Here is a 225713-nt window from a genome sequence, read left to right as displayed (position 1 = left end):
CCCCGTAGTCTAAAACAGATAAAAATGTTGCCGTCACAAGCTGCTTTTTTACCTCGAAAGAGAAGCAAAGCTTATTTCTAAAAAAGAAAACCCAGTTTCAGTTTTAGTTTCTTTACAACATTTTCAATGTGGGGCTTGAATGTTAAGAAATCATCAAGTAAGACCCCAAGGTATATGTACTCATGTACTTGCTCTATAGCATCTCTGTGAAGAGTGAGAATCTTAGAGAGATCTTCTGGCACCTTTTTGGTATTAGAAAAGAACATGAATTTGGACTTTTCAGCATTTTGGACAAGTTTGAATTGCAGAAGTGTAAGCTGCCCATTATCAAAAGCTTTCTGCAAAGATTCTACTGCTTTTGCTGGAGTTGGTCCAAAGCAATAGATAATTGTGTCATCAGCATAAAGATGAATATTGCCATCTTGAAGTTAGAATCTTTAAGTTTGTGTTAAAACTGAACCCATACATTTTGTCATTTAAACAGCTGAAAATCCTCCTTCTTCCACTTTCGGCTTCTCCCATCTGGGGTCGCCACAGCGAACAAGTCGCATGGCAAATTTGGCAAAATAATCAGGTGTAATTGCTTGTCACAGACAACTTCCTGTTCAGAATTTTAACTGTTCAACTTCCCAAATGACTATGAAAAAGTTCCTCAATTGATTTTTTCAAAAGCTAACTAAGATAATACATTTTTTCTTTATAAATGAACGATTTTTTTACATTTAATTTATTAATTTTTGCTCCATTTTATGATTGGACGTGTGAGAGGCACCAGCTTGTCTCTGAGCTTCTTCAAGATCTCGCGGGATTTCAGGTCTTACCAGGAGGGAAAAAAAAGGAAAAAGGTGATTCCCTGTCGGCACCGGGCTGGCAGCAGAGCAGCACAGGTAGTCAGCGGCAACTCCCGCTAATCTACCCAGCGACACCTCCCGTCTCTGGGGTGGGGGGAGAAGTACCCGGAGCCTCGGAGAATCCGTCCCGCATCACCACCATAGCCCGTTCAGGTCAGCGGATCGCTGTCAAACGCCGCCTCCGAAGATGATACCTGGCAAGCGAAGAGCTGCGGTCATGCTCCTCTCTGCGGCGATAGTCGGAGCGATGCTGATGCAGCCCGTCCGCTCCCAGAATGGTAGGACATACATTTTTTTTTATTATTGAAAAATATCAAATAATAGTACAATGCAGAGCAAAAAAAGGCTTCTTCAATGGGGGACTAGCTTCTGCGTTGGTTGGTTGAGGAATTTTAATGACTGCGGCCGTTAGAAAAACAATTAACCGGCAGAGCAGTCAGATAATCCCTTCACGTTACTGTAAATTAACCGCTTCTGGCCTGTCAGCCAACAAAATAAATAAATGAAAAGTCTACATGATGGTCAATGAATGATTAACACTCTGCAATCTGTTTTTCTCCGGGATGAAGTGGGCCAACAGCGAGGCCTGGACGACGATGTCCCTAAAATGTCCTTTGACGCGTGGACTTGAATACTGAGTCGATCAGGCATGAAGGACAAGTTCCGCGCTTTGGTTTTTGGCACATCGGTGCGTAATTGCGCCGCACGGAAGTTTAATAATAATCCTCCCATCATCAGCATCCTGCTCAGATGCAGCCATGGCAGGTGCCCCCAGCCCTCCTCTCATCCTCCTCCTCCTCCTGCTCCTGCTGCTGCTGCTGTAGGCTGAGAGGCATCAGGCTGGAATGTGGGCTTTTATTTTGTAAATTTGAGATGTAGGACTTCAGGAGCGTCTCTGGAAATAGCATCAGTCCATTTTGCTGCATGCTGCTATTTATAGAGCAGATATGCTGCGCTGGGCTTTAATGTCCTCCTGCAACACTGAATGTGTTAACTCTTTGCTGAGACATGCTGCACTGCAGAACCACATTGATCTCCTGACATGCTTCTCCATAAGTCTCATCCCCACCAAAGAGATTAGGGCAGACTAACCTTCTCCCTGCATGTGAGGAGGAGGAGGAGGAGGAGGAGGAGGATGAGGAGGAGGAGGAGGAGGAGGAGGTGGATTCCCATACAAGGTTTACTGGATCTTGCAGGAGAAGCTTTGGACTTCTCTGGAGTGTGTAGACTGTTGTTACATGTTTATTCTGCGTGCCCACTCTCACCATGACATCCACAGGGAGAGCCTGAGCTGACACAGTCCACACTCCCTCAGCTGGTTTCAGTCTAACAGAAAACTAAGGTGCATACTTTATACTCTACTTTTGTTGTCTCACACAGATGGTTTGGTCCAAGTGAATATGCCAATACTGGACACTATGGCATAATGTTCCTTTTGCATAGGGGCTGCATTTCAAGATAAACTAGTTTGGACAAGGATGCGATTTCAAAAAAGGGTTTTCATTTTGTATCCAACTTATGCAAAAGTCAAAGAAATGGTTTGGTGTTTTTTTTTTTTAAATCCAACATTTAAATTATTTACTATCTAATCTTTAAAGAGCCACTCAGACAAACATTTTGTTTTAGGTGTTTTTAACATGCACTTGTAGCATTTTTCTCATGATGGAGGACATACATTAAGAAAACTAAGATTAAAATTGCATTTCTGTGTGTTTCTTTATCCAACTTGTATGTGTGGAGCAGATGACAAAATGCTGTTGGATAAAGCTTGTAGCTGTGATGTATAGGTCCTACAATTGCCAGCACCAAGCTCCCTGCTCTGCTCCTTTTGATACATCCACTTATTGACAAATAGATCCATGTACGTCTTTGTTTTCCTCGTCTGAGAAAACATCTGGGTCAAAACTGTACAGCTGGATAGCTGAAATATTGCTCGCCATTTTTGCTGCACCGTTAAACGTAGGTTGGGGTTCTTGGGGGGCTTTTGGCTAGCAGGAGAGCCTTTTTTTTTAACTGAGTGACGGAAAGTCTTTCTCACAACAAGTCAAAATTCTAACAAACCACTCATGCTCTACAGAAACTATGATTGATTTTGCCTAAAAATGGCACAATCACAACTAAAAGACTTCTGGGAACACTTTTTACTTGGATTGCTTTTCAGTGCTGTACTGACTTTTAATTGTTCAGAACATCAAATAACAGAGGGTAGAAAAAGTTGCACAAAAAAAAATTATATAGATAGATAGATAGATAGATAGATAGATAGATAGATTATCTGCTGCTGAGGGTCAAATGAGCTATACCAAAAAGAAGGATCAAATCAACATAAAAAGAAAATCAGGATATCATCTCTTGAGCTGCATTTTACAACTGTGGGCTGTAGTGATCAGGTCTTAAAATATGCAAATAGGCAGATTCTTTTCCACTTTAAAATGCAGACTATCTGATATTCTTTTTATTTTAGAATTATTATAATACAAATATAGAATGGAAGTATAAAAAAATAGTACAATAATCTTAAATTGCTCATGAGACAACAATAATCATAAAAGATGCTTGTCTTTTTTTTTCTTACCGTTTTGCTTCTGCTTTTTATCTTACGTTTCGGCTCTAATTAGCACTTCCGTTATTTTTACATCAGAGCCAATCCTTCGGTATTGATGACATCTCTTAGGCTTACGGTCTGAAAAACCTCCCTGCTGACCCAAATTTCAAAAGATCTCACTCCTGGAACAGCAGCGAAGTCTCGGCTGATTAAATTAAACTCTAACCATATTTTATCGCACACAAAAAATAATTCAGTCTTACTGTGCTGAATAATTCAAATTTGAAGATGTAATTCAAGTAAAAAAAAAACATCACTGTAACCCTTAAATATTTTCAAAGAAAGTAGAATGATTTTCTAATGTTCAACAGAAAATACAGAGAAAAAAGCACATGCACTCATTAATATTAAAGGCCAACTGCTGTCTGGTTTGTTTGCCGGCCTGAACTTTATTCTCTAAAATTAGCCCAGTTTGAATCAACAGAAAGTTCACAACTCAGTTTAAAACTTTGTTTACGTCAAAAATGTCAGTTATACTAAAGTTATTGTAAAGAAATCTGACATATTTGTTCAAATAATTGGTTAAATTGGTTTAAAACAATTGCACAACATAAAAGTCTATTGATATCAAACAGATTAAATAAAAATATGAGGGTATAAAGCGGCAGTATCAAAACTGCTGTGAAGGTCTGTGCCGTATTATGAAGGAGGTGCCTTTTGTGTTTTTTTCCTAAGTTGACACAATTTCCTGATGTGTCAATGAAATGTCTTTGACACGCTTTCCTCAAAGCGCCGCACACAGTCCAGCTGTCCCTGCTTTTCTCTTTGAGGAGTTCCAAAAATAACATTCAGATGTAAAGTAGGAAGCGGTTCAAGCCCGATCACTGTACGAGTTTGAAGCCGCCGTCTTCTGTTTATCGAACTGGTTAAACGCTAAATATCAATAATGTCTATTAATAAGATGTTTTCTCTGGTGATGGAAAGTTAAATGGACTACTGCTGCTGCTAATGATTCATTTTAAGACCAATGAAATGTAGATCACTGGTTTTCTTGCTGGGGCAAAAATAGAATAAATGGCATATAATTTAGGACGGAAATGTGCCAAAATAATCCAAATTATGAGGACGTTTTGGTATGTAATATAAGAATATTAAGATTTAAACTACATTTCTGACTCTTTATTTACGCAAATCATTGTAAATCAGGAGCAGACATAAAAAATACCAGTTGAAAAAGCTTACAAATACAGTCGGCGGGCCGCAAGCTCCATCCTAATGCATCCACTTGTAGACAAATGGATCCGTGAATGTCTTTGTTTTCCTCGCCAGAGCTAACATCTGGCTCTAAACTGTTGCTTGCCATTTTTGTAGCACTGGTCATGTTAGTTTGGGGTGGTTAGGGGCTTTAAGCTGGCCGGAGAGCGTTTTTTGAGTGACGGAAAGTGGGGGCAGTCTTACTGCGCACCAACGGTCCCACCCAGAAGTTAAAGGCAAATTTTTAGTGAACTGCTGTTGCTCTGTAGAAACTATTTCCTAGAAAGCGACCGATGCTTTCGACCATCTTTTGAGATGAATAAAAACAAACAATTGATAACAGTTTTTATATAAATGCAATACATCTTTGCAAAACATATGTGATACGTAAAGATATGACTAAACATGAGCTTGAGCAAATAAAAGCAGGACATATTGTCCACACGTGCTGCCCAGAGCTGAGGCATGGAGGGACAGGAATGATTCCTCAGCACACATCTGTCCCATCTACTGGGGCGGAAGTCGTGTCTCAGCACTTCCATGCTGAGGTTTTTGACTCCCATCATGCTGTTTCTGTGAACATAATGTACAGTTTATGTCCCGGACTAAAAAGGATGAATTTTTTTAGCTCTATAGCAGGGTTTTAATGACAAGAATGTCTAAATAAGTGTGAGTTTGATTTCAGTATGACTTATTTATGACTGTTTTTGCACATTTTCTTGCTTTATCGCAAAAAACACGCTTCTATGGAAACAGAGGGGGGTCCATCACCACGCGCCCACACTCTCCCCAGAGACCAAGAGCTGGACTGCTCGTCTAAATCTCTCGATTGCATGCTCTCCATGGTTTCTGCAGACCTTTCATACATCTTGCCTCTCATCCCTCTTTCTGTGCAGCCTGAATGAACGGTTTCCCTCTTTTTGGTTTTTGGTTTGTTTGAGAGGGTGGTGTTTTCAGAGGCTGAACACTATGATGCAGCCCATCGCTGAATATTAATCCAGATGAGGTTTGTGGGGCACTAATAATGTTTTCACACATGATTTTCTGAAAACGGCAAGGTCACAGAGAGGACGTTTTGCATTTGAGTGCAGCGCAGGGATGGTGTAAATTTGTATGCCGTTCGTTTGACAGTCACAGCAGCTTGGCAGGGAAGTCCCAGCAGAATAAATGGAAATCTTCACCTGATCCCTTTCAGTGAATGTAACCGATCCTTTTCGATCATCTTGTTTCACACAGCCCTCATTTGGGATTATTTTATTTATTTTTGATTTTTCCCATCATATTTCATGTGTTCAGTTTAATTTGAAACAATGACTAGTATATCATTTTAAATCAAATACTTGTAAATGTTAATATTCTGGATCCTATTTTAGATGTTTTTTTTTCTTTTAAAACACCTTCTCGAGTCTAAAAAGTCTAGAAATTTGTCTTTTTTTCACATTTCTTTTGAATATAAGTTTTCTGATGTGTTTTCTTGTTTGGTCATTTCTTTTATTTAATCTTCTATGTTCTTACCTCTCCATCCTATCCTTTTTTCTTTTGTTTTTTTCTCCACCTGTGCTGCCTATCTGGTTCACGTCAACCAGCTGGCTTCGTCAAATCTCCTCTCTCTGAGACTAAGCTCACAGGCGACACCTTTGAACTGTACTGTGACGTAGTGGGGAACCCAACCCCAGAAATCCAGTGGTGGTACTCTGAGATAAACCGAGCCGACTCTTTTCGGCAGCTGTGGGACGGCGCCCGCAAGCGGCGGGTGTCAATCAGCACCGCGTACGGCGTCAACTCTGTAAGCGTGCTGGGAGTCTCGCGTCTCACGCTGGATGACGCTGGGACCTATGAGTGCCGGGCCAGCAATGACCCACGGCGAAACGACCTCCACCAAAATCCAGCCACCACTTGGATCCGAGCTCAGGCCACAGTCACAGTGCTGCAAAGTGAGTGGTCAGTTTGGAGGAAAGCCCCCCCCTCCAATCTCCATCTCCCCTGTGGATCTGCCTCCTTAGACCTCCCCAGAGGACCACAGTCTTCCTCTGTAGGTATCCCTCCGCCCCTGCCCACCTGGAAAAGGAAGATGACTGACGGCTCCATGCTGCTCACGACTTCCCATGACGACCTCCCTTCATTTCCCCTTTAACAAAAGAGCCTTTAGAACGTACTTTCTTTTTTCTTCCTTCAGTTGTTTTCTCCAAATGTATCTTGTTTTATTAGAGTGGGACTTACTTATAAAAGGGTCTGCCATCTGGTTATTGTAGTTAAATGGTCAAGACTTCTTTATCTATAAAAAACGTACAACTTTATTGTTATTTACTAGAGAGAAAAAAAATCTCTTTTTACAGCAGGATTTTAAAAATGATCCCATTTTTGTTAAATGAAATAACTTTTAAAATGAGACATCTAATCTCAACATCTGAATGGAGAAACCAAATCTTGAGTGTAAATAAAATAAAAATAAAAAAAGCTGGCAAAAAGAAGATGATGATCGGGATTTAAAAAACTCAAACTCTTCTAAGACTGAGTTGAGGTTTGCAAAATAAATATTCAACTTTTGGAAATGGATTCAGTTTAAGAAAATGCATCTGTTGAATCTGGTGCTTAAACTTCTAATGACCGGGTGTCCACATGCGTGGACATCACATGTTTGGCTATATTACCACAGTAGTTAATTCTGCTGTCGAAGCCAAAATAACAAAGAGAAATACAAAAAAAAACATATCAAACAAGAGCTCGGGTCTTAAAAGTTTAAAAAAGATAAAGAAAAGAAAGAAAGAAAGAAAACCTTTGAGTTTGTTTTATTAATGGGATTAATCGTAGATAGGTTTTAAATGCGTTATTCTGTATATCCAAATAGTTTAAACAAAATCCATATTCCAGGAAACATCCTGCCCTAAATCCTCCCAAAGAAGCTTGGCTGACAAGCTGACAAGAAATGAATATGCAAATGTTCATTATAAGATGTTATCAGCCAATCGGATAACAGACAATGCAATGGAGAGATCAGAAAAAAACCAATGTCGGCAAGCTGTGAGGTTGAAGGGCTGCTGACTTTTCAGAACTAGATTTCTAGATAAAACAATAATGCTGTGTATTTTTGCCATGCAATATTCTAATGGCAAGGTTAAAACGCATAACCATATGTTTTCATCCATTTACAGCGGAAATTGGCTGTGCCTCACACGCTCACTTTTTCAGGTTTAAAGCCTTCTGCCTTCTAGGTCATTCATTGCATTCAAATACATTGGATTATAGTGTATTTACATGTAAAATGTCTCTGTTCTTTTCAGTTCTATCGTATAAAAGAATAACTTGCTAAGTCAACAGTCACAAAGGCTGATGTTGGAAGCTCTGGGTCTCTCATGCAGGGTTCAAATGTGGACTTTAGATGTTACAGGCTTTCCCCAAAACTCCTTATTTGCTTTAAAAAAAAAAAGATTTCACCAATTCCATTGAGACTAAAAATGAACAGACTTGTGTTTCAAGATAATTATCCTCCCACTTTCTTATGTTCTTTGCTTGAACAGTTGTTGCCTGCGGAGTCTGACTGAGCTCTTTGTTCATTTCCGTCTTCCAGAAGAGTCTCAGCCACGAGCTCTGCTGGGCATCACTTCTGTTTTTGCTGAGCTATCTCTCTGTTGCAGAGCCGTCCATTGCTGCCTCTGAGAATGTCCTCCTAACATTTGAGGAAGGCAGCAGTCCAGGCATTGTGCTGCAGTGCAATCTGACCAGCTCCTACAGCGCCCACAAGGAGAACTTCTGGATGAAGAACGGGGAGGAGATCCCAGAGACCCGCCAGGACAACAAGAACATGGAGCTCAAGTAGGAAAGCAAACGCGGAAAACTGTCCGTGTGCGTGAGTGTTGAGTTTTAAACCTGCGGTCTGGTTTTGATCTTCAGGCTGGATAGACCAAGAGCAGATGCTGCTGGAGTCTATGTGTGCGTCTACACCTTTGACAACGCCCCCCCAGCCAACGCCACCATCGAAATCAAATGTAGGTTTTAAAAATTGCCCCCGCGCCCGTGTTCTGTCAGGATCTGTGATTTCAAACAACTCTGCTGCCTGCTCGGGGGTGAGCAGCGCCCTTGACGCCTCCGTCCAGCCAATGGCCTGCTCAGTGGCAGCAGATGGTGTCTTGTTTGTCTGATGGCAGGGGATTATGTCTCAACAGTAAAATCCGGTCAGCCTTTTCTGCAGTCACACAAGCGTCGCTATGCAAGAAAATTGGATTTTTGGACAGTTTACTGATTATTTGATGGGGAAATTCTGTTCATTCTGATGGGGGAAAATGCTTTAGGCTTAACAGTTCTCAGTTACGCAGAATTTTGAGAGTATTATATAAAGCTCATGATCATGTTCTACTGATAAATAACCTTTAAAGCTTTCTAACATTAATTTTATTATTGGAAAAAGTGTCATGAAGCAGGCCCAAAACTTTTTTTTAGCCACACGTAAATGCAACATGAACACTTCAATTACAACTATTACGTTTTATTTTTAATGTGTATATTTATTTTTTTATTTCTGTTGTTTGAAAGTACACAAAAAAGGAACACAAATCATGAATTTCCTGTTGGGTTGGGATCTTTTAGGATGGTCTTGAAGGCATTTCCTAAATAAAATACTTGGTATTGTCTGTGTTTCAGCTGTTCCTGTGATCACAGGCCACAAACGCAGTGAGAATAAAAATGAGGGCCAGCGTGCTGTTCTCCACTGTAAGTCTCTGGGCTATCCTCACCCCATTTGGACTTGGCACAAAGTGGACAACGGCGGTTTTAAGGTATGTTTCAAAAATACATAATAACAGATTTGTTTATGTCCAGACAGACTGCAAGGTTGGTTGACAGTGTGTCAGTGCACGTGTGCATGCCTGTGAGCAGCCTCCCTGTTTGGCAGCCATCTACCTGGGTAGAAGGGAGCATTAAAGGTTATGAGGTTAAAATCCGCTTTAGCTTAAGCCACCATTTGTTTAACAACTACAGAGTAGTGTTGTACATGTTGAGTGACTCAGAAGCATTTCCGGTGGAATACAGAGCGATTTTAGGTGCAAAGAAAAAAAATGAATATATATGCCGGTATATAAAGCAAAAAAGAATAAAGGCATGGTGTTTGATTTTAAAGATTCACTCCAAAGGAAACATTTTTTTTGGTGTTTGTAGCATTTTCCTCATGATGGAGGACATATGTAAAGAAAATTGAGCTAAAAAGTGCATTTCTGAGTATTTCTGGCAAGTTGATCATACAGAAACGGCTTCTTCCATGCTGCTCACGAGTTCATCTGCTGTCACTTCAACAGGATATTGACAACTCAACCGGGCGCTTCTTCATCAACAGTCGGGACAACTACACCGAGCTCCACATCGTCAACCTGGACATCAACGCCGATCCAGGCGTGTACGCTTGCAACGCCACAAATGTGATCGGCAGCAATAAGGAAACGTCTGTGTTGAGGGTTCGCAGCCACCTGGCCCCCTTATGGCCCCTTTTGGGAGTTCTGGCAGAGATCATCATCCTCATCGTCATCATTGTTGTGTATGAGAAACGTAAGAAGCCAGAAGATTTACAAGACGGTAAGTCACAGCTCAATCAAGAAAAATTCACTCGATTAGGATAATGCAGATAAAGTTTAACTTTGATCCTTTGTGACATTTTTAGTGTGTTTCTGTGCATCTTGATTGTTTTTTAATGCAAGACCGTTTTTTTTTCTGCTTGGAGCCTGTTTTTTTGTTGTTTTTGTTTTCTGCTTGAAACCCCAGCGGTGTCACAGTCAACCCTGAGCCGTCCTTCAATTATTCAGCAGGTCAATGTTTGACCCAACAGACAGGCAGCGTTACAGAAAGTCGCACCTTGTCCGTACAATGTCCCTCATTAAACATTCATGTGAAATATAATGCTGCAGTTGTGCAGAGGTGGAAAGTTTCAATTATTGATGACTTTCAAGGAATTTTGTGGAGTTCCAAAGATTTTACAAGCTGATCCAGCAGACCAAGCATTGAAATATTTAAATAAGGCAGTGGCTTATTTATATATATATATATATATATATATATATATATATATATATATATATATATATATATATATATATATATATATATATATATATATATATATATATATATATATATATATATATATATATATATATATATATATATATATATATATATATATATATATATATATATATATATATATATATATATGTATATTTTATTATATATATATATATATATATATATATATATATATATATATATATATATATATATATATATATATATATATATATATATATATATATATATATATATATATATATATATATATATATATATATATATATATATATATATGTGTATATATATATATATATATATGTGTATATTTTATTATATATGTGTATATATATATATATATATGCGTATATTTTCAATTCTTTCCATATTTATATTTTGCCAACTTTTACCATTGTAGACTTTCCTGAATTTTCTTAATGCGTTTTTTCTTACTGGTACTTTCATTTTTTTAGCTCAAGTTCTCTAGACATTTTATTTTTGTCATGATTTTTTTTCCCAATTATATTTCTAAAGAGGTGGTTGTAAAATTAAAAACTTAGCTAACATTAAACTTTTTTCACGAGTGTAACATATTAGATTTGTTTCTGTTCCATAACCAAGTTAAGAGGGGTCCTTCCAAAACCCGGAGAAATGTACACCAGTGCCTGAAAGAAAACATACTTATTTGACACTCTAAATAAATTGATTAACTAAAATATCTCCCCTTATATTTCAATTTTCTTTGTTCAATAGGCTTTGGTGGATATTTGTAACAGGCTTTTGTAATATCTCACATGCTCCCCTTTTTCCAACTTGCATAACGTAAACCTTGTTTGTGGTAAGTGTGAGAATTGCATGCTGCCTGACTTTCAGTAAGCATTGAGCCTCATCCTTGTCCAGTTCGCAGCACTCTGAACACACCTCTCGGGCTTCTGTTTTTGTTCGGCATCAGTTTTTTTTAGCTAACGACTCCACCTTTTTGCGTTACACTTATAGTTTTAACAGACGTGAGATGGCATGCAAACGGCTGCGATGGAGTGAAAGCGGCGTGCGTGTTTTCTGAATCATTTCTGCCGTTTGTCTTGCTTTGCTGAGTTGCTGCATTGCATTTGAGGGCTGACAGTAAAAGATCTGCTCCTCAGAGTGAACACTCATTCTTTAGGAGCGCTGCTTATCTGTGCATGACAGCTGCAACTATCAAAGGAGACTATTGCCTGTGTAATTGCCCCAGCGCACATCCATGTGGTCTTTAGCTGTGAAGTGAGCAATCTCGCACTGTAACTTTTTTTTTTATAACTTTTTTTTTTATTATAACAGAAAAGCCTCATTAGATTTCATCCAGTACAGACATTGAAAAAAAAATGTGAAAATGAATCAAAAAGGCTCACAGGACTAAATTTTGTTAAAAACTACTAACTTTAACCATAAATAAATGAAACTCAGTAATGAAGTTCCTCTTTCTGGTTTTCATTTATTTTAATTTTTTCTTGTTGCTGCAGATGATGACCTAGGTGGACCAGTGTAAGTACAAATACCTCCTTTTTACAGCCTGTGTCTGTTTAGTCATCATGATTTGCCACTGTGAAAGTGCTCTGTATTTTAAATGTCCTATTAATGTCAGGAAAATGAAATGAAGCAATTTGACCCAAAAACTCCTGCCTCTATTTTCTCCATGCTCCAGAGGACAGCTGACATTTCTGTTGGGAGATTTTTTTTAGATAGTTTAGCACACCGGTAGTTTGAATACAGATAGGTGTTTCATAGCAAATGGTTATCAACTAGAGTATTGATAATAAGTAGTTTTGACTATATGAACAGGTGATGCAAGACAAGGCTACAAAAAGATTTTTAAAAAATTCGTACAGTGTTGTCTATTTTACTGATATAGTATTATGTTTTATTCATATGAATGGCTTTTATAAGTAACATAATCTGCATATATTTCAGATGACTGATCTGCAGTTGCCATGTTGATTTCTAAAATAGTTATTTTTGACGTAATACTTAAGTAATTCATCTTTGTCATGTGCTTTATCGATATCTTATGATTTTTAATTCTGTCTGATAAAAACCGGGAACCGGATATTGATAAATCATGTAATAAAATGGTTATAGTATAACGGGGTGGGATTATATAAGTTCGCTTCCTTCCACTCCCTTTCAAGCAATATTTATTAATGTCTAATTATCCTAAGTATGATTAGTTACTGTATGAATGTATAACTGATGTTTATATTGCTGTTGTGTATTATTTCTACTTAATTGCTTGAAATAAACCATTTCAAATCAAAAATCAAATCAAAAAATTTGTATTAAACGAATATGAAGATTGTAAAGATTTACAATTTAACAAAAACTGAGAAGTGGATTATCACTTAAATATCCATAGCAAAACCTGATCTTAAAGACCCACTCTGATGGACATTGTGTTTTTAATCATGTTCTTGTAGCATTCTTTTTATGATGGACATATATTAAGAAAATGAACCTAAAAATTGCATTTCTGAGTATTTGACATTAACCTATGCGGGGTGCTCTTGCAGGTTTTGCTCTTTCTGAACGAAAACTATTTGTTTTGTAGAAATGTTGTAAATTTAAAGTTCCTCCAACACAAGTTTGGCAGGGTAATAAGACATGGAAATCACCCACCCCCACAAATCCTTGAAGACTCCCCCTAAATAGTTTGTAATTAGTTGTGAGCTGTTCTTCGTCTTCTGTTTCCTATTCCAGCTGTCAAAAGCAGCCTTGAAGAACAGTACAAGACCTCTAACTCTCTAAAAAGGAAATCTTAAATCAGTAGTTCAGTTGACGCTTCTACCAATGGGAATTTAGTCAACCTGTCATCAGCCTGCACCCTTTATGCTGCTGATTAATCCCCCAGGGTTTGATGTGTGAGCCGGACCCATTCAGATTTCTCCTCCTCAGCCACTCAGGTTTTAGTTTAACTGCAGCACTTGTCACAGATTCTCCATTTTCTTTTTTCGTTGTAGATATCAGCTCATGCACAGTGTATGAAATCATCAAAAACATTTCCACCAGTTAGCTGGATGGAGTTTAGAGCCTGCCTTGCCTGTGACTACACATGGGATTGGCATCAGTCACTTGGAAGAGGATGCAGCAGCATACTGATTTGAATGACTAATTCACTTTAGAAAATGCATGTCATTTTTTTAAGTTGGATCAAAAGCATGCTTCCCCTTGCGAGCCTTTTATGAGTGACTCATGTATTTTCTGAAAAACACAATAGGGCACTATAAGTAATTTAAAAAAAAATATAACATTTAAAATGGGACCTTTTATTATTGAGACCAAAGTTGTGTGATTTCAGCACCAATGTTCACATTTTCTTCAGATAGAAAGTAAAAAGTATGCTTTATTTTCTCCTACAGGAAAACAAACTCAACCAACAACCACAAAGACAAGAATCTGCGGCAGAGGAATACAAACTGAGTAGTGCGCCTGCTGAGTAAGTGTTCAGTCATCAATCTGAATCTCTTGTCTAAAGCTTCTGACCACAAACGCCAAATGAAGATGAAGATTTCTCCAGTCTGTTGTGAAAGTGGGTTAATGTTCTGTTGTTGGTCCGTAGGTGTCATCTGACATGTATTGACCACATGAAGGTTAACAAGAATGGACTCCATATCGATTGTAACATAGGATGTATCTGCCATTAAAAGTATGACTGTTGAGAGGTCAATGAGGCATGCCTTATCATTTTCTTGTGTGAGGCGCATATGTAAACAGATGGTGTTAGCATTATATCCATTGTTGCTGCATGCAGTTGTTAAGGTCTTTTATGATTTATCTTTATTTGAACTCTTCTCGCCTGATTTTACACTTTCTAAAATAATGCATGCAAGCTGTTGACCTTCTGTTCCAAACAGAAATGGCTTCTTTGTTTCTCTGAGAGTTGCTTTAATGTAGAATATCTGTACTGTGAAAAACAAATCTCAGAAATGTATAAGAAAAGGAGGTTATCTGGTATGACAGACGTGTACAGTTTTACCATTCCTCTGCGTACCTTTCACCCCTCTATCAGACAGGATATTTCACATTTTAAGGGCTTTGCAGTGTCCCTCTAAAATTTGGTTAAGGTTTACTTTAATGTATGTATTGTATGTATTAAATCATTACATGTGACATCACTACTAATATAAAAAGTATACATGATAAACAAAGCACTTAATTCAGAATTGGAAAAAAAAATGTATAAATCTACTTAAGGAAAAAAACGGTATTAAATGTTTTAACATTATTTTATAAAGTATGTGTATTGTACAGCATGGCTATTATCCTATGCAATTATTATCCATATCAATATATTGAATATCACTGCAGCTTCTGATTTTTGTGACAAAGCTTTAAACTAGTAGGATCACCATAGAGCATTGATGGCAAACCCCACAGCTGCATGAGCTCTCAGCAGCTGGCACATGTCAAGAAGTCCCAAGATATCCACTCATTTTTAAGAATAAATATCTAAAAAATGAAAGAAAAGTGTTGTGCGTTTATGTTTTGGTTTTAGACAAAAAGAGCCTTTTATGGAAGCACCATAATCTCCAACGTCATGGATGAAGGGATTTGGAGAACAGCGCCATCTACTGACATAATCGGGGAATTGTAAAGGTGAAGTCTACAGCAAAACGAGAACCAACAATGGATGGATGAGTTTGTAAAGAAACATAAGGTTCAAAGGTTTGTGAAGTTCTGTTTTCATGGAAAATGATCATTGAAGTGTAAAAGGTTTCCGTAGAGCAAATGATTTTAGAATTTTACTCAAATTCAGTTAGCCTTACCCTTGGCAAAAAAAAGTAGTCTAACTTAAGTCTAGTACAAGTACATTTAGTTTATACTAAAGGTGAGGCAGTATACTTGACGTTTACTCTTTATGTATTTTATTATCTTTTCAGTTGTATACCTTTATTTGTCTTCTTAATCTGCTCAAATTTTAATTTTCTATATCATTTTAAAGCACTTTGGCACCCCAGTGGCGTTGGAAAGTGCTCTATGAGTAAAGTTTCATTCATGTAGACTAAATGTATTGCAAACCTAAACTGTTTTAATTTATTCTGAAGTAATTAACTAACATACACTATATATACATATACTAACATTTGTGGCATCATGGTTTGCTGGCGAGTGAAGCCACCAGAAAACTAAAAACAAATAAGATTCTCCGACATAGGAAGCATTAAGAAACTATACAAATCTTTATTCATACAAAATAGAATTGTAAAAGGCCAATGTTAAAATGGACAAGGAGGCAGATGCTCACCCTTCTCGCCACAACAGCGGTGCTCGAACTGCTTCCTTTGTTTTTTTGTCCCATTCACACAGATTCACACTTTGCTTCCCTCCACCAATAGAAACCACCCAGTGGCGCTCGCACAAATAAGCTGGGCGCGAACACAGCACACACACACAGGGAAAGATAAGTTAAGAGGGTCACCGGAGATGTTGCGTTTAAGCAATCTGCTCCTGAAACAAAAACAATCAAAAGTACCAAACAAAACATTAAAAAAAAAATTTTGGTCACACCAAAGCCCGCACAAAGTCTTTCTGGCTCAACTGGCGCGTCCTCCGACCCTGCGCAAGAAGTCCCAAAGTCACGCCCCTTGCGTACTGACGCCGATCTGTGGGGACACTGAGCTCCGGCGGTGTCCGGTGCGTCAGGGAGCCAAGAGGGGACACCCGGTCACACTGCTCTTGATCCAACCCCGTCACGCCGCTCCGGCGCGCGGACGGACGGCGGTCAGCTGGATTCACAGCAGGAGGAGCCAACCTTTAGCCCCTCGGAGTCCCGGCTGTGGCAATGCCCCAATGGTGCGCCGAGAAGTCATCGAAATCTAAAAAAACAAGGGCACCCTGGTTGTGATAAGGGCCAAAATGCAGCCATGCAGCGTCTGATGCAGCTCGTTCCACCCTGGAAGCAGTGGGTCTTGGGCTGGTTCTGTTTTTTACAGAGGGGGGAGGGCTTTTATAGCCCTCTGCAGGTGAAGCAGCTGGTGCACACAGGTGATATTACATTAGTACATGACATATGTTTATGCTCAAATATACTTGATAAAATAAACTTCACTTGTACGACATTTTTGCTAGGTTTACCCTTCATTAAGTATGAGATTTAGTATAAGATTAACATATAATTTTTGACACCAAATTGCTCCTTTAAACATTTCCTCTTTTAGGTAGCATTATTTTTTATCAAATAAACTCTTTAAGAAATGAAAAATAAGATTTACTGGATTGTTTTTTATTCTTCCTTACAGTATAAGTGTATCAAATCAAACTTCATAATAACAAACTTACAAAAAAAGTAGCCACTAAAGCTTGAATTAAAACCAATCCACCCATTTGCCCCACCCCTTCCCCCCGTTGATGCATTTGCCCCATGAACCCCCCCTCCCCCCTTCACACCCCCAGATACACACAATGAATACTGGCACAAAAACATGAAAACATAAAAGAAGCTTCTGGCTCTTCTGTTAGGAAATGGTTAATTTATACCTATTTAAACCAGGAGCCAGCTCAGCCACAGACACCTTGCCACAGCGCCTGCAGCAAAAGGGTCCACTCCACCGCTGTGGGGTTGCAACGCTGCACCCCAGCTGCCCCAGTGAGGGGGAGCACCACGCAACAACCACAGACCAAACCGGCAAGCTCTGGCACAAAGGTTCTTGTACTTCCTTGCAACCAAAATCTCTATTTGATCATCTATTAAAGATAGAATAGATCTTCAGATTTAAAGATCTACTGATGAGCATTACAGAGCTGTCTCTACTTTAAGAATGGGAAAATTGTAGTTAGTGCCAGCCAAATGTTCATTGCCCCACCATATACCCGCTTTTACGTTATAGCATAAGACAAAAACTATTCTGTAATAACCTTTTAAAATCAAAAATACATATTTCGAAAGTTTGATAATTTTTTAATGTCTTATTTGTCTGAGGTTCAAGTTCAGATCAATGTTAGTTATGTACTTAACCTAAATTAATCTTTAACATGCATAACTCATGTAGACTCTTTTTGTTTTCTTCTTCTAAAGTCCAAATTTAGAATATTAACACTTGAAACTCATCTATACACTTGCTTTGTCCTGTCAGGGTCACAGGGGTTGTTGCTTTGTCATGCTGAAAACTGAGTACATCCTGGACAGAATACTAGTCCATCACAAGCTCACTCCTGGAAACAATTTAAAATCACCAATCAACCAATGAAATGTGTATCTGGACCATAGGAACAAGCTGGAGAAAACCCACACACGCATGGGGAGAACATACAAACTCAACACAGAAAGATCCCAACCGAGGTTCAAACCAGGATCATCTTGCTTCGAGGTGACAGGACCACAGCCCCAAACATAAAATACTACACAAAATGAGTTAAATACAGATTTCTGATATTGTTCTAGCATACAAGAGTCTGAAATATAAATGAATCACACTATTCATTAGAAATGTAAAATAAAATGTTGATTTATTTGAAAATGTATTAAAAAATACACAACAAGCGGTGTTCAAGCATTCCCTATAGGCATTTAAAATTCATCTATGACTTTTCTTTGGTGCACTTTGAAAATATCATTTGACGTTTGGGGCTGAAGACTAGGAGCAAACATTCAAACCCACTTCATAAACGTACCCATGTCTCTGATCGAGTGAAGAACCACACCGTTTAGGCCAATGGGATAGCAAGAAGGGGCTATCCCATGATATATATTTATTTATTTATTTCAAAATATGGAACAAAACTCAGAACACACACATATTTCTCTTTTCACACCAATGTTAGTGTGATCTGTTTTTATTCATTTTCACATCTATTTTTGTTACAGTTTTAAAGTATCTTTTGTTTGGGAGGATTTAGTTTTAATGCCGATTTAAAAAGCAAATGCATGCTGCTGTCAAACTCTGAGATGTTTGTATTTTTTAACGTTAAATTACAAATGATGGAACCAATGAAGCCTTTATCCTAAATGAAGCTGAACTGCAAATGTCAGAGTGTAGAAAAATGATGGATAGAATTGAGCTTAAATTCACTGATGGAGAAAATTAAAGAAAACCCACGTTATGGCAGTTATAAATAGACATTTATTTCTTCTTCATTTCAGCAAAAACTAGCATCAAAATGATGCATTTTCTCTTTTCTTCTTCTTTTTATTTAACTCTTTCTGTATTGATGCTAAGCCGGCATAATGGAAAACCAGCACCAAAGCCTCTATTAAAAATCTCATATTGAGGTTTAACAAAATCCTTCAATAAGTGGTTGTTTTGGGTTGGTTTGCATCTAATTTTTTTAACTCAAGTAATTTAGTTAGTAGACTTTCAAAGGACACATCTAATGCAGCTGGATCAAAATAAACAGATCTTTCTGCCACTGAAGAACATCAGCTGTGCCCAAAAAAATAGAGAGAGAAAACCCATCTTTATTAGTCCAGCTTTTCCACATGGAAGAAAACCAAAGCTGAAGTATCCGCAGACTTCTAATGATTCAGTTCCCTCAGTGATTCATCAATCTAAAAGTCTGCCTCAACTACAGGGAGCAACTCCAAGAAGAGATCCTTGAATTTTCCTCCCCAGCAGTCCGGACAGGGAGGGGTGCAGAGCGCACGTTCCACCCTGGCTTCTATGGCAACCCCGATAGATTGGCTCCGTCAATATTCACGTTAATAGAAAGCAGGGGGCTTTAAGGATGAATGATGTCAGAGCTGCATGCGCGCTGATATGTGTTCACCTTGCGCTGAGAGAGAGTCAGATCTTTCGGGGGAGGTGGAGAGGATGCTTTGTCATTGAGGAGCTCAGCAGCATTCTCCCATTCCGGCACGTCCGACGCTCAGCGCGCTGCATCCTGATGCGCCCCCGGCTGTCTCTGAGCTTACCTGGATTCATATTCGTTTATTTTTTTGGTTTACTTCTTTTTTTTCTCCTTTGATTGCTGCGTGTTGTTGACTCACCCCAATGTTTGATCCGGAGGATCAGGAGTCAGAGAAGACAGGACCCGTCCTGCGGATGCGCCGTGTCTGTTCTCCCTCCAGATGCACCCCAACTGTATGATTCACCCCCCTGTTTTCATGGGCTGTCATTAAAGCGCGCATTCTATTGTTTTTTTGTTTGTTTGTTTTTTTGTTTTTTTGTTTTTTGCACAATGGAGAGATTCCAGTCTTCTATGCGCAAAAGGCTGTACAGTTTGCCGCAAAACATTGTGCAAAAACCCTTTGTGAGTGACACCGAAGAAGACAGGGATGACAAGGACGCCAAAAGGAAAAGTATTCGCCTAAAACAGCTGTCTTCTCCCTCTCCTGCCAGCAGTTGCAGGAGCCTTGAGGAGGCCAGGAGCGAGGACTTGGACAGAGACGTTGCAGTCAAGACCAACTTAAACGGGGACTGTCGCTTTTTCAGAGGCAGCATCTCCTCCATCACCGGGCGCCACCATCCTGGTTCGGATTTGGCCGAACAGCGGCGCCTCATTCCGGAGGCTGACGCAGGGGTCCGAGAGAGTTTCCCCGGAGAGCACGGCCCCGGGTGCCAGCAGCGAGCGCCGGCCGGGCTGCTTGGCGCAGCGGGGCAGCCCTCACTGTTTGACCAGTCAAGTTTCATCAAGTTGGAGGGGACCGAGCAGATCATACCGGAGGACGACCGCCTGTACCAGGCTGGCTTCATGCACCGGCAGTTTGGTGCGATGCTCCAACCTGGAGTCAACAAGTTCTCCCTGCGGATGCTGGGCAGTGAGAGGGCCGTGGAGCACGAGAGGGAACGCGTAAAGTCTGCAGGCTTCTGGATAATCCACCCCTACAGTGATTTTAGGTAATTAATGAGCACAGAGGCCAAACACGGTGATCCTGTTACACAGTTTAGGCTCATTTGGCCTTCTAAAGAAGGGGGAAAAAAGATCATTATGACTCATCCTGAACAGTTTTAAACCATTGGGCAAAAAGGATTATTTTGAGGTTGCAACATGATCACGATGAGGGGGAAACTGCATGTTTCATAAGCTGATGGGCTGCACTTTGAATATGCACGCTCCTGCATATCATTATTTATTTTGAGACAGGCAAACATTTGATGCACAAAAGACTCATGCAAATCCTCTTACATCTTGTCATTCTGCTTTTAAAACACATATGCAGGGTGTAAGCCCCTCTTTTTGCTCAGCCTAGATGCCTGTGCATGTCTTATATAGCATTATAACGAACTAAACCACCAAGTTTCTGTGCATTTCTTCTGTCAACGCACCCTCCTGGATCAGTCCATAAGTGTCTAATTTACTCTCCATGCTGCACAGTTTGTCTTCTCGTTTGCATGCTGCATGCAGACCGTGTATCACCACCATCAAGGGATTTTCGTGACATATAACCTTGAGGCTCACTGTCATGGTATTGTACCCTGATGTGTGTCACTGCAGTTTTTTTCTCCCCCCACTCATCTGAATTACACTTTTTTTTATGATTTCAAAGAGGAGAGAGGATTACAGAAAGTGCAGGAGGGGGTTTGGAAATGGGGTAATCAAAATAGGGTAACATGACCATTCAAGATATTAGAAGCACACATCAGTGGAGATTATTACAACACAATTAGTCTAATGGAGCAGAAATGGTGTGGACGGGGAGGGGACGCAGCACAAAACACTGAAAGAGAGAACGACAGAGGGAGGGATTGAAATGGAAATGATGATGTGAGGAATCAGGCTGTCCAGCTGTTGAGGTACGAGGTGTCATCACTTCGTGCTTAGTTCCAGTCACACTTTGAGCTGGGGCAGGGCTTTAGTGCAAAGCGTGTGGTTCTTTGGGTGAATGCTTTATCCTGCATATTTCATTTTAAGTTGCAGCACTAAAGATTATTCAGGGATTTTATTTCTCTTTGTTTTGTTTTTTTTGGATGGGGGTTGGAGATTTTACAGACATGCACCTCTTCTTCTTGGTATAATGTAAACAGACAAACACCTTTTCCAGCATGACCTCTGCAGCCCCAGCAGAAGTCCCTGATTCTAAAGCTCTGTGCCTGCAGGAGCAGACATACTAAACTGGCATGCTGTGTAAATATGGTTAATATGATTGCTGGTGGACCTGAGCCACGGTACAGGTGTGTGTTAAGCCACTGAGCTGCATGCAGGCTGTTGTGCTTCAGCTGCACTCTGGCAGCAAGAGATAAGTATCTCTAGTACAAATGCGATCCCTTTTTTCAGCTGTCCCGATTGATCTAAGCTTCTTTGACCATTTTAAGCCTTGTTGCGTTCACTTTGCTTGTAACTCCCCTCTCTTTGTGCTTTTGTGCATCTTTAGTTGTTGTGTGACCCAAATAGTTATAAATTCGTCCAGTTCACCGGAGAAGTCCTCTGAGTTTTTTCTGGTTTCAAATCCCGGGCGCGAGTTACCTGTCGTGGGCAGGTGTGCATGGCCTCCTAGCACGCGGTCAGTTAAAAAGCCTACAGCAGTGTCTGCAATTGATGGCACTAATGCACTGTCCCCTGCAGACCTTAAATTTTATTTATTTATTTATTCATTCGTTTCACCCAGCTGTTCCAGCATTCTGCAGGAATGTGAGTGCAGAGCGCTAACTACTCAACATCTGGCTGGATGGGAGCTGACTTCTGTGGATGACATGGATTCTCAGGAGATAACGGTTGATTTAGCCAGAGTGGGGACATGCAATTAAGAGCAGTGTGTCAGAGCGCAGACAACAGGCAGATGTTGAGAGAAATGCAAATGCTTTGTTTGGCAGAGAACAACAGAAAGCTGATTAGAACAAATGGCCACCCTGCTCTCATCGGTTTCTCCCTTGTTTTTTTTCTCTCTTGATGTTCCCTGTTGCAGCTTGGGTGTAAGGAACTGCACAAGGTACAAATGTGAGACAGTCAGGTCCCAACTAACCTCTTCACTGCCCCTTAACTTGAAAATGGCATCCCCATATTTATCCAGAAAATAATAAATATGTACTTTGAAAGTTCACATTGCAGTCTGGGTTTAATGATTGAAGCCCCTTTTTATGATTTTACTTTGACGGGAACATTTTCCAGTCACTGTAGTATCCGAATATAAACTACAGGTGTATATTCACTTTTTAACCCCCCATTTTACATAAAATTACAAAACTTTTTTCACTAAAAGAGACAAAGCTAAAAGTTTTGCCTTTGCTGCAGTCAATAAATAGTTGGTAAGGCTGTGTTGCTTCATTCAGGGGGAAACTTTTGCTGCTTTATCCTTATCCGATTTTTTTTCTGATTGAAATTACAAATCCGAGGGTTTGCTGTGTCAGGGATCTAAGCAGAGTTCATTGTAATGGATGTGTCTGTGCAGAGCGGTTCCTTTTCCCTGTGCTTGTGCTGCCTGTACAGGCTACTGCTTAATCAATAGACATCTAATGGGTTCTCTAAAAGTGGCCTAATATTAGGCGTGCTGCCATGAACACGTCACGTAACTCTTTCCCTATTTTACAGTGAAAACAACTGTGAAAATAGTTTTCTGCAGTGAAACTTGGCACATTTTCCCACAAGATATACAATGCATAAAAACGTCCACTAGAAATAAATCAAAATTTCTTACCAAATTGGCAGATTTTCTTTAAATAAGCAAAAAATCTGCTAGTGGGGTAAGAAAAATAAGAATTCTTGATTTAAGAAACAAATTCTAGGCCATCAGACACATTTTCTCAAACTAAGATTATTTTGCTAATAATAAGACAACTTTTCTTGAACGATGGGGTTAAAATAGACCACATGGCTGCACTTGTCTGTCTTTCTCACATTGGCTGAGCATCAATGCATTAACATCAATACTTGCTATGCCACAATAGCAAAAAAGTGGATGAACAATTGTGGCAGTTTTTTAAGCATTGTTGAACCTATTTTGCTTTTAAAAAGTTTGCCTCTTTTTAAAATTAAAGCCATAAAATATGTTGTGTGTGTGGCTTGTGTCATTTGTGTTTAACACGCAGTAGCAAGTTGCCACTGTCTGACTTGTTCTTCCGAAGTCTGCAGAGACAGTTCCTGTGCTCAGCACTCTCTTATCCGACAACACTACATTGTAGAAATACAGATCAGGTATTTATTTTTATTGCAGGATTTTACATGTACCAGATTTAACAAGTGTTAAACAGTCAGAGGGGAAACTGTTGTTTCTTTGAAAACATAAACTATTACACAAATATATGACCGTATCTAGCAATACTATAGTAAATCTAAGTGTATTGCAAACATTTTCTATGTGTAAAATAAGAATCCCTGAACTCATTATTGCACATTGATTATGAAGCAAATATGCGTCATCTTAGCTTGCTTTTTCTTTCATGTTAATGAAATTAATTAAAAAGTGATTTACTTGTTATGAAAATATGAAATAAAATGTGATATTAGTGGTAAAAGAAATTCTTTCCTTTATAACATTCAGTGCTGACAGGACATTCTGTATTGGAATTCACTTTCTTGTGTTTTGTGTCAGATTTATATTTTCAATTTTATTTCTACTTTACTTTTACTTACTCAATTGGACCTTTATCTTTTTTAAAGACATGATCCAGACCACCAAAAAAGATAGAATTATAAATAATAAGATTAGGAGAAGAAAACTGAGCAGGACCAGACAATAAATTACACATAATATGTTTTTTGCAAAATATTTCAGCAGAGGATGTAGTGTTCAGTGAGAGACAGTTCAATAAACGGAACAAATAAACAAGTTAAAGAAAAAAAAATGTTTTAAGAAAAGATTTACTTTTTTTTGTATGCTTGTTTCTTAAAAACAAACTTCAAAATCTAATTTATGAGCAAGCACTGGCAAATAATGCCAAGTTTTTCAATCTAGCAAGTGGAGATATCTAAAATATATTTCTTTATTGATCTTTTAAGAAATAAATAATAGCTTTATCTTCAGAGAAACAGAGAACTCATCACCGATTTCTCTATTTTTGAGATTCATAGTTTTGTGTTTCAGTTACAGTCTAAAATTGTTTGTGGCCTCCTCTAGGCAAGGACTCCCTTACAAAGGAGCTTTTTAACCTCAGTAGGAACATCCACGTTAAATAGATGTTAATAGTAATCAGAAAAAAATGAATTAAATATTGAAAGAAAAATCTTTTGGATCCAGTAAAATGTTCGTACTTTTGTTCTAAATAATCCACTAAATAGTTTAGTTATTTCAATTATTTTCTACCAATGTGTTTTCAAGGAGCTTTGACCAACAAACAACCAAATAATTTCTTTTAACTTGAGATAACATTCAAAAAAATGTTCCTTGAATGACAGCAGATTGTCTACTTCACCTGTGTGTAAGTGTGCAAAGTAATGATAGTTTTATGACTGATAAATGACTCATGGTTGTTTTTTTGTTTGTTTCATTAGAAAAATTTGAACAGTCTTAGTCATTTCAAAGCAATCTAAACTCTCTGGAACTTTGGAAGACGAAAATCTCGCTCTCAGCTTATTTAGGTATTCTTAGACTGTGTACACAAAGTGGCTTTGATGTGTTTCATTGATTTTTTTTTACACCTCGGTAGCTTGCTGACTGTGCATGTAGCTGAGAGTCACTCTTGCAGTTTGAATCACAATTGTTTCTGACTCACAGTTGCAAAATATATATTTATATTTGTGTTATTGACATTTCCAGACATTTGAGACAACATTTTTCCTTTTATACTGTCAGGCAACATGTAAGGAAACAAATAACGTCTTATTTTGATGTGTAAATGGTCCTCTTCTGTGCGTTTTTCCAGGTTTTACTGGGACCTGACTATGCTGCTGCTGATGGTGGGAAACCTCGTCATCATCCCCGTGGGCATCACCTTTTTTAAGGACGAGCACACGCCGCCCTGGATCGTCTTCAATGTGGTCTCAGACACTTTCTTCCTTATGGATCTGGTACTCAACTTCCGCACGGGGATCGTGAAGGAGGACAACACAGAGATTATCTTGGACCCGCAGAAGATCAAGATCAAGTACTTGAAGAGCTGGTTCATGGTGGACTTCATCTCCTCCATCCCCGTTGACTACATCTTTCTCATCGTGGAGACACGCATCGACTCGGACTTTTACAAAACAGCAAGAGCCCTGAGAATCGTCCGCTTCACCAAGATCCTCAGCCTGCTGCGGCTTCTGCGCCTCTCCAGACTCATCCGCTACATCCACCAGTGGGAGGAGGTAGATGAGGCTGTTGTCGTTCCTCATTTAACTGGTCATTTACAATGAGCTTAGTTTGCATTTTTCAAATAGGAAAGACATAGACCCATCTGTGCAGGTGGAAGTGAATTTACTCCATGCATAATTCGCCTCTGCTTCTGTTCAAGACTTAAACCATGTGATGCTTCTGCACACGCATTCATCAGCTACACCCCAAACATGACAGACATTTTCCTGCATTATCATATGTGCATTATGCTCCATCTCATTCAGACATTATTGTTGCAGATGCTCACCACTAAAACAGCCTCTGCTGTTTTAAAAAAGATTAAGTGTTATCAGTCAGAAGTTCGCTGCATCCATCAGAGCACATTGCACTTAATGTACATCTCAAATCCTCTAGCTTGAGGGATGGAGAGATTGAAAGTATCATAGGTTTATCTAAAAGAGATGTGTTTAATTCTGTCTTTTCCCCTTAATTCAGACAATCTCTGTTGTAGGTTTTCCACATGACGTATGATCTTGCCAGCGCCATGGTGCGCATCATGAACCTGATTGCCATGATGCTGCTGCTGTGTCACTGGGATGGCTGCCTGCAGTTCTTGGTTCCCATGCTGCAGGATTTCCCCGCTGACTGCTGGGTTACAAGAAACAAGATGGTGGTAAGAAGGTTTTTACTGAAATGAAACCCTCCTCCTGCTCTGCATGTTTGTCAGGAAATTGTTTTGAAAAGATCACATATTTATTAGCAAATCAATGAATCCAACCTGAAAAAAAATAAAAACATCTTTAGGTGTTTTACAAAATCTAATTTAAAGGCTTTCTGAAAGAATCCCCTGCTTTTTCTTTAATTTTAAGGCCTCCTAGAGACATCTTTCATTCTTCCAGTTTGAATATGCTCTATTGCAAAATATCTGTCTGTATCTGTGTTCTTTAGAAGAGTAAAAAAATGTTTCGTTTTGTTCAGATGCATGGGACTTTGCTGATTCTTGGAGATACTTGTCCTCCTGACAGCCCTTCCAAACAAGTCACACAAATTCAGACTTTTTCAAGAAACATTTTCAGACCTGAAATATTTCTCCTGGACATTGTAAGCTTCCCCTGAGTGATGAGGAATGAGGGAAGTGCTAAACGCAACCCCTAAGTCGACTGATGGTTTTTTAACAGTTGCTTCTCCAATTGCGTTTCTGATGTAGATCATCTTCTGACTAACAAACCAATGAAAATGCTCATAAATTCCAAAAAGAAAATAATTCAGTGCTTTGGATTATCAGCTTTTTATTCTTCTAATGTTTATAGAAAGTCTTAATTTTCAACACTAGTTCTGCTGACTTGCCATCATTTTTATTTACCAAAAGGTGATGCAGTGTAATATTCCTAATGTTCTCTTTGAACTGACTTTCCCATTTAAAACTTGCACAATTCTTTATAAACAAACTTCATTTTTTGTGAATAAATTCATTAAAAGTAAAAAAAAAGTACTTCACATGACAAATTTAGCTCACTGTTTTAACGCTTTCAAAGTTCAAACAACAAATGTACTGTTTCATAAACATAAAAATTACATTTAATTTGTTCCACATGAGGAGGCATTTTAGAATAAAATATTATCAATGAGAGTAGCAGTACAATAAGAGTTTTAAAATAAAAATAAATGTTTTTTATACGGGTGAGTAAAGTCTCTGCATCTCCAAACCTGGAGAGATAGTTACTATTTCTCATTTTAATGTGATGTTTTTTTCACTTTTTAGTTTATCTACAGGATATGATCTCATCGCTTATGGTTCCCTGAGAAAGTTTTCTTTATTTTGTATCTTTCCAGAATGACACTTGGGGTCAGCAGTACTCCTACGCCCTTTTCAAGGCCATGAGTCACATGCTGTGCATTGGGTACGGTCTGTACCCTCCCATTGGCATGGCTGACGTGTGGCTCACCATCCTCAGCATGATTGTGGGGGCTACCTGCTTTGCCATGTTTGTGGGCCACGCCACAGCGCTCATTCAGTCTCTGGACTCTTCCAGGAGGCAGTACCAAGAAAAGGTGGGGCTTTGTCCTTTCAAAGTATTGGATGTAGACATGTTGTCGACTTAAAAACAGGAATCAGGGAAAAAAAACACTTCTCTGTCATGATGTCAATTAAATGGGGAAAAAAAAGGTAAATAGCGCTTTTCTACCTATAAGGCCCGAGGCGAGTTACAGTTACAGACCCATTCACCCAGTCACAAACACATTCACACACTGGTGGTGGCTCCGCTGCCGAACACTGGCGCCAACCTCCCACCAGTGCAGGGCGGGAATCAAACCTGCAACATTACGATTGTGGGCCTTACCGCTGCACCATGGCCGCCCCATCAAAGACTTTTAGATAAATTTATGAACAACACAATGTTATTGAAAACTGTAATGAGGCACATTTGAGGAGATGATTTAAAGTGCCACCATCTGTCACACACCTAGGTGTGTGAAATTTGTTCTCCACATTTGAGCCATCCCCTGGAGGAGCGGTGACCTGCAGACACAGCTGCGCTTGGGAACCATTTGGTGGTTTAACCCCCAATCCAACCCTTTAATGTTGAGAGTCAAGCAGGGAAGCATTGGGTCCCATAGTCTTTGGCAATGACTCGGCCCGGATTTGAACTCATGACCTTCAAGTCACAGGGCGGACACTCTACCACAAGGCCACTGAGCTTTGGCACACAAGCTGCCGAAATGTACAGTTTTATTATAGACTAAACTGAGTCTATATTGATGTGAAAAATAAAATGCATTTAAACAACAAAGCTTGTATTAATAAAACAGCAAACACCTTTATTTTGTTAGCTTATTTTGATCTTTCGCATAAATCTCGAGAATTTTTCTGCACAAACGGAGTATATTTTATGTAGAAACAGACTAAGGTTACGTACTAAACCCTCCTTTTATCTTCTTAAGATTATCACGTAAATGTATACATTTTTAGAGCGCCACTGGAAACTGAGTGAAATGAAACAAATTTGGATTTATTGAACCCAAAGGGATGCTTAGAAGGAAATACTCCACATATGCTGGCTTCTCAGATGGTCCAGTGTGCTCTGCTGGTCGAGTGCACTGCTGAAGGACACAGCAGTTAATGCCATTAGCTGCAGCATGCAGAGCACAACTGTATTTGTCAGATGGGGAGAGTCACAGATTTGCACCGTGGGCAGGTTTCACAGATGGCCTGACAGTTGACTGTTAACATAATGAGATATATTATAGTCCACCTCTGACCTGGCACATCAATCACTTTAATACATACTATTCTTCACATGACTTTGGATTTTGTTGCAGTCCTGAAGGCAGAAGTTGCAGTAAATGCGTGTTTCAGTGGAGGCTGTTTAACCAAAACCACTGAGATTTTGTATTGTCGGTTTGACCCTTGTTGTCCTACGGTTGCAGTATAAACAAGTGGAGCAGTACATGTCGTTCCACAAGCTCCCCGCTGACATGCGACAGAGGATCCACGATTACTATGAACACCGCTATCAGGGCAAAATGTTTGATGAGGAGAACATTCTGGAGGAGCTGAATGAGCCTCTGCGAGAGGTGAGACACCAGAAACACACAGAAATAAACAGAATCACTGAAAGAAAAAAGTGCATTCACCTTCATTTTCATTTACAGACTACAAATAAAATGTAAGCAATAATTTTAAGGTGTTTGGTTTTTCTGGTTGCTTTTTGTTAATACATAAATATACGAGAACATCCTTATTTTAATGATTCACATACAATTAATGATATAATCCAATATAGCTGTCTTACTTTGCATGATAACGTTAATAGTCATGTAATCTGATTAGTTATGCCTGCATGAGGGCAGAGAACCTTATTAACAGAGCACTAAGCTGCTTTTATAATGATTGAAATGTACACATGGAGAAGCTTGGGTGTTCCCAAGCCTTTGCCTCAGCAAAAAATGGGAACAACCCTTTCCTGTTTCCTCCTCAGGAAATCATCAACTTCAACTGTCGCAAACTGGTGGCCTCCATGCCACTTTTCGCCAACGCCGATCCCAACTTTGTCACCTCCATGCTGACCAAACTGCGCTTTGAGGTTTTCCAGCCGGGCGACTTCATCATCAGAGAAGGAACCAACGGCAAGAAGATGTACTTCATTCAGCACGGCGTTGTCAGCGTCATCACCAACCACAGCAAAGACACCAAGCTGACTGATGGCTCATATTTTGGAGGTGAATTCTGCACATTTGCCTGCTGGTCTATTGCATGCATGTGTTCTGCAGAGGGATAGTTTTAATATGTGTGCAAAGGAGCAGTGATTGTAAGATTTGTTTTGATTTACTTTGCATAAGCACTCAGCAGATTAACTTCCCTGACCATTACAGCTTGAAAAAAAAGTCCTCATCATCTCCTTAAAAGGGCTCGGGACTAAGAGGGGCAAATCTCTGATTTTGGATTCCACTTCTGTTCTTTTCCCCCTTTAGTTAACATTTAAAAGCTGTCCTTTTGTTTTTTTCCTGATTCATCATCTTTGTTTATGTTTTATAGATTTTATTTAAAGACACAAAACACGTTAGATGAAAATTAGAAATCTTGGTTTTTCATTTGTTAAATATAAAATTTCTTCTGCACAGAGGGTGGGCATGGTATTATTCTTAATACTTAAGTCCTTTCAAATGTATGTCTTTTTTTCTTGGTTTATATTTTGTTTTTGTTTTTTTTAATGCCACATTTTTTTACTTGTCTGATCTGGCACGGCAGATGAGGCCAGGACCAACTATAAGCTGCAGAAATTGCATTAAGTGCTCCATCTGTGGAGTTCAAAGGCATCAGTCCTTCCGTGTTCCATCATCCGACACCATTCCTCACTTTTCTTTGTTGGGTGCAACAAAAAGACTGCTGTGCATTACACATCTTGCATAAGAATGATGAATTTATTATATAATACACAATATTAACAATCCATTTTTAATGCCTGCTGTTTATACCTGCCTCAGACTGAGTCGGTTCTTGCCTGGAATTTTTCTCTTCTTGTAGAAATATGCCTGCTGACCCGAGGGAGACGGACAGCCAGCGTGCGAGCAGATAACTACTGCAGGCTCTATTCTCTGTCTGTAGACAACTTCGATGAGGTGCTAGAAGAATATCCCATGATGAGGAGGGCCTTTGAGACCGTGGCTTTAGACCGCCTGGACCGCATCGGTGAGTCACTGAAAAAAAATGTTCTACTGTGGTAAATCAAACATAACTTGTTAAGAAATTTTAGACATTATTTAAAAAAAAGTTACAAGCACTGCTTTAAAATATGGTTATTGGCAGAGTTACAGCAATAAATGAAATCTGCAGGGAAATAAAATCTCAATTATAGAATGCAAAAACAGCGTTATACTCATCCTGCAGCAGGACCAAAGAAACCTCCTACAGTCTGCCATGCCTTTCATCCACAGGCCTAAAGAAACAGAGGCTTTATGTAATTAGAATAACAAAGAACAGACCAGAGACTCACAGGATGGACCACATCATGTCAAATTGTACAATTGACTGTGACCTACTACATTATGTTATATTATATTATAGTAAATGAAATTACATTATTTTATATTATATGATATTATATTATATCACGTTATTTAATATTATATAATATTGTGTTACATTATATTATATTATATTATATTATATTATATTATATTATATTATATTATATTATATTATATTATATTATATTATATTATATTATATTATATTATATTGTAAATACATTTTGAATTTAAAAGTACTGCTTGATTCAATCACTAATTATTATAATTGGCCAGTATGAGGGGAGTCCTCTGCATATGAAAATGTAATAAAATACAAATGTTTAAAAAGTAACAAAAATAGATTAAAAAAAGTATGGTTATGTCAGAAATGAAAAATATTAAAATTATAAAACATAAAAATCTAGGTGTTATGTGGTTGGTAATTTATCATTGATTGGCAGGTCCCTTCCTCTTTGGACTTATACCTGCAGTTGTAGTTTCAGTGATAAAGTTTTTCTTCGTTAGTGTAGCCATGCTTTCCAAATACAGTTTTGAATAAATGAAAAATAAAAAATGAGATAAAATATTAAAAGATGTTTGAATGAGACGCATGTTTCTCTAAAAACTATGACTTTTTTATGACCACAGGAAAGAGGAATTCTATTCTTCAGCATAAAGTCCTGCATCACCAAAGTTCTGGCACACAAAACCTTCAAGAAACAGAGATCATCCAAAGAATCGTGCAACATGACCGCGACATGGCCCAATGCACGCAGCTGATCCAAGCCAGCACTGCACAGAATCTCAATCTTCCCTCTGCTCCTTCGTCACCCACTCCTGTCATCTGGACTCCATTAATTCAGGCCCCACTTCAAGCTGCTGCTGCCACCACCCCTCTGGCTCTTGCCTTAGCTCACCACCCTCAATTGCCCTCAATTCTTTTCCACAATCCCCAAGCTCCAGCGTCTGGCTCAGTGAAAGACCACAGGAGCCATTCCAAGAGTGTGCAGGTAGGTTTGAACACGTCCAGCGGCTGTGGCTCAGGGGCCAATTCCCCTGGTAGCCCTGCCAATTTTCGCTCCATGGTTGAGAGTTCAACTCTGGAGGTTCCCAGGACTCAGTATCCCCCCATTCCCCCTGTGCCGTTCTCTCTGCCGTCACAGCCGTTCTTCACTGGCAGCCTGCAGCCCGCCGCCCCTCTTCCCATTCAAAACCCTATTTCCTTCCCTCCTCTCTCTGCTTCAGTCTTCCCCATGACCCAGACCACCATCTCCTACACCTGCTCCTCTCAGCTCCACCCACAACCTTTTCCTGGCGCCATGACAACCCCATCAAACCCTTTAGGTTTACTGCAGCTGGGGGTGCCAGGGACGCTCCCAATTCGATTCCCAGCTCCCACCATAAGCCCTCTGATCTGCAGCTCCGTTAACCCCATCCTGAACCAGCTTCAGCAGGCCTCTGTGCAGCAAACCGCGATGGGTCACGACAGAGCAAGCAAGACATCCAGCGACATGCTCCTCCCACATTTTCCCATAATCACCACTGCTCATTCCTCTGCCGGGTTCCATCAACCTGCCGCTCTGAGTGGAGTCGGAGCTGCAGCTACTCTGGCCCACCACTCCCTGGTGGGAGTCCAATCCGCTTTCCTCCCCCAAGTTGTCCCCGAGCACTCGGCCCTCGCCTCCCTAGCACAGTACGGCTCGGCTGAGGCCTCGCCTTGCTACACGCCTCCCGTTTATAGTCCCAGCACACAGAGCCCGGTGAGGGGAAGGACTCTACAGATCCCCGACATCCCCAGCACCACTTGTTGTCAAACTCTTCAGACCTCATGCCCTGTCAGGATGGCCTCTATTCTGAAAGAGTCTCCTGCAGATCTCTTTACTCAGCAAATAAACACGATCTCAGGCTCTCATAGCTACACACACCAGGAAAGGCCTTTGGCTATGAGTGTCTCCTCAGAGGGGGCAGCAGGACTCTCCGTGCCCTCCATGCCCGTCAACAAACCCTTCACCCTGAGTCACTCTGCTCCATGGACACATTTAGGCGCTGAGTCTAGAAACCAGCCCCCTGGCATCGCCTCTCCGCTCCCCACATCCCCCGCTGAAATGTTAGAGAGTGAACAGAAGCAGTCCAAACTGCCCTCCAATTTGTGAGTTTCAGCCACAGCCTCCTTCAACGCCTGAGTCACAAGAATCAACCCCAGGCTGGGATCTGTTGAACCATGTCGGAGGTGATTCAGAGCAGATTGGAACTGAGAGATTTAACTGTCAATCAGAGTGAACAGAGTTTGAATCATAGATTGACATACAGTACTTCTGTTGCAGAGTGTGTAGTCTTTCCATAGAAAATCTAAAAGGATCAGCAGGTGTGAAGGGTTTTACTGTTCTACACATTAAATCCTAACCTCTCTCAGTGATGCGTTCTATTTATTTAAAACTCACAGTTTAGGCAACTTTATTTAACCTGTTATCTTTGTTAACTTTGTTCACTTAGGACTGAAACCAAAAATTGCTCTTGTCCTCTGTTTATATCTTTTTCTAACTTGGCTGAAAGTTGGTGTGAATGTGTGGACCCCCCCTTTCCCCTTCCTTCAGTGATCTGCAGAGGGACAGACTGAGCACTTTAACAGATAAGAGGGTCTGAGGGTGGAATGTCTTCCAGGATAGCTTTTCAGCAATATTGCACACCCAACTGGGTCATACAAATAAGATGGAGAAATGAATGTAACGCTGCATTACTGTTTTAGTTTGAATGTGTGTGACAGAAGCAAGGGGAATAATGGAGGTCGACCCGTTTCAGACTGGCAATAACTTACACAACATCCCCTTGAGTGGAGGATCGTGGCCTAAAATAGCAACATATGCAATTATCTGTGTGTTTTTTTTATTATGTGTATATAGTTACTGTCAATTCAAAGCATTTGTGTCAATGAATGAGTTTCTGATTTTAGTTAGAACTCAGTAATATAAGGGAAATGAATTTTTTAAAAACAAGCACTTGCGGATAATCAAACAACCTGAAAACCAGCAATGCACTGAGGTTGACATGAATGTTTCTCGCACCAGTCAAAGGGCTAAGAGGAGTTACTTGGAGAGGTGTTTAACAAGAAACCCTGGCGGGTCATTTTGCTGCATATTTACCTGTTTGTTTGTACGATTGTAAAATCTGTTTTTGAACAGTCTCTGCTTTGTGATGCTACGCTGCATCAAGCTGCTTTTTAAAAAGCACTCTCATGTCCCTCCTTTTGTCAGTATGAGGAAATGTCTGTCTGCTGCAGAGCTATGAGCAACCAGTCATCACTGATGCTTCCCATCCAGTGACTTTCAACCTTCAGGCAGCCGCTTACTGCCAGTAGACTCATCAATCCTTGACTTTTTGTTATCCTCCAATCACCTGTCAGTAATGATCTGGGACTGAGTTTAGGTTTATTTTAAGTATATACAATTTTACACATATTAGGAAAGAAGTTATCCATCTATTAACTAGTTTGTTTCTCTTTTTGTTGCCTTTATACCAACAAAGATGATTTAATGCCCTATATGTTAAGCACATTTTATTTTAGCTACTGAGTTCAATGCAATAAAGTTACATATGCTCTACGATGTTTGTCCCGTTTGTTGGTTTTTTTTTAAACACAAAGAGCAAATTGGTTAAAAGTGAACTGTAATGGTGTAATAGATACTAGATGGATTGCCTATTGAGAATAACCCAATTTTGCCACTAAAGACATTTTGAACGACTAAAAACAAAAATCTGACAGGCCTATATATTTGCTTTGTTTAAAGAGTTAAACTGGTTTATGAATGTGATGACGCATAATAGTTAAAAAAGAAAAAGTACCTCCATGGAATGCATAGTGGGGCAGTGGTCTGCACTTTCCGCCTTACAGTGAGATGGTCTTGGTTCAAATCCGCACCATGGGTGGAGTTTGTATTTTCTCTCCTGTGCAAGCGTGGATTTTCGTTGCGCACTCCAGCTTCATCCCACAGTCATAAAAAGACATGCCTCGTGGGTTGATTGTAACTGTTCCTTGGGTGTGAATATTTGTGTGTGTTTGTCTCACTGAGTGTTGCCCTGTTATGAAATGGTAAGCTGTCCAGGGTGTTCTCTTCACCCAATAGTAGCTGGTTAGGCTTCAACTACCCATGAACCTGAATAGAAATACGTGGGTATAGAACAGGTGTCTGCAACCAGAGGCTCTAGCTGTGGCTCCTTCATTCCTCTATGGCAGGGGTCGGGAACCTTTTTGGCCGAGAGAGCCATAAACGCCACATATTTTTAATTGTAATTTCGAAAGAGCCGTACAATAATGTAGTGTCCCTTTCCCACACTGAGGCACGGAGACTTAACCTCTTTAAGGTTCTTTATTCTGGTTACTGTAGACCGCAACAAACGCCGAACAATTAATTCAGCAACTCCTAAATCTCTCCCGCCGAGACGAGAGCGCTTCTCCCAACTTTATATTCACCTGCTCGCGCGTCAGCCCTCCCATTTCCATTATTCGGCCCACAGCTGAACCCCATTGGTCCAAACCCCCTAACAACAGGCTGAGCGACTGAACTGAGAGCCAATCAGATCTCTGCTTGATGCGTTTAATGAACTCCAGAACTTTCAACGCGACCCAACAGCCACCCAGTCCAACTCAGTCCGCGACAATTTGTTTAAAACTAAATATACAAATGAATGTGTGCATTTGATATAATTTCAACATTTTTAAAGTACAATAAGTCTGTGGATTCTTTTTAATAACATCGTTATGCTGTTGCTAATAAATGATGAGTATTTCTCATGGTGGTTTTACTGATGGTCTAGTCTGGTTGATTATACGTGGTGAGTTTCTGCTTCATGCAGGTGTTGAGACTTTAAACGTGATCGTAGGTCTGAATGTTTTGTAGATGTGAGACAGACTGCTCACATGCAGACCTGGAGCCAAACATATACTCACACGCTGCAGTGAGTGACGGGCAGCGGGTTTTACGTTTTTACCATCCCTGCGCGATTCACCTGCTGACTGTCTCCACAACCCCTCACCCCCACCCTCTGCTTTCTTCCTGACACATCCCGTCCCCGCATCTGCGCGCTCTTTCTCAGAGACGGGAGCGCGCAGTTTTAGGCACGGCAATTCACAGGTTTCCAGGTGGTACAAACTCTGTGAAATAATAGATAATAGTAAACTGATCATGCTGGAGGTAGTTTAGCTCGTGCTGGTTTGCGGCGCCTTCCATCCGTGAAACCCAGGTTCGACTCCAGGGCCCTCCCTGTTCCCTTCTCTACCTCTGCCGGTTCCAAGCCCGGAATGAGAAGGTTGCGTCAGGAAGGGCATCCGGCGTAAAACATTGCCAAATTTACCATGCGACTCGTTCGCTGTGGCGACCCCTGATGGGAGAAGCCAAAAGTGGAAGAGTAAACTGATCATGCTGGCGCAGATTTTTCTGTCTAAGCACCGCTACTACTGCGCGCCTCTGGCATCGCATCGCCCCCGAGAAGGACTGGTCTAAAGAAAGAAAAAAAAGTATAATTAAAGATTTGTCTGCGAGCCACATGTGACCATCAAAAGAGCCATATATGGCTCGCGAGCCATAGGTTCCCGACCCCTGCTCTATGGAGTCTTTTTGGCTTGGAATAAAAATGCAAAACATTTGAATAACTAATGTGCTTGTAGATTGGGTTCATTTGTTTTTGCAAATGAAGTTTTGTCATTTCTGTTTAGATTTTAACGTATCAGATAAATGAGTAAAATTGTGGTAGAAGGGTTAATCTATTGTCAAAGTGGTTTATCTTTGGAATAAACTTTAAGCACATAGTCTGATCTTTAGCAGCACAATAGGAGTCTAGTTGACGTTCAGAGGCAAAGTTCTTTCAGAATAGATTAAAAATATTTTTATTGCATTTTATACCATTGTTGTCATATTTGGAAGAAGGTGCACCAAATGATAGAAATGATGAATGTCACGTTTGACTTTCTTGCTTTTTTTTATTCAAGTTAAGCTGCTGCAGCAAGAGGATCCTATTTGACAGAGAGTGGATTGTATTGTGAAAGGAACTTTTATGTGCTGCAGTGCTGGCTCTCATAGAGGTAAAGGTTGCAAACCACTGATGTAGAAGATGGATGGATGATGCACCCATATATATATCAGTCAAAATGTTTCTCATAAATCTACATAGCCGACAGAAGGCACATATTGCAAAGATAAGGAAACAAAAACAGACAAAGCAAAAGAACTATTAACATTTTTGGCTCTAGATAAAGTTTCAAATGCTGGTATGTAGGCATGTGCAGAATCCATGTAACATTTCTAACAAATGTGTTCTTTTAAACACAAAACATGTTGAAATTAAGATTTATAACACAACACACGAAAGATAAACTGAATAAAATCAAATTTTAAAGGAAAAATTACATTATAAATTGACAAATAATGGATTTTTAATCTTGTCATTATTATTATCAACATTATTAAATTGGGAGAAATAGTTTGAGACTCTAAGGTAGTTGTGAGCATTCATCTGTTTAGCTCATGTTCAGTTTTAGCTTCTTGTGCTGCCAATGTTCCTGCTCTGCTCCCTGTCCGACTCACGCCTGGTTTCTGTTAGTAATCATCACAGATGATCCAGATTCACTGATCATGACATGGAGTCTGTTTGAGACCATGCTTGTAGAAAGGGGCTCTGGCATAATTCATGATTTGTTTTACTCCAACTCCAAGGTAAGTTCAAGGGCAGCCCTTCCTTTTACTCGCCTGTGGTTCTCTTTCAGACACATTTTCCTCTGTTTGTCCTGTTGTTTCTGACTCAGCTCCTGCATTTCTGTTAATCAAAGAAAATATTTTCATTTTCATTTCACCCAGCCTCTGATCTATTGCATAGTTTGGGTTTGGCCCCTAAAGTCTACTTTTTGTTTGTGGCTCATGTGAAGATGAACTGTTAGGATTTCATAGTTTTGTTTTGTTTGTTGTTGTAATTTTGAATAACCATGTCTCTTCAAACCAACACTGATTCAGAATTAGCCCAATATTATAGGGCATCAGACAGACTTTTTCTTTTTATGATCATCTAAGACAGCCTAAAGACTTTGGGAGGATCCATTTTTTTCTTTTCAGGAGATTCCTTTAGGGTGCTGACTATATCTGGTTACCATGGTGATGTGGAAGCAGCCCATTCTCTTCTACTATCTTAAAGACTGTTGTGAGCTCTCTGAAAAGCTCTTCTTTCTGACGTACATAGTGACATCTTCTGTGGACACTTGAGAAATCAGATTTGACTTTTGCATAAGTTGCTCCAAAACTTCAGTCATTAAAAAAAAAAATCTCTGACAATACGTGAGCTCAGTTTGCCTTTTTTTTCTGGCCAGACTGAAGGGCAGGCGAACTGACTCATTCATCTTTTTGATGAATGACACAATGATACATGATACAAATTTCATTTTTGTGTACTGACAAATGTATGTTGTTAAAAGGACCCCATATTTGTCTTTATGTTGTTGTGGGGGCTAAATTGAATAACCTAAACCTGTTGGGTCTTTTTATAGTAAAGTGGTGGTCTATACTCTTTGTAATTTCTGTAATTTTTACAGACTAATCGGGTTGAAGTTGAGGACTGGTCCTCCAATTTCACTCTCTGGACTTTCACTTTATCAAAAAAGATGTTTTTGTTGCTGCTCCCTTTAGGGGTTGTCTCAGTGACTCATTTGCCTCTGTCAGTCTTCTGCATCTATGGCATTATGAAGCAAGCTGAATGTGACAAAAACTTGGAATTGAAAATCAATACTTGAAATACTGACAAAACATACATTTTAAACCACAAATTACATTAAATAAAAACTAAAAAATACCTTTCAAGTGAAAATTATTGAGCATTTTTTTTGGCAATTACTTTTCTCTCAAAGGTGCCCTGGGGTGCCTTCTAGTGGCTAAGCCACTCTAAATAGAGTCAATTCACTGCTTTTGGTATTCCACCATCAACTACTGGGGAAGGAGTTTAATATCTGCATCTTCAGTCCATCCTCACAAAAACGGGTAATGAGACAGGAAGTCCTGCTTTTCTCATTCTTCCCAAATTGATGGTGAAACAGTAGATGTCATCTCAGTTTGTTGAGTCACTTTTCAGGAAAATTCTCTGAAGAAAACAAAGTTGCTGCTCCAACAGAAACCAACATCTCTAAACTCTGTGAAGTGAAGTGAAAAGTCAAAGCTACAAGTATCAGGTCTGGACTAACTCCTTCAAATACAGCAGACGATGGAGCTGAGGCAGCATTCAGACACGCCTCACAGGAGTAATTGGGAAAGACTTCTCGTCTCTGACGTTGGAGACAAACCTGTGAAGTAGCTGCTGTGATTTTACTCTTTCTGCCAGCAAAATTCCTCAAGTGCTACAGTGTCACTAAACAATGAAAAACTCTTCATCTTTATCAGCCGGATCCTGCTTGTATCAATCTTTCTCTCTGAATCTTAAGAAAGATCTTTTTTTAATACAGAGAAATAAATGTTTGGATTTATACCTACTCATGCTTCATGGTCTCTTTTGTTTCCTCAGGAACATTCATCTATTTAACGAATTCACCACTATCATCCATTCTTGATAATCCTAAAGGGAAGACATTGAAGGTTGTATTTTGTACAGTGAAATATATATTTAATGAAAGATTCAAGCAAATGCATCTTCATTTCAACACGTTTCATTTGCAGAAGCAGTTCGTGAAGTTTTGCAGTGAAGCTTAGGCAGCGATAAAACCTAGAAAAATAAGTATAAGATATATACAGTGGTGAAGTGGTTGACACTGTTGCCTGTCAGGAATAAGGCCATGGTTTGAACCCCTGCAGCTGTATTCAAACTGACCGTGCTTGTTAGTGGTTGATTTGTGACCTTATTGGAAACTGAAGGGATTCTGATAATTAATTAATTATGGGAAAAATGAAAAACTGAAGTGGAACATAAAAATACAAATAAATTCATTAGGTGACTAGCTCAATCTGTGTGCAGCATAGCAGATAAAATAGTTTCAAAAGTTCCTCACGAGATTCTACCAGCTGATTGTCTCCTCAAGAACTAAGAGCCCAAAAAGGTTTGAGAACCCCAAGATGATTTGAGTATTTAATGTCCACATAAGTGAGTAATTGAAGAAATGACCAGGAACATCTTCACATCATGAGGTCAGTTGATTGCAAATGTAAGGACATAAAACAGAAGTGTTTTGATGAGTTGTCCTTCAGCTTTAAAGAGATTTTTTTTCCCACTCAAACTGCAAATTGGGTTTTGTGTTTCATCGCCCAAGGCAGGGGTGTCAAACTCCTTTTCACCGCGGGCCACATCAGCATAGTGGTCACCCTCAAAGGGCCAGATATAACTTATACATGTAACTGAATTTAATAAAAAATAAATGTAACTACTCTTTAAAGGGCGCAGGTTCAGTTATGGGTGTTTTTTTCTGTATTTAACGTTAAAACATACTGGTAAAACATGCATGCTAGAGTGTGTTTTTTTTTAAAAGGCAGCGGGAGCAAAACTGAGTTGGTTGTGATTTTTTTTTATGTCAAAAAAGAGTTGGATTCTGATTAAATTCTATTGCTTCGATAGGCCAGCAAACGTAATTGAAAGAGAAAGCATGCCCCACCTGCCTTATCAGGAACAGATATGGGGCAGATGTGACGTCGCCATTACGCCATTAGGGCGGGTGGTGGTGGGCCAAAAGGGGGGGAGTTGCAAGGGGGGCCATGTCTCCTGTCAAGTGCTGGTTGCTGGTCCCTCTTTAAGGAAAGCTCCTCCTCCCAAAAAAAACATTTGTTAGCCTTATGGCATGAATCATTTTTTGGGCCAAATGTTAACTTCTGCCTAAGGATAAGAACATGCATTCATTCATCTTCTAAACCGTTTTGTCCCTTTCGGGATTATGGGGCTGCCGGAGCCTATCAAGGCTACTTGTGGGCAAAGGCAGGGGACACCCTGGACAGGTCTCAAGTCTGTCCCAGGGTCACACACCCATGCACGCTCACCTTCACACCAACAAACTATTTACAGTCACCAATGGACCTATGAAGCATGTTTTTGGACGGTGGGAGGAAGCCGTAGTCCCTGGAGAAAACCAACACATGCACAAGGAGACCATGCAAACTCCACACAGAGGGGTTCCCCATTGGAGCTCTGTTTCAGGTCCCCCAGCCGAGACTTAAACCCTAAAAAAGGAACATTTGTTAGCCTCATTACATGACTACGGTGGCCGACAGGGCTCACCCTACATACAAATGGAAAAACGCAACGGCATTACCCGAAGCGCGACGAAATTACCCGAAGCACAACGGCATTAAGAGACAGCGCAGCGGCATTACCCATAGAAGCACGACGACATAACTGCAGCATTAGCATTAAGCTCAGCACAACGGAAGTGAGGACTTTTTTTCCGGGGAAAAAATAAAAGCCTGGCAGATTCAAACTATTCGATACGACAGAATTTTAGGGCCACCAAAAAAAGTAAAATTATGAAATTTTAAACCGTAAATTTATGAGAAAAAAATTGTATTTTTACGAGATTAAAGTGGAAGTGCGCATACAGGGCAGCAGCAGCAACAAGTGAACGCTGCAAAGCAGCAGAGCAGACCGACTAAACTTAGTTGAACAGGTGAGCTGAATGTTTATTGATAACGTTCCAAATGTCTGGAAGTTTAGTTGCTTGATTTTTGATTTATTAATGTTTTATTTTTTGATGGGTGGTTTGCAGGATCTCTGCAGGCGATGAAGCTTACGGGGCGACAGTTATGGAGTGTGCGCGCGCTGTGTGTGTGTGCGTGGGTGCGTGTGTGTGTTGGAGACCCCGCGAGCATGTGTGAGAGCACGGGCGAAAGAGGGGGGTGAGAGCGCAGAGCGGGAGAGTTTGCCTCTATATTGTGTGATCGAGGACTGAGAACCTTAATAAAAAGATGGTGTCCCTCCCCAGAAGAAGTATTTTGTCTTATTAACTCGCTCTGGAGGCTGAGGATCCGAACGGGAAAGTGAACCCCAAACGAGGATCCGTCTTCGGCCCTGGAGAAAATCTTCCCTGCGTTTCCGACCACAGTCAGAAAGAAAAAAAGAGAAGTTATCGCGCAGGTTCAACAAGACAATCCATCCCACCTCGCAGGTGTGCCATATCAAGATGCTGATTAGACTGCATGATTATTGCACAGGTGTGCCTTAGACTGGCCGCAAGAAAACGCCACTCTGAAATCACAGATTTAGACAGATTTCAGAGAACTGGTTATTTTGTGTATGTGGAAAATGTTTCACATCTTTGAGTTCATACCATAAAAAGTGGGAGCAATAACAAAAGTGTTGCGTTTATATTTTTGGTCAGTGTAGTAATGGATGGATTTCATGTAAGGTTTCAACTCAAGTAATTTATCAATAAAGAAAAGCCAGACCTGACTACATAGTTCCTTAAATATTATTTCAGAATAGAGCAACTATGGACAGACCTCTGGGTGGCGTTACATCCATCTATCATGAAGTCCTTCACAACCTTGAGGAAGAAGGCCATCTCGACATTTCAAATACTACACACTTCTTCTGCCGACATTAGGTGTTTCTGCCTTGCTTGAAAGATGAGTTGGATACGTTTTGCAGTGGATGGGACAATCATCCATTGTAAACAGAAAGCAACATGACTCCCAACCAGCTGTGGGAGTAGGGTCACACATATCACTCTGTTACTGTACCAGAAAACACACAGGTAAAGATGTTCTTTTTTTTTTTACCCCTCACAGTTTATTCAATATAATTAATCTTTCCTAATTTTTGTTTGTTGCAGGAGTTCCAGATTCCAGACACTGACTGGGACAAAAGTGAGCTGTCCACCCAGAACCATTCAAACATTGTTGTCCCAAACATTGACTGACTGTCCACTGACAGAGGAACAAATGTCAGCTTTACAGGAAGTGGTTAATCCAAGAGCTGCATCCCATTCCTTTGGGTTTTTGTTTGTACGCCCGCCTCTTGAGGATTGAGCACAAGTTCTCAATGGGATTAAGATCATGGGGGTTTCCAGGCCATGGACCCAAATTTCAATGTTTTGGTCCCCGAGCCACTTAGTTATCACTTTTGCCTTGCACAGTGCTCCATCATGCTGGAAAATACATTGTTGGTCACCAAAGTGTTAGATTGTTGGAAGAAGTTGCTGTTGGAGGGTGTTTTGTCACCATTCTTTATTCATGGCTGTGGGGCAAAATTGTGAGTGAGCCCACTCCCTTGAATGAGAAGAAGCCCCACACACAAATGGTCTCAAGATGATTTACTGTTGGCATGACACAGTACTGATGGTAGTGCTCACCTTTTCTTCTCCGGACAAGCATTTTTCCAGATGGCCCAAACAATCGGAAAGAGGCTTCATCGGAAAATATGAGTTTACCCCAGTCTAGTTCCATCAAGAAGTCCTTTTCTATTGCCATCAAGGCCAGTGCTCAGAGCTGTGTCTGTTCAGCTGTGCTTTCTGCGTAGGTTTTAATTCGCTTTAGATCCGAAAATGTCTGCTCGACAGATGCAGTGGACACAGGGATGGTCAGCGCCAAACACACACATTTGTTCAGCTGCCTCATGATCTCACTCAGATTTTTCTGATGAAGAAAGTCAAGGAGATCAGTGGGAGATTTTCCTGCTAAATCCTCCGTGGCGTACATTACAATCAGTTCTGTTTGTAACTGAGACAGATCAAAAAGTACTCCACGTCTCTGTGGACAAGGCTGAATGTGACTTCCTGAAACTTGTGTCCAATCAGAACGTCTAAATACTGTGACGTTGCCTAAACCTGCTAGAAGGCCCTGCAGACACCAACTCAAAAATCTGATTGGTTGAAAGAAATGAATTACCGACATTGATTTTGCATTAGGAGGCCTTCACAACTCATGGTGAAGGCCCTTACTCTGCCTAGCAACAAAGGACAGCTGAAATGCGATTGGTTAAATACTCCAATATGGAAATATGTCTGTCTGGAAGCAGCATAACCATCATAGACACAGTAAAATGGAATGGACAGACCATTCGGGATGATTTAATGAGTGTGCATGGACAAAATATAATTAACACATGATTCAGATATCTTTTAGGCCTTCAGTTAAGGCCCTGACAGCCCACCACTGCCTAGAATGTATTGCCTCAATAACAGACCAAAATATCCTTGATACCGTTGACTCAGAACATGGCATCTATAACTAAGGTCCTGGGCACTTTAACCTTGTCTCATCAGTGTTAACATAAGTTGCTGAAGCTTGGTCAGAGCTCTGCGACTAGTGTAATTACTGTGTGCACTCACAGAGTTAAACACATAATAATAATAATAATAATAAATTTTATTTGTATAGCACTTTAAATGACACACAAAGACGCTTTACAACACATGAGAAACAGTTAATAAGAACAGAGCTAATACAATAAAAATACTAATAAAAACACAGAAGACAGATTAAAGATTAAAAGCTATTTTAAAAAGATGAGTTTTAAGTGATTTTTTAAAAACTGGGAGGTCAGTGCAGTCTCTGAGATGTTGGGGCAGAGTGTTCCACAGGGTTGGAGCAGCAATGGAGAAGGCTCTGTCTCCCCAGTTTCGACGCTTGGTCCGACAGGGTAGAGACAGAAGGTTAGCATCGGACGAGCGCAGAGAGCGGGAAGGGGTGTGACGCTGGAGGAGATCGGTGTGGTATGTTGGGGCCAGGTTATGAAGGGCTTTGAAAGTGATGAGGAGAACTTTGAATTTGATACGCTGGGAGCCAGTGAAGCCAGTGAGCCAGTGAAGGTTCTGAAGGATGGGGGTGGTGTGTTCACCAGAGCGGGTGTGTGTGAGCAGACGGGCAGCAGAGTTCTGAATGTACATGAAGCAGAAGCAAGATGTTCTGCAGACCAGTATAGAATTTGACTTTGCTATCATCACCTTTAAATATATCTTGATTCAACTGGTAACTGTCACACCTATCTGTCACACTGCATGGCATCTTATCATGTCCCCAGTTAATTCATTTTGAATCTCCTTTACCTTTTGGCCCACAAGATGTCTCAATTAGTTGGCATTCCTTCTCGACAGGGCCAAGTTTGACCAGAGCAGAGGCTGCTGTTGCTTCCTTCACCTTCAGAGCCTGTGCCATCTTCCTGTCAAAAAGTACAACAGCAGAAGCTGCATTCCTAAAGTTGTCATGTCCCAAGTTTGGTAAAAGGAGCCCAGTTGGGGTTGATTTTATCATTGAGGTCTGATGGTTTGCCTGGAAAAAATAGAATAAACATGACACAAAAAAACAACAATTGAAAGGTAGAGTTAGATACTACGTTCATACTGTGCAGTGCCTAAAAAACAAAATTAGCCAGCCCATTCATCAGTGTGGGGATGAGAGGCAGCTTTTTAAATGCATAAACTAGTGGATATTTAGCTGAAGTTTACAAGCTGTAACTTACCTTTGACAAAATGATCCAAGCAAATTTGCAGGAATCGAGTCATGTCCTTACGATTCAGCCTCGCCTCACCAGCCATCCCTTCTGTTGACAACTTTTAGTTGTTTCTCTCTGACAACTGATGACTGCAGGGAATCTACAGTATTTTTTCATCTTTTAAACCCCCTTTGTCCCTTTCAGGATCACGGGGCTGCCGGAACCAATCCTCTCCACTTGTGTGCAAAGGCAGCCCTGGACAGGTCCCCACAAATCACACACTCATGCACACTCACATTTACACCTAGAGACAATTTAGAGTAACCAATTAACCTACGAGGCATGTTTTTGGACAGTGGGAGGAAGCCACACAGCACCTTGAAACTTGAACTGGGGCCTTCTTGCTGTGAGGCCAGGGCTCTAACCTCTGCGCCACCGTGCAGCCCGTTTACAGTAGAAAAAAAATCTACAGTATAAAATTCATGATTCATGGCTTTGCCAGTTATGGCAGCCACAAACACCACAGGTATTGACCATTATTGCGCTGAAAGTGTAAAAGAATTAACTCGGTCAACAGTGTTGATAATCACACCAAACACACTAATGCCCTCCCTCACTACATTCATGAACCTCCTTTGAAGTTTCTAGACATACAAAAATAAAATTGCAGCTCCTTCTGACCTTCTCTGTTTTTCTCCAACAACACACTTAAAGCAAATATTGCATGTATGGTGCCTTTCCTTGGCATGAAACCATACTGTTCGTCACAAATAATGACCTCTGACCTCACTCTGACTTCAACTTCTGTTTAATTGATCTGCACCTCGTAGTCTACTGCAGACTCTACTAATCTGTGCTTTCTGAAATTTCACTTATTTATCAAGCATTATAAGTATAACAGACAAGACTATGAGTCATTATAAAATATTGATGCTATTATTTTCTACTTCTGCAGGTATTTTGAATAAAATAACTTAAAAGTAATGCAGAAATCCCAAAATGCATAACAATTATGAGATGGTAATATTAACTTGTACAACACCAAGTTCATGCAGACATAAAAAATCCACACATCCAGTCTCATGTCAGATTAAATAGACAATTCTTAAATCCTGGTGATCTTTTTATTTATTTTTGTTCCAACTAAAAGTGAAACAAAAAAAACAAAACTCAAAATATTGAAGGAAATAATTCATTGACTGTCCAAAGTTAAGTGGAGAGCACTATGAACATGAACTAGTTCTACTAGTGTCTTTGGATGATGTTCAAGGCACCAGCACAACTCTCATGGTGTTGGTGTAACCAGAGCCGGGGCGCCAGCCGGTCACTACAATGGCAACATCCCCAGACTTGAAGAACTTGCGGTACTTGCCTGAAAAGATGAAATAAGTTATAGATAAATCTGAGATTAGACCACTCTCTCCTGCAGTCACTTACTATAATTATGACAATTTTCTAAACAAGAACAAAAATAATAAAAGTTCCACTCACCATATTCCATGGCAAAGTTGACGCGCATGTCGACATCCTCGGCCCAGACGTCATTGGCGTTCTTGGTGTAGAGCACCGGGTAAACGCCGCGGTACAGGTGAGCCTGGCGTGCGGTCTGACCGCAGCGTGTCACGGCGAGGATGGGGGCACGGGGCCTGTACCGTGACAGCATGTAAGCAGACCTGCAAAAAACAGGTGTAAAATCAATGTTTGTAGATTTAGGTGCCGATCAGTCCACACAAACCGGCATCAAGGAAGCCAAACCATCTGGTCATGATTGGCATTAAGTAAACGAGAAGACCGATGTTTTTGTAGTAATTTTGTAACAATTTGATGAAATCTGCAGTGGAGCTTCTTCTTAGATTAAAGTTAATCAATCTGCAAAGGTTTTGAATAAGAGGAGGGTAACAAACTATTTCAGTATATATGATTAAATTACAATATGAACTTCTCCACAATATGAATCAGTGCAGCTTACAGTGTTGTGTGTTAAATGTGAGGAACTCCCAAACAAGCTAAAATTAGCTTGTGTAATGTCAGAGTTCAGATCTAAGGAGGTGTCAAGAAGAGAACACATTGATAGCAGTCAATGCAGACACACTTAATACAAGCCAGCCAGAAGTTAGTACCATATTTTACCATATTATAAGACTCTACTTTTGTCACCAACTTTGGACCCTGCAGCTTATTCAATAATGCGGCTAATTTAAGCTTTTATTTAACGGCTGCCAGGAGCGCTCCGGCAGCCTCAGAGTGGAGACTGCCTGCATAATTCTACGTACAGCAACAAGCGTGATTGCTTTGACACACACTCAAGCAGCCAAACAGCATGGACCTAGCCTCAGTTCTTAGACACATCAGTCATGGTGCAATAAAAGAAACACCCATGATCAGCCGCATCCCACAATCCTTTGGTGCCATTAGACCCAACGTGCATGTGACCACCACTACAATATGACGCAGCTTTCATGTTAAAAGCAATCGTTAAAAGCAGTGTGAAAAAATCCACCATCACCAACGGGTTTGGAAGAGCCGGTCTGCTGCATGCCAGAAGTTTCCTTCGCTGTTGTGGAAGGAAACTTCTGGCGCACGCGCTGCGCCAAGGCGCGCGCGCCGCGTAGACCACGCATGGGTGCGTGCCGCGCGCTTATAAGTCACTGCTGCTCTCTTTTACTGGTATGTTTTTTAAACCAGCCCTCTAATTTCCACATTGCTGCCGTGTTACAGGCGGAAGGAGGGGAGAGCTGCTCTCGCGACGTGAACGTGCTTTACCTGCCGCTCTTGGTGAGAACGATGATGGCACTGGCGCAGCACTTGAAAGAAGCCTCGACGGCACCGATGGCGACGCTCTCCGTGGGGTCACGCGTCAGATGGGAGGTGCGGCGCAGCTCTTCAAACATCTGCCTGTGAAACATGGCCGCCTCGGCTTCACGAGCAATCTAAACGTACAAAAAACCCCACTTTTTTAAAAATATACCCCAGGACAACTTTAGGCTTCAGGCTGCACTGCTTCAACAAACATCTGTTTGTCCTTTAAAGAACAAATAAAAGTAAGTTTAGAGCAAAAGTCTTCATACCTGAAAGCACACAGACAAGAAGCTAAATAACAGCTGCAGCCATGATGTCCGGAACTGTTTCTGTGCACTGCAGACACTATTTGAACAATCACAGCACACAGTTACAGCACAATGCAATGACACAGCAGCATCCAGAAAGAAACCATCATACACAAGCTGTTAGTTCCACCCAGACTTATGTCAGTGACAGTCATTCTGTTCTGCATCACAAAAAATGGCAAAAATATTGGAATCTCTACAGGAATTAAACCTCTAAGAGCCTAAAAAGGCCCTTAACATGAAGAATTATGTTTAAAAGAAATCATGCACTCAAAACAAAAAATATTTTCTTTATAAAGATACTGACAATTACTGAATAAATTATCAAAAAATAACTCATCACTTTATAATTTATGCAGACAGCAACAATTCCACAACCAGAGGATTTAAAATACTAATATTTTAAAAAATAATACTAGTTTACTGTACAAAACCTAAGATGCTAAAGGGTAAAAAAAAATCATCAGAATGGATTAAGTTACAGTAAGCTCAAAAACTATTAAATTATTAATGTTGATGATTTGTGCAAGTTTTTGCAGGAATAGTATCAAACCAAACATAAAAGTTTCAAATATCAATTTGTCAAAAACATGCAGCAACTGCTCATTCTTGTGTTTTTCCAAATCCTGATCATGAGGCAACACAAATGTCGAACAGAAGCAGTCTTACCCTGTGCTGTGTGAGTACAGCTTCCAGAGGGTAGTCTCCCTTAGCAGTCTCCCCACTAAGCATGATGCAGTCGTTGCCGTCCAGGACAGCATTGGCGACATCGCTCGCCTCTGCCCGGGTCGGACGTGGCTTCTTGGTCATGCTTTCCAGCATCTTTTCGTAAATAAACAAAATAACCCGCTAAGTTTCATTTGTGCAAAGGAATTTGAATATACTCATCATTAAGCTTGTCTAATACCTGTGTGGCACAGATGATAGGCTTGCCAATTCTATTGCACTTGCCAGTCATCATTTTCTGGGCAATGAAGACCTTCTCTGTTGGGATTTCGATGCCCAAGTCTCCTCGGGCAACCATGATGCCATCGCTAGCCTCCAGGATCTCATCAAACCTAAAACGAAGATCAAAAAGAAAATGGTTTCATCTTTGAAAAAACTCCCTTTTACAGCCACATCTAAACCACCCACCTGCGCACGCCCTCGTGGTTCTCCAGCTTGCTGATGATTTTCACGTCCTTGCCTTTCTCACCCAGAACTTTCCTGACAGCTTGAACGTCAGCTGCTTTACGGATGAAAGATGCAAAGACCATGTCCACGCCTTGCTCCAGCCCAAACTGCAGGTCCTGAATGTCTTTTTCAGACAAAGCTGGCAGGTCCACAGCTGCTCCGGGTAGGTTAACACCCTTCTTGCTACCCAGAAGGCCGCCATTCTCAATCTCGCACATCAGGTAGTCGTTGCCTAAGAACATGCAAGATGAAAGGATTACATCCACAAGTAGCCTTAAAGAATAATTCACTCAACTTAAAAAAAAGGTGCTTACCAACTTCCTTAACCTTGAGGGAAATCAGACCATCATCGATGTAGACGTTGTTTCCAACCTGCAGCACCTTGGTAATGTTTTTGTAGTCGACCCACAGATAATTCTCATCGCAGTTGTCCTTGTATTTGTCATCAAGGGTAAGCTTAATGTTCTGACCCTTTTTGAGCTCCACCTCTGCGGTTCCACTCTGAACCACACCAGAAAACACTTTATCAGTTATTGTCTGCTTTGAAAAAACAAAGCTTCATCTGTTTTTGCGGTAAGAACTCACGCCCTTGATCAGACCGGTCCTGATTTCTGGTCCCTTGGTGTCCAGAGCAATGGCCACTGGTCTGTACTCAACAGTACCTGGACCAAAGCTCTCGGTTGCCTCGCGGACATTCTTGATGGTTTCAGCATGGTACTGTTGAGGGAATATGGATCACTGTATAAAAAAAATTAATCTAAACCTTACATTTTCAAAGCATGGACATTGCTTAAAACAAGTAATTATAGCCTGCTTTACTCAGAGACTCGCACTTTAAATGGTCACACCAAGAAAAAGAAATGACAGGTGGTCAGACAGTTCAACTAGGCTACAAAACTGTCAAGGTTGAAGCATAACTTCACACAATTTATCACATGACATGCCTTTTCCCAAAATAGTTGACATGGATGCCTGAGTTCAGCAGAATATTTGACATTTTTTCTCATGTAACATTACTGCCTTTACCAGAATGCCATTTATGGGCAGTGAATATTCTGTGCACAAATAAAGGCTGCCTGCAAAAAAAAAACAAAAAACTAAAAAAAAACTACAGTGAAAACTGTTGAATGTTGCTGTTCTTGGTCAACATTGTTCTCCCCCTTGTTGCTTCTCTTGACCTAATCTACCCCTGCTGTTGCTGTGAGTGTAGCTGCTATTTATAGCTGCACTGGCAATTGGCACACGGATGACAGGGAGGTCATTTGTTTGCTTCCTCTAAGAACACATTCAGTTTGCTGTGTCTTTTGCAAAACTATTGTACATTATTACCTTTAAGTCCCTTTATCACCGCTTTGATATTGCTAACAAGCTCCACTCACAATTCTAGTGATTTCAAAAGTCATGGCTTTAAAGGCTAAAGGTCGACAGTGAAAGGTCATCCAAAAAGGCTGATACAGTAGGCCTTTAATTTACAACACAGACCTGCAGGGTCTTAGATCTCATAACAGAAGCTACAGGAAAAATGTCAGAGTGGCAGTTCTGTCAAAGATTGACGGCTGAATCTTTTCTCCGATGGTCACACTTATGCTGCACTTTTCTGTGTCGATGTAGGTTGATTAGTGAGTTACAATATTTAAAATAAACTTGTTTATGATCCCCACAGGTGCTTTTATCACCAGTTGGTTAAAAAAGTTGCTGCCTCTGAATTTTCGGCAGATTTAAGGCGTTACAGCAGGCAAAGCAATCAGTCTCATTTTCACTCACTTCGTGGGTGCCATGAGAGAAGTTCATTCTTGCAATGTTCATCCCAGCTTTTATCATTTCCTTGGCCATGTCTACAGATCGGGATGCAGGCCCTGTGTTGAAATAGTGAGTAGGCAGAAACAGCCATCAGTGTTAAGCATGGTGTGCCAAAAGAACAGTTCAAGTAAGTATCAGGTTCTTTCTGGTATGGCATCAGAAAATCTGTAGACTCTGACCGATGGTGCAGACGATGCCAGTGTTGCGAGACACAGCGGGCTCAGAGTCGATGTCCAGTAGGCACATGTGCTCGATATAGGTATCGGCCATGGCAGCATGCAGCTGTTGAGTCTGCATAATGGAAGAAGCTGCATCTTTTGCCTTAGACATGACTGAATCCGTATCTGCAGGAAAAGTCCTTCACAAACAAACAGAAAAAGGAGAACTTGAAGCAATACTAAACTACACAATAAACTGGATTATGCGAAAATAGAAATAAATGCACTGATGTGACATTTACAGGGTGGAAGAAATGATTTGGCTCCAATAATAAAGAAAAGCATTAGTAGAACAGTCCCTAAAAGAAGAGTTTAGACACAAAAACAAACCAAAAAAAAAACCATTTGCTTTCACTGGAGCACATTCATAATCATCATGTGACCTATTTATGGATTACATTTAAGTCTGTCACAGTGCAGAATACTTCAACAACGTGAGAGCACAGTTGCAGAACTATGAGCGGATTTACTCAGAGATTTACTTTTTTATTGGACACAAGAGGGGCTTTTATTAAACAAATGAATGGCTTTATAAGAATTTAAAATTATGAGAAAGTTATACGTCTAAAGTGTTACTTGGTCAATAAAGTACTATTAAAGAAAAAAAGTTATAGAATTAAGAGACAAATGCTTTATGTGCTCACATTTTTAAGTCTGTTGTCTGAGTGTTGATTCAATGAAAAGTTATTGCAATAGAAGAAAAAGGACTAGAATAGCTTTATAATATAAAAAAACACAACATTTTTCTTGAGTTTAACATCAAATTAGATGTTAAAGAAGGTCTCTATTATACTTACCTAGCGTGAGAAGTTTGCAGGGACCGGGGCGCCTCCGGCTCTGACTGGGGTGGCCGCATTTATTCAAGAAGGGACTACTTTGTAGGGTGTGCTACGGCCGGTGGTGACACTTTAAAGCAGCGCTCAGTAATCGAGGCAAAGTAGCCGACAGGTGCTGTACAGAAAATAGCTAAGTTTGAAGAGTGTAAACAAATTTAGATCGAATATTCTTCACAAGTTTAACCACGGCCTGTTTTTCTTGAAGAGATAGAAAATAAATCGCATACATTCGTGATTTAAACAGACCTATGCTTGCCAGGCGAAACCAATAAGCATTTTTTATTTACCAAGTACCACCTTGTATTCAAACTGAGTTACCTTTATTTAAAAAGTGAACTATACTTTTTAGTCTAATAATTATTTAATAAGTTAAAGACGAGTTTTTAAGATCAAAATTGAAGCAACAGGTCACAACAGTGGTCTTGTGTTTGTCAGTATTTTCAACACATTTAAGTTTTTCCTTAGGTTTATTTCATCTAATACGTCACAAATCCATACTTTGTGTCTTCACATAGTAACAAACATCCTAGTCATAAGAGGAGTTGGAGTAAGGGGAAAAGAGAACATGAATACTGTTTAGAGTTGTTTTTTTTAAGCGGTAAAACTATTTTTAAAATCCCCAGTTTCTTCTGGAGTTTTGAACAGAAATGTTGATGCAAAGAATGGTCTGAGGTTGAGTTTAGTTTCTCATCTGCAGCTCCCTCCTGTGGTGAACTGGAAGAACAATAGCGTGCAGTCTGTAGTAAACTCAGGAGTTTAAGTCTTTTTTTTTATAGAATACAATACAAAGATACAATACAAAAATACACAATTTATAACAATACAATATAAGAATAGGAGTTAACATCATGAGCTGAATTCCTGAATGAACTTCACGATCTGCAACTTATCGCCCAATTTAGTAAGCCTGTAAATCGGGTTAAAAAACCTTTTAAAACAGACGACAGAACTAAACCCTCTATAAGACAAGGCAGGTTGCAGGTTGATTAATGAATAATGGTTAAATGAAAAACCACTTTTGAGGTTGATCAAGTTTGAGGTATACTGACTAAACTGAGACATACCTGCCAATACATTTTTACTATCTTCCATTGTGTTTACATTGACAGTGTGAGGCAGGATTGTTAATATCCTGGCTCTCCTCGGAGATGAGTGGGTGTTTTTGCTAAGTGGATTACGTTTCCACATGCTCTGTTTGAGAGGAGCCCTGCACAGATGCATTTAGATCAAGATGTATCTAATCTGAGCTGACTGAAGAGCAGCAGGCGTCTGCTAGCAAGGCTAACTGATGATTAAGGTCAGTCTGTGACTGCACAGACAAGGGGACTAATAGACGACAAACATCGCCATCCTTCAGATCCGCTGTCAAGGATGTCTTTTAACAGTTTCTTGCTTTGAATTTTCAGAAGTTTGCTTTTTTGTGACGATGATCGCAAGGTTTGACCCCTGGGTCAAAACTGGGATCATGATTAGAGAATATGCCATCAAGCTTTGGAGCACGGCAGCCTCTGGTCTCATCTTCACCTCTCTCTGGACCAGACTTAGCTGACGCCCCCTCGTAAAAACATGCTGTGAGTCACATGACCTATAAGTCAGGCTGAAGGTGTGGAAACTTCGCTGTTCAAATCAGAAACGGAGAAAACAAAGGCAGACACCAGAGCAGCTACACAGGAATACCTTTTGGGTTCTGTTTTTTCTTAAAGAATTTTGACTTCAAATTTAGCTAAAATATAAGGAAACAGTTTTTTCTCCCCCACATTGGTAAGTTACTTCTTTTTTTACTCTCAGAAATAATCAAACTTAAATTCTAATGTTGAAATTCAAACATTTTACTGGTTTGTTTCATTGAATGACATCCCTGGATGTACAGTAAGGAACAGTGGCAAATAAAACAAATTTTACAAATCTGGAGAAATGGGGATGTATCTCTGTTTATGCAAATTGTGGAGGCAGCATCTCATAAAGTGGCATCTATTTCTTTTGCAACAGTCAACTAGCGCAAACACTGGTTATTCCTGAAGTGGAGACACACATTTGAACTTATGGTGAGATACCAATTCCAATCTATATGGTTTAAAATCAATGCTTGAATATATACATCAGGTTTATTTAAGAATGCAAGTTTTTTTGCTCAGTGAATTTTATTTTTTAAAACAAAACAAAAGAGGAGGCTATTATTGGAAAAAAAATGATTTTCTGGGATTTATTGTTTTTCCTTTTGACTCCACAGGATGCTAATTGTGAGCAGTGGACAGACGGCTACACCGATGAAGGAAGTAATGATGACAGCGACTCAGATGAGATTCTGTGTGAAATTCAAGTAAATTACATTTTCGTATTTTTAAATGTTCCTAAATAGTTTGTATTGAATAATTATTTGAGATTTTCTGCACAAACCATTTTAAAAAATATTGGACTTGGCAACTAGAAAAGATTGCAAAATTTAAATCAAAATTTAAAAGTATTGTCCTTTTATCATCCTGAATCACTTTTACACTATTTTGCATTTTATATTCAGATTTATTTGTGCTGAACAAAAAAAAAAATTCTCAAGTTAAAAAATGATTAGGGTTTGCAAAATATATGTCACATTTTTCCATAATAGGAAATGTTTTGCAGCAATTCTTTAATGTCCAGGATTTCAAAATGCACTGTCCTCAGAAAGCATTAGTCATTTATTCAACAAGCAAGATTCAAATACTTTCCTTTCCAGCCTCTTCTACAGCTACCACCCCACAACTTCAGGAGCTGAGCTGCTATATAGACGTTAAGTGTATTAGTGTTTTTTCTTTCTCAGCAGCGGAGCTGTGCCACTGACCTGAATCGACACCCCCAGCTGGACAAAGACCTCAGAGACGTCACTACTCTGTACTCAGACACTGCAGTTGCTGTCAGGTAAACTTTTAATTATATATATTTTTTTAATTAGTTCTCTGTAAATAAGGGGATGCGTGTGCTGATCCTCTGCGTCATTCTTCCTTTGCATGCTTCTTTCTTTTAGGGAACATGAGTTGATTGATGGCGTTGACGTTGACTTGAAAATTAAAGCCAGCTGTTTGACTGTAAGTTAAGTTCCTCCCAAATTCTTGAAGTAGAGGGAATGTACTGGATTGTCTATTTTTCTGTCTTTTATAAAGAATGTGCACAGATCAGAAAATATCTTAAATCCTTCTGTTCTTCCATTGATTTTATTTTGTTCTTTTAGTAATTTTTTTATTTAGAAAAGAAAATTGTTAAAAAATATTATACCATACCATAGGTGATTTATAAAAATCTCGGTCTAACCTCTGAAAACCTTTAGGAGTTTCCTGAAAACTGTTGACTGCAGGGGGCGGCTAGTATTATCTGTTGCTGAATTAAGGCTGGTAAATTAGGCTTCTTTTATTCACATTAGGAGGAAAATAAAATAGGTAATATTAACAACTATTGTTGCCGAAAACATGGATATTTTACATCCATGAAACTGCTCGACTAAACAAATGATGGGTATCAAAATGAGATTTTAAAACTGCTGAAAAAAATCAACAAAATAAATAAATATTTGTAAAATACATTTAGATGTTTAAGTCCTAAATATGAATCAAAGAGAAGGTTATAGATTGTAATGTGTTGTACGTAGTGATATTTTAAAGTCATATCCCTGTTCCTGGTGCTCATGTTGGATGTGATCTTCAACCTGAGGTCAGACGTTCTTGCTATATTCCGCTCTGGCTTGATACCAATCTTGGAATATGAACATGATAATGTCTCCTCTGTAATGTTTTGTTCTGGCTCCACCCTTTCTGTAGCAGTTGTGTTGCATCTCTTTATTCTCTTGCTGGGAGTTGCTTCTTGCAGATTTTTGGACACAAAACTTCCAGTTGTCTCTATGTTGCTCTGGGTCAGGGGTCTGCAACCTTTAACGCTACAAGAGGCACAAAGCTCCACTTTCTTGTTTAGAAAAACGCTGTTTACTATGTTTCTGTGCTAATTAAGTCGTTCATTTAAAAATTGTGGCTTTTCAAATATTTACAATGATTAAAGTATAACTGTTATTTTTCTATATGTGACTATTTTGATTTATTTAAATTTTGACAAGTTCCTTTCAAAATAAAATACACCCCGTCTCAAACAAGACCCTCCTGCTGCAGCAAATGTACTTTTTATTTAAAATGCAAGAAAGTCAAATCAAACATAGCAATTTCTACCATTATGATTTTGCTGCCTCACAATCCCTTAAACACACAGTAATGTACCGTGACACACTGGTTGAAAAACACTGCTTGACTCTCTTAAGTCTCATTTTGCTCACATCTAAAAATGGACCCTAACTGGGATTTGAACTTGGGTCATCCAGGTGAATGAGGCAGGACTTTCTACATAAAATCTCATCTTCACCTCGATCAGCAACAACACACCTGAAAATTAAATCAATGGTTTATGAGACTGAAAGCTTCACCTTTCTCACAGACATTAAGGGGCATGTTCCAATGAGTATAAACTCTGTATTTTGAAATATAAGGACTGTTTTTGTTTTTGCAGGAGCAAGTGGCCACTGCTTGGGCAATCAGTCCATCAGAACCAGTCGTGGTCCGACTGCATTTCTCTTTGTCTCAGTACCTCGATGGACCTGGTGAGCACTGGAAACCTTTCTAGAAGCAGCACTTTCCTCTAGGACAGAGTTAAGGATTTAATTAATTAAATCACAATTGAAAAGGATAAGTGTTGTCCTAGAAAACACAATAAAAATATTTCGGATTTAGTTCTCTTTTAAAACAATTAATTGTATTTTCTGGTGAGGAAAAAGCTTGCAGTATTTTTTTAATGTTAGAATTCAGGATTTTGTTAATAAAAATGTAACTTTTAGTCAATATAAACATGTAATTTTGTGAAAGCAGTTTAGAAAACCTTTTAAAACAGATTTTAGAAAAAACATTTGACCAATGAATCCATTGTTGATCAAATCATGTTGGAGAATGAAAATCAAATTAATGTGGTCCAACAATATCTACTTTCTATGAACCATAAGTAGGATTTAGTTTAATTATAAAAATATGACCCCTAGTGTAACATGTATTTGATGAATGGAATCTCTCATCACAGCACCTTCAGTTGAGGTCTTTCAGCCATCAAACGCAGGCCATTTCAGTGTAGGACGACAGCTGCAGAAGTGAGTGTCGTACATTTTTTCTAAGATCCACATCTTTGCCCTAAACTCTGAGATTGCACTGAAACACACCTGGCATTTCTGTTTCTTAGCATTCTCACCATCTTCATAAATCAGGAGTGGAAACACCTGAGAAATGACAACATAGTAGCCTGGCAGAAATGCAGACACAGCTGGTTCAGACCGAGTGGGACCATGAAGAAGTTCCGTGCCAGACTCAGCATATGGCTGCCACTTTCAAAGTATGAGGAAGTATGTGGAAGCTGCTGCATTTCATGTGACTCTGCCAGTGCCCTATTTTCAATTATTTGTCATCTGCGAACAGGTCAAGTAAGACTGAGGATCCGACTGTAAAAGGAAGGATGAATTTAACATCAGTGAAACGACACCGTCTCATGAGCCACTCAACCTCATACACCATCAAGAATCCATCTGGAGAGCTGTTCACATACACTCCCAGTGGAAAGGTGAGACCACCCCACTTCCACATATCTCAAATATTTGCACTTCTGTAAAAGCAACACAATTACACCCAGGAAAAGGAGTCTTTATTTGCTTTATTTCCTCGTTACACTGATATGTTTGTTTGTTTTTTTAGCCTTTTTATTTTTTTCAAAAGCAGGTGTAGCACTGAATTCTACTGGGTCAACTAACAAAAAATAAACCTGGATCAGAACAGAACTCATTGGTCAATAGAGGAGATGTTTGTAGCACACTCCAGACCTTAATCTAATGAAAAATCTGTGCAGAAAGTTAATAACCAGACAAATACAGGGATGCTCCATCTTCTGATCTGTTTTTAAATTGTTCCCAGGGCTCTTATAATTATGATTATGCCATTTTAAGCTAAAGTTAAAAAAGCAAACTTCTTTCATCTACTCATAATCACAATAATTTGAACTAAAAAATACAATTTTAAGCTTAATTTTCTTTATACATGTCCTCCATCAAGAGAAAAATTCTACAAAAATCTGTTTGAGTCATTTCTCTGCAAATGTGTTACGTTTGTAAAACGATTGCAACGCTCTGTCAAGACTCATTTTTTAAGAGAAAAGTTTTGGTTTCTTTTTTTAAAATAAAATCAATATACCTCTTCTTCAGAGGGTGATGGTCTCAGCTGTGAAATCATCGGCACACCTGAGCACCAAACAGCTGGTGGAGCTGCTCTTCACCTCTCAGGCCATTGGCCCCAGCAAGAGCAATCCACCTCTGCAGCATGGCTTTTTGGTACAGGTAAGCTTATTTCCTCCTTCCTGATTAGGCTCTTGAGATAAATGTCCAGCTGCTATAATCTACAATGATCCTTCTGTTTGTGGGAAGTCATTTATCCAACTGAGACAGGAAGAGCCTGTTTTCTTATTGACTATTTTCCAGAACATTTCAATTTCTTTTGAAAGTTTCTGATGATATATGTTTGCTGGTCCTGCTTTGATTTGATTTTCAAACGTGTTTTTTATCAATCTATTTTTTAAATTATTATCTTAAAATTAATGAGATCCTTTCTTTCACTACAAAAAATTCCTAAAAGGAATATATGGACTTCAGCACTTTATTTTCCTTTCAGTTTGTCATTCTGATATTTGATTCTGCGTGTCCCCATCCGTGTTTGTTATTTGCAGTTTTCTGTAAAATGTCGTCAATACCTCTGTCTTCTACCTTTTCCTTGGAAACTTGCTGTTGAGTTTTCATCTACATTTACTAACCAATATATTCTCTGATGAGATTATAATTTTTATAAAGGAGTTATTTCAAATAAAAAAAACATTTTTATTACAAATTTATGAAGGATGTTTATTTTTCCATTTGTGTGGGATTTAAAAAAATGAATTGATTAGATTGAGGAGTTTTTTGATGATTAACTAAGAGTGAATGAGGGGAGATTAGATTGAATGACATGAGAAGGAAGAAAAAGAGATGTGATGGGGCAAAACGATTTGGGTTTAGACAATTTCAAATTGGATAAAATAAAATAAGATTGAAGGATATACGAAGATATTCGATTAAATGAGATGTGATTCAAAGAGATGGAGCAAAATGGGATGAGATTATTAGAAATGAGATAAAATTAGAATCAGATAAGAGGTAAATTCACAAAATGAGATAAGTTTAAATAAAATGAGCATTGATTGGAAGAAATATGTAGAGATAGTATTGAGATGGGAGAAGCTGAGATAACAGAAGACAAAATTAGATTGAATCATATTAGATGAGATGAGATCAGCACTTTTTAAAATGCCTACCTGACAGACAGAAACAAGTGTGCAAAATTTTACGAAATTACAAAAATAAAAACCAGGCATTCAAAGAAATCATAGAAACAAAATCTGCACTTCTGAGCAAAATGGAAATAATTGATGTAAACATAAAGCTAAACAGCACATGTTGTTTTTTGTACAGATTATGAGATATGCTGAGCAGAGAATCCCCACTCTGAATGAGTACTGTGTTATTTGTGATGAGCGGCATGTCTTTCAGAACGGCCCCATGCTAAAGGTGGGAACTTTCACGCTGTCTCCTTCTTCTGCTAATTTACCAGCAGAAGAAAATACAAACCCATCCAGTTGTCCTGACTACCTTTTGAAATATTCTGCTTGCGTTTGCAGCCAGCTGTTTGCAGCAGGGAGCTGTGTGTGTTTTCCTTCTACATGCTCGGCGTCATGTCCGGAGCAACAGATGAAGTTGCAACCGGTGCGGAGGTCAGAAACTCTTTGATCCATTGTGTTTTAGATGACAGAGTACATGAGGGTCAGGCCTTCAGGAATCCCTGCTCTTACAGGTGATTGATCTTTTAGTAGCCATGTGCAGAGCGGCCCTTCAGTCATCCCGCAAGAGCATCATCTTTCAACCGTACCCCTCTGTTGTTGACCCAAACAACCCCAAAACTCTGGCCTTCAGTCCAAAGGTATCAGCAGGAGGAGGTCCTTTTCCTCATTTAAAGACATCCCATCTTGTCACTGAGGAGAATGTTTATATCTTACAGAGAAAAAGTTATGACAGACTGCAGAGAGCTTTGGATGGTATCCTGTTAATCAGGACTATGGCACAGGTGACTGCTTTTTTTTATATACATTTGATAAGTCTGGTTACATTTAGGCCAGTTTTTCCTCTGCTCTAATTAAACCAGATGATGCAATCATTATCAATCTCCTTCAGGGTTCATATTCAGAAACAAAGAAGCAAATGGACAAGATAGACCCTCTGGCTCATCCTTTGCTACAATGGTGGGAGGAGAAATTTTTATTTCTTGTGTTGACTGTCGTCATTATCTGAGTACATTTTGATCAATGCTTACATTTCTTTTTAAATATTGCATGACAGGATTTTAGCCAGCAACAGGTCTCACATTGTAAAGCTTCCACTGAACAAGGTATGTTGAAGCAGTCAGAAAATGGAATTTGGATTTTATGATCATTTTATACCTTGTCGAGAAATATCTTATAAATCTCTCTACCAAATAAAAAGCAAAAAGTCATAGCTTTTTGGCAAAGGATAATGACAGCAGTGTCCAATCTCAGTCCTTGAAGGCTTGTGACTTTTATGTTTTTTAAAGATTTTTACCCAGCGACTGAGTCAAAAGTATTTCATAAATATAAAGCAGAAAGGGCAGGGAGAGTTGTTCACCTCTCAGCACATTCCTTCAGGGGTCACCTCAGCGAATCAGCTTTCATTCGCAGAAGGGGTTTGGCAGAGATTTTAACGCCGGATGCCCTTCCTAACACAACCTTGTATTTTGGCTTGGGCCCCCTTTGTGCCTCCTGAGTTATGCAGTAGCATGTAGGGTCTTCCCCAAGGACCCTCACTGGATGAGGCTCATCGCGCCGCTTGGGAATCAAACCCTGGTTTCGTGTGCGCCAATCCTACACACTGAGCCATCCAGCCGCTACTGATTAAAAAAGATTTAATTAATAAAAAACTAAAAAGGCAGGGGGAAGAGAGATGATAAGGAATCCAAGTGACAGCTCTGTGAGACTTGGATTGGGCATTTCTGACATGGGAATTCTGAAGTGTTTGAATCCCCTGGTAGATCTAAAAAAAATGCAGATTCTAATAAAGTAATCAGACCGGACAACCCTCGACTCCCTAATGCACTGCTCAGAATCTGTTTTTTTCTCAACAGCAACTGAAGTTCATGCACACCCCCCATCAGTTTCTGCTGATCAGCAGCCCTCCATCCAAAGAGGCTCGCTTTCAAACTGCCAGGAAACTTTACGGAAGCACCTTTGCTTTTCAGTAAATAAAAGCACAGTTTGATTTAATACAACATATCCTGTTTTGATCCATGATGTCAATTTTGAAACAGTTGTTCTATTTAATTTTTTTTCCAGTGGGTCCCACATTGAAAACTGGCACTCCATTTTGAGAAAGGGATTAGTTAACGCTTCTTATACAAAATTTCAGGTAAATAACAAAGAAAGAAATCCCTTTTTTACATACAGAAAAGTGTTAAAAGCATCACTGAAACTGGTGTTCTTCTTCTTTTAAGCTTCATGGAGCTGCATATGGGAGAGGCATCTATTTGAGTCCAATTTCAAGCATTTCCTTTGGATATTCTGGTGAAAATAGAATTTTCTCTGAAATTCTAATTCCGTCTGGATTTCACAATTCCAAATCTTCATTACTTTTTGACCCATATTTCCTAACATATCCCCTTTCTCTGTGTAGACATGGGTAAAGGTCAACACCAAATGCAAACTAAAACAGAACTTTTAAAGAAATACAATGGAATCAACAAATTTAAGCAGGTGGGATCATCAGTCTCTTGACAAGCTTCTTTTCAATGTAAGATATGCAAGATTTCTTGTATGTTTCTGGAATCTCATCCATTTTTTTAGGAGCAGCTGGGACAAACCAGGTTTCTGCAAAGCCGTAACCTAAACTGTGTTGCACTGTGTGAAGGTGATTTTCTGCCAGTGAAGAGTCATAGAATTTAAAAGAAAAAAATGTAAGCCTCAAAAGCAGTTATTGTCTCCACAGTAATAACTTCAAAAGATCTTCAGAAGCACGGAAACATCTGGGTTTGTCCGGTGTCCGACCACGTCTGCACGCGCTTCCTCTTTGTGTAGGTAAAACTGCTGGCTGCATCCTCCTGTCCGTCTCTGAGATTAATTTGCAAGGATTTGCTAGATTTAATTCAATGTTTTCATCTGGAACAGGTATGAAAATGGCCAGGTGGGGGACATGCACATCAACACCCAAGAAGCACAAATCCAGAAAGAAATTTTACAAGTATTTGATTCAAAGCCACGCTGAGAAAACCACTCACACACGAATGTATCTGCGCTAACCTTTTTTTTTAACCTAAGTATAAAACTTCAAATGAACAAAATGTATCCGTGAAATTTCTTAGCTATTCAAGTTACGTTTATGACAGGATTCTGGCCTTCATGGCTTTTGATCTAAAATTATTTTATTTACTTTCATTTCAAGCAAAACATTTTCTTGGTTAATATTTAGAGTGTAGTTGCCCTAAAGAACAGAATTCTGCAAAAACAAAAAACTACTTTGTAAATGTTTGACGTTTTTAAATAAATTTTAAATAAATTTTAAATAAATTTTTTTATGTTTGTCAGTTGTCTTCAAATTTCTTCTTTTTACTTTTCTTTCAGTGTAAATTTAATTTAACTCTAAAAAAGATCTCAATGTGTTACCCATAACAAAAAAATATACCTAACCGGCTTATTGTTAATGTAATAGCTGTGTTTAACCACAACGTGGCAATGTTTCAAATTAGTATTTCCTCAGTACTCTAGCATAGCAACAGTTCTAGTGCTGAAGTTGTTCTCCTTTTGTGTGGGCTTGCAGTGTGTGTGTGTTGACCTAACACATTTACCTCCTATGGATGCTTTAAACGTGTCACTGAAGTCATTCACAAAGACACATGCATAATCTTTAGCTAACAAACTATCCTGAGAAGCAAACAACATCCATCATATAGAAACATACATTTATGTTAAGGTACATTTAGAAAGTAACTATTTTCCCCCTGAACAATACAACCAAGAACCCTACATTTGTGCTTTTACTGCTTGAGCCTTAATCACATGTGGTGCATGCCATCCTTTGAGGCAGAAACACATCATTATAACAGTAAACTGATTCCATATGAGCCCTGCAGCTGCCTCTTTTCTGTCCAGCTCTGAAGCATTCCCACTGGGACATAGACCTTTGTAGTATTGTTGATAAATTTCCTTTTGCGACACAAGGAGACTCTACATTTGCGTAGATTTGGTCAAATTGACTCATGTCAAAAGTGAATGTCTGCAAACACCTTCATCGAAGAGACCAAGAGGTCATGGAGCAGTCTGGGTCACCCCAGAAATTAAAGGGGAGAAAACTGGAGCTGCCGTTGTAACCTAAAGGCAAACCATCTTTTGCACCATATGGCCCTCTGCTCTGATAATAGAGTTGAAGAAAGATCCTTTCTAAACTATCTATTATAAGTAATATCTGTGCATCTTTATTCTAGGTTTGGCTGTAATTTGCTTTGCAAAACCGCAAATGAAGAAAGTTCGAATGCAGAACTCAGGAAAGGTTTTTTTAAAGTACCAAAATGATTGTGTGTGCCTTTAAGAGAATTGTGCCACTGAGCCTCATATGAGTCTGTTGGCATCAGCTGTCCTCAGTCCCGACTACTGGAACAAGGACATTGTTTTGTTTTGTTTTCCACCAGTGGAGAAATACATTTCTTTCTCATTATATTGACCATCATCTCAGAGCACAGAAAAGAAAATGGAAATACAGCCTGGACAAAAACTGAAAGGCAATCAGGATAAGTGGCAAGTTTTTATTTTAAAATGAGTTTTCCCTTTTTTTGGTAAAAAATTAATATTCTTATGTTGTAGAGACTTTACAAAGAATTGCATGAAGTGCAGAGCATAATGGAAGATCTGTTCGTTTCTTTTCCGATAACATCTCTCCAACCAAGCAGTAGCAACCTCAGGAAAGTCCTCCTCACAGAGAGCAACAATTCCCATCCCATTCCGGGCCTTGCACCCAACACGCTACATATGCGTGTCAAAGAGGGGAGCAAGATCCACAGTATAGTGCGTATTGCAACAGCTCGCATCAACGACGGGATAAGACAGGTGGTGTTCACTGGCTCAGGCAGAGGAATCACAAAAACAATCACCTGCGTGGAAATCCTGAAACGCAACATGGTGGGGCTGCATCAGCTGTGCAAAGTTTACTACAAGCGAACGAACCAAAACTGGGAGAATCCACAATGGGAAGCGTCAGCTCCAGTGGTGGAGAAAAGTGTTCCTGCTATCTGCATCCTGCTCTCTATAGATCCTTTGGATCCACAGGAGCCCGGCTATCAACCCCCACAAGCCCCGGGTGTTCCCCCTCAAAGTCCCGGTGGTCTGCTCAGCGTGCCTGCCAGTCCTTCTCCAAAGCACACAGCCAAGAGACTCTGTTTGGATGGCCAGATTGAAAGTCATCTCTAAGCTTCCAAATAAAAATCTAACTTTCAACATATTAGGAACTATTTTTGTATTTTTTCACTGGCAGGCATTTTTTCTTCCTGTTTTAAATAAATGTAAGTGCCTTGCTTTGTTCAAAGATTACAGACTTTTTCCTCTGTTTCAAAAGTTCTCAGCAGTTTCACTGGATTCAGTGATGACTGGCAAATAGATTTGGCTGATTTGAGGTGGTGGGTGATGTGCAACCATGTCAGCATGAGTTTTGGCATAAACTAAATTAAGAAAAAGTTTTCTGAATGGTAATGCTGAATGGTAACACATAATTGTGAACCTATTGGCACAAACTGTTGTAGAGTCACATATTGATCTGCTACAGTTTGCACACAAAAAGACACAGCTACAGTTTGCAAAGCAGAAGTTTTAAAATCACAAAAATACCAGTTTATCTCTGTCATTACTGTCAAAAAAAAGTATTTTCACCATCTTGTTATCCATTCTTTATTTGACTTTTTATTTTCTAAATTGTGTCACTTTTACTCAGAGGTGTGTGTGTTCCTCTATTTATTTCTCTTCTTTATCTATTCATCCCCAAAACAAATATAACCTCTTGAAGGTCTGACTGAATTAAAAAGTTACACAAATGCAAATAAATGCCTCCTTAAATACACAAAACAGTAGACAAAGCACTCACAGGGCTTTTTTTTATCATCAATTGTGAGACATATTACTGTTGAGACTTCAAACTTCCTTCAATTAACCTGGAAAAAATCATTTTAAGTGATGAACAGAAAGCTTCATCAAAGAGGGAGAAATTCACACAAAGAAGAGTGATGACAGGTTATAACAAGCATACAACTAAAAATCCGGTTTGACATTTTTTTGTTCTTTGCATTCTTTGTTGCATGTTTGAGATCACAGTCTTCCTCAGTCCAAGAGTCAGAGCTACAGTTTGGAGCCGTTTTTCATGCAGTCACCAAGAAGTGGGATTTCACTGACAGATTTGATCTAATTTATCATTTTATGAAAATTTCCTATATACAATTGAATAATCATGAAGATGATTGATAATTTAACATAAACAAACTAATGCCTGAACAGGTGTGTTTCAGCTTAGATTAAAAATGAGGGTTAGCATAGTGATGTAACACTGTCAATTGCCAGTGAGAGAACCCTGGTTCAAATCCCTGCTGGATCCTTTCTCTGTGAAGTTTATATGTTCTCCCCTGCTTGTGTGGGTTTCCTCCAAATTTCTTTCATTTAAAAACAAACAAACAAACAAGTTTCTGACATTGATTAACATGTCTTGCACCTCGCGGCCACCATAGTGGATAATTCATATTTCTTGAGGTCTAGATTCTAGACCTCAAGAAATATGAATTAACAGACTAGAGAAAGTTGGTTCCATAACTGGGGTGTGGAGTGGCCGAAAGCCCTCCCTTCCATGGAAGAGAGGAATAGAGAAGAAAAAGGTTTGAGGATGCTGTATGATGATGTGGATGAGGTCAAAAAAAGTATGGCGGAGCAAAGGGATGGCCTTGAAAGTAAATGTTCATATTTTATACGTACTTTTTTCAAGAGAAGGGACACCAGTAAAGGTCCGGGAGATTAGAATTTTTTTCAAAGTGGATAGAAATATACAGATACAGAATAGTTCCAGTATAGTTCATGTAAATATTTTATGTGAAAGTCAATATTTAGATACAAATAAATGCTGGATTGTCAAAAATAGTTTAACAGCTTTGGATTACATATTTATATTAACAAAAAACAGTTAACTATTATCATGTCTACATTCTGTTTTACTGACATTAAAAAGTAAATTTTGTGCCATTAATTTTTGGTTGGAATTGGTGTAAGGTTTTCTATTCTTTTCTGTTCTATTCTATTGACCAATGATGGTCAGGAATCCACAAAGTCCATTCTACGCATGCGCAGCAGGATGTCACGTCCGCACCAGATTCTTCCAAAAAACGTGAGCTCCTTCCTCGCTCGCCGGGTCTTGCAGCTGTCTTTGCCGCGTCATGTTTCGAGCCGCCGTCCGACTCTCTGTCTCCGGTGTCCGGAGTTTAACCCGCACACAGCCAAGATGCCAAGGTATTTACGTTTTTTCAGGCCTTATGACTATTTTAAAAGTCGAAACTTGGTACATTTTCAGAGCACAACTTGACCGGAAATAAGATTTCGGTGTGCACATTGCAGTTCCTGTAGTATTGCTAAGCTAACTAGCTTTCTAATTTAAGGTTATCCATTCATCTACGTTCGTCAATAAAGAGCTGAAAAAATTGAAGGTGTTAGCAGGTAAACGAATGAAAGCGATAACCATTAATTTATTACGACCATTAATCGGATGAGCCAAAGAGTTAATTCTCTAAAAATAAACCAGGCGTTCGCTGAATGATTGTTGTGTCCTTGCTATGACCCAGTTGGGTCTTGGGCCCGGTGATAGCGCTGCTAGCATGCTAACAATGTTAGCTTCGGTCATTCATTGATCCACTCTCTGGGTCAATAACTATAGTGTGAAATAGCTTAATATCTTATTGGGACGCACTAATGCAAAGCTTTAATAAGAAACGTGTCTGCCCCCCCCCCCCCCCCCCCCCATATATCTATTCTTTTCCGTTGTAAGGCGATTAGGACACTAATAGGACACACAGAGGGGTACTGTAGGGTTAAGTATAATGCATTAGTCTCCAATGTCAAAGTGTCAAAAGAAGAAATTGGGAATGATCCCCCCGGAATTGATCTTTTATCCGAGCCTTTCAGGGCAGATTTTTTATGCCAAAAAGTGGTTTTATTTTAGCCAACACACAACAGTTCCCATCAGACAGAGACTATCAGTAAAAGTCTTCTTTTTCTGTTTTTTTTTTTTTTGGACAGCTGTTTTGGCCTCTAGGTGCTACTCACATGGGAAACAGGAGACAGATGAGGAGTTTGATGCTCGCTGGGTCACTTATTTCAACAAGCCAGATATTGATGCATGGGAGCTTAGAAAAGGTGAGTTCGTGCCTAGTGAGCACTGGATCATGCACAGGTGTCGACGTTGCACTCTGCACGTACGCTTCATGCTTCTTCCTGAAAAGTCTCCTGAGTCATATCTTTTTTTATTGTGATCTTAAGGGCATGTAATTAACGGTTACATGGCTAGAATGTTTTTACCACTTTTGTAAAGTAAGTCAGTTTAATATTTTAGGTTTTATTTTTCTAATCCAACAATTAACAGTCCAGAGGATGTGTAGAATAGTTGCACTTTGTAAATATGAAAATAACCTCCTCTTTGTTGGTGATAAATTTGAGGTCACTTGTCCTTTTATTTTTAAATATTTCAGAGAAAGAGAAAACAAACATGCTTTTAGGTTGCACTGTTTATCCCTTGAAATTGTCTGTCTGCAGTGGCAGTAATTTTGAATGAGGAACATTTGGGGGTGGAGCTTATGGTGCGGAACATTCATGATGACTGACTATTCCCAGAACTATGTTTCCACCAATGCAGCACAGCCATCTCAAGTTTAATGTCCTTTAAAACCTGCTATGCCTTCTTTTTATAAAAGAAATGCAAGGGATGAATAAATGCACAGTCAAAAGAAACTGAGCTGGAGTGTTTTGACTAAGATCCATAAGGAAGAGTTGATATGAGGCAACAGTTTTTGTGAGAAACGGTTTGTTTCAAATCAGTTTTCCAATGATCGTAAAACTCTACCATGAACAGATTGTTTGCTTCCAGAACAATAATAAAATGAATCAAAGCAGAGACTTTTCTCACAGGCCTTTCACGAATCCATCGGAACCATTTTTGGTCAAAGCTTTGGAGTCTTGGCTTGCAGAAGGTCATCCTCAACCTTCTTCCAAAAGCTTGAGCAGAGTCTCAGAGTTGTCAAAGTGAAAGACTTGTATCTGTAATCTTTGTTCTAGAACCCAGTGTTATGTTCTTTGTGTTAAAAACCACACCTGGAAAAGTTTAATCTCTGCAAAAACCATAATGTCATGATGACTTTTATTAGAGCGTGTTCAGGTACCCCCCCCCACACACACACACACACAAACAGAAAGGCTGCACAACCAGTTGTTTCAGCAACAATCATCTTTATCTCACTGAATCTTCAATTAAACTCAAATGGAAAAACTACGACTACGACATTTTCTCTGCAAGGATTTATTTTTAATTAATTTTTTTCCCAGGATAAAACTGGCTTTTAACCTCTGGGCCGTACATCTGAATCCCATTTTATAATGAACAAAAGCAAATCATTTAATGAAGGTTTATTCAATAGTGTTGAAGGAGGATCTAAGGACAGCGATGTCCAGGGTTTGTGTTTAGTTTAGCTTAACAATTAGCTATTGTTCATATTTAATGACTGTTTCTGTAGAATTATTGGTGTGAAGCCTGTTGAGGCAATAACATTGAATTGAATTATTGTTTTCCTGACATTATGTGCGGTTAACCAAAACTCTGTTTTTTGTTTTAATTTATAGGTTCTTGTTTAGCACAACAGTATTTTTAATTATTTTGCCAGTTGATTCCAAGAAAAAAGAACATTCCTAATAATTTAAGATTTCATGAAGATGTCGCAACTTCTGTCCAAGAAAGCCCTGTGTATGTTGATGGTTCCTATTAAAGCTTAACCCAGGCATTAAAGTCCACACTTTATGCTTTCGGGCTGCTGTAAAATACATAATTGAATTGAAAAAAGGTAGTCAATGTAAAAATATTTTTTTTATCTCAGGTCAGTTTTTAAACAAAAACTGGGTGAAGAAGACAGAAGTGAAAAGTAGAAATATCAGCAAAAAGCTCAACGGCAGGCAAAACATTTGTTTTAGCTTTTCTTTTTCAATTAAACAAATACCATGCTAACAATTCATACAGAAGGGTTTACTGAAATTTTTGGTCAAAGCATAACAATTATATAATATTAATTTTCAATGTTTCATTTTTGGATCCATTTGCTGCTCATGATGTTTGTTATGAAAGAGGAACTGTCTGTCATTTTTTCTGTTACAGCTGTGTTTTAATTTGCATTTTTAGGTAGTAAATAGTTGATCTAATGCACGCTGCTTAATAATTACTCTTTGTAAATGTGACTAAAAGGAAAAGCAACCCTCTCTAAACAGAAAAATGTGGTTTATTATAATTTTGTGTATTACAAACTGAAGGTGGAATCGTTTCTTCGTTTGGAGCGTGGTTAAATTTATAATAATCTTTTTTTTATTTAAAAAAACAATTTCTGCCAAAATAAAAAAGGTTTACCTGTGTTTCAGGGATGAATACTTTAATCGGATACGACCTCGTTCCTGAGCCAAAGATTCTCGAGGCGGCGCTGAGAGCCTGTCGCAGGTTAAATGATTTGGCCAGCGCAATCCGAATTTTGGAAGCTGTGAAGGTGAGAATTGGGCCCCTAAGCAAACTCTGCCTCCTATCAGGTTTGTGTCTGTCATTATGCTTTTGTTCCTCAGGACAAAGCCGGCCCTCATAAGGAGATCTATCCATACGTGATCCAGGAGCTGAAGCCTACATTAGACGAGCTCGGCATTTCTACACCAGAGGAACTTGGCATTGACAAAGTGTAGTGGACTGAGTATGTACTGTGATTTTTATTTCATAATAAGCAAGGTATTCATCTCTCATATTTGTTAGAAGCAAACTCTGTCTTCATTTCTTTCAGGTCTCCCAGCAGAGTGCTTTACCCAGGACACATTTCTTGTATTTACATGTTTGCCTCATCAAAGTGTGGTATATTATTTGGCCTTTATTAGGTTCTTTTGATCTGTAAAATATGGATGAACATAATAAAGGATATGTATCTTTAAGTGTCAAATGTATATCGAAATGTTTTTCTTATTTTGACAGCTTCAGGACCTTTTTGGAGAAATACTGAAAGATGTTTCCAATGTTGTTCTGTTTTAAAAACAGCTGTCTGGATGTGCAGGACTCCATCTGGCCAGAAGGGGGCAGCCTTGTCTCATGAATGTTACAATCGTTAAACTGATACATTTTTGTTTGCATTTGCATTTCAGGGGAATTACCTGCTGGTAAAATAAACTTGTTCCATTTCCATTTGTTTTGTATTATAAAAATGCTCTACTGTAAATAATGGATTTTAACAAAAATGCTAAAATTGAAAGGTGAAAGATTTACTAACTTCACTTCATGGTTTAATTGCAGTAAAAAGTTGTATTTAAAAGATAATTTAACCGTTGTTACAAAAGTGAATATATTAATTAGTATATTAAGACTGAAACTTATTGATTATTGAATTTCTAAACATTTTGATTACCACAACTCATTTTAGCAAGATAAGCACCAACACTGTAAGAATTGTTGTGCATTGGTTAAAGGGAAGGATTAAGATGACCGTACAAATGCTAAGAACCATTGTCTTATGCAATATGTCTTGGGTTGTGGAAGGTGTATGTCAAATTTATTATAGCATAGTTGGAAAAAAGCTGAACAATTAGTTTTTAAATGTTGGAGAAAGAAAACATTTTTAGATCCAAAAAACCGGGCAAAACTTAGGTTTACAAAGTGAACTCGGAACAACTTGCATGATAAATTTAGAGCTGAATCAGCATCAGGTGTTATATTTTCTAAGAAATGGTGAAAAGATAGCACTTTCTTTAATTAAATAACAGGAAACCTTGCTCTTAAAGGCATCCAGCTTATTTACCTGCCCATTCCTGGTAGGACCACATCCCAGCTGTCTCTAACAAAAGTTTAAAAGAACGGGTCTTAAGTCTGTCATGAATCAGAACAATAAGTCCAGCACGCCAGGATATCAACAAAAAAAAACACTAAAATTGAAAATTTCACTAAACTTGTCTAAACCTCAAGTTAATTGAAATTCTGAGACCTTTAAATGACCGAAAGCCTCAATGAATTAAGAGAAAATGTAAAAATAGAAGGGATGAATCATTTCAAAATAAACTAAACCTTTTCACATTTTTGCAGCTGATAGTGGTTTTATACAAGCACGATCCACAGTTTAGTATTTTAAACAAAATACATCATCTAAAGTTTCAGTTTCGAATAAAACATTTATAATAATTAGGATTTTTAAATCCTTCATTTTTTTAATTTAAAAAGTATAGGGTTACAAATATTCAAAGGTTAATTGTTTTTTTTAAATCTTCAGTTTAAAAAATTTTACCAATGTACATTTATTAATATAGAAAAACAATTAATATGAAAATAAAATGTGCTTTTTCCCTTGCTTTTACTTCCCAGCTCTTATTTACATCCATCCTATGCAAAAAAAAAAAAAAAAAGACATTTAGGAAAGAGATGTTTGCAAAGCATCACAACAACATTTTTATCTGTGTTTTTTGTGTGTTTCCAGTTTAACGTTTCCTTTTCCAAAGCTTGGTTTAATTGTTGGACTGAGACAATTTGCTTGTTTCCTGTAATCAATCAGTCGGTGTCAGCAGCAGCATCTGCCTGGAGCTTTTTATAGGTTGGTGGGAGGAACCATATCTACTCATTCTCAAGCAAGCAGAGAGAGAGTTATCTCAGTCATAGTTCCTTTTTTTGTGTCCAGAATAGAAGCACTGCAGACGGTCATTACACCCATTTTGGTGACAGTGGTTACGCAAAAATATAAATGTCGATCAGAAATAAAAATGCAGACTGGGGTTGCGTGGAGATTCTTTGTAAAACGTGAGAATTGTCAAAAAAAAAGAAGACGGGGAGGGGAGAAAAGCGATTTTTACGCACGGGGCGGGCCCTTCATTCTCTTCAAGCTGTGGGTGAGGGGGTCAGCCAGCTAAAGACAATCAAAGATGTTTGAGTTTCCATGCGCAGTGGCCAGGGAGGAAACGCACACGCAGCTTTAGTCCCCCCCTCCTCCAGCTCCGACCTCCCCAGCCTCCCACTCTGCGGGGGTTTCGGAAGAAACTTGCGTTTGTTTCTGCCGGAGGAAAGCGGGGGAAAAGTAACCGGGACCTGTTGGCGAGGATGAATTACTCCAGGCCACAGACGGTGAGTGGCGGAGCGCGCCGGTGCTCGTGTTTGTAACCGTAACAAAGCGGCTGAGGATGAATGTGGAGCCTGTAGTTTCTGATCAAATCTACATGTTTTAATGAAGTGGTGCAGGCTTTCAGCGGCTTTCTGTTTGGAAAGAAGTTACGGTAAACAGTACAGTCCAAAATATGCTGCTTAAAAGAAAACAGTTGTCTTGCTTCTAAACATTTATTTATTTAGGCAATAAGCCGGCTTTCTGCCATAATGAAAAACGTAATGTTTACATACGTACATGTTTGATTTTATTATGTTTATTTTTTTCATATTTTGTGAAATGTTTGGGGTTTTTTTTGTAAGTTTTGGTGATTTTGGAACTTTTCTCCACAGTCGAGCTTATCAGAGGAAGTGAGTCCTGCAGGGGTGAAGCTAGAAGCAGTGATGGAGCAGCTTCAAAGACAACAAGAAGCCAAAATGGAGATGAACCTGCAGGAGAAACATCTTCAGCTTCAGTTTGCTCAAAAAGCTGCTGCGGCTGGCACCTCCTGGTTCAGACCAGACTTGTTTGGGACGGCTGGCGGAAGGATTTATCAGTCGCCCCCTCAAATTTTGAGCAGCGGCTTGAGAAGAATGGATTCCAAAGAAGACGATGAAGTCTCAGATGAGGAGGAACAGGAGGTGTTGGTGCCTGAGGAGAACGAGGAAGAGGAGGGAGATGAGGCCAAGAAGCTACAGCTCCAGCAGATTTCAAGCTTCCAGCCTTATTCTGGATGTTTACAGCCAAAAGCTGTGGAGCAGAACTCCACGTCTCCACCTTCAGCCGTCAAACAGGAGCAAGAGGAGAAGAACTTGTCGTCTTCTCCCGTTGGTCAACACTCCTTCACTTCCCCCAGCGGCTTTGCTGAATGGAGCTACGATGAGCCTTACAAACAGGTAGCTTTAACTTTCATAAACCCAAATAGAACTGCAGTATCTCACTGTTAGAATCATCTCCACCAACAGAAGACAAACGCTTGCAGCTGCTCATTCTGATTCCAGCATCCCCGTCTTCTTTAATTGTTGACTTCCTCCTGTTGAGAGCCCGGCTGACATCTAACCAGTTTTTTCACACAGAGAGGAAGGAGTGTGTCCGTTTGGCACCATGCCCGGCTGCTGATAAAGCTTAATTACTGACATGGCCAGAGATCTTGTGCCTCCCTTGTCCTCGTGTCCCATACTTTTGAGCGAGGGAATAAAAAAAAAACAACGTTTTTGCTGCAGGCTGGGTAAATCGTTTTTGGCTGGTCTCCAGTTCTAACTGCAAAAGAAGCCAGTATGCCAGAGGAGTGGAAATGAGAACAGAGCATTAATGAAATGGCCTCAGGTGGTTTATTTGTGGCCACAGCTCTGTGAGCTCATTTCAACAAGAAAAAATAAGAACTCTAAATTTGTGTTCATGGTTTTAGTCTCCCACTAAAGGAGTGGAGAACCAGCCAACCTTTTTCCTCATCCTTCTCTTGATTGGTTCTTCTGTGTTTATGTTCCCCCTACAAAGGCCCCATGTCAGTGTAATGCATTATGATTAATGAGGGCTGTGGGTGAAAGGGACAGCTGGGTTGGTGCATCCCAGCATGTAAAAAGCTACGTATAAAGTTTACTTTGTTTCATTAGATCAGAATGTCCTTTTTAGCTGATAGTCTTTTTTGTTTTATTTAGTAGTTCACTCCAAAAATAGTAAATCTCAAATATGTTCCCTTCATTTATTGGTGGAAGAGCTTAATGTTCACCAGGAACCACCACAGAGCTCCAGCATCTCTATTCTTGATGTTTCACTGTAGCTCATTGAATTGCTTTGCATAATTTAGCCGTTTCTTAGCAACGCTAAATGGCAGCTTAATTTCACTACATGCAATCAATACATTTTAAAGCTGCTGCAGTGGGAATGTTTACTTTCAACAGGCCAGATCACCAAACGGGGAGCATTAATCATGTTTAATTAAAGCATCAACTGTCAGGACTGCTGGGAAAATTGCTTTTTTGTGAGAAAGGGGAGACAAGGTGTTTCCTTCATCTTTTGTAGTCGTTTAAAGTGCAAAATACTTTGTAAAAACTGAATTTACAAAGCCTTTTTTTTTGTTTTCTTTAAACACATTTGATTAGCTGTTGTAGTATCTTGTGATATTCGTTGGTTAAACCTGTAGGCAAGTAGGAATAATAGTGGCGTGAATGTGGCTATTTTTTGCCGCAGTAATAAAAAGCCGTTCATCATCAGACAGGCTAGGCTGCGCAGACTGCACTGCTTCTAAGGAGACCAGCACCCAGCTGAAACGGCTCCCTTTAATTCTCTCAGCTCCGGCGTCTTTAGCGGATTCTTTTGTTCAGCTCTTTTTATTGAATTATCTCTCAAGATGCTGACATGCTTTTCATGCTCCACAGCCTGTGTGGCGCTCTCACTGGAGGCCCTTAACCCAGAATCCCACCCCCTCCGGATGATCCCAGCCCACAGCCCGGCAGGGGTCCAGATAAATGATCTTGACTTCTGGGCTGATAAAAGACTTAAAAAGTTAATTCGAATCAAAAAATAATCAAAGGAAAATAAATAAAATAAAAGCCCCTTCTTCTTCTTGAGTTCATTGAGAAGGGTTACTATTCACTTTTGTCCTGCAGGAGAAACTGTGATTTTAATGAAGCTCATTAGACAAACAAATTGGTCTGAGAACACGCGATAACTTAAATGTGTTTCTCTGTTTGAATGGACTCTATGGACTCTATTTTAAAACGCAGTAAAGTTTTAATTCCAGTTCAAATAAATACAAAACGTGGCAAAATGTTTGCTTTTAACCAAACAAAGGAGCCTTTTTTTTTTTCGACCTACATGCTGAATCTGGATTCCCAAGCCAGGATGTGTGAGAGCTCTGAGCAATTAACTGAAAGCTCTTTGTTAATAGATCCACAGCATGTCTCAGTGGCTTATCAATAAAGAAGGGGGGGAGGGTTTTATTTCCATCGGATGGTCAAAAGACTGATGTTTATCCACCTCCGATGGGATTTCTGCTAGAAGCCCCCCCCCCCAGCTTTTACCTTTTGCAATGACTACAAAAGGGCAACTTTTTTTTTAGTGCTGCTTAAGAATGTACATCTGATGTTTGGAAATGCTTCCCCAGTTCAAATGATATCTCCTTAAATCACCAGGACTTGGTGACATTAATGAGAAAATCTTCTGTAAACAAGGAGGAGGGTGACCATCTGCCTCAAAAGGTCTTGGTAAGGGGAACCAGCATCAAAGAGGGGAATGTGGGTCTACATTTAAAGAGGGCCAGTGTTTATTACGTTGATGCAGCTGCTAATTGTTAGCGATGGCCGTTGGATTGTCGTTTTCACCATAAACATGTGCAGAGTTGCAGTTTAGAAACAGGCAAATCTTCAGGTTTTCATATCCCACTCTCTGTGTTGCTACAACAAACACAAGTCAGTACAAATACTTATTTAAAGGCCAATATTTTCATTATTATTTTAAAACATACAAGTTATGCAAATTCAGACATTTGGAGAAGTGAATGTTTTTGTTATTTGATGTGTAAAAAAAAAAAATCAAGTGTTTTTATTCTCCCATTATCCCCTTAAGGTCATAGAGGTGACAGGTTGGGGTCATGTCAGTGACTCTTTACAGAAACAACACTCAAATTAATGGTATTGATAGGAGACTATTTGACACTTTCTTTGCTTTCTTTGCTTCTTCACGCCTACATTTATCATGTAGTTTTAAAACTTTTTCCAGGACGATGACCTCCGAGGCATTTCCGCATTGTTGCATTTGCCCCCAACTCCCCTTGTCTCTCAAAAACCCTCCACAATCTTCTAACCCTTTAGTGACATCCTGGTAATTGGAGTGCTCTCATGTTGTTTGAGTTTGGAGGAGGGGGTCTATCACAGAGTATTTAGATATGCTTGATTTTTAATGCAGTATACAATACTTTTGTATTTCTGTGTCAGTACACATGGATACTATTTACTTAGGATTTTTTATTTGCTTTAAACAATTTGCATTTTTTAATTACTTGGAGATTTGTTCATGTACACAAATGTTTCTCCTAAAACCGCACAATTATCTACAGTTTACTTCAAGGTTCAATGTGGCACATCTAGCTATAACTTCATTATTTGAAATTTAAAGCATAAAGTTACACAATTGGTCAAAACCAAAGACAGTGGCTTTAGCGTGTATTCAGACTGGACACATCTGGTCCCCTTAAAGTGAACCAGAGTTTGTTTTCCCTAATAATCTGGAACAAATTTTCAGAATACACCCAAGTGGGGCCTGGTCCGGGACCATCTTTGGAGGAGGTCTTGGTTCGTTTCCAATCGGACTGGGTTTCTGTTCGCTCTGAGATTCCTCAGTCTGAATACAATCACTTCCTGGAGTGGAGCAACTGGACCAAAATGGCCACCGTAGCCGACGTAAACAGAGTAGGAATGTAGCAACAGATGAGCCACAGACAAATATAAAGCAACCATTGTTGTTGTTACCAAACAGAGAAAAGGGTCGGAAATTTTTCATATGTCACGTTTATTTTAACACAGCTGGAAACCTTCTTGCATGCTTTTGTGTGTCTTGTTACCGGGCATTCGCCCTACAGGCGCTGCTGTGACATCATCGTAAAAGCTACCTTGTAATTCCTGAACAGAATTCTCTTAAAAATAATGCCATAACACAGTAACTCATTGAAATGTGATCGGATGAATTCAGACTCGTCAAAACCACTTTTAATCTAATACAAAGGGCTTCTGACTGTTTTCCCGACAATCTATATGTCAGAAACACTCATCAGCGTACCTCCTAAGCTGTCTTCTTGCCAGTCACCACTCTGCAGCATGCATCAATCGCACCAAAGAAGCAAGTAAAAAAAGCGTGTTGAGCCTGACTTTGATACAGATGTTAAAAACGTGCAAGTGAAATCTAAACTTTGAATGAACAAAAAGCACATGACTTCTATAAATTCTGCCTTTGCCCTGCCCCCGTAATTCCTGACCAATGAGGGAAGAGATCTTTAGGTATGTGGTTTTGTTTACAAGCGTTAGTCCGGAACAGGGAAGTCCCCTTGACTGGAGTCTGAATACAGACCAAATGCAAGGTTCAGGACAGGATCTGGACCAAATTTAGCAAACTGGGTCCAGACCAACAGAATTTTCCAGTCTGAATGAACACTTTTTATATTTTCAGCAGTGTACTGGTCAAACCCAACACATCTTGAAAGAAAATTGCATCAAAAAGATAGTCATTGTAGAGAATTTTTTTCTGAGGTGATACGGTGGTTTTTGGAAAGTGTGAGTGTAGATTGTGGGTGTACAGTATCTAAATTGTGTGTTCACGAAACAGTTATTTCAATCAGGAGAGAGCTTAGGAATGCAAATAAAATAAAGATTTAATTGTGAAACAACAGATGTGTAAGTTTGGAGGTTTGGCTGTGGGCTGATGACGTCTGGTATGCTGGTGGAAGAAGCTCGGATCATTGATGAGTAAACCCCAGAGCCGGATGGTGGTAAAGGACCAATATGAGACAAAGTATCGTTACAGGTGGAGGACGGGGTGGAGGAGGGAAGGCAAAACCATCTAGAATGTAGAGAGATAAATGTCCATGACTTTTAAAGCAGAAATACAATTTTGATTGGCTGAGAAAAAAAGTGGGGTATTTAGCAATTGGGTTAGAGTGAGGCTTAAGCGATGAGTGGAGTGTAGAGTGACGCAAGAACCCAGTTTACTCGGAAGTGATTCTTTATTCAAATTATGACAAAGATTCACTACCTTTCTTAGCATTTTAGGCAAATACTATGTGAAAACAAGTGTTGGCAAAGCCTCCACAGACTGCTTTACACCATGAATTCCTTTTGAAAACACAAGAAAATGCAAAGTCTGCAAACAGTCATCCTACTGTTCCTAGTAAAGCATTGTTAAGAAGGCTGTAGAAACTGCAAATTCATTTTGAGGAGGATCTTAAGGAAACATAAGTTCATATTTTTAGTCAAACTGTTGATAAATGTTTGTATTTTGTCTTGGTACATGTGCAGAGAGGATGTGGGGTGTGGACTGAGGACAGTGATGGAGGAAAACTGAGAGGAGAGCCTTCCCGAGACTTTGCCAAGGTTAGTAGGCCTGATTCATGGAGGGATGACAAATAATACTCCACATCACCACATGTGAGGATTCCCTAAAATCCTGCTCATTGTTTTTTCTACTTGCAGCTTTATGAGCTAGATTCTGACCCACTGCGGAAGGGCTTTCTGGATGAACTCTTTGTTTTTATGCAGAAACGGGGTAAAATATTATTGTTTTTTGTTTTTTCTAAATCGTTTTGATTTGTAATTTTTCAGTTTTTGTCAAATCTTTTTATTTCTGTCTTTTTTAAAGTCCAATCATGTTTGGATCTATTGCAAAAAGCGTTCCCAGTGGTCCTTTGATCATGATTATCCAGGTTTAAGCCAGAATCAAAAGACCTGTGTTGTTCTCTAGGACTTCATTTCTGCAGAGTGGCAGTAGTAGCTCATTACAAATTCACCTTTTGGGCAGGACCATTGGCGCGGAGCAACCCCTCTCCCCTTTCCTATCACCCATAACTGAGAGCTGTTTACACACTCTCCCATTAGCTTACAGCCTCAACCTAAAATAACTGGTGCAACAAAACTGGCGAGCAATATTGGAGATGTCCAGCTGTACACTTTTGAGCCAATTGTCAGCTCAGATGAGGATAAAAAAGACGTTCATGGATCTATTTGTCAGGAAGTGGATGCATGAAGCTTATACTTTCTACATCAACTACAAGCTTTTTCAAACTGCCTTTTTTTTCCCGTCTGCTCCTAACTGCAGCATTTAAAAACTAATTTAAAACCTTTTTTAAATATATGTCCACCATCATCAGAAAAATGGCACAAGAACATGTTGAAAACACCAAATACACAGTTTTCCTCAGAGTGGGTCTTTAAAAACATTTTTATAGAAGGTCTGTTGTCAGATTCTTATTTAAGACCCCTCTAGCCACATGAACCTAAAGTTTTTTAAACGATAAGTGCAAAAACGTGGAGTTTGAAGTGAGCACCGCTGATGGCCCTTAAAAATGTGAGCAAACTTCTCGGCCTTCAACATTTCACGTGCAGCTTCCAGCCATGTGTTGATCTTAAGTACAAAGTAATCTTATTTCTTCAGCTGCTTTTTAGTCTGCTTCATTAATTGGCTTTTCTCCAAATCAGGATTGGAAGGGGTTAGGTGTCAGCCCTGTGACTGGCAGACATTGTTAGCTCTGCCGTCACCCTCCCCCTGCACTCAGATCAATGTAGCAAAAAAACTTCTGCTGCAGAATTACCCCCGCCCCCATTCACCTGAAATTGGCTTAATTGACCCCCATTACCTTACTCTGACTTTAAGCCTTATGGTGGCTTAATCAGAAAATGTTCTCATTCTTTACTTCTTTAATGAGGCTACTTGTTTTTAGCGCTCAAATGAGACCACACTTAAATAAGACTGATTTACAAATGGACTGACTTTTCTTTTTTCCATGTTTCCAGGCACTCCTGTCAATCGTATTCCCATTATGGCAAAACAGGTCTTGGATTTGTACAAGCTTTTCAAGCTTGTAACAGAGAAAGGAGGACTGGTTGAAGTTATTAACAAGAAAATATGGCGGGAGATCACCAAAGGTCTCAATCTACCGACGTCCATCACCAGCGCCGCCTTCACCCTCCGCACTCAGTAGGTATTTCTGCGGTTTGTGGGAAATAAAAAGTGTTTAAACCTGTCTACATTTTGTTGTGGAAATATATAAGACTTAACATTGTAATGTGTCAGATTTTAACTATGGTCTCTTAAGCTGTCAAGTAATTTACATTACAGTTAGCAAGAATAAAATCACCAGCTTTTTAGAACAAAAAAATGGTTTTCACAGTTTAAAACTGTTATTGTGAAAGTAATGACTCCAGCAAACGTTTATAACTTTATGTAGTTTGAGAAACAAAATCTTGAAACCTTTTGGACTGTAAAATTAGGTCAGTTATCACAATTTAATCACCAAAAGCTAATAAAAATGAAAAAGAAAAGTTACTATTTTTACAAAATTTTAATTAGCAAAAAGGTTTTGTTTTACTTTTTATTTCATTTTTATTTTTTTTACAACAGCTTCAGTTGAACTTTTTTTAATCTTCATGAAAACCTTTACAACAACAGTTGAGACTGACAAAGGTCTGACTTTAACTGATCTGTTGCTTCAGGTGTAATCTCTCCTTCCTTAGTCGTTTTTCATTGGATTTGTTTTGCAGTTCTGATTCAAAGTAATAACTTTAATTGATCCCACGGTGGGGAAATTGATTCGTTACCATGGCTCAGAACAACATAATGATAAAAACAACAGATACTAAATGTCACACATATACAGTAAATAACACACAGTGTTCAGTGTCTATGAGGTGTTATTGCTTTATTGACAAAAATCAGTTCTCATATGTTTAATTGTGCAGATAATGGCATGCTACAGAAATGAAACCATGAACCACCAGTGCAAATAGGAAAAGTTCTTGGTTTAGGTTATTTTTTAATTCATTTTGTCTTTACCAAAAGTATATATAAAAATAATCTATTTACTGTTATTGTTTTGATGTAGAATTGATCCCTTGACAATCTAAGCTTCAAATTTTGAAGGTTTTTTCTTTTTTTTTCTTTTTAACACAAGAATTTTGTTCTTTCCCATCCAGGTATATGAAATATTTGTACCCATTTGAGTGTGAGAAGAAGGCTTTGAGTTCTCCTGGTGAGCTTCAGGCAGCCATTGACAGCAACCGCAGGGAGGGCCGGCGCCCCGGTTACACCAACAGCCTTTACCGCTACTCCCCCACCTCAGGATCCGCTCTGCTCCCCTCTCCCTCCATTCAAGCCAACCCAACTATGCATAATGGCCTAAGTGCATCTGGAAGTCCAAATTTAAAAAGAAACACAGGTGCAAGCACCGTTATCCCTCCATCAACATGTGTTGTCATTAACTTTTCTGAACAAAAGTGAATTCCCTGCTGAATGGTTTGTCCTTTTTTCATTTGTTTGTCTTGTTTATTACAGAGGAGACCCTAACTCCTGTAGTACCCAGGTTACCTGCTGCTCTTGGGCAGCAGCAGCTGGCCCAAGCCGCCACACTGGAGCATCTCAGAGAGCGTTTGGATCGCGCAGCGGCTGGAGCAGCAACAGCCGATGGTCCAAAGAAGAAAATCATGCGACTGGCAGAAGATCAGCAGCGCCTCATGCAGCAGGCGCTCCAGCAAAACCTGCTGGCTATGGCGTCTCATTTCAGCCCCATGAACCTCAAACTCAACAATGGCCATGGTGAGACCCTTCCCCTCTCATTAATCCTAATTCTTTCTGAAAGGTAACAGTCGACTAATAATGTGGATTTATAATGTATAGTCACAGAAAAAAAACAGGATTTGTCTCTAAGCATCTCTACTGATGGACCAGCCAGCATCAGCGTATCTGTAGAGGTCAATGGCACCATTTACTCAGGTGAGATTTGATCTTTCTTTTTTTTTTACATCTTTTTGTAATTCATTCAGCCAGTCTGGGGTAAAACATTTACCGGTATATTACTTCCTGATATGCAAAATACAGTAGAATTCATCTGTATTCTTTTGTGTGCTTTAGGTACTTTGTTTGCTCAGAAGTCGGCTGCTCCTGGTCCGTCTCAGACCCTGACTGCAGCAGGAGCGAGTGGGTTCAGTGCTCTACCCTCCTCACACAGTCCCTCTTCTTCATCTTCCACCTCTTCAAAGGGCCCAAACTAAAGCTTTTACATTTAAACTAAGTTATAACCTTCTAATCTGCAAGAACTCTGTAAGCACATCATGAGAGTTTTCCATTCTATTCTGAGACGATTTATCAAAACTTTTTCAAGTCATGAGCACACTGGGGTTTCACCTTTAATCAGCCAGATTGACTGTAATGTAGGTTTAGATCTGTTTCCACTAGTGCCTGTTAGAGGAGTTCTAATTAATCGGTTTTGCTTTTTGTGAGTGAGTGTGATTTGTCTGTTGGTCAAAAAAAATCAGAGCTGAGTCTTTTTGGACTTTTTCTGCATTTCTATAGCAGACGTTCTGCTATTATCAGAAGAGAAACTTGATTGCCAAAATGCAGGAAAGTCAAAAAGTCTTGGATTAGCATCATCACTTTATGGAGTTTTGTTTTTTTATTTCATTCTGTCATGAAAGTCTAGTTTATACTTTTTGTAGGTAATTTCAGAAAATATGCATGCTATTAGTCTATTGGAATTATTCCTAAAAAGGACATTAAGGTCACTTAAATGTGGTTTTATTTAACTTTTTATTATTTAATCCTTTGTTTGGGCATTTCTAACTTTTTTTTGCTGTGTTAAGTCTCACTTGTAAATCCAAAAGTGAGATGCTATATTTATGCAAGAAACTATGTAAATAGCTTGAAGTGAAACAACATTTACCTCAAACTGGCATTCCATTCTGCAATGTTCTTATGTTTTCAGACTTCTCTAACTCATTCTATATATTTCTGTGTTTGTTTTTTAATGCATAGAATATATCAAAACTGACCTCAGGCTGTGGGCGAATGAACACTGAAACAGTGCTACCTCAATACAACTCAAATATGCAATGCTGAATCATGCCTCTGTGTTCGTTAGGCGTGTGTGGACAATCAGTCACACAAATGTGAACTTGCCAACTGAAAAAATGTAGATGTTTAGTCCTGGACTTGGGTTAACATATTTTTGGCACTGTGGCTATACATTTACAAAGGAAGAATTATTGAGTACAATAATGTTTATCTCCCCTTTCTTATACTGTATTAAATGAGTATTCATTTAAAAGATTACAGACTAAGGAAGAGTCCTGAGATGGCTGCATAAAAAAAAGTAAGTTCAATTCAGAACAATTTAACTATACAACTTCCCACTAAGAGAGAGAGGATGATTTAAAATGCTTTTTTTGGTGTTTATTTCCTTTTTTTTTGCAAATGTGTGCTATCTCTGTTGTCTGTATTTAAACTGCTGGAAATCCAATTTCCCAGGAGGAGTCATCCAAAAGGGATTAATGTGTGAAGTCCAAATCTATTCATAAATAATAATAAAAAAAATCACTAAAAAGCTTTATTGTACACAGGGTGTTACTGTTCCTCTATCACAGAAAAACAGGTAGATTTACATTTGCAATATTCTACCTTCAATAAATGTATATTAAGTACACTGAACATTTTATAAAAGTACATGCCTGGAGCTAAACTTGAGATTAAGTTTTAAAAATATCAGATTTTCCACATTTCATTCTTTCCTAACTTTGAATAAACACATTTAAGTTATTCAATCTATACTTCTTACAGTGTTCCAAAATTTTGATTTAGTACACATACTGAGAGTCAGGGTGCTTTTAATTTTTAGAAACCACAAAATGCTACTTTTATATTGGCGTTGACTTGGTTTCCCTTTTTTCACCCTTTTGACGCTGATTCAAAAATGCTTAAAACCACTTCTGCTCCAAAATTAAATAAATTGAATGTGTATGTGAAAACAAAAATATGTACATTTTTTTAATCTGGAAATAAACTCAGGCATCCAAAGGATTAAGTAATTTTCACCTGGTGAAGTGAGTTCTTTTGTTTGTTTATGAAAACGAACTTAGTTTGGATTTCTTATGTGTCAGAAAGAAGAGATAAATCTACAAGTTTGTTGTTTCAGCAAAAAAAAAAAAGCATGCCTCCATCACTGTGGTAACCAGGGACTTTTGGGAATAAAAACAAATAAAAGTGATTCTACTTGTCTGGGTCATTTTGGACCTAAACTGATTCCAATTTTTGCTGCTCATCAGATAATGCTCTGAAAGAATCTATACAGCTTTCTCAGCATCTTCACTTGCAGATGCTTTGGGTTTTAACTACTTAGTTACAGTTTCCCCCATGCAGTCATGGGGAAGAGATTTATGGGCACTGACAAGAGGATTGGTGGTCTGGGCTCTGCCTCGCTGTTGGAAAGCAGCAGGAGACGGCGGTAGGTGTTTGTGTTTTGCCCGCTTTGGTACAACGGGTCTGCCCTCATTAAGGGGGACTCGAGTGTAACAACAAAACATACGAGATAAAAAGTGGTGAGTCAAGACAAAACAGCCCGTGGAGTGCACTTTCTAAGTTTTACTTAAGTTTTACTTTTAGCAGTGTCTGTTAAATAGAAGGGCCCTGCGATGCTCCTACCACCATACATCTTAATGATCATGTTCTTCTACTGCAAGAGAATGACTAAACAATGTGTTTGGCCCCTCTCCGATCATGTTTTGATCTGTTGTAAAAGCATTTCCAGTGGTCTTTTATTATGTTGTTTTTAGCCAAAAATTTTAAACTGTGTAGTTTTCTAGGACATAGTTTCTGCAGAGTGGCAGTAGTTCATTAGAAATTTAATTCTTCAGTTGTGGACAGGACAACTCAACCTTTCTGTTTACATGTTCTCCCGCTTGTTAGCCCCTCAACCCAAGCTAACGTCTCTGATGCAACAAAAATGGCGAGCAATGTCGGAGCTATCCAGCCGTAGAGTTTTGAACCAGATGCCAGCTCAAACGAAGCAAACAAAGACATACATGGATCTATTTGTCTGCAAATTGATGCAGCAGAATGCAGCAGAGAAGAGCATAGGGCAACCTACAATGTTTTTTTAACTGCATTTTTTCGTCTGCTCCTGATTCACAGCGATTTGAATAAAATACTCAAAAATGAAGTTTTAAGCTTAATTTTCTTAATGCATGTCTTCCATCATGAGAAAAAGGCAATGAGAATATGTTAAAGACACAATTTTCATCAGTCTTTTAAGCAACTTAATAAACACTCATCAGTTATTTGTTGTTTGTTTTATCAGTGCATTATCACATTAGCTAGTTTAGCATAACAAAATCAACAGATTATGCAATAGCAGAGGGAGTATGGAAAGTCTAGGTTAGGCATTAATGCCTTCACCCTGCTGCTCTCTGCATGCATTGCTAATGGAGGTGAGCGCTCAAAGGGTGAGGGGGGTGATGAGGGTGGGGGATGGGCTGCAGGATTCACTGCAACAGTAGTTATTCTAAAATGACAACACTGGATTATTGTCTGGTCCTCAGCATAACAGCGATGCTGCGGGGGAATTATGGGCCGGATATTTCTGCCCACAGTCCCCACCCACCAGGAGGGAGAGGTGATATTGGTCAAGCCATCCTCCAATTGAGGCCAGTCGTGTCTTCTGATCAAGGCTGAAAGGGTTGTGGGGAATTCAAACCAGAGGATTTCTAACACTGAACAACAAAAGGGATCTGCAGCTTTTAGGACGTTTTTGATTCTCCAACTTCGTTAGATCATCTGTTAAAACTAAAAAATGATGGAGTATATATATATTTGAATGACAAACGACTCTTAAATATATCGAAAATATGTAGAAATATTTGTGCCTGTCAAATAAAAAAGTGTTTCTTGAAGGCAGACAAAGATAGATATCTGCAGAATGCTTTCTCTTTAGAAGACTTCTACCTTTAATGTGTCTCAAAACTAGACTTTGAGGAGCTCTCATCTTCTCTTGGTGCCATGCCTTACCAGGATGAGGAGTGTCCTGACCAGCCCGTGTGGCAGTCTGTGCTTTTGTTCTGCTGCAAAGGTATGATCGAAGGCATCATGTTCATCCTGTTCTTCTGGCTCCTGGTGCAGGTCCTCTTCACTAAACAGCTAGAAGGTACGGTCTTAAAGGTTAGATTTATGTACTGAGCTCAGAGGTTTCAGCTCTCTAAAGAATCCTGCTTGTAAAGATGAAAGAAACAAAGAATTAGTTTAGTTTAAACATTTGTTTTCAGTTTAGGAGGGCAGATTTTGGCAGATGCTAAATCTTCATTAATGTTTCCACATTTGATGACGCTTGTTGACTTTATAATTGTAATTATGTGAATTAAATACCTAAAGCTGTTGATCACCTGTAAATCGTTTGGGTTGCATTCCATTTGGTAATTTGTTTTGTCCCCGTTCAATTAAAAGTAATACCTACATTTTGTTTTGGGTTCAATTCCAGGCTTAAACATTGAATTTATTATTATGATTATTGTTATTTTGTGTGGAATGACTTCTATTTTGTTCTTGTTCATACAGTAACATCAGTGACAACGGATACATTTAATTGTTCTTGTTGTGGTTGAAGTAAAATAGTCAAAGAATACATGTTATCATCCTCATGACATCATTGAATCAGTTTAGTCTTGTCTTTATCCATTAATTTGGAACATTTTAAGATTCAGTTACCCACATAATCTTCAATTGAACAACACTTTTTTGCAAAACACATCATTTGTTGCTGTGAGCACATCCTGCACTTTTACAGAGAGTAAAGTTTTCTATTTCATATTTTATTCTTATAATGTCTTTATGGTTAAATCCGGCTGTTTCAATTTTGTTGCAGAATTTCAAACTTAAAATGTCTCATTGAAACAATCAGAACTAACTTTCTCCTGACAGTGATGTCTTCTTGTGCCTGCAGTTCATCTCCAGATTCTTCTTCTGGTTGGATTGATAGTTTTCTGTCTGTCTTTGGTTCTTGGATGTGTTGTCTGCTGGAGGAAAAGTCAGTTTTTCTCCGGGAAAAAGCAAACTCCTGCCACAGCATCGGCTCCTGTTGATCTTCCTGAGAGCTCCCATCCCGCGGTTCCTGCCTCCCAGCCTCTGTGTCAGGAGCTACGCAGAGACACCCTGGATTACCCCTCAACGTTTAGCAGCCCTGCCCGTTCTCAGGGGGAAATCAGTTCTTTTCCATTTGGCAACCAAGCTAAAGTAGCCACTGAAGAACATGAACGAGCTGCACCTTACTTCTCCCTGCGCCGCCTCAGCTCACCTCTGCTGCCCGGGCCTGCTTATAAGCCCATGCACCCTGGCCGTGCTTCCCTGCCCTCACTGCCCAAACTGGGACTGCTGACCAAAAACGCCCCGCAGAGACGTTGCACTGTTTCTGGGGACTGCAGATCTCACACTGAGCGCAGCAGACTCACAAGCCCCAGGGCTATATCTTCTTCAATTGCTGAAAACCCCATTGCCCTGACTCCACTGAGCTACGGCTCTCATACAAACCTCTCATCAGCAAATCCATGCCTTCATTTCACTCTGGCCTTCAATCCACAGCAGCAAATCTTGACAGTCACTATCTTAAACTTAACTGAAACATCTCACAGACTGGAGAATGTGAGCGTTCTGGGTAGTCTGCTTCCTCTGCATCCATCTCCCACTCAAATGTCTAGTCACAGCAGCCTCAGCCGTGATGCCAGCAGGTTGGAGCTCCTTCTAAAAGTGAGGTCCATGAAGGAGCTCCAGAGGTGTGAGCTGAGATTAGCTCTGTACACACGGGGGGTGCAGAGCCCGAGGGACACCCCTCTGGGTGAAGTGGGGCTTGAATGTGGAAACATAGACTGGATCTCAGAGCACCCGCTTCAGTTCATGAAAGCGCTCAAAACGAAACCAGGGGAATTATGAAAAAGTATCTGTTGAGGCTGTCTCACTTTTCAGCTCCCACTCTACAGAAACATGTCTGTGAAGTTTACATTCAGCGTGGAGGGAGGATCTATCATTGCACACTCAGTTCAGTCATTTTATTGGTACATTTAGGATACTTATTCTCCATTATTTAGACCGAAATTGAAGTGCAAAATGTTGAATCTGCACAAAATCAAGCAAATACCCATGTAGGTACTGCCAGCTTGATTGTTCAGGAAGCTCAGGGGCAAACATCTGTTTCTGTAAAGCTATTGAGCCCCCCCCTCCCATTTAAGCCTAACTGCAGAGCCCAAGGTCAGGAACAGAAACCTGAGCTCTGTCTATAACTGGACCCGACCCTGCTGGAGTTCCAGTTGGCTGTGTGCTATCATTGGAACTTTTCTTATAATATGGGCAAAGGATTAAAGTTAAATCACACTCCAAGGTTTTGAGTTTTTTTTTTATACTTTGTGTTGATTAGTGTTTTCTTTTGTGGAATGCTGTATTTCTTGCTGATTGAGATTTTTCTCTCTGACCTTTGATCATCAACTCAACAGCTGTTGCACTAATGTGTGAGGGGCTCAGCACATCTTTTATTGTCGCAGCGTCACGCTGCGCCCCACAGTTAATGTTCCTCAAAGCTGCCAACTTGACAACCCTCTTCCAGCATGTAAAACCACCATAGAGTCACTTGAAATGTAATAAACGTGCAACCTCTCATTAAAACATTAGAAAAGGAACCAACTTTTACCTTTCAGGGGCAGAGGTAAAGTAATTCCCTATGTTTATTTTAAGGGATTAAATGATGTCTTACAAAAGCCCAATGCAGCAGGAGATCATCCCTTTTTTAATGACATTGTAGTTTAATCCTTTACTATTCGCAATCATCTGGAAAACGTTCCAATCTCCACAGAAACTCTCATCCGACAGATCTAATCTTTGTTTGCATTAGATCTGCATTAGATCCGCCTCTGCATTGTTTTTCACTGCAGATGAGCCCAGCGAGTCTGGGGAGACATTCAGCTGTGTGGTTTCTGTTTCACATACCAAGAAGAGAAAAGTGGATTTTCCTTTTTCAAATCAGATTTAGAATATTTATGAGCATGTCTGATGGAGTTATATTTAATTTAAAGCCATAAAAAAAGGTTTCATGCCTTTTAAAAATGAAAGATCTTCGGCTGTTTGAGTAGTTGATGCTTAATGTTTTATTTTCTGGGCAATAATAGGCACAAACATTCAAAGTAAAACTCTAAAATGACACAGATTATAATGAACATGACTTTTGATTCAAGGCAACAAAGACATCAATTATTTCTTACAATCAATTTAACTTGGAATAAAATAAACATCCGCAAAAAAGCATTGTGTACCTGGTGTGATAAGCTACAAACAAAGCATCTGTAAACAGCATAAATGAATGATTTATATTAATGAAACATTTTTAATGAAGCATCTGACCAAAGCCTCACCTCCCCCTCATCTTCATTAGAGCTACAAATATCTATAATCTCAGTCAAGAATGTTCCATCTGGATTAAGGGAAGGTGTGCTCATCCTCAGCAAGCCACATTCATCTTAGTCGTCTCATCCGGTGATGGCGCTTCCTGGTCTGGCTGTCTGGACTTTAAGGCTGAATATACAAAAAAAAATTTTTTTTTAATTTTTAATTTTGGAACAAAATTTAGAAACATAAATGTTACAATATCTGTACTCTGTAATTGCACAATGCAGGAAGCATATAAGGTTTCTCTAGGTATACAGCAGGGTCAGGTACAGTAGTAGTTTTTTTTAATTTATTGGTGTAAACGTGTTGATACGTATATGGAAACATATATTTGTGAGGTAAAGCTATAGTCTATAAATTCTATTGCACACACACTTCTACACTACGTTACACTGACACGAGCAAAGATTCACCTTTTTGGAGACATTTTGCCCTCAAAGTGCTGATTTCTGAAGACCTGACTGAAATCTGCCAGAGAAGAGGAAATCCCTTCAGATCTCTGATTTCTATTCTCTGCTCTCTTCCTGTATTCTGCTTCAGCCACAACATGTTTTTATGTTTTTTAAATAAAATTCTGTTTGGTTTTTTTTTTCTTTAGATATTGACTATCCAACTCAAAAGTTGCTTACATTTGTAAACTCAAGTCAACAGAATAAACATTGAAGAAGGAAAAGGGAAGGTAAGATAAAAACCCGCAAAAGGAATAAAGGTAAGAAAAAAGGTCAAATCCACTTTTATTGTGCCTAGGATTTCTGCATTTTGCTTTTTTGAATTAGACTTTTCAGTCATTAGAGGAAAAGCACAGAAATTGCTTTAATCTATAATTCTGTTTCCTATGTGACATATAGAAAGATTTACAAATGAGATTATAGCTCCATAAAGAGTTTTAGGCACTCATCCAGTCAGACTGATCGAACTAAATGCTGGAATTAGCGTGCCCTGCACATGTGTGGATGGATTTTTAATGAATTAATTATCACAATTTCTTAATGTAATCTGTCTTAATAATAAAATGAACAGCCCGAACTGCAGATGGTTGCACAAAATTGACAAAACCGCTTAAGATGAGCAAATACAGGCGATCATTTCAATTGAAAAACAACTAACAAACAGACGTAGAGGTCACATGCATGACCTGCCTGTTTGAAATGATTATAATAGGAGTTGTTGCTAGTGTAGGGCTTTTTCCTAAACTTTTACACAACATGACATTTCCGAATCCTAAGATTTTACCTCAATGTGAGCGTCCTCTGCCTCTTCCTCCTCCTCCTCCTCTGCTGAGCCAGCGCTCTCCTCATCCTCCTCAAACAATGTTACCAAACCTGAGCCTTGGTGCAAGTAGTGTCGGTCACCCTAAAAGAGCATAATGTCTAAATGCATGCACTCACATCACCATTAACTGTATTTACAGGTCAGAATTTAGCTCTTTTTTCTGTCACACCCTTAAAGCAGAGGAGCTGGCTGTCCAGTCTTGAGATGATGAGGCTCCGACTTGAGAAGCTGCTGTTTCAGAAACCCTCTCTGCTTCTTTTTCTTCTTGCTTCCTAAATAGGCTCTTTAACTGTGTGGGTGAGATGTGGCATGTACATGTTGTCAGAGTTAGTAAAAAAAAGAAAAAACTCAAAAAAGTTTGTAAATGAAGCTGAAAAGTAAAATACATTTATGAAACATCTAGCTGTTTTCACAAATAAAAAATCAGGCTTGAGTAATGACTTCCTCTACCTCAGAGAATTGTTACTGATTTATGCATAAACAATGAGACATATAGTAAAACACAAACAAGTAATATCGGCTTACACTTTCATGGCTGTCAAACCACATTTTGGAGCCAAAACTTAAGGAATTACCAGCCTGACAGTCAGTGCGTTGCAGGAAAACGTTACAGATCACCTGCTCTGTGACCAGCCTCCTTTGCCTCTCCGTCTCTGGATTAACTGAATCGACAGTTTTCTCCTTCCTGCCTTCAACCAATGGTTTGTCATCTTTAACCTACAGACATAGTTTGTATCACCAACCAGATTGTGCATCATATATCCTCATGTGTGATTTTGCAGGCTTTGTCACAGTTACATCTGCTTTACCACACTAAGCTGCTCTCTCATTGCTTGAAGCTTCTGGGCCACCAGCGTTTTCTCCCGTTCCAGCTGCTCAGCCCTCTTCCTGCTTTCTGAAACAAAGAGGACACAGAGAAATGTCAAAAATGTCCTATCTGAAAGTAGTCTGTCTGTGAGGGAAAGCTCAAACCATGCAACTGGAGTCTCAGTGAGTCGCTGGTCAAGTCCTCTGCCTGCAGACCTCCATGGTTTTGACAGTTTTCAGACACTTGAGTGAGCTTTAATGAAGTAGGAAGGAAATACGACGTTTCCGGGATCATTTCACTCCACATGCATAATGAATGATTCTAGAACGAATGCGTGATCTGATCACAGTGGTCATACCTTCAACTCCAGATCAGAAATCTTCATTTCACTTTGCTGTTTTTCCGTCTCTCTCAGCTTTTCTAGACTCTTTAGAGCCTGTTCTCTGACACAAACAAAATCGGAAGTAAAAAAATAATTCTTCTTGATGAAACAAGTCCATTCTCTGATTTCAGAGTGAACTCACTTCTCACTCAGTTCCTTCTCCTTCTCTGTAAGTTGTTTCCTCAGCATTTCCACATCGCTGCTCTGTCTCCACACCTATCCATCATCGCATATTCACATGTCACGTTGACACACATTCTGTTTTATGTATGCTTTTTAGCATTTGTACAATGGTAATCAAGTGCCATTCAGATGGGTTTGTCACCTGGGGAGGCTCGTTTTGGCAGCTCTGTGAGTCGAATAGTATCGAGGATGAGTCTGAAAAGCTGAAAGACGAAGGTGACAATGAAAAAAAGCTCAATTTCAAAATGAGAACTGAATTAAGCCCAACTCACTCTGTCACTTGCTCTTTTTCAAGAGTCTGCTCCAGTTCCACCCCTGAAAATAGAGGCCCACTGCACTCAAACGCCCCCTTGTGTTTAAAAAGTCAGCTCAAACTTTTCCACTAGAAACAGAACTGCTTACCTTTGTTGTTGAGCTGTTGAAGGAGAACCTGGCTTCTGCTCCTTTCTTGCTCCAGCTCCTGCCGGCATGTAGCCAGTTCAGCCCTCAGCCATGCGCAAGAATCCGTCTGTGTTGGAAAATTGTGCAGTTATGCGGTAAAATCCACATTTAGCTCATTCTAACCCAAATTCTCCATTAAACATTAGTTAAACTCGCTTATGAGCAGCTGTTTTATATAACCTTTGTTGGATTAACACAGCTAAAGGCCAACTTACCTATATAACTTGTCAGGTTATGATTATTTCAGTTTGACGCTTATTTTCTTTTTCTTTTTTTAGAAAAATTAACATAAAAAATAAAACACAATGAGGCAATAATTAAAAAATGTTGTAAGTTTCTTTGTTGTTTGGTTATCTGATGATTACTATAAACCTATAAATTATAGTGAATATAAATCTCTCATAACAAGATAAAACTTCGATCACTAGTGGAACACTGATGAGTTTCTGATTCAAACAGCTGAGGGCGGAGTGCTCAGCCGGTACATGCATAAACAAGCAGGATTTGGGATGAAAACTAGCCTATAAGGCACTGTGAGCATAGTGTGAAACTTTGTAGCACTTCTGAAATGAACATTGCTTGTACACATTCCTTCCGGGTATTCCAAAAGTACAAATGGTGTGAAAAAACATCAGGTATGTTTTGAAATCATTGCCTAAAATCAGAAGCAGTTTTAAAGCATTTTTCTCTCACTTCATCCCTGGAATTCCTCTTGAATTCATCTAATTCATCTAGTGTGGATTTCAGCGTTAAAGCCACTTTTTGCCATTTCTCAGTCCAGTGAGAAGCCACAGCTTTCAGCTTCTGAATGCACTGGACTCTCGCTGCATCTTGTTTGCGATACTCCTCCTCCTGCAGAAGGAACCTCCTCTCCTTCTCTTCGACTTGAGCCTCCAAAAGCTGAAGATGATCATGCATTTCCTGCTTTTCCTTTTGCAAAACATCCACAGATTCCCTGTGAAACATAGCTTTAGGTAAAACTCAACAAAGTCATTGTTAAGTTTAAAAACAAAATCACCATTTACCTGTGCCTGCAGCACTGATCCTGTGTCTCTAACAACGCCACATCCCCCTCTTCTTTTCTTTCATTCAGCTGCTCTACTTTTTCTCTGTTCATCTGAGAGTGCTGCTCCTTTAGATCAAAGATCTGTTTAGAATTTACTCTTTTAGTCTCCTCCTCAAGCTCCTGCAGATACTCTTGTGGGACATCTAGATTCTTCTTGAACAGTTGAAGTTCCCCTCTGAGCTTCTGCTTTTCCTGGATCAAAGACACAGTAAGGAATACTTTTATAACAAACTTCAAATAAGAGTATTTTGAAGTGCTGTTGAATTATTGTTTAATCTTATAGGGTTATTTGTGGCCTAGATGACTGACGATCTACATCAACATAAGACAAATGTGTGTCAAGTTAAGCCTCAAAACTCTCTGAGAGCCTTTAGCTCCTCCTTCTTCTGAAAGGTTTCTTTGTCCAGTTTGTTTTGGGATTCTATGCTAAGATGTTCTTAAAGTTTTTGGCTCTGTGTTGTTTCCTCTGGGTTTATATGGACTCTTTGAAGAAGCTTATTTTTCTCCAGTTCAGAAGCAAAATGGGATTCATGAAGCAGAAAAATGTTGCTCTAAATCCCTCAAAGGGTTGTAGATCAGATTAAACCAAACTGGAAAACAACAAGACACCTGGATCAGAGATTCTCTGTCAAGCAGAGCTGCTGTCAGTTTGGCTGTCAGGTCTCTCACATTGTCCTCCAACTTCAATACTTGCGTTGAAAGGACTGCTTTCTCCTGCAGGAAGTAAAAGAAAGGTGGTAGAAATTTATGAGATCTTTATGAGATACTGCAGGTTTGAGACTTTGCCACCAATCAACAGGATATTATAACTGCAGACAATCACTAATTAACAGACCACATGTTTAGTCATAGGAGGGGGAATGCTGTTTTATGTGTTCCAAAGCTGGAGGACTTGTTTTTTAAGATTAAAAAGATAAAAGAAGAACTAAACACTGCCACTGCCTTAAAGAACATGAGACTGACAGAAGATAAAGACAGTTTTGACATTAAACTACAATAATTAACATGTCAATATATTTGATGCATAGACGGCTCATAAGAATAGCTATTTGGTTCAATTTTGAAACTCCATCTTTTCTGCTTCTTCTCCAGCATCCTGATAAATCAAGTTTGACTTATAGCTTACTATGTGAATATATGATTAGTTCATTTATTAAACTGACAGCTTGGGTGGGGGTTAATGGGGCATGCTTCATTAGCTCCACACTTACCAGACTAGCTTGACTGATTTTGTTATTGGCTTCGCTCAGCTGGTCTCGTTCATCAGAGTGATTGTGCACACTTTGGCTGAGCCTCATTTTCATTTCATCTATCTGATTCTGCATGGTCCTCTGTGTCTGTGGGCACAAATGCATGTGAAATGCCAGATTGTGGATTTGAATTGGTACAAAGTTGGGTTAAAAGGGGGTTTTCTTGACATGTTCTCATCTTCACCTCTGCCGCAGTCTGGAGCTGCTGGAGCGTTTTGTTTCCCTCCTCTTCATAAGCTGCCACCTTCGCCTTGGCCTCTCTCAGAGCCTCTCTCATCTCATACAGATTTGATTCTGATTTCTGTTTAGTTTTCAAAATGTAGTGAAGTAAAGAAAAATCCGAATAAGTACATTTTTAAAAAAATTAGTCAATATACTTCTTTATTGTACCTGTTTATCAAAGTTGTCCTGAGTATTTGTTGGTGTTTTATTGAGTAAGTCAGGAGCTGAGAGTCTGACTGCTTGATCTCTGCTTTCCTCGCTCAAAGCCGACCTCATTTGAAACAGATCCTTCTCCAGTCGGAGGACTCTTGCAATTACATTTTACATATTTTTTTCAAATATTTTCTCAAATGTATTTGGTTTTCCTTCATGCATGTTTTGTTGCACTTACTTTTCATAAAGTTCTCCACAGTCTTCAGCTGCATTTTCCCCAGCACTCCTTACACTTGATGGCTGCTGTGTGAAACACAAATACACATTTTTATGATGCCATTTAAGCCTCATCATAAATGGATTCTATGGTTTTAGTCAACTTACTTTCTGCTTGGAATCACAGACGTGTGCTGGAGCTTTGTCAACATCCAGCTGCAGATCTCTGGTGCTGAACCAGTCCAGATGACTGTCGATCTCCTCCTGGGCATCCTGAAGCCACAGCAACACATCCATTTGTGGAAAAACACTTCGACTTCTAGCAGTCCTTAATTCACCCCCTGATGGAGAAGCGGGCCATGCCACATTGTCAACTGGCAGACGGGACAGTGACTGCCACCGGCGCAGACTTGGCTCATTCCATCTAAAGTGATCAGAGCTACAAGATAAATCAGAAATATGTGTTGGCATAGTACAAGTACTAGAATAATGCAAGACTTCTGCCACTTGAAAACAAAATAATTGGTTCTATTACCTTGCACTGGCTTTTGACATTGACTCTGATCCAGTTACAGTTGATGTCCCGCACAATCGTGTGGTCTTTAAAAAAAAACAAAAAAAACCCAACACAATTTTTCAAAATAGTTCGTCTTTAATTTAAAAAACACAATGTTTTTTAAAAGCCTACCTGGGCTTCAAAGTCAGATTTGGTGTCCCACATATCTGGGTCCAGGAGGGAAAAGGGGCTTGAGCGCTTGTATGACGGACGGAACATCATGGACTGCCTCTCTGCTCCGTAGGAGCTGTTCTCCCTTCTGCTTCTCCTCATGAGCCTCTGTCCAAGTTAATAACAACAGAATGTCACACTGAAGTGGCAGGTTGAGGTAAGTAGCTATTCTTGTATCGTGAGTCTTAATAATTCCTCCATTTGCCTGACGATCCGCATGTATTTGCACCTGATAAATCAAAACAGGCAATAATAAAAACCCCAAAAGATCCAATTTTCTTTTTTACATCAAATTTCATTTGAGAAAACTGGAAAATCTTTTCTTTTATGCTCGGTTGTCCTTCATCCGAGACCTGCACAGTTTTTACTGCTCGTATACTGGATCTCCACAGTAACTGCAGTACACAAAACTCATCTGGGAGATATGATCATGACTCCCAAGATAGTCCACACATAATCACACTCAGCTGGCTGAGAGTTTTTGTCAGAAGACATCTGAACATAACTTTCCTTTTTAGTAATAATATTGAGGTAAATGTGCTATTATTGTCGCAAACACAGAAAGGCTAAAACATATTTAACCTTTTTTTTATTTTATTTTTATTTCAGCTTCAAAAATGACCAGAATAGGGATGTTCTTCAAGTAAGTGTGAAATTTAACAGACTACTAACTAAATCTATTGCTGGTTGTTTAGATAATTAATTCAGTCCATTACACAACTATACTCAGGTCCTGTCTCAAATGTCACGCAAATATTTTTTAACTCAATTCAGTCAAATTGCTTGAAGATACCATGCATTTTAGAACAACAATAACATGGAATTTGTTTCTACATTAAGCAAAACACATTTGGTCTGATTTGATGTATTTTTATTTCCAAACACAAAATAAAATAGTTAAGCATACATAACAAACCAATATAAAACCAATATGAAACAGTACAGTGCTCGAAAAAGAAGTGCGTAGAAGAATCTTGTCGGATTTTATGCATACATTTTTAAACCCTAACTCAGATTCAATAAAAAAATAAACAATTATACTATTTTTGTAACTACTTTAAGTTTAAACATGACTTGCACTGTTTAATAAACAAATAAATTCCTTACATTCTAACCTCAGCACTGGTGACAGATATAGCAAACTCTATGTCAAATAAAAAATAACTCTACCTGAAGTCCAAAAATCAAAGTCGTTAGGCTGTGGTTGTAACAAAACAATAAAAAAGTATAAATGTATGTATCCTAAGCAAATATTAGTCTATTTAAGTGTACCACAATTATTCTTAGTTGTACTGAATGTCTATACTAAAAGTTGGACGAATACTTGGTTACTTTTTATGTACTATCTATCTATATATATTGTAAATGTAAAATGTTTCATTTGAGTCTGAAGAAGTATTCCGTTAGTATACTTCCAACACTACAGGTCTATAGTAGACTTTCTGTACTTATTACATTCATGTATTAATACATTTCAAACAATTTTTCGAATGGCCCTTATTTTGAAAATATCCTTAACCGGAAACAGGAAGTTAACTAGCGCACGTTCAAACAGTTACAAAAAAGGAGGGGTAGAAAATTATTTTCTCAGCACTTATTTTTCAACTTTATTGATTTTTGTTTCCAAAAGGCTTTTACAACCCTCATTTCTAAGAAGGTGCGCCATTTTAGTTCCTTTTCTAGCAATATGTGCTTCTGTAAGTTAAAAGCAGATAGAGACTTAGCCTCAGTTCCCCGATGGAACTTGCGTTGGCCTATGCTAACATTACAAGTTACGATAGTTGTATTGTTGTCCAGAAGCAAGGGCGATGTGATTCGTTTACTTTGATCTCCTTTAAACTGTTCTGTTTAAATATAAATACATGCTTGTTTTTTTTTTTTTTGTTTTTTTGCAGATAATGGCTGCAGATTGGTTGGGTTGCTTAGTTTCGATCAATTGTGGGCCAACGCTGGGAATGTACCAAGGAGAAGTGTCCTCTGTCGATCAGTCCAGTCAAACCATCTCCTTAAGGCAGCCTTTCCATAACGGGGTAAAGTGTCCTGTTCCAGAGGTTACTTTCAGGTAAAGCTAACTCAGAGTTTAAGTAGTGTTTTTACTAGGGCTGCACGATATGAGGAAAACTTGCGATATGCGATATTAGAGATTAATATTGCGATAACGATATAATTTGCGGTATATAAAAAAATAGAAAAATGCCAAAAACATCATTCCCATTTCATTGCAACAGTTTAAAATTATACTCCAAATGACCCTCATCGACATAGGTGACAAACATCTAACATAATAGGCCTCCATCTGATTGGTAAACAATGGGAACGCGTCCATCTGATTGGTCAAAGCATAAAGGGATTTATTTGATTCGTTAAAAGCATCAAGCTGCCATAAGATTGTTTTAACACATTTTGGGTTTAAGATTTATTGCGATATTCGCAGTCTTTTGCGATATGCCTATTGCAGAGCTGGATATTGCGATAACGATAAATTTGCAGTATATTGTGCAGGCCTAGTTTTTACATAGCATTTTCCCCATCGTTTTTAAAGCTTAGTCTGCCTTATTTTCTAGTGCCATTGATATAAAGGAACTCAAGATTTTAGAAATAAATAAAAAGGACAATGTGAAGAACACACAAACTACATCTGCAAAGGTGAGCCGTACCCCAGTTGCAGTCCCAAAGGGCGATGCCAGGGGTGCAGAGAAAGTGAACTCCCCTCAACATTACTCCAAGAGTTTTGGGGAGCGTCAGCTGGACGCTCTGGGCCAGCCCAAAGGGTTTCGTCGAAGGCACAATTCCTGTAAGTGTTTTTATTTATTTATACGAAAAACTCCAAAATTCCTGTCAGTCGCGTAAACATGTTGTTCCCTCCAGGGTCATCCAGCAGTCGAGGAGCAAACCAAATGACGCCAAAGAAGAACGGAGTGAAGAACAGTCAGATGAGGCAGAGAGACGACGAGTGTTTTGGAGACGGGGTGGACGATGGCCTGGACACAGATTTTGACTTTGAAGGAAACCTGGCACTTTTTGACAAAGCAGCAGTTTTTTCGGAAATCAACACATCAGAGCAACGAAACGGGGCCAGGTCGCGCGGGACCCCTCAAGACCAGACGCCCTTACGATACCGGCACGACGAAAACATCTTGGAGGCCAAACCTGTCGTGTACAGACAGATTATTGTTCCACAGGCTGGTGGCAAAGAATACTGCACTGGTAAGGGATGAAAGAATGTCACAGAATGAAAGAAATTGTTCTTTACTTGACTTCATTTTTGTTTTTGTTTGTGCACAGACTCTGGACTTGTCGTACCAAGTGTTTCCTACGAACTACACAAGCGTCTGCTGTCCGTTGCGGAGCGTCATGGTCTCACGTTGGAGAGAAGGCTTGAGATGACGGGGGTGTGTGCCAGTCAGATGGCCCTTACATTGTTAGGAGGGCCTAACAGGTACACAAGGCTCCAAGTGACATTTTTTCAGATGATTAAAACAAAGAAATGGGAAAAATATTTTAATAAAATCGTTTGTTTTGGTTAAACATTTGTTTTCTCAAAGGGACGGATCTAAATTTGTGATTTTGTTGATTCTGGAACAATTTTAATACGACAAGAGTATCAACCTCTTAAGACCCAAGCTAGTATTTGAGCTAACCCTCCACATATGCAGTCAGAGAGCCCCATTTAAGCAGAATTAACTACAGTGGTAATTTAACCCAAAATGTGACATCCACGCATGTGGACGCCAGGTCTTAAGAGGTTAAAACCACCGTCTATATATATATATATATATATATATATATATTTATATATATATATATATATATATATATATATATATATATATATATAGACGGTGTATATATGTGAGAATAAAGTTGGAAAAGTATGAAAAAAGTAAAAGATTTGCGAGAAAAAACTCGCAAAATTATGAGCAACAAAGTCTTAGTTTTACAAGAATAAAGAAATAAAGCTGTAATTTTAAACGAATAGTCTTAAAATTATGAGAAATTAAAGTCTTAATTTCACAGTGAAAAAAGTATTATTTTTCAGAAACAAATTTTGGTGGCATAAGCCTCCACCCACATCCATTTACGGTGATGCCATAAGGCTTTAGTTTATGATAGGTATCCATGTGTCATACTGCATTTGGACCTCTGCAACTATACTGCAGATGGTGTGAATGGAGCCCGGTCTGAAATCCACTTGTTGTGGGTCTTGGGAAACCAACTCCTCTGGATTGCTGGTTTATGTATGTAACCAGCGATTTCCCTGCAGCCGGTAAACTCCGACCATTTCTCTATCCACAAAAGACACGATTTCTCCCAAGTCTATGTGACATTTTCTTCTAAAGAGTTTCCTGCAAAGTTTTTTCAAGTCCTACAACAAACAATGGTGACTCACTAAAAGACTCTGTATTTGCTTATTTGTAAAATCAATGCTGAGGTAACTGCTTACAGTGCGCTATATGATGTTTTTCTTGTTTCCATTTCTCCTAGTAAACAGACTTTTGCTTCATAAAAATATGACTTTAATCTCGTAAAGTCTCTACTTATTACTTATGAAAGTATACCGTATTTTCCGGAGCATAAGTCGCACCAGCCCAAAATGCATTATAAAGTAGAAGAAAACACAAAAAAGTCGCAATGGACTATAAGTCGCATTTGACAAAATCTGAGACCAAAAACTAATAAGTTCCACAACCTCATGTGACACAATCATAGCAGACTGTTTATCTCATAATTTCACAGTAATTCTTTCTCATACTTATTTATTTATTCCTTTCATGAAGCATCATTGAAAAACTAATACTCTGTTTTCATCCTGTATTTGTAGAATGTAGTCATTTTTATTGCATTTCTAAATCTATGAAATCATTGGAAAATAGAATATTATGTTTTTAGCCGTCAAGATCTTATTGTAAAAAAAAGTTTGCTGATTCTCTGAGTCACTTAACATACTCTGAACACTTAACATACCTCATACATCAAATTGACCCAGAAACATCATCTCTGTTCCTCACAAATGAACATAACAGGAGGGTTAACAATGTATTTATTTCAATTTATTTCTAATATAAGTCGCTGCGGAGTATAAGTCACACCCCTTGCCAAACTATGAAAAAAAGGGCGACTTATAGTCCGGAAAATACGGTAACTTTATTCTTGTAAAATTTTGACTTTTTTCATATAATCATAGGAGTTTATTCCCATAAAATGTTGACGTTTTTTTCTAATTCTACAACTTTATTCTCAATAATTTTTTAATTTTTTATTTTTATAGTGGCCCTAATACTCCATTGCAATTTTACAATGTTGTTTTTATATTTCTTTTGTATCTTTTCTTAAATTTTCTCTGATTCGGTTTTGTCTTGGAAGCCCCACAATCATATTTGTCGTCAAAACTTCTTGTGTTCCAGATTCACGCCAAAGAATTTACATCAGCGGCCCACGGTGGCGCTGCTGTGCGGTCCTCATGTTCAGGGAGCGCAGGGCATCAGCTGCGGTCGACACCTGGCTAATCATGAAGTGGAGGTCATATTGTTCCTGCCCAACTTTGTGAAGATGGTTGATTCCGTCACCAATGAACTCACACTCTTCAACAAGACGGATGGCAAACAGGTGTCCAGTATCAAAGGTGGGCTTTTAACTTTTTATGTTATCTTTATTTATAATTACCCTTTCTAATGTTTCACTTATTTATTCACTAGACCTTCCAGACACTCCATTGGATCTAATCATAAACTGTCTGGACTGCCACGAGAACACATTCCTGATGGACCAACCTTGGTACCGGGCCGCCGCCAACTGGGCTAACCAGAACAGAGCGCCGGTGCTCAGCTTGGACCCTCCTGTCAGTGGGCAGGGTCATGCAGTCGAGGCCAAGTGGTCCTTATCCCTTTGCCTGCCACTCGCTCTTGGGGAAGGGGCCGGCAGAGTGTATCTATGTGACATCGGTTTTCCTCGGCAGGTTTTCCAAGAAGTGGGAATCAAGTACCAATCTCCCTTCGGCTGCAAGTTTGTCATTCCCTTGCATTCTGCCTAAAATGGGAATATAGACTTTCACTTTCAATAATTTCAGGTTTTTTGTTTGTTTTTGTTTTGGGGGCCTTGCATCTCCTTCCAGTTTGAGTTCAGGCACTCGTTTTCATAGAAATGTTTCAGGGATTTTGGTTCCTTTGTTTTTAAATGAATGAGGTTACATAACTTTCATTTGGCTCTCTGGCTGTTGGCATTTTCCTTTAGGAGACTGGAATGAAAACTGTCAGCAAAACAATAATTGCTAAAAAGAAAAAAATTTCATTGCAGCTGGAAAAACTCCAAAAAGTGCAAATATCCCGATTCAATATGGAGATGTAATTGTCAACATTAATTATGTGATGACAAAAAGTTTCCTCAAATTTGGCAACACAAAAGTGTTCTTATAACCCTATAAAAAAGCAGATGTCCCTTTTAATCTTACTTTTTCGTTATGTCAATATATTCCTCATCATAAATTGGAACTACAAGTATTTTTCCCAAGTGAATGAAACCGAAAACCTTTCAAAACCTGACTAAAAAGTAGTTTTATGTGTTAGAAGCTAAAAATTAATATTGTAGTTTGAGGTTGTTGATAATTACATTTGAAATGTTAAAGGCTTACATTTTAAGATTGAACAGGACAATCTTTGCCTAAGCTGACGAGCTCTAAATTTTGTAGCTACCTTTAAACCATATCACAAATAAGCCGGTCATATCATGCACATTGTGTGGATGAAAACAAACATTTCTGCTGCTATGAGGTTTTCTTTTGGGGTGCGTGCAGCTTGATTTTTCTCTCAGCTTGGCTGCACAAATCTTAATGTAGATGACATTTTTTTGGTATCTTGTATCACAAGCACACTGAATGTTCCTGAGCCAGAAAAAAATCAAACATTATTTCCTAATGTTACGCCATATCTGTGAGTATCTTTTTGCCTGTTTTGAGCCTAAGTTGTCATCTATCTTTGTTGTTAAAGAAGTGAATCTGCAAAAATTATGGATCATATCTGTTGCTTTTTTTATCAGAAAGCTCATTTTCCTTCCTTTTAACCTTTTTTGTCATTATACTAAGAATTGGATTTAATCCACAAACTCCCCTATGTTTAGATTACATTCTTTTCTCATGTTTTTCACACATTGCAGAGCTAAAATATTTAGATTGAATAAAAGCTTTCAAATCCTTTTGAATGCAGCATTTTTAGGGTATTTTGGTTTTGGGTGGCAGCTATTTTGAACAACAGCACTACTAGATTTTGGTATTGATTCTTTGGTGACTGTACATCTTTAATTTAGGTTCTCTTTTAATCTTGGCCTGGTAAACAAGTTCCCTGCTGCAACCTTTCTGCTTTTATTTTAAATATGTGTAATTAAGACTGTGCCACTACAGTAGTGAATGTTTAAAAGACATTTCTGAGCCAATAAGTTGACATCTTGACACAAATAAATTGTGTCCCTATATTCAGAATGTTCAGTTAATATTTAACATAAAACGAAAGCATAAACAGTAAAGGGCAACACAGCTGTTTCTATCATTTGCCTTGTAATGTTTGACAAATGTTTGTATTTTTTATGAAAATGAAAACCACAATGTTTCCTGGTTTTTGGTAGTTTTTTTAAAAATTATAAAATCTTCCAGTTTAGTCTTAATTCTGCTGTTTAAGGGACCGTGGGAATCACAGGTATATTTTTTCCATTTAAAAAGGTTTTTTTTTTTTTAAATTAATGTCTGATTGTTTTTATTGTGCAGTGGAAGGTACTGGCATGCAGAAAAGGTTGGACTTTTCCCAGCATTCCTCTTGCCTGTGTGTTCTGCATATGTTGAGACAAGTCTGCTGCTTCAGAGAATGTGCCTCATCTGACGATTCTTTTTGTGGCCACCAGGGGGCAGTGAAGTGGAATGTTTCACATGTCCATTATTTAAAAATTCTACACGGAGTCTATGTGTGTGTGTGTGTGTGTGTGTATATATATATATATATATATATATATATATATATATATATATATATATATATATATATATATATATATATATATATATATATATATATATATATATATATATATAAAAATACAATTTATTTGTTTCGTTTTGGGGGGCGGGGAGTATCCATTTTTCTTCTTACTTAAGCCATGAATGCCATTAAATGTACTACATTCCCATGATACTCCGAAGACTAATTCTGATATTTGATTTTACTAAAGTTTACTGTCAAACTGCAGTTACAGTCAGCCATGTCCTCGAATTGAACCAATAAATGTGTATTTTTTTTTCGTTTTCAATTGAGTGCAGACTTATTTCGGTCATTTGTTTTGTAAACGTTACCATCAATTTTCAAAATCGTTCAGCAATTTGTCATAGCTACAACATTCTACTGCGCATGTGCAGAATGAAAATAAGGTGGGGCAACAAAAAAAGTTGAACGTTTCTGACGGGAAGAGAAGAGCAGCGCGCCCCTCTTGGTAAAAACTCACTTTTCTTATTGTCCGGGTCAAATTTGGCGGTTCTTTTCTTTCGTGGGGGTTAAAAAAATAGCTATTCTATTTATCGTGTCTGCTACATACAAACCCCTGACGGGAATCGAACCCGCCACCAGCTGCTGATTTTACGCTCACGTTTCTGATCACCTGGAACTTTCGCCTCTTCCTTTATCGGTGTTGATGTCATGATCGATAGTCACTGATCTGCGGCTGGGATGGAAATACTGGAGCTGCTGCTCGGATGAAAACGGACCGATCCAGCCGCCGTAGCTTCAGATCACTTGGCAATAGCTGCAAACAGGTGATGTATGTGTTGGAAACTATGGGTTTATCATGTGGACATACTAGTATTAAGAATGCACAAGTTTGGGGGGGGGGGGGGGGGGGATATAAAGTTTATTTTATAAAGTATTGTTTCTTTTGCATTGTGACAACCTAGGAGTTTAGGGATGTTGTGAAAGGGAACTCTTCATATCCTTTTTTTTTTAAATTATTTGACTGACTTCCTGGGTTAGAAAGGTCACACCAGGCAGCTAACTGTTATGCTTAACGTGTTTCTGGCTGCACAAAAATGTGTTCTTGAAAGTGAATGCGTTCAAAAGTCCCCTGGTGTCCACTTAGCTTGTCACTATCAGCAGCAACCAAGTTAACAGCATTTATGAAGCTACACCAGCAACATGCAACACCATTTTTTTTGGTTTTCCCTTCCACAGCAGGAAAAAAAAAAGCTGTGAATGTTCTGTACTGCAAAGACAGAACTTCCTTATGGTAAAGTTAAGGGTGTGTGGATGCAGTCCAACCGCTGGAGTGCTCTTTAGCAGTACAGATTACTGAAACAAAGATTGGAAACCACAGCAAAGGGAGCTGCATCCGCAGAGCAGCTTGCACTGCTTTTGCACTGCCCTGCAGTAAAGGAAGCATCCATTTTTGCACAAACACTTTTTTTTTTTTACTTGAATGAAGTTTCTTTTCCCCCAGTGTGTGCACTTTTATTAAATCAGCCATCTGAACTTAGGATGCAAAGGTCACTCTGGTTGGGTGGAAGCCAAATTCAAGTGGACTGCCCCTCACAAATATAATAGTGTTTCTCTTCCTGCTACTTTGTGCCCTTGTTTGGCAGTGTAAGGTTTGCATGTGTTTATTACAAAATACTTCTTTGTTACACTGTCATTTGCCTTAACCACAGGAAAAACTAGGAATCATAACATAATAAATAGGCTGGGATGAGCAGCTACCAAATTTGACTTATTTCCAATATTTGGAGCTTAGTGTGAACAAGAGTAACTTTTATTGAAACAATACCTGCTTCATTATAAAAGGTCCCAGGATGAGGACCGTTGTTTTCTGACTAAAAGTCGCTCCGGACTATAAGTTGCAGAAACAGAAAAATGCACAATAAAGAGAAAAAAAATCTCAAATACATCACACTTTTGAGAAAATGTATTTAACAAATTACAGGACCAAGAGCGGGAATTTAATCTACTAAGATCTACTAAGAATTATGTTTTCATTATGTATCTATAAAATTGAGATACAGGTGTGTCTGTTAGTGTGTTTCCTGAAAGAAACAAGGTTTCTGTAACACCCTGTTCAGGTATTAAGTGCACAAAGCAAATGCAAACATACAGAAACGCCTATCTCAATTTTAAGCTAAATTATTATTATTTCTTACTTGCATTTTCAATTAGATCATGATTGCCTGAGGACAGAAAAAAAAGAGCGCTTCTCTAAAAGCACAGCAATAATTTCTGCTTACATCTTGATGCACAACATACTAATCGCACACATAATCGGGACTCTTCATCTCAGATTTTGTCTGCAGGTAGATGAGGGAGTGGCAAGTTTGCAAAAAGCCAGAGGAGACATTTCTGCATTCCTGTCTTGTCTTGCTGTTTTGTTCTTTAAATCGCACTGCGTTCAGGATCTGTTCAGATTAGTTAAAGTCGTCAGGCTTTGACGAGGAAAAAGCTACATTCTGCATATTATTTTGTTTGCTTTTTGATGGATTATCTTCTCTCCCAGGTTCGTTTTTTGAGTGAATTGTCCTATTCAATGTTGCTTTCTGTAGTTGATTGCATTCTTTGTCATTCATCAACAGATCACGTTGGTGATCATAACTGACTTGAGCTCAGTGCCAGTAGAAACTGTGCTGCCTCACAAGGACAGCCTTGTTATCTCCCTGCTTCTGTGGAGATGGCTGAGCCACTTTGCAGCACATGAAGGTCTGTCTCAGTCACAGAGCTGTCAGTGCCCTGCAGCTGACATGCAGCCACGACTCCCTGAGTGGAGGCCCCCTCTTGAAATTACCAGAAGTTCATAAGTGAAGTTCCTACTTCCAGACTTGACTTTTTCTAAAACCCAATTAAAAAAATGTACAGTAACTGTAATTTTAGCTCCCCTTACAAACTGATAGAAAACAATGGCACAACTTTCACATTTGAAGTGAAAGTTTAGTTTTAACATCCATTGAAGTATAATTGAGTAAGTTTGTTACGCTTTACCTAAATTGAAAGACCAACACAGTTTGCGATATTTGACAATTCTACTTCAAAATGTTAAAATTGGTATATTTCAAAGAGCATTTAAAGATCAGTGGCTGCTCCTGGTTGGTCTAGAGGCAAACCACTACAAATATTTCTTTATTTGGATCTATAAATCTATAATGGGTGGTGTCTTTGCTCTCAGTGGCATTCTTCAGATGTTGTATTTGTTTCATTGTGTAGATTTTGTAAATTTCAATTTTTTGTTGTTCATAACTCTTGAGTAGAGCTGTGACGGTGCGGGATTTTTGATCAACACTGCGAAATGTCGTGAAATACACAAAATCCCCCGGCGGCCGCATCGCAAATGAATACAATTACAACGCAGTATTCTTTATTAACAAATAACAGTAACAACTAACTATCTAACTAATGAAATAACTATATAGGTGTTGTAGAATGACTATGTGTATGTGTGTCAGCGCCTTGTTTGTGTAGGAGGAAGGAACACACACAAGTGTGTGGGGGGTGCATGTTGATTGTTCTGCAGCGGACCGCTCTGGAGCGAGTTTCACCTGTGCTCTCTGGTACAGACATCTTCTCAGAATATTATATATTGCCCAGTAATAAACGAGACTGCAGACACTTTGTCACCTTTCCGGTAGCAATGAAGACTGATGCCCATGAAGAACACGGGGCAGGAGGCTCTGCCTTTGTTTACACGGACACGTAACTTTGCGCTGCACAAAATAGTTCCCAAACAAAACATGTAGTGATATTTATCGAAATCTCACAGTGCGCGTTCATGGTTGGTGTTACCCTTCCCCAACACAAAGTCCTCCAGCGGGCGGCCGTGTCACGCACTCAAGAACGCAGCTTGTAATGGAAATGAATACAATAGAAATGAATAATTAGAACGCAGTAAATTTGTCGTATTTCCTCGCGAGACTGAAACTTCTGTTGTAGAATGAGGATGTGTGTGTTTCTGAAACCGCGCGCATGTGTGTGTAAGTAGAGTGAGCGCACGCTGCGCAAGAGGTGAGAGGCGCGGCGCACGGAGTGAAGGAGAACATTAATAAAAGGTTTCCCCAAGAAACGCTTGAAGTCTGAACACAGGACTAGCAGAAAAAGTAAATTATCAGCAAAGATGAATGTGTTTATTATAGTTCCAATCACGCACCATATACCATATACCGCACCATTTTTCAACAAAAAAAAAACCTTCAAAAACAAAAGTGCGGTGATGCAGGTTATTGTCACACTCCTCCCTACTCTTGAGTAGAGACGTTTTTCGATAGTTTATATCATTTATGCGTCAATTGTATTTGATAAACTGTGTCGAGCCAAAGGACCAGCCGGCTAAGTCAGACTCTAACTACCCAGATATTCCATGCAGATGATGCTCTCTCATCATCATGTGGATGGGTTACCATATCATGTTATTCTAAGATTTATTGCTGACAGTAAATAAATTAATTTGAACTTTTGACTTTACCTCTGACATAATCAGTGGCTTTTGCTTTTTTTTTGGTTGAGATTGAAATCTCAACCAAAGTCTACATGTCTGTGTGCTGTTATTCTATGGTGGCCCTGAAAGGACAAACCAAAAATCAAGAATGCAAAATTCAATTTTTGTTTTGTAACTGAAAATGGCAGATGTAGGTAGTAATGAACTAGGTACATCTACTGAAATTTTGGTGCATTTTCTGAGGAACTTTACCATAGTAGGGATGTGGAAGTCTCAGAGAAAGAAGACATTCTGGTTTGTAAAGCATCAGTGATGATTTTTAGCATATAAATATACAAAAAAAAAAAACTATAAACAAGGTTTATATTTAGGTTAGTTCCAGATTTTACTTTATCATCAGCAAATACAGTTTAGACTAATAACCGCACAAGTTTAAATTTTTGCTCAGTCTTGAGTACTTTTGTCACCAGTTACTTTTTTTTAATTCTTATTAAAATCCTTTTTTTTTTTTTTTTTGGATGACCACATTTTAATTCTACTCAGATAATAGTTTTTTGAAGTGACGCTACTTTTATTTGATCAGTATTTTTTGGATACAATACTATGAATTAGAACAAAATGGCTTTTCAGATTTAAATCTTAATGCTTTAAAGAAATGTAGAGAAAATATTTCTGAGGACTGGAGCCTCTTCAAACTTCTTACAACTTATTATATGAATAAAATGCATAAACTATATACCAAGTTATTTAATATAAAAGTTCACCGATGTAGAACATCAGAAAGACCAAGATCTGTCACTTCCCATGATGCTATCTGCTAACAACCTTTCTTTAGGAAACGTAAAAGGTTCGGGTAACATTTCCAATCAGAGACATATGCTCTTAAAAGAAGAGTGAACTTAGACCCCGACATGCGTTTGATGTACAGAGACCCCCCTCCCACTTTGACCTAGTATCATTCTAACTCTGGCATGTCTTACAGGAAGTTGACTTGGCAGTAGTGGACATGTCACAGGATGTGACCTCATGTAAAGGGAACAAACTGTTGGAGCCAGAATTTTCCTTGAGCTCCAACCATTAAAAGCCCCAACTTTTCCATGGGAACTGAAAGAGGAAGTGGGGCTTTGAATGAAGACAGAGGGGGTGGGTGGGATTTAGCATAACTCCATCTGTACGTCATCATTCGGTTTGCTCTGTTTGTCACGGAAGCTCCTGGCAACTCAGGCCAAAGGTTGGTGTTGTAGAGGCTTTTTTCTTTGTGTGGAGGACGAGTCTCTTAAGTCTGACTGGATATCAGCATTACATTCCAGCACTATAAGGAAACATTTGATTCCTGTAGGGCTTTTTATGCAAGAATAAAATATAGATTGACTTTTTTTAATGCCTAATTTATGGTTTTACAGCAATTCTTTGTGTCATTTAGTGTGTTGAGGCAAAAAAGCTGATCAGCATGTGCAATCTGTTGTCCTGCGTCACGGAAATGTGAAGCAGTTGTGAAAGTAGAAGGAAGCAGACTTGTCCGTGCAGCAATTGTTTGTGTGAGTTATTTTTACCTGGCTCTGTCTGATTTGACAGTATAGTCAGATAAATGCTGACTTAGATGCATTTTAATTTCAAATGAATTGCTATGCCAAAAAGCATCAATGCTGTGTTTTCCATTAAACATTGTTTGCCTAAAGGAAATATGTTTAAATTTCCTATTTTGTATATTTCTTATGCAGGTACTGTGTGTATTCAACTGCTCTAATGGTAACAGTTAGAAAATCTCACCTGTGAGAGGATTGAAGCACCTCACCATGACAGAGGACCAGGTAAGATGTGTTTTGTTTGATTGTTGTTAAGCAATCAGTAAAGCAAGCACTGTTCAACTCTATTCATTTTAAAATGAGCTTTCCTTGCGTTTGTTTGGATCATTTAACCTTTAGTTTGATTTTTTTGCAAGCTTCAAAACCCTTCAGTTAATTTTGTCTTTCTCCCGCTTTGTTCAACTAACTTTGCATTATTCTTAGCTTCATCAAACATCACCCAGCAAATTTTGCATAGGTTAGTATTAGCCAGCATGTTAGCTTTGGTAAACATTTTAGATCATTTTTTAGCTGAGTCAATAAGGGTCCATTACTGTAACAATAGTGTTGCTTTTGTCTTTCTGTAAATCCATTTATAAATAGGTCTATAATAATTTTGTATTTGTTTGTTTTTCACATGGTTTTAGATAACATTTTCCCTTTGTTTAGCTAAATTAACAGCGTTCAACATTAGCAATTTAACTTTGGCCTTTTGGCTTTTTCTAAATTGACTTTTACTTTCAATTTTAACATTGTCTCAACATTATTTAGCTAGTCTTAACTTTTTAAAGTTCATCTTTGTTCTTAAAAATGGTCCAGTTACTTTCACATTTTAGTATTTCTAAACATTATCTAGCTAATTTTGCTTACTTACATTCTCTTTAACCCTGACTTTGGCCTTAATGTTTCCCCTGAATAATGTTTAAAGATGTAAACTAGGGCTGCACGATATGAGGAAAACTTGCGATATGCGATATTAGTGATCAATATTGCGATAACGATAAATTTGCGGTAAATAAACAAATAGAAAAATAAACAAAAACATCATTCCCATTTCATTGCAACAGTTTAAAAATTATACTCCAAATGACCCTCATCGACATGGGGGACAAACGTCAGGGTGGCTAACCCTGGTCCTCAAGAGCCTCAACCCTGTCTGTTTTCCAATTCTCCCTAGACTGCTCGATAATGATAACCAAAATCAGGTGTGTTCAGTCAATCAGGATGTGAAATCACTTGAGTCAGCCAATCAACAGCAAGCTGGTTAAGGAGAGCTGGAAAACAGGCAGGGTTGAGGCTCTTCAGGACCAGGGTTAACATAATAGGCCTCCATCTGATTGGTCAACAATGGGAAGGCGTCCATCTGATTGGTCAAAGCATAAAGGGATTTATTTGATTCGTTAAATGCTTCAAGCTGCTAGAAAATTGTTTTAACACATTTTGGGTTTGCGATTTATTGCGATATTCGCCGTCTTTTGCGATATGCATATTGCAGAGCTAGATATTGCGATAACGATAAATTTGCGGTATATTGTGCAGGCCTAATGTAAACATAATGGATGGATGTTTTTCTTTATGTTTACATCCTTAAAACTTATTCAAGTGTTTTCCACTTCCCTAAGATTTTCTTTGGAAAAGTGTTTACTTTTTATGTTATATATACATGTTATATATGTATATATAATAATATACACACACACACACACACACACACACACACACATATATATATATATATATATATATATATATATATATATATATATATATATATATATATATATGTATATGTATAGGTATAGATTTTTTTTTTTAACACACACACACACATGTATGTAACAGGGTTTTCACCTATGTTTCAGAATCCATGGCCACAAGGCACAGAGTGTGTGGCAAGGTACAGCTTTAAAGGGACATCAGAGCAGGACCTACCATTTAACAAAGGAGACATCTTGACAATTATTGTTGTGACAAAGGTAAATTAAATTTATCATAGTTTGCATTTTTGAAATTTAAAAAACTCAATATATTCATTAAGTTCAAAAGATCTATTACACATATAATTCAATTTTTGGTTTAAGGATCCAAACTGGTATAAAGCTAAAAATGCTGCTGGCCAGGAGGGAACGATTCCAGCCAACTATGTCCAGAAAAGAGAAGGTGTTAAAACTGATGGAAAACTGAGCCTAATGCCGTAAGTACACAATTTAAAAAAAATAATAATTTTGAGTTCTAAAATTCCCTTTAGTCTTTTAACGTTTAAACCAAACAAGATTATGTTATTGTGTCTGCTGTTTGCTTTCAGCCGCTTGAAGCTTGTAGTGAGTATTTGCAGTAGTGGACAAAACTGCTAACCCTTTTCCTATGGTTGTACCCAGAAGGCCAGTGCCTAATTTGTTGTGGCGGAGAAGCTGTGGTTGTGTGAAAGGAGACCACAGTATGCTTGGGCTGTATCGTAATTGCAGAACATCTGTGTCTGCGGTACTGTGTGTATTCAACAGTATGCGTACAACAGTTTAAAACATGACCCAATTATAATCTGTATTTTTAAATCTATTCTAAAATATATTACTTTTTAAATCAATCTTCCAAGGGATGATGGTGGTGGTGGTAAAAAAAAAGTCTCAACACTTCTTCCACAGTGCCAAATCTAAAAAACATCCTTTGTAAATGTGTGACTAAAAGCCTTCGTCACAACTTTCCAACAAGATTCCCTGAGTTATATTTAAAAATCTATTTAAATTTCCTATGGAGTCACATGTAAATAAGGTTATTGTACATTCTAAAAGCTACATTTGAATATGTGACTAGCACTGTAATAAAACCGGTCTTACTAAAATGCAAATGACCATAATCTATACTTATATCCCTACAAATAAATGAAAATATAATTTGAATTATTTACATTTATTGCGCCTTGAACATCAGTGTTAACAGCATCATACGGTTGGTTTAAAAAGGACAGTCAAAGGCTCACAGAATTGAGTCATCTGCATAGAAGTAACACAACCATGTTGCTTTAAGAAACGTCAGCACCTCTGCTGTAGCGGTTCCTCTCTTTTACACACTAATGTCTGAGTCGACTGCCTAAAACAGCGGAAGGCTTGTTGCGCAATACTGACGGAGGCAAATCACTGGAGGAAAAAAAAAAGACCAACCTTTACTATTGGCATGGTTTCTAAATTTAACTGAACTTTTTTCTGTGTTGCCATAAATGGAAGGTTGTAGATCAAAGCAGACTTTTGGGTACAGTAGATAACGCCCTTGTTTTTCCATTATGTTTTTCAAATTTTTAACTGCTGAAAAAGACAACCAGAAAGGGTTCTGGGTAAAAAAAAAAAAGTGAATCTGCTCTAAAGCTGAACTTGCCTTCACCACTGTAAAGTTCATTAGAGTTGCACTTCAACTCTGAAAGAAGGAATGTCAAAACAATCCAAGAAATCACACTGTTTGATTTTTAAAGAATGTGTTTGACTGTCTAGGCCATTCCAGAACCATGAAATGCTTTTGACGTAGCCTCTCCTTACTTTCCCGGGTGATGTGTTTGGGATCATTATCCTACAGATCCAGCTGTGTTTCATTCTCAGTGCTCTCACTGATGGAAGGAGTTTTTTTGTCGCTCACTCCACATGACGGCCCCATTCATCCTTTCCTTTATACAGACCAGTTGTCCTATCCCCCTTGCAGACAAGCAGCCCCAAACCATGATGTCCCCCCCCCCTTATGCTTCACAGTTTGGTATGGTCTTCTTGAGATGCAACACAAGCGTTCCCCCAATCCTCTGGATCATCCAGGTGGTTTCTGAAGAACTTTAGACTGGTTTGGACTTGCTAGTTGGGCAGGGAGGCCTTTGGAGCACTGCAGGATTTACATCTATTACAATGTCATCTGCTCCTATAGTAATATTTGTTACTGTGGTCACAGCTCTTTACAGGTTCCGCTATGTAGTTCCCTATGTAGTTCTGAGCTGTTTCATTACTCTCCTTTGTACCAAACAGGGGAGATCTTGCATGAAGCTCCAGGTGGAGGGAGATTATCAGTGATCTTGTATTTCTTTCATTTTCTGATAATTGCTCCAACAGTTGATCTCTTTTCATCAAGCTGCTTGCTTGTTGTAGAATGGTTCATCCCAGTCTTGTTTAGGTGTTCAAGCTTGTTCCTGGTGTCCTTTGACAGCTCTTTGGTCTCGGTCATGGTGGAGAGGTTGCAGTCTGACTGTCGAAAGACGTGGACAGGTTTTTTTTATACAGATAACCAGTTCTAACATGTGCCATTAAAACAGGTAGCAAATGAAGAATCATCTTGAAGAAGTTACAGGTCTGTGCGGAACCGAATTCCTGCTAGTTTGTAGGAGCTAAATATGTCTTTTCTGCATCATTATACAAAGAGATTCTTTATAAATCAAACAATGTGATTTCTTGGATATTTTTTAATATACTGTCTCTCATAGTTAAGGTGTCTTTATGACAAGCATCTTTTTAAGTGGGATAACTTGCAGAATCAGTGACTGACAAATACTTTTTTGCCCAATGCAAATTCTTTCCATCCATCTACATGACTATTATGGATTAAAGTAAGCCACAAAAATGTACCTTTTGGCCTAATATTTGTGAATACAACTACAAAAAAATCCTCAAAATTCCAAATACGTGACATATTTTTAAAAAATGTCCTGACTGAGCAAGTAACTCTCAAACTCCATGTGGACAGAACCCCACTCAATCTGTTTAAGTTCTTAAAACAACTTTTGAGTTGAAGGAGCATTTAAAGCAGCAACTTTGGTACAATTAGGTAAAAAGTTAAACCAAAAAAACACAGAAAGGTCACAGCTGTTTCCATGCTCATGCAGAGAGGCCAGCTTCAAACTGTCATTTCATTTTATCACCAACAATAAGATAAAAGGGAAGATGCACCTTAACTTTTAAGCACCCCAATAAAAATGGCTTTCAGACACTAAAGAGAACAGATATAAAGCAAATAGATCCCTCTTTTGAGGTCTCTGTGTATCAGCATAGAAATGAGGGGATTTACTCTGACAGGTTTTATGTGAATCTGTCCTTGGGGTGCTCTGATTTTTGTCTTGCTTCTCCACTTCCAGATGGTTTCATGGGAAGATAACTCGGGATCAGGCAGAGCGACTCCTCAACCCCCCGGAGACGGGCCTGTTCTTGGTGCGAGAGAGCACCAACTTCCCCGGCGACTACACGCTTTGCGTGAGCTGCGACGGGAAAGTGGAGCACTACCGAATCATCTACCACAACGGCAAGCTCACCATCGACGAGGAGGTCTACTTCGAGAACCTCATGCAGCTGATGGAGGTGAGCCGTTGGATTTGTGTTTTGATTTGTTTTCACATCAAGCTTTTTTTGCAAAATTTAGTCTGATGCTATATTAGAGTTGCAGCATAAGTGAACTAATTTAAAGTTGAAAGTTCCTGTAACTTAAAATGAACAGGAAGTGTCAAAGAGGAAGTGAACAGCATACTGAGGTTCAGAGTTCTAACCTCAGAAATGCACAAGACTATAACAGACTTCTTTTCCTGTGCAACGTGTTAACTTAAACTGCATCTCAAATGGAAAAAAAACTAACTCAGAATTTTTTTTTCCTGAATGATTAATCATTTTTTCAATTACTGTCTCTTTCTTTGTTTGTCTCGTTTAAGCAGACAGCACTGTGTTGGTGGCTCACTTAATGTTAATCCTCACACTGCATACAGGATACAGTTAAATGGAGATTCTGATGAGCTAAATGTGGCCCTGATTCTATTTTTGGTGCTCAAGTAAAACATGTGCTTTACCTTCATAACATCAAGATAAGACCTAAAATATGTAAAACATGTATTTATTTTATTTGAACTCATTTTACTGACATGTCACGAGTGCCTCAAGTAAATTAATTTTTTTATATATTTATTTTTCTTGTTGCTATGACCTTGAATAAAAATCCCTTTATGTTACCTCGCCTTCCTCTCTAGGCTTATTAGAAGCTCTACAGGAAGCCAAGAGTTAAAAACCCACCAGGCTAATATCAGTCTCACAAGATGTTTATCTAGTTTCTGCACCACTTTGTTCCCCTCCTGCTTTTCTGTTTCAATAAAGCAATCCACAAACTGACATTTTGGATAGACTGTGAGAGGATCATCATGCGCTGGGAAGATTTTGCTTGTGCAAAATGCTGCTTTAGGACATTTAGGAACTGGTTAGATACTATTCGACACTTGCCTGTGCATGCATTCTCATTATTTTCGGATGAATTGTTAGGGTAACAACTAATTAATTAATCACTTTTTATTCCTACGATCCAATCACATATTTCTGCCTGAGACATGCTGTTCATTGAATCAAATCCAATTGAATCTGTTACTTCAAAAGGGGCCCAAGTCCACAATTTTTCAAAATAGAGATATTATGTGTTCTATGGTCTTCAAGGGAAAATCTATCGGATTTTATGCAAAAATGTCCCTAGTCTGTTGTAATGTATTTACTATGCTTGGCATTTAAAATGCATTAAGTGCAAAATTCCTGGACTTGGGCCTGTCTTGCATGGGTTTAGCTTTATCCCATAGATGACATCACTAGTCATCCAATATGGCAGCACCCCTGTTTATTTCAAGAAGGGCCCAAGTCCAGAGATTTTACTTTGCTAGTCCTCTGAAATTATAAAAGTGAGGTGCTTCATATTATAGCATTTGTAAGCGATGAACTGGTGCTAAATCTGGGGAAAGTGTTAATCATTTGGTGTTGCCTCCCTTTAAACTATGCAATTAAAATCATTTCCTGGAAAAACAAAACTCTTGGACTTGGGCCCCTTTTGAACTAACCGATTCAATTGACCTATAGCATTTGAAAAATTGTTGCAAAATGAAATTAATCAATTATATCGATAGTGGAAAATGCTGTTTGGATTGAGGTACGCATGTGATGGCAGCGAAAGATGCTATCATTACAATCCAATGTGTGAAAACACTTTGAACTTTTTGATTAAATTTTAGCTAAAGATGTCCTGGATCAGTTTTAGGTCAGTGAATCGGATAGTAGTTAATGAATTGTATTGGCGTCCACAAATTATGATATGAATCAATTTATTGTTAAAATGACAAGGACTTTAGATGCCTAACATCGCACATTGGATTTTATTGTAACATTTTTAATTTGGACTTTTTTGTGATTTTAATTTGTGTGCCTGTATATTTCCTTGTTGTTAGCACTACACCAAAGATGCTGATGGGCTGTGCACCAAACTTATTAAGCCAAAGCTGGAGGAGGGAACCGTAGCTGCTCAGGATGAGTTTTCAAGGAGTGAGTCTTTGTTTGGCAGCTTGATCTGTTTTTGCACGCCCCTTCTCATTTAAAATTTTGATGTGTTTTATGTGCAACTGTTTAACAGGTGGCTGGTCAATGAACAGGAAAGACTTGAAGCTGCAGCAGGTTATTGGAAAGGGAGAATTTGGAGGTAGGTAGCTTCAAATTTGAATTTGCATACTGCTGGTAAACGGTATGCAAAAAAAAAAGCTGAATTTTGTTTGTAAAATTGAACCAGGAGGCAACATTTTGCTCATGGACGTTAGCTAAGGGGTTTCCCTTGTTGGGATCTGCTGGTTAGCACCGCCTCTTTAACCTGTTTACATGTTGGGATTTCTCTAGATGTCATGGTTGGAGACTACAGAGGAACTAAAGTCGCTGTGAAGTGCATAAAAAATGATGCAACAGCGCAGGCTTTTATTGCCGAAGCTTCTGTCATGACGTAAGAAAATCAAACCCATTGTTTTGTTTTTGAAAGCAGACATAAACCCTCAGCCACATGTGAACATTTCTCTTGTATTTTCAGGCAAATGCGGCACAATAACCTGGTCCAGCTGCTCGGTGTGATTGTAGAGGAGAATGGAAGTCTTTATATAGTAACAGAATATATGGCTAAGGTAGGTTTCTTCATTACTGACCATTCATCAACATCTGGAAGATTTTAAATCTGCAATGTGCATTAAAAATATATATCTTTTTGTTGTTTAAGGGCTGTTTGGTTGACTACTTGCGTTCCAGAGGCCGTACTGTTCTTGGTGGAGAAGCACTCCTTAAATTTGCAATGTAGGTTTTTACTGCAGTGTCGCATTCAGCGCAGGATCAGGCTTTGTATTTGGTATGAATGTTTTGGAGTCAGAATACATACACTGTACAGAAGCAGGAAGATGCTTGCAAAAAAATATTTTTTAGAAATACCACATCAACACAAAAATTTGGGAGGAAGTTGCTAAAACCAAATGAAATGATCCATTAGTAAACAATTGATTTTACATGATAAATATTTCCTAAAATAAGTTTTTAAAATATATTAAATCAGCTTTTTAGATAGAACCTTTTGAAAAGTAACAATTAAAAAAACAGTACTAATCAAAGTTCTAGTAAATGGGCAACTGTAATTAACCACAGAATTGTTGGTTTTACTGTTACGTCTTTCCTTGGGAAAAAAAATTTGTTTTGAATTCATCAATTCAGTACACATAATTGTCTCCTTTCTCCACTGCAGAGACGTCTGTGAAGCCATGGCGTATCTGGAGACCAACAACTTTGTTCATCGAGATTTAGCAGCGCGGAATGTTCTCGTATCAGACGACAACATTGCCAAAGTCAGTGACTTTGGTTTGACCAAAGAAGCTTCTTCCACTCAGGACACTGCCAAGCTGCCAGTCAAGTGGACGGCACCAGAAGCTCTCAGGGAAAAGGTGTGCTGCTACTGAAATTTGTCACTTGAAAAAACTAAATTATAATCTTTTTCTTTTTTAATTAACAGAACTTTTCCACCAAGTCAGATGTTTGGAGCTATGGTATTTTGCTTTGGGAGATTTACTCGTTTGGCCGAGTCCCTTACCCAAGAATTGTAAGTACGAGTTAGTTGTGTCGTAAACAAGACAAGTTGATCTAAAGCAACTTCTATAATATGAAGTGATATTTATGACACCACATTGCAAACAAACTTTCTACGTTGCAAATGAAAATATTAAACATTTGCTTTCAAATACTTTTTTTTGCTATCACATTTTTTTATGCTTTCAAAAAATATTTTTGCATTTGCAAAACAAATGTTTTCACATGCGTTATCTCTTATCTTGCTTTATTCCTATCTTTGATTTAGCGTTCATAAGTTCATACGTTTTAAATTTGCAAGCAAAAAAAAAATTTGAAGGCAAATGTTTAATATTTTAATTTGCAACTTAGACAGTTTTGTTTGCAATGTGGTGGCATAAATATCACTTCATAATATAAAAGTTATTACAAGTTTAAAATTGGACATAAAATATTTGGGTTTTTTTCTGTCAATTTGTGGAACTTTTTAACAAGTTTGTCCCTTTTCTGTAGCCGTTGAAAGACGTAGTGCCGCGAGTGGAGAAAGGATACAAAATGGACTGTCCTGATGGCTGTCCCGAAGTTGTATATAACATCATGAAGCAGTGCTGGAACCTGGATCCTGGAGCTCGACCGAGCTTTCAGATGTTGAAGGAGTGGCTACATCATATCAGTCACAAAAAGTGAATTTCCCTCTGAGTTTTTCTATTTTTCATCACTTGGACCGAAAATAATAAAAAAAAAGAGAACGTTTTAAGGATAGAATTTTATATTTTCAACCACGGTAACTTTATGTTATGAAACATGCTCTTCTAAATGATGTCCAGTCATGTCAGTCTGCTCAGACTGGGTTGGATTCAAAGGGTAAGATTTCTTGAACTTGGTTATCAAGAATGACTGATTATCTGTGATAATATTGTGTTGGTCATTGGATCCCAGCTCTGCTGTTTGACAGATTTAATTATATGAATACATTCATTATAAATAATATCTATTGTAATATTGATGACATTTTTTTTTAGTTTAGACTAGTTAAGAGAAAATGCTTTGAATTTTTCAAATGGATTCATCCAGTTTCTAAAGACAATAGTTCTTTTCACTTTGCTGAAGAGGAACATCCTTTTACAATCAGTCCCTGCATTGTATTTCGCTGTTCTCAGGTACACATTGTTGCATAAATCTTGAGCTATTTTATTCCAAAAACTAAATTAAGTGCAATTATGCTTAGATCATGTATGCGTTGAATAACATCAAACATGTTTGCTCCACAGTCTGCAGGCCAAAACATAGGAGCTCACATAACACCAGCTTTCTGTTAGGTTTTTCTGCATTCATTTTTTTTTAAATGTTGGATCTGAAAAAGTATTTAATGTGAAATGTTATTTTTAATGCCATTTCGACTTTAAATGTTTATAAATGTACAATTGAAGCCACTTCCACATAAAAAAGTCAATTTAAAATGTTTTGAAGGGAAAATATTTTTCGAACTATTTTAAAAAATAAAACTTGTTTTAATAAATTAAGTTTTAACAAATGTATTTATGTGAAAAGTACCTAATGAAGTTGTAGTTTATGGTCTTATGTATTCAAAAGAGGTGTGATATAAATGACAACTCTTTTTCATAAATACATTTCATTTTACAACAAAAAATACATTTAAAACTAAGTTCACAGTTGGCACTATTTTATTCATTTAAATGAAAGGTTACCAACAACAGAAATGATCATTTATAAACTGGTGAACAGGCACGTGCACTATTAGGGCAGTAGGGGTGCTTGAGCACCTGCCTTTTTTTGTCTCGTTTTTAACCCTTGTGTTATCTTAGATGACCCCACCCTTACATTGACGTGTTCTCCCCACCATGATTAAGGTGGAAAGATTTCCTGTAATCCATGGACACCAGTGAAGATCACAAGTCATTGAAGAAAAAAGGATCAGAGCACTGTCTAGTGGGTCTCGATGACCCAACTCTCAATGTTAAAGTGCCTAGGATAGCAAAAGGGTTAAAAGTGCTCTTTTTGTATTAACATTAATACAGTTCTGTTATAGATACAAAAGAAACAATGCGGCAACAAAATTCCCCGGTGTTTTATCGAACCCGGTGGTTCTGAGCTGCTGCTTCTGTCTGCGGTTCCGCTCGGACGCAGAGAGTTAGCGACAGCCGGGGACTGCGAGAGAAACTCCTGTGCCACTGAGAACGGAAGAGACGTTTCAGTGAAGCAGCTTGAATCTGACAGTTCTGTTCTAATTGGTCGCTGATTTAACGAGTTTAAATATAGTTCATATTTCAGAAAAAAACGCCCTATTTTAGTCAAGGAGTCACTTTTTACTTTAGCCATCAATCAACCCGACACAGCCCAGATCGTGCAGGGAAAAGAATTTGGGTATCAATTTCAATATAAAGTTCAAAATAAAACAGCGGAGGGTTTTTCAAAATAATTGAACAGTGTTTATGGCGAGTTTATAGCTTCCTCACTACAGGTCAGACAATGTATCTGTTTAACTTCATATTTTTCTGATCAGAAATGCCGTCTTTAAATTCTGAATCACTCAGTTTCACAACTATTTTAAAATATTCCCAATCACAGCTAAAGCATGTGTGTAATGCAAAAACGAAATTAGTTGTGACTCCCAATGAGTTATATCGCTAGAGGAGACACGCCCGCTTTGGAAGCCAGGCCGACGGTGGTGGAGATCGACGCCATCTTGGTGAGGTAGACGGGACCCACATGACAATGCCTTCTATAGCCTTTGGTGGCATCTAAGTAGCTTTTATATTATTAATATATATTTATGTTTATATATATCTATAAATATATATATATATATATATATATATATATATATATATATATATATATATATATATATATATATATATATATATATATATATATATATATATAAATATATATATATCTATAAATATATATATATATATATTTATATATATATATATATTTATATATATATATATTTATATATATATATATATATTTATATATATATATATTTATATATATATATATTTATATATATATATATATATATATATATATTTATATATATTTATATATATTTATATATATATATATATATATAGCTCAGTTGGTAAGGTGCAGGACTGTCATGCAGGAAAACCTCGGTTCGATTCCCAGGGGCGGAATGAACAATATAATGGCAATGGTAAATGGGGGCAATTACCATAACAATGGAAATGTGGCAATTACCATAACAATAGCGAGCAATTAACATCACCCAGTGAGGGTCCTTGGGCAAGACCCTTTACGCTACGGCCTACCTCACAAACATGAGAGACAATGAACCACATGTCATGCCGGCTCAGACGTCGCCCGGCCAAACAAGGTCTGCGTCAGGTGCTGGGGGACCAGAGCACTCTGATGGAAAGTGGGCTACTGGAACAAGACGGAAATGGACTAGGTGCGAGAACAAGGTTCTGTTAGAATGCTACTACTCAAGTAATCCCAACCAGCGTGGTTACATGCAGAGAATGTGGAATGAATGGATGCTTCGAAACTCACAATCAAGGCTAACTGCCAAACAACTGGTAGCCCAATGCTCGAACATCCACAAGCGGCAACTCCTATCACAACTTGAGATTGAAGCAATACAATACAATGGCAATACCCCGAGAGAGCCAGAACAACAGGTCAGAGAGCAGGCTATACTACACTCCCACCCTGAGATTGGGTACACAGCCCCAACAACCACAGTTACGCTGAGCGAGGCAGCAACTGACCTGAAAGACAAGATCATGTCTAGAATGAACACTTGGCAACCTCGACACCAGCTACAACGGTTAAGTGATGTACCGCCTGAAAGTCTACTGGAAACTGTGAATGAAGCATTGAGGGCAATTCCTACCACAACCATCACAGAAACCAATGAACTGGTTTACACTTCAGCAGCAGTGATCCTTGAGATGCTTGGCTATAAGAGTAACCATGGGAGAAAACAATACCCACCATGGAAGCAACGGTTAGAGGCCAAAATCAAGGCAACTCGGAAGGATGTGAGTAAGCTGACAGAGGCTCAAAGAGATACAATGAGAAAGCAAGTACCTAAGAGATACAGCCAGATGCCCATACCTGAAGCACTGGAAACTGCCAAACAAAGGCTCCTAGCCTTGAGCAGCCGCCTAAAGAGGTACACAAGAGACAATGAAGCCAGACGGATAAACAGGCTGTTCGCAACTCAACCTGCGAAAGTGTACGCTCAGTGGCAGGGTCAAAACAGCCGAGCAGACCCACCAAGGCTAGAAACTGAACAGTACTGGAAAAGTATATGGGAGAAAGAGACAGCACATAACAGCAATGCCCAGTGGCTGGTCTCTCTGAGAGAAGAACATAGCAACCTCCCTGAACAGAATCCAGTAACCATCACAGTGGCAGACATCCAAGAAAGAGTCTCAGGTATGAAGAACTGGACAGCACCGGGCCCTGACATGATACATGCCTACTGGCTAAAGAAGCTCACAGCACTCCACGAGCGCCTGGCAGCACAAATGAACCAGCTGCTAAGAGATGGGACTCATCCCGAATGGCTAACAGAAGGCCGAACGATCCTGATCCAGAAGGATCCCTCAAAGGGTGCAGTCCCATCCAACTACCGGCCAATAACCTGTCTCTCCACAACATGGAAGCTCATGTCAGGCATCATTGCAACCAAGATAAATAGGCACATGGATCAATTCATGAGTAACACACAGAAAGGCATTGGTAGAGACTCCAGGGGAGCGAAACACCAACTCCTGGTTGACAGAACAGTCGCTCAAGACTGCAAGTCACGACACACCAACCTGTGCACAGCCTGGATTGATTACAAGAAAGCCTATGACTCAATGCCACACACGTGGATCACTGAATGCTTGGAGCTGTACAACATAAACAGGACTCTAAGAGCCTTCATAGGAAACTCAATGAAGCTGTGGAAAACCACCCTTGAAGCCAATGGGAGTGTCCAAGTGTCCATCAAATGTGGGATATACCAAGGTGATGCTCTGTCCCCACTGCTGTTCTGCATAGGTCTGAACCCCCTCAGCCAAATAATCAACAAGACTGGCTATGGATACCGATTCAGAAATGGGGCCAACATCAGTCACCTCCTCTACATGGATGACATCAAGCTATATGCTAAGAGCGAGCGTGACATTGACTCCCTGATCCACACCACCAGGATCTACAGTACTGACATTGGGATGTCATTCGGGCTCGAGAAATGCAGCCGGATGGTGACAAAGAGAGGCAAGGTAGTCCACACAGGAGGGGTCTCACTCCCAGAAGGAACAATAGCAGACATCGAGGACAGTTACAAGTACCTCGGAATTCCACAGGCAAATGGCAACCTGGAGCAGGCAACAAGGAAAGCTGCAACAGCTAAATACCTCCAACGGGTAAGGCAAGTCCTGAGAAGCCAGCTCAATGGCAAAAATAAGACCCGGGCAATAAACAGCTACGCACTGCCAGTTATCAGATACCCTGCAGGAATAATAAGATGGCCAAAGGAAGAGGTACAGACCACGGATGTTAAGACACGAAAGCTCCTCACCATGCATGGAGGGTTCCACCCCAAATCCAGCACCCTGAGACTGTATGCTAGCCGTAAGGAAGGAGGCCGAGGACTAGTGAGCGTAGAAGCCACTATCCAGGATGAAACATCCAAGATGCATGAGTACATCAAGCTCAAGGCCCCAACTGACAGTGTGCTCAGTGAATGTCTCAGGCAATGGAGAGCAGAGGATACAGTGCTGGAGGACAGATCCTCATGGGAGGACAAACCCCTGCATGGGATGTACCACCGGACCATAACTGAAGTGGCTGATATCAAGAAGTCCTACCAATGGCTAGAGAGGGCTGGCCTACAGGACAGCACTGAGGCACTCATCCTGGCAGCTCAGGAACAAGCCCTGAGCACCAGAGCAATAGAGGCTCAGATCTACCACACCAGACAAGACCCAAGGTGTAGGCTGTGCAAAGAGGCACCTGAAACAATCCAGCACATAACTGCAGGGTGTAAGATGCTGGCAGGTAAAGCATACATGGAGCGCCACAATCAAGTGGCTGGAATAATATACAGGAACATGTGTGCAGAATATGGACTGGAAACCCCAAGGTCAAAATGGGAAACACCCCCGAAGGTGGTAGAGAATGAAAGGGCAAAAATCCTGTGGGACTTCCAGATCCAGACTGATAGGATGGTAATGGCGAACCAACCAGACATTGTAGTGGTGGATAAAGAACAGAGGAAAGCCGTTGTGGTGGATGTGGCAGTGCCAAGCGATGGGAACATCAGGAAGAAGGAACATGAGAAACTGGAGAAATACCAGGGACTCAGAGAAGAACTGGAGAAAGCCTGGAAAATGAAGGTGACAGTGGTGCCTGTGGTAATTGGAGCACTCGGGGCAGTAACCCCCAAGCTGGAGGAGTGGCTACAACAGATACCTGGAAAGATCTCAGACATCTCAATCCAGAAAAGCGCAGTGCTAGGAACAGCTAAGATACTGCGCAGAACCCTCAAGTTCCCAGGCCTCTGGTAGAGGACCCGAGCTTGAGTGAGAAACCACCCACGAAAGGGTGAAAGGGGCAAGTTTTTTTTATATAAATATATATATATATATATATATATATATATATATATATATATATATATATAAATATATATATATATATATATATATATATATATATATATATATATATATATATATATATATATATATATATATATATATATATATATATACACACACACACACACACACACACACATCATTGTTGTTAAATAAGAGAAAAAGTCAGCCTTAATGCTGAAACTTTAATGGAAAATGCATAGTTGCAGGACTTCTTACAAAAAAGAATTATTACAGAGAATTAAAAAAAAATTTGTTTAAATATGTAGAAGTTTTACACCTCTTTGACTTGTAATTTAAATTATTTAGAACAGCCTAACAATAAGTCAATAGGAAGTCAATAATAATAAATAATAACAATATATATACATAATAAGTCAATAATAATACATCAATTATAAATAAAAATAATAAAAATTCAATAGCAATTCAATAATAATACATGATAAGAATAAATCAATAATAAGTCAATAATAATAATAATACATCAATAATAAGTCAATAAGTCTAAAAGTCAATAACAGATTTACCCTTAAAAAAAAGAAGAATAAAAAAAGAAAAACAATAGATTTACCCTACTAATTCATGTGAGTGATCAATTTGTGTAACACGATTGTATGGTGCTGGGTTTCAAGCAAACAGTCTGGCCTGTCATAGACATATCTTTTTCCACAAAATGTTTTGAACAACCCGACTGTATTGCTAGTTGGTAACCACAGTGATCCATCTGGGTTAGCTCTTCTGATAGCTAAGGCCCACTTTTTCCTTAAGTCTGAATCCATTGGAAACCTGCAAGAAAAGTTCAGTCACTGAGTCAGAAATTTATAAATCTATATTATTATAATAGCCTAGTCCTAGTATACTGTAAATAGGTTTAACAAAATAAAGTTTACATTTATGTCGACAGCAAATTATACGTACATCATGCAGCATGTTGATAATAGCCCTGCAGCATCATGCATGTCAACATGTGTACTATTACTGATGCCCCTGCAGCATTAACACTTGTGCTATCCTAGGCACTTTAACATTGGGAGTTGGGTCATCTAGACCCACTAGACAGTACTCTGAACCTTTTTTTTTCAATTATTTGTGAACCTCACTGGTGTCCATGGATTACAAGAAATCTTTCCACCTTTATCCACCTTTGTCATGGTAGGGAGAACACGTCAATGGAAGGGTGGGGTCATCTAAGATAGCACAAGGGTTAAAAGAACAAAAATATACTTACCTGTGAAATGTTATGCCTTCCTCCTTCGTGGACTAATTTCTTTTATTTCGGCAGTTGATGCCGGCACAATGAACTGGCATTGTGTTCACATGCATGCACTGCAGCAGTGACTTGACCTCACCAAGATGGCGGTGCTCTCCTCCCATGAGGAATCACGTGATGTCTCCTCTAGCGATATAACTCATTGGTGACTACCAATCTAGAAAAAGGGTCGACGGTCAATGGATAAAGCAGACTGAAAATAATTCATAAAATATTGCACTTCAATTTTATATGGATACAAACGTGCAAATCTGCGGAAAGGTAAAAAAAAAAATAAAAAGCTTCAGAAATATTTTTGGAGGCTAAATAGAGACTAATAATAATAATTAAAAGTAGTATTAGTAGTAGTAATAAAGCGTTACTATGGGGAGAAATAATACATTTATTTAAAATAAGTGTGTTTTCGCACGTAATTTTTGAAATACGTGCGGCCAGTGTTGAACTTTTTCCTTGGCTGCACATTCCCATTTGCGGAACCTTTCCGGTGGAGGAGCGTGGGACTCCTTTCGTTGTTGCACCAGCTGGTGTTACAGGAAAATAAGGACTGAACACATCGACAGATAGAAGGGAATCCATCCAAGGCTGCGTTAAAACCAACCTGAGATGGACGACGAATGTGTCTTTTATCGGGAGCTACCCAAGGTGGTATGTAGTGGGCACACAGGGGGGATAAATGCTTAAAAGAGTGTGGCGAATGTTAAGTAATTTTTGAATTAATATTCAACTGTAACCTGTTACCTTTCGCGTAAGGTGGAAACTTGCTAACGTCAGCCTTTTCTTTTCTGTCAACAGGAGCTTCACGCGCACCTCAACGGCTCTGTCAGCTTCCAGACCATGGAGAAGCTGATGAACCGCAAACCTCACCTCAACATCGAGCACAGCATGACGGCGATCGGGAAAGGCCAGCGCAGGACGCTAGATGAGTGTGTCTGCGCTTCTCTCACCACTCATTGATATATATAAATAAATAAAAAATCACATCTCACTATGTAAAATAAATCCTATAAGTTATAAACAAAACATGTGTATCATAAAACCTACTTTTAAAAGGAAAAAGTTGGACCATATTATTATTTTATTATTATTATTTTTAGTAGTGCTTTAAAAAAATCTTTTTATTTGTACCTTTTCGAAAACATATACATAAATGATGCATGTAAAAACAAACAGACAAATACATGAATGAAACAGTGCTAGTAATGTTAATGAGTTGTGTAAAACCAACAATAATTAAATGGGGGGGGGGGGGGTATAAACATTTGAAAGAAATTGATGTATTATTTTTGCGATGTCTTATGTTTCTAGATAGAAATGAAATTTTCTGTCATTTGATTGTTTATTTTACAAACAAACAATAGTTCATTTAAAGTTTTTTTTCAAGTAAAAAGAGAATCTCAGAGTTAATGTTTGTGAAATTTGTGAGAATAAAGTCAGAATTTGATGTTGCCGTTAAAATACAAAGAACAAATTTTTTATTTAGTTTGGGGAAAAAATCTATTAAAAAAGAGATTCCTAGAAATGTGGATTGCTTTTAATGTGGAACATTTTTTTCTAAAACATTATTTTAATAAAAACCTTTTTTTTAAATTACAAAAAAAATCTTATCAAGAAAAATCACATTTAAAAGCAAATTTGCTCCAAAATGAAACTATTTTAAATGTAAAGTTTCATGTCATATTTATCATCTTTTAGATTATTGTACCAATTTACTGCAGCAAAAGTAACTTGACTTTGTTTTCATAAAACTTAAAATTTTTACATTTTCTTCATTAATCAATTTCCAATTTCTTAATAGCCTATTTACCTACAACAGAGTAACTAGTAAGCATGCATTCAGTAATCTGTGCTTTCATTTTCTAGATGTTTTGAGGTTTTTAAAGTCATTCATAAGTTGGTGGATACAGAGGAGGATATCCTAATGGTGAGGATGGACTCCGTTAAACGTCTTTTACCTTCAATCTGTTTCCCTTTGGTGTCATGAGCAGACATGTCTTCATCGTTCAGGTTTCTAAAGATGTAATCAGGGAGTTTGCAGAGGATGGTGTCAAATATTTAGAACTCAGGAGTACACCAAGGGAAGAACAGAGGACAGGTGAGAAAGTCAACATGAAACCAGTTTTAAGAAAGTAATTCCATGTTCTCATGAAGTTGACATCCTTTCTTCCCAGGTTTAACAAAAACGAATTATATTGATACCATCATCAAAGCTATTCAGCAATGCAAAAGCGAGGGGCTAGACATCGATGTCAGGTACGTTTACTTCATGAACAGCTGAGTGACAGGAAACTCCACAGCGCTAAGTGCCTTTTATCTGCAAGGCTTCTAGTGGCAATCGATCGTAGGAATGGGATGGAGGTTGCCATGGAGACTGTGAAGCTAGCTGAAGAATTTATGTTGTCATCCGATGGTTTGGTTGTAGGAATCGACCTCAGTGGAGATCCAACGGTAATATGGTTTTATGAAATGTTTTATGTTTGTATTAAAACCTTCTAGTTACAATAATTAATAATAGAACTTTGGGGACAATAACTATTTTAAAAGTTAGATCATTTTTATTTTAAAGGGGAAAAAAGAATAAATTCTTCTGGGCCCAAAATAAACCAGGTTTCATGAGATTGTTTCATCCACGTACGCCTGCATTTACCTTTCAAACAGCCATCATAGCATTGACTTCACATAAAAGTAATTTAGTCAGATTTGAAGTTCAAGCATAATATGATGATACTAATAGTTTTATTTTTAAGGTGGGCCATGGAAAATACTTTCTTCCTGCATTGGAGAGAGCCAAAAACGGTGGACTGAAGCTGTCGCTGCACCTCTCAGAAGTATGACCGTGCGCATTCTAATGCAGAGTGTCACTTAAACCAAAGAACACAGTCAATCTCTGCGTTACATCAAATACGGTTGCAGGTTCAGTCCCAGCTGGAGGAGTCAGAATTGCTATTGAATCTGCCCCCTGACAGGATCGGCCACGGAACTTTCCTCCATCCTGAAATGGGGGGCTCTCAAAGCCTCGTTGATAAAGTGGTAAAAAACGGCATTCCGCTTGGTAAGAACACTGAGATTAACGGGGAAAACTAGTGTGCACAATACAACGCTGATGCTTAGCCTCTTTGTTTCTTAGAGCTCTGTCTGACCTCAAATATTAAAGGGCAAACTGTGCCAATGTTCTCCCTGCATCATTTCAAATATTGGTACCAATTAGGACATCCAACTGTCATTTGTGTAAGTTTTTGTTTCCAGACTTTTTCTTTTTTAACAGTGAAAAGGTATCAGTTTTGTTTAATACAGTAATTGTCTAAATCCACTTTTGATTTCCTTTTCCAGACGGATGATAAAGGAGTCTTCTGTACAGACTTGTCTCAGGAATATCAGCTGGTGGCCTCCACCTTTGGACTGAGCCAGAAGGAGATGTGGAAGCTCTCCCAGCAGGCCATAGACTGCATCTTTGCAGAAGAAGCTGTGAAACAGCAGCTCAAAAAGAAGTGGCAGGATCTGCATCCCCAGGTATTCAAGTGACCTCCGATAGCTGGGCCTTAAAAGTCATCATATACCTCAGGTTGTGTTTGAAAACAAAAGAGAATGTTGGTACATTTTTCAAATCCTTTATAAATAGATATGAAAAAATATGTAAGAAATGTTGAGTAGAAATAAAGGCAAGCATTTATTGTGTGACACTGTGGTGTGTTCTGTTAGATTCCAAATCCATAACTCACACTAACTAGTTCTGACATTTAAAAGGAAAAAAAAATTTTTTTTTCTTGTACTGTTATGCTCTCTTTCCAAATTTTCCTTGTTTGATTTTGCTCTTCTTGAACTTTCCATGTTTCATTTCCTTCTTTTGGGTTTTTCCTTGCTCTGGGACTCCATTGCTTCCAGTTGAGTTTCCTCCTTCCCATTTTCTCTTCTTGTCACTGTAAAATAACAATTTTTAGCCCAGTTCAACAACAAAACAACACAAACCGTGAACAACCCTAAAACTGTGTGTTGAGATGATGCTGCACCTTTTGATGCTGACCATAGCTGTACCCCCTGCCTTCTTCAGCACCTGGTCCCACTCCTCATCATTCCCTCGGATTCTGTATCTGAAATCAGACACAAAATCAAATACAGTCATACCAGATTGGAAAAAAATCTGGTTCAAACTCAAAACTTTAACAAGCTTATACTCACTCTTCCAGGTCCAGGTCTTTCACTTTCTCCAGAGCCTCCTTTTGCTTCTCCTCAAACTCCTTTGCAGCTTCATTCTGGTCGGTGGAGAAAGAGTAAACACTAAGGCCTTAGCATGCTGCTCTCTAAATCCAACCTTTTTTTCTAAAATAAAAATCTCTCCAAAACCAAAAATAACTGAATTGCATTAAAAAATAAGTAAAAATGTTCTTTTTTAGCTCACCAACTTAAAACAAACCATTAATAAAAGGAGAAAATGTAATCTAAACAAGCAGGCAAATCTTTACTTTCAGATTCCCCATAAAGACCTACTCCCAAGGGGGTTTTGGTGTTGACATGTTCTTGTGGCATTTTTGCCATGATGGAGGACGTGTGTGTGTGTATATGTGCGTGTAAAAAGACGAGGTTAAAACTGCATTTCTGAGTATTTCTTTCAAATTGTTGTGATTTAGGAGCAGAAAAAAATGTTGTTGCATAATCATACGGTAATTAAAAGACCCCTGGAAACACTTTTACTATAGATAAAAATATCAGAGTGGGACATTAAATTGTGTTCTGCCTCTCAACATGACAAAATGTACTTTTCTGTTAGAATCAACATTTTTTTATCCTTGTGGCAAAAAAAAACAAGAATTTTTCAAACGATGTTTATGTAAACATCTAAAAATGTGTTCACACATTTTCCATCTTCATTTTGCTCCTGAGACACAAAATCTTTTGACATTTTTTTAATATTATAAAAAAAAGACATATTTGAAGACTGTGATCACATACCAGATCTTCACTGAGGCTTCTGACAGTTGGCTCCATGCTGACAGTTTTGGTGGCAACCATCTGTTGTTCAATTGCTTTCTCTTGGATGCTGTTAAACACCTAAAAATGCAGAATAAAAAAAGAGAAAAGTATGATTTAAATGATCCACTATTAAATGTATACATCTTTGAAAATAAAAACAAATACTCATGGTAACTGACATGCACAAACTTTCTGATGATGCGGTTGAAGAGGCCCATAAGCTGCGAGCTCGGGAGTTCAATTTCCTTTTCTAGTTGCTCCACAGTCTTGTGCTGCAGTCCAATTCCAAGCAGTAATGCCTACAGGGAAAACAATCCCATAAATTCTGGAGCTAAACTCTTCAGGGATACGGAGTTTGAGAGAAACGTACACACTGAGCCGCAGACAGGGAGACATCACCCAGCTGTTTGAGGAAAAACATGCGAGCCAGAGCTGGGATCAGGTCCATGATGAGGTGGTAGTCCACCATGCTCCTGGAGTACAACTCCAGACGTTTGAGATCATAGGGGGTGAAAGTGGATTCCAGCTCTGAGATGCTGAGAGCTGTAGATAATCAGAGATCAATCAGAACAGATGTGGGAATATAGAATAGCTACAAAACCCCCAAAACATACCAGTGACCTCCTCTTTGGACTTCTTATTTTGCAAAATGCTGAGCGCTAAGCTTGGATGGAAGCTGCTAAACCGATAAGAGAGTAGAGACAGGAAGCGGCGGCGGAAATCTGTGACCACAACAAACAAAATATTATAAGGAGAAAGCTGTAGGACCACACGCAAACAGGAGCTTTAGGAGGTCAAGAGGTCAGCTTCACCTTTCCAGAAGGCAGACAACCACTGGCCCTGCTCCGGGGCCTCCTCTGTATTCAGCTCTTTCAGCATCACACAGGAGTGTTCTCCTGTCAGGTCATTCTAGAAACAACCAAACACGTTAAAAAAAAAAAGGGTTTAAAGGCAACAAAAACATGAAGCTAACACGTTAGCTAAAGTAACAGCACTCACAGGTGTTTGCCGTAAATAGACTGGAGTATAGCCCCCTTTTTTCCAGAATCTGGAAAGGTGACAAAAACATTTAATAGATCTGATACTGCTGGATGATTCCAGCTTTACTTGTCTATCTGCATCTCACCTGAGCAGCTGTGTTGTGAGGCCATATGAAACTCCTAGGTAGTCCAGCCTCTCTGCTCTCCTCTCGGTGAGCTTCAGCAGCAGAGGAGGCAGCTCTTTTCGAGGAGTGACCACTTCCTCCAGGAGACTAACAGCCTGTGAGAGTCAAACAGAGGTTCAGTCAGACGTAGCCGACCTAAATCCTAAAGGTGTGCCCATCAAATGCAGTCTCACCTCACTGCTGACGGGGACGATTTCGGTGTTTGTGGAGGCCGTGCCTTCCTCCATGGTGGGAAATTTGCCCTCATAGTACATCTGCAGCAGCTGGAGAGCTCGAGAGCCGTAACCCATCTGAAGAAGGGTCACACTTCAAGTCACACAAGCTGATGACTGATATCAATTTTGAATAACTTTATTGAAATGCAACCATCCCAATGATAGTTGGATTTGCTCCAAAAGAAGTTTAAGACCCTCTCCAATGAAAATGGTGTTTTTTTTTAACATGTTCTTGTGGCACTTTGCTCATGATGGTCATTGTTGACTTCCAAATGGAGGTACATTTAAAAGACAAAACCACAACCAGGTTAGTTTGCCAACAAATTACAAGTTGGCTGTCAGTCCTGGTGCTCTCCAGTGTAAAATGATTCAACTTTACAGTAAATATTACAACTAGAGTTAAACCAAAATCTGCATTATTTTAATACACCTTCTCTGTAAGTGGTGCACAAAAGGGAGGAGTGGTCTTTTAATTGATGTGTTCAAATGGCTTAATACAAAAAAGTCTGGAAACAAGTGGATCACAGTTTGTTTTTTTTAAGTCATTTTTAAAGCAAGTCCAGTTGACATAAATGGTTCAAATTTCCTCCTGCTCCTCGGAAAATAAAAACACTTTGAATGAGGCGATTTTAGACTTCATAAACTGAAATTCTCACCCCTTGATAGTCTGGATTGACAGCTATTCGCACCACTCTGCCTCCAGACAGACAGCCGAAGTCTGGATCTTGAAACTGAAGGGAATACAAGAGGACATTAATTGACTTCCATCTTACACCAGCAGCTGCAGAAAAACTACAGCCATGGAGGCGGTATTGAAAATCTTAGCGCCGAGTGTGCACACCTGCTCTGACACCGTCCAGGGAATAAGGTCGCCCGACGCCTTCTTCCCTCTGGACAGACTGTTGAGGATGGTCTGCCTTGAAATTTCCCCCTCTAGACAAACCTGAGAAGAAGATTTTTTTATGCCATTTGCCAGGCTGGGATCCTAAAGGTTATATTTTGCGAATTACCTGCACCACGGCGAGGACTTCCGGAAGAGAGTTCTGAGTGGCAGGAACAGGCGGCAAGAGGCAGAAGAGGTGATGAGCTGGAGCGTCGGACAGCATCTGAAGGTCGTTTGGGGAATTCTGAAGCCACGCAGAACCGTTAGTCAGCACAAAAACTGGGAACAACATTTAGAATGGACCTAAGGTTTGGTTTCTGTGTGGACCAGAGCAACTATGTCACCTTGTAGTGCGAGGACACATAGAGAGCCATCAGCCTCTGCAGGAACGCCTCAGATGCTTTGTGGTAGCAGAACAGCGTGTCTCTGTTTACATAATATCTGCAAGGAGGATGTTGAAGGAGAAAATACATCCATTTTTACGGTTTGCTGAGTGAAATACAAATGAAGGATACAAGTCGCATGTCTGTGGAAGTGGGCAGCCAGAAATGAGTCTGGGAATGTTGAGGCAGTCAAGACAGAGCAGCTCGTTCAGCCACTTCTCCACCGGGTCTGCCGGAGCGTACCGGATGGACTCGTGCAGGGAAACCTCGTGGAGGCTGCGCGCTGCAGGGCAGCAAGACGGGGTCAGGTGTTGGACTTGAAGTAGGACCCACGCGACCCTGAAAGTGTGACAGCCCTACCTGCAGCCAGCCTGGCGGTGCTGGTGGTCCGATTCTCTGCTGACAGGCTCTGCTGGCTGTCTGCACTCTGCTGCCGCAGTTGCTGGAGTAACTTGAGAGACAGAGAGCGGCCTGTGCCCTCGTACCTGCACAGACCAAGAACAACCCATCACACCTGCAGGTGATCTGACCCACAAAGCTCCGGCACTCAAACAAACATTGAAGGTAATTGTTGGATAACTTTTGTAGGTTTTTAATATAAAATTGTTCTGACAAATCTGACAGACCCATTGATGGTGGAGGCCATGAAAACTAGATAAGGCCCCAGCAGCTTCTTCACCAGAGGGAGAGGGATAGCCGCAGCCTCGTCAATGACCAGCAGCTCAGCCTGACCCAGCTTCACCGCATCCCCGGGGTGGATGTACTGTTGGTCACAGAGATCACACGTGAGGAGATCCGTTCTTTTCAGACGAGACACTTGTTCTGTTCTCATCTACCTGAATGGTCTGCCGATGCTCCTTGAAGATGTTCACCCGCACCACTGCTTTGTTGAACTCTGGGTTCAGAGACTGGATGATCTCATAGTCCAGATGCTCCTGCAAATGAGAAGAACATCAGGTGAGAGTCACTGTCCACCGACAGAGAGAAGATCTTAGCACCTACCTGATACTGCAGAGCATCAAAACCTTTGAAGATGAATTCAAACATGGTGTGGAGGTTGTCTGGGCTCGGAGAAGTCACGAAGATGTTGGAGTAGCTGAATAAGAAGAGATGTTTGTACAAAACAATTTTAAATGTGAATCTAGAGTTCTTTACGTGGGGCTAAACAAAAACCTCATGTACCCAAAGGCCACAGCTCCAGCGACAGACAGCCCCATCGCAGCAGACTTCCCTCGACCTCGAGCGGCAGTCAGAGCCACGGTGCTCCTCAGGGTTTTCTCGGACACAGCTTCGATAAACTTCAGCACCGCCTTTGCCTACGGGATGACGCGCTTCTTAAAAATTACAATTCAAACCTTCTTAAGCTCAATCCCATTCAAGTTTAACTTCCTACTGAAACCCCTCTGTATGTTCAGATCTCTGCCATCAAGATTATCACCACCCATGCTGTTAGAGGTGACCTGACCTGATCCATAGTCCTGCAGCAGTCCACTAGAACCCCGACAGGCTGAGTGTCCTGAAGAGACTCCTTCAGATCTTTCAGCTCTTGCTCTCGAGGAGACAAACCGTCCTCCTGGAGAAGAGAAGGTGATGGCTTGTCAACACCTAAAGACCTTGGTAAAACAAACACTCCAAAAGATAAACTTAAAGACCCACTCCAAAGAAAATGTTGAAATTGTTTAGTAGCATTTTTCTCACGATGCAGGATATATATGTAAACAAAATTATACATTTTTGAGTATTTCTTTATACAAATTGTTGTGAATCAGAAGCAGATAAAAAAAAATGCCGTTGGACAAAGAGTGCATTTGTGAAATATAACACAATGAGCGGCGCACAAGCTCCCTGCTAGTCTGATGCCCCCACTTGTAAACAAATAGATTCCTGTTATTAATAATTAATGTAAGTAAAGTTCAAAGTTTACATGGTGAGCAGAAAAGGAAGTCTCCCTCTTGAACATCACTTATGAGTGCTCTAGAGAAACAGCAGACTCCAAAAATCGTAGATCTATAGGGAATTTTTCAGAATTCCCCTGAATTTAAAGAATACAAAAGCAGAATCCTAAAGCATCATTAAGCATAAACCCTTTTTTTAAAAAATAACAAAGCGGTTTACTCAACGTCAAGTCATTTCAAACATAAATGAAGTTGAAAAAACGGAGTAAAACAAGCAAAAAATATATACATTTGGTTTTTCCTCATGTATTATTACAACCTCCTCTTAATTAACTAACGGTATATTAGTTTCCATGACAACATTTGTACCTGGGTCTTTGGGGGAACTGGCTTGATGTTTGTCATGTGGCTGGAGACTGGAAGGATGTTAAGCTGGTCGTCAATAACAACACAGTTTTTACAGGAGGAAAGTGAAAGTATAAATCTGAAAAACACAAATTAAAAGACACTATGAATATTTTTTTCTGCAACTAAGAAAAAACTCAAAAAAGGGTAAACAGAAAAAAGAACCCAACCTCTCGTTGAACCTGCCCACCACGTCTTGGTGAGCCTCAGTTCTGTATCGGGCGTGCACGTCCTACAAAGAAAAACAGGAACTAAGATAATCCGAAAACCAACCAGACGACGAAGGTGAACGAAGATCACAGCTTACCATGGTCATGGTGTAAAGCTGCTTGAGAGATTTCATGGTTCGGAGCAGAATGACGATGATCCCACCTCCTTCCACCGTTTCGATTGTTCTTGCCAAGAGATTGGGAGTGAGAGCTTCAAAGTCCTGAGTAGTAGAAAAAAATGTGTGAAAAGACTACTTTATTTTCCAAAGACTTTGGTTTCGAGCAAACACCATGAAGAAGAGAATCTTTGGTTCACATTGGCCTAAACAAAGACCAGCTCTATTCGCGAAAACCATAGAGATTTCTCACCTGCAGGACACACATGCCAAAAGTGTTTCCCAGGATCTTGTGCGTCTCGTTGTAGTAACAGTAGCGGATGTTGGTGGCAGCAATGAAGAGCTCAAACGGGTCATCTTGATTCAAATTCAGGGTGCCAGTTTTAATCTTCTTCTGCAGCTGTCTCATGCGCTTCTTCCGATTGCTGTTCACATTCATTGGGACACATCAACAGCTGCCCTCCTTTCCCCCTGCAGACACTGCAACCACCTGTCTGGATGGAGTCTCTACTTACCTGCTAAAGCCCAAATCTTTTTTATAGCACCAAAGCACCGAGGGTCGAGCTCTGACAGCAGTTTTAGACAGCATGTGATGCAGGATCACGACCTGGATCAGAGGAAAACGATGACTAAATATGGAGGAAGCTGCTGAATCAGACTGCTAACTAGAGGAATTGATGATTGACCTGATCTTTGCCGCGATCTCCCACAACCACAAACATGGTTCTGTGCTTTAAAGCGACCCCGTTCTCTATCTGGACCCGGATCCGATTGTCCACCTTCTTGCGGACTGTCGCCATTGTCGCAGCGCTGCAAAGAAAAAGCATTAACGCTGACTACTAACTAAGACATACAGGAGGCCAGCTAGCAATTCCAGGTAATCTGTCAGCAAACGAGAACAACAAAACCGGATTGAGAAAACAAACTATTGTCCGTTTACCTTCTGTTAAAGTTTCTTTTGTTGGTCGGAATTTAAAATTACAGAAAAACTCAACAACAAATCAAGCAATAAAAAAAACACGCTGTTGATACACTCACGTGGAGACAACAGTTCATGAAGGACCCGTGGATGACGTCAAAACTGCGCGACAACCTCTCTCTCTTTTTTCTTTTAAATTAACAAAACAGAAACAAAAAAGGTGATAGACGGAAACAATAATAACAAAGAAAAAGTCTTTCCTAGGACATGCAAACTGTTTGCAGAAGTTTTAGGGAGCTCGTTTTAACCATCTGAGCAATTATCTAAACACGAATTAGCAAAAGCTGCGAAATTCCTCGAGGAAGTTTCTTAGGTTTCCAGATAATGAACAAAAAAAATCTATTTTATTCCCACTAAAGTGCAGTTTATTTTTAAAGAAAACATCACCATTCACTTAAAAAAATGCCATATCTTCGTATACAATTTGTTTTAAAAATTGTTGAAATGCAAATTTCAAGTAAACTACTATAACAAAATAAAAAATAAATGTTGAGCACAGGACAGAACCACAGCTTTTGAGGTTATATTGGGTAGAATACTGATACTGGAGGAATTTTTAAGTTATTGGACACATTTAATTTGTAAAAATGTAGTTCTTAAATATCACAGATATGCAAGTTGTTTTTTTTGCTGGTAATTCACTTTTCTTCTTAAAATCTAACCTTTTGTAAAAGCTTCTGGCACAGAGTGTACTGCAAAAGTGGAAGTTTCTAAGAGAATCTTTTTAGCTCCTTTTAAAAGCAATAATAATTATGTAAAGATTGTCAACAAAATAAAATTGAAAATGCTTAAAATGTTAAAGGATAGCATTCCAACTCACCCTGCGAACAACTTGTCCAAATTACTGATTACTTTTCAGCAAGGTGTATTAAAGGCTTAGACATATAGTTTCATCAACTAACAACTTTTTCCAACATTTTCCAACCTAATTTATAATTTTATTTAACTTTTACAGTATTTCAGTTCACCTGTCAGTCTCAGATATGTCAAGTAAAGCTTAGATATCCTACACTTGCCACTTTCTGCATTAAAGTTATCCTGAACCACATAAATGTTAAATGTAAACAAATGCAGAACTATCATAACAGCAGACTCAGCTTCACAATAAGAAATACAAACAAACATTTATCCTGGTTCATTGCATCTTTGAAGAACAAAATGTGATTAAAGAGCAAGAGTATGCAACACAACTTTATTGAAACTCTTGAAGCAACATCAATTTACAAACGAGGAAATGAGAGTTCTTGGAAAAAAAGTGATTCGACTTTTTAACCAAAATGACAAAACTGAGATACGGGAACAGCTCCCATCATTTGGACCAGCAGTAGCAGGTGAAATAAAATCATTCATAAAATCCGTCAGGGTTTTCAGGGACTCTAAACCACGTGGCTTTTGTAAAATCAAATACCAGATCTACAATCGGCCATGTGTTTTAAAGTCTGCATGTTTTTTCCCAAATATCAAAGAAGACATTCCTTTGATTTATAAAAGAAAAGGGGGAAATGCCACTGATGATGTACGATAAAAAAACACCAAAAGTGAGCCAGGGTCGATGCATTTCTTGAATTTTAGTTTTCAGTGTGGTGCAAATTATTCAGTCAGTCATTGAGGAAGGCCATCTCAGGATCTCATAGCTTGAGTGCTGCCTCTTGACATTCCTCTGGGTCCCTGGCCGGTCCCTCGCTTATAGTTCTGTTGGTAACCGTCCTAAAAAAAGCAACAAAAGGGGAAAAACATTTTAGAAACAGAGTGGATCCGCTTTGAAAAACTAAACACAACTTTAACCACAAACAGTTAACGTTTTTCACACCCTCTGATAATTTCCGTTTGAGTAATCTCGCGGTGTGCTGAACTGAGTCTGTCCGTATCCAGAGTTTGGACTGTTGTTAAAAGGGGGGCGATAACCGTCATAACCACCTGCAGAACACAACAGAAAAAAAACAAAAACTTTTACACAGATTCTGAGCCCAACACTTGATCACTTCTGTTGATCATGCTTCGTACCTTAGGAACAGGTTTTTTGTAATTAAAAGAAAAAGTTTGCTTCCTTAAATCATAAAGATGCTCACTGTTGGTTCATGTTTGGAGTCTGTGATAATCAGCTTTTTAAGCCAACAGTTGTAGTGTGATTTCTTCTTTCTAGATAAAGCAGTCATTTACAATTGGAGCCAGATCATTCCTGGCATTGTCATCTGTTAAAATGACTTGTAATGAATTGAAGTTAAAGGAAACTAAAGATTCCAGACCCTGACATACTGAACCAGATTAAGGGATGTTTTTTCATCATTGCCCTAGCAAGTTTGTACACCAGGCAGTTGAACGATTAGTGTTAAAGAACTTGTAAAAGTTGCATTTTAAATGGGAGACTTGACCCTTTTAGCAGAGTAAAATAAGTCTTTTTCTAGTGAAGTAGAGCGTGTTCGGAAGCAATTAAATTTGAGCTCACCCCTAAATCCATTGGAAGAGCCTCTGTAGCCGTTGATCAGACCCCTGGCGTTGCGTGGTCCACCTCGCGGCATGCCTCTGCTGTTGTAGAAGGACTGAGTCTGCCGTCCAAAGCCTGGACCCTGCTGCACCGGCTGCTGATGACCTGCAGACGGATCTTGGGAATGAAAGGCACCAACTGCTGAGGGAAAAACAGCACCACAAACACACCATCATTATTTTGGACCATCTCAAAGTATTGCTCCAATAAAATTACCTAAAAAAAGGAAAAACACAAATGGGTCATTTACAGTGCAAGTTCAACGCAGCTGCAGTTTATGGAAGCTTATTGTATTAGATTAAAATGAAACAAGAAAAAAAACCAGAGTGGTGATGTGGTGAGGCGAACATTAACACAGCAGATCATCTCTGTGAAACGGCTTTTCAGATGAGTTTAAAGCCCAACCTGTTTGAAGATATTTCCTTTTGCAGTTCTTAAATAAAAATGAGCACCGAACAAAACAAAAAAAGGAAACAATTAGCAACATAAACCCACAAAATTAAAACGAAGAAAACTTTTTTTTATTATTAAATACAATTCTCCAAACAGTTTTCTGGGTAGACAAAAAAAAAAAGGGCTTGCAGTTATTTTTTTAGGTATCTTTGTGGATTAATTCATTCGCTAGAAAGAATCTTCTTTCTCTTTCGGCTTTTCCCATCAGGGGTCGCCACAGGGAATCATCGTCCTCCACCTCACTCTATCATGAACATCTTCTACCCTAACGTTAGCCAACTTCATGTCCTCTGTTAAGACATCCATGTATCTCCTCTTTGGCCGTCCTCTTGCCCTCCTGCCAGGCAGCTCCATCTCCAACATCCTTCTACCAATATATCCACTATCCCTCCTCTGAACATGTCCAAACCATCCCAGTCTGGCTTCTCTGACTTTGTCGCTAACACAGGCAACATGAGCCGTCCCTCTGATGTACTCGTTCCTTATCCTGTCTAACCTGGTCACTCCTAAGGAGAACCTCAACATCTTCATCTCCGCTACCTCCATCTCAGCCTCTTGTCTCTGTCTCACTGCTACCGTCTCTAACCCATAGAGCAGAGCTGGTCTCACCACTGTCTTGTACACCTTTCCTTTGAGTCTTGCTGGCACTCTTCTGTCACACAACACTCCTGACACTTTCCTCCAACCGCTCCAACCTGCCTGCACTCGCCTCTTCACCTCTTTTCCACACTCCCCATCACACTGAACTGTTGACCCCAAGTACTTAAACTCCTGCACCTTCTTCACCTCAGCCCCCTGTAACCTAACGCTTCTACCTTGATCCCTCTCGTTCAGACACATGCATTCTGTCTTACTACGACTGACCTTCATACCTCTTCTTTCCAGAGCAAACCTCCACCTCTCTAGCTGTTCCTCCACCTGCTCTCTACTCTCACTGCAAATTACAATGTCATCCGCAAACATCATTGTCCAGGGAGATTCCTGTCTTACCTCGTCTGTCAGCCTGTCCATCAGCATAGCAAACAAAAAAGGACTTAAAGCTGATCCTTGGTGTAGTCCCACCTCCACCTTGAACTCCTCTGTCTGACCTACAGCACATCTCACCACCGTCATACTTCTCTCATACATGTCCTGAACTACTCTGACATACTTCTCTGCCACTCCAGACGACCTCATACAGTACCACAGCTCCTCCCTCGGCACCCTGTCATACGCCTTCTCTAAATCTACGAACACACAATGCAGCTCCTTCGCTAGAAAGAATGTGGTTTTTAAAAACAGGTAGTTACAAATGTGGTTATTCTAAACATAAAATTTTTTTAATTTTTAAAGGTTATTCAAACTCTTGAAAAGTTGGGATGTTATAACCAAGTAACTCAGCATCGCATAAGCATTACAGTAGTCACATTTACCAATCTAAATGTTTAAATTAAAACTATTTAAAGATGTTGTAGATTCTTTAAGAGCTTGAAAGACGTGTTGGTGTGTGACTGACAGAAGTTATTAAAAAACAGGCTTTTTATGTATTCAGTTATGTTTACACCACACTAATGCAAACAGCAGTGTATTCTGTGCAACCATTGCTTTCTTTTGGACATTTTACACAAAATGGTAAAAGAAAAATCCACAAAGAAATCTGTAAATAAATAAAAACAAAACTATAAGTAAGCAAAATCTGGTTCATTCATTGAAGTGTGAGGAATTTGCTAAAGTGGGAGTAAAGTTACTCTTGCATTTTGGAGTGATTAAAAAGAAAAAGAAGGCAATAAAAAGTAACTAAAAATAGTGCCTCTCTTTTTTGTGTATCCACACAAACACAAACATTAGCAGTAAAGAGCTGAGGATGATCCTTAGCTTCAAACCAGCACATTTTCTTTAGTCCCACAGAAACCGGAGTCAGGACTGGTCACTGCTGGGAAATGCTGTCAATAATTTAGACCCAAACTATTCCGAGTTCAAACCCAGTTCAAGTGAACCATAAACACATCAGTGATGACCTGCATTTGTGCGTTTCTCCCACTACAACCCATTTCTGATAAGCAGTGGATGAGCAGCTCAGCTTCAATGTCAAAGTGAAATCAAGTCAATTGAAAGTTTGATTAATGTTACTGCCAGTTCCAGAAATAATGCAGCCAGCTTCATTACCCAGAAAGCACTGCACAGCAAATAGTGCTGATCTAAATGGTGGGACATTTATATTCTGGTCTGTGAAGGTCTGCTCACCGGACTGAAGTTGTTCTGACGGCATCTCTGCCGGCTCTGCCGGATGCTGCGGCTGACTGCTGAAGGCCTGGTTGTAACTGTTCTGGTACTGGTTAGCGTGGTTCAGAGCTTCTGCCTCATTGGCTGGTGGGACCGGAGCATTGAGGTTGAACACCTGAGGAACGGAAAAGCCTCCATGAAGATGAAACCTTAGAGCTGCTTCACTTCAGACCCACAGAATCAACCATTCCTGTTGTGTACATCATTTCATCATGACAGGATTAACATCTCAGTCTTTGGCTTAACTTTAACTTCAGCGATTCCGTTAGTGAGAAAAAGATAAATTAAAGTGGATGCAAAAATAAAATGAATTTCAAATCAAGCCGTCAAGTTCCCCTTGACAACAGATGTGTGTTGGAGCAGAAAACTGCAGCCTCAAAGGTCAGCCTCTGCGTTTCTGATCAGACTTCTTCTGAGCAGCAGGAAGTGAGCGCCATGAGTCTTACGGTTTGCATCGACTGGAATGGAGCCGCATTCACATTGATGCCGCTGCTGTGGGGAGGCTTGGAAACAGCCGGGAATCCCTGCGCCTGGGAGGCAGGGGCGAGAGCCGTGGAGGGGGGGGGCTGCTCTGTCGACAACGACATGGAAGTCTGTTGAAGGAACACATGTTTACTTTCTTTGTTCACTTTCACTCAGGATTATTATTTTTTATCAGTTTCCAGTCAGGTTTACCTGGATGGGGTCGATGACCTCAGGTGAGAGTCGAGGCTCTTGGGCGTGTGAGCTCTGATACATGGGTGGGGGGGTTGGAGAGACGATGGGCACCTGGGAATAGAGAAGAGAATACTTTAACTCGGAAATCTGAGTAATATTTCAAAGAATATACTGATCAGATAAAACCACTCACTTGCGTGGGTTCAGGTTGTACAGGAACAGAGTTTGATTGTGATAGCCGGGATTCAGGATGAACTGAAACGGTGGAACTTCTATCAGCCTATCGGAAATCTAAAGAAGCTGTTTTTAATCATAATCAGCTACAACTTACCTGGAGGACAAACCATCTGTGGAGCTTCCATGTTCTGAGCGGGCTTCATAGGCTGCGCTGACACAATAGCCGGGTCAATGGGCTGTCCATCATACTCCAACATGGAGTCCTGAGAGGAAAAGCGTTCAGGACAGCAGAACGCAAAGTCGAGCCAACTTTTGTTTCCCAAGAGTTCCACCTCACCTGCATGAAGTTGTAAGGTCCTTGCATTTGTGCCATGAGGTCCTGCACGACCTGCTTCCGGACCATGGGGTCACTGGGTGGAACGGGAGACGATAAGTCTATGGGGTGGGTTTCAAGAGAGCCGGGGGGGACTGCAGGCTGTAAGGGCGGCTGCTGCTGCTGCAAAGCACCAACAACCTGAGAGGAGAAGAAAACCAGAGAGCAGTTCTTTACACTCACCAGTAGATTCATTACAAAACAGGATTTTTAGGAATTGTGGTTAAAGAAAAATTTTCATGTTTTTAATTTTGAAGAGTAACGTAATTTTCAGACTGCAAGGCGCATCAAACTAAACAGATGAGTCAAACTTTATTCAACTCATTTACAAACAGTTGAGGCCAACATCACTCCACAACAGTACTACAGTACCCATAATGCTCCAATAATCCATCAAGCAGCGTGGTTTGATAGTTCACTAAAGTTAACCTGAAACACTTTCACATACTTTTGTGCGCCATGTACCACAGTAAATCAATTTGAAGTTAGTAAGCACAACCAGAGGTCACAAGTGTGCCTTATTGTCTGAAAAATGGGGGGGTTACTTAATTAGCTCTGTGTTTAAACATTTCTTGCCAAGTTGCACTACAAACAGTACAAACTGTTTATTTTTTTATTTCTTCACTGCAGACACCACAATATCTACTACTACATTTACTGCATTGAGATACAGTAATCCCCCGCCCATTCGCGGGTGGCCGCAGATGACGTGACGTCACAAGCGTGAGGCGCAGAACAGCGCTCATTCCGCGAATTTTGAAAAACGATTTACTCTATACTTTACTGTAAAGTATTGTTTACGCGTTTAAGATGCCATCCAAACGCCCTGCATCATCTCCAGCGTCTGGAAATGAACCCAAACGGCAGAAAAAGGTTCTGACTCTGCAGAGGCTCTGGCTCCGGGAGTTTTAAAACAGCGTCAATTATTCGCAGATTTTCGTTATTCGCGGGGGGGGGGGACCTAAACCCCGCGAATACGGGGGGATTACTGTAATCCAATGTGACACAGTGCGCCTTATTTTGAAAGGAAGTCATGTAAACCTCAGTCGTTTGTTATAAACCATTTCATATTTAGAAGAAAAAGGGCTATTGTATGTTTTTTATTTATTTATGGTTTCTCTAAAAACAATAGTTCATTCACATTTATCAAAATAGTAACCGTAATATAAATTCAAAGGAGTTTCTTATTGTTCTATAGACTTTCTGGCTTTTTGAGAGAAATTTACCCAGGATGGCTCTAAGTGTTGAAAGTTGCAGACCTCTGACATCAACCATATTTCTTTAATTGGGAGTGATATATTTCAACTTAGGCTCTAAATTTGCAGAATACTATAGCACATCTCTGCTGCTTTTGTGTGTTTATGTCTCTATAAAACAAAAAGGTGTGTAACCATGGGCATGTCTATCCATTTCCTCCTACATGGAAGCCTATTACACAACATTGTGGAAGGAGTTGTTTCATATAGAACGATGAAATGATGTGTACCTCTGTTTCCCTGGTCCATTCACCCCCCTGCTCCTTTTCACTTCCACTGTAAGCCCCGTCTATAATGAACTGTCTGTTTACAAACTGAAAGACAGAAAGTGGAGCTCAGATGCTTTAGATGGAAACTGCAGAGTACGCAAGGTATAAACAGTCATCACAGTCACACGACACACAGATAGATGCCTTTGATTAACACATGATAAACACAATTCTACATTAAACAGTAAAACTTTTTAACTGGCACCTCAACAAAAGTGGCAGCTTTTGGCCTTGAGGGGTGTTGTCTGGATTCTAGACTTTTCTGTTCTAATTGGTTGGATCCACCTGATGCAGTCAATCAATCAAAGACACAGAGCTGCAGCCTTTGGGTATTCAGGCTCATCTTTAGTTTTATTAAAATGATCTATTTCTACTTTCCCTTTAATCACAACAGGATGCAGCAGAAAAGATCTTTGAGTGTTTTAATCAATACTAGGAAATGAATCAATTTTGACCTTCATATTTTAAGCTTTGGATGGGTTTATCTCAGCTTGGATTGCTCCAAAAATCGACAGAGCTTTGTAGTATTTGTTGTGTTAGTTTAGAGGATCTTAAATAAACAGTAGGTTTATGGAACTGGAGTCAGAGATTTTGTCCCATCCACGCTTAACACCAACAATAACGGAGCAAATGACCGGTGACCTGCAGTACCCCACAGAAATGCTCCTACCTCTGCCGTTTCCACTTCGAGGGGCTCTGTAAACTCCTCAATGACTTCAGCTTCTGTAAAGTCAGAAGAGTCTTTGAATTGATCCTCAATTGCTTTCCTACGACTCACATTCAAAACATTAAACGAAGCACAGTTTAAAAAAAAAGAAGACCTTCAACGACGATCTGTTCTTCTGCTTCTGAAACCTCAGTTCCAGTCACTGCGGTTGTGTTTGTGACTGGCTCTTCCTCCAACACCTCCTCTTCCTCCTCCTCTTCCTCACACAGTCCATTTTGGTGGGATGGTATTCTGTCAAAATAGCCGCTCAGCAGAACCTGGTCCAAGGTCTCCTTTAGTGCTTTGTCTGAGGAGACATTTTGAACATTTTAATTAAATCTTGAGAGGCCAAACTCAGACTGATTTCAGCATTAAGAGGTTACAAATTAAGAAACTGGACACTGCATTCAATCACAAATTTTCAGCAAAAAAGATCGACTGGGCTGTAATGAGTATCGGAATACTCAGATATTCGCAATCCGTTCCCAAAAATATGAAGTCCTTTTCTGATCCATCTACCTGAACTGCAGTCAACTGAACTTTGAGGATGTAAAAACATTTTTCAGATTTGTTGTTTAATGAGCCAAAGAAACAATTATGTTTTTGTTTCATTTACTGTAGAAGTTAACCAGGAAGTTGTCAGAAAAACCTTTGTTGAAAGTAGCAAATATATATTTCTGTCATATTTAGATTAAATTGCAAGAATCGTGGTGAATGCTCTTGAGTCGTTTCAGATTGCCTCCTATGTACCGATCCACAGCCCTAGTTTGCCATAGCATGACTCAGTCATTTTGTTTTGATCCAGCTTCAACAGATCTCCAGTCCAAGGCTTCATAAAGGAGCCCCCGAATGAGGCAAAGAGGTCAGCTGGTGTCACAATGAGGAACTGGGTCAACGGCTTCCTGGTTTGGGTTCACAGATCTGGCCAAAGGAACCAAAGGTGACAGCACCTCTGGCAGGCCGCCACTTTGCTGAGTCAGGATTAGCCTGCAGCTCTCAGCCACCCCCCCAGCCATGAGCAAAATGCAGCAATGCGAAGCAGCCTGAGGACAGATCGCTGAGAACGCACTATGCCAATGTCCCAAACCCCGATTATTCACATCACAGCACCTCACACATGCTACATTAGCAGAATACAAAGCACATACTACATTAACATATTAAAACCAGCTAATGGCTACAGCAGTTTGACAGAAAGCCATTGTTTGGAGCCTTCAACAACCTTGCCTTAAAACCACTTTTAAGTTTGAGATTAATTATTTTCAGCTCCTTTCTGTCAGACTATGGTGTCAGAAAATGCATGCAGAGCATGGATTCTGATGGACAGCCATAACATACACTTGAAATGGCTGTTTGGCACTAAAATGAGCGTGGAAATGTTTCATACTTATTTTGTTATGGACAGCTTTTAAATGGTTAATAAAAGACACAAACATGTTAGAAGTCATCTAAACACAACAGAAACCCAACTTACACGTTGTTCCAACGACAGCTTTGTCCTTTCCTTCCAGTAGGTCCCAGAGGTGCACAGATGCATCGTCATACTGGTCAGTCAACCTGCAAGAGGCAAGATCAACGGTTAGGATATGCAACAAAACAGATTCATCACCGTTTAGTGGGAAAAAAGCAAGCAAACAAAAACAAAATCCAACGAACCTCACGTTTTGATCACGTTCTGGTCCCACCAACTTGTAGAACTCATCAAAAGCTGCCAAGTCTTCGTCCGTCAGCAGAGTTGAGCCGCAGACTCCCTGTTTCAGGTCCTGCCGCACAGCGCTGTCGCCCAGCCGGTCCAAGATAAACTGCACTTCTAGAACCGTCTTGAGTCTCCTCTGCTCCGCCTCCTCTCGCACCAGCTGCTCCCGCCGCGCAGACTTCTTCACCACCTTCTGGATCTGACCGTCAAGCACACAAGCCACTTAAAGTTAGATTGGTAAAGGTCCAGATGGCTGCATCTGCCCGACTTTTTCAAGTGAAGCATAACAATAAACGGATGCCTCAGCAGTTTGATTAAAACCAAAACTTGGTCATTTTTCTATTAATTTTCCAGATGACATTTCAATATGTCAATGAAAATATCAAACAGTTACGACCTGTTCACCATATTGTCAGGCTAAATGACAGTCAATTCAATTACGTAGAAGGATTGCTTTTTAAATCGGATTTTAGGCAAAAACCTCCCTGTTACCAATAATCTAAGAGCTGCCCATAAATCCCATCAACTTCTTCAAGATAGACGAACCATAATTGGAGTTTGCCGTAAAAATGAACTTGAATCTTGCAGTTATACTGCTTTGTGCTCAACTAGTTTTGATAAATACAGTTACAATATTAATTTATAATCTCAAGCAAAAACTAAACCTTAAATGTTAATTGGTTGGTACCAACACATTTAAAAAAACAACAACAAATCTGCTATAAATTATTAACTATTTGTCCCCAAAACAACAATTTTGGACACGATTTTAATTTTAAATGAATGGCCTGATGCATCTTTTTCCACAAAGTATTGTATGGATCACATTAATGCGTATAAAGTTCAGACAGGGATCAACACTTGAAGGTGTCGGAATGCACTCGGCTGTCACTGAACTAAACTACTGAAAAGTTTGGCTCATTTCAATATTAACAATTTTTTAATGACCAAATTGAGTTTTGTATTCTGATCTTTGTCGTCCTTACATCTTGTCCCAGAGTAATAAAAGTCTTCTGCAACTCTCGGGCAAATTCCAAGTTGTTCATTACTTCCTGGTATTTAGAGAGGGCCTCCTAAAACAGATGAAGATTAAAGGTCAAGAATTAAATTTGTGCGAAATATTTAAAAGATTTTATTGAGGAAAATCTGTGACTTCAACAAACCCACCAGCTGGTCCTGGTTCAGACCTTCTCCTTTATTCTTCTTGACACTGTAATCATCTAATTTGCTCTAAAATAAAAGAAAAATAAATTAAATGAATATTCAGATATTACAAAGGCACTCTTATTAAACTATTGGACTTTTTGTCCGGTGAGGGTACCCACCAGCCATTTAAAGAAAAAGGCTCACCTTTTTTTTCTCCATGTTGCGGACTTTTTTGTCAATAATGCACAGCACCTGCTTCAAGACTTCTGACTGTCCACCCTGTGCAAAACTGCCCATTAAGCCTGGAGCGGATCCCACCTCTGGGCTGGCAGATTGCACTGGGGTATTTGCATTTGTTGCAGAGGGCATCTAGAAGTAAAAAAAAAAAAAAAAAAAAAAGAAATCTCAATTATAAAGTCAGGTGTTATTTGTACATAAAGACACGCCAGAAAAGAAATAATAGACAATGCAAACCACAATCTGCACAAGAGCAATAAAAAGTGCAATAAGATTAAAGTATTTCTAAACACTACTTTGGATTCTGTTCTATTGGATTTTTTTTCTCACAAAAGTTCTGCACCAACTTTCCATTGCCTCCATTCAGGGAAAAAAAAAGTTCAACACATTTTAAGTATCAGTTTCACTTTTGCAGAATCTTCAGGGCACCTTTGCCTTTTTACCTCTGCGTCCTGAAACAATCCTCAACTATTATTTAGTCAATGTATCTATAAGATTTATTAATGTAAATGTTCAATGATCCTGGATTTTTTTTTTCTTGGCATAGCTCAAAGACGTGTCACGCTACTAAACTAGTTTAAAGAGATTTTCTACCAGACTAACAAATTTTTAAGATCGCATGATGTTGTTTTGTGACAGAGATTGGTGTGAACAAGTACATTAACAACAGATGCGTTAGCTGATTAAAACCGACTGCAACACTGCCAGGAAGAACAGATCTAACTGTATTTTCAAGAAAATCTGGATTTTCATCCAGCGTGACACAAGTTTTCTATTCATAAATTATTTCTGTTATCATTGGTAATCGGAAGGCCCCGAAACTACTGCACGACTACCTAACCGACAAACTTTAGCACCAACTGTGACTAAGCTCATACATTGGATTTCATTCGTACATTAATTTAAATTTGATGATTTTATGTTCTTGTTTGATTGTTTCTGTTATTAGTTCACCGGGGTGTGAACCGGTGTTTCTCGCAGTTCTGAGGTAGGGCCATGGCCGAACTAGTTAACACCCACCACTGACTTAGCATTTTCGCGCACTGCTAGCTGCAGGTCTGATAACGCGTGCGAACTTAGAGCAAAGCAGGAGCCCTTTTTCGCGGCCCCCCAAGCCTTTATTCACCCACCTTGCAGTTATATAAATCCACAGGGGAGCTTGATGGAGAACTGTATAAAAAGGCCAAGTTGTAATTTTTGTTGTGTTGCTTTATTTTCTCTTTAACTCTGGTGTGGGATCCGCCCCGCCGGCCTCACCGACAACTGAGACGGCTCGAAAGACGGAGAAATTCTTTATAAAGGCTATGGTCCTATTTTAGCTGTCTAAGTTCTGCCTAAACATTTTAACAAAAATAATTCTCTAAAAATTAGATATTTCAGCTATTTATGAAATAAACTTTCAAATGAATATACAAAAAAATTAACCCTAAATTATAAAAATAAAATAGGAAGCAAATACGTGTTTTAGGCTAACGTTTATTATCAGGCATAATTTTGAATAGCCTTTTAAAAAGACCCTCTCAACAACATACAAATAAAAAATGCAAATTTTCTTCATCTTCTATTTTCCCCCCCTGTCTTAATCAAACAAATTGAAATCTATCTCATTAACATCTCCAAAAGCCTTAACCAGAAAACTGTATGTTTGTTGTTATGTTGTTATGTATGAATGTTGTAGAAACCTGAATGTTTTTATGTAAAATGCATGTAATATGTATGCTCCCCTGGCATATCTGAAGATTATTTTGCAAAATTGTGTTTTGTATTGTACTTACGTTTTGTACAATAAAGTTAAAAAAAATACAAATAATACTTCAAAAGAACAGACACAAAATCAGCTTGTTTATATTACATGCAATTAAACTTACTAAAACAGACACTACTTTAAAGAACAATTTTTTTAAGGAAGAAACAGAGTAGGCCTACAAAATTTTATTTTGAAATGTGAGTCAGTATTAATCAAATAATTATGATTAATACTGTTGAGCAAAAAGACCATCCTGTGTGTGACAAAAAGGATTTGTTGTGAGGGTAAGGGAGACGTTTCAAGTTTGACTGTGAAACAAATCAGTTACACTTAATGCAATGTCGAAGTCAAAAAGTTTCACAAATTTGTGAGTGTGAGTTAGGTATGTGATGAAACTGAAGCTAGAAATCTGCAAACATAAATTAATTAAACATCTAGAAAGGACTTTAATCTTGGACAAACTGACCCGCTACCTTAGTGTAGTCATTGCATTGGTTTTATGCCTAATAAATTCTTAGTTTTTAAAACATAAAAGCTAACTTTACTGGTTAATGTTTAAAAAATAATCACATTCACCTTTCAGTCAGTGAAATATCCTTGCAATTGTCTTTTTTGCTTCTGGAAATGACATATTTTCCTTTAAAATATTTTTTAATTTTTACTGGTCCCCCAAATGGCCTCTGATCCCTCTGCCTCTCTACGTGTTCATAGTAATAGTCTTTTCTCCCTATTAGTTATTAAATTAAGAAACAAAAACTGTTTGTCTTTTTCTATAATAATTAATATATAGGGGATGCTAATATTTTTTAACAATAACAATAATCTAGCAAAGGAAATTAAACAATTTATTGGCTTGTGTATTTAGTAGATTATGTGTTTTTTTTCACTGAAATTTTTTGAGGTTGATGTTTAAACCTTCTTTTGAAGAATTGCTGGTTTTCATATTATATTAGCTACTATAGTATATCTTGCAGCCAACCAACATCCATATGTGAGAGTTTAATTTCTATAATGAATCTTGGTATTTTCCTTCTTCTTTCTTGTGCAGAGACTGAGGGTCATCTTCCTATCAAAACATTTCTGCAGTCAGAAGTTGTTGTTTTTTTTCTGCAGTCAGAAGTGCAAGTCCTACTTTTTTTTACAAGTGTTTGATTCCTACCACTAGATGGCGGTAAAACGTCAGAATACTACAAACAAACAAAAACTTGACAAAAATCTATTAGCTAAAGTTCAAATAATTTTAGCGACCCAATTTTGGCAAACGCAGACCTATTTTTTCTTTTTGTTTTAGATGTAAATTCAACAGCCTAACATCCTAATTGTTGTGTTCAAAAAAGCTTTCATTGTCAAAGACACGCTTGTGTGTTGTTAATTTTCCTTCAGTTTTGAAAACAGTAAATGTCTGTTTAAGACAAAGTGAAATCAGCTCTATTGTTTTGCTGGACACAGGAAGCTGTTAACATGGCTGCATAGCTATTTGATTGTACTGTTCCACTGTGTTTTCTTTTAGGGATAATACTGATTATGGGAGGATCCCAAGAGCAAATGAAGCTCCCTTTCAGCGGGTGACTCATTTCCACAGCCTTCAACAATCGAACAGCCTTGCATGTTTTCCGGGGTGGGTCCTCATCTGACCTCTGACCTTTACAAGGGGGACATTTGGTTGCCTTTTATATAGGAGTGAACCCTATCAGTATTTGGCAGTTAAGGAGCAGCTTTAAAACAATAACCGGTTATAAATACGGTTCAGATTGGGCAGGAAGTGGTAGGTTCTGCTTTTTCTGTTTGAGAGCTCATGCAGTCACAGAGTCAACACTAATGTCCAGAGTCCCGTATGAGGAGAGAATACAGCTAGAACTTTCAGGAAGAACGTTAAAATGTTGAAATTACCCATTCTGTTTGGTTTTAACATGTTAAAAAGTTCAGAGTTGAAAGTAAAGTTGTTATGTTGTGTATGACGCTGCCTGTGTTTGGGGCTGGCCCTTTAATTCTTCACTGCTCTCTGGCACAAACAAAACAGGAAGCTGGACATGAGTGACTCAGCCTCTGTAAAGGTTGTCCAGACTGTTTGACAACCAAATTCAACATAAAAGCTAAAAAAATGGCAACTCTGAACAAAAAAAATAACAACGAAAGTTTTTAAAAAAGCCAGCTTGCACAAGAAGTATAAAAAATAAACTGAAACTTAAAATGTCTCTGCCAGATGTATAATAACGTCCGTGGTGTCTGGGGACATAAATACTAAAGGTTTTCCGCTAAATGACATTAAGTGATATAGGTTGACTTGTTAGTCCTATCACTTTGGAACATCTGGACCCAGCCTTTCTAGTTTGAAGAGTACCATCATGCATGCTGGGGATAGGAAGCAAATGCAGTCTCAAATGCAGCCACAGGAAAGCATCCTCTCTGCATGCCAGATGCACATCCTCTGGGCATTGTCAGTCAACTCCACAGGAAGCAGTGGATGACTTGTGTCATGCCAGCGGTGACTTTCTCTTCTTTTTTTTATTTTGATTAGTTTATTTTGGACAAGTGTATCCATGCAGCATGAAAACATTCAAAGACCCCCTATGTGTACAGATTAAACTCATCTGCATTTTGGGATAATTCAGCAGTTTTGTTGAAGGTAAAAAAAAACCAAGTTGTATTTGTAAATAAGAACACATTCTTGATGGCTTACTTGGTTAAATAAAGGGGAAAAAAAATGTAAAGATAATGTGTTGTTTTGTGCAAAGACAACACATAATCTTTACACAGTTGTTCTCCAATCAAGGATTTGTTATTTTGTTTCTATCCGTGTCAAGCTGCTTTGCCTTTGGCAAAGCTGGCACACAGCAGCACCTAGCACACCTTACTTCATCTCAGTTTGGTATCAATCCAGAGTTTAGCCCAGAAAAGCTTTTGTCCTGGATCTTCAGTTTGCCTGCAATCTTGCAGTGCTGCATTTGGCTGCTGGAACAGAGTTGTGTTATCTCTCTGTCCAGTCCAACTGCTGTTTGTGTCCTTCCCTCCTGCAGGCACCCCTCAGGGACTGGCAGCAGATAAGACGAGTCCCCGCAGCAGAACCGCTTTTAGGAAGAAAGCTTGAGGACGGCAGTTTGAAATATAAGCACATTAACCCCGCAGAACAACAGCCTTCTGGGAACACTTTCTCAGCATATTTCTTCTTTCATAACTTCAGAAGTTGGTCAAATATATAGTCATATAAACTGATGTTTCATTAAATTTGATATCTTATTTTTAACTAGATGAATATTGTTGTTAATTTAACCCTTGTTCTATCCTAGGCACTTTAACATTGGGAGTTGGGTCATCTAGACCCACTAGACAGTGCGCTGAACCTTTTTCTTCAATGATTTGTGATCTTCACTGGTGTCCATGGATTAAATGAAATCTTTCCACCTTTATCCACCTTTGTCATGGTAGGGAGAACACATCAATGCCAGGGTGGGGTCATCTAAGATAGCACAAGGGTTAAATTTAAGGTTACCAACAACAGAAATGATCATTTATAAACTGGTGAACAGGCACGTGCAATATTAGGGCAGTAGGGGTGCTTGAGCACCTGCCTTTTCTGCCTCGTTTTTAAAAGTGCTCTTTTTGTATTTACATTAATACATTTCTGTTATAGATACAAAGGAAACAATGCGGCAACAAAATTCCCCAGTATTTCAACGAACCCGGTGTAGGTACCATAACAATTCGGCCTGCAACTAAAAAACTAACCATAAAAGACTGTATCTATAGACTTTTTCCAATCTAAAACATTTGTTCGTTATACAAAGTTATGGAATACAAATGAATTTGTTATATAAATTCAATTTTTATTTTACATTAAATAAAAACAAATTAAATTATAAAGTGAATTTAAATGAAAGATGAAAAACATTTTTTTGAATTTTCTACTAAGTACATAACCAGTCATGCTTTTATTACAGCACCTATTGCCAGAAAATAGCTGTGCAAATAGCAAATCCAAAAGACATTAACATTCGAATTAAGCTTGAAAAATACATTTGTGTTTGTATTACAAGCTTTTTTTTCCGTTTGATCTGTTAAGCTTTGAAAACCAATGAATTATAATATAATTTATGCATTTTTAAATATATTTTTAAACCTAAAGTCCCAGAGACTTGTCTTCTTGAAGCCTTTGAATCACCTGCCTTTATTTCAAAGGCCCCATTTCTATTTGCTATATGCACAGATACTTTTAACAATTTAATCACAAAAAGATCGTAAACTCTTTTGGTGTATGATATAATAAGGAAACAACATTAAAACATGGAACAGTGTATTTTCATTCATTGACAGCTGCACTTTTAATGTGTATCCACACCATCACTCCTTTAGCTCCCAGCCCTTTGGGCTTGTAAGTGTAATAAATTCAATTGGACCAACCGTGACCTCAAAAGGGATTCGGCGGGTTCTGAAAATTGATGGACATATTGGATTACAAAATATTAGGAAAATTACGATTTATTCTTGTTCTATCAAGATCAACGCAAGTTAACAATGAACCTAGCGGTGTCAAAACTAAAAACATCAGTGCAAAAATGTGTTGTCATGTCTGCATGAATCGTGTCTATGCAAATTTTCTGTTCATGGTTGTCTTTATAACTAAGGCCCAAAGTATGTTTTTAGTTTGTCCACTGTCAAGTAATAATATGCACAAGCCTTGAAATATGTTTAATTTGGCAAAGTGTCAAATTATATATTCTATTATGTGAAACAACAAGTTTTAGTTAATTCTGTGTTTGCGACAGTGCCATACATTATCTCACCCATCAGGGACAGAGAGGCAACAGTCAATTGAACTGATCCATTTAAAACTTTAAGAAACCTCATGTTTTAGTCTCCGTTAGTCTGTTAAATTAGTTTAGCAGTGATGTTTTTCTGTGGACTCACATGTTTGCTTATATGTTTTTCAACAGTTCCTAGGAAAGCTAAATGTCAAATGCTTTGACATTTGTCAAATGCTCTTAGTCTTTCACAACCTCTTGTAGTGAAAGAGATCAAGTTAATAGTAGTAATAAAAAGTTAGCTTTTTCTGGGGTGTTTTTTTTTGTGTGTCTCTTTCGGGGTCACGGGGCTGCCGGAGCCTATCCCGGCCACTTGTGGGCAAAGGCAGGGGACATCTTTATATGCGCTGGCCTTTATTAAATAAATAAATATAAATAAATATAAATATAAATCCTGGACAGGTCGCCAGTCAGTTGCAGGGCCTCAATCACACACTCACACCTAGGGGCAATTTAGAGTAACCAATGAAATGTTTATGATGTGGGAGGAAGCCGGAGTCCGGAGAGAAAACCCACGCATGCATGGGAAAAACATGCAAACTCCACACAGAAAGGTCCCCCATTGGTGTTCTGTTTCAGGTCCCCCAGCCGGGACTTGAACTGGGGGCCCTTCTTGCTGCAACCAAGAGCACTAACCACTGTTCCCCCCCAAAAGGGTAGTTACAGTTCTGATAAATTTATTTTCATCTTTATGTTACCCTCACTTAATCAAAAATATAATATAGTAAAGTAACTCAGATGGTCTGGCAATTGTTTTTTCTTTAATGTCATAACCAGGGCTCTGTAGATCAGCTTCTCTGCAGCAAGATCTTGTTCTCCTGTTTTTCCAATTCTGTACAGTAATGATGCCACATTTATTTAACACAACATTAACCGAATAGGGGATAATTCCGATAAAGCAAAAAATAAAGTTCAGAAAAAATATGGTTTTGAGATAAAATATGACACATGTAAACATCTGATTCTATATAGCAAATTACACCTTTAATCCACATTTTATACTAAATTGAATGAAAATATATTATGAATTGTCACCCCCCCCCCCCCCCATTTCACACATTATATATTAAACATTTTAATAAACAGTTCAAACTGTTTGTTGGGTTTTTTCACTATTTACTTTCTATTGAACTGTTTTTCGTTTTGGATCCAGCTCTCTGTTCTGTCCTAATAACTTTCTCTACATGATGATGGAGCTGCGGGCCAGGACACTTGTCTGCTGACATCACGACGTTGGTTATCTTTGCTCCATCAGCGCCTCAGGGGGAGAGAATTTCCCCTCACGTCAGTGTCGGTCACGACTCCGCTCCACGCCTGACAGAGCAGCCGGCGCGAACTTCTGTCGCTTTAAGACCGATTTCCCCCCATTGTCAGGCAGTCGTGAACAGGAAAAAGAGCAGTCAGTCACAGAATGGGGTGGGGGGTCATCCGCACGTTTAAGGCAGCTCCAGTCTAACCCCCCCTGGCCTGTGAGCGAATCCGCGGTGTCCTGGATGGCGTGGAGGTGCCAGCGCGCGCGTCAGCCCCAGGAAATGATGACAGCGTCCTCCATCGCCGCTCTGCTGACTAGAACAATCGGCCTTTTTGGTTATTCCTCCGCGAACATCTCGACTGAAGTCATCTTCCTGAATCAGGTCGTGCAGGGGGGATCTGGGCGCCGGTAGAGGCAGGTGCAGCGGCTGCGCAGGAGCTTCCCGGGACGCCGCAGAGAGACTAGAGGCTGTGGAGTCCGAACCCCGGAGCTGAGGCGCAGCGCATCTGGAGAAGAATGGTATCCACCATAGAGAGGAAGACGCTGGAGGCCAGCGAGTATGTGCTTTCCTTTTCCAAAGAATGAAGCTCAGGGTTCCTTAAGGCTTTCAAGGACATTGTCATCACAATTTAGAAAGCAACCAAACGGCACGTTATTTTAGGAAAGCAACCTCTGCAGTTAGATTCCACAAACAGAAGGTCTGGAATATGCAAAAGGCTTAGTAAAAAAACTAATCTTCAGGAAAAAACACACTAGACAGCAGTACAATTAACTATGCAGAACGTTAGTTTTACTTAAGAAATCTTATAGCAAAAAACATAATAAAATAAAATCTTGAAACAAGAAGTTCCACAGTAGCATTCTAAAAGGGGGAAAAATGGGTTAAAAAATCTAACTATTAGAGAGAATTACTGAAAACTGATTGTTTTAAAGCCCAATAAGTATTTTTTGTCATAGTTTGAGGCAAATGGTTTGTATTTTTTTTAAACTAATTGCAGTTCATCTTAATTGCAGTGCCAAAAAAACGAGTGTAATAAATGGAAATGACTTATTTTAGAACAAAATGTGAACAAAACCAGAATACGATCTAGCACATTTACTTAGAACATAAATCTAAATGTTTGTTTTGAAATTTAATGACAATAAATGGCAGTCTACATTTAATAAACTAAAAAATAACATCCTAACTGAACCATAAAACACAACAATTTCAGTGCATTTGAGTCATATATTAAGTTTTTATTCTGTTAAGATTTGGAGCAAAATGATTTTGACTCAATTTATTAATAATTTCCTTATTTCTACATACTAGTTCCTAATGAGACATAGGAATGTTTTCCACTGTACAGATTTTAAGAAAATCTTGGAAAGGTGTAGAGCAAAAGACAAATAAAAACAATTTCCAACCAGTTAAAATATCTTGAAAGTCTAAAACCAAGGTTTACAATCAAGTATCTATAAGTATCCCATAGTTTGTAGTGTGAGAAAGGGGAGCAAACAATCTTGTAACAGTACAAAAAAACAAATTGTATTGTATACACTTTCCAAATGTATTAATTTAGTATTTTAATCTGAAATATGCTCCTTCTCCAACCTTGCAGCTCCAAGCTACAAGACAAAAACATAAATAGTAGCATAAACCTTTGCAAATCAGTTGATAAAGATAGAATTTATCGGGGCACTAATAATGACATTTTATAGAATATGTTACTTTCAAAAGAAAATTGTATCAATTGGATAAAATGTGTTTGTTTTTTTTGAGCTAAGAGGAAAATCAAATTAAATTACAATAAATGAAGACTATGATCGATCTTCAGGGAATTCATAGATGATGAAAGTTCAATCCAGTTGTTTTTAATCTTCTTTTCATTTATATCAGGGAGCCGGTGGACGAAGTCCTGCAAATGCCCCCCTCCCTGCTGACATGTGGAGGTTGTCAGCAGAACATCGGGGACAGGTTCTTCCTGAAAGCCATCGAGCAATACTGGCACGAGGACTGCCTGAGCTGCGACCTGTGCGGCTGTCGTCTCGGAGAGGTGGGCCGTCGCCTCTACTACAAGTTGGGAAGAAAACTATGTCGACGGGATTATCTGAGGTTGGTCTGATGTCAATGATTATCTGTTTATTCCCTTATTTGAACAATTTATAAGAAGTATGCAGATCTAATGGGATATTAGGGGAGCACTGTCTTTTATTCTGGTGAGTCAGTTGAATGGAGATGCTGGAATGTCTTCTTGTAACATTGTCTTCCTTATCGATCATGCTCCACTCAGGCTGTTTGGTCAGGACGGTCTGTGTGCTTCCTGTGAAAAGAGGATCCGGGCGTTTGAGATGACTATGCGTGTGCGAGACAAGGTCTACCATCTGGAGTGTTTCAAATGCGCCGCCTGCCAGAAGCACTTCTGTGTGGGTGATCGCTACCTTCTCATCAACTCGGACATTGTCTGTGAGCAGGACATCTTCGAGTGGACTAAGCTCAACAACAGCAATATGGTGTAGCAGAATCTCTGACTGCTTTTCAGGATGGGATGGAACAAACCAATATCGCGTGGGCTCTGAACAGAATCCCTTTTTGCAGCCCGTATGGGTTTTATCGACCAACACATCGGGACTACAATGAACACAATGTAGTGTTGCACCATCCTGTGGAAATAACAACACCAGCAATACGAAAATATTCCCAAATGCAAAAAACGTTTTAAGTACGAAAAATTCTTAAATATGCAAAGAATAGTTTTGAACTTTGTAGAAAAAACAAAACAAACTTTGTTTTAAGGTTGTAAGTTGTTTTTGTCAGGCCTTCATATCTACAAGTGGATTCAAAACTTTAATTAGAAACTGGGTTGTAATTTCTATATGTTTTTCTTTGAACTCATTCATGGCTAAAAGGAATTTTGTTGAATCGTTTTAAGTAAATTTAACCAAACACTGATTGTGGGATCATTTATTGGCTTTTTTGCTGCACTGCAGTTTTTTTTTTGCTTGTGCATATCATTAGTATGTAAATGTCTGAATGACTCAAAGTGAAAGTTGCCATTCAAGTTGAATCTGTGGACTGAAAACAGTTTTCAGTCCACAGATTCAGTCTGTGCTGCCCTCTAGTGGTTGGTAATGTCCATGCAGCCCAGATCTCACCCCACTATAGTTCTATTGCATCCATCCAGCTTCTTAATCCACTAAATCCCTTTCGGGGTCATGGGGTTACCAGAACCTGGTCCGGTTGCTGTTGGGGGAAGGTGGGATACACACTGGACAGGTAGCCAGTCTATCGCAGGGCTTCACAATGGCTGCATTTCCACAGCAGGTCTTGATGCCCAAATTGGATTTTCTGACTATATCTGATTTTTTTTGACGACCCGCTTACATCATCTTTTAATATAGAGTAACCAATTAACTTATAAGGCATTTTTTGGACTGTGGGAGGAAACCAGAGTGCCTGGAGAGGGCCCACACATGCACGGGGAGACCATGCAGACTCCACACAGAAAGGTCCCAGCTGGGATTCGAGCCAGGGCCTTCTCGCTGTGAGGCAAGGCTGCTAACCACCAGGCAGCCCCCTTCCATGTAATAACGGCAGTTACGGTAATTTATTTGGATGGAACTTTATAATAAATTTCAAGCTACAAATGATGTCAAGTTGTAAAAAGACATCTAAACTCTATCATTTACTGGGATAAATTAGTTAATAAAATATATACACAGCCAACATGCCTTTCAATAGGCTACATTTATTCAAGTTAGCAGAGATAAGATGCATTTTTAAGCTAAACACAAGAAAGCTCCATGTGACAGCACAGCAGAATTTCTGTCCTGCTTATACCGGTAAAAAACATAAAATGTATTTAAAAAAAGATAAAAACCATTAAGGCTAAAGTAACTCACCAAAAAGTTTCTTAGAAAGTTAAAGAAAGTTCATAAAAATGAGACTTGTACGAAATAAATAAAGTTTCTATGGTGATGATGACTTTCCCATCAAATGTTCAGTTTTTAGTTAAGTATGACAGTCTATTACATTGTTCAGGATTTGCTTGTTTTTTTTTTTTTAACTTTAGGCTATGAAATGTTGTCTGTTCCTAGTACATTTGTGGTAAAATTAAAAAATAAAAAAATAAATCAAGGGAAATGACTCAAGTTAAAGATTTCTATGTTTGAAAAATAAGGTTAAATACAATTTTAAGCAGTGTGCTGTGAAAGCTGTGTTCTCCAGCAACCGATTGTACTGAACAGAACAACCTAGATGCTTGGAATATGTGGATGGGCACCAGTAGTTTCCACAAGAGGGCGCCAAAACCTTTCTTAGTGGTGATGCTGCTTATGTAGGTTTTTAGTTTTAATCACAGAAAACAGTTTGATGTAAAGTTTCCTTCTGAGACAGTACATGGTATAACAGTGTCAACACCCCCACCTAGTTAACATCCACGCTAAAACAAAAATTATCTACCTCATCATTTAAATGAAAGTTAAAAAAAAGAAGGCACAGTCTGACAGTCATTTCTTTACAGACATGGGAGGACCAAAAAAAAGGGGGGGGGGGGTACCCCACCCAGAGTCAGATTATGCTCTCGTTGAAATAAATACTTGGTGGCAAACTAATATGTTTTCCCACAACAGAGATGGGAAAGAACTCCATGAGCACTTCAGAGCAGAGGCTTCTCCTCTGCTTTGGAGGCAGAACGCAGGGAGGGATGAGGCAACCCTGGAGGAATGGCGGCACAGAAGAAAAACTCTGATATGGTGGTCTCATAAAAAGCTTTATATTGAAGTCTTGGCTGACGTCCACTTAAACATGACACAACTGCACAGTCAGATAGATTTGATGGCAGATCTGCATGCTCCACAATTTTAATGGAGAAACAGTTAGGTTTTATTTGCAGTGCATGTTAAAATTTCAGGAATTGCAAAAAAATGATTTTTAACTGAAAGACTTTGCACAGCTCTATATGCCTTGCGAGGGACATATTAACTGTGATGCATAAAGTTTTGTTTCCACTGACTGCAGATATTGTGTTGTGATATTTAACTGCTCTTCCTGCCAATTCATAGGGGAAGGATGCCAAAGTGCAGAAGTGCAGCTCCAGTATTTTAGGAACAAAACTCAAATACGGGTATTTCTTGAGGTGTTCCTCAAATGTTTTTTTGTTTTTTTTTAACTTTTGTAAAACTGAATCTGGACCTAAAGGGTACAAAAAACAACGGAACCTAAAATCTGAAACAACTTTTGTCATCTTACCAGAATAAGACACATAAATTTGTTGATCTTGAAAAGAGAACGGCAAATCAAAACGGAGTAAGTAATTTGGTGTGTTCGCCGACAGCTCAGAGTGAAAACAACTCTCCATCTCTAAAGGTAGATAAAGTTTTGTTTAATTACACAGTGCTGCAATCTGTTGTGGTGTTTTGACAAGTTCAGGATGCCTCTCACCATGAAAAAGTTACTGATCCTTAATCCAGCAAAACAGTCCCACACCATCACACTTCCTCCTCCATGCTTTACAGTTTACGTACAGGGGTGTCAGAATCCAGGCCTCGAGGCCGGTTTCCATGTTCCCATTGAATCTGATTGAATCTCAATGAATTTGAATTGTTAATCCACTTCATTTTGCCTGATAAGGACCTTGTTATGCAACCCGGGTATGTACACAATGCTTTAGCTTTAGTTAGCATTTCTTCTTTCAAAATTACGGCAGTTTTCAAATTACTTTTGTACCAATGTAAGTCACTCTTTGTACTTTAACACTTTGAATATGAGAAAACATTATGGATACATTTAAAAACCTTTGATCAGCAGTATACAGGATTTATCAATAAGATCACTGAAAATCACTGAAAAACCACAGTGGCTTTTTTATGCGTGGTGCAATCACAGGACATCTGACGAGTACATCAAGAAACAAAATTCCCAATTTTGCACTATTGCAATGAGGTTAGAAGGGGTTTAGATGAAAACTGCACTGTGATCCAACACAGTAGAAAGCTGCTGAAAAACTGCCACTTTTTTTCTAGTAACTGTAATTTTTTCACTCTGAATTTGTACCTATTTTGCTCTGCAGTCCCAAAAATCCATTGAGGCACAAACAGTAACGTCATGGTGGTCCAACAATGCAGGAATTGTGATTTGATCCATTAAAACATGAATTTTCAGAGCCCCAAAAAGAACATTTGGCTTGAATAAAGGTGTTGTACTTGATGTTCTGCTCTGCTGGGAGTTCAGTGAGTTTAATAAGATGTGAGCTCAGAAAAGGGAACATCTCATCTCAAAACATTCACACACAACACACTGAGCTGCAGAGACCCTCACATTTGGCCAAATGGCCCACGTTCCATTGGCCAAGCCTCTTCTCTGTAGCTCTGTGGGATGATCTTTTCCAGAGCACTGATTCGCACAGCACCCTTAGCAGGACTCTGTAAAGCCGTGTGCCTCTTGTGTCATCTTTACCAGTTGAACACAAGGCCGGGAGTGTAGAGCTTTGTTTGTGTACCGAGGAAGGCCTGTTTCATCTCCAGGGCCTATGTCACACTTTGGGTATACCTAAAAGCATCCAGCTGTGGCAGCATGGAAACCTTGGAGACTTTTAGAGGATAAAACCACAAAAACATGCAGCTTGTTTTTATCAAACAGCTTGGAGCACTGAAACACCCATCTCACTGTAACCTGGACCTGCTGCAGTATGTTGGGCGACCAGCAGAGGGCACTTTTTACCCAAATAGATGACAATGCGGGAAAAAAATACGTCTGTACTGATGTGTGAAAATAAAAATGACGTTAAGTGAAACTGGTTTTCAGATGGATGCCACTTCCAAAGGAGATTAATTATATGCTAATTATATGAAAATTATGAGTTATTTTCAAGGAACTAAAGAGTGAGAGCTCGACCACACCTACAAAGGAAGATGGGGTCAGACTATCATATGCAACACCTAAGTGATTCATCACAGCAAAACTTATCAATGTCAAAATCATCGGAAAAGAAAAAGACTCAAATGCTATTGATCATGCCAGCTTTGGGTTTCACTTACACTCATACCTTATCAGATGGAGCTAATTGGGAACATATTCACCCTGAGCTCCTGAGAGATGTGTCTGTCAGGAGCCACATTCCTGCTCCGATCTTCTGATAGCAAGTAGCGTCTGCAGTCTGGATGGAGGACAGGCTGTGAGTGTGCACATTTGGAGGTGGGACTGAAATCTGGGTGTGCTACTTTGGCTATATTTAATATAGTACTTTATGTTTTTTTTTTTAAATCAGGCTAGCCATGTCAAGTGGGTTCCCTAAAAGTGCGCCTGACTTTTTAATTATTTTCTCTAGTTTAGATCATATCATCCATACTACCAGTAATCTATCTATCTCATGTCATAACTCTTGACATGTTTTTTATTGGACTGCACTTTAGACTTCCTCTTTCATTCGTTTCTCCCTTTTATTACCATCATGGCCCACCATGTGTATAAACGTGTGACTTGATGTGATGTGACTCTAGACTTTGGCCAAGAGACCTTCTCTCAACTGAAGAGGCAGAGAGAATACATCAGGGAGGTAAAGGAAATTATGATCAGTAGCCTGACTTTATCAGAAGTTAAGGATCCTTAATTTTACTGTTTCAATTTAAATGACATAAATGGCCTAAAAATGCACGTAGATAGAAAATGTGCTGCTATATCCAAATGGAAAGGCTACAATGAAAAATTGTAGTTCTTTTGGAAAAAGGTTAAAAAATTATGAAGTAATTTTTTTCAAATAAAGAAGTATTCCAATATTTTATTTCTTCTTTTGATTGATGATTAAAATAAAGTCTTTTTGTAGACACAAAATTTAATTTTATGCCTTTAAAACAAGTAGTGGGGACTCAATATTGGGCATTTACTGTGTCTGTGATTCCACAAATCTACAAGAAAACAGGAAATAGGCCCTATTGGTTAAATCGGACAGTTATAGGAGTACATTTCAGAAGGCTATACAACATGAAGATTATTAATAAGTTCTAAAGTTTAAGTCTCAAAGACTTAAGGTCCAGACTCTGGTCTCTGTCTGTAAGACTAACAGGGACTCAAGCTCACGACTGAAACATGAAAGTGTTTGTACAACATCTGATCGATCACAGATGTTAAGTTCATCCATTGAACCCTGATTGGTTGTAAATCAGTGCTTCTGACTGTTTTTCACTATTCTTTTCAACTTTTATTATTATGGATCAGTTATTCCTTCCTTATGGATGTTTTCACACTAAAGAATTGTGGGATTCAGTGGCACTTGGGCTCTTTTTAATTTACTGAATTTACAAATGTTATGAGGCCCATTGAGATGACTAGTGTTTTAAATATTGGGCTATATAAATAAAATTGAATTGAATTGAGTTCCCCACTAATAGGCATCTGTGCATTAGTGTCCACCACTGCACTGCCTATGGCTGGAGTTAGGCAGAGCAGAAACACGTGGTGGAAGAAAGCCAACATTATCTGCAGGATGCAAATGTAGAAGTACTTAAAGCATCTTAAAGCCCACCCTGATCATCTTTTGATCTATTGTAAAGTCATTCCCAATGGTCATTTAATTTGACTTTGCCATTTTTAGACAAAATTAAAAAACTGTTGATGTCTATGACATAGTTTCTGCAGAGCGTAAATCAGGAATTTTCCTCTAAGTTGTGGGGAGGACTGTTCTCATAGAGTAAGCCTACCCCCATTTCCTATCATCCTTCTGTTTACATGCTCTCTCACTGAGTTACAGCCCATCACACCCCCAACCTAACATTACTGTTTTAACAAAAATGAAGAGTGATATTGGAGCTTTCCAGCAATACAGATGCATCAGAATGAAGGAGTTTGCAGCCCGCCGACTGTAGCTTCTGTAAAAGCTACAAGCGGTTTCCAATGGCATTTTTCTGTCTGCTCCTGATTCAAAGCAATTTGAATGAAGAGACACTCAGAAATTGAATTTTAAGTCTAATTTTCTCATTAATGTACTTCATCATCATTTTCATTGTAGTGGGTCTTTAAGACCCTACAGAGCTTTCCTGTGTTGCACACTCTTGAAGTATGATCTTTCAGGAGTTTTTTAAAATTGCTTGCAACAAATTAACTCACTAAGTAGATGGGACGCAATAACCAATAGAAGGACCAGTATACAAGTTTACAGGTTTCTTCTGCTAAGCTAGACAATGGCAGCCTCTCCACACAGTACAGCTTCTGCCTTTCATCTGTGTCTGCTTTTCCTGACAATCAGCTGTTCGAGTGACAGCTCTTCAATCAGCTGATCTGTGCCAACTGTTTCACTTCTCAGCTGATTGAGTCGCAAAAACAAAGAACAGAAAAACAAACAAAGAACCAGAACACCATCACACATGCTTTTTACTCCACTCTATTGGCTTTCCTTCTAGTGCTCACACACAGAAGACATCTCTTTGGAGGACCCCATAGGTCTCCGAACTGCCTAAACATCATATCCCTGTGTTTTCAGTCTTAATAAGGTAACACACGTCACATAGGTCACATGTGGTCCTCCACACCTGTCTTGTTGGTTTGCTGGTTTCGACTACAAACCCTTTGTGGCATGTCAGCATTTTGGAAAGTTTGGCCAATATTCCATTCATAACAAAGCCTCATTACTTCAAGCAAAATCTGTGCACTGATTGTCTGGGATTTCCCACAGTCTGAAGCTTGTCACAGTTAAAATCCTTTAGATGCATCTTTCCAAGATCATAAATCATCCTCTGAGGGAATTTATTATATTTTTTGAATTTGTTTGTCTGGCTGTAAGTCACTTTCTGTTTAAAATGATCCCCATATGTCTTGCAGTGTTCCAGGCTTCAGACAGATGAACCAACAGCATAGTTTGCTAGGAATGCCAGGATGAAGCAGAAATATTGTACAATAAGAAGTATAGCTGCATCTTGAGATCACATAATATAAACTAAAACTACAGTCACAAAGGAGTTAAGAGCATTAAAATTCCAAATTCACTGACTTGTGTTTTCATGGATGAAAACTTGAGAAAATTTAGCAAAATATGCCAGATGATATCGGTAAGGAATGATCGGTCCAAATTGGACAAAGTCATCGCTTCTACAGCAACCACTCTCGCCAATCAGGAGTGAGCTTGTTGGAAGTTCACATCCCTTTTACTGAAAATGGGCTTGGGAGAGTCGGTCAATCAAACATTTCAGATGCTTAATGTGAGACCACCTAGTTTCATTGAGGCATCTGATTGGCCAGTTTATGATTGAAAAAACTGAAAAATATTATGAAAAATAATTAGCATGAACATGTTAAAAAAAGGCACCAGAGCAAGAATGGTTATTCTGACAAACATAATGACTGAATGACAGCTGTTTTTTTGCTACAGAAGTCTATGGAATTTGGGAAGAACTTGGCAGTAAACAAGATGGTGCCTGACAACATCGGCCGGAAGTGAAAATACACAACTTAACCTAACCCAAACCCTAACCCTAACCCTAACCCCAACCCTAACCCTTCCAGAATTGTAAAGAAAACCTTTTAAAATGGGTAAAGCAAGTAAACGTTATACCCGCCTGTTAAAATAATTTTTTTTCTAGCAATGTAGGGGGACTTCCCGTTTCAGTCAAGGATTTCTGATTCTGGTTGTTGATGTCTGCAGCCAGGTCCTCTTGTGGGATTTTGGCTTCTTGGGACCAGCGAACACCTCTTGTTTGGAACGCCAGGGGGTAGGGGTCACTCAGTCCAGTTTATTTCCATATATTCAATGTAAAACAGCTTATTGAGGTTAAAGGTCAATCTTTTTTCTTTTGTCCAAAAGAGTGAGCTGCTGTTAATACTTCAGCTGTAGGGGAACTTTGAAAAAACTTTTATCTGAAGTCAAATTTTCACTTTCTTTACATAAGAATAGTTACATGTTTTTGCATTTCTTTATATTTAAGCAACTAATTGGATCTTTACTAACTGATTATCACTGTTTTTTTAACCATTGTTCAACATCTGTGTTCTTATTGCATTTCTTGTGGAGATTTGTTTTCTGTGACAGTAGTAGACCTCTTGTATGGCACATCAAAATGACCCCCATTAGTTGAGACTTACACTATACAGATGAGCATAAAAGGGACCTCCTGGTACAAATCTAACACATACCTCCTTCTCATCAAGCATCAGTGAAAAGCCACACCGTTACCAGGAAGCAGACCGTGGCGGTATACTCTGCCTTCAAAAAATTCAGCGATGGAAAGTCTAATTAAGGTGATGGAAAAAGGTGGCTACCATCCACTTTAAAACATCAGTGCACATGTGCAGGTGAGCGGCCATGCGGCAAACATTGGCTATGCAGCGCCTTTCCTCAGCACAATTTCTGTCTCTAATTGGACTTCCCACGCAATGCCTGCTTCCAATCACCGAATAGAGCTGCTACAGTTAGACATGCAGTGATGGTGGACTGTAGTCAGCGAAAATGAGAAGAGCGTACAAAATTCACGTGGTAAAAATTTGGCATCACTTGTTTACAGGCTGCTTTTATAGGCACAGAAAGGTTCAAAGTATTCCAGAACAAGTAAAAGGTTATGCTATAAAATTTTTACTGAAATAAACAGAACTAATCACATGATTGAAGCACATGATTGCCCAAATATATGAGAACGGGTTTATGTTCCTTTTAACTTTATTTATTCATTTAATAGCTTTAGAGATTTGAAAACTCTTTCTTCTAATAATTCATCTAAAAAACAGACAGATTTTATGGTATATTTGTGAAGTTAAATAGTTATGTCCCATAAATTTTTGATGAAATATCTAATGACAAATTGTTTCAGGCCTTTTCAAGGTAAACATTTTTGATAGCAAGTTTCAAATGTACTTTTTTTTTCTTGATTAATTTGAATGTGAGCGCTTTAGAAAACACACATTTCGTATTTTCCGCACTCTAGGGCGTACCGGATCATAAGATGCATTGTTAGTGAATACTTTTTTTGAACTTATGTCATATATAAGGCTCACCAAACCATAAGGCGCATTAAATGAGACAAAAGAGTCAGAGATAAGTCTGTTAAGCTGCGTTCACACCGAATGCGATTTAAAAAGCAGAGGCGTCAAGTTTCAATGTTATGTCAATATCGGCGCGATCAGAGGTCCTGCGGTGCAATTTGAGTGTCGAGCAGGGTGCATCGATCCAGCACCAGTGCAATTTGAGTGCTGTAGCACGTCCGGAGTTAAACAAATCTGAACTTTAGCGAAGACGACGCATAGCGTAAACCAATCGGGGACGTAGCTTTGGACATGTGACAAGTTCAATGATGCGATCAGCGGTTGGAGCCCAAAACCAACATAGGGGAAATCTGATTGTATGAAATATTTTTTAATAGATATCCATTGCTGCTTTACACTTGTCATATTCATTTTAAAAAAATAAATACACTTCAAAAAGACATTTTCTGAATGTCTAAAATGAATAAGAGTGCTGTCACCCTTTGGAATATAAAATACTGTACATGGGCCCTTTTTGTAGTCTAGGCCTGCTGCTCTTAGCACTGGAAGTCCTGGCAAGGCCATGCAGCTCAGAATGTCTGTCTTCTTTGTTTTTTTGTTTTTTCAGAGACCGCCTCTCCTGGAACCAATCTAAGACACAATCAAAGTGTTCTAACATGAAAGCTCAGTTCCTTCTTTTGATTGTCCACTTCTCTCCACGCTCATTTCTTTCTCTTATTCCTGGCTGATCCAGCAGCCATGTCTGGAAAAGATTCTGCTTAAAATAGAGGCACAGTCACCAAAGGGGTTATGCAAATTAACTCATTTACTGACAGCTCTGCTTTTGCTTCTGCAGAAAACTGAAAAAAAACCCTCTTAACAGAAAAAAAGAAAATATCTAGGAGTATGTCGTAAAATTCAGCTGATTTTATTGAGAACCTGAAAAGTTTGATAAAACAGAACTTGGAAAGTTTGTCTTTTTCCCCCCAAAACGTTGAAAAAGAACAAAAAAGCGAATGAAATGAATGAAACTGGATGACACACTCCCTTTTACTTTACAACACAATCCACAGCATTTATTACATCTACTAGTGAAGTTGATATGTGTTGCCTGCACTCTGCCATCTCATCAGGGATCCCTCTCAGTTTTGTGTGACCAGGATTGCAGAGTGATTAAATTCTAATAGCGGCATTTTAAAAAGTCCTGGGGGATTTTCTCCTGAGTCAACATGCCAGACCCTATTTCCTTCTCACTTAAAACAGCCTCTCAACACCTTAGCGACTCCAGCTATGGAAGATCTCCACATGGAGCTTGTGTAGATTCAGAAAACCCTGGAGGTGACCCTGCATGTGGCCTTATGTACACTAAAGGAACTCTAAAAACAAACTTCTTATTTTTCCCAAAACGTTAAATAGATATGTTACGTTTACTTTACCAAATAAAAAAGAATTACATCTATAGAAAACAGTTAGCAAAAAGTATTGAAGTAGTTTCTCCTATAAAGAGTCACTTTTGCTGATCTTAAGTAAGTTGGAAGACCCACTTCAATGAAAACAGTGCTTCAACAAGTTTTTCAGGCATTTTTTGATTATTGTTAATCAGGAGCAGATAAATAAGTACCATTTGAGACAGAGCTCATTTTTTATATAGAAAATACGCCGGGCGGGGCCACAAGGTCACTGCTAAGCTGCGCAGCAGGGAGGTTAGAGAGAGTGGGGTTACTCCACGCCAGCGGTACCGCCCACAAGTCAGAGGCTAATTTGTAAAAAACTACTGCCGCACTGCAGAAACGCTGTCCTAGAAAATGACACAAGTTTTTTAATTTGGGTTAGAAATAGCATTACCATCATTATAAAACCACTGGGAACACTTTTACAATACATAAAAAGATGATCAGAGTGGGTCTTTAAATGCTTTGCATTTTAGCAAAACACAGAAAAGTAGATTTAAAATAAACTCATTAGAAGAAATGAAGCTGACATAGTTAGCTGTGTAACAAACTTTTTACATGTTCTCCTGCACCATAGATCTGAAAATAACTGTGGCAAGGTAATGAATTTCTGAAATGTTCTTAACAAGTATCATATCCATCATCTGCACCAATGATATTTGGTATGGTAAGACATTCAAAGACAGGTACAAATAAATTAAACAAAACACACTAAATGAGGCCTGGAAAAGAAAGCATGGGAAATGACAGCACATAGGCCAAGGGAACACTGAAGGAGGATCATCTTCCTGCCAGTGTGGCAATCTTTCTCTTTCCTTTGACTGCATGGACAAAGTCAACAGAACTCTTTAGCCAAATGATTGGCCTCTGCTATTTTAGTGGCAGGATCCAGCCATGTGGCTTCTGAGTGCTGCTTTGGTTTTAAGGTTTAGCTGACCTTCATTTTGAACTCTTTGTACCTCACATTCAGATACTGTGAACACCACAGATTTTCACATTGTGTTATGGTTGTTTCATTTTGCTCGAAGATTGTGTGCTCCCTTGAACTTAGTTGCACTCAGATGGCTACAACAGAACCTTTGGAGTTTTCTAGGACAAAAAACATTTGCGGTTGCTTTTTCAGTCTGTTGTGGTGAAGAGAGAGCTGAGCCAGAAAACAAAGCTCTCAATTTACCGGTCGATCCTATAGTCATGAGCTCCGGGTCATGACCACAAGAACGAGGTCCTTAACCCTTATGTGGTGTTCGGGTCTGTGGGACCCGTTTTCATTTTTTATCAAAAGAAAAATGATACAATTAATTAATTTTTCAAACTCAGACTCACTGGCCTTGGCTCATTTTCTGTGAAGAACATATATCAGAATACATTTTTAATGACCACACACCGTATACCCCCCAACACATTTCTATTACATATAAGATGTTCGGGTCCACTGGACCCAGGGCTAATAGAAGTGTGGAAATTGACGTTTTTATGTACCTACACTCTGTCCTCCACCTGTCTGGGCCTGCTGTGTGTGTGTGGGTGTGTGCGTGTGTGTGTGTGTGTGTGTGTGTGTGTGTGTGTGTGACCAGTGAGAAAGAGAGAGAGAGAGTGGCAGAGAGAGAAAGATTCACTGTAAATGTGAGTTCTGTTTCTGCACCTGCGGTTCCCGCACAAGGTTGCAACATTGTTAGAATAATTCAAGCATCAACTCTGTTTGCTCTCGTTCTCCCGCACATTTGATCATTTGACTTTCTTGCGGGAATCTTTAATATCTCACATAGCAGATAAAGATCTGCTACAAATTGGAGGCGGGACACTATAAATATAGCTTTGCCAGTGTGGTTTCTTATCACAACTGATCAAAATGGCCAAAAGACTTTCTGCGCAGAGGGCCCTGGAATTGATTTTAGAAGAGAGAGACGTTTTTGAGGATGATGTAGAGGGAGACGATTCAGAAGAGGAGGTTTCAGAATTGGAGGATCACATTTCGGAAAATTCAGAGTCTGACAGTGACTCTGAAGAAGATGATTAGATTGGGGCGGCCGTGGTGCAGCGGTAGGGTGGTCGACCCCTGATCGTAAGATTGCAGGTTCAATTCCCGCCTTCCACGCCCATGAGTCAAAGTGTCCTTGGGCAAGACATTGAACCCCACCTTGCCTCTGGTGGTAGGCGGGCACCTGTGTTTGGCAGCGGAGCTGCCACCAGTGTCTGAATGTGTGAGTGAATGTGTGTGTGACTGGGTGAATGGGTCCGTGACTGTAAAGCGCTTTGTCCTTGTAGGAAGAAAGGCGCTATATAAGTATAAGCCATACCATTTAGATTGAGCATCAGCCAGTTCCAAAACAAAGCCATCAGCCAGGACCGGGCTGTCAGCAGCCAGGACCATGTGTTGTAAAGCCTAGTGGCTAGAAGGCCATGGGGCTGATGTGTTGTCTTGACAATAGGCTTACTCTGTGTTCAGCTTGTGTTGTGCACCTGAATGGGTTCAGTTTCTGTGTTCAAATAAATAAAAGTTAGTAGTTTTGAAAACCATTGCTTCACTTGAAAATTTGTTTCCACTCATATCTTGATTTTAATTGATTTTCTTTATCACGTTTTAAATAATGAGTTATGAATGTGATCTAACAAAGGTAAAGGGCAAATATTAACCAAATATACTGATTGTAATTGGATGAGGTAAACATCTGTCGAGTATTTTAACATCAAAGTGTTTGATTGTGAGGCATTAAAAACCACAACATGCAACGGGTCCACCAGACCCACGAACACTGGCTGAGTAACAACAATATGAACACCACACAAGGGTTAATACAAACTGCCGAAATGAGCTTCCTCCGTAGAGTGGCTGGTCACACCCTTAGAGATAGGGTGAGGCGCTCGATCCCCCGAAAAGAGCTTGGAGTAGAGCTGCTGCTCCTTCATGCCAAGAAGAAACAGTTGAAGTGCCACGGGCACCTGGTCCAGATGTCTCCTGGACGGCTCCCTGGGGAGGTGTTCTGGGCATGTCCCACTGGACGGACGCCCCGGGGAAGACCCAGGACACGCTGGAGAGATGACGTCTCTCGGCTGGACTGGGAACTCCTCGCAGTCTCTCCAGAGGAGCTGGAGGAAGTGGCCGGGGCCAGGGGAGTCTGGGCAGCTTTGCTTAGACTGCTGCCCCAGCATCCCGCTCTCGGATGAGTGGAAGAAGATGGATTGATGGATAGGTTGATGGATGAATGGATGTATAGATGCATGGATGGATGGATGGATGGATGGATGGATGGATGGATGGATGGATGGATGGATGGATGGATGGATGGATAAAACTTAATGTAAGAAGTTAGAATTGTAAACCTTGTTAATTTTTTAATAGTATCATACTCATTACATGTTTGGTGTGTTGTGTATTATAACAGAGAAATTGTACAAATTTTCAAAAGTTGTTCTTAGTGGCAAGACCATAAGGGATCTGCAAAAAAATGGAAAACACATTTTTTTCTTCTAATTTTCTAAAAAGTTTTCTAAAAAACTTAATCTAATTTCTAATTTATCTAGTCATTTTAGTGAGTTAAATTTTCCATTATGCTTCACAGACTCAAACACTTTACTTTTCATTTTCAGCGTTTCTGTTAAGTCTGTTCTAGGTGCAAAATTTAAATGTGCATTTTTGTAGCACTTGCTTTAGCACACATCTCTTTTTTTCAGAGTAAGCAAGGCTATATTTTAATTTCCATGAACTAAACTGACTAAAGCTAAAGGGTTGGTCCTCCAGTTGTCTACCGAGTCGGTGCTTCCACTTACTTGACCCTTGTGCTATCTTAGGCACTTTAACGTTGGGAGTTGGGTCATCTAGACCCACTAGACAGTGCACTGAACCTTTTTTCTTCAATTATTTGTGAACCTCACTGGTGACCATGGATTACATGAAATCCTCTCCACCTTTATCGCCTTTGTCATGGTAGGGAGAACACGTCAATGTAAGGGTGGGGTCATCTAAGACAGCACAAGGGTTACAACTATAAGGTATTATTACCGGTCATATTACAGTACATCACCAGCCCTAAAATGTGTCACATTATATCAAAATCTGGTTCTGCAGATTATAGAGACAGTAATATGGGATTACCTTTTAACAGCACAAGTAATCTGTAATGTATTGTAGTTTAAAAGTACCTTGCACTGCCCTAGTCGTAACATACATGTTGTTTTTACCTGCTAGGATTTCTATGGACACGTTTTTAAAAGCATGACCTTCTATAACAAATAAGCTTTCATCCCAGTAGGTCTTGCAGCTTGTTGGCGAGTGTTTGCTGGATCTTAGATGTTGCTGTGACTATTTAGTTGGATGTTCAGACTGAAGCACAGACGGACAGATTTGCAGATGAGGTTACAGGTGGGTATACATCTAAATCTGAATACAAATGGACTGGATACATGTAAAATAAAAAGGAATTTTTCTACATGTTTAAAAGTATACAAAAAAATTCACAAACTACTCCTTAGCTATTCTTCTTTACAATACAGTACATGTATACGTTTAGTCTCATTATTCCTGTCTTTTCACATAGGAATAATAGCAACATCATCTCAGAGAACACCCTGCACACTCCTCTTCCAGTGTTATGAGGATTATGTCCTGTGTGCAGCGAACATTAGCATGATTGTGCATTGAAGCAACGGAAAAATCCAAAGTGTTTGATCTACACCCATCGTGGTGCTTTCCCAAGCTGAAACTCAAGACTGAGACGCCTGTCATGGTGCTAACATCTCAGACATCTTGTTTTGAAACTTCCCACGAGCAACAACACAGCATCAGTTATCTACCATCCATTGGCCTGGTTTAGACAATGTATGCCTTTCCTCCATGTGACTTTAATTGAATGATTATATGTAATTCAATAAGCAATCGAAGGGCAGTGCGCGTGAGTTTGAGGCGTAAAGCAAAAGAGCACTTGTGAGTGACTCCTTTGTCCATGACCCTCCATCAGCTACCTTACAGTCGGAATCACGCGGACCGATCGGACTCTGGCCAGCACCTCTGCGTAGACCCCTTCCCTCTAATTTCCTTGGCCACCAATTTTAGGAACCATGCAGTTTGCAGGTTTCAAACTTGGGTTTGCTCTGTCTTGTGTTTGCCATGTGAGCCTCTATCTTTAGAACAGTCCAAACCAGACAAAACATCACAATGACTGTGTCTCTCAGAGGAACTTTTAACATATTTTTAAATCAAGCTTCACAAAAATTTACAATTAGTTGGTAAATATAGGAAATTTGAAAAAGCAGTACAGTATGAAAGTGTTGTGGAATACCTCCAAATTTATACACAACTCCTCCCTAGAATTTCATTTTATCTATGCATCCACATTAATGTCAGAGATGTTTACCGTCAATCTGCAATAGCTCAAACTCGGCTGGCAAAGACTGGCACGATCATAAAGGAAATACTGAACACTAAAGCTTCACCATGAAGCAAAGAAACCATTAAAAAAATTAACTCAAGTCTACTAATTCTCAGAGTAAATCAAGTCTCCAGTGGAACTGAAGTCTACAAAAGACTGAAGGGTTAAAAGCCTTTAAATTAATAAGTGAGTCAAAAAAAAGATTAGTAGGAAATTGCTCATCTGTAATGCAGGACTGTAGAAGTGTCAGAAAAGTGTCACAAGTCACATTTGCAGATCCGTCTGTAGACAGTAGTGTTATCCAACATGTGTCTTTAATGCTCGATCAACCCACACGCCAGATGTCATGATGTTTAAGACACTCTGTTCTCAGCTTTTTGCCAAAAAAACCCACAAATCTATGATAATAGAATGCTGCACAGTAGAAGTCTGCAGTCAGAACTTAGTTATAAAACACTGTTGTTAATCGCTTGAGTCTTGTTTTGATTGTTTCTACTTTTTATCTGACCGTGGCTGTGATCAGCACCATCTTTCTTTTCTCTATTACATCCATCACTTGTTCCATAAGGAAGGTGTTTGGGAAAAATTTGCAGCTATAGGAAATTAGATTTTTTTGTTTACAGTTTTCACTCCAGGAAACCCTGGAATTTAATAAAAAAAATTACTTTAATTTAGCATGCTACACACCCACATGCACACATTCAGAAATAAAAACGAATTGATCTGCCAAATCTAAATCTAAGGCAACGCACTGCCAAAAGAGTAGAAACACAAATTTGTAATGATTAATCAGTTTTGTATCAAAACCACTGATTCAATTTCTATGCAACAATACTCTCTTTACCAAATATACTGCTTATGTACCAAGACTGAAAATGAACACTAAATCACGACACAGTTTCAAAAACTGACGATGAGTTGATTACATGATTAGTTAAAAGCAAAGAAAATCAAAACAGTAACAACTGAATTTTCAGCCAGTAAAGTTTCCTCCAATTTTTTCTGTTTCTTTTTGTATAAAGACAAGAAAACACTAACAGAAACACAATAGGACAAGGGTGTTCATATTTTTTTCAAAGAGGGCCAGATTTGGTGAGGTGAAAATGTGTGAGGGTTAATCAACAGGCTTATATTCTTTAAACCCTTTCATACAACATTAATGCTATTGAAATATTTTATGACTTTTTTTGCATTGGAATACTTTTCTTATCTTTACACAGAAGAGGAAAAAAATTTAGCTAAAACGTTTTTAGCTAAATTTATTTAAATGTTGTATTTGAGACCAGAAATAAAATGAAGTTAAAGTCTGTCTGGAAAATATAAACTTTTATCAACATTAGATCAGGGTTCACACGAAATGATAGATATTATTCACTGTTACCGGTAAATGCTCACTGTAAACTTCTAAATGTAGTAATCTTATTCAGAAGTACAAACTATTATGGTTTTGATCAGAGAAACAAATAAATATGTTCCCCTCATTTGGGCCTGCTCGTGTTCTGTACTGAGGGGTGTCAGATATGTCCGTGCTTTCGCCGCAAGAAATTTAAACCCCAATCTTTTTTCCTTCAACTGTCTCTCAAAATCAAATGAAATGTCCCCAACTTTCCTTTTTAATTGTTTATAGTCCACATTTTAAAATCAGATAGAAAGTGTCATAGAAGGGTCCCGCCACAGTGCTGCCACAGGTTCACAAGTCAATTTACAACAGTAAATTCCAATAAATTCCAATTTTGAAAGAAAAATATTTAGTTTTTTGATGTGCTGATTTTAAAGCGTTGTCGCCATTTCACAGCAACTTTATTCACTATTAATACATTTACATTTGGAATTAAGCCCATCACAATCAAGAAATTGGACGCAGTCTTTAGAAAGTGCAGTGTTTGCATATTAACGATCTTATGACAGGAGCCTGCAGGGCGGTGGAAATTTCAACCCATGGGCCAGACTTTGGACATGTCTATTGTAAACCATTTTGTAATGATATTTTTTAAACTTTTTTTTTAACCATTGGTTATTTTATAGTTGAAAGGTACCCTTAAAGACATTTAGATACAGAGGGAGAGAAGAATAAATAATCACTACATTTTGATGAGCTGACAAATCTATTTATTAACAGTAGTAGTAGTAGTAGTCTTTTTATTTTGGACTAGTGAAACCAGGTGTAAAATAACAAAATAAGACACAAACGAGTTGTAACAAATAACAACCAGCTCAGCAATATTAAACTGTTTACATTAACTCTAACTACTTTCTACTTACTTGAATTTTAGTCAAAATGAATTGCTCTCCTAAATTCTCCCTACACTGTCCTATTTCTGGTCTTTTGATCCCTTTTAAGTGTTTTTTTTTAATGTTGCTAGGCTTCTAATACCAACTTAATTACTTAACTAGTATATGTCTGTTAGTTTGTTAGTCTTCTAAGAGGGCAATTGGCTTTATTATTTCATTAATATGTTTTGCTTAAAAGATAGTTACAACTGTAATTTGTTCATTCCTCCTTAAGGAACCAGCTAGTTAACGTCCTGACCGATTGTCATTAGTTTCAGGTAATTCTTTTATGTATTTAGCTCATAGTTTTTAAGTTTTCAATGCATTTTCCTTTAAGCCATGAATAACTAATGAAAGCAGCACAGCAGACAGAGCTAAGGCATTGTTAAAGGTGCTTTGGGAGATGTCGGCATTAATCAGGCTGTGAACTAATATTGTCCTGTGATGGTTCTGCAGGGGTGAGTGGGACTCCTACTCTCTGCAGCTGTTCGAGAGAGGACAAGGCATCTGTTCAACGAGTGTCCTCCGAAATTAAGTGTAGGCAGCATGACTCTGATTAGATGCCATGTGAAAGAGCCTCTTTCTCATCTTAACAAGAACATTCCTCCCAATCATGAGTAAAAGTACATCTCTGTTTGTCTCAGAGGCAACCTTGTCGTTTGGGTCAGAGACTACCTGGGAGTCTGAGACACACGACAACCATGTGACACATCTGGAAGAGGCTCAGTGCTCATATTAGCATTAGTGTTAAGATTGAAAGACACTGACAGAGTTAAAATAGATTACTAGTCATAAAAAGTTAATGTCCAAAAAACTGTTTTAATGTAACAAAAAAGTGAAAATGTTCATACAGGTTTTTGATCTTCTTCTTTCCTCTAACAGAATATTCAGTGAAGCACTGGGGTTTTCTAAGATCATTGGAGCAGGAAGTTTGCTAACCAACAGCTCGGGCACTCATCACTTGGTCAGAATCTTTTATGAGACAGCCACAAAACCAAATCCAGATATTGCATCATGGGTTTTTGAGCATTACTGAGTGCCAATACAGCAAGAGAGCCAGACAAAACACAAGTATTGAAATGTCAAGATCTTCAAACCCAACCAGAGGCCAGTGGTATTTTATAGACAAGAAAACAATGGAAAATTTAAATTAAACTCACTTTTCCAGTCACATCTCTTGTTAAAATATGCAAGCAGAGCAACTGTTTAGACCAGTTGTATACTGCTGGTTTAATAACAGTCAAATTAGGTGAAGCTCTCCTCACAAATTATTGGAAAAACCTATAAATGTTATGAAATCTAAGCTTTGTCTGGTCTGCCATGATGAGCTTCTTGTTTGTTTGTTTATTGTTAACTTGAAAGATATTTCATGAATGTCGGCTTTATCATGCTAGCGCCTGTTTCAGATAGTTACGCAAATGTTGTTGACAGTTTTACGTGTCACCGTCATGGGTTCAAAATGTTGCAAGCCCATTTACAACAAAAGTTGTGCTGATTTATAAACAACAACAGACCACAACTGCTGTTAATGTATTAAACGGGCCAGTGGATCTCATACCTTTGAACCAAAATCTTCAAAATTTCAGATGCGGTCCAGAGGTTTTCACACAAAACCAACTCACAAAGCGTATGGTTGTGGTAAACAATTTGAGTAAATGCAATTTGTAAAATTATAACTGCCGTCCAAAGAAAAAGAAAATCATAAACAAATAAAGTCTTTGAAAACTCACATGCAAAGGGACAAAAAGAAATTCAACAGTATAAAGTCTCAGGGCAGGAAGCCTTCTATAAAGTTATATTTCATTCCAACTGGTGAACCACTTAAAAATCTAAAGCCCATTTTGGCATTAAGTCTTTAAATTCAAGGACTGACTCATCCAAGGTGAGTTTGTCTTTCTGTTAACAGGGAAGATCTTAGTGTTAATGTCTGTTTTGACACATTTTTTTCTTTTCATACTTTAGATGTTAAAAACAAATTTGAATTTGGATTTAAACCTGGAATTAGCTTACTAATTAAACTTCCAATAGAAAATGTTAACATAGGCTGTAAAAATTGAAAAAAAAAGAAGAAAAAAACCATCTTCAGAGAAAAACATAAAAATGAGTTTCCTTTTTTTAAGGTTATGTTTAATTAGAAAATCCAAGTTTCTTTAAGATTTTGAGAAAATGACCGGTTACATTTAGAAGCAGCCAAAGAGACATCAATTATTATAAGCAGTGGAGGATTGCCTTGGTTTGACAAATTCAATGGAAAATTCCAAACTTGGTTTCTCAAATAGGGAAAGGTGGGTCAGTGCCAAAAAATATGTAAGCCAAGGGACTTGACTGAAGAAGGAAGAGAATTTAATCTGAAGAACAGATTGAGGTTAGTCGAGTTTAGGGTGATGGCTAAACAAATCAAAGGAAATAGTCAAAAGCAGACTCCCAGAATCAGAAATGAATCACTTATTATGTTTCTGAATGAGGCGATGTTCTGGATACAAATTTACAAATTCATACAGCAGAGAAATCTTTTTATTTCAATTAAGATATAAAAGTCATAATGAATACTGGCCCTACTTTTCCTGTTTTTGAAGTAAATGTGGCTAAAAATAATCCTTTAATCTATGTATTTAAATAAGGCTCCACATTAAAAATAATCTGTCAGAATAAAAGCATAACTTTAGCATTCAAGTGTAAACATTTAGAACTGGATGATTAAGTGCAGCTTAATACTTTTTACAACCTGTTTTAAGAGAAGAACTTATTTTCTAATTACCTCTCATAGTACAAAGTAGCTGTTTAACAGTTTTTTCCTTGCATTTTTAATTTAGTGCTGCAGCAAATATCTTAACTGGGTGTCAAGTCTTGCCTGAAGGGATGCTGGTTTAGCACGCTAGCTCTGTCAAAATCAAGTCTGACAACAATATGAATAAAGTTGCCTTAATGTGTTTTTGTTGAGGTCATTTAGAAAGAAATGAGCAAAAAAATGTCCAGTTTTATCTCAAATTCAGTTCGTAGGTTTTCTGCATTTTAGAAGGTAATGCACAGCTCTATAGTCTTAGGCATGCGTGAGGTTGGTTTAAAAATTCAAACGTTCACCCACAAAGTTTTCAGTTTCACTAATTCTCCACAGGAGATTTGACAGAAACTTTAGTTGCATAACTAATACCTATTAAAGCTTTAATGTTTTTTTGCAGAAACATTTTCTCCCAATGCAGATGCAATGAATGCATCCTGCTGCACAGGTTGCTGACATCTGTCAGTCCTGCCCAGTTTATATTTTTTGTTTTTTTACTCTTTTGGTATCGTGGACTCTAAATACATCTGCGACACTTTTGTAAAAAATACCTTGTTTCTCCAACAGAATTAAAATGAAAAAAGCACAGACAAGGAAAACACTGAAGTTCCATCTTTCCTGTCTTCTAAGACCTCACAAGAAAGACAAAAGAGATGTACAAAAGGAAAAATAAAGCACATTTTAGTAAAACTTGTGATTTCATTTAAGTGTTTTCCCAGTTTTTTCCTATAGTTTTGATTTCACATCCCTTCAGTGATCTTTTTCCACTGAGAACAGCAGATTTTTTTCTTTCACCTTCATATATTTCTTTCCATTCCTAGAAATGCTGTGTTTGTAGATTCAGGAAAAAAACTGTTTCAGTGAAATTTTCCGAAACTTTATGGAGTCTTTCCTGATACAACATTCACATCTGGCTTGGCAATGCACATTAAAGTGATAGCTTCCAATGGAAAATCTATGTAAACCCATATAAAAGTGCGTTTTGGGATTCTGTGTTCAAAATTATTGCGTTCACGTGTTGCTACGCAAGTTTTTCAAACCGTTTACTGGCTCTACAAACAAAACGAAAAGCCATTGAATGCACGTTCAATTGAAAGTTAAACCAGTTGAACTTTGACCTATCATGGACTCAGATTAGGTGGTGACATATGGATGTCGTCCCTTTTAATTCATGGAAGTGCCAACCATTTGAAAATTGATCATGAAGGACAAATCAATATTTGCGGTTTGTGGCCAGCCAGAATTATGACACCAAGTCTGTTATTTATCGGAACAGAGCTGTGAAAGAAAAAGCCTGGATCAAGATTCCCAACATGCTTCAACATTTTGTGCCAAACCTCTTCCAGCTGTAGGTACATGTGCTAGTATCACGTAGTGACAGTGCAGTGTGAACACCATATTATTTGCAACATCTTTTCTCCTCAGCATAAATGCACCAGTTATTATTTTTGCATAACATTTTAATTGGAAAGTGTTTTGCTGATGAAGGCTTTACTGATAATGTTCTTGTGCTGTCCCCCCCCAAACAGAGGCTGCAGTGATAGAGGCAGCTTGGTCAGTCAGTTACCCATGTTGTCCTCCTGATCCACCTCCTTTAAAGTAAGTTCTCTATTGGATTAAAGATGGCCTGAGGGTTGAGTGGCCAGCGGTAACCTGAACAGAGGGGAAAAGGGGGTCAGGCAACTGTTTCAAGTGAAAGTGGAATTTTTGGGCATCTGTGTTTGTTTGTAATTGGGCATGTTTGGGACTGAGTCTAACATCCTGGAGAGCCTAAGGGTAGGGCAGAGGTTAGTCATTGTAGCCGTGGCCCACACTGCACTCATGCCCAAAACAGTTTCATTTCTTTCTAATAAAGCTGAGCAACTTTAGATCAATACATTCCTCAGATGTGAGAAAATAAGTGGCATATTGACTCCATCTACTCACAAATGACATAAAGTAAAAATGTAAAAGATGGCCACCATGTTATCTCTAATATCTGATGTTTTAGCAAAGAGTAAAAACAGTGTCTTTAGAAAAAAACATATTTTTAGATACACACTGGATTTAAAAGTAAGCATGCTGACACAGGACAGCACAGAGCTACAGGACCTGCCTCCTATGGTCCACCTCTGAAACTTAGCGGGTGAAAGGTTATTGCTGTGACAGTGCCGGCTCATCTGAGGGTCTCTCTTTACCCCAAAAGCAAAACACTCGAGGGTAGAATGGTGGGCTTGTCTGGCCACCCCAACCTGACTCCCCAGGATCCCAGGGAGAGCCCAGGATCAGGGATCTCCCCTTGCACAAATACAGACAGGGTCGTGGGTCATCAGGCGAGCTCACACGAGGCTTTCATCCTGTGGAAGCTCATTTCAGGGGAATGTGGCTCATTCTCCATCTAGATAGGAGTCCTCTCTGAGCCCCAAGTGGCAGCGCTGAACCCGGGATTGACAGATTTGTTCTTTCAGACCCGTTTGTTTTGTTTGGAGCCTGCATCTATGTGGACATCACTTGGCTGGGTCCAGACACTGCTGTGGGAAGATCAAGGGGGGTCAGGACACTCATGATATTCTGTTACAATCCAAACACTTACTAAAACTGTATCAAACACCCATGCAGAGGATGGCCAAAGAAAACAAAAACAAGGTTGCAGTTGTATTTTTAGTTGACTGAAAACTATTCTAACTGTATCCTGAGCAGATGTGTGAATGTTCTTGCTTGCCTCATGTCTTGTCTAATTAAGCAATTTAGTTCTAAGTAGTTCATTAAAACACATCTTCCATCTGCGAAAAATGTGCTAAATCAGCACCAACATGTAGATTGAACAGAAACTTTTATTAGGCTTTAATCAGAAGTACTTAGCATGATCTAAAAGGGCGGATATGTAAACACCCTTGTTGGTAAAAAAACACAAAAAAGTCAGCATGTCGTCAAATGCTCCAACCAGGAAACAATTAACACAAGCCAAAGGAAATGCATCATATTTGGAGACTTGATGCATTTGATTTTACCTGCATGTGCATAAAACAACCAGAAATCTGCCCCATACATGTCCAGAAAGGACATTTACTTTTCAGCAATTGCAATAATATGTTGCAAACTGTAAGATGTCATCATAGGGGATTTAATGATAATCTAAAAGTAACTGCACATCTCAATAGATTGTCGGGCTAAATTACAGCCAATTAGTGCAATCTTTTAACAGAATCTGACACCAATTAATTTAGCATTGTGAGACTCCGGTTATCTTTACTGCCCTCCAAGTTTGTGTTCTGGCCTCCACAGTAATACTTAATATGCCTTTTAGCTGTTGTTTAATGACCTTCATTAAAAAGACATTTACCACATTTACATGGAAATGTTTTCTCTTCTTTTTTTTGGAGGACGTTTCCACATTAAGAGTAAAAGGGAGAGTGAGATTTTTAAGTCCCTGACCGTTAAGCCTCGTCTCCCAAAGAATGTCTGAAGCTACGTTTCGCCCTCGGCAACGTTTGTTCGAGCAGCCAATTTCAATGAAAAGTCTATGTAAAAGTGCGAATTGGTGCATTTCGGGCTTCTTGCATTCAAAACTCTCGAATTCACGCATTGCTACTCAAGTTTTTATGACCATTTTTGGGCTCTATGAACAAAATACACGACCATTGAACGAGTGTGGAAAGTTAAATCAGGGTAAACTTTGACCAATCAGGGACTCGAATTTGAGATTGGCACCACTACAGCATCTCACACCCAACCTTTTCCAACTGCAGGTACATGTGCTAGTATCAGGTAGTGACAGTCCAGTGTATATGTTAAAATTTGATTCTACATTTCCAGTCTAAATGTAGAATCAAATTTAAACAATCAGGTCCCTTAAACTTTGCCCCATGTTATAGAAACAACTCTATGAATACATGAACATACATTAACATTTTAAAGTCATAGTGTCATCACCCCACATAAGTTCTTACACTACCGTCTGACTTTTTGCTTTTTATCCTTAGTCTTAGCATATGCATAATTGCAATTTTAAAGAACTTCAAAGTATGCTTTTACTATAATACATATATGTAAATATTGGTGGAATTGTTTGGAACTGGACTTAAAGGTACTAGACTTGCAAACATGATTTGGGCGGCTCTATGTTTAGCATTTTTGCTATTTAATAAAAGGAGTAAAATTAGGGTCAGAGTAGACTTTTTAGAAGGAATTCTAAAAAATAGATAAAAAAGATAAACTGTCAGGTAGTTAAAAGGTAGAAAGCACTGCTGACTTCTCTAAAGACAGAATATTTTGTTGTGACCTCAGTGCAAATTAGGATTATTTCGCTGGTTCAAGAACTGTAGGTGCCTCTGTCACCAACATCATGATAGTTGACAATGTCTGCAGATGATGGAAGAATTATGTAATCAAAAGCTTGAAAATTCTACTAAAACATCCTCCAAATAAAAGATGAGAAGAGCTTTTCAGAGTTAAGAGGTGAAATGTCTTGTTTAGTCCACAACCTGGCCTCAATTTCCCTGAGCAGCATCCCACCTGTTGAAAATCAAACTGAACGCAGAGAGACCTCACAACAAGCTGCCTGCAGTCAGCCCAAGTGAGATGAGGTTTGGGTAAAAAAAAAAAAAGCATTGAAGTTCAACAGACAAGAGCAAGAGACAACTATGTTCTGGTAATGATATTGAATGTCTCTTTTTTTCATCTAAAAATAATGTCCCAGCAAACAGAAAACCCAAAATTAAATAGTTATAATGACAGAATATCGTCAGTTTAACTGTTATAATTCCTGAAGAACAGGAAATTTAGGAGTTTTTGCTTTTTGGTTTACCATTAAAGTTACAATTAACATTAATGCTAGATGCTTCAACTATAGATAATAATAATAAAAAATATTGAATCTGATTGGGATCTAGCTAAAAAAAAATGTAAGGAAAATAATTGGCCCTTTTAAAAAAATCACAGAAAATTTAAAAGTTGGTCTTTAACTTTCAACCATAATAATGCAACTGATACGATTCTTAAAATTGCAAATTAGAAGCATGCAAAAAGTTTAAGATTTGCTATTTGGACAATTCAAACATTTTAAACTTTCACATTTGCAGATAAATACAACCATTCAGGTAAAAGTTTTGTCCCAATGAATAACTTCAAAAGTGAAACATCCCAACAATAAATAAAATAAAACACAAATCAATGAATGACGTTTTTTATGCAGTAAAATATCTTTTAACAAGAATTTGCCAGCAAAACTAAAAAGAAAAGTCTCAGTTGGAGTAAATGTTAGGTTTTTTTTCTCTGTCTGCTGCTTCAGTGCTGCACAGAGGCTCCCTCTTCTCTCATGGGTTAACTCTCCTCATGTACAGCTGAGGGATGAGAACAGAACAGCATCCTCTCTGTCTGCATCTTCCCTGTCCTGTTGATTCAATTACACATCAGTACAACCGCTGCGTCTTTTTTCTCTCCTCTCATGTCTGTTTAATTTGATCAGAGAATCTGCTGATGCTGTGTGCCCAGCTCATGTGAAAATAATTTCAAAGTACGCATTAAAAAAAAGGGTGTCCCCTTTTCTCCCTGGCGTGCATAACAAAAAAACTTGATGTGTTTGTCAGTTATCAGACAGCTCCCCTTCTGATAATAATGTGCTTGCACAAACTTCAGTGGGGAACTGCAGCTGCAGTCTGCAGGCAGCGGGGATAGTGAGTCACCAGCCTTTACGTTTGTACCATGAATGTGGGTTCAAAAAAAGGGTCCATTCAAACCACATGCAAATAAAAATCAACACAACAGCATCTCCAGGTCCCAACTTTTTCTTACCATGGCAACAGATTTACACATTTATCATTGAAGGAACAAAACACCTGACAAACCATAACCATATGTAACTGAGGTCTGTTAAGTTTTGTGAAGGGGGCCACCGCCAATGTATAACTGAATGAAACAAAAGCATTGAAATAAAAAAATGTAAAAAAACATATAAAATTTGACACTTTTTTGCACAAATTTTAAAACCCTTGAAGCCTAATAATGCAAATACATCAAACTTCTGCTCCAAAATGTTGCATCTACTTAAAAGCAAAAACACAAATTACTTTCTTTTCACATAGTTGAAAATAAATCAAGGGATCAAGGGGTTAACACTCTTTTATAAAATGGCACTGAAATGCATTTTTAGGATAAGCAATTATTTTGTAAAGAAGTGTTGATGTTTGTTTTTGTGTTTTAAAACTATAAACACACAACAACAATATTTTGACCAGATTAAAAATTCTGCTATCCCTGAACGTGATAATGCAATAATCTCTAAGGAAGTTTAGATTTCACTAAAAAAATTAAAATTATAGTTTTAACTTGAACTATTACTAAATCAAGATTGTGGTATTTCATTTGGCCATAAAGTACATTCTAATAAAATCACAAATGCTTAAAAAGGAAAATCAAAACTCTTTTATTACTATTTCTGTGTGTAAATAAAAAAATCCAGTTTCAAGTTTAGTCACTTAGATTGATGTTACATTTTATGAATTAACAATTGAGTTTAGAGGTTGTGTTTAAATGTATTTGTTGAATCCTTTTGTAAATGCTTTTTATAAATAAAATAAACAGGTTTTCTGTTGCACCAGCTACATGTCTGCATTTTTTATTGTTTGTTCATTACAAAAAGCAACGTGAACTAAACAAAATTTACTTTTTTGTGGAAAAGTGATTTTGAAAGGCGTAAAATAGGCCAAATGTGACAATGAAGACGGTGAAATGTTTAATTAGAGTAAGATTACGATGATCCATCTGCACAGCAAAAATAAAATCACACAAGAAACAAAAATTCTCTTGTAGTTTTGAACTGACTTTTGGCTAACACGTTTCCAGGTTTTTCATTTCCCAGGTTTTTTCTGTCACATGTGGGACAAAAACAGCATCATTTTCTCCTGTCTCTGGCAGGCATCTCTCACAAGGAACTGCTTTGTGCCAACATGGAGCCCAAACTCTGAGCGGCAGCATCAGCGCAGACCCTCTCCCCTCAGCACTCTTTATACCTGCTTCCCGCTGGAAGTTAAACAGACACAGTTTAGTGAAGTGTAAATGGGTGATGAATATCTGTGACAGCTGAGGCTCTACCCTGTGGCACTGGAGTGGTTTATATTAAGTGAGTCCTGCATGTGCATTACTTTAATTGATGAGAACGTTTCAATCATGTTTGTGTAGCTTTGTGGAAACTTTGAAGTTTCTTTTTCTTAAATTTAACATTGCTATCCAAGAATATTTCTGTCAGTTTTGTTTAGTCTAAAAAATGTTTATTGTATTACAAACAAGAAAGTACCTTTGTTTCCCACCTGACTTTTCTAAAATCTTATTCTGTTAACCCATCTTTAAAAAAACAAAGACAATTTTAGGAGAATAAAGAAACCAACACCAAACATATTTGCAGATTGTTTCACTTGTTTTAATATACAAATAAAAATTCTACTGCCGACAATAAGAAAATAAACCAGCCAGATAATTGTCTGTCTTTTTTGCCATGTTTTAGATATAGAATATATGCTAATGTGTTAATTAAAAATTTCTTAACAGTTTTGAAATTGCTGCTTTGACAGAATATTAAAACTTTGAAGTTCTGTTAAAGATTTCTGAGTATATCGTTACTTTTTCATCAGAGCTGCAGTAGTTAAGAGAAAAAAATTCAATTTAAAGTAAGATTCTAAAAAGAAGGAAAACGAATTTACAATAACTACACACATTTGCTGAAGAATGAGGTTGAGTCTCGTTAATGAATCCCTGCAGCCAGAGTGCTGCTGCTGGAAGTGGAAATGACAGCGACCAAAAAGACGCACACATGTCTCCTTTTCCCCCCAACGGAACAAGCGCGTTTTTACGCATGTCCCTGGAACAGACGGTGAAAGGACAGGCTATTTTCTCCAGGTTTGGAGCATTTTGAATCACAGGAGCTAGAGCCACAAAAGCAGTAGACCGGTGCCTCCTTTGTTTGAGTGGAAACATCTGATGGTTCTTTTTGCGCTGCCTTTTACGCCAAAACCGCGGCTAAAGGTGGACAGCGGACGCGCGCTTCTCTGATTGATGTCCAAGTCAAAGACACAAAAATGATCTTTTTAATTCTTTAGTTAAATATCTAATCTACTATTTAAATAAGAAAAGAAGCTTTTGCTTTCATTTTTCCTAGTTTGTTTTCTCATGAAACACTAACAATTACCCACAAATGCAATAATTGCCAAAAATTAGTGAATATAGGCAAAGTGATTTGAGAACATTTATCTAATTTGAGCATGGACAGCCGCAATGGCTCATCTTCTTTCATTACAAGCCTTTGACCGCTTTTTATCTTATTAAAAAAGGGTAATTGATTCCGCAAAGCGGATTTATTTGTTTTAGTAAAAGTAAACCGAATATGTCAGAGAACAGCCTCCTTTTACTAATGGAAGAAAGCTGAATGAGAGGATGCAGCTCCTTGCAGCATCCAGACCTTAGAATCTGAGATGTTAAACAAATATATATACATATTTGCAAAATATTAAAATTGTTTTTGAATTGATTCTCTGTGCGCCTTTTGCGCGTAACGGGAAATAACACAGGACCGATTTTCCTCGTGGATCTTAACACAGTGTGGACTAACCAAACGTGGCCTGCGTTGGCAGAGATCTTGATACACAAGCCTGATATCAAGACAATTCGTCTGCAAAAGTCAGACGTTAGTCTGACGCATGTGTGGTAGCAGGAATCAAAGCAGCATCCTCTAATTACATTAATGTCATGTGTTGTGTCCCCCGCGTGTTGACCAAAAAAGCTTTCCCCCTTTTGAGCTTGACCTCCCATTTCTGGCAGCATAATAATGCAGGCTGAAGCTCAGTGTGGGCCCTCAGACGGTTGGAGCGCTGCTTGCGCGTGTGTCAGAAAAACTTTAGGTTGGCCCGGCGGCATCGGCCTGAACGAGGCATCTTTCTTTCTTTACTCCGACAAACCTTCAGGGGCCTTTTAGCATTTGTTCAGTCTGAGGTTTCTGGAAAACATCAGATTCATTTTTTTAACAAGTCCCAGATGCGGTAGCGTGAGAGTGTGTGTGCCTGAGCGCGGCGGTGTCAGCGCGCGAGAATTTGGGGAGAATATCTGCAGCCTGAAGTAGGGGAGGGAAAGAAGAAACGCGTGGATTTTTTTTCTCCATAACTTCTTAGGTATGAACGCAGATACGTGCGTCTCATACTGCGATATGACATCGATGGATTCTTATTACAGTGCATCTACTGCGCAAGGTAGAGATCACCAGACAAACCCTTTCAGGACTTTCCCAACCACTGAAACCAAATACAGCCCCACTTTCCTTCCTGGTAAAGGGCAGGCTTACGGGGAGAAGCCGAGGAGTCCTTTCCAGCCGGAGTGCCACTCACTGGATGGCGCTGAAGAGAGCAGCTTTAACAAATATCAGCTCTTCATGCAGCGGCCGACCTGCAAAACTCCCCCTGAAGGCGGCAAGCTGCACCTGGACAGCGCGCACAACGGAACGCTCATTCCCTGCTACGGTGAGTGCATGCGCACAGCGCCGACCATGTTTGCGAAAAACAAGAACTAATGTGTAATAATGTGTTTTGTATATCGCGATAAAGGTGTTGGTGACTTTTACAGAAAAAAGGGAGAAGACTTATGCGCATTTCTTGCAAGCGACTTTGTGATGTGCAGTGATTTCTTATGAGCTGGATGTGGAAAGATAACGCCTTTCAAATAAGAAATCCTGGAAAAGTTTCTTTTTTTTTTTTTTTTTTTTTTTTTAGGACAGACCTTCTGTGACTTTTGGAAACATCAGTAAAGGATAATGGTGATTAGGACGGACTTTTGACGCGCTGGCTTTCCACGGTCTTATTTTTCAATTTCACAGACTGGATTTTTTAAGAAAATAAAATTTGTTCTTTGTTGTATTAAAAACAGTTGTAACAACAACACTAAAGTGTTGCTTCGTGCGTCATGAACGATTGAGGCCGCAAAAAATCCAAAAAGATGAGCAAACAGTATCTAACTCGTATTTTGACAAAAAGACAAATATAAATAAATAAACATATTTATTTAGGTATTTTCTAGGTACTTGTACACTAACAAATAAAAAACTGAAAAAGGTTTTTTAAAATTTTTGTTGGAATAGTTGCTTAAATGTAATCTGAGGTCTTTAGAGCAAACATTTTGTTTTATTGTCTATCTTAAAGGCAAAAGGAATTTAAAAAAAAAAAAATTGAAAAAGAAAATGTACTTAATAAACTGGCAATCCTCTAACCAGAAAGGTCCTAGATAAACCCCAAACTAAAGTGAAGCCAACATTTACATGTGTTAAAATACACAAAAAGTTGAAATAAATTTGATTTTAAACTCTTTTGTGCTAATGGGCCTTGTTAGAACTCCATGTTTTGACAATGTTTTATGGAAAAAGTATGATTTTCAGTTTCTTTTTAAAACCATCTTTATTTTTAAATGAGAAACTATTTTTGATCAAACTATTATCAAAATATGAAATTTGACCACTAGCACCTACACCAATTTGGCACGTGTTCTGTTATTTAGACCTATACTTTTATAATTTAAAATCATCTACCACCAATACAGCTCAGCGCACGACACTTGTGCCACATCCTGCCAAAACATACTATGGGAAAAGAATTAGTTCAGTTTCGTAAAAAACAATTGGGCTCATTTTCTTTTAAATTTTTGGTCTGAACTGTCAAGAGCGTCTGTCATGTCTGGCCTGTCATGAAATGAGTGGATTTGGCATGCGCACTGACAGAATCATTAAAACACCATCATTAAATGCAACATGTGTCCCTTGAGGAAGAGCTGTGCAATGTTGTTATTGAAAATCTTGCAGCCAGATGAAGGCATGGTGGCTCTGGGGATGATGCTTTGGGGTCTCGCCAAAGCCTCAGGCGTCAACAGGGTTGTGCTGTTATGTGTGGTCCGCAATGGGAGATGCATTTCTCAACGCTTTATCTCCTGATCCTGATGACAAAGTCATCTCATGCCCACCGGGGGTTTTATGCGGCAACTTCAGCCACAACTTTTCTGCTGTTCTCATGGCAACAACAAACATGATGTGTGTGTTTTCACTCTGTTACAAAACAAAACAAAAAAACCTGTTGTGATATAACAGGAAGAGATGAAAAAAATACATCCAGCTGTGCCAGCGTCTTGTTACATGATGATATGAAAGAAAAAAAAATTGACAGTGACATCACATCAGTTTAAAATGAGCCAAAGAGATGCATTTTCTTTAAAATATTTATATAGCAAAAATACAACAAGATTTGAACAATAAACTATTTATAACTTTTATTTCAATGTCAAAATCCTTCTCCGGTGAAAGATACATTAAAAATGTAAAAAGATTTTAAGTGCAAAAATATGAAGTTATATTGTGTTTTTTGAAAGTTTTTTAAATAAAAACAAAGACGAAAAAAATCTCTTTAAATCTAAATAATTCCTAACCTATCCATCAAAGATGTACCATTTTTTATATCGTTACTCCACCTCCTGGATTTGAACACAATCCTCATTCTTACAATGCTAATGCTGAAAAAAAATTGTTGTAAAAAAAAAAAAAAGATGCAGAATTTTCTAAACTGTTTCAAATTAGCTCAAAATTGAGCAAAAAAAAAAAAAATAGAAAAAAACGCAGGCTTGTGGTCTACCCATTTTTGAGTAACTTCTTCCATTGGACGTCTTCACTGATTTCACAAACTAAACTTGCTCTGATAGCCTGCCACTCTACTGAGGAATAATCGCGTCCCTTAATTAAAAAAAAGATTTGACTCTGTCTTGCGTTTTTTTTCTTTTGGACCAACAAAATCCAAATTTGGTGTCAAAGACAAACATTTGCAGCTATGTAGCTTCATAGGATTGCAGCTTGTTCTTAGACTTAACTCAGACTCAGACGTTTAAAAAATTGTCAAATTGGACATATTTTATGCCGATGTGCTCAGCGTTGCTCTGTTAGTAGATTAAAGGCACGTTAATCCATCTGACAGCCTTACAACGGGGACGGGGACGGCATCTGTCTATACCTGCTCACACAGCAGTGAATGAAATAAATGCCCCCGGAGCTGATTGAGGGAACTGAGGAATGCTGCAAGAGAGATCTGGATTAACGCAAGGCAGATGTGCATTACTGGCTCCTATGGTTATTATTCATACTCCCCAAACACCAGGTCTCCAAAGCTACAGAGTCCCCAGGATGACAAAGTGCGACTGGTTTACATAACCTTGTTTCAACAATACTTTGCACAAATAAGCAGGGAGTCAGAAATGGTCACCGAGATTGGGTAATGATTTGAGATCCTCAAGAGAAATGACGAGATTTCTGGGAAAGCCTCATGTGTGGGAAAGGCTGTTTATATACAAGCACTTTACTGAACTCACTGCTCAGTTTTAGTGTGTTTCCAGTTTTAAAAATCACTCCTCCAGACTAATTGATGCAGTCTGTTTAGTAAACATAAATTCTTTGATTTTGAAGCTTCATCGAAACAAAAATAGAAGCGGCAAAAGTGGAAAACAAGAAGCAAGAACCCAAAATCAGTGTTGCTGTTGCAGATTGGTGGCACAAGCAAAAACCTTTCTGTTCCCCTTTTTGGTCTAAATTCTAAATACCAAAATGTCTCCAACTTTCAAACAACCCTTCCTGTCTCCAAGCAACCTTGAGCTTCCTGTGATATGTAAAACATTTTTTTCAAGAGGATAAAAAGCAAAACACAGGCTCAAAAAGTCCTGGCAGCACTTGAAAAAAAAAAGATCTTGTCAAAATATAATGCTCTGACTCCAAGTTAAAAGGCCGTTGGAGTGAGGTCACCAGAAATGCATGGCCGATGACTAACAGATTGTGTGGATGTTAACAAAAACAATGGGTTGACACCTGTGATCGTGCCAGCGTTTGCCTGTGAACCAGAATACATTAGAATATGTAATAAGTGAACGCTTGACAGATAAAATTCGCGACTTGTAAGGAAGGAAGAGCTTCAATGAAAAACACGGCAACACTCTGTCTGCATGTAAGAAACATGTCAGCTAAACACCTGTTATCTGGATTTTTTTTAAATTTAAAGTTCTAGGTTACCTACCCATCAATAACTTTTTTTGCCAGCGTCTATTTCTTTACTTTTTGCAGTTTTTCTTGTGCAAACACGTTGAGCTTGCAATGAAACATGCCATTGTCTATTTGACATCTAAACTTGAGGCGGACTTAAAAAAAATAAATCCAGGTCTGATTTGTGCCATTAGTGCTGCAGCTCTTTCCCATTTTAGTTGCTTCTATTGTTGCAAAAAAAATCTATCAAAGCTCCACAAATGTATGAACACATTATGCAATGTTTTGATCAGGGATGTATGTAATCCTGAAAATGACTAGGAAGGGCCAAAGATATGACAGCCTCGAAATTTAATAGCAGTAGTCCTTTCCCCCCCTTTAAGCTGACTTTCAGCAGAAGAATACGGCTACTTTTACATGGTATGTAGTTTAATGAAAACCAGGAGTAATGACTTCACTGCCAGCTCCGCAGAGCCTGTTTTCATGCTTGTCTGTGACTGCAAAGAGGAAAAGTGAAATGTCACTCTAATAGAATAGAGGCAGTAAAAATTTATTTTGACCCACTGAAAGACACATATCAATTTTTTATGCTCATAATTAATCAATCAATTTATAAAGTTTTTGTGACTTAAAGCTTTTTTAATGGGATTCTTTAGTAAAAGTTTGGATTTGGTTTATTACATGCAATCAAAACAAAAATAAAACCAGAAAAAGACAAACAGAATATCCGTACATACAAATATCAAACTTTGTATAACTAGTCATGGATCGACTGGAAAAAAAATATATACATGCATATATCCACATGTAAATAATTCAATTATAATTACTCTTAATCATAAATAGCCATATTAGCACCTATACATACAGTACATGACACATTTAAACCATTAAATAGGAAAAAGGAATTAAACTAATTGCCTGAAAAGGAGATGGAGGAAGTGATTTTATACAATCCCATCCGCCAAAGTGAAACGGAAATATTGTAAATTTCTGTAGAAGTCACTGTGTTACCATGTGAAGCCACAGTACTTCTTGCCTTGAAATTAGACCCATTTTTGAAGTACGGTGTTGTGAATAGCATGTTGTAGAACTATTACATGTCTTTTTGCTCTGTCAAAAAATACTGAAAATACTTTCTTAAAAAAAAAAAAGAAAAGGAAAAGAAAATAAGTGCCCTTGCTCAACTTTTTCTGAACTTTTAACTCATTGTCAGTACTTTGATAGGAGACAGCCCTAGCCTAAGGCATTGTGACAATAGTGAGGTAATGTACGTCTCAGGAGCAGAGTAGAAAGACGTCTCTGTTTCCATGGGAATCTGCATTGCATGAGTCTCTGCAAAGATCTCCCCGTCAGGAACATCTGGGAGCCTCCTATACAACAGTCAACATCATGTCTTAGACTGCCTGAACCATGGAAAGATTATCCCGCTCACTGCGTGTTTGCAATCCAAAAGTGACTATAAATAACTGACAGTCAAACCTAATGGAATATTTGCCTTTATTTACCCCATATAACATGCGATGCATTGCAAGCATTGTGCATATGGCTTTATATGTTTTTGAAGACGATTTTAGAGCACTCTGCTTAAAAGCATTCCCTTCTCCATTTAGTGTTTTGTCATTAACCCTTCCCCAGGTTACTAATTTATAGTGTTTCTTTTATTTGGCTTCACTTGACCCTCTCTGTCCCGTTCCATAAAAACAGTGAGGGTGCCCTGTTGCTTTACAACCAGTTAAATTACACTTTGATGTTTTCTCTCTGTTTTCAGCAGTGATTAAATTGCTGACCCCAGTAAACATCTGACCTCGGCTAACTGAGGCGGTCTGCATCTTGTCACAGACAAACTGGCAGCTCCTGAAAGCTGGCAATATTTGCCGCATTCTCAAATACAGTACGTTGGTGAGTGGTGAAGCAAGAACAACTGTCAAAAGCAGATCGCCAAAAAAACGGTATGAGCCAACATAGAGGAATCTTGGCTCCCAAAATAAAGCAGAGTGTGATGGTTGTGTTTTTCTGAGCTGCCAGGAGAAGGGAGACAGCTCAGCATGCAGGGAAACTCTAACTCTTTGTGGCAAATGAATCTGCACGGTTAGCGTGACAGTGGAGAGGGAGAGGGGTTTGAAGGAACTAAGAAAGAAGCGTTAAAAGTTACATATTCAAGTTGGACATATGATGATAAATGGTGGAGATAAGGGTGGAGATAAGGTAAGTAGTTGTGAAAAATGGTCATAAATTTGTGGTCAGTAGTCTGTCATTTCTTCGGGAAGATCAGGTCTTTTGGCTCTTGAATCTACAGTTAATGCCTTAACTGGCTGTACTTAAGTGGGATTTTATAGCCTTGCAATGATTTACATGAAAATAACATTTGCACAAAGACAGGTTGGCACGTTCCATTACGGTCTCAGATATCAGGAGTCACAGCAGTGCCTACTCAAGCTTTTATGAGGGACCTTCACAAGATAGAAAACTCTATAGAAGAGTAGCAATTATCCAACCAATAACAGATTAAAATCAAGTGATTTAGAGGCTTCAAACCTTTGTTCTGGAAATTCACACATGCTTTTTGCCTCAGTCACATAGACCCGTACAGAGGGTTGACCTGTGCGGGTGTTGTGGGTTTTTGGGTTGTCTGGGCTCTGAGAGAGGTCGTAGAGATTAGTACAGGTGTGTCTTGCCGTGCCCTGTGTGGCCACAATAAGGGGTGTCATGGAGATGGAACGTACCATTGCAGTGCATGTGGTAAGTTAAACGCACTTATGACATGTGAGTCATGATGTTGCACAGTGCCCATAGAGATACTTTAGCCATTAGTGAGGTGCACGCACTGGCTCCTTATTGCACATGCGGGGTTTGCTAGTAATACATACAGTAGGTTCCTCATGAGATGCCAACACAAACTACTCTGATTGTCTAATTTCCTTATTTCTAGAAGTCGGGCTGCAAGCAAAGGCCATGCAAGGAGCTTGAACAGTACCAACAGGCAACTTATGCAGTCTGGAGATTTTACGGGGGTTGAAAAAAATGAAAATTCCATACGACACACCTGCGTCTCACCTACTCAACCCTTACGTGCTTCCCAAGTATTCACTACGACCTGTTGCTTGCAGCATGCCCGGATTAACCAAGTAGTTTACGATCTTAAAAGTTTGTGCATGTCCCACGTAGATTGGTACATTTTTCCCCCACAGACTGCCCATATCTACCTGTATGGGCAGTTGTGAGTAAAACGTTAGGTGCTTGAGAAACTGTAGAAGTGTTTTTGCCCCATATTCAAGGTGTTTAAGTTTCCAGTATTGCCATCTGCCATCATCAAGAGGCGGGGCCTGTCCCAAACAGATTAGGGGAGCATTTATTAGCCACCCAAAAATATCCTGATTCATCAGTTTTAAGCCAAACATGCAAGATGTGATGGCAAGGCTACACAACAGGAGTAGATGTTCAAAGTGACTGTATTTTATATTGAGAGTTTAGTTTTGCACTGACAAAGAACTCTTCTTCTTTAGCTTTGCTGTTAGCCGATTGCTGCATTTGAGATGATCAGTCATTTGTTTGTTCTTTGGTTTAAACAAAAAGTTGAACATTTTTGTATTCAATCTGTATTAGTTGTGATTTATATTTCAAAACAAGCAGAAATGCAACAAAATGTATACTCTGACACTGAGTTTTGTGGGTAAATTCCTAATTATTTTAGTTGTTTGGCTGAAATAAGAAACTTTCGCTAGTCTCCATCGACTAAAAATTGGTCCAGGACAATAATGTCAAGCAGTGTTTGTTTCCAGTCCTCCAAAATGTTCCTTGCTGTTGGTCGTGACTCATTTTCTACCTTCTTTTAGTAGAATAGTTGCTTTCCAAACATTTTAGCCATTCCAAATGCCATAGATGCCAGAGTAATAATGCAGAGAATCTTAAATATTTCCGTGCACCGTCCTGCCCTCTTACATCCGCTCATCTGCACACCCGTCTGCAGACTCACCCACACAGGATATGTGCCTTAAGCCTTGAGCTGTGGCTGTATTTTTGCTCTCAGAGGCTTATCAGGAACCTGGACGTGACCTAACTAACTTTGAGAGACTGCAGCCCAGAGTTGGAATGAAATTATTGCCCGGTGCACGCTCTCAGGCCAGTGATGTCAGAACATCTGTCCATGTAAACAGGTCTGGCAGGTGAGGCCACAGCGGTTTGAGGCCATGAACTCCAGTTGTGTTGTTCCATTAGCGGGTAAGGCTGAACAGAGAGCAGTGGAGGGCTGCAACAGCTCTGAGAGAATGACTATTGACATTTCATTGAGGGACACTCCAGCCGAAGACGTACTAATCTCTGAAAAACAAACATGCTTGTTGAAGACAGCCACCGCCTAGCTTAATCACTCTGAAACTATTCAGTCATCAAGCTTGAAAAAATTGGCGGAAAGGCTGAGAGTTGCCAGAAAATATGAACCATTTTTGTAGATATTTTAAGAAAATGACAGACGAGAAATAGTACATTAATAAAAATAAAAATGCAAAGTGACAGTCAAACACATGCACATAACTGTTAGGTTAATCATCGCTACGTTTCCCAAAAGCAGGGACAAATGTTAAACAAATGTGTCAGCTTGGTTTAAAAGTGACGTATTGTTCCAATGCAAATCTGTTTATGTGGTGGAGAGCGCTCTGTGCTGCTTTCAGACCAATCCTTTTAGGCAGGCGGCTCTCTGTGCCCATTCACAGGAAGGCAAACAGACGCCGTCCTCACCGGTTTGCAACCAGACCCACTCCGATTATTTATTCGCACTGCCAGTTGTTTATTGAAGGAGTAGAGACAGCTTTTTTTGTCTCCGCAGAAAGAAACAAAAAGAGCCTGCATGTGCCGACAGGAACAACGCCAGGTCTATCGCGAAATAGGCGATGCAGAAATTGAAGGTGACAAACACAATGTTGTTTACATCTCCTGGGCGAGGCCTGGGGGGGGAGTTGAGTGGTCGCCTCCACCCTCTGCGCTCAAGGCCCAGTGTTCACATCACGAGATGAAACAGATTTTTTCGTCTGACTCAGATTTCAGGAATGATTGAGACATGTGAGGGAGAGCCCTCTGCTTGATGTGTGACAGGTCTGGCCCGTGTGTAGAGACACACCTTTCAAACAAACAGACATTTCTTCACTGTGACTCTTAGATTTACTTCTCTCACAGAAGACCTTTGAGGCCCATACCATCTCTTGTTTTTTTTTTGTAATGTGATGAGGATCAGACACTTTTTGAATTTAAAGTGAGGCTCTAAGAACGTTTTGATTCACATTTGATAAATTCTAGCTAAAGTTCAGAAGTTTACTAATAGGACTGTCGTAAAAAGCACTTTGATTACCACCCAAAAATGGTCAAAAACTTACTGGGTTACGTTGACTGTTTTTTGTGAGAAAACCTAATTTGTCTTTTATTTAAAGACACACTATTTAAAATTGGGTTTTTGGTATATGACTTAAAACTGCACGGCTGGATAGCTCCTATATTGCTTTTCATTTTTGTTGCACCACTAATGTTAGGTTGGGGTTGCGAAGGGTTGTAAGCTACCGCGCGGGCTTCCTCTGCGCCAGTTTCATTCATAACTCAGGGGCGAATTTCTAATGAACGATCAGTGTACTGCAGAAACTATGTCTTAGAAAACAAAAATGTCTAAAAACAGCATAATCATAACTTAAAGACCACTGTGAAGGCTTTGAAAATAGACAAATAACCAATAAATGTTGTAAATGCTATACAGTATGTGCAAACATATATGATTAAAATTAATTTTATTTTTTGGTAAAATATAGTTACATTAGGGCTGCAGTGGGTAGCAGGGTCTACTCACAGAAAGAAGGCACTGATATAAATCCCAGCTGAGACCTTTCTGTGTAGAGTTTGCATGTTCTTTATGTGCATGCGTGGGTTTTCTCCAGTCATTCTACCAAAAACATGCTTCATGTCCTTTGATGGACTAGCAAATTGTACAAGGTGTACTTCACCTTCATCCCACTATAGTAGAACGAAGGTGAGGTACACCATGTATGCCCTCTTCTGTTATTAGATCAGGCAATTCTATGAAGAACTGCTTGATGTATCCTTTCCATGCCATTTTTAGTCAAATCTGCCTTTATGGGTGGATACGGGCTATCTGCAGATGAAAAATGAACAAACCCGTAAGGAGCTGGTGACCCACATAAAATTGCAGGGTCATAGATCACTTGGTGAGCCTGTAGAGCAAAAATGTTCATGCACATTATTCTACAAACACGCTACAAGTAACCAGTTGTAGTGAACAACTCTTTTGGATTTTTATTTTTTAACCCCCCCAGATCCTATGCACCGCTGAAAAAAGTAGCCAAGCTTCATTGTACAGCTGTGAAGTACTTATGTAATCTATGTGAATCAGCTGACTCTTCTATGCGCTGTTTTGCATCACTTTGCGTTACTATTGTGTTGCATGTCGGCACAAAGCCGATATGAAAAGACGCTTTTCTCCACGTCGAATCAGCTGAATCGCATTGATCACATCAAGGAGTTACGGTTTGTCAAAGAGTGTGTGTTATTTAGGTATCGCATACAAGAACTCTGGTGTTAAAGGCTTAAGATGTGGGCGCTTTTCTCTACAACCCTCCACAGGCCAAACCAAAAACTCGCAGCAAGTCAACCCCTGTACGAAATCATGTGACTAAGGCTTCAGTTAAGAATTTTGAGACCTCATAAAAACTAATCTAGCTACTGCAGACTGACTCATCTATAAATTGTCAGACAATCTTTAGACAGCTGTTCGAAATCTCTCCGTCAGGTCAATAAAGATGGATTTTCTTAGCTGGAAATGACTTCAAAAAGGATTTAGAGGCAAGTCTCTTTAATACTGTGTGACAAATTCTCTTTTGTGTCATTTTTGTGCATAAAGGTAAAGACAACAGCCTGACTGAGTCTGAGTTGCCTCCCAGTGTTGATCCTCCTGGGATGGAGGGGAGTTATCTGAATCTAAAGGAACCAGGCCTGAAGGGGTCATCTGAGCGTCCGGGGTCAGAACTCTCCAGCCCTCTGGACAAAAGTGAGGCTGAAAGCAACAAAGGCAAGAAGAGGCGCAACCGAACCACCTTCACCAGCTACCAGCTGGAGGAGCTGGAGAAGGTTTTCCAGAAGACGCACTATCCAGATGTTTATGCTAGAGAGCAGCTGGCTTTGAGGACGGACCTGACAGAAGCTCGTGTTCAGGTGAGGATGGCTGATTTGAAAGCTTCAGAACTTTTACAAGGTATAGCCATGCACATGAGCTGTTTAAGAATTTAAACATGTTCAACGATTGGTTTATAATGGAAATCCAAAATGACTCTTTTGGACTTTAACAGCCTTCTTTATATCAAATCATGACCTTTTACCTTGGGTTTGTAAAAAAAAAAAAGTTTGGCAGTCAAAAAGTTTTTCAGCCTGACCAAAAGAGTAAAAAATAGAAGGTAAACTCCAAATTATAAAATATAATGAAAGCAGTTTAAATCATAGGATTGCAGTTTAATGATGTGCTGAATAAATCCATCGTCACTCCTTTAAGTGTCACATGTGGGGTTTTCTTGGTAAGAACCAGACATGTGCATGTTGACAGAAGGATTTAAAGAAGCAGAAAAAAAAAAAGTAAAGAGTAAGTAAAACTGTTTGAGTGTCTCAGCCAATGCTAATGCATAAGTCACAACGGCCCTGGACACAAGCTGTCTGTAGATGAAAAATGGGCAAATCTGTACAGGGCATGTAGGTGGCCAACACAAAATTTTGAGATTGTAGACAACCTGGTTTGCCCCGTTTATACTTCATAGTGATCAGCCATTGCATCAATCATTTTTCGTCACTATGGTAATTGTGTGATCTAGTTCATACTAAGGTTGGCCGGTTTCACTTGCGTAACCCCTCATGTAGTTAGAATGCAGTTATAGCGACCTTGTCTTCAAAATCCTGGGACGTGGAAACTGCAAGGATTTTGAACAAGTTTGCTCTGCCATCATGCGATATGCATGTTATTGTCTCATGGGCATAAATTTCCAATTGCAGATGATGTCATCAGCTTGTGTCATATTTTGCTACGATTGGGGAGATTACCAATAGCCTTGTGACCAATGCGACGCGAGTGATTACAAGTCACCATGAATTTTAAACTAGGTTCAGCGGTTACATGTCTGTTCCATTTCACATGCTTAGCTGCGAGCAATCGGTAATTTCCATTGAGGACGCGCACAAATATCTGTTTGTCGATGATTTATTTAAGAGTATATGCTCATTTGTTATCTGCATTAGTGGTGATAGTGCATGGTAATATGAAAGGCTATGATAAAGCGTTGCTTAAAGCGATGTTGAAGCGTTGTCATCACTTTGTACAAGACTGTCAATTAAGCAACACTGATCTACAAAACATTCAATAAGATAAAGATACTTTATTGAACCCAGCTTGGGAAATTCAGTTGTTGCAGTGAGACACATGCGAACATGGCTCAACAAAATGTTCATCGTGATCAAAGGTGTTTGAAGTTTTACAGTGTTAGCAATCAACAAAAGGTGAACATTCCCAGCTCACCTGCTCTAACTGGCGTTCATTACACCAAAGTGAACGGATGAACATTTATATAATCACCTCTATCTGTCCAAGTGACATGCCCACCACACCAGGGAAAACAAGAAATCATGTGTCATCAAGTGGACAGGCAGTTTTGGCACCTACATTGTGTCTATGACCTTCCGTGGGCCTGGACATCCCAAAACCCGCAGGACCTTAACCCTTGTACGGGTGCATGTGAATAAGGCTTCAGCTTCAACCATATTCAAACAAAGCTGGACTGCCAGTGAGAACCGTCAGTTGTTATGATTCTGGAGTTTCTGCACAATTTTGCTTTTTAAAGCTAAAATTTGAATGCATCTTTTAGGGTTTTGTTTATGTTTGCATGCTCTGACATGTTGATAACAATGCTTCAGTTTGCCAGACAGATGCCTATTGTTTTCATTTTTCTTTTTCTGGTTGCCAGCTCCAGAACACAGTGGGATGGGTGGGACTGAGGGAAGACTCTCACTCCTTTCATACTGCAGACTCTGAGAAAGTCACAGGCCGAGGGTTTCTCCCAGCATTGCCATGTTCTAACCTCTAAAGGCACGACAGAAACATTGACGGAAGGTTTCAAGGCTGTTTTTGCATGAATGAAAAAGATATTCTGGGGTGCCAGGGTCAATTTCCAATAATAGTCTGCGACACAGTTACAAAGAGGGAACTTGGGCTGATCCTTCTGGTGATACAGTAAAAAGAATACATGGATAAGGCGTTCACACAAGCCCAGCTATATCCCAGATGAATATAATTAACTTCTTTTCGTCGCACATGGTTTGACCCAAACTTCAAAAATCAGACCCCAAATATGCATGCAATCAAGACTAAACCCACCAATTTTAACTGAAGGTCCACTGAGACAAAATCCAGGGATATCCAATTGTTGAGCACTGAGGGGCACTTCAAGCTTGGCAAGTGAGAGGAGAATCCTTTTCATCTCCAGAACAATAGCAATTGAAACCTATAGTACAGATGTTTTCTGCCAAAATGCCAACATTAAAGTCCTTCACTTTCATCCTCGTTTCGATGATAAATGTTCTCACAAAGTCTGGCAGCGGCTCTCTGTAATTGTAACTTCTGCTGCCACCAGTTTATTTAGCACAATTAACTCTCAGCTTCATACTTGAACTTCACCACTCTGCCTACTTTTCATGTAGGAAGGGGGGTTGTGTGAAAGTGAAGCAGTCTATCAATTGCAGTGAACCTGGATGACAGAGATGAGGTGAGACGGCTGGACTTCAAAGCTGCTTTTGGGAGCTTTGGACCCTGCCCTCCCTCTTTCCCCTTTTCCTCTTTTCCCTGCCTGCTGGCTCTGGAGCATAAATAAAGCTCTATAATGGCTCTGTAAGCTGCATTTGGCTGTCAGCGTCTTTAGCAATTACTGTATCTCTGCCAAGCAATGCGAGCTCCAAGATGGCTGAGCCACCTTCCTTGCAGATGTCTGCCTGATAATTCAAACAAAAGTAGTGTTTGCATTTAGTGAGCTTTTGAGAAATCGTGTACATGGTCAGGCAGTGTTAAAACAAGAAATTAATTAACAATTGCATTTAAGTCAGAAAGTAGATGAAATGTTTCTGACTTGTCTCCCCAGCAAGTTTCTTTCCTACCACTGTTTAAAACCGCTCAGATTACCATTACCTAAAAGGAATTTGTGCTTGTTAAGGCTTCAAATTAAAATAAAGCTTCAACTTTTAAATGAGTAAATAACCTAGTATTTAGGGGGCTTGTATTTTTCTGTATCCGGTGTGTGTGTGTGTGGACGCCAGCTCTGCCGCTATAGTCGGCGCGCCTCCAAAAGGTCAGAGGGGTTAGCTGTGGAAAGCCGAGTACTTAGGCGTCAGGAAATTAAACATGAAATGAAAACAAGCTCCAGTTTGAACATTCCCCCATCTCACTTTCCAATATCCCCACTTCCCTTCGCTGACTTAAAAGGGAGGCGGGAAGAAGGGGGACATGGAGATTTTTTTTTTCTATTGGGGGGCAGGGTGGGGGCATTTGTCGACAGCAAAGGATGAGCTTCAACAGAGAAGTGGGAGTATAACAGAGAGATTAAGATGAGGAAATTAATCTTGATTTGTCAATGATAAAGCCTTTATCTTTAAAGTAAAGTGCAGCTTAAAGGCTAAGGTCATTCAGCTGCACATGACATTTTTTTAAATATATTCACAGACTCTGATAAATATGCACTTTATGCTAAACTAACATTGTGTTCTGTCAGAACATGAAATATATGAACATATAGTTTTAACTTACATTTGGCAAAAAATAAATAAATTACATTCTACTGAACTTTACGTCCGAATATCACCTTCGACCTGTACAATACTTAAAAATGGCAATTTTCAAACAAATTTCATGTCAAATGTTCACACCAGGTTCACCTATGAGTCAAAATTGAGAGTTTATTTTCTTTTCTGAAAAAGAAAAATGCAAACGAGAAGTCATTTTAAAGAGTTTAAGGCTGGAAGTCTTTGCTTGGAGCTCATGTGACCAAAGCTCTATCAAAAGACTGATATCGAAAAGAAATGAAAGACCCTCAGAACCTAGGTAACAGGCACTCAGAGCCCCGTTTCCAAACATGATAAATAAATAGGGCCAAACCCCCTCACTTTGACATTGAGGTTTGACAGCATCCTCATATATCAGCTTCCCACTCTGAAGTGGTAAAATGTCCTATAATCTCTTCAGCTGACCTAAGGAATGTTGACTTCTTGCGACACATCTTTATGTCCGTTTCTCTGGATAAGTATTTTTTTGTGAGAAAATTTCTTTGCTAAGACCAAGTATCTAAATAGATTACATTATTTTATGATGCATACAAATCTCATTGCCTTTTAAGAAAGGAAGAAACAATTTTGTAGTACAAAACATTCATGAAGACACGTAGTGCTCGTCTTTGTATGACATCGCTATAATCTGCCTGCAATAGTTAGCATGTGTCTTGTGTCTTGACTGTAGGAAACAATAAAAGTAAGAGACAATAGTGCAACATTTGAAGAGGAGGCCAGAGGGAAAAATCTCATGTCAGGGACTGTGAAAACCACAAGTTGATTGCGCTGGGAATCAGCTCACAACCCAGATTCAGAGCCCCATGTTGAGGCGGCATTGCTCTCTTTGAAGATCTTCCTCGTCTCTCATGGGAGGATAAGCTTCAGACAACCAACAAATAGATACAGCCAAACACTTTGGAGACTTTGTGCACTTCTTTTTATTGAAGGAAGACGTAGGAAAAATATAACAGAGCTCAACATAGTTTCACTGAACTGAAACAAATTAGTAGCAAAAAATTAACTAATGATTTCAAATGACGATTAAATTAAAGAATAAAAATAAAATTGACAAAAACCATATTTAATTTAATTTAATTTATATTTTATTACCGCAGTTGTTTTTATCCTTAACCTTTTTTCACATTTCTGACTTTAAAAAATATCCTATTGCATTCATTTACTTTACCCATTGACGCCTATTGTTGCAAATACGCATCAAACTCTTCCTGTTCCAAACTTACCTTCATTTAGCATCAACTTGAAAGTGCAACCATAAGTGGGAATTTTATTTTCATAGTTTGAAATAAATTCAAGCATCATGGGCTAACAATTATGACAGTAATTGTCTTTATCAAAAACTAAAAAACAATACTACTGTTAAACTAATGCCTACAAGTCTGATCTACCTCGGCCTCTTTTGATACAAAACTGACATAAGAAATTATGAAAATAACACTACCATGTTGAAAAGCATGTTTTTAGTTTTAAAACTCAAATCAGTAATATCATGCTTTACTGAAAGTAAAGTAATATTGTAAAATGATTATAGAGTAATTTAGTTTAATGCCTTAAGGCCGGTTGTACTTCAAAACGACTGGTCATTGCACCAGCCTCATCCCCAATGCGATGCACTTCTGGGTGGCAAAAACACTTTTTGTACAACGCGATTGTCTCCACTGTTTATTTGTGACATAAACAACATCCTGCTCATTCACTTGCTGCATCTGCAAACGTGCTGAGGAAGAGGAGGGTAGTGTGTTTGTCCAATGAGCCGAATCAGGCAATATAGAGTTGAAAAAAAAGAGGCGAGCTGCATTATGTAGTCTAGTGCAAAATATGAGATATATCTATGTGAGATATAAGATCTTTCCAGTCTTGCTTTTTTTATGTTCTCCGCTCTCTCTGTCACTTACTGTCTTTCTGTGTCTGTGTGTGAAGTTAGGTTTTTCCTTTTACTTCTTCAGTTAAGTTTTCAACCCATTAAGTTTTAAAAAGATATTTTTCTGGACAGAGTTGCTCTGCGATTGCGTACTGTAGTCCCTGAAATAAATTCAGGTTTAATGACACGATTTGCATGCGATTGCACTGCGGGCGTAAAGTTCCAGTCGCAGGTAACACCTCCAGCAGGTGTCACATTCTGCAGCAACTGGGGCGATCAAACTCCGATGGCCATGTGACCACAGAGCGATTACAAATCGCTTTAAAGTATAAAACAGACTTTCTATTTTTGGAGTTATCAGTAAAATGCAAATATAGATTAAATTTGTACCACAAACACATTTTAATAACCATTGGTACGGCTACAATAAATTACATGTATGCAGATATGTGTACAGCATCAGATGACATAACATTTATGTTATAAGTTCAAGTGCCCTTACAACAACCAGGAGTAGGCTATATTGGTACTGATTGCTGTTGATTTTCCTGGACTTTAACAGGCCTTTTTGTCTCCTTGCCTCAAAGGCAAAGTAAGATTTTTCAAAGATCAAACTCAAATTCACAGTGGGCCAAAATTAAGCAGTAAAATAAAGTCATGGGCCAAACTTGATATTTATTGAAAAATTAACTGCAACTGATATGTGTAACTAACCTTTTCACATAGTGTCTTCTTGTGTTATATTCTTTCGTTACAGCCACGTTAGCAATGCACACGAGACAAACATGTCTGGCCTTTATATTCGCGAACAGATAATCTGCCTCCCATCTGTCTTGAAAGTTTCTGTTGTCCATCTTTCGTTTTGGTCATTTTTGTGGAGGGTGAAATTAAGTTGTCCGATGTGACTGGAGCATGGCTGTCAATGACCGCTGTCAATGACTGTCAACAGAAAAATGGGGGCGCTTGCCGATTTCGACAGCGCTTACATACTAGAAAAGCATTGTGGGATTTGTAGTATTACCGGTACAGTTTTTACCCCAGGCCAGCTCTAATGCATATTTGACATGATCTTGTGGGCTAATTATTATTACAATGCGGGCCAAATTTGGTCCGCGGGCCTGAGTTTGACAGATGTGATCTAAAGCTACGGACACACTGCACATGTGACTTGCATTCAAGAATGCACTAAACGCAGGTTCTTGAACATGCATTTATCCCCATGGCATTTACACTCGACAAGCAGGGAGGGCCTTCTTTTTTTTCACTACTGCTTACTAGCGCATGTCCCCCACCTACAGTTGGAGGAAGCTTAGTGCAAAAGTGCAAATCTCGCCAATCTAGCTCCATGCTTTCGTTGCTCTATTCAGATGTATAAAAGACTTGGTGGCATATAATTCTGGCCGGGCACCAACTGCAATTATTAGTTTCTCCTTCCATGATCAATTTTCAAACGGTTGGCACTTTGCTAAATTAAAGGGGGCGCCATCCACAGCTCACTAACAAATTTGAGTCCCTGACTGGTCAAAGTTTGACCTGGTTTAATTTAATGCACTTTTAAGGGCCATGTGTTTTGTAAGTAGAGCTGTAAAACTTGTGTAGCTGCACGTGAACACGAGAGTATTGAACGCAAATGTTTATGTGGACGTTTGAAAGTGGTCGCTAAAATGCACGTTGTCAACTTAGCTTAACGAACAAAAAAAAAGGTTTGCTTCAGGAGCAAAAGACAGCAATAAGTATAAATCTTTGTATCATCATTGATCAAGTCAACTGTCCTGAAATTGAATAGAATGAAGCTGGAAAACACATATGTGCGTAAAGAGGGAGATAGAGAGGGAGATTTACGAAGGGATTCCCTGCTGTATTGCACTGTACTGACATGTGGGAGAGAGCACACCTCTCTTAGAGTGATTTATGAACAGTTGCAGGCCCAGATGTGGATCTGTCGACACTGGCAGCCTGAGGAGAGGCAGACGACTGTGTATCAAAAGGAGGAGCAAAAACATCCAGCGCCAGGGGAGACTCACCATTTTCACATCAATAGCTCAGTGTGGACGGCACTTTAAAGACATGTCAAGTCTTAAAAGTAAAGCCTGGACTTTCATGTGCTGCAGAATTTATTTGCTTTACTTTCTTGAATTTATGTGCTTCATTTGTACTTTCACTTGCTGTGCAAGACCAGGGCCCAATTGTCCACTAAAGGCACTTGCTGTAATAGAGGCTACGAGAGCTTTGCTTGAAAATTATGTTAAAGTTTTGTTTGACTGAAGTTGGCCTCTTTTATGTGCTTTTTCCCTTGACGGACTGGTTTTGGTTGCAGGTGTGGTTTCAGAACCGCAGAGCCAAGTGGAGGAAGAGAGAGCGCTTCGGCCAGATGCAGCAAGTCCGCACGCATTTTTCAACTGCTTATGAATTGCCTCTTCTTACCCGGCCTGAGAACTATGCACAGGTAAAGAAATACAAGTGTTTGCCTGCTCGCCGAGCTCCACAGATGATTGTGAGAGCAACAGAAACAGTGCAAAGAATCAGATTGAGGAATTTAAGCTGCTTTATCCCATTATGCCTCGTTTTCACTGAGTGGTACAGTACGGGCTGGTCTGGTATTTTAAGCGTTTCCATCATAAAATGGACTCGTATAAAATGAAATCGTGCCTTTTTGGGCCCCCGCCGGTTGTAGGTCCATTGAAAAATGAAACAGACTGGTTGGGGTGGAACCACTGTTGAAACCTGTTGATTGGCTGAAGGTCATTACGACAAAAGAAAGCTCAAGAAAGCAGCAAACAAAATTAAATGCTTTGTATATACGAAGTGCCAAAAGCCAAATGGAAAATAATCAGCTGCTGGATTACCTCCATTGTTGTCGTTGTTAGCTTCACCCCGCATGCGCTGTGACGGTCCAACTTTGAGTGGAAACGCTCATCTGCACTGCTTGGACCATTCTAAAATGGACCGTACCGCTCAGTGAAAACAAGGCTCGAGTGTGCAACGTGTATGTACAGTGCATGTCCAAAGTCCAGCCAATGGGCCAAATGCTGCCTGCAGGCCCCTTCCATAAAATCAGTAATGTACGGCCTTTGACACTTTCTGAGAACTGTGTATGGTTTCTTGACCGTGATTGGCTAAATTCTGTTAAAAGCCGTTTTAGACCTGTGTGTGGCAACGACTTTGATCTTCAGAGCCTTAAGGGCCAAACAGGACAGATTTATGTGTGTCTCTGATCAAAACCACAGTCACTTCTGAAAAAGATATCTTTTGTGTTATTTACCTGTTCACGTAGAAATTAACAACATTTTTTGAAAAAATGTGTTTAGTATTTCTGGTTTGTGAGAAGAAATTAAAAGTATTACATTGCAATACATTTTTGTTAAATAGTTCATTTGCATTGAATGGTATCAAAAGGGTTCAAAGAATGTTGACTGATTGGTGGGCCTTCACACATTTCACTGCATCAAATCTGGCCATCTTTGCAAAAAGTTTGGACACCCCTACTTTGGTATATTGTCAAATAAATATCTTGTGCATTTCCCTTCCAATTTTTCAGATCCAGAATTCGTCCTGGATAGGGAGCAGCAGTGGAGCATCTCCAGTGCCAGGCTGTGTGGTACCTTGTGATACTGTTTCCTCCTGCATGCCACCTCACCCTCATGGTCCTGGGGGTGTCTCTGACTTCCTGGGTGTTCCCAGTCCAGGAAGCAGCCACATGGGACAGACACACATGGGGAGCCTGTTCGGGGGGGCGGGAATTAGTGGGGGCATCAACGGCTACGATCTCAACGTGGATCCGGACCGCAAGTCCTCCAGCATAGCTGCACTTCGTATGAAGGCCAAGGAACACAGCGCAGCCATCTCCTGGGCTACATGATGTTCCAACACAGTTCCACCCTGCCCCCCAACACGGCTCCATCTGTGAGCGCTGAGGGGGCAGAGAGGGGTTTTCTGGGAGCACGAATGATAACGCAGGTCAAATGAACAGGGAGACATGGAGATAAGAGAGGCCAAGATAACTATGAGAATCAGCAGATGCTAAAATTGAGTGAAATATTGATGAGTGTGTTACTCTACAGCTCACCCTTGAAATCTTCATATCTCGTTTCTCACTAATACAAATGGGGTCTGAGGTCAAACACACAAAAACAAATTGTGTATCGTTAATTTATAATATTGAATCTTGTCCAAAGAAACATTTTTATGAAGTATCAGGAATTGAAAGATTGATCATTTTCTTTTTTTTTCATATTTTCATCCCACCATTCTTATACTGTCCATGCGCCGGCCACTTTAGACTTTTCTCATGCAGACAAATCCGTCTAATTTTATTTCTAAACAATGTTTGCATTTTGCAAGCTGTCTTGAAACAAGCCCCTTTCCCTTTGGGTGTTACCAAATGCTTACCGAGGATAACAGTTTATTTTCTCTCAACTTCAATTTCGAACTTATAGTTACCACAGAAAACAATCATCTTGTTCGAGCCTGATATCCTACAGTAATTTATGTCCATGCAAATAAGCAAAGAAATGTAAAACAAGGAAAGCCTAACCTTGTGGGAACAGATGTGTGAGAGTGAACCAAGTTGTCACCTCCCCTCCTAAGGCTCCCCCCGCAGGTTTCCCAGCTTGGCTGAGGCTTCAGGTTACAGGAAACGGTGTCTCCATACTTGCAGACGTGGGGTACCAATGCACAGCAGCAAGCTTCAACACCAATGTGACCCTGCGGCGTATTAGCATCACCCTAAAACACCACACACTTGCAAAAATAATCAGTTTGTAATTTGTTAAGCAGAGATGAATGTGGGGATTTGCTTCTTACACACATAACTGACTGCAGAGCACGGAGTGGCTCCAGTGAGCAGCTTTCTGTCATTTTTGGGTTCTATTTTGACACTAAAGAACACTGCAAACACATTTTGAGCTGTGAATGAAGTCACATCCATTTGTGTTGCCATTTTCACTCAGTCTTGTCACAAAAATTGGGCTCTGGAACCGTTTTGGGGACAGTCTTTAGTAGTAGTTTGGAAGATCTGGTGATCTTTGGGTAAATGTTAACCAAAAACAACCCCAACCTAAAGTCTTCAAAGTACAAGTGAGTAAATCCAGTAATATTGTTTTTTCTGCAAAAAAAAAGTAACAAAAAAAATGTATTGAAGATGGGGGATTTTTTTTCCCAAAAGACTCACTCTAATCATCTTTTGATCTACTGTAAAAGCATTCCCAGCGGTCTTTTGATCACGATTATGCCATTTTTAGGCAAACCCTGATCATTTTTAGGCAGTATTCCCCTCCCATTTTCCATAATCCATCTGTTTACAAACCCACTTGCTAGTTTAGAACCCCTTACACCCCCAATCTGACATTACCGGTTTAACAAAAATGGCGGGCAATATCAAAGCTTTCCAGCCTTACTATTTTGAGCCAGATTCCAGCTCAGAGGAATAAAATGAAGACGTATCTGGATTCAGTCGTCTACATGCAGATGCCTCAGAATGGAGCAGAGCATAGAGTTTGTGGCTTTCCATGGTAGCTTCTACACAACACCTACATGCTTTTTCAAATGTTATTTTTTCGTCTGCTCCTGATTCACAACAATTTGAGTAAAGAAATCCTCAAAATTGCAATTTTAAGCATCATTTTCTTTATATATGTCCTACTTCATGACAAAAATGTCACAAAAACATGTTAAAAACATTAGAGAAAACTATTTTTGTTGGAGTGGGTTTTCAAAGTTGATCCATAACCATCAACTGTTTATGAACACGATCCTTTCCCCAACACGGAAAGTCCCCAAAGTTCATGTAATCAGTGAAAAATATGGTGATGATATGATAGCTCAGACACTCAGGAGTGCTTTATACACAGGGTTTGGACTCTGTCATAATAATGTCAGCAAACAAAAAAGACAAATGACTAAAGATATAAAAGCTCACTACTTACATATTAAAAAAACATGCAGGCAGAATATGGTAAGAATGAAGTCAATTCCTAAGAATTGAATGTGTAAGAAAAGTGTTTTGGGTCCGTCCTCTGAGATCCACAGATCTGCAGCTCTTTTAATGTTTGTACTACTGAAATAAAGCAACTGAAGCGCCTGTTTTTAATATTTTTGTGTATCACACGAATGTGAACAATATAAATGATATTGTTCGATTGCTTGTACATTTGTTCTGCTTTTATTTTGTTGTAATAAAATACTTCCAGAGGTAAATAATGAAGTATTGCAGTAATAATGCCAAGAAATGCAAATCTCTGTTTGAAAAAGTTGAGCTGGAGTTTTACCAGGAAAATACCTATTTTGTTTCATGGTTATCGCTTTAAGCAGCTTTTTTTTAATATTAATCAACTATTTCTACATTTAAATGTGCAAGATGATGCAATAAGTTATTGCACTTACAGTGGTTTTTTTTTATAATTCCTGGGACAGTTTTTCTTCTCTCATGAGGTTTGGTTCCCAACACCAGCAGTCAAAAATTGACTATTCGTCCATCCATGAGCATCATTGAGGTCTTCTCAGGTGCCTGACTTTCTGTGCGCAGAACTGATGTCTTCATTTGTCAATGTATGTTTTGGAAATGGAAAATAAAATAAACTGAACTCCAATTGTTTTTTGAATATAGATCATTTACTATTCAAGAGCCAAAGTATTTGCAATTGGTGTCAAACTGCATTCGGTAGAGGCCCGCACCATTTGATAAAGGATATATCAAAAAATAAATAACTGGGATGCGCAGTGGTGCAGTGGTTAGCGCTCTTGCCTCATAGCAAGAGAGCCGGGAAATCTCTGTGTGGAGTTTGCATGTTCTCCCCATGCATCCGTGGGTTTCTCCGGGGACTTTGGCTTCCTCCCACAGTCCAAAACATGCTTCATAGGTTGATTGGTTACTCCAAATTGTCCCTGGTTGTGGCCCTGCGACTGTCCAGGGTGTACCCTGCCTTTACCCACAAGTAACCGGGTTAGGCTTCTGACCCTGAGAGGAATAAAACATGCTTTGAAAATGGATTAAAAAAAAGAGTTTTAGGTTTCATTTTAAATCAATTTCTGCACATTTTGTGGGCAGAGCCAAAATTGGACTTAAAAACTTGTGTGGAAGCGCATGTTGGCAAGAATTTTAAATGCTGAAACCCGAAATGCGTATATACACGCATTTACACTGAATATATTGAAAGTGGTCCCTTAAATACGCGTTGCCGAGATTTCAGACAACTTTAAACTGAATGCTGATTATCTTTCTAAAAATATATTTTTATGCTAACATTCAATTTGTGAAAACCCATTTGGTCACAAATCTATTACTTAAAATAAAAACCTTACAGAAAAAGTGTTTTAATTAAATTTTCATTAAGAACATTTCATTCTAGGGTCCATAATTAGTGGCCGCAAAAGTCAGATTACATTATCAAACAAAGAAAATATTAGGGAAAGTTCTTGCTTTAAAAATTGTAAAAAACATATGTATTTTTTGTGCACACATGTTTTAAATGAAATACCAGCATTTTTCCCACTTCAGCAGCTTGAATGTGGGATGTTCTTTCTAAGCCATTATACCTCAAGTTAACTAGATCTCCATCATTTCTGCAGTCAAGTCATTGCATTTGTCTTGCAGAGCTTTTACAGAAATGATGCATTTGTGAAGGAGCACACAGGGCTGAAATTAAATAAAATGAAATATCAAAATGACACCTGTAGGATCATACTTTAAAGCTAAATTAAGGAAATTTGGTCATCAACTTTACTCTATTTACTTTATACAATACTTATCTTTTTTACTGCTCTCCAATAAATATTTTTCTTCCTCTCACCCACCAGTTCAACGTGAAAATATCATCAACAATAACAAACAATATAATCTCCAAAAATAGAATTTAAAAATGTCCGCATGTCAAAGAAGAGGCTGACATGGTAAATTAAGAAACCGTCCATCTACACATTTTTTGCCAGAAAAGAGTTGGTGCTTCAGCAAAACTCTTCATTGTTTCTTGTCACACATAAATGAATGCATTGAACAGCTCTGCCAAGCAGCTAGCTACAGGGCGGGGGCTAGTTGAGACACCTAACCCCAGACTGAATCTAATTTCAAGGGTTTTAAGTGGTTTTGGATTAGTGTGAACCATTAACTTCATCTAAAGGGATTTCTGGATTAGAAAAATGTTTCCAAATTAATAGGTCTTTCTTCAACTAGTAGACATAAAATTACAGTGTCTGGGATTTTGGCAAAACTTGGACATTTTATTATTTATGGGAATGCAAAAATAATTGGCCCCATGTCCGTTATGTTTATTCAGAGGAGGTGGCTTAAGACAGCAATGTCTTTTTTTTTTAAACTAGTCCTGTCCAACAGCTGGGCAGACAGATGAGAGCTGAAGGCCTCTTGTGTTGGACATATTTTACTTTTACAACAGGGGTTATGAATCTTCTGACAAACCAGAGGTATGTCTGAATAAACCCCTTTTGTAATCGAGGCCAAACTTTATTCATTTTAATTGTTTTTGAAATTCTTTTGTGTTGGACCGGACGGAAAAGGAAAGAAGGGAATAAGAGAGAGGGATGTTAGAAAAGGGGGGGATAGGAGGGTGATCATAGGAGGGGGAGGGGGGTAAAACCATGAAGCAGCATAAAGCAACAAGTTACTGCGTGTTTATCATTACGGTAAGGTACAGATAGAATACAAATCTCAAAGGGACGGGGCCTGTCCACACACACACTAAAATGTTATCAACACACCTGCTAGCTGCAAAAATGTCCACATCTCAACATGTACACAATACACATATTGTTCACACATGCATACTTATGCCTTCAAGCCAACTAGTGTGAGATATTTCATTCAATCACGCAAACTATTAGTGCAAAAGTGAGCTAACACCTGTACCCAGTTGAATGTTTATGTTCTTCTAAAATGGATGATGGAATGTGAAAAGAAGGAGGGGGAGTGACCAGCCACCCCCACACCAAGACCCCCGCCGCAGCAGCCGCGGCAACCAGAAGCCCCCAACGCCACGCGGCAGCAGGCAGAGAACAACCGCCCCCCGGGTGACCATGTCCGCCACCCAGGCCAGGGCCAGCAGGACCGCCACGAGGCCCCCAGAGCCAGAGAGCAGGGAGGCATGGGGGGAAAGAGAGTGACGCCCCAGCCCAACCAGGAGAGCAGCCCCCCCCCAGCGCCAGGAGGGCCCAACGCCGGGCCCCATCCGAGAGGGGTGCCCACAGCCCAAGACGAGGACCTCATCACCACCCAGGGGGTCTGGGCATCCCCCCGCCCCAACCCCAGGTACGAGCCAGGACCCCCCAAGGGAAACCCGCTCCGCGTTCCAGGCAGCCATCCACCAGGCCCACGGTTGGTCCAGAAAGGTGCAAGACAGGGTCCAGCCGCCCCCGTCCAGGAGGGGGGTACCCAAGGGAGAAGGGGGCCCACAAGGGTTGTTGTAGACATGGCCCGAGCAGGCTCGGCCACAGATGGATATTGGCGAGGCCCAGCACCCGGCAGCAAGGACCAGAACCCGCCCCACAGGGACCCAGACAACCCTGGCTCAGGTGTGATATGATCCCCAGCTTCTGGCCTTGCCAGAAAGCTCAGGGATCCCTCTCACTGCTTGGGGAGAGCACCGCCGGGCCCAGGAAACCGGCATCCGGGGGACACGGCCGCCGTTGCCAAGGGCCCCGCAAGCCCCATCTGGAATGGGGTAGGGGACAGATGGTCCAAGGTCCCACCTTCCTTGTGAAATGACTGTGTGCTTGTGTGTTAGTGAGGGTGTGTGTGTGCATGTGTGTGTGTTTATGTTGGAATGTATATTTTGAGGGGGGAAGGGTGTGTGTACAAAGGGGGTGCAGTTAAAATTGGCGGGTAGGGCACTGAGGGGACATCTCCTGATTACTCACAGAGATGTCCCATCACCCTTCCCACCAAGGGGCCATAAATGTATAAGGTGCAGTTAAAATTGGCGGGTAGGGTGCTAAAAGGACATCTGCTGCTTGCTGGCACTGATGTCCAAGCAACCCCCTACCAAGGGCCCTACATGTCTAAGGTGCAAATAAAACCGAGAGAGGGGGGGCCCATTCCATACGGCAACCATGGGATGGGGACCACTGCCAAGTAGCCCCCCCAAACGCGCAACGCAGGCTAAACACCCACCCCACTTGTCCTGTCCAACAGCTGGGCAGGCAGATGAGAGCTGAGGGCCTCTTGTGTTGGACATATTTTACTTTAACAATAGGGGTTATTAATCTTCAGACAAACCAAAGGTATGTCTGAATAAACCCCTTTTTTAATTGAGGCCAAACTTTGTTAATTTCAACCATGTTTGAAAATCTTTGGTGTTGGACCGGACGGAAAAGGAAAGAAGGGAAGAAGAGAGAGGGATGTTAGAGAGAAGGGGGGGGGGGGGGGGTTAGGAGGGTGATAATAGGAGGGGAGGGGGGATAAGACCATGAAGCAGCATAAAGCAACAAGTTTACTGGTCGTTTATCATTACGGTAAGGTTCAAATGTAGTACAAAAAGGGCGGGGCCTGTCCACACACACACTAAAATGTTATCAACACACCTGCTAGCTGCAAAAATGTCCACATCTCAACATGTACACAAAACAGATAGTGTTCACACACGCATACTTATGCCTTAAAAACTACTAGTGTGAAATATTTCATTCATTCTATCATGCAAACTATCAGTGCAAAGGTGAGCTAACACCTGTGCTCAGGTGAGTGTTTATGTTCTTCTAAAATGGATGGAGGAATGTGAAAAGAAGGAAGGAGAGTCCTGTTTTTTAACTGTTTGGCTAATAAATGGTAGATCTGACAGGTTGATCTTTCCTTATATCGTAATCTATCTGCAAGAAAGTATTTGTGGAAGTTAGGTAATTCTAAGCCTCCACAGCTTTTTGCAGATTTTAAAGTTTTTAGACTAATTCTTGCAGGTTTATTCTTCCATAAAAAGCTTGATATGGATGAGTCTAATGTTTTGAACCATTTTAGTGGCGGTTGTGTGAGAATCATTGAAAAGAGATAATTAACTTTGGGTAAGATTTTCATTTTAACTGTGGCTACCTTGCCCACAAGGGACAGAGGCAGGGTAGTCCAGCGGGTTAGATCGTTCTGTATGCTTTTCAGTAATGGGGTGTAGTTTAGCTGCACCAGTTCTGATAATTTTAATAGATATTTGATATTTCCTGATTTGACTGGTATTGTGAGTCTTTGCTCCGCATTACTGTTCAGTGGTAATAAAACAGATTTGTTCCAATTAATTGAGTAGTCTGATAGGCAGGAGAGTTCATTAATAATTGTTACTGTTTCATTTACAGAACGTGAGTTATTTAAAAACAGCAATAAAGACAGCAATGTCTATTTATCCTTGCTGTGACTTAAAAACTTTTTTAATGTCCATTTTTTAATCAGCTTTTATCAATAGAGCTGTGTGTATAGAAGAAATAGTGAAGATTAAACAAAATTAACTTAACTTTCCACTGAAAAAAAGTACAAGATGACATAGATGTGCAGACTTGTCCTTCCTTTTCAAATCTGCTTCTTTGAAAAACACAGCCAACTGATAAAAATAAGCAGAGAGGAAGAAGAGCAGCCCAGTGTGCCGTGGGCGGCCCTTGTTAAGCCTAATGGGTCACGGTGCTCCAGCCAGGCTCCACCGACATCCTTAATGGAAGCCTGCATGGTTACAGGACCATGAAGACCATTAGGGCACTTCAAAGTTCAACCCACATCACTGGGGCCCTGTTTATACGGCATTTAGGGTACAGATTCAGTTTCTCATTCACATCTTTATTTTTCCATCAGGTGACCTGTCAGTCAGCCTGCTTCATAAACAACTAGATGCTCGAGTCGCTCATTAAAGGCCGTCGTTAGCAAAGCCAGCCCTGTAAATCTGTCTATATATCAGCGTTCAGTAAAATTCTCCTATTGGTCATATTTTAGACCTGGCATTTTGGCCTATACAGTGTTAAATGATCCCTTGAAGGAAAGCTGTTGTTTGGACTGTAAATCAAACTTCTGGACAAATGAAAATACTCTTATAAGCTGTAAAGGTCTGGAGCCGGCGCGATAAATTAAAAAAAGAAAAAAAAAGTACCAGAAAGTTGAAGGATTCCCACAAACCATATTAGTACGATTTCCAAATGGAGCTGGTAATTGTCATGATTTGTTCCCTCTAAATGAAGGACGCATAATTTACTGATTGTGTCTGATACGGAGCGGCCCTGCTGCCTCGATAAGCGAACACCGCAAGCACGTGTGCTGTAGAGCCATGTGGGGAGGAGCAGGCAGCGGCAGAGGAAGGAACACATCATACATCACTGTGCGCGGTAAAATGGGCCTCATTACAAGCCCAGAATGCCAGTAAACAATTCAAATGTAGCTATAGCTTTGGCACACATGGGAAAGCGATCCCAGAGTGCATGAATAATGAATGAGCTAAAAGTAGTGACATGTGTTCTGAGGAAGGATCTGCCAAGTAATGAAACAAAAACAAGTAGCAGCAAGTAACCAGAATCTATTGTTAAGAGAGATAATTTAGGGAAAAAGCAGTGATTAATGAAGAAAAAGTGAGGTTGGAGTTTAAGGACAACTGTGAGACATGGGAACAGACAGGTGTACTCCAGACTGTTTCAAACAGATGTTCACTATTCCTGGAGTCCAGCCAGAAAACCATTTGGCTTAGCAGAAAATGATGATGATGATGATGGTTTGGATCATAATTATATAGTTCAATACTCCATTATCTCAGTGGTTGTTGCCCCAAACTTGGCAGAAACTGTTCTGGCTTGGATCCCTTTTGTAGTAGCCCCAGATTTAAGCCGCTCACAGCAGCAATCAGTCATTTTGTATTAATGACAGATTGAAATCATTAGAAAGCCTAAATGTGTCTGTCACACCTTCTGTGCATTAAAGAGCAATGACACTATCAGCAACCACTGTGGGAAGACAGACCAAAGCCAAGGATGAGCTCATGCAGGATCTTCAAAGATTGTTGTGGAGGCTTTCAGCCTTTTTTTATTTTTTATTTTGTTTTGTGAATCTGCTGTCAGTCCTGGACCACTTTCCCATCAAATGACTGTGACCACCAAACAGCTGATGGGCTGCCAACTGTCTGCCAGAGATCTATGCGGTCTGGAACCGTGGAAAAGGCCTTAAGGGAGCTCACAATATTCTCTGGCTCCCAGCAATAAAACTAGTTCATTACACTGTGGAAATGTCCTGTAGGACTTTGTGATGTAAACGGTGATATAAATATATGCTTTCTATAGAGGATCAAATTGTTAAGAGTGGTTAAACAAATGTAAATGATCATGTTTGCAATTTGTATGATATTTTGAACAGACCGAACAGGACTTTAACCCATTTGGTTGGGACAGGTGCAGTCTTGTTTGTGGTTTCTGATGTCCACCTTTTGGGTTCTTGCCATGGCGTCACAGCAGCATGCCTTAGGTATTTACTTTTTCCGACCTGGTGGTATACTTGTGCTTTTAGACTAGACAGGTTTGAGGATGCTGTGAAAAAGCGAGTAGAGTAATATCCCCTCTCTACATCTGTGATTTGTGAATGTCTTATTCCTTTGTCTGGATCTTTTTTCTTTTTGGATTCTAAATTGTGTTATTTAAGTGAAACTGCTTTTCTTTGGGTTTTGATTTTTCCTTTTTGTTGCATTTCTTGACTTATTTATTAAATAACTGTTTAACCAGCAAGCAAACATACTATGGAGCACCACATGCTGCACAATTCAATTCAATACCCTTCAGGGTTTTCCCCTTGTGTTTTTAACCCTTCAACTTCCTCGCCCCAGAAAAGCCTTCTGTCTCTTCTTTCAGTCCATGTGCTTTCAATTATGAATCTTGCAAATATGGAGCTGGTGAACCACCCATATGATATATTGCATCCCCAAATCCAGCCTTGTTCAGTGCATTTGCACGTGAATGCCTGCTGCGGGAAGATCAGAGGTCAAATATACACAAGTGTTGACCTCTTGTGGACACGTCATGCTGGAAGTGACTGACAGGCAGAGATGACGCCGCCACTGCACAAAGAGGGAGAAAGACTGGTGTGACTGTAATGAGGAACCAAGCAATGCATTTGTCTCTGGAGTCTGAAACACTGAAACACTTTCTGTTCAGAAGAAAAATGAGATCAGTCGCCATCGCTTAGCTGGCACATAATTTATCTTTATTTTCACCAAGAAGAGTTCATGAAGTCTCCTCAGATGGAACAGCTTGGGCTATTTAGTTATAGTCATGAGCTCTATTCAAGTCTAGCAGACGGAAAACACATGCTCCACCACTGAGGCTCAGGCCACGAGAGAAGATCCCTCAAGACATGACAGTGGCACAGCTTGGCTTGAGAAACAGCTCATCCCCACAGACTAATTTCCTGGCCTTCCCAGCTCACTTCCTGTTTCAATTTGGGTCATGGGCGCCACAGTGCGGGTCACAGAAACTGTTTGATTGAGAGGAGAGGCACCGGAATTGTGGGACTCTATATAACTGTGGGACAATTTTGATGGTTTGCATCACAGGGAGAGTCTAAAGTGTGTAAACACAAAAATACTGTTTTTCAACACTCACAAATACAAAAACTTCTCTGCCATTTTGCACTCTCCTCACTATTTCTCTGTACACTTGCACTTGTACACTCTGCAAGATTCACCTATGCTCCCTTTAAGATGGGGCTAATCATATCTAAAACCCCCTACAGAATTGGACAACCCAAGAACCCGCATTGCCTATACAGGTCAACCAACATACAAGCACCTGCGACGAAGGCAGTACTTTTCACCGGCATGTCCCGCGTGTTCACATTTTCGTGGGTTCAGTAAGCCGTGTGTACTTGCACCCTACTGATAACTGGAGTGTGGCATAAGGACAGCATCACCCGTACATCATAGGTACGTACTAATTAAATAACCAAAAAAATACTTCATAATACACTTAACATGCAATGATAAGCCCCTTAAGGAGGCCACACAAGCTTCAAGGAAACTACGAGATTCACCTGCGCTCGCTTTAAGCTCTTGTCTACAACCCTCTACGGACCCAGACCACCCCAAAACCCGCAGCACCCATACGGGTGCTTAAGCAAGGGGCTTAAGGGGTAGTTGTTCCTTCTCAGTGTCAACTCTAGAATACTCTGTCCATTGAGTGACAGACCATTGCTAACCTACAAAGATGTACAATCTTTTGAATGACTTCTATGGTCGTTAGAATTGTGGCCTTGCTTTTTTGTTTTGAATAATTTTACTGCTTTAAAGTTTGTTTCTGTTTGTATTGGTTTTACTGTTGTTCACTTTAACTTTTTATACTGTTTGACGAAACTTGGGCCTTCGTAATATGACACATAAATACATTTTGAGTGATGGAAATAGTTGAGTCCAGCTGGTGTTCATCAAGAAGGAAATCTGACGGAACAAGACCACTTTTCACTAAAACAACTCAGACCAAAAGGCTTTTAATTAGATTTCCCATGAACTCAGTATTGTGGAGGATAAAACTAAAGTGCTGCTACATCTGAGCTATCTGTGACACTTTTTAAACACCAGCTTGTCCAAGTTTCAGCACAGTTCTTACTCCACGAAGATGTCAGCACGGTGTTTTACCCCCAAGGACGCCTGCCTTGATGCTTAAGCACAGTTTAGTGTACCATACCTTGGTTGGTTTAAGATCCTGTTCAGGTGGACTCTTACATGGTTTGCATGGGCTGTACATGCTAAACATACAACATCAAAACAACTTGGCATTAAACCGCAGCGTAAAATTACAAACCGCGTTGCGCTTTACGAGCCAACCGTAAATGTAAATTCAACATACATATAAAGGGGATTTTTATGAGATCTTTATGTTCTTCATAAAATTTGCATTCTGGTACGGCAAATACGGAAATAAAAAAAAACAGATGGTAAACCAATAAACAGAGTGTTTGCTGCCACCTAATCTACCAATTTGACTTTATAAACTTAAAAGTAGCGCCTCTTTTAAACTTTTTCCCCAAAATTTCTGTTTCTACTTTAATAGCTTTAGATATTTTACATTTTTTAAAGGCTGTACAATGTCCTCAAGTGTGGGAAGGATACCTTTGAATGAAACATTTTTAATTTCTAAAGCTCAAGTCAGCAGAGAATCAAAAAGGGTTGACAATTGTTGACAAGGATCATAAAAGAGATGGATAAGACATGGGGTCATGTGACCCATTGCTCTATATCAGGCCAATTTTTTAGCCTCTGAGTATTGCCATCATGGCCTGGTATTATGTTTTTCTCTTAAAAAAATGCAGTTTTAGAGCAAAAGATTTGAAGGTCCTTCATCAAATAAACAATGAAAAAAAAACATGCTCTACATTAGAAATAAAAAGTTTGGTTCCAAAAGGTTGTTTTTTTTTTTTTTTTACCTTTGTGGTCTGATTGAAAACCCACAACAAACATACTGGGGTGGAATGTTCATGAACTTCATTCTTTGATTTTATATTTGATATTAAAATTAGGACATTTGGTTTTGACTTAGAAGTGCTCATCCAATCGTCTGCTTCATCATAAACGTACAGGGCAAATTCCAACAACAGACAGGCATCCGGCCCCGCCTCTTTTTTTCATTGTCAGAGAGGTAGGGGGTTCGATGAGTTTCATCTGGCCAAGATGAAGCTGATGAACGCGCTTTCAATGATCCTAAAGCCAATTAATGGCTCACACAGTCGTTTATCTTTTTTATGTCTGCCTTTACGATAGAGGTTGATAGGAGTTTGGGTAGAAGATTGATGCAAATAGGACAATGTGTAAAACTTCAAAACAGTTTCTTCTTTGAAGGTGTTTCAAAAGTGTAATTTACAACAGATATTTGACTGATGACAGCAATTTAGGTGAGGAAAAAAGTTTGTAGAAAAACAAATTACCTGTATTTTTCAAATGGCTTTACTTATTTTTTTGTTTTTAGATACTTAAAATTCTAGTTTGGATTTGCATCCTTTGCCCTGACACGATTTCTACTGTATGGTCCATTGAGCCTTTGCTGCAGCTCCCCACCAGGCCCGGCACTTTTTACATTACATAAACAAAACACAAAGGACAAACTGAGTTTTATAGAAGGTGGGTTATTAAATGGAGGAAAAGGGCTCTCCATTTCCTCCAGGAGGCTACCACTCATAAATCATTAGGCAATGAAAGTTTCCTCTCAAAACAGTGAGTTAAAACAAACTGAACATGGAACCCCCTGAGCCTCACACCCCCCATCCTTCATTCCTTCTCTCTTTTATGAGGAAAGAGGAGACGATGACATGCAAGACTTTAGGCTAGAAGGTAAAACATACAGCTACAATCATCTGTGATGACCCCTTGTTTAGAAAAATTGAATTATTCAACATGAATATTTAGAAAATGTAAGTTGTTTTGCTATAGAAAGAATCCAAAAAAGTTTTGCAAGAATAGACTTTGCAGAGCTGAGAACTGAACGTATATAAAGATATGCTGAGAAGAGTTTTACAGCAGACTCATAAACCAACACAAGATCTTTTTCTTTACCAAATTAGTTGTCTAAAGTTTAGCCATTCTTGTTATTTTTATGTTTGTTCTTATTGGATGACTTGTAATCAGCAACTAGCTGGTTTGTGATCAGATGAAGTCATCCTGGTTCCATCAAAAAGGACATTTGATGTCAAACCTCTGCCAAATCCCAGAGCAAATCCTTT

General features: G+C 39.1%; 16 protein-coding genes across 34 annotated transcripts; 12 read left to right on the top strand and 4 right to left on the bottom strand.

The window, feature by feature from the left end:
• The first annotated feature begins 807 nt into the window (after nucleotides 1–807).
• nptna (neuroplastin a) lies at nucleotides 808–15198 on the top strand. 3 transcript variants are annotated; one of them, XM_023955712.2, is made up of 8 exons: nucleotides 808–1129; nucleotides 8286–8463; nucleotides 8542–8636; nucleotides 9289–9422; nucleotides 9939–10212; nucleotides 12213–12222; nucleotides 14091–14167; nucleotides 14291–15198. In XM_023955712.2, the coding sequence occupies exons 1-7, from the start codon at nucleotides 1039–1041 to the stop codon at nucleotides 14149–14151; spliced, it is 843 nt and encodes a 280-aa protein (XP_023811480.1). In that variant the 5' UTR covers nucleotides 808–1038; the 3' UTR covers nucleotides 14152–14167; nucleotides 14291–15198. The 3 variants fall into 3 exon arrangements, with proteins under 3 accessions (XP_023811480.1, XP_011474294.1, XP_078804705.1); XM_011475992.4 differs by having other exon boundaries at nucleotides 12201–12222; XM_078948579.1 differs by lacking the exon at nucleotides 12213–12222.
• Nucleotides 15199–15230: 32 nt separating this feature from the next.
• On the top strand, nucleotides 15231–34906 carry hcn4l (hyperpolarization activated cyclic nucleotide-gated potassium channel 4l). 2 transcript variants are annotated; one of them, XM_078948578.1, is made up of 9 exons: nucleotides 15231–15396; nucleotides 20007–20504; nucleotides 25404–25827; nucleotides 26307–26468; nucleotides 27629–27847; nucleotides 29225–29371; nucleotides 29776–30016; nucleotides 30822–30986; nucleotides 31955–34906. In XM_078948578.1, the coding sequence occupies exons 1-9, from the start codon at nucleotides 15362–15364 to the stop codon at nucleotides 33457–33459; spliced, it is 3396 nt and encodes a 1131-aa protein (XP_078804704.1). In that variant the 5' UTR covers nucleotides 15231–15361; the 3' UTR covers nucleotides 33460–34906. The 2 variants fall into 2 exon arrangements, with proteins under 2 accessions (XP_078804704.1, XP_023811479.1); XM_023955711.2 differs by lacking the exon at nucleotides 15231–15396 and having other exon boundaries at nucleotides 19454–20504.
• Nucleotides 34907–46792: 11886 nt separating this feature from the next.
• On the bottom strand, nucleotides 46793–52929 carry pkmb (pyruvate kinase M1/2b). Its single transcript, XM_004069561.4, has 11 exons — nucleotides 52778–52929; nucleotides 51942–52120; nucleotides 51727–51818; nucleotides 50548–50679; nucleotides 50277–50463; nucleotides 49924–50194; nucleotides 49697–49847; nucleotides 49459–49611; nucleotides 48446–48612; nucleotides 47174–47355; nucleotides 46793–47054 (listed from the first exon to the last, which is right to left on the bottom strand). The coding sequence occupies exons 1-11, from the start codon at nucleotides 52834–52836 to the stop codon at nucleotides 46948–46950; spliced, it is 1680 nt and encodes a 559-aa protein (XP_004069609.2). The 5' UTR covers nucleotides 52837–52929; the 3' UTR covers nucleotides 46793–46947.
• A 1115-nt stretch (nucleotides 52930–54044) lies between these two features.
• On the top strand, nucleotides 54045–63522 carry parp6b (poly (ADP-ribose) polymerase family, member 6b). Of its 5 annotated transcripts, none has more exons than XM_078948576.1 (23): nucleotides 54045–54577; nucleotides 54806–54861; nucleotides 55047–55136; nucleotides 55614–55711; nucleotides 55818–55878; nucleotides 57338–57428; nucleotides 57899–57965; nucleotides 58055–58204; nucleotides 58288–58429; nucleotides 59064–59195; nucleotides 60360–60455; nucleotides 60566–60658; nucleotides 60739–60864; nucleotides 60943–61008; nucleotides 61116–61183; nucleotides 61281–61329; nucleotides 62080–62192; nucleotides 62288–62360; nucleotides 62446–62515; nucleotides 62625–62704; nucleotides 62801–62858; nucleotides 62937–63021; nucleotides 63116–63522. In XM_078948576.1, exons 2-23 carry the CDS (start codon nucleotides 54859–54861, stop codon nucleotides 63210–63212), a joined length of 1908 nt encoding a protein of 635 aa, XP_078804702.1. In that variant the 5' UTR covers nucleotides 54045–54577; nucleotides 54806–54858; the 3' UTR covers nucleotides 63213–63522. The 5 variants fall into 5 exon arrangements, with proteins under 5 accessions (XP_078804702.1, XP_020559597.1, XP_078804703.1 ...); XM_020703938.3 differs by having other exon boundaries at nucleotides 62795–62858; XM_078948577.1 differs by having other exon boundaries at nucleotides 62795–62858; nucleotides 62937–63025.
• Nucleotides 63523–64840: 1318 nt separating this feature from the next.
• On the top strand, nucleotides 64841–65407 carry rpp25a (ribonuclease P/MRP subunit p25, a). Its single transcript, XM_004069940.5, has one exon. The coding sequence runs from the start codon at nucleotides 64841–64843 to the stop codon at nucleotides 65405–65407; it is 567 nt and encodes a 188-aa protein (XP_004069988.1).
• Nucleotides 65408–67315: 1908 nt separating this feature from the next.
• cox5aa (cytochrome c oxidase subunit 5Aa) lies at nucleotides 67316–71432 on the top strand. The gene is made up of 5 exons (XM_023955708.2): nucleotides 67316–67477; nucleotides 68261–68377; nucleotides 70637–70758; nucleotides 70832–70953; nucleotides 71041–71432. Exons 1-4 carry the CDS (start codon nucleotides 67405–67407, stop codon nucleotides 70943–70945), a joined length of 426 nt encoding a protein of 141 aa, XP_023811476.1. The 5' UTR covers nucleotides 67316–67404; the 3' UTR covers nucleotides 70946–70953; nucleotides 71041–71432.
• Nucleotides 71433–72847: 1415 nt separating this feature from the next.
• On the top strand, nucleotides 72848–84445 carry arid3b (AT-rich interactive domain 3B). Of its 2 annotated transcripts, none has more exons than XM_078948573.1 (9): nucleotides 72848–73349; nucleotides 73719–74261; nucleotides 79374–79448; nucleotides 79548–79620; nucleotides 80865–81048; nucleotides 82044–82285; nucleotides 82402–82662; nucleotides 82750–82839; nucleotides 82978–84445. In XM_078948573.1, the coding sequence occupies exons 1-9, from the start codon at nucleotides 73326–73328 to the stop codon at nucleotides 83115–83117; spliced, it is 1632 nt and encodes a 543-aa protein (XP_078804699.1). In that variant the 5' UTR covers nucleotides 72848–73325; the 3' UTR covers nucleotides 83118–84445. The 2 variants fall into 2 exon arrangements, with proteins under 2 accessions (XP_078804699.1, XP_011474286.1); XM_011475984.4 differs by having other exon boundaries at nucleotides 82744–82839.
• Nucleotides 84446–86754: 2309 nt separating this feature from the next.
• On the top strand, nucleotides 86755–89035 carry syt18b (synaptotagmin XVIIIb). The gene is made up of 2 exons (XM_011475982.3): nucleotides 86755–87037; nucleotides 87830–89035. Exons 1-2 carry the CDS (start codon nucleotides 86893–86895, stop codon nucleotides 88810–88812), a joined length of 1128 nt encoding a protein of 375 aa, XP_011474284.1. The 5' UTR covers nucleotides 86755–86892; the 3' UTR covers nucleotides 88813–89035.
• Nucleotides 89036–89993: 958 nt separating this feature from the next.
• LOC105354291 (uncharacterized) lies at nucleotides 89994–97155 on the bottom strand. 4 transcript variants are annotated; one of them, XM_020703936.2, is made up of 21 exons: nucleotides 96997–97152; nucleotides 96844–96908; nucleotides 96477–96747; nucleotides 96331–96395; nucleotides 96108–96246; nucleotides 95902–96018; nucleotides 95679–95804; nucleotides 95077–95181; nucleotides 94427–94659; nucleotides 94095–94356; nucleotides 93363–93468; nucleotides 93233–93275; nucleotides 93103–93163; nucleotides 92920–92993; nucleotides 92754–92838; nucleotides 92560–92647; nucleotides 92397–92482; nucleotides 92206–92304; nucleotides 91757–91876; nucleotides 91549–91668; nucleotides 89994–90441 (listed from the first exon to the last, which is right to left on the bottom strand). In XM_020703936.2, exons 1-21 carry the CDS (start codon nucleotides 97135–97137, stop codon nucleotides 90436–90438), a joined length of 2412 nt encoding a protein of 803 aa, XP_020559595.1. In that variant the 5' UTR covers nucleotides 97138–97152; the 3' UTR covers nucleotides 89994–90435. The 4 variants fall into 4 exon arrangements, 1 of the variants encoding a protein (XP_020559595.1); XR_013656401.1 differs by lacking the exon at nucleotides 89994–90441 and having other exon boundaries at nucleotides 91616–91668; nucleotides 92386–92482; XR_013656403.1 differs by lacking the exons at nucleotides 89994–90441; nucleotides 91549–91668; nucleotides 92560–92647 and having other exon boundaries at nucleotides 91777–91876; nucleotides 92386–92482; nucleotides 96997–97155.
• A 1396-nt stretch (nucleotides 97156–98551) lies between these two features.
• On the top strand, nucleotides 98552–104639 carry edc3 (enhancer of mRNA decapping 3 homolog (S. cerevisiae)). The gene is made up of 7 exons (XM_004069559.5): nucleotides 98552–98692; nucleotides 98931–99097; nucleotides 99600–99829; nucleotides 99904–100242; nucleotides 100321–100474; nucleotides 102441–102658; nucleotides 102732–104639. Exons 2-7 carry the CDS (start codon nucleotides 98934–98936, stop codon nucleotides 103064–103066), a joined length of 1440 nt encoding a protein of 479 aa, XP_004069607.1. The 5' UTR covers nucleotides 98552–98692; nucleotides 98931–98933; the 3' UTR covers nucleotides 103067–104639.
• A 748-nt stretch (nucleotides 104640–105387) lies between these two features.
• LOC101158271 (tyrosine-protein kinase CSK) lies at nucleotides 105388–121398 on the top strand. 4 transcript variants are annotated; one of them, XM_004069938.5, is made up of 14 exons: nucleotides 105388–105504; nucleotides 105719–105823; nucleotides 111192–111281; nucleotides 112898–113011; nucleotides 113117–113229; nucleotides 116134–116353; nucleotides 118240–118333; nucleotides 118422–118487; nucleotides 118679–118778; nucleotides 118863–118953; nucleotides 119046–119119; nucleotides 119559–119754; nucleotides 119823–119909; nucleotides 120389–121398. In XM_004069938.5, exons 3-14 carry the CDS (start codon nucleotides 111267–111269, stop codon nucleotides 120560–120562), a joined length of 1344 nt encoding a protein of 447 aa, XP_004069986.1. In that variant the 5' UTR covers nucleotides 105388–105504; nucleotides 105719–105823; nucleotides 111192–111266; the 3' UTR covers nucleotides 120563–121398. The 4 variants fall into 4 exon arrangements, with proteins under 4 accessions (XP_004069986.1, XP_078804700.1, XP_011474282.1 ...); XM_078948574.1 differs by lacking the exon at nucleotides 105719–105823 and having other exon boundaries at nucleotides 105471–105504; XM_011475980.3 differs by lacking the exon at nucleotides 105388–105504 and having other exon boundaries at nucleotides 105516–105823.
• Nucleotides 121399–128284: 6886 nt separating this feature from the next.
• On the top strand, nucleotides 128285–131473 carry mapda (N6-Methyl-AMP deaminase). The gene is made up of 10 exons (XM_004069558.5): nucleotides 128285–128443; nucleotides 128591–128721; nucleotides 129659–129719; nucleotides 129803–129890; nucleotides 129967–130048; nucleotides 130117–130243; nucleotides 130543–130623; nucleotides 130709–130847; nucleotides 130923–131023; nucleotides 131126–131473. Exons 1-10 carry the CDS (start codon nucleotides 128402–128404, stop codon nucleotides 131315–131317), a joined length of 1044 nt encoding a protein of 347 aa, XP_004069606.1. The 5' UTR covers nucleotides 128285–128401; the 3' UTR covers nucleotides 131318–131473.
• On the bottom strand, nucleotides 131439–139225 carry nat10 (N-acetyltransferase 10). 2 transcript variants are annotated; one of them, XM_004069557.5, is made up of 29 exons: nucleotides 139073–139225; nucleotides 138721–138844; nucleotides 138550–138641; nucleotides 138288–138459; nucleotides 138017–138139; nucleotides 137880–137941; nucleotides 137674–137788; nucleotides 136875–136982; nucleotides 136592–136725; nucleotides 136412–136505; nucleotides 136246–136344; nucleotides 136036–136172; nucleotides 135770–135894; nucleotides 135542–135692; nucleotides 135371–135467; nucleotides 135154–135270; nucleotides 134985–135086; nucleotides 134800–134874; nucleotides 134102–134218; nucleotides 133890–134023; nucleotides 133763–133811; nucleotides 133576–133672; nucleotides 133378–133485; nucleotides 133134–133306; nucleotides 132943–133062; nucleotides 132743–132841; nucleotides 131972–132045; nucleotides 131803–131883; nucleotides 131439–131712 (listed from the first exon to the last, which is right to left on the bottom strand). In XM_004069557.5, the coding sequence occupies exons 2-29, from the start codon at nucleotides 138832–138834 to the stop codon at nucleotides 131568–131570; spliced, it is 3114 nt and encodes a 1037-aa protein (XP_004069605.1). In that variant the 5' UTR covers nucleotides 138835–138844; nucleotides 139073–139225; the 3' UTR covers nucleotides 131439–131567. The 2 variants fall into 2 exon arrangements, with proteins under 2 accessions (XP_004069605.1, XP_011474281.1); XM_011475979.3 differs by having other exon boundaries at nucleotides 138975–139121.
• Nucleotides 139226–140191: 966 nt separating this feature from the next.
• On the bottom strand, nucleotides 140192–152012 carry caprin1b (cell cycle associated protein 1b). Of its 3 annotated transcripts, none has more exons than XM_023955706.2 (18): nucleotides 151861–152012; nucleotides 150698–150862; nucleotides 150515–150577; nucleotides 150334–150420; nucleotides 149308–149546; nucleotides 149126–149208; nucleotides 147767–147958; nucleotides 147616–147668; nucleotides 146907–146990; nucleotides 145385–145561; nucleotides 145202–145310; nucleotides 145064–145125; nucleotides 144889–144981; nucleotides 144660–144806; nucleotides 144175–144328; nucleotides 141460–141636; nucleotides 140824–140930; nucleotides 140192–140720 (listed from the first exon to the last, which is right to left on the bottom strand). In XM_023955706.2, exons 2-18 carry the CDS (start codon nucleotides 150860–150862, stop codon nucleotides 140634–140636), a joined length of 2079 nt encoding a protein of 692 aa, XP_023811474.1. In that variant the 5' UTR covers nucleotides 151861–152012; the 3' UTR covers nucleotides 140192–140633. The 3 variants fall into 3 exon arrangements, with proteins under 3 accessions (XP_023811474.1, XP_023811473.1, XP_020559589.1); XM_023955705.2 differs by having other exon boundaries at nucleotides 141460–141639; nucleotides 151861–152010; XM_020703930.2 differs by lacking the exon at nucleotides 151861–152012 and having other exon boundaries at nucleotides 141460–141639; nucleotides 150515–150579; nucleotides 150699–150765.
• A 6527-nt stretch (nucleotides 152013–158539) lies between these two features.
• lmo2 (LIM domain only 2 (rhombotin-like 1)) lies at nucleotides 158540–161460 on the top strand. The gene is made up of 3 exons (XM_004069556.5): nucleotides 158540–159085; nucleotides 160408–160623; nucleotides 160802–161460. The coding sequence occupies exons 1-3, from the start codon at nucleotides 159045–159047 to the stop codon at nucleotides 161025–161027; spliced, it is 483 nt and encodes a 160-aa protein (XP_004069604.1). The 5' UTR covers nucleotides 158540–159044; the 3' UTR covers nucleotides 161028–161460.
• Nucleotides 161461–191102: 29642 nt separating this feature from the next.
• LOC101168948 (homeobox protein aristaless-like 4) lies at nucleotides 191103–214647 on the top strand. 2 transcript variants are annotated; one of them, XM_078949338.1, is made up of 5 exons: nucleotides 191115–191533; nucleotides 191615–191800; nucleotides 202235–202545; nucleotides 210378–210506; nucleotides 211599–214647. In XM_078949338.1, exons 1-5 carry the CDS (start codon nucleotides 191458–191460, stop codon nucleotides 211917–211919), a joined length of 1023 nt encoding a protein of 340 aa, XP_078805464.1. In that variant the 5' UTR covers nucleotides 191115–191457; the 3' UTR covers nucleotides 211920–214647. The 2 variants fall into 2 exon arrangements, with proteins under 2 accessions (XP_004069603.1, XP_078805464.1); XM_004069555.5 differs by having other exon boundaries at nucleotides 191103–191800.
• The last annotated feature ends 11066 nt before the right edge of the window (nucleotides 214648–225713 follow it).

This window comes from Oryzias latipes, chromosome 6 (genome assembly GCF_053564925.1).
Source record: "Oryzias latipes strain Hd-rR chromosome 6, Olatipes_Hd-rR_3.1".
In the NCBI taxonomy this organism is placed as follows: Eukaryota; Metazoa; Chordata; class Actinopteri; order Beloniformes; family Adrianichthyidae; genus Oryzias; species Oryzias latipes.
Note: the sequence above shows the minus strand (reverse complement) of the source record. Positions and strands in the feature narration are given on the sequence as shown.

Excerpts from the sequence above, each read along its gene's own strand:
- edc3 (XM_004069559.5), top strand. The coding sequence starts at position 98,934 with ATGGCTGCAGATTGGTTGGGTTGCTTAGTTTCGATCAATTGTGGGCCA. Across the intron at positions 99,830-99,903 it reads TCGTCGAAGGCACAATTCCT|GGTCATCCAGCAGTCGAGGA; the intron begins GTAAGTGTTTTT and ends TGTTCCCTCCAG. Across the intron at positions 100,243-100,320 it reads TGGCAAAGAATACTGCACTG|ACTCTGGACTTGTCGTACCA; the intron begins GTAAGGGATGAA and ends GTTTGTGCACAG.
- nat10 (XM_004069557.5), bottom strand. The coding sequence starts at position 138,834 with ATGGCGACAGTCCGCAAGAAGGTGGACAATCGGATCCGGGTCCAGATA. Across the intron at positions 136,983-137,673 it reads CAGTTCCCCCAAAGACCCAG|GAGGACGGTTTGTCTCCTCG; the intron begins GTACAAATGTTG and ends TCTCTTCTCCAG. Across the intron at positions 135,468-135,541 it reads CTTCCACAGACATGCGACTT|ATATTATGTAAACAGAGACA; the intron begins GTATCCTTCATT and ends TCCTCCTTGCAG.
- syt18b (XM_011475982.3), top strand. The coding sequence starts at position 86,893 with ATGCCTTACCAGGATGAGGAGTGTCCTGACCAGCCCGTGTGGCAGTCT. Across the intron at positions 87,038-87,829 it reads CTTCACTAAACAGCTAGAAG|TTCATCTCCAGATTCTTCTT; the intron begins GTACGGTCTTAA and ends TTGTGCCTGCAG.
- hcn4l (XM_023955711.2), top strand. The coding sequence starts at position 19,846 with ATGGAGAGATTCCAGTCTTCTATGCGCAAAAGGCTGTACAGTTTGCCG. Across the intron at positions 25,828-26,306 it reads ACATCCACCAGTGGGAGGAG|GTTTTCCACATGACGTATGA; the intron begins GTAGATGAGGCT and ends TCTCTGTTGTAG. Across the intron at positions 27,848-29,224 it reads GGAGGCAGTACCAAGAAAAG|TATAAACAAGTGGAGCAGTA; the intron begins GTGGGGCTTTGT and ends CTACGGTTGCAG.
- lmo2 (XM_004069556.5), top strand. The coding sequence starts at position 159,045 with ATGGTATCCACCATAGAGAGGAAGACGCTGGAGGCCAGCGA. Across the intron at positions 159,086-160,407 it reads AAGACGCTGGAGGCCAGCGA|GGAGCCGGTGGACGAAGTCC; the intron begins GTATGTGCTTTC and ends CATTTATATCAG. Across the intron at positions 160,624-160,801 it reads TGTCGACGGGATTATCTGAG|GCTGTTTGGTCAGGACGGTC; the intron begins GTTGGTCTGATG and ends TGCTCCACTCAG.
- LOC105354291 (XM_020703936.2), bottom strand. The coding sequence starts at position 97,137 with ATGAGGAGAAGCAGAAGGGAGAACAGCTCCTACGGAGCAGAGAGGCAG. Across the intron at positions 96,396-96,476 it reads TCTGTGATTCCAAGCAGAAA|CAGCCATCAAGTGTAAGGAG; the intron begins GTAAGTTGACTA and ends TGTTTCACACAG. Across the intron at positions 94,660-95,076 it reads ACAGAGAATCTCTGATCCAG|GAAAAGCAGAAGCTCAGAGG; the intron begins GTGTCTTGTTGT and ends TCTTTGATCCAG.
- cox5aa (XM_023955708.2), top strand. The coding sequence starts at position 67,405 with ATGTTTCGAGCCGCCGTCCGACTCTCTGTCTCCGGTGTCCGGAGTTTA. Across the intron at positions 67,478-68,260 it reads CACACAGCCAAGATGCCAAG|CTGTTTTGGCCTCTAGGTGC; the intron begins GTATTTACGTTT and ends TTTTTTGGACAG. Across the intron at positions 70,759-70,831 it reads GAATTTTGGAAGCTGTGAAG|GACAAAGCCGGCCCTCATAA; the intron begins GTGAGAATTGGG and ends TTTGTTCCTCAG.
- pkmb (XM_004069561.4), bottom strand. The coding sequence starts at position 52,836 with ATGCGGCCACCCCAGTCAGAGCCGGAGGCGCCCCGGTCCCTGCAAACT. Across the intron at positions 50,464-50,547 it reads GGACCGGTCTGATCAAGGGC|AGTGGAACCGCAGAGGTGGA; the intron begins GTGAGTTCTTAC and ends GGTGTGGTTCAG. Across the intron at positions 47,356-48,445 it reads GTTCTCACCAAGAGCGGCAG|GTCTGCTTACATGCTGTCAC; the intron begins GTAAAGCACGTT and ends TGTTTTTTGCAG.
- nptna (XM_011475992.4), top strand. The coding sequence starts at position 1,039 with ATGATACCTGGCAAGCGAAGAGCTGCGGTCATGCTCCTCTCTGCGGCG. Across the intron at positions 10,213-12,200 it reads GCCAGAAGATTTACAAGACG|ATGATGACCTAGGTGGACCA; the intron begins GTAAGTCACAGC and ends TTGTTGCTGCAG. Across the intron at positions 12,223-14,090 it reads GATGACCTAGGTGGACCAGT|GAAAACAAACTCAACCAACA; the intron begins GTAAGTACAAAT and ends TTTCTCCTACAG.
- arid3b (XM_011475984.4), top strand. The coding sequence starts at position 73,326 with ATGAATTACTCCAGGCCACAGACG. Across the intron at positions 81,049-82,043 it reads GCCTTCACCCTCCGCACTCA|GTATATGAAATATTTGTACC; the intron begins GTAGGTATTTCT and ends TTTCCCATCCAG. Across the intron at positions 82,663-82,743 it reads CAAACTCAACAATGGCCATG|TCACAGAAAAAAAACAGGAT; the intron begins GTGAGACCCTTC and ends TATAATGTATAG.
- caprin1b (XM_023955705.2), bottom strand. The coding sequence starts at position 150,862 with ATGCCCTCTGCAACAAATGCAAATACCCCAGTGCAATCTGCCAGCCCA. Across the intron at positions 141,640-144,174 it reads GTCAGAACAACTTCAGTCCG|CAGTTGGTGCCTTTCATTCC; the intron begins GTGAGCAGACCT and ends TTTTTCCCTCAG. Across the intron at positions 140,931-141,459 it reads CTCTTCCAATGGATTTAGGG|GTGGTTATGACGGTTATCGC; the intron begins GTGAGCTCAAAT and ends TGTGTTCTGCAG.
- LOC101158271 (XM_004069938.5), top strand. Across the intron at positions 113,012-113,116 it reads CAATTATTGTTGTGACAAAG|GATCCAAACTGGTATAAAGC; the intron begins GTAAATTAAATT and ends TTTTGGTTTAAG. Across the intron at positions 118,334-118,421 it reads TCAGGATGAGTTTTCAAGGA|GTGGCTGGTCAATGAACAGG; the intron begins GTGAGTCTTTGT and ends ACTGTTTAACAG.
- mapda (XM_004069558.5), top strand. The coding sequence starts at position 128,402 with ATGGACGACGAATGTGTCTTTTATCGGGAGCTACCCAAGGTG. Across the intron at positions 129,891-129,966 it reads AAGGGAAGAACAGAGGACAG|GTTTAACAAAAACGAATTAT; the intron begins GTGAGAAAGTCA and ends CTTTCTTCCCAG. Across the intron at positions 130,244-130,542 it reads ACCTCAGTGGAGATCCAACG|GTGGGCCATGGAAAATACTT; the intron begins GTAATATGGTTT and ends TTTATTTTTAAG.
- LOC101168948 (XM_004069555.5), top strand. The coding sequence starts at position 191,458 with ATGAACGCAGATACGTGCGTCTCATACTGCGATATGACATCGATGGAT. Across the intron at positions 202,546-210,377 it reads TGACAGAAGCTCGTGTTCAG|GTGTGGTTTCAGAACCGCAG; the intron begins GTGAGGATGGCT and ends TTTTGGTTGCAG. Across the intron at positions 210,507-211,598 it reads GGCCTGAGAACTATGCACAG|ATCCAGAATTCGTCCTGGAT; the intron begins GTAAAGAAATAC and ends CCAATTTTTCAG.
- parp6b (XM_020703938.3), top strand. Across the intron at positions 60,456-60,565 it reads AGAACGGCCCCATGCTAAAG|CCAGCTGTTTGCAGCAGGGA; the intron begins GTGGGAACTTTC and ends TTGCGTTTGCAG. Across the intron at positions 63,022-63,115 it reads TGCACGCGCTTCCTCTTTGT|GTATGAAAATGGCCAGGTGG; the intron begins GTAGGTAAAACT and ends CATCTGGAACAG.
- rpp25a (XM_004069940.5), top strand. The coding sequence starts at position 64,841 with ATGGAAGATCTGTTCGTTTCTTTTCCGATAACATCTCTCCAACCAAGC.